At 45.5% G+C, this 285,272-nt stretch overlaps 9 protein-coding genes and 2 long non-coding RNA genes across 27 annotated transcripts in view; 5 read left to right on the forward strand and 6 right to left on the reverse strand.

Moving 5' to 3' along the window:
• Positions 1-5,456: 5,456 nt before the first annotated feature.
• Positions 5,457-21,338, forward strand: ARPC1A (actin related protein 2/3 complex subunit 1A). Its single transcript, XM_080981199.1, has 10 exons — positions 5,457-5,615; positions 9,211-9,315; positions 9,909-10,013; positions 14,030-14,252; positions 14,972-15,079; positions 15,967-16,179; positions 16,679-16,754; positions 17,761-17,954; positions 19,033-19,123; positions 20,946-21,338. Exons 2-10 carry the CDS (start codon positions 9,252-9,254, stop codon positions 20,982-20,984), a joined length of 1,113 nt encoding a protein of 370 aa, XP_080837325.1. The 5' UTR covers positions 5,457-5,615; positions 9,211-9,251; the 3' UTR covers positions 20,985-21,338.
• Positions 21,339-23,025: 1,687 nt separating this feature from the next.
• Positions 23,026-23,416, reverse strand: LOC308463159. Its single transcript, XR_013979498.1, has 2 exons — positions 23,327-23,416; positions 23,026-23,269 (listed from the first exon to the last, which is right to left on the reverse strand). It is a non-coding gene; the product is annotated as an uncharacterized lncRNA (long non-coding RNA).
• Positions 23,301-49,526, forward strand: ARPC1B (actin related protein 2/3 complex subunit 1B). 7 transcript variants are annotated; one of them, XM_080981202.1, is made up of 11 exons: positions 24,180-24,228; positions 25,116-25,193; positions 34,941-35,015; positions 36,857-36,961; positions 37,190-37,412; positions 37,776-37,883; positions 38,091-38,297; positions 39,758-39,833; positions 43,036-43,235; positions 45,322-45,412; positions 47,956-49,526. In XM_080981202.1, the coding sequence occupies exons 3-11, from the start codon at positions 34,952-34,954 to the stop codon at positions 47,992-47,994; spliced, it is 1,113 nt and encodes a 370-aa protein (XP_080837328.1). In that variant the 5' UTR covers positions 24,180-24,228; positions 25,116-25,193; positions 34,941-34,951; the 3' UTR covers positions 47,995-49,526. The 7 variants fall into 7 exon arrangements, with proteins under 7 accessions (XP_080837330.1, XP_080837327.1, XP_080837328.1 ...); XM_080981204.1 differs by lacking the exons at positions 24,180-24,228; positions 25,116-25,193 and adding an exon at positions 23,301-23,448; XM_080981201.1 differs by lacking the exon at positions 25,116-25,193 and having other exon boundaries at positions 24,104-24,228.
• PDAP1 (PDGFA associated protein 1) lies at positions 49,277-64,544 on the reverse strand. Its single transcript, XM_080981302.1, has 6 exons — positions 64,397-64,544; positions 57,965-58,056; positions 56,733-56,849; positions 54,693-54,814; positions 52,336-52,487; positions 49,277-50,181 (listed from the first exon to the last, which is right to left on the reverse strand). The coding sequence occupies exons 1-6, from the start codon at positions 64,407-64,409 to the stop codon at positions 50,123-50,125; spliced, it is 555 nt and encodes a 184-aa protein (XP_080837428.1). The 5' UTR covers positions 64,410-64,544; the 3' UTR covers positions 49,277-50,122.
• A 117-nt stretch (positions 64,545-64,661) lies between these two features.
• BUD31 (BUD31 homolog) lies at positions 64,662-69,220 on the forward strand. The gene is made up of 5 exons (XM_080981313.1): positions 64,662-64,916; positions 65,938-66,056; positions 67,266-67,388; positions 67,972-68,138; positions 68,957-69,220. Exons 2-5 carry the CDS (start codon positions 65,963-65,965, stop codon positions 69,005-69,007), a joined length of 435 nt encoding a protein of 144 aa, XP_080837439.1. The 5' UTR covers positions 64,662-64,916; positions 65,938-65,962; the 3' UTR covers positions 69,008-69,220.
• A 1,029-nt stretch (positions 69,221-70,249) lies between these two features.
• PTCD1 (pentatricopeptide repeat domain 1) lies at positions 70,250-81,607 on the reverse strand. Of its 4 annotated transcripts, none has more exons than XM_080981042.1 (9): positions 81,489-81,607; positions 78,753-79,271; positions 77,988-78,128; positions 76,670-76,888; positions 74,869-74,970; positions 73,189-73,962; positions 72,670-72,786; positions 72,207-72,389; positions 70,250-70,460 (listed from the first exon to the last, which is right to left on the reverse strand). In XM_080981042.1, the coding sequence occupies exons 2-9, from the start codon at positions 79,221-79,223 to the stop codon at positions 70,275-70,277; spliced, it is 2,193 nt and encodes a 730-aa protein (XP_080837168.1). In that variant the 5' UTR covers positions 79,224-79,271; positions 81,489-81,607; the 3' UTR covers positions 70,250-70,274. The 4 variants fall into 4 exon arrangements, with proteins under 4 accessions (XP_080837168.1, XP_080837167.1, XP_080837169.1 ...); XM_080981041.1 differs by lacking the exon at positions 81,489-81,607 and adding an exon at positions 81,033-81,228; XM_080981043.1 differs by lacking the exon at positions 81,489-81,607 and adding an exon at positions 80,801-80,996.
• On the forward strand, positions 81,552-90,595 carry CPSF4 (cleavage and polyadenylation specific factor 4). Of its 2 annotated transcripts, none has more exons than XM_080981266.1 (8): positions 81,552-81,694; positions 83,983-84,033; positions 85,009-85,161; positions 87,063-87,158; positions 87,527-87,620; positions 88,690-88,762; positions 89,146-89,316; positions 90,245-90,595. In XM_080981266.1, exons 1-8 carry the CDS (start codon positions 81,592-81,594, stop codon positions 90,311-90,313), a joined length of 810 nt encoding a protein of 269 aa, XP_080837392.1. In that variant the 5' UTR covers positions 81,552-81,591; the 3' UTR covers positions 90,314-90,595. The 2 variants fall into 2 exon arrangements, with proteins under 2 accessions (XP_080837392.1, XP_080837393.1); XM_080981267.1 differs by lacking the exon at positions 81,552-81,694 and adding an exon at positions 81,850-82,222.
• Positions 90,596-91,718: 1,123 nt separating this feature from the next.
• ATP5MF (ATP synthase membrane subunit f) lies at positions 91,719-95,384 on the reverse strand. Its single transcript, XM_080981296.1, has 4 exons — positions 95,232-95,384; positions 94,034-94,141; positions 92,785-92,901; positions 91,719-91,888 (listed from the first exon to the last, which is right to left on the reverse strand). Exons 1-4 carry the CDS (start codon positions 95,245-95,247, stop codon positions 91,860-91,862), a joined length of 270 nt encoding a protein of 89 aa, XP_080837422.1. The 5' UTR covers positions 95,248-95,384; the 3' UTR covers positions 91,719-91,859.
• Positions 95,385-96,103: 719 nt separating this feature from the next.
• LOC308463138 lies at positions 96,104-100,494 on the forward strand. Its single transcript, XR_013979474.1, has 3 exons — positions 96,104-96,626; positions 97,486-97,596; positions 98,294-100,494. It is a non-coding gene; the product is annotated as an uncharacterized lncRNA (long non-coding RNA).
• A 2,383-nt stretch (positions 100,495-102,877) lies between these two features.
• LOC308463017 (ATP-sensitive inward rectifier potassium channel 12) lies at positions 102,878-199,788 on the reverse strand. Of its 5 annotated transcripts, none has more exons than XR_013979435.1 (2): positions 199,055-199,788; positions 102,878-103,710 (listed from the first exon to the last, which is right to left on the reverse strand). XR_013979435.1 is itself a non-coding variant. In XM_080981158.1 (2 exons), the coding sequence occupies exon 2, from the start codon at positions 156,454-156,456 to the stop codon at positions 155,152-155,154; it is 1,305 nt and encodes a 434-aa protein (XP_080837284.1). In that variant the 5' UTR covers positions 156,457-156,538; positions 199,055-199,746; the 3' UTR covers positions 147,799-155,151. The 5 variants fall into 5 exon arrangements, 4 of the variants coding, with proteins under 4 accessions (XP_080837284.1, XP_080837282.1, XP_080837285.1 ...); XM_080981158.1 differs by lacking the exon at positions 102,878-103,710 and adding an exon at positions 147,799-156,538 and having other exon boundaries at positions 199,055-199,746; XM_080981156.1 differs by lacking the exon at positions 102,878-103,710 and adding an exon at positions 147,799-156,605 and having other exon boundaries at positions 199,055-199,746.
• A 69,362-nt stretch (positions 199,789-269,150) lies between these two features.
• MAP2K3 (mitogen-activated protein kinase kinase 3) overlaps positions 269,151-285,272 on the reverse strand; it is a 65,835-nt gene continuing 49,713 nt past the window's right edge. For all 3 annotated transcript variants that reach the window (XM_080981218.1, XM_080981219.1, XM_080981217.1), the window contains exons 5-13: positions 284,833-284,946; positions 284,089-284,208; positions 283,613-283,729; positions 281,913-281,964; positions 279,692-279,819; positions 277,192-277,269; positions 276,221-276,360; positions 274,374-274,419; positions 269,151-273,508 (exon numbers count right to left, since the gene is read on the reverse strand). In XM_080981218.1, coding sequence (XP_080837344.1) covers positions 273,425-273,508; positions 274,374-274,419; positions 276,221-276,360; positions 277,192-277,269; positions 279,692-279,819; positions 281,913-281,964; positions 283,613-283,729; positions 284,089-284,208; positions 284,833-284,946 — 879 coding nt within the window. In that variant the 3' untranslated portion in view covers positions 269,151-273,424. The remainder of the gene's footprint in view (positions 273,509-274,373; positions 274,420-276,220; positions 276,361-277,191; positions 277,270-279,691; positions 279,820-281,912; positions 281,965-283,612; positions 283,730-284,088; positions 284,209-284,832; positions 284,947-285,272) is intronic.

Raw genomic sequence — 285,272 nt, forward strand, 5'->3', positions numbered from 1 at the left:
CTTTTGTAGTGACAAATACTTAGTTCCTGAGCCAGGTCACAGGCTCACCCTATTCATACCCAGACATACCTTTAAGACAGGATTTGTGAAGGAAAAGACAATGGGAAGGCTTTTCCATTTTCCTTTGACCTTGCAGAGAAAACATTTGGTCAGTTTGGGAGCCAAAATAGCTCCAGGGCAGCCCTCCTGTGCTGCCTCAGACATGTGGCCAATACATTTATGTACGTGTTTGCCTGGCACAGCCATGAACATTTAATATATATATATGACCCCCAGCTCCGAGTGATATTGGTGCCAAATGGCCCCCAGTAGCAACTGAAGAGATCTATAGGCTCATCCAATCCCTTAAACCTGGAAAAGCACCCGGCGTAGACAACATTACACCAGAACTCCTTAAGGCTAATGTTGAATGGTGGGCCCCTGTGCTAGCTGCCCTATTTACCAGCATAGACCAATCGGCCACTATCCCTGAGGACTAGGGATTAGCAGTCATCATCCCTTTATTCAAGAAAGGGAGCCGATCAGATCCGGCTAATTACAGGCCAATCAGCCTCCTAAGTATCATTAGCAAATTGTACGCTGCCCACCTACGCGGCAAATTAGTGGACTGGTTGGAACAAGACCACATTCTTTCAGAAGCACAGGCTGGTTTTAGGGCAAATCGGTCAACCTTAGACCAGGGCCTTGTTCTCCAACATCTTGCGGAGAAATATACATCAAGAAAAGGAGGTTCCCTATACGTGGCCTTTATAGATTTCAAATCTGCTTTTGATTTAATACCGAGGGACAGGCTTTGGGGAAAGCTAAGCGCCGCAAATATAAACAAACGCCTACTGTCTCTCATCCACAGTCTATATGAAAATACATGGATCCGGGTAAGGTGTGACCGACAGGGCCACCTATCTAAGGAAATCCAAATCCATCAGGGGGTCAGGCAAGGGTGTGTCCTTGCGCCTACTTTATTTAACTTCTATATCAACTCGCTAGTAGGAAATATGGAGAAAGAAAATGCCCATCCCCCCAAATTGGCTGGTACGCCCCTCCCGGTCCTTTTATATGCGGATGATACAGTTTTAATTTTTCTTGTGTTGGATTAAGAAAACTTTTGAGATCTTTCACCAAATACTGCAGCATCGAACAATTAACAATTAACTACAACAAATCCAAAGTCATGGTGTTCTCTAAAAAAAGGAGGAGGCACAAATGGAGAATAGACAATCGCTTAATAGAACAGGTAGCAACCTTTAAATACCTGGGTGTAACCTTCCAGGAAAGGGGCTCCTGGCGCTTTCAGATTAATAATACTATTGCAAATGCAGAAAGATCTACCAAAGCGTTAATAAGATTCTTCTATGGGAAAGGGGGCCAATACATACCGGCAGCCTCCCAGGTCTTTGCTGCCAAAATACTACCACAATTGCTATATGGATCCCAGATCTGCAGCTTTAAAAACCTTACTCTCTTAGAGGCATTTCAAACTAAGTTTTTCCGCTGCCTGCTGGGGATCCCCTCTTGCGTATCCAACATAGCGGTCCGTTTGGAGGTTGGGCAAATTCCTATCAGTACTCGGATATGGATACTGAAGATCCATTACTGGCTAAAGCTTATTTTCTTCCCGGTTGGGCTGGCACCTTTAACCTTATTAGATACCTACCAATCCAAATGGAAAGCTACACTGCTGGAAAAGCTTAAAGGCTTGGGGATCCCACAGCAGACCCTGATAGCGACAGGCTTCGAGAAAGCTAGGACTACAATTCGCCAGCGTATCTGGGACGTAGAATTACAATGCCACATGAGCGAAATGATCAAACATCCAGCAATAAGGGACCATGGGAGAGGTTTCTCCCCAGCTAACTATCTGTCAGGTCTTCAGGTACCCAAATACAGACGGTCTTTTACCCTCGCCAGATTCAACGTTCTCCCTTCTGCCTTACTTCAGGGCAGATTTGAGGGTAAACCATACACAGCACGGGTCTGCCCCTGTGGCTCGTTGGAAGTTGAAACTGCTTCACATGTACTATTACGTTGTCGTCTTTATGAGGATATACGTTTGACTTTTATTACACCTGTTTTGCAAAAGTCCAGGAAAGAATCGGAACACCATAGTTTAAAACTACTGCTAGAGGACAAGAATCCCAAGACTACATCAAATGTAGCCAAATTCTGTGCGTCTGCAATTAATCGCAGGAAGCAAGTGGTATCCCATAATGACCAAACCCCCAAATGTTAATTACAGGGGGCACGCTAATAATTAATTTTAATTTTTTATATTTAAATCCTTGTTATACTCATATTGTCCTCTGTATTTCTGATTTTATTTTTTTATTTTTTTATGATCTGTGATATTGTGTGTGTTGACGCTGGTCTGTGACTGTAGTAATAAATTCATTCATTCATATATATATATGACCTTATTTTTTTTATTTCAATAGCATCACAGATTCTCCCTGCTCACTAGGCCCTGTTACCTCTTCAGCTTCCTACACCTCCTCCTCCCAGTCCTTCTCCCTCTAACCATGCATTGTCCCACTGCCATTCCCAGGGCTCTGATTTTTCTTCCTCTGGGGGTTCCCCAGCTGGTTCCTTCCACCATTTCTCTGCATCCAACCAATCCATGTCACCATTTATCTTTTCCACACTTCATTCCAGCAACCTCTCCCCTGTTCTTAGAGAAACAAAGTTAAGTGGGAAAGTTAAGAGATTGCCATAAACTATTTCTGGCCAGCTAAGATTTGCTGCATTATATATTCCTGCTTGGGGTGAGTAGAGGAGATACATCTTCGAAGTGTTTCACTTTCCCCGCAAACAAAGACCTCTTGGAAAATAATACTGTATTCACACGGCACTGTGTTCCGTTTATGCATTTTTTAGCTGCCCTAGTTGCAAAGCTTTTAATCTGTAAAAACCTTAAAAAAACAACCCTCCTGCCACAAATCAATGTAGAAACAGGGCAGTCATTCATGCTCTTACCAAATGTACTATTGATGCCCAATTTTGCAGATTTATCAGGAGAATTAAAGATGGCCATCCTTATGTGCACTTGCTTAGAAGCAGGGATGGGCACTAAAAACAAAGGCTTTTATTAAATTCAGTAGTTCTTGCACCCAATGAAATGTATGTAAGACACCACAATTCTATATGCAGGAGTAAGCTCTGAAATTCAGTTGGGCTTGCTCCCAAGCATGTATAAAATCTGAAAACTCCTCTACTTTACCGATCGCTCGTAGCCGAGTAAGGTCGTCTTCCATAAACATGGTTTTAACAATGTGACTGTGGAGGCTAATTCTGGATCCACACATCCGTCCACAGTGGGGACATTGATTTCCGGGTGGGAGTTGATGATGGTGTGGATTTGCCAAGCGTGCCTCCCTCTTAGCATGTTTCTGTCGGAATCGGGGGGGGGGGGTCGAAAGGCCAGCTGGCTCGACCCCAGCTGAAACATCATGCATCAGCGACTCAAGCTTGCAGACTTGAACACGCTTTACTCAGCAGTGTAAACTGCACAAGAGAAGAGGCTTGATGCTGCACATACTAAACTATGCATTTATTATACATAAATCAGAACAAAGAAACATGTCATCTCTCCTTGCCGTCTTCTCGGAGTGAGACTAAAAACAAAAGCAATACAGAGCGGAAGTTCCGCTCACGCCAGCAATCTGTGCTGGAATGTAAACAGACATGTGACACGCAACAATCCCATGTCTGCAGCAAAGGGTGGAATGGAATTCCCAACAGTTTCTCCCTTGCGTCTTGAGTTCGAGTGTCTTCAAAGCCCATGACACCTTTGGTAAAGGCTGTTCTTGCAGGCAAGTGTTTCCCAATTGTTGGTGTTTATACTATATTTTTTAAAATTTGCCTTGTCTTTAAACCTCTTTTGTTGACCACCAGCATCACACTTTCCATTTTTAAGTTTGGAATAGAGTAGTTGCTTTGGAAGACGATAATCAGGCATCCGCACATGACCAGTCCAATGAAGTTGATGTTGCAGAATCATTGCTTCAACATTGGTGATCTTTGCTTCTTCCAGTACACTGGTATTAGTTCGCCTGTCTTCCCAAGTGATGTGTACATTTTTTGGGAGACACCGTTGATGGAATTTTTTGAGGAGCTGGAGATAGCATTTATAAGTGGTCCATGTTTCACAAGCATAAGGTTGGTAGTACAATAGCTTTGTAAACAAGCATTTTGGTTTCCCTGCGAAATGTCCAGAGTTCTATGAGAAACACGACTAGAGCCAATGGATGGCAGGGAAGTAGGAGAAACTTCTGAACTGTCAGAGCAGTTCAACAGTAGAACAGTCTGCCTTGGCTCCTCCTGTGCTTAAGCAGGAGGTCAGGTGGCCATCTGGTCAAGGACACTGTTGAGATGTCCTTGAACTGATCAAGAGACTGGATCGATCAACAAGATCTCAGCCTTGCAACGCAGCCCCTTTGCAGGTTTATTCCAAAGTCCCACGGAACTGAATGCAAAGGTTCATCCTATGTCCTGCTGTGTTCAATGAGGCCCCCAGAAAAGTGGGCATGAGATTATCGGGAATTGACCCAAGGGTCATCTAGTCCAACCTCTGCAATGCAGGAATCTCAACTAGATTGTACATGACATGTATGAGAAATGAGGTGAGATACATTCCTCTCCTCCAGGCAGCCACACCACCCATTTTGCACCCAACTGGGACTGAGCCAACCAGGCTCTTTGTCAACCCCCCCATCCCTTTTCTGCACTTTAGCAAAATCTCTCCCCTCTGCCTTTTTCTTTTATTTATGTCACAATTTCTTGTGGGGGACTCAGTGTTTTACAGAAAAAGAAGTATAAAATTATTACTAAAAAGTTTACAACCATATTTCAAAATGTACAAAGTGTAAATAAATAATAATAATAATAATAATAATATTTTTACCCCGCCCATCTGGGTTTCCCCAGCCACTCTGGGAGGTTTACAGTATAAATAAAAAATAGTAAAAACAAATTAAAACACCTACAAACTTTCCGAACTTCTAGATAGGCTTATTTAAACAAGAATGTTTTCAAAAGGCGCCAAAAAAAATACAGTGTGTAGGAGTGCAAATAGCCTCAAAGTGAAGGCGCCTGATATCAAGAGGCAGGGAGTTCCACAGCGTCGATGCTGCCACGCAAGACAATCGAGCTCTTCCACGTGCGGAGCGGGTGTAATATGGCACCTGCCTCCGAACCACCTACTCTTATCTGCGCAGGCGCAGTGAAAGACCCGCCTCTTCAAGGTAGCCGGCTTGCTTGCTTGCTTGACTTGCTTGGTTGCCTCTTTCCCACGGCAGCGCCTCAGCGCAGGCGCAGTAAGCGAATGCAGCCCGGGCTTCCAACCTTGTCCGAACCCAATACTCGGCGCAGGCGCCGTGAGCGAGCGAGGCCGCTCCGTCGACCGTTGGTCACGCATGCGCCTTGCGAGAGAGGCGCTCCGGGAGTGCGTTGCGCAGGCGCGCGGGGGCCGGCCCTGTGACGGAGCCGGGCCCTTGCTTGGCGGCCGCGCCTTCCTCGCATTCCCTCAGAGAGCGCCGCTCGGAGCGGAGTCGCGTTGACTGGCCAGAGTCCGCGAGCCGCCCCCGGCCCCCGCACCCCGCCGCTTTCCTCAGGCCCGGACGGTGAGTGAAAGGGGAAGAAGGGGTTAATTTCCTTTGGTTTCCCTCTTCCCTCCATCCTAATTAAAGGGGGGGGCCCTCCTCTGGGCTGTGGGGAAATTGGGGTGGGGGGGAGAAGATAACCCCCAGGCCCTTCTCCCCACCCCATTATAGGAACAATAATTGGGGGTAAGGGGGTTGCCAGGCTATTATACGTCCATTAAAACAGTGCTGCAATAACAATAATAATAATAATAATTAATAATTAATTAATTAGTAAATGAACCTGTATCTATTTATCAGGTATTATTTTATTGCATTGAATTCTTATGCATTTCCTGCTGCTTTTTCCATTGACCTCACTGCAAGGTGTATATTCGTTCTATGCCCCCCCTTCGTTTCCCCCCTCCTTCACAGCAAACCCTTAATTCATTTCATTTACAGCCCCTGCCCTGAAGCGGCTGACAGCAGACAGAAGGCAACCCAGAATGCAAAATATCGGAATAATCTTAAGCAGCAAAACACAGCATATTTATCTCGAAATGCGCAAAGCAGGCCAGAGCCCCGTTCACATCAAAACAGTGCTGTGATAGCATAAAGCTTGCGATCCTGTGCAAATATGTTTGGGAATAAGCAGCACTGAATATGACAGGGTTTGCTTCGTAGCCACACTCGAAGCAGCTTATGAAATTGTCTCACAGAAAAAGTCACGTCCAAGTCTAGTATGACGAATGGAAATAACACTTTGCCCCTCTAGTGCCAGAATGATTCAGGTAGCATTTCCTGCTCTCATCCCTGGTGTTGTTTGGCCTCTGCCTACTAGGTAATAAGGCTGAGCTCTCATTCTGCCAGTCTGCCCTTACAGGCAACTGAGAGAGAGGTTTGCTATGTATTGATTTGCCATTGTTCTTTTTCCTAGTAAATGGCCATATCTGCAACAGGTAGGGCGTCCATGGAGGGAGGCGTCACCTGGGGAACTGCAGGGCATCTCTGAGCACAGGCACATTGCATCTCCCCTTTATGGCAGCCCTGTCGATGAGGGTGCCAAAGGTGGAGGGCAGCCTTTGTTTCACCATCATCACAATGTTCTTCTAATGCAGGGATTGTGTTCATTGTTGTGATTGGAAGAGCAGAATAGTCTTAGTAAGAAGACATAGGACTTCTCCCTTTATTTCCTGTTTGAGAAGAAATCTAGGTAGTCTTAAGAGGAATGGGTTTTGGCTTCCAAATTTTTGTAGAAGTAAAAGGCGCTAATGGAGTCAGCTTAATATTTGCCAAGCTTTAAATCAAAGTGTCGATGGAACTGACACTGTTACAGGTGTCACATAATACCTGTTCCACATTTGTAAGAATTTGATACTTTTAAGTGTAGAAGCGCCCACACTTTGGAACTCCCTGCCTATTGAGAACAGGCAAGTCACCTTCACTGTACTCTTTTCTGCACTTGCTAAAAGATACATAGAATGTTAATGTGTGTTTTAGTCTCTTTTTAGTTTATCACTGACTTTAATTTTTTTGAATGTTTTACATAGCTGTTTTTATCAGTAATTTTATTATTCTATTCTTTTTGTAATCTACTTTGAGAATCAAGTAGAGTATAAATTTATGAAACAAAGCGATCTAGAATAGATTCTTACTGTGACAGAATTTTGAGTGAGCTGATTTGTACCTTACACTTCAACTGTTGTCAATGTTATGCATGTTTACCATGTTCAGAAAAGCTTCCACATCAATTTCCACTCCAAATAAAAACCCCTAAGCTCCCACCTCCCCCAGTGGCATTTCTTCCCAGCTGAAGCCCATCTTCATTAGGAAGTAATATAAAAATCCTGATTTGGATAGCTGGTATTGTGAGATGAGCTGGGATTTTTAAACTCTCATAATGTTGGTGGAGGTGAGATTTGTGAGATGTGGAAAGCAACACATCTGTGTGGCAACAAGGAAGAGTACTTTTTTGGTTATCACCATCTTTTGCATTCTTTTGCCCTTTGAATTCTGCCCCAGGTGGTGACACTGACATCTTTTTGACACCAGATTAACACCTTCCTCTTCACCCAGACATTTGCTGGAGTTTCATCCACTTGGGTCAAGGCTTTATGTTACTGCCATTCTGGGTTGCAAATAAGCTTCTCTGCCTCCACCCCAGGAAGCTGGTGTTTTATGCTTTGTATATCCAGCCAATTGTTTAATTTTTCATTGTGGTGCTTTTCAATATTTTTTGCTTTCAATATTTTTTATGCCCCTAGCTTGATTGATTGTGAGTTGCCTAGAGATTGGCCTCAGTTAGGTGTTGTTGGTGGCATTTGTCTGCAGAGACAATGGAGGAGTGCACCTTCAGGGGTGAAGGCAAACCATTGGAGAGTTACAGCACCTGCTGTGGCTGTAGAGACTGATATGGGAGGTACATGTTTAATTGCAGGTGGGGCAGATGAAGGCATCCGGTTTTGCTGCTATTGCTGCACCATGACTAACAAACTAAACAGGGTGTATTTATCTGGTATTAGCAACAAAAAGGGGAATGCAGGTGAACTGAACTTTATGTTCACCTTTGTTACTTCACTGCAGTTAGTTTGCCCTAGTGACTCCCCCCCCAAAGGTAAGAAAAAGGAGGGATCAGCTGAATGTCCAAATCACCCAGCAATTTCCAACCAACACTAAGGTGATTTGGAAAAACCATATCTTTAACTGGAAATAATTACTGTAGCTTTAAAAGCAGTATATTTTGGCTTGGTATTTTGGTGCTTCTGTGATTCCATTGCAGGTGATGAACTGTTAGGGCCTTTCTTTTTTAAAGTTGATTTATAATTGAGTTTCTCTTTGCTTTCATTTGTTTTTGTCTTTGCCTGGATTTTTACTTTGCTCAGCACCTTTGTCTAGCAGCCAGTGGGCGTGGATGTGGATGATAGCATTAGTGTTTTCCTTCAACGCATATGATGGAAAAGTGGTTCCTCAAAGTGTGGGTAACCCTTGGGAGAATAGTGATGTAGTTGTGCAGAAGTGTAGGTTGGTTGGGGTGGGGAGCTGCAGATTTTGATAATTTTAGATGACTTAATTGTTGCACCCATTATGCTGTGGTTTCTGTGCACATTCCAAGCCATAGGAGTCATTGATTTGACATACACATTAAGATGATTCAGTTTTCTTACCTTTTAAGATGCAGTCGCTCAGTGGAATATGCTGGCTACGAAGCTACACTTAGTTTTCTGCGCTACTCATGACAGGTCTTTTGTCTCCTAACTTAAGCTTCTGCATACTGTAATGAGGTTGCTAAATGAATAATGCCAGTATATGTTTCCCATTTAAAAGTTGGCACGTCCTGTAAATGTGTGTGGTCTTGTGAGTTTCTTATACTGTCTTCTAAAGCTTGGATGGAATTAAGTTCACTTAGAAACTCAGTGACCACGTGCACAAGTGAGGGTGCAATAGTCAGAACTATCCAGATGTTGTTGACCTGTGTCTCCCATCATAAATGATGGTTGGCCATGCTGGCTGTGACTGATAGCAGTTGGAGTCCAGCAACATCTGAAGGGTTACATTCCTGTCTTAACAGCATTTAGTATTGGATGAATACAAAAGTGGGCAACATCAAATTTAAAGCATTTCTGCTTATTCCTTTCAGCTTCATCCCTCTTGACGCTTTAAGATCATTCCTTGTTCAGAATGTCTCTACACCAGTTCTTACTAGAGCCAATAACCTGTCACGCCTGGAACAGGGACCGAACTCGTGAGTATTGTCTTAATTCATGTGACTTCATATCTGACAATAAACTGGTGCAGAAAAGCCAGCTTGGCTGCAGAATACACATAGCTGGACGACTCTTTACTGAAAAAAACTCATGTTGCCAATATCTGAGGTTCAGTACAAAGATTTTGGATTGTCTTCATTTGGCCCACTAATATTGGGGCTAATCAAAACGAGTGCCCTGTAATTCCATCACAATGGCAGGCTTTCCCCCCCATAAAAGCAGTGAATAAGGTTGTTTAATCTTTTCACCACCTGCAACGTCCAGCCCCTGAGTCATTTCCCCCTCCATGTAGTTGAGCCCTTAAAGTACTCTTCCTTTTCTCACAGGCATTTGGTGGCATGTGTTTGCCTGTGACTGGGTTATATTTCTGCTTTTGCTATTTTATGGGTTCTGCTTCTGTGCCATTGCTTTAGATTTTTCCTATTTTCAGTTTACCATTTTTATGCCAAGTGCATTTTTTGTTGGAAAGACTCCTCGCAAGTTTCATGAATATGCTATGATTATGATTTTGAATCTTTCTTTCTTAAAAATAGAAATATTTCTTATACTAATCAATTCATCCTCTTGGCAGAGATTGCCATTAGCCCTAATAATCATGAAGTTCACATCTATAAGAAGAGTGGGAACCAGTGGGTGAAAGCTCATGAGCTCAAAGAGCACAATGGACACATCACAGGTAAGAGAATTTTCAGCTGCAGCTTTGACTATTGGGCCTTTGAATATTGCAAGAGTCAAGCGCATATAGTGAGGAAGTCAACCTGTTTAATTGCTTCTTCTCATTTTGAATAAAACAATACAGTTGCCATGCTGTGATTTTAGCTGTGTCCATCCAGGTGATTCTCTTAGAAACACCTATCAATTGCTGTCAAAAAGGGTTTTGCCTAGGGACCGGGAGTTGTTTTCATGGATTTGTGCCCCATTCCAAAGTAATATTTTGTTTTAGTTGTTTGTATGAACTATTTTAAATTTCTTGTGTGCACCACTTTGTGAATGGAAGTTGAAAAGCAGCATGTATATTTTGTAAATACTTAAGATGCTATGGAAGAATACCTTGCATACCTAGAATGCAGATGTGCACTTCCGCAGCTACTGTCATTTTTCACATTAGACTCTATCCCTGCCTGTTTATCTAGACACTCGCTTCTCCTTGAGAGGTATATGAATTGGAGGCTGGGCTTCCATGCTACCTCTGATGCTCTTTCAGGTGCATCAAACACTCTTGCTGGCCAGCAGATTCCTATAACAGCAAACCTGCCTGGAAGCAGTGGTATCAGACAGTAAATGATGAGCACTACTGTAGCATTGGGTTATAGTAACTCTTGTTCTCTAGGAAGCCATTTTAGCAGCAAGAGAATCCAACACTATGCTGCCTCCTTAACTCTCCTTAGCATTCAAGGAAAACTCATAAGTGAAAAGGTAATACAAAACAAGCAATTAAAAGATGTCTGTTTACTGTATATGAAACCTTAATAGTGATATCTGAGTTTAAATTTGTGTTTTAAAACAACCTGGCTTTCATTGGCATGCATTGTTAATGCATTTTGTGCAGTTTTTGTACATCTTTGTTGTGCCACGATTCTGCATATTGTAACATAGCCTATCCTCCCTCCAAGGATTATTGTGACACAAAAATGGTATGTGCCCACATAAGAAACCCTGAGCTTCTTGAAGGGAAGGATTTGGCACAGTAGGTATAAAGAGGCTGATAGAAATATAGCATTGTTGAAGGAGCTCTGCACTGTAATAATTTATCACAAGGAACCATTTTGGAGCTTTTATGTTGTGTGCAGAGGGAGAGTATTGGCTTAGTTTATACTGCAGGAAGATGTGGGAGAGCTGTACAGGACTCACATTTAAATGGCTATCTTTAGATCTGAAATAGCATCTTGCTGAGGCAGATGGATTTGTTCCATCACCCAGAGCACTATTGCACTAGCTATACCTGACTTTTATTTTGGGATTCTCTTTCTAATAAAAAATGAGGAAAACTTTTTGCTTACTGGAAAGCTCAGGTTCTAAAGCACAGTGACTGGGGGGCGGGGGGGATGCACACCACATTTGCAAACATAACTTCTTTGCCCACCGAGCGTACTAGGTCCACATTGGGCTCTTTGTGTGTGTTTGTATGTCTGCAAACCTTGGTGTTCCCGTGAACCTGTTGATTCCTCTGTCTTGTGCATGGATGCTGCCAGTTTGTCTACATAGTAAAGATCCCCACTTGGAGAATGAATTCACTATTAGTATCTTAAGGAAGATATAAATATAATTCTCTCATTTGATATATGGTAATCTGTTGTTAGAAGGCTCCAGCAACAATAGCAGGCATGCCCCTAGAAATGGATGCAGTTTGAGTCCTAAAGGCAGGTAGGATCCAGTAAGAAATGGTATATTGGGTGAACTGTGCAGACAGGGAAACAGGAACCCAGAAAGCGGCCTTTTACTGATTCAAACCGTCAGTCCATGTCTATCTGTGGTGATTAGCAACGGCTCAATGGTCTCAAGCAAGGGTTTTTCTGCTGTACCTGTGGATTAAGCTTGGGAACTTCAGCAAGAAAAAGATTTACTCCTCCCCTGAGCTTTGGCCCTTTCCCCAATGGGTTGCAAATAATTCATCTTCATTCCTGCTCAGAAACATTTTCATATGCCTTACTCTCTTACACTAGCAATATTTATTGTTGGTTCTTTAAAACTGTAGCATTGGAAACTAATTTGAGAATTAGTTACCATCATATCAAGAGTATGCATATTTACATTGTCATCTGACACCCTGTTTGCATTGGTCATATGTAGTTGAAAACCAAACATTGTAAAACATTTTTGAAAGCCCATGAATAAAGTTGCAACTGTTCAGGTACTGCAACCACAGTACTTTGCTGAGACCAAGCTCCTCCTAGAGCTCTGAATTTGCAGGGGGAGAACTGGATGCTACAATAACTTGTGTTTTTGAATCAAAGAAATGGTTCTTGGAACCCAGAGGCAGGAGTTGTCTAAATTCTGCTTTGATAAAGGCCCAGCTATTTCTTTATAGACAGTGGTTTGAGAGAGGCATCACTCTTCCCATACAGACTCCTTTTGCCCCTTCTTAAACAGTGTCCTTGTTAGCGTGTAATGCTAATCTAAACCATGGCTTAGCATGAACGAGTAAACATGCAGGCTGCCAAAGAGGAGAGGGTGTATCTTTTCATGTTGTCTCTATTCAGGCTCATGGTTTAGCTCTTTCCAGACAAGCCACAAGCTGTAACCAAGGTTTGTCCTTGGCATCCAGCTTGCCTGGGCCACTAATATGTGCTCGCAATCCCATCTCTGGGAGCACAGTAAACCCTCATTTGACTTCATGTTAGACGCAAAGTGGGCCAGTGTATTGAATACATAAAGCTGTTTTGTAGAGGTGAGTCTACTGTACACATTGCAACCAGGAATCCTTTTTTCAAACTACCTTCAACTCTGAGAAAGTCTCCAGTCTGAGATATTTCCCAATAAAACCTTTCATTGGGATTTGCTTACATGATTAGGAGGAACAGAGGAGTTTGTAAGATGGTTATTTCAGGCCCGTTAGTTGCCAGTTCATTTCAGGATTGTTTATACTGTCCAGGAATTTGAGGGTTCTATTCATATCCTGTCTTCTGGAGCAAGTTGTCATTGCCATAAATTTGAAGCTTTCCCACTTCTCGCTTAAATGTTCCGTCATGATAAAAATGGATCATGGGTGCTCTCTTAACAGTTCCAGCCATTCAACAGCAATACAGTATGTGCTTAGAGAAGTTACTGAGTGGCAACTTAATGGCTACAAAACACCTTTTCCTTATAGACTCACTAAAGTCATAGCCACTGTGACTTTTAGCAACATTGTGAAGCTGACCTATTTGAAGTTGAATTTCAGCTAGTGGAAGAATAAGGACTTTAGCTGTATGTTAACCGTGCATTTGCTTTACAGTGATACCTCAGGTTAAATATGCTTCAGGTTACATATGCTTCAGGTTACAGACTCCGCTAACCCAGAAATAGTGCTTCAGGTTAAGAACTTTGCTTCAGGATAAGAACAGAAACCAGGCTCTGGCGGCGCGGCGGCAGCAGGAGGCCCCATTAGCTAAAGTGGTGCTTCAGGTTAAGAACGGACCTCCGGAACGAATTAAGTACTTAACCCGAGGTACCACTGTAATTTTGTTCAGTTTGAGTGGGGTTTTTATGCTCCCATAATTGTTTCTGTCCATGACTCTTCCAAGGTAGGATGGACTTGAAATCTACAGTATATGAAAGGTGTTCTTCTGGTTAAATATTTGATATTGGCAAAGCAAGAAACATGGCGCTTTGTTCATTCTGTTTTTATGTGACTCAGCCTCCAATTTAGCCTTGGATCGCATAAACCCAGGCATGCGATCCTATAAACTTAAATATGTAAAACAACAACACCAACTTAACCATGGATGGATTTGAAGACAGAGGCTGTACTGATCTTAAAATGGTGACTTTAAGTAGTGGATTATTAGCTCCTGGTTTGAGGACACCCTAAAGGGACCTGATTCAGCAGCTTTGCTAAAACTAAGCATGACTCGGAAGTGTCTGGATGCCACCTGGAGTTCTATCATGGAAGAAATGCAGAATAAAAATGTAATGACTAGGAGGTGGTAGGACTGCAGTGTGTGATTAATAAGATGTGGCACCAAAGAAACAAAACTGTATTCAAACTTGCAGGCATTGACTGGGCCCCCAAGAGCGACCGCATTGTCACTTGTGGTGCTGACCGTAACGCTTACGTCTGGAGTCAGAAGGACGGAGTGTGGAAGCCAACACTGGTGATTCTGAGGATCAACCGAGCAGCCACCTTTGTGAAGTGGTCTCCTTTGGAGAACAAATTTGCTGTTGGAAGTGGAGCTCGACTCATATCTGTGTGCTACTTTGAGTCTGAAAATGACTGGTGAGTTGCCTAATGCAGATTGCTTCTCTTCTCATTCCTCAGCTTGCTTCAGCAGTGACAAGCTTAAAATATAGTTGGTTGGTTGGCAGTGAGGTCTTAAATTCTGAGGCTTCAGTGTCTAAATCTTTTTCTCCTCTACATTATTTTAAAGGGTGTGAAACCATTTTGAGTCTCTATCTCATTATGGCAACAAGCCAGAAAATTGCAGGGTAGCTCTGTGTCCTCAAAGCCTTTCATTACATGCTTGAGAATGGAAACAATTCTGTTGCTTTTACTTGAGAATGTAAATGAGTTCTGCTGCTTTCCGTATGACAAGAGTTTCAAATACCTTGCTAATGGTATTTGAAATACCTTGCTAATGGTATTTTGCAGCTGGTAGCTAACAAGTTACCTGTAAAACATCTGTCTTGAATAAGCTTAATTACTTCAACAGTTCAGTTGCTCTCCTTTAAAAGGCCCATTATTTGTGAAAAAACCCCGTATATTTCCATGTCTAAGACTATATTTTCCCCTATTTTTTTCAAGTTTAAAATTGGGGGTCATCTTATACACGGATAGTGCATATGGGGGATTTCTTTATTTGGAGTCCCAAAAAATAGGGGTCGTATTATACATGGGGGCATGTTATACACGGGAAAATATGGTAAATTTTTGCACAGCTGTTTTAGTGCTGAAGCAACGATTACAAGTTCCTTACTGATTTTTCTCCTCCCCTCCAGGTGGGTGAGCAAGCACATTAAGAAGCCCATTCGCTCCACTGTCCTTAGCCTAGATTGGCACCCCAACAATGTTTTGCTTGCAGCTGGATCCTGTGACTTCAAATGCAGGTGAGAGAATGCAAAGCACTTTTGGAAGTGGATTTGGGTGACTGTTCAAACTGATTAGCAGCAGCTCTTTAACACCCTGCATGTCCAATGGCTCTGTCAGCAGCAGATGGGAAGACTGCAGCAAGAGGCAGCAGTGAAAAGGTGATCAAATTTGGGGGAAGGGTTTGGATAATAAGTATTCCAGTATATGGCAAAGAGTACGCCGACATGGCAGGCATCAAGTCAGCCTACTTTGACAGGTACTGCTCTTGCGATGTCCAGAGTAATTCTGTGCTGCAGATGTAAACAATAGGAGTTCATGCTCAAAGTGGGAACTGTCGCACATCCCTTTTTTGAATTTTCTGAATTCACTTCCAGATGTGAAAGGGTTGGTGAGTGTCAGCCATGTTGAGTTTGTGTATTTGATGTCCATAATCCAGATTGGGATTGTATCAGTTTACATCTTGATTCCTCCCATACCAAAGTGGAACAATGGGACCTGTGGAGGTGGAACTGCAACCATAGCACCACACCCCATGCACAAGCTGGCACCTCTTCTGCGGTTTTTTCTTTGGCACTACAGCCCCTGGGGTTCGGAGGTCTGCCTGTTTTAGTGTCGCATGTCAGGCTTCCTGTGGCCCGCAGCTTGCACTCTGCCTCTCTACTTGGCCTCTAATTATCTTGGTAGACATACCTCATTTATAAGAAATATAAATTAAACTGAACACGGCAATATGTTAAATGTTCACAGAAACTGCTGTTGACTACATTGGGAGAGCTTTACGTGAGGCTAGTTTGCTGACTTTGATACTTGCCTTGCCTATGAAATTAGCAATTTCATTTCTGCACAAAGGTAGGCTTGAGTCCCACCCCCCTCCTAATTTTCCCTTCTGCCTCTTTGTTTGCAGAGTGTTTTCAGCTTACATTAAGGAAGTGGATGAGAAACCGGCCAGCACACCCTGGGGATCCAAAATGCCCTTTGGGCAGCTGATGGCTGAATTTGGTGGCGCAGGAAGTGGTGGTTGGGTCCACAGCGTCAGTTTTTCCGCCAGTGGCAACCGCCTGGCCTGGGTCAGCCATGATAGCACTGTGTCGGTTGCAGATGCCTCCAAAAACATGATGTAAGTAATGTAGCAGAATCTTAGGGTGAGTTTCCTTGACATGGTGATCATAATCTTCCTACTTAAATGTAGTAGTGTGTTGATGTATATTTGCTCAGCATATTTATAGGCCAGGGATAGGGAACTTTTGGCCCTCCACATTTGCTATGCTGTAGCTCCATCATCCATGATGTTTGGCCATGCTGGCTGGGGCTGATGGGAGTTGGAGTCCAGCAACAACTGTGGGCTACAGATTCCCCATCCCGGCCATGGGCAGCTGGTATCCTGGTTGTAATTCACGACAGGTAGGGACTGGGATGAATGTATAGCCTAATATCAGAACTAATTGTCTGGTTCATACTTTAACAAACGGTATCAAAATTACCTAGCCAAATGAGCCAAGGCAGTCATGAAACTGGGTAATAATGCCAGATTCTGTCCTAACCAGCTGGTAAGAGGGGTACTTTTTTATGAGATTTCTGTGTGATGCATCATTAACAAGTGATCTTCTTGGGTTTAGGATCTCGCAATTGAAAACAGAATTCCTCCCATTGCTGAGTGTGTCGTTTGTCTCGGAGAACAGTGTGGTTGCTGCTGTAAGTGCCTTCTGTCTTTGACTTGCATCAGTTTTTTTAGGGACAACTATCATTGCAAAGACTTAATGTTACCTTGTTGATCCTTCTTACTAGTTGCCCTGTTCAAAAGCCTTGATGTCTTGATTGCATACTGATTATTGTACAGATACAGTATTGCCTAATCTAAAGCAGCTTCAGATTATCTCAGGCACTATGTGTGTTGTAGATATGTTTGTGTGCAATGAACAAGCATTTCCATTTTTGTCACATTCACATGTTGAGCCCATTTGTTAAGCAACCTTGAACAATTACAGCTTCACAGCATCCTCAGTGAAGTGCATACATGTGTGTTGGTTTATTTATCATTCCACTAGCAGCCTTGTGTGTGGCATTTCTCATTCTAAAAGAATCAGTGGCTAAAATCAGTGTAGTTTTGAAACGTTCAGCCCACCATGTTGATTGAAAATGGTATCCAGTTTGTATTCAAACATAGACAAAAACCTGCTCCTAGGTCACCAGAACTTTCATGCAAAATTTGGTTATGGCATCTTAAGCGTTGTCCGAATACATAATGGGCAAACAGCTTTCAAGAACACATGGTAGATTTATTTATATTCTGCCTTTCCTTTAAAGAGCTCGAGGTGGTGTATGTTGCTGTTCCCCACCCATTTCATCCTCCCAGCAGCCCTGTGGAGTAAGTTGTGCTAAGAGACAATGACTCGCACAGAGACACTAAGTGAGCTTCATGGCTAAATGAGGATTTGAAACTGGGTCTCCCCTAGTCCTAGTCTGACCTCTACACCGCACTAGTGAACTGCAGGAAGGTTTGTTGTTGTTGTTGTTGTTGTTGTTGTTTGAGGTGGGGGTGTTCTTCATGGAAGTCATTTCTGTGTAGGAAAGTTGTAACCTTTGAAGCTGCCCTTAGCTTGAAGACTTAAGCTTTTTAAAAGAAGGTGGCCAAGCCCAAGCAAGTAATTGGTAGTAGGTTTGGAGCACCAGCTAGACACATTCTGCTGATTTGTTACAGGGCCATGATTGCTGCCCGATGCTCTTCAACTGTGACGACCGTGGTACCCTCACCTTTGTCTCCAAGCTGGACATTCCTAAGCAGAGCATACAACGCAATATTTCGGCCATGGAACGTTTCCGCAACATGGACAAGAGAGCCACTACGGAGGATCGCAACACTACTCTGGAGACGCTGCATCAGAACAGCATCACGTAGGTGGCACAGGGCTCAAGCTGCAGCCTACCTGGCCTTGAAACTTGTAGAGTCTGTTACTTGCATTATTCCAGCATCACAGGAAGAAGCATTGCAACTCCCCTCCTTCCTGCGCTGCCAGGTAGCATGAGGAGCCTTGGACTATGCTCTTCCTCACTTCAGATAACATGGCCATTCCTGATGTGGAAAGGAGCCCCCATGAGAATGTTAAGTTCCAGGTCAAGATGCACATGTCAGAAGGTGATGAACGCTGCTAGATCAGCTGAAATGCCCCTGGTAGTCCAGCATTCCTGTTTTCACAGTGGCCAACCAGATGCCTTAGGGGAAGCCTACAAGCAACAGCACTCTCCCCACATGTGTTAACCAGCTCCTGGTATTCAGAGGCATGCTGCCTCCAGCACTGTAGGTAGAACATAGCCTAGTAGCCATTGATAGCTTTATTCTCCATAGTCTTTGAAAGTCATCCCTTCCCCAGTAGCTTCTCTACCTCACCTGAATCTCAGAGGTATATTGCCTCTTTACATTTAGTGAACAACAGAAGATGCTACCTTGTGATACTTTATTTCTCCACAAGTGTGTCATTGCAAGTAGCAAAGTGTGAAACCCACAATAAAATCGGAGCTCCACAAGCCATGGGTAGCAAAGACCATTTTTATTCCAGCAAGTTTTTTTCCTAGATGCTGCTTTTAAAATATAATTGGCTTCTGTTTCTCCTTTGTATTGTTGCTTTTATTTATTAATGTGTTTTAGTGTTTTGGACATTTATAAATATAGCTTGGTTAGCTGCCGTTTTTTCATATAGAAAATGGGTATAAATATTTGAATCAATAGCTCTAGCATGAATGTGGCTGCAGGTAATTTTGCAGTTATTGCTGGAGGAAATCCTTTTATCAGGTTGCATGCATTCTGCCTACTCCATTCTGGCTCAGTAAGGTTATACTCAATCACCGTGACAGGATGGGGAAAAACGATTTGCGCTCTGTTTCTTAATACAGCGCAAAATGTCCAGGGCTAAGTGTATTGGAATAAGCCTGTTTCCTCCTTCAGAGATTAAAGCTGTCTCTTTTCTCCTTGCAGCCAAGTGTCTATTTATGAGGTGGACAAACGAGATTGCCGCAAGTTCTGCACCACTGGTATTGATGGAGCAATGACCATCTGGGACTTCAAGGTCTGTTTTGACAACACTGCCCACACCAAATTAGCACCCTGCTGTTAATATCTTGTAGGCCAGCACTAGGGTTAATTGTTTTAGCAATAGGGACTAGGGGATACTGTTGTCAAACTTTGAGGGCATTGTCCCCAAATGGCTTATTTGGCAGATGGTGCTACTCAAGACTAATTTTGTTAAACGGGGTCATTTCTGTCCCTTTTAGGAATTTTGGTAGTGCTTTGTTTGTCCTCCATCTCCTCTCTGCTTGGCTTTTTGCAATAATCCAGCTGTGGCTAGGACTGGGGGCGAAGCCTTGGATCCTAAGAAATCAATTTAAGGAAATGAATAGAAGAAAAGTTTCCCATCCACCCAGTTTTGGATGATTCTCCTGCACCCTGTTTCACATTGTTCAAGAAGGCCCCCAACCCCAAAGAGAGGTTTTTCAGGGGCACAACTGGCTGCAGGGGGAGGAGGCAAAAAAAGGATATGTAACTCCTACTATGAACTTCCTTAAGTTGTTCTTAATAGAAGAACCTGCTGCATAAGGCCAATGTCCTGTTCTAACTGGAAGAACTGTGCATGCCACAGTATTGTTTGCCTGCAGAAGGTCCCAGGTTCAGTCCCTGGCATCTCTTACAGCAAGTGATGTGGAACACCTTTGCCCAATACTCTGCAGAGTCTTTGCCGGTCAGAGTGGATGGACAAACAGTATTAAGACAGCTTCCCATGTAGGTCCTCTGGTTTCTCTATACAGGCTGCTGGAGGTTCACAAGGTCACTGAAAGCTGTGCTGCATGCACAGGGGGAAAGTGTACAAAACAGCGCATGGTTTTCTTCTCTCGTTTCCTGTTCTTGCAATAGAGTGCTGAATTCAAGCGGGGGGTGGGGGGGGAGCTTAAATGAATTTTGCTTAGCATGTGCAACCTTCCTGTCATTTCCTTTTACTGCCCAGTAGGTGTCTCTGTCTCTGTGTCTTCCTGAGATTCCAGGATCTAGACAGGAAGACTTGAAGTTGGGGGACTGCAGGCTAATATTTCCTGCCATGGCTTTGCACAGCCATAGTCCTCAAGCCATGACCATGTTAAACTGCATACTGACTCCTATGTTGAATGGCAGACATTTGCCACTTTTGGGTTGTCTCCAACTGCTCTGAGCAGACTCATTTAGATGATTAGACGTGACTGTTTGCATCAATTCATATGAATTTTTATTTTAAAATTTATTTTATTTATTTGGTTTTTGTACTGCCCTTTATGAAAAGATCCCAGGGCAGTGTACAACATTAAAAACATGTCTTAAAAAGACAGCATAATAAAATAATTATAATAGCAGTAGTAAGGTGCTATCCTAACCATGTCTACTCAGAAGTAAGTCCCTTTTGAATGCAGTGGGAGGTACACCCAAGAAAGTGGGGTTAGGACTGCAGCTGTAGTCGGGGCTGCACAAAAAAACTTCCCAGTAACTTGTGCACCACGAAAGGCTGAATTCTCACATTCTGGGTTTTTTGCATTTTGCCCCAAAATTGTAGAGGGGCAAAGAGCTAGCTAGGCGTTGAAGCCCCCTTGCTATTGATAACCACAGAAAAATCTTACTCATATTCTCTCCCTCTTGCCCCCCCTTTTATGGGTTCTGAAATTTCAGCAGGTTTTGCCTGTATGCCTTTGGGCACATTTTCTTACTCATAGGGACTAGGGAATTCTGACCTCCTTGCTTTTTAATAACAGCAGAGTGTCACAGCTGAATTTTGTGCTCAGGATTCTGTTCTGCACTCCCATGGAACTGCAGCTTCCCCCCAGCAGCCATGGCTAATGGTTTCTCTCTCGCTCGCTCTCTTTTTCTAGACATTAGAGTCCTCGATCCAGGGGCTGCGGATCATGTAAATCTGGCTCTCTGTTCTCTAGCAAGACAACTCGTTCTGGCACCTGCACAGACTTGAAAAGGGATGGTGAAGATAGGTCACTTTTTGAAGCACTGAGAAAATGACGACTTGGTGGATTTTTTTTCTTTTCCTTTTCATCCCCCAATTTTGGTGAAATGTGTTGGTTTGAAAATCAGCTGTGATTGTGGTATATATTTGGCTTTGTTTTTATTATTATTATTGGTTGTTTCATTCCATTCTTTGCCAAAGCTGCTCCTTAAAATAGTTTATTGCAGGAAGTATGAATCACTAACTTAAAAGGGGAATTTTGTGTAAACATGTCTGCTAGAAAATAAAATTTTAAACAAACTCCAAACGTTCTCTGTGAAATTCCTGTGTACATATAATCCAGTGGAAGAGATTCAGAATGGCATGAACTATGTGACATGAAACGCATAACGGTCCCTTGTTTTTCCCATCTTTCAAAATGTCAACAGGTGGGTGGAGTGCAGGAAGATAGCACAGAGAAAGGGGGTCTAAAAAATCCTCCACCAGTCTGCTGTCCCAATTCAGCTCCCATCACCCCAAGCTAACATGGCTGATGGCCAGGGATGTAAGGAGCTGGACCCAATGTTGGGAAAGAGCGATTAGTTTATGGTGCAATAATATGGCTTAGATAGTGCTGTGCCATGAAACCTCTACCTACTTATCTCCATATGTTAGTTACATCACTTTTGGTTTACATTTGCTCAGTGATACCTTCACTTTGCTCAGTGATAGAGCATCTTCTCTGCATTGCAAAAGGCCCCAGCTCAGTCCTTGGCATCTCCAGGTAAGGGTTGGGAGAAAACTCTTGAAATTCTGGAGAGCTCCTACTAGTCAGCGTTGACCTTACTGAGCTAGATTGATCGGACATTGTAGAAGGCAGCTTCCTATATTCTTAATGGCACAGCTAATCACCTCTACAGTGGAAGGGGCTGTGTGCAAACTGCCTTCTGGTGGGCCGCCTCTACTTGTGGGCCTTGGAGCAGTAGTGCTCCAAGTAGATTGTGTAGATTGTGGTTGCCCTTTTAATTTCCCAAAAAACCTAGTGTAGCACTGTTCTGGGGCATTGGGGGAAATTCTGAAATGGAAGCTGGGCCCTGCAGCTCAAAAGACAGGAGCAGGAAAAGGGGGGAGGCAGGGCCACTCTCACTGGTGGGCATTGTCATGCACCCAAGGATGGCAGGATCTGGTGCCTAGCCCTGACAAAAATGAGAGACGAAGCAGCTCTTTTGACTCTCTTCACTCCGCAGGGCTCATGAAAAGACTGGAGGAATGGAAACAGGTTGGAGACGCCATGAAGTTTCCCAATTCAGCTTACAGTAAAGCTGCAATCTCCACATGGTGAACTGCCAGTCATATAATAGTGATCTCAGGTGCTGAGTTATAATGGCTGCATGGCTACACAGCTACTGAGAAAGAAGAGGGGGAGGTATCAATATGCTTGGGGGAACCCCAAGGTTTGCAAAAAGTAAAATTAAAAAATATATAAAAAGGGGCACAAGAAACCCTAAACTGGTAGAAAACATCTCAAAGCTATTCCATGCTGCATCAACAGAAGTCAGGTGTCCAGAAGTAATGGTACTACGCTTCTGCCTGGAGCAGACCACACCTTGAGTACGGTGTCCAGTTCTGGTTGCCACAATTTAAGAAGGATATTGACAAGCTGGAATGTGTGCAGAGGAGGGCAACCCAGATGATCTAGTCTGGAAACCAAGTCTTAAGAGGAACGGATGAGGGAGTTGGGCTCGTTTAGCCTGGAAAAGGGAAGCAGAGAGGAGATACGATAGCCATCTTCAGATATCTCAAGGACTGGTCACATGGGAGATGGAGCAAGCTTGTTTTCTCCTGTTCTGGAGGGTGGGACTCGAACCAATAGCTTCAAGTTACAAAAAAGGAGATTTCAACTAAACATCAGTGTGGAGATCACACAGGGCCCCCGGACGTTTCACGGTCTATTGACCCTGTGCCACCACTGCGGTTGCTTTCTTCGCTGCCACCACCCTGCTTCTCACGGGGACACACGGAGTCCAGACAGTTGTTAACATAAATAATCAATTTTATTTTTAAATGCAGGAATAAGCGTATGGTTTCGGTTTATTTTTCTTTTGTCAGTTTCTTACACTTAGTTCCTAACAACTCCAAACTGATTAATCCATCTATCTATCTGCCTCAACCTAACAATTCCTCTCACTCTCTCACAATACAACTCGACCAACCCACTGCCTATTCCACCCTCTTCCTTCTCCAACACCCAAGCCTCAACTCCCAACTGACAAACCCCAACTCCCAACTCCCAAACCTCAACTGACTTTTCAAAACCTCCCACTCTATCTTTTACTCCCCCCTTGCATTCTCACTGGCCAATCACATCACACCCATTTTAACCCTTTCCTTGACCCATCCTAGGAGGCAAACGCCGCAATCAGGAATAACTTTTGATGGTAAGAGCTGTTCAACAATGGAATGGACTCCCTTAGGAGGTGATGGGCTGTCCTTCCTTGGAGGTTTTTAAGCAGAGGTTGGATAGCCATCTATCATGGATGCTAAAGCTGAGATTCCTGCATTGCAGGGGGTTGGACTAGAGCAGGCTTCCTCAACCTTAGCCCTCCAGATGCTTTTGGCCTACAACTCCCATGATCCCTAGCTAGCAGGACCAGTGGTCAGGGATGATGGGAATTGTAGTCTCAAAACATCTGGAGGGCCGAGGTTGAGGAAGCCTGGACTTAGAGGACCCTTGTGGTCTTCTCCAAACCTACAATTCTATGCACAATTTTATAAACTTCTACTCTGTCTTCTTTCTTTTGTTTTCTCATGATGAAAATGTCCTAAATCCTGTAATCATAGCAAAATTGCTCCATGCCCTTGATCGTTTTGAGTGCTCTTTTCTTAAGCTTTTTTCCAACTCTGGCAAAGGGGATTACTGCAACGCCACTTAATTGCCTAAGATGCAGTTTTTTGTGAGGCTCCGAATCAGAGTATATTGTGTGCTTGTCACATAGCCTAGAGCTGCATCAAAGTTTAGCAACTGCAGCAGTTTCCGCTTGTTCAATGGTTTTACTGTGGACTAGGGAGTGGTGGTTTGGGATGGGGGGAGGAGGTGGGCAGGTCCTGCCTATTGGCCAACTCAGAGGAGGAAGTGAACAGCAGCAGCTGGCAGGGTGGAGAGGGAAAGTGCCCTGCAGAGAAGACCTTTGGCATTTATTTTGCTAGTTTACGGGGAGGTGAGTTCGCATGAAACAATAACAGGGAATGTAACTTCTGCCGATAGCTGAGAGCTTTCTTTCAAATTAATGCTTTAAGTAGCTTGGCCTTCCTGTGTGATTTCTTTCAGTTGGAAGGAAGACCTCACTGTGTTGCATGAATTGGACTTCCTGCCTGGTAAACGGTAGTTATAGGGGCTGCAGTCTTGGGTAAAATTGCAGAGAGAAATGGAATTTGTGCAGAGAAAATGTTTGTGGTGATGGAGGAGGGGAGCATTGTCTTGGAGGGCCAGGGGGGTTGCCCCATTTGTCGTTTTGATCACAAAACATTCTGTGGTTCAGTTGTCTTTTTCAGTGGCTTGGGTGAAGGAATTGGAGGGGATCCTCACCAAATTTGCAGATGACACCAAGCTGGGAGGGGGTCACCCAGGCTGCAGAGGACAGAACCGTGCTTCAAGGTGACCTTAAACAGAGAATGGGGCCCAAACATTTGTCCATAGGGACAAATGTACTGCACTTAGGCAGGAAGAACCAGCTGCAGAAATATAAGATGGGGGGTGGGATCTGGCTTGCCAGTACAGTGGTACCTCGGGTTAAGAACCTAATTTGTTCTGGAGGTCTGTTCTTAACCTGAAAGTGTTCTTAACCTGAAGCACCACTTTAGCCAATGGGGCCTGCTGCGCCGCCGCTGCACTATTTCTATTCTCATCCTGAAGCAAAGTTCTTAACCCGAGGTACTATTTCTGGGTTAGCAGAGTCTGTAACCTGAAGCGTATGGAACCTGAGGTACCACTGTAGTACATTTGGACTAGATGAGTCCTGTGGTCTTCTCCAAATCTACAATCCTATGATTCTATCTAAAGAATAGAATGTGTGCATACAGCTCTCTTTTTGATGGTGTCTTCCAGAAGTGGGAATCTTTCTCAGCCTGAAACCCGCACTCCTTCTGGGCAACGTGCCAGTGGTGGGTGGGGCCTGAGGCAAAGGTGGGTGCACAGATGGCTAGTTTATTGTCATAATTAAAAGATACATTCCAGCTGGGCATATATACTCAAGGAGGGTGTGAGGCAGGGTCAATGAACAGGGTGTCTCGGGGTGTCTCCCAAAGGCTAGATAGATGGCCCCCAGATATAACATTCCCCACCTCTCTGTTTGAAGGGCTTATCTGGTCTTGCAATGGGCTGCAATTATTTTCCCCATTCAGAGTATACCAATTATTTCTAAATTTGCATCTACACACCTGTAAATTAGTACATGCCCATTTTGTACAAAATTGTGCCTCCTTTTCGGGGGGATGTGTAAGCGGTCAGCCTAGTCGTTGGCTCTGTTGGGTTGTTGTTGCGCAGTATATCGCCTGAGATAAAACTTGTATGGGGAATCTGGGCAGGACTGGCTGTGGCGTTCGTACGGAGCCCCCGGTCGTTTCACGGACTATTGACCCGTACACCACTAATCCGCTGCCACCAACCAGGTCCTCCCTGGTAAAATCACTTCAGTCTTAGTCAGCTTTTCAATTCATAAAGAAGACTGTATTTTATTTCAGACATAAAACAAAACTTTTACAGCATTCCAAACGGTGTTCCTCTTTACTTTCTTAGCCTTATGTTCCTCTCTCTATCTCTGCTACCTCCCCCCCCACACTCAAGGACCAACTGCCCTAACTGTCTCTCTATTACCAACTGCCTTTCCCAACCAGCCAACCCACGCAATCCAACCAACTACCCACCCACCCACAACTCCCAACGAACTCCTCCCAGAACTAGTTTTATAGACCCACTGACTCCACCCCCCTGGGTCCTGTCTGTGCAACCTACTTAACTATTTCCCCTCCAGCACTCTCTCATCTATGTTAACGTCACACTGGCCTTATCAAAAATACAAAGTAGTTGCTGTAGGGAGCAGATTCCAGAGCGACTGCGATTCACATCTGAGGCCAACTCAATTTGGAGATGCGCAACCCAGTTTCACTGAGCCCATGACTGAAGGAGCCCTTGACTGAAGGAGACCATGTTCCACGGACTCCCCATCTCTTTCCTCTCCCACCAAATAACCAATATCCTCCTGGCTGCCATAGCAATGTGTAAGCAGCCAGCCAATTCCTTTATGATGTTTAGGTTGTGTACATACCATACATTGAAAGGGGACTCTAGTTTCCAGGTGCTGGGATCTGCAGCGCCATGAGAGGTAAACTATAGTTCTCTGTAATCTTGGGGTGTGTGTGTGTGTGTGTGTGTGTGTGTGTGCGCTTTAACTCTAAGGTGTGTATGCAGCCTTAGGCTGTGTACAATGCAGCAGAGTAAAAAATAATTTAAAATTAACTGTAGCAAGGTTATCCTTCTTCTCAATTTGGATTGAACCTGGTTTTGCGGAGAAACCAGGCACAGTATTTCCCTAAGAAGAAACAGGCTAGATATCTGAGCCATGTGTACACCACATCCCAAACCAGTGGGTGGGAGGGCAGAGTAAATGTGCACATTTAAAGTACACAGAATGTACACAGTACATTGCACATTTGAAGCACATACTTTCAGTGCCTGCGGAAGATGTTCTTATTTAGACAAGCCTACCCAGACGGTTAGAAAGTCTGTATGCGTTTTAATTCATTTTGCTCTATTCTATTGCGGTTTTAACTTTCTGCGTTATGCAATTATTGATTGCAGTGATCATTTTACGGCTTCGTATTTATTTATTTATTTGTAATCTGCTTTGAGGTTTTCTATGGTCAAGCGGCACATCTGTTGTAAGAGATCAATAAAAAAAATGCAAACCTCTCTCCACCCCACCCCCTGGCCCAACAAATCCCGGGAACTCTAGTTTGCCTCCTGCGCTGAGCAACAATTCCCAGCACCCATTCAACTACAATTCCTGGTAATTCTTTGGCGGAAACCGTGTGCTTTCAGCTGTAGGCGTGTGGACTCTTCAAAGAGCTTAAGCCAGCCTTTCTCAACCTGTGGGTCCCCAGATGTTGTTGAACTACAACTCCCACACCCCTACCTAGCAAGGCCAGAGCTCAGGGATGATGGGAGTTGTAGTCCAACATCTGGGGGAACCACAGGTTGAGGACCGCTGCGTGAGTGTTTCTCAAACTTGGGTCCTCAGGTGTCGTTGGACTACAACTCCCACCATCCCTGACCACTAGTCCTACTACTTAGGGATGATGGGAATTGTAGTCCAACAACAGCTAGGAACCCAAGTTTGAGAAACACTGGCTTAAAGGAAGAGCCCAAGTCTTGCTCTCCTCCTCTCTCAGGCAAAACTTGGGATTTATTTTTCGCAAAGCGGGAGCTTCGGGCCTGCGGGCTTTTTCTCCTCTCGTCTCTGGAAAGGAAAAAGCACATTTTCCTCTCTCCCTCCCTCCTCTTTCTTCGCTCTCTGCAGGGCCCCCACACCCACGCAAGGAAGTGGCGGCCACATTTTCTCCCCCCCCCTTCCCTCTCGAGCTGAGGAGAAAAGGGGAAGTCGGAGAGAGCAGAGAAGGAGGAGAGAAAAAAGCGCGGCTGCCGGTTCGCGTCGACGCCTCAGAGTCCGTGAACCAGGCTGCCGGCCGGCCGGGGCCTCCTTTTCCCGGAGCCAGGAGAGGCCAGGCTGCTTTGCGCCCGGTTCGCCTTCGGGTGCCGTCGAGGTAAGTGGCTCCCTCAAGATGCCCGCACGACGTGGCGGCGGCGGCGGCGGCTCCTTCTCCTTCGACGGAGGGAGCTGCTGCTGCTACCGCTGCTTCTGGCGGGGCTCCAGGCCGCCCCGGCCCCGCTTCCCCGACTCCCTTCTCTCGGCGCCACCAGGATATTTTTGCGCCCCGGGCGAGGCAAACTCCTTCCGCCCTCTCCCCGCCTCGGTTTTTATCGTTATGTTTGGCCGACTTCGGTTTTCAAAAGCCTTGCAGAAACGGCAGAAGTCAAAATATAAAGCGAGGGCAAAATGTCCTGAGGACGAATCTGTAAGAAAGCTGCTCCCCTCAAAGGTGCGCCCCTCGGAGAGAGAGCTGCGCCCTAGCGGGAGAACTTTTTATTAAACTCGGTGTTTTTCCCTCCCTTTGCTTCTTCCTGAAATCAAAGCTGCTTTTCGCGCAAGCCAAGAGGAAGCAATTGCGCTCCCCCTACCAATCTCCCCATTTCCAGTTTTCGTTTTTTTTTAAAAAAAAGTTAGTTTCTAGCATATTTTCAGAAGTTGAGATATGCGGCAAAATGCTGCTCTCCTTTACGGGGAGAAATTAGCCTGCTCCTCACTTATTTTACTTTATAGTCTCCCCTCTGAAAAAGAAAAGTCTTGTGAATGCCCACGAGCAAGACCTGGGTTTTTTTTGTGTGTGTTGGATGCCTTTTGATGTTTTGCGTCTATTCCCTACAAAATTCTGGAGAAGAAAGAGCATCTGCTTTGCATGCAGGAGGTTTCTTCCCCTTCCCCATCATCTCCAGGTGGGGCTGAGAAATATTTCCTGTATTTAATCCTGGAGAGCTGTTGCCAGTCCGTGCAGACAACACTAGGAAACCTGGGGAACCCAGATACTGGGGAAACCCAGCCAGATAGGCAGGGTATAAATAATAAATTATTATTATGATGGGAGGAACCAATGGTCTGACTTAGGATAAGGCAGCTTCCCGTGTTTTAAAACAATCCTGTTTAAGGTTGCTTTGAATTAGGATGAGAAGTCAGGCTCAGTTTCTCGCTGAGAGGCATTATTACATTTCTAAGCAAGGACTGATGTGTTTCAGCTGCGGCTGGGCCACTTCCTCAACATGCAAGGTACTTAAAAAATAATAATGTGTGTGTTCAGCACTGTGGGTTTAAAAAATAAAAAAGGAAGGAGTAGCTCAGCAGAAAGCTATGTGGCACTTTAAAGAAAAAACATTAGCGGCAGCGGAGGCCCACGTCATCAAAGCCATCAAATGTAATGTAATTCATGTATTGTAGTTGATTTTAGTCTACAGAAGTACCCCCCACCACGGCAAAAAAAGAAAAGAAAAGAAAGTTAGGGTTGTACCCAGCTATGCCCTACTCAAAGTAGACCTGTTGAAATGAATGAGGCATGTCCATTAATTTTGGTAGGTCTACTGGCTATGGCAAGCCTTTAAGATGCCATGAGATTCTTTTGTTTTAATATTTGCTGTTGCTTGCCGGGTGCATGCTATAACTTTAAAAGCGTATTCAAAAGACATTCTTTCCTTCAGAGAATTCTGGGCTCTATAGTCTGCTAAGGAGTTGCTGGGAATGGTAACTCTGCGGGGCAAACTACAGTGCCCAGAATTCTTTGCAGGAAGGAATGCATTTTGAATGTGCTTTAAAAGTATCTAGTGTGTGCACAGCCTAGCGGAGATTAAGGATCTGGGATTTGCACATTAGAGCATTTAATATAATGTCACAAGCTCTACGAAAGGTTCGTTTTAAGGGAAGGCAACTCAACTGACTCTTTGGGGTGCCGGTCTTGAGGGGTGCAGGATATTGGGCTGTCATAGGGGTCAGGGTGTGGTGTCTTCTAGACCAGAACTTTCCATACTTTTCATGTTGGTGACACACTTTTTAGACATCATTTTACGACATAGTCATTCAGTTTTACTAGCAAACCGGAGGCTAAACGGAGCCCTTTCCAGCCCCGGGAGGAGCATGGGGAGCGTTTGTGCGACATACAGTGGTGCCCCGCAAGACGAATGCCTCGCAAGACGAAAAACTCGCTAGACGAAAGAGTTTTCCGTTTTTTGAGTCATTCCGCAAGACGAATTTCCCTATGGGCTTGCTTCGCAAGACGAAACGTCTTGTGAGTTCTTGCGAGTTTGTTTCCTTTTTCTTAAAGCCGCTAAGCCGTTAATAACCGCTAAGCCACTAATAGCCGTGCTTCGCAAGACGAAGAGACTCGCGGAACGGATTAATTTCGTCTTGCGAGGCACCACTGTATCTACAAACTGCAGCCGAACACACTTAACGTATCGTGACACACAGTTTGGAAAGCTCTGCTCTAGACGTTGAACTACAACTATCAGCCTTGGCTATTGACCATGCTGGCTAGGAGAGATGGAAGTCCAACATTATACAAGGCAGCACTTGGCTCCCCTAGGCCCAACTATTTGCTCCTATCTTGATGTACAACCAGCTCATCTTGACTTGGAATATGTGGCCAGCGTAGCCTTTTCATGCTTTCTTTTAAAAATGAGTTATGGGGAAATGCATGGCATTGGGTGCCCATGTGCAAGTTCTGTTCTCAGTGCCAACGCATTTGAGTGCTTTTGTAGTGAACAAGCTCTGTAGGGGAAAGCTAGACGCTGACTCGACTCTATCACAAGCAGAGATGTGGCAAAAAATAGCATGTGTGCTGGAATAAAAAAGGCAAAAAGTGATTAATTTTCATGCTTCGGGGCAAAAAAAAAGGGGGGGCTACAGGAGACATTTTTCCCTCTAGGGGGCACTCTGGCCCAATTGGGTTCTGCTTCCAGAGAGAACTAAGGTTGCACAAATTTCTGATATGTGAGGTATGCTGGTTTTTTCAGCATTAAAGTTGGCAGTCCTCTATTAAACCAAAAGGGAGAAAGTTCCTGCCTTCAGAGAAGCCTGTTTATAGATACACACACACACACACACACACACACACACACACAGTGGTACCTCGGGTTACATACGCTTCAGGTTAGACTCGCTAACCCAGAAATAGTACCTCTGGTTAAGAACTTTGCTTCAGGATGAGAACAGAAATCATGCTCCGGTGGCAGCAGGAGGCCCCGTTAGCTAAAGTGGTGCTTCAGGTTAAGAACAGTTTCAGGTTAAGAACGGACCTCTGGAATGAATTAAGTACTTAACCGATCCATGCGGGAGGCACGTTCGCAACCCGCAGCGCTGTGTCTGCGCACACGCGGGTTGCGATTTGGCGTGCATGTGCAAAGCGCGATTTAGTGCTTCTGCACATGCGCAAGCTGAAGCATGCAAGCGCCGAAGCAGCCCATTCCGGTACTTCCAGGTTCGGTGCGGTGTGCAACCTGAAAACGTGCAACCTGAAGCATCTGTAACCCGAGGTATGAGTGTGTGTGTGTGTGTGTGTGTGTGTGTGTGTGTATGTATTTCTGAGTCAGTTATTGATCTGGGTATTTCTCTCTCAACTGGAGGGAGATGGGTCCACCAGAACTGTGACTCATGAAGAGACGCTGTAGGAGTCTACTAGAGGGCAGTCAATTATGTTGTCAGTCTAATTAATCAGATGATCATAGAATTGTAGAGTTGGAAGGGACCCTTAGTTCAACGCCCTGCAATGCAGGAATCTCAACTAAAGCATCCATGACAGATGGCCACCCAACCTCTGCTTAGAAACCTCCAAGGAAGGTAAGAGAATTACTTGCCCCCAGTGGAGGCTGGCTGGAAGGAGATCAGCAACTCATGCTTTTTGCATATCCAAGCCAGCAGGGATTTGGCTGACACTGGGGGAACTCAGCCAGCTTGCAGCTCCCTACTCCCTACAGCTACTAACACTCAGCCAAGCCCATCAGAATCTCCAGCAACTCATGCAGAGATACAATGGAGAGACTCCTCTGAGGGTGGATCATTCTGCTAGAGACCTGCTTTACCGCTGAGTCACAGCCTTTTCCTGTTTATTGGATGTTCTAGCTGAGGCTGATGGGAGTTGGAATCCTTCCCTATAAATCTGCTCTCCACTTACACACAAACAAGCCTCCAGGATTGGGTAGCGTAGAGATTTCATCATATTTTGTACCCTATACGTTTTGTTGTCTGGCAGCTATGATTACTTCACTGCCTGGAAGATGTTGGTCATAATTCCCACTAGAGACAGACAAACCATGCCTTGTATATAAAGTTGTGTAAAGATTACTCCTTTTTCCAGAAGTTGTTGCTGCTTTTGTCACTGTTTTGTGTAGAGGAGAACTTCTGGGCACAGTTTTACAGGGCAGAGTCTCCTATAGATGAAGGAGAGCAATTGAGACTTTTTTTTTTTAAAAAAGCTATTTTTATGAAATACTGAGAAATAATCAAACAATATACAGAAGTCACCATCAAATACTAAGCATTTTTTAAACACAGAAACAAAAATAAAGAAAAGAAGAAGAAACTTTGAATTCTCTATCAGCTTTAAAAACTCATGCAAAACTCTCGTGCCACTGGCGATTTATTAAAGTGTATTTGCAATATTTGCTTAATTTACAAACCTGCAAGCTTGAGCCCAGGTGGAGGCAGAACAACCAAGCTCACACCTGAGTTCAGGTGTGAGGAGGCCTTTGGCCAGCTGCCCTCTAGTGGGCTCATGTGGGAAGGACAGGCAGGAAGGCACACCTGAAAGACACCAACCACACTTGGCTCTGCCAGCAGCAGTCTCTGGTGATTTTACCTGATTGGAATGTGTCATTTGAACTGTGGGAAAAATCCCTCTTGCTTGCCCAGAGGAAAGATGGGTAGGGGTGTCTGGCTGCATTGACTTTTGCCACACTCACAAGTGGCCTGCACTTCCTGAATCATCCACAAGCAGGTATTGGCAAATACGCCAATTTCAATTTCTTGCTTTCCCATTCTTCAGTTCTCCACATTTCCATATCAGTCTGTGGTTCTTCTTCTTCTTCTTCTTCTTCTTCTTCTTCTTCTTCTTCTTCTTCTTCTTCTTCCTTTTAAAAAAAGTGCTCATGAAAATTCACCAGCATTTTAGTCCATTTCCTCCCCCAAAAACCTGCATTTTTGCAAAGCAATTTCCCCTATTACAATGCATTTTTGTATGTTCACCATTATGTGCATTAACTGTATGCGTTTTTGTAAACGTTACTTGGATGTGCATTGCAAAATTTGGAAAGGTGTGAATTTCGAAGGAAGGGCGGTGTTTCAGTTCATCTGTTGTTTTGGAAAGTGTGAATTAGTGAAGGTTGTCTATAAATATGAACTGCAGGCAAATTCTGCCCCATCCCTTCCCATGAGGGCTGATGAAGGAGGTTTATGACTCCTTTCCCTTCCACAGCCTTTCCGTGAACCACCTGGTTGGAGCTTACGCCATTCCTCTGGCCACAGTCAGACAACCTCTTGCAAAGCAAGACTGAACAGAACCCAGCCGAAGAGCCCAGACCTGGTGTTACACCACCCACAGAATTGTCTCTTATGATTCCACTTCCTGCCGGGTCTGTTTCTAGCCTTATATGGCGTTTGTCAAATTGCTCTTCGTCAAGATGCAGCTGTTTCCTCTTTCCGCCTTCCTTCTCTAATTATAAGCACACGCTATGGATTCTCGTGGGCGGAAGTCGTTCTGAGCAGGACAACACGGGCTGTAGTCCTACATGTACTTTACTGGACCGTAAGTCCCTCTGAAGATGGCGAGGGTTTACTTCTGAGTAAACAAGCATACAAGTGCACTGGAGGGTAGGACTCGAACCCATGGCTTCAAGTTACAAGAAAGGAGATTCCGGCTAAACACCAGGAAGAACTTTCTGGTAGTAAGAGCTGTTCGGCAGTGGAACAGTCTCTCTCGGGAAGTGGTGGACTCTCCTTCCTTAGAGGTTTTTAAGCAGGCGTTGATGGCCATCAGTCAGGGATGCTTTTGCTGAGATCCCTGCATTGCAGGGGGTTGGACTGGATGACCCTCGGGGTCCCTTCCAGCTCTACAATTCTATGATTCTACAACCTTCCACCTCCCTTGAGAGCCAGTGTGGTGTAGTGGTTAAGAGCGGTGGACTCGTAATCTGGTGAACTGGGTTCGCTTCTCCGCCCCTCCACATGCAACTGCTGGGTGACCTTGGGCCAGTCACACTTCTCTGAAGTCTCTCAGCCCCACTCACCTCACAGAGTGTTTGTTGTGGGGGAGGAAGGGAAAGGAGATTGTTAGCCTCTTTGAGACTCCTTAAGGGGAGTGAAAGGTGGGATATCAAACTCTTCTTCACCCTCTTCTTCTCCCTTGCTCAAGCCCTTGGTGGACTGCGTCTGATGAATCTGTGGTCCAAAACATCTGGAGAGCAGCAGGTTAGGGAAGGCTGATGCTAGACCGTAGCTGCTCCTGCCAATATGGCTTATTTAATACAATCACCAAAGGAAATGAATTGCTGTCCTTGATTGCCCTGGTGGCCAGTCTGACTTGGTCAAGCAGTGGGAACTGGCTGAGTGAAAGTTAAGAGCTGATGTCGAGGGAGCCCCTTCAAATCTGTTCTTTTTTTCGAGCCAGCTTCCTGTTTTGAAAGGTTATCAGAACCGCCTTGTTCCCTTTCAATAGTCATTCTGAGCCAAAGGCCGCTGGGTGTAAGATGAAGAGTCTGCCAGGATTTAAGCAGGAAGGATTCAGGAACATACAGTAGTGGGAAATTTAGGTCTGTGCAATTAAAGTGGACTTAAGTCCTCTCGTCACTAGGAAGGAAAGGAAATTTTCATTTCTCATTTTTCCATTCTTAAATTCAGTTCTTGACATATATACAGCAAGATGCGATTTTATTTTTTTTAATCGTCATGAAAACTCACCAGCAGTTTGGTCCAGATTCCTCCTAGTAAACAGGCAGACCTACCTCACAGGGTTGTTAGGGGGTAAAGAATAGGGATGGTAGAGAGGAGACCATTTATGTTGCCTTAGGTTCTTGGAGGAAGGGCAGGATAAGAGATAAATACATTTACAGTGCAATCTTATACCTGTTATAAGCTTTGAGCTCAAAAGGACATGCAGAATTAAGCCCTTTTGAGCTCAAAGGGGTTTGGTCCCAGGTAAGGGACCACAAGACTTGCAGCCAACCTTAATTATTTTGAAACATGTTCCTTAGGAAAAATTAACTGTTTTTTCTGTACAGGTTGAGAAGCCATGGCTTATCAGAGTTTCCTGCTGGAGCCAATCAGCTGTCATGCCTGGAACAAGGACAGAACCCGTAAGCCCTTTTCTTTTGCATTATGATTGTTTAATTTTAGTAATCACTTTCCACACAAGCATCTCAAGGCAATGTGTTGTAAAAATAGCAAAAAACCAGAAGCACTGAAACCAGGAAAAATATTTTGAAAACAACACGAAACGGGTACCCATGGCAGAGACTCATTCATCCAGCTGGAAAAGTCAGCCAGAACAAAATTTCCCCAGTTGTTTCCAGAAACATCTTTTAACTGCTGACCATGCTGGTTGAGGCTGATGGTTGTTGCGAGTCCCAACAGCCGGTGGAGGACCACAGGGTCTACACCCTCCTGCTGCAGGGGGAGCGAGTGTTAATAATTATAACAACAACAGCAACAACAATTTATTATTTATACCCTGCCCATCTGACTGGGTTTCCCTAGCCACTCTGGGCATCTCCCAACAGAATATTAAAAACACGATAAAACACCAAACATTAAAAACTTCCCTAAACAGGGCTGCCTTCAGATGTCTTCTAAAAGTCAGATAGTTGTTTATTTCCTTGACATCTGATGGGAGGGCGTTCCACAGGGCAGGCGCCACTACCGAGAAGGCCCTCTGCCTGGTTCCCTGTAACCTCACTTCTTGCAGTGAGGGAACCCTCAGAAGGCCCTCGGAGCTGGACCTCAGTGTCCGGGCAGAATGATGGGGGTGGAGATGCTCCTTCAGGTATACTGGGCCGAGGCCGTTTTAAAGGTCAGCACCAACACTTTGAATTGTGCTCAGAAATGTACTGGGAGCCAATGTAGATCTTTCAGGACCAGTGTTATGTGTTCTCAGCTGCCGCTCCCAGTCACCAGTCTAGCTGCAGCATTCTGGATTAGTTGTAGTTTTCGGGTCACCTTCAAAGGTAGCCCCATGTAGAGCACATTGCAGTAATCCAAGCGGGAGATAATCAGAGCATGCACCACTCTGATGAGACAGTCTGCAGGCAGGTGGGGTCTCAGCCTGCGTATCAGATGGAGCTGGAAGACAGCTGCCCTGGACACAGAATTGACCTGCTAACTGGGGGCTACCTGGATTACTGGTTCTTGCAGCAAATCTGGTCCTCGGTTGGGAGCAACCGCAAGAGAAGAGAATGCGAACGATTGCCCATGGCATGAATAGATGTGGGAGGGTGGGGGAGAGAGAGAATACAGCCATTGTTTGTGGGTCAGCAGAATGCCCTGGCGGATTACGGCCAGCAGGACTTCCTGCTCCCCAGCTGTAGGGTTTTGAAAGAACTGCTGCGATTTGCATGATTGTCCCCAGGAATATAAACATAACAACACTTGAAGCATATTTAAACCATATGGCTTCTGCCTAGACATTCCTGGGAACCAAAGCTTAACCTTTCCTGAGACACGATTCCCAGCACCTTTAGCAAATGACAGTTCCCACAATTCCCACAATGGGGGGAAGCCATGTGCTTTAAACATGTGGTGTGTTACGCAGCCTCTCCTTTCCAGAGAAGGGGAGGTGGGAAGAGAAAAGAGGCTCTCGGGTACTTGGGAAGAGGCTGTAGAGTACTCAAGTGAAGATGTTGCTCTCTACCTTTTCCTACCTTTTCCTAGGGCTAGTTCACATGAGCAGATGCATCCCTTGAAATCATGGCCCATTTGCAAATCAAAACCACATGTTTTGTAGCAGCGTCAGGAGCTAAATAACTTTGGAAGAGCTGGAAGGGACCTAAGAGCTCAGGGCAAAAGTCCTTCCTGACCATTTGTGACTGGTGTCCTGGGCACACCCCCAAAACCCCCAAATGTGCCCTCAGCCTCCGAAAGCTTGGCAGAACTCGAAATACGCAATATGTGCACAAACTCTTCCCCGCCTTCTGTTCCACAGAACTTGCCATCTGTCCCAACAACCACGAAGTTCACATCTACAAGAAAGATGGGACAAAGTGGAGCAAAGTCCATGAGCTGAAGGAGCACAACGGGCAGGTGACAGGTGAGGACCTTTCGATTCCTCTTCTGGTGTGCGAAACGGCACACACACAACCTTCTAAAGAGCCATAACCCCTGTAAGGCCATTATGCCTAACATTACCTAACGGTTCCGTTGCCTTCTTTAAAAAAACAAAACACTGTTTATTTGTTGATGAATCCGCCCTTAAATTCAGCAGCCCTTGTAATCGAGGCCTGCCTTGTGGTCCTCTGATCTATGGTGTCCTTTGCAGGCATTGACTGGGCCCCCGACAGCAACCGCATAGTGACCTGCGGGACAGACCGTAACGCTTACGTGTGGACCCTGAAGGGCAACGTGTGGAAGCCGACATTGGTCATTCTGCGGATCAACCGCGCTGCTCGCTGCGTCAAGTGGTCTCCCAAAGAGAACAAGTTTGCGGTCGGCAGCGGCTCAAGGCTCATCTCCATCTGCTACTTTGAGCAAGAGAATGACTGGTGAGTCTCGCCAAGGAGCAGAGGAGGAGGAGGAATAATAATAATAATAATTAATTATTATTTATACCCCGCCCATCTGAAGAAGAATAGAATCATAGAATTGTAGAGTTAGGAGGGAGGGTAACCTAGTCCAAGCACCCCTGCAATGCAGGAATCTCAATCCATTATAAATGGATTTATATATGGAATTTGGTGGCCCTGACCCAATCGAACTTTGCCTGCGTTGGACCCCTTCCTGCATTGAGCGTGAACTGCTCAAAGCCTCAGCTGCTTCTTCACTTATTTTTGTTTTTCATAAGAAAGGCTTGCTTACTTGCTTGCTATGATTACTGTCTTGTCCCTCATATTTGCTGTCTCTCCTAGGTGGGTTTGTAAACATATCAAGAAGCCCATTCGATCGACAATCCTTAGCCTTGACTGGCACCCTAACAACGTTCTCTTGGCGGCTGGATCCTGTGATTTCAAATGCAGGTGAGGCAAATATCCTGGATCGCATCCAACGTGTGACTTCAGGATGTGTTTGGGGCGGGGGGAGGGGAGGCCTGTTGGACAGTCTCCCTTCCAGGCCTTGACCGGATCTGCTCCTTGCTTAGCTTTGATAGACCCTCCAGTAACATGCTTTCCCCCTCCCTCCCTCCCTCCCTCCATCCCACCTCTCCTCTCCCTCCTGCCCTGTAGGATTTTCTCTGCTTACATCAAAGAGGTTGAGGAGCGGCCCTCACCGACCCCCTGGGGATCCAAGATGCCGTTTGGAGAGCTCATGTTTGAGTCGGGCAGCAGCTGCGGCTGGGTCCACAGCATCTGCTTCTCTGGGAGTGGCAGCCGTGTGGCATGGGTGAGCCACGACAGCACCATCTGCCTTGCGGATGCCAACAAGAAGATGGCGTAAGTTGGGCTATTGGGTGGGGGTTCAGAGTTTCCCATGAACTGGCCTGGCCCAGCTGGCTGCAGGGACTTTGCTTCCTTGGGATGAGTTGATCCCGAGACTCTGAGCAGATCCGCTCCATGCTCGTTCAGCCCCTGTGTAAACCCACACGACTTCCCACAAAGAGTTCTGGGCTCTGTAGCTTACTAAGTGTGCTGGGAATGGTAATAATAATTTATTATTTGTACCCTGCCCATCTGGCTGGGTTTCCCCAGCCACTCTGGGCGGCTTCCAACAGAATATTAAAATAAAATAGTCTGTTAAACATTAAAAGCTTCCCTAAACAGGGCTGCCTTCAGATGTCTTCTAAAACTCTGGAGGTTATTTTTCTCTTTGACATCTGGTGGGAGGGGGTTCCACTACCGAGAAGGCCTGGTTCCCTGTAACTTGGCTTCTCACAGTGAGGGAACCACCAGAAGGCCCTCGGAGCTGGACCTCAGTGTCTGGGCAGAATGATGGAGGTGGAGACACTCCTTCAGGTATACTGTACCGAGGCCTTTTAGGGCTTTAAAGGTCAGCTCCACATCCAAATAACTTCATTGTACTAGCCATTGACCTTGACAAATCTGAACCAAAAACAAACACATACAAAGTCTCTATTTAGATCTCTGCGTCTCCCTTATAGCTCAGTGCTATATTGTCCAGTTTCTTCTTTCTGATCTTTTTGGCCGCCAAAAAAGAAAAAAATGGTGACTTCATTGAGTCACTGAAATGGTTACCTTCTCTGCTGGGGAGATGTATCTTTCCTGTATGGGCGGTAGAGTGAGAAATCACCTCCTGGGTCCAGTGTATTGTGGGCAAAATGGGAATGGTAGCTGTGGGAGGGGAAAAACTCCTAGGGTGAGGTCATGCACATTGAATGGGTCTTAAATTAGTGGTGTCGTCTGCCCCCAATGGAAATGTGATGCTTCAAACAAGGCAGAGGTTCAGGGTGGAGGCAGGACCCTGGACAGCGCCTCAGAGAGCTCAAACAGTGGTTGAGAAAAGCTCAAATGTTGCTTCAGCCACAGACTGTCCATCAGCGTGGTTCCCTCTTCCTCTAGGGAGAGAAGTCTCTTCAGTTAGAGGGTCCTTAGTCTGCTTCAGCAGTCGTTGACTCCAATGGACTGAGGGAAAGCATTGCTCCACTGGGATTTCTGGGTTGTTGTCCTCCGAGTAAGAGGAGGGCAGCTTGGCCTATTCAGGTTGGAGAGGTGTTGACAGAACAATTGCCTCTTACACCAGAACTTCTAGGCATGCCAGGGGCTGGCTCCAAGGTCAATTTCCTCTTCTGTCCCTCCTCCAAACCCACAGCCTCATCTCCCAACGATAGGGAGTGGGAACCCAGAACATGGGCTGAATTTTGTGGTAGGCCCAGCCACTAAGGGGCTGTAAAGCAGCTAATCTGTGCTAACCACCCTTGCCTCATCCTTCCCTTCAGTGTGGCCTGCCTGTCCACGGAAACTCTGCCTCTCCTGGCTGTAACGTTCATCACTGAGAACAGCCTGGTGGCCGCGGTAAGTCATGTACCATAACTCTTTCCAAGTGTTTATTTGCCCAGTGAAGATTCAGGCCCCATTCCTATGTGGAGCAATGGTATGTGGTATAGTCCTGCCTGGACCGTGTCATTACAGTCCGCAAGTGGGCAATTGCATTCTTCCAACCAGTGCTTTTTTTCTAATAAAATGTTTAGGGGTACTTTCATTTTCCAACTCCTATTGAAATACTGCCCCTCAATGAGGCCAAACTTAGATTCACAAAATGTTTAAGGGTATGCATACCTCTGTGTTCCCCCAGAAAAAAAGCACTGCTTACAGCCAACACACAAGCGCATCCACTAATCTTTGTAAGATATTTATTGAGATTTTCCAAATGTTACAATATAAAAATGACAGAAAAGGAAAAAAAAGAAAAAATACAAAATAAAAATGATTAAAAACCACTCAATTTTTCCATTACTTATTTTTCCTTAGCTTGTTTCCCGGACCTCCTCATACCTCCCTTTTTTGTATTCCAGTTCAATTTGTTGGTTTAGCAAATCCTTACCCTCTTAGTTTATCCTAATCTTTGGTTTTAAAATAGTAACATTAGATTTTTACCTATTAACAACCCATTTTTCATATTCCCTTAAAGCATTACAGCTGGAAACCACTTAATTTCTATCCAACATCATTCTAACATTCATTAATTTTACAATATTTCTGTAGATAGTCTTTGAATTTCTTCCAATCTTCTTCCACCGACTCTTCTCCCTGGTCTCGGATTCTGCCAGTCATTTCCGCCAGTTCCATATAGTCCATCAGCTTCATCTGCCATTCTTCCAGAGTGGGTAGATCTTGTGTCTTCCAATACTTTGCAATGAGTATTCTTGCTGCTGTTGTGGCATACATAAAAAAAGTTCTGTCCTTCTTTGGCACCAATTGGCCGACTATGCCTAGGAGAAAGGCCTCTGGTTTCTTCAAAAAGGTATATTTAAATACCTTTTTCAATTCATTATATGTCATCTCCCAGAAAGCCTTAATCCTTGGGCACGTCCACCAAAGGTGAAAGAATGTACCTTCAGTTTCTTTACATTTCCAGCATTTATTATCGGGCAAATGATAAATTTTTGCAAGCTTGACTGGGGTCATGTACCACCTGTATATCATTTTCATAATATTCTCTCTTAAGGCATTACATGCCGTAAACTTCATACCTGTGGTCCATAACTGTTCCCAGTCAGCCATCATTATGTTATGTCCAACATCTTGTGCCCATTTAATCATAGCAGGTTTCACCGTTTCATCCTGAGTATTCCATTTCAACAGCAAGTTATACATTTTGACAAAATCTTAGTTTTGGGTTCTAACAGTTCTGTTTCTAATTTTGATTTTTCCACCTGGAAGCCAATTTCCTTGTCCAAATTGTATGCCTCCATTATCTGATAATAATGAAGCCAGTCTCGCACTTTGTTTTTTAATTTCTCAAAACTCTGCAATTTCAGTCTATCTCCATCTTGTTCCAGAATTTCCCAATATTTCGGCCATTTGGCCTCCATATTGAGCTTTTTCAGAGCTTTTGCTTCCATCGGTGACAACCACCTTGGGGTTTTATTTTCCAATAAGTCCTTGTATCTTATCCAGACATTAAACAATGCTTTCCTGACAATATGGTTTTTAAATGCTTTATGTGCTTTGACCTTATCATACCACAGATATGCATGCCATCCAAATACATTGTTAAAACCTTCTAGATCCAAAATGTCAGTGTTTTCAAGAAGCAACCATTCTTTCAACCAGCAAAAAGCTGCTGATTCATAGTAAAGTTTAAAGTCTGGCAGGGCAAATCCACCTCTTTCCTTTGCATCTGTTAATATTTTAAATTTTATTCTAGGCTTCTTGCCCTGCCAGACAAATCTAGAAATATCTCTCTGCCACCTCTTGAAACAGTCCATTTTGTCCACAATTTGCAATGTTTGAAACAAAAACAACATTCTAGGCAATACATTCATTTTTACCGCAGCAATACGGCCCAGGAGTGAAAGCTTCAAATTTGACCAAATTTCTAAATCTTTTTTCACTTCAGCCCAGCATTTTTCATAGTTGTCTTTAAATAAATTCCCATTTTTTGCTGTCATGTTAATCCCCAAGTATTTAACTTTCTTAACCACTGTTAAACCTGTCTCATTCTGAAATCTCTCTCTCTCCATTGGTGTTAAATTTTTCTCTAGAACCTTGGTCTTTAACTTATTCAATTTAAATCCTGCAACTTGACCAAATTCTTGAATCAGTTCTAAAACTCTTTTAGTACTAGATTCTGGTTCCTGTAACGTCAATACTAAGTCATCTGCAAATGCTCTCAATTTGTACTGTTTGGCTCCGACCTGTATACCTTTAACCAACCGGTCACTTCTAATCATATTCAGCAGAACCTCCAGGACCGATATAAAAAGCAATGGGGAAATTGGGCAACCGTATTTTTATTGGAACGATACAGAGAAGATTAGCATGGCCCCTGCGCATCCACTAATCTTTGTAGTGACAGTATTATGACCTCTAGTGGTGCAGTTGGGCAATTTTAGACTCTTGACTTGAATTCTCTTAACGCTGCTGCCCTGGCCTCTTTAGATGGTAATAATGTTTGTCCCTTCACTTAACTTCAAAATATTGTCAGCCATGCCTGGTGCATTTGGAACCCTTCATACTCATTCTGCAGATTTCACCTCTGTTTATCCTCGGGCTCAATTTCCTTCCTTGTCTTCTGTTGTCTTCTGTTGCTCCCCCTTGCGGTGTTATCCAGATTGTAAGCCCCTTGGGGCCAGGGACTTGCTCTATTCTGTTCCTTGCAAAGTGGCATGTACATAGATACAGTGGTATCTCGGGTTAAGAACTTAATACGTTCTGGAGATCTGTTCTTAACCTGAAACTGTTCTTAACCTGAGGTACCACTTTAGTTAATGGGGCCTCCTGCTGCCACTGCGCCTCCACCACACGATTTCTGTTCTCATCCTGAAGCAAAGTTCTTAACCCGAGGTACTATTTCTGGGTTAGTGGAGTCTGTAACCTGAAGCATCTGTAACCCTAGGTACCGCTGTAATCTCATAATTATCATATATTTTTATTAGTGGCCTACCTTACAGGGCTGTTGTGGGAGGAATATTGAGAGCGCTTTGGACCCTTGGGAGTGGACGTTGCTGATGAAAAGCCTCAAAGGCCCTGACCTCTGCTTGCCTCCCCCCAGGGCCACGACTGCTGTCCGATGCTGTTCACCTATGACGAGCAGCAGGGCACGCTGAGTTTCGGGGGGAAGCTGGACATCCCCAAGCAGGGCGCCCAGCGTGGCCTCACGGCTCGCGAGCGCTTCCAGAACCTGGATAAGAAAGCCAGCTCTGATACCACCAGCAATGCCACTCTGGACACCCTCCACAAGAACAGCATCAGGTAAGTTCTTCCGTGGGCTCTGCCCCTCTGCAAATTAAACAAGATAACATTGCAGAACCGCAGCTGCAGGCGTGCAAGACCAGATCCAGCCTGATCTAAGAGACCCACCAGCAGCTGCAGGGAAAAGAGTGCCCCAGCTCCCCTGTGCTGAGACTTCGGAAAGCCGTGACCAGTCAAATGACACTGGGATACATGGACTGGCTCGGTATAAGGCAGCTCCGTACGTTCAATGGAAGGGTCATCCTTCCCCAGTTCTTGTTGAGATCCTCTCTGAATTCACCAGGCAATGGGGCAGATCTGCTATGAAAGAATGAAGCTCAAACTTCAGGGCCTCTCGTCCTGGAGCCACATGGCTGCAAAATTCTAGGGCAACTAAACCAAATTTGAGTCGCACATCTCCAATTGATTCATGTTTTGTTGTCTACGTTTCAACAACCCCAAAGTTTTGGAGTTGGTAGCTCAGGTGTTGTAAAGGTGTGGTGATCTGTCATGGAACAACCCCATTCAAGAAGGTAATGGTGGCTACCCAGACCTTGTTGCTGGTTGCCAAGGGGGCCCCATAACTCTTCAAGCTTCAGGGCCCCCAAAATGTTGGTCCGCCACTAGACATAAACTGCTTGAATCCTGGGAGGACAGAGGTTGGGTAGATTGCATGTTTGGGAGGCAGGCAATTTACCTGCTCTAGATGGAGTCTAGAAGGAGCAAGTGCATGTATTGGAGGTGCTCCAAGATACATCTTTGACACCAGAGGGCATTCCTCTATGGCTAGCAGTGCCTTTTACCAGCTTTGTCTGGTTCGCCAGCTACTGCTGTTCCTGGACAGGGATAGCCTGACCACCTTAGTTCATGCACTGGCAAACTTGAGGCTGGATTACTGTAATGTGGGGCTGACCTTGGACCTGGTGCATAAGCTCCAGCTGGTGCAAATGCGTCAGCCAGACTGCTGGAGGGGACATCTGGCCCAGCAGCATGTGACACCTGGCTACCCATTTACTACCAAGCCAGGTTCAAGGTCCTTGTATTAATTTACAAAGCCCTGAAGAACTGAGGTCCAGGGAACCCCAGGGACCACCTGAACCCTGACATCCCAGCTCCATCACTTAAAACGCCTTCAGGAGCATCGTTGGTTGGTTCCCCAAGTTGGCAAGGCTCATCTGACAACAACTGTTCGACTTCCGAAAATGTTTGACAACCAAGGTGCGGCTTCCGATTGGTGTAGAAGCTTCCTGCCCCCAATTGGAAGCCGTGTCAGCTGCATTGGACATTCGGCTTCCAAAAAATGTTTGCAAACCGGAACACTCACTTCTGGTTTGCGGTATTTGGGGGCCAAAATGTTCAAGTCACAAGGTGTTCAAGAACCAAGGTATGACTGTATTGTTAGCCAAATTTCTGAATTTCCTGATGTAAGCCAGGCCCGTACCTCGGGAAAAGACCCTACCTCATCCAGGTCACTATCTTGGCTGAGCTGGGCTGTGGTTCAGTGGTAAAAAATCCTCTTTGCATGCAGAAGGAAGGCCCCAATCCTTGGCATCTCCCAAGTAGGGCAGGGGGAAATCCCTGTCTTGAGTCCCTGGAGAGACAAAAGATGTGACTCGGTTCAAAGCAAGTTTTCATGTTCACCTCTTTGGGGGTAGAATTTCCTAATGGGGGCATGCTATGGTGGAAAAGGCCCCACCCTTAGAACTATCCCCTGCCTTTGGTCTGACAACCCTTCGTCCTCTGTAAAAAAAAGGTAAAGGACCCCTGACAGTTAAGTCCAGTTGCAGACGACTCTGGGGTTGCGATGCTCATCTCGCTTTACAGGCCAAGGGTGCTGGCGTTTGTCCGCAGACAGTTTTTCTGGGTCATGTGGCCAGCATGACTAAGCTGCTTCTGGTGCAACCGAACACCGAAACCAGAGCAGCACACGGAAACGCCGTTTACCTTCCCACCGGAGCGGTACCTATTTATCTACTTGCACTTTTGGGCGTGCTTTTGAACTGCTAGGTTGGCAATCATCCTCTGTAGTCCTGTACAATTTCCCCTCTGCTTTGAGCAGTCCTAGTTTGGCAATTAACACCCACAGTTGTCTTGTCTTCCCTTTCAGCCAAATATCTGTGATTGCTGGTGGGAAAGGCAGCTGCTCCAAGTTCTGCACCACAGGAATGGACGGAGGAATGAGCCTATGGGACATCAAAGTAAGCAAAAAAAGGCTGGGTGGGGAAGATGCAGTTTTTGCCCTAATAGACTAGTGGTCACACCATTTGCATTTAGTATGTGAAGATGCTCACTAAGGAGTTGCGCCAGAGGAAGATGGTCACTACAAAAAGCATCACCTCCTAATGGCAAGGATGGGAAATTGTTTCTTAAGCCTCAGGGGCCACATTCCCTTCTGGGCAACCTTCTCAGGGCCACATGCAGCTCAGACCTTGTGTCCCTCAGACCTTGTGGGGGGCCGGACTATATTTTGAAAAATAAAATAAAATGAACGATTTCCTATGCCCCAAAATAACCCAGAGATGCATTTTAAATAAAAGGACACATTCTACTCATGTAAAAACACCAGGCAGGCCAAACAAATAACCCAGAGATGCATTTTAAATAAAAGGACACATTCTGCTCATGTCAAAACACGCTGTTTCCCAGACCGTCTGCAGGCCGGATTTAGAAGGCTGGATCTGGCCCCCGGGCCTTAGTTTGCTTACCCGTGGTCAGGAATAACTTTCTGAGAGTAAGAGCTGCTTGACAGTGGGAACGGGCTCCCTCAAGTGGTGGTGGACTCTGGAGTTTTTAAGCAGAGGTTGGATAGCCACCTGTCACGGATGCTTGGGTTGAAATTCCTGCATTGCAGGGGGTTGGACTAGATGACCCCTGGGGCTTGGGGAGAAAGTCTCAAGGTCCACAAAGGGATGCATTCAGCTCCTGCACCTGAGGTTTCCCACCCCTGCTCTCTGGAAACAGCCCTTAAGAGGTTTAATTAAATGGACCCATGCCCAACTCTTTAACTTCCTTTGGGATTGTTTCTTTCTTAATTTGGCAAAGTCTTTAAGAAATACACTTCCTGCAATCTGAAGCCATGAACCATGCACAATGTGTGCTCCCATTGCAACGTGATATATCACGCCTGGGATCAAGCTATTATTTTCGGCACGTCCCCAGGGCTTGAATACACCCTGTAGGATTTGTCTCCACTGCAAGCTGCTGAGGTTGTCAGGTTTCAGGCTTTGGCCTGGCCTTGCATTAGTCAGAGGGAAGCAGCTGGTTTGGGGGGTCACGAAAAGGCACCAAATGGTTTCAGTTGTTACTGCTGGCATTTGTACTGCCAAGTGTGTGGGACTTTCTACATCTGGGGTCTCTGGGTTGCGCCCAATGTTTTGTTTTGTATTTTTTTTAAAAAAAAAAATATTAAGCAAATTTAGCAAATCAAATTATAAATCAAATATAACCAATTACATTTCCCACCCCCTCCCTCTCCCACCCTCCAAAGACTTCCCGCAGCTCCCCTCTCTGATTTGTTCATACCTATTATTCTCTGCATGTTATAAAGTTGTACATATCATTATCTTATCTATCCTATGTTCTACTAATAAATTTGTGGATGTTTATTCAAAACCTGCCAAGGAGTCAAAATCCTTCTGTTGTCTTTTTAAGTAGCTTGTAAATAGTTCCCATTCTTCCTTAAAGTCACGGTTGTCCTTCTCACTCAGTTTGTGTGTTAACTTTGCCATCTCCGCATAACTCATCAGTTTTTCTTGCCATTGTTCTTTTGTTGGGACTCCCTCACTCTTCCATCCTTGTGCTAACAAGACTCTTGCCGCGGGGGCTGCACCCAATGTTAGTCCTGCTTCAAGCAGACTCATTGAAACGGACATGGCTGTTGCTGCTCCATTAATTTCAGTGGGTCTACTCTTGAGGCCCTACCTGCACTATAAAGCAGTATCATACCACTTTTAACGCAGTCTTCCTGCTCTTGGAACGATTCCTCTCCTGTCCGATGACCCTTTGCCCATTGCATTGGGCATCCATGCCCCGGGAGCCCTGACCAAAACTCTGGACAGCTGCTATCCTTCAGCACAACAGTGAAAAACATGGCACACCTTAGGATAAGGCAGCTTCCAACGTCCCATGTTTAAAACTAAGAGAAAATAATATTTGGACCAAAATCAGCAGTTGCAGTTTTTGAATTCTGGATGTTGTTGTTGTTGTTATTCTTATTATACTGCCTTTCATCCGTAGATCTCAGGGCGGTTCACGACATAAACATACAAGATAAAAAATGCAAAGAACAAAACAAAACCAATCGCCCCCTCCCACAACACATTAAAAAGGGCATCAGATATCAGCAAGCCAAAGGCCCAATTGAAGAGGGTTGTTTTCACCTGACGCCTAAAGGTTTATAATGAAGGCGCCAGGCAAGCTTCCCTGGGGAGAGCATTCCACAGACAGGAGCCACTGCAGAGAAGGCCCATTTTCTTGTTGCCAAATCTCTCATGGAGGGGGCACACAAAGAAGGGCCTCAGAGGTTCGGTTCATATGGAGAGAGACGGTCCTTGAGGTATTGCAGTCCTGAGCAATACTTTGTGAATATTTTCCATTCACAAGGAAAATAGCCCTGGAGCAGGTGTTTCAGTGGCTCTGTTTGGCCCATTTCTGGGTGTTTTGACAATCCGTTAATGACTTTTTAGGTTTTCCTCACCCAGAATGCCATTTTTCTTCTGACAAACCTGCGTTTTCATTTCAGAGCTTGGAGTCTGCTATGAAGGGCCTGCGGATCAAGTAAAAAAGGACTGAAGAATTATTCATCTCAGCAGCGCTTCCGTCTCACTGGAGTCTGGGGGGTGTGTGGGGTGGGCAGGGCAGAAGACCCCCGACTACCAGCTTTTGCTTCCTTACCCGATGCAACCTGCTTCATTCCTGCAATCCCGCATACCTAAGATGACAATCCCACCAGCTACAAGTTGGGCAGATTTTCTGTGTCGCCAGTGGAAAACAGGTTGATAACTGTTAACAGTGTTCAATAAAGAGATGCTGGTCACAGTTAGCATAGCAAAACTTCCATCTCCTCCTCTCCTACCACCAGGAGAGACCATCAGCACAACTCTAACTATGTCCACTCAAAAGTAAATCCTATTGAATGGTTATTTTATCTTTAGCAATGATTTCCACCCATTTTCTGGGGACAGACATTAAACTAACCAGCCTGTAATTTCCAGGATTGTCCCTGGATCCCCTTTTTAAAATTGTGTGTTACATTTACTGCTTTCCAGTCCTCATGCATGGAGGTTGAGATGAAGGACAAACTGCCTATTTTTGTTAGCTCAGCAGTTTCGCATTTGAATTTTTTAAGAACTCTTGGGTGACTGCCATCCGAACCTGGTGACTGATCACTTATCCCCTGCCCCCCGTTGGGCCTAGATTATCTCTCCCTGCCACAATCTGCCCTTGTTCCCCAGGCCACTGGGATCTGCCTCATCTTTTCTGTTGTAAAGACAGATGCCAATAACTCATTCAGCTTCGCTGCAGCAGTCTCCCCTTCCCTTGTCACGCCTTTGACTCCCTTGTCACCCAAAGGTGCAGCTGCCTCCCTAGATGGCTTCCTGTTATGAATATACTTAAGAACTTGCTGTTGTTGGTCTTAAGTGTTTTCAGGAGGGCTAGTATGGCGCTGCTGACTTGATGTCCAATACTAGTCCTACTTAAGAGTGGATCCATTGAAATTGGCCTCAACAGGTCCAATAATTTCAGTGGGTTTACTCCCAAGTAAAACAACCCCATCTTTTTCCTGGGGTAGTTTTCTGTCTGCAGATATGTTTTTATGGAGAGGGTTTCTCAGAACCGGACCACTGCCAGTTTGAAGCAGCGCAGGCCCAATTTGAATAGACTAGGCAAAGAGTGGGGGACACAGTTGGCTCCTTTGTTCCCAGCAGTCCCAGCTTGCATGAGCCACAGTGGTTTCTGCAGGCCCATGTCCTGCCTCACTGAAGGCTTTGGAACTCATTCCTCAGCGCCAGCAGGGCAGGCCAGCCAAAGTTGCTTCTACAGAAGACAAGGCACGGAAAGCGTTGTACGATAATTTAAACTTTATTCAGCCAAATATACAAGTTTTGCTTCCAATTTGCACCTGTTCCAACATGTTGCACAATCAAGAAAAGAGTTCTCTGGTTTTGCAGGGATGTGTTTTGTTTTCGCAGTTAAAAAGTCACTATCAGAGGAGAAGGGAAGAAATTAAGGATGGCTTCTTTTTAAAAAAATAAAAATAAAAATGGGGAGAGAGAAGGGTAGAAAGTGGAAATAAAAAGACCAAAACAGCCACACGGTCCAGATCCAAATGTGTTTTTTATTTCTTTGCTGCTCCACATTCCAACCCCGCAGGCCGTTTTTCAGACGAGTGCCTATCGCAAACACGCACCCGCGCCAGCGTTTTGGATTTGCGCCTGCATGCCAAGACTACCAACCCCACTCCCCTCTCTCTTGCGGCCTCGCTGAAGCTGTCTCTTCCCCCGCCCCCTCCATTATCGCTCCAGCTTTTTCCTGCTCCCCTGGTTAGGTAATCTTGAATTTGAAAGACAGCAAAATCGTTCAGTTTATAGCACCCCCTCCTGAAGCGGCTGTACGGGAGAATTGCTGCCCTGGCGACTCCCGCGTTCAAAGGATTATAATAGCTTCCCCCCCCCCCCACTGATTCCCACCCTGCCCGCCCACCCCTCCCCACCATGGAATTCTGTGCCCAGATGAAGACGAACACGCTGCTGCCAAGTGTCTCTTAGGAGGGAAGAGGACGCCGGTTATGGCCGTGCTCTTCACGCTGCGGCGTCGCCTCCTCTGTGTGTGAAGCCTCAAAGAGTGCCCAGCAGGCGCCAGCCAGGCACAGTTCCTGGGAAGTTTCCCTCCTCTCTTGTGGCTGGCGCTTACTTGTTAAGGGACAGGGACTGCAGTCTTTTGCCTGCTGAGGATGCTTCGTCTTTAGCTGGTGGGTGAAAAAAACCGGATAGAGAGAGACAGGTTTATAAAAGCTACCCAGGAATTGCCTCGCAGGGGCTTGGACCATGTGACCCCTTTGGGTCCCCTTTCTACAGTTCTGCATAAACCCACCCCCCTGCTCCTTTGGCTTGGAATCCGGTGCTGTTGAAACTTGTCAAAACGGCTGCAACTCCTTCTCCTTGTCCCCCACCAAAAAACCTTCTCTCTCGCCTCCCCCCAAGCCTATACTCTTTAAGGTGGCATTCCTTGAAGCCCCGCTTCTTGGTTGCTTCCTTCACCCTATGGGAGCCATCAGTTTCCTCCCTTTGGGACTTCCCTCAAGCAGGATCCCGCTCCTGGCCAAGGCTTGGATTTGGGGTGGGAGGGAAGGCAAAAAAGGGGCACCTAAAGGCAGGGGTCTCCAGAGAACGCTCTTTCCAGAATTAGTCCCATCTTTCCCTCAGTCTGTATTTCTTTTCTTTTTTGGTCTCTCTGTATGTGTGTTTTTCGAAAACAAATGTGGAATGGCAGCTGCATCCCCCCCCCCCAGTGACCCACAGCCTCTTTACAACCATAGAGGCTTTGCGCTTGTCCGTAGTACTGTGTATAAGTGAGATATTGTGGAGAAAGTTGCGCCCATCTCAATGCTGGCGGTGGAATTAACAAAATATGGAAGCAGCACCAATGATCTTCAATAGAAAATAAATAAGATGGGGTGTGGGGGGTGGAAGAACAGAAATTGGGTCACTAAAGCAGCTGGGGGGGGGTAGTGGGGGAGGAAAACAGATCCATTAGTGAAGATATAAAACCCAGCAGTTACCCAGATGGACATTCCAGGGGAGTGTCAGGAGGCTGCTGAGTGATGCAAGGCCTTTTTAAAAAGTATAAAACTTGGGGGAGGGTTACGGATGCTCCCATGGCTGCAAAGAACAGGCCCACATTTCTGGAGGAGCAGGAAAAAATAGGAAGAAACCCTCACCACCTCATGAACTAGAGGTAAGGCAGCAGTCTTTACAGACCACCCCCCCTCTGCTGCCCCAGACTGAGAAAGCTGGGGCAAAAAAAATACCAAGCCAGCACTGGTGATTAAAATACTACTTTTTCCTGCAACTACCGATCAGGTCATATCCAAGGGTCAGTAGTAATGAAATAAGGAGATCCACTGAGACCAGTTTTCTTGGCTTTTGATCCCACACCCTGATCTGCAAGCTGAGAAACGCTGCTTTTCGTCAAGGAGCCAACTAGATTACAGGGGATCCTGTTCAGCAAAGCTGGTCCCCCCCCCAAAAAAATACACAGCTTATTTCTGCTCAATACACAAGCATATGGAAAAATGCCTCGTGCCGAGATGGCCCATCAGGCCCTAATATTGTCCACTCTGGCAGGCAGCAGTTATACAAGGCTCCAGGGCAGGGACTAACCTGAAAGTTGAGGCTTGGGTGCATGCAAGGAATTTATGGCCCCCTCTTGAAGGAGGTGAGATGAATAAAGTTATTTGGGCACAGAGTTGCTTCACACATGAGAGTGGCTCAAACACAGCAGTCCTCTGCTTCAAGTCTTAACATTTTACTCCCAACATAACAGCCTCAAAATTTCTCTCTCCCCTCCACAAAAGTAGTTACTGTGCAATGATTTTGTGTAAAATGCTAATAGTTCACGATGCTTGACATTTAAACAGCTCCTTCGGGACATGCAAAGAATGTCACTTCTCTGTAAACTTCACAGCCGCCTTGCACCTGGGCAGCAGGCTAGGAAAAGCCTGAAGCGAGGGAGCCACTACTGGTCAACGTAAAAGGCAGCTCCCTAAGTTCCTGCCAGGAAGGGGCTCTATATTAAAGAGGTGGTGGGTTACTTTTTGGGGTCTGTGGGCCTGATCCTAGATGAGCAGAGCCACTCACCTGTCAGTCACCTGATGGCACAATGGCACCAGAAGGCGGGACTTCAGAGCACAACACAGGGCTTGCAAAACTCTGTGCGCAGTGACCTCTTACAGACGCCAGAGGCTTGGGCTGAGGGGAGGGAGAGTTGAGCTTTCTCCCCCTTGCCAGTGCACAATTGGGGGTACATGTTAAGGTCCACATGGTGTACTGGCAGCTGCCTCTCTCGCAGGTGGGTGTGTTTGGGGGGAGGAACAGCCTTGAGGAGGCCAAGTCTTCCTTACCTTTCCTTTCTTCCTCTTTCTTTTTGGCCGCCTCTTCCCTCTGTTTCCGGATGATGGCTAGTCGGGCGAGGTCTGCCTTGGCCTGCTCTGTCTTCCCGGCGAGGTGCATCTTCATGTACCTCTCTTTTGCCTTCTGTTTCTCAATCTCTTCTCTGTTTTGAGCAAAAGAACAATCCAGCGAAGGAGGTTTTAATCAGAGTTCAGAAGGCACTCCTTCCCACACGGACACAAGCACAGCTTAAAGGAGGCAACGGAGGGCCAAAAGGAGACCTGGAAATCTGCCCGAGGAGGCTTTTGCCTGCACCTGGAATATCCCTAAGCAGAACCACAGTTGAACTTGAGGATGTGACAACGTCCCATCCGTTTGCATTATGCTGCTGCCATTATCAGAGGCCACCGGGTACCATTTGCTAGGGAGCCACCGCAAGGGGGAGGCACCTGCCTTTATGCCCTGCTGATGGTCTTCCCGGAAGCTTCTGGCTTGGCCCCTGGGAGATACAGGATGCTGCACTAAGTGGACCTTTGAAGCTCACCCAGCAGGGCTCTTACACTTTTGAATTGAATTTTATTATTTCGGTCCCAGACCAGTTCCAACCCACATAGAATATCAAGGAAGTCATAAAACACAAATAGGGCTACATCTGAATTTGCAATTAGGTGTAACAGGGACAATACAGATATAGCAACAGTTTAAAAATATATAAATTAAAACTTAGTCACTAACATATAACCTAAAATTATCATTTAAAACCTTAATCATGATGATAGCGCAGCTTGTTCCCTAAGTTTTATGGCAATCGCACAGAATTTGGCTATCCTTAACATGATCTCAGGATCCTTGTCTTCTTTCAGGGATTTTAGACACTGAAGTTCGGATTCATTTGGAGATTTTTGCATAGCAGGGGTAATAAATACTGAGCATATATCCCTGTAGAAACGGCAGCGTAACAAGGTATGAGAGACAGTTTCTACCTCCATCAAGCCACAGGAGCAGACTCATTCCACGTATGGTTTACCCTCAAATCTGCCCTGCAATAAGGCAGATGGCAGCAGATGGGTTACACTTTTATGTCCCTCTACCTGCCCTGCTTCCCCACCTGAACAGTATTCAGAGGAGAGGCTACTCTGTGGATATCAACACTAGATAGAGGGTACAGCTCCTCCTCTGCATGCAGAAATCACAGATTCCGTCTCTTTTGTGCAGGTTGCCAGACACCTCTTGTACACCCAGCCCCTCCGCAATTGGCCTTGCTGTTTTTCCAAACCAAAATGAGTTGGAGGTGGGCATGTGGAACTATCCACAGCTGGAGAAAGGTTAATTCTGCCTTTCCCGGCTGCCACCCTGCTTCCACGGCAATAAGGTTTGAAAGAAGCTTCAAGGTAAAGAATCTTTCAAGCCTAATTGTGGTGCACATTGTGGGGGAGATTTAATGGGGGACACCAGTAATCCCCCCACTGCCAAAAGTTTTCTCGTGCCACACAATCACACCTGAGAAAAATCTTCTATTGCCTCCCTTTTTGCAAGCCAAAGGTGGGGCTGGGGCAGGTGGGCTGGCCGCTTCTCTCCAGCTGCTGTTTCCAGGAAGATGTTTAAGCTTCAAAAACCCAGATTTTTTAAAAGCCTAATTGCTGGGGGAGGAGGGCCAAGTATGCTGTAGAGTTTGCATCTGGGGGTGCGGGGCACTTGGGGAGGTGGGTAATTGCTGCCCATGATGGTTTCTCAGGTTTCCAGATGTGTCCACAGGGTTGGTGGACCCCCCCCCCCACTCTGGAGCAGCAGTTCTAGTAAAAGACCATCTCACTGCCTGAGACCTTGAAAAGTAACTATCAGAGCAGCCATACAGCGACTCTGCTGACTTCTTTCCGCATGGGGAGGTGCTTGCCCTGGGAAGCCAGCGCCCCTGGGTTTTGCCCCCTGAAGAGCAAGTCAAATAATTGGGATAGCAACTAGTGCCTTCCTGTTGCTCCCCAATCTCTCCAGTGTCTTGTATTTTGCAGGCCACTGTATTCCCGACACAGTTCCTCTCTCGCAGCCTCCGATAAAGGCACACATGCAGAAAGGCGAGAATATGGACAGATCTACTAAGACGGTGAATGCACCATGTCCGTAGTGTATCAGTCAGCCAAGAGGTGACTACTCAGGGCTGCTTCACTCAGCACAGCTGCGTTGGCATGCAGAAGGGCGTTAAAACACAATTTATCCTCCTTTTGCTCTGGGACAGGCCAGTAATTGCTCCTTGACAGTCTGCAGGTTCCCAAAATAGGGAGCAGGGAACCACAGGCTCCCAGACTTCTACACACCCCGAGCAACACTTCCCGGAGAATCCCACATGCCAGAGGCGAGGAAAACACCTTACCGTTCTCTCCGCGACAATTCCCTGGGGCTCTCCATATCTATCTGAGTTACTTTTTTGGCTGTCTGTGCAACGCGGTTGGGATTCTCTATATCTATCATGCCTTCCACGCCTTTGTGCTTTGGCTGGAATGAAAGAAGGGGAACGTGAGCAGTGGCAACTTTAGGTGGGTGGAACAAACAACATGTAAAAGCTTATGGCGGTGTGTGATATAATAATAATAATAATAATAATAATAATAATAATAATAATAATTTATTTATACCCCGCCCATCTGACTGGGTTTCCCCAGCCACTCTGGGTGGCTTCCAACAAAATATTAAAATACAATAATGCATCAAACATTAAAAGCTTCACTAAAGAGGGCTGCCTTCAGATGTCTTCTAAAAGTCTGGTAGTTGTTGTTCTCTTTGACATCTGATGGGAGGGCATTCCACAGGGCGGGTGCCACTACCGAGAAGGCCCTCTGCCTGGTTCCCTGTAACTTCGTTTCTCATAGTGAGGGAACCACCAGAAGGCCCTCGGCACTGGACCTCGGTGTCTGGGCAGGATGATGGGGGTGGAGATGCTTTGCCTGAGGGGTTGGACAATTTCTAAAATCTCTAAAAGCTGTTACACACTTTTGTTTGGGGCCCTCACCTCCTTGCAAAGTTGGGGGGGGGCTGTTGCAACAGGAAAATGAAGATCTCCCTTGCTTTCCTTTTACTAGTTCCTGCCTCCATCCATTCTTCTCTGACTGATCATGGACTTAGGGCAGTGGTTTTCAACCAGTGTGCCATGGTACCCTGGGGCGCCTTGAATGATGGTCAGGGGTGCTGTGGGCAACATTGGCCTCTGTCTGTCCTTCCTTCCCTCCTTCCTCTGAAGCTCTCTCACACCTCTGCATCCTGAAGGCTTGTGCAGCTCTTGTTGCAAAAGCCCTAGCCACAAGCTCCGTAGGAGAATGGTGCCTCTGGCGCTGGTTAGGGGGTGCTGGTTGCCAGGAGCTGACGTGGCCGCAGAGTAAGCAAGCAAGCAGGCCAGCCAGCTAGTCTGCCAGCCCTTGCTGTTGGGAATGGATAGACAAGACCCAGGCCTCTGTGGGGCAGTGTGAGGAGGGGCCTCTCTTTGGGGGGCAGCTGAGACCAGGGGCAACAGCATCGGCTGCCTGGAGGACTCCCAAGTAGAAGGGAGAGGAGAGGAGGCTGAGGGAACACTCCACAAGGGAGGATGTTTGAAAAAGGGTGAGAGGCTGCCAACTCTGCAGGCAAGGGCTGACATAACTGGGCTCCTGAGCCCCACAGGGGAGCCGCAGAAAGAATGCAGTTGGTCAAGGGAGCCATGGACTCAAAAAGGTTGGAAACCTCTGACTTAAGGGATTCAGAGGCCCTTGGGGAGTTGGGGTGCAAAAGCCAACTCATGTTTCCCCTACAACAACCTTCTCAAGGATTGCCCTAGCCCACTGCAGCAGATGGTTATCTGAACTGGGTTGGTGGGCTCTTCTCCAGTTGGTTGCTGGGTTCTCTCTGGAAAAACTGCTCATCCCTTCCCTCTCCGCTGCCCCTGCTTCCTGCTATGTTATCAATGCATCCCAAGAGAGACAGGGGTGGGGGAACTTTTTCAGCCCAAATTCTCTCTTACGGGAATCTTCCAGGGGGCCACATCCCAGCAGTTGGTGAGGGCCAGAAAAAAAGCAGGTGGGGAAATGGATGCGGTTTCTCAGCTTTGTACAGTAGGTCCTATTTCAGCAAAACATAACTCACGAGTTTTCTATACACCTCCCCCTTTCTCTAGTGCAGCTTGAGGGCATCTCCCAGCTAGTCAGAAGTACACAAAGATGGGGTGGAGCAGGTTGGCAAAGGGGAGGGGGCATGGCTTTGGGGGAGTCCTCAGAGCCATACAAAAACATCTAGAGAACCACCTTCAGCCCTGTATGAGCTCCTCTGGAAGAAAAACAGCCCTCCAGGGTGAAGAACTTGGCAGCAATCAGCTGGATGAGAAATGACCTGAATTTCAAGGATTAACACGAACTGAGCATCCTTCCACGGAACATCTCGATAGTACCTGGTAGTCTTCATCGTCCTCCTCCTCCTCTTCGCTCTCGTCTGAATCTAGCGATTTCTCCTTCTTTTTGGGTTCTCCTGTTGCCCCATCGCCGCCTTCCTCTGCTTCCTCCTCCTCCTGTGGAAGTGAAAAGCATTATCCGTGCAGGGTGACCACAGAGTAGAAGTTACAGTGCGAGTAGGACTGCTCCTCGAACTGCTCTTCATCCACGAAGCTCACTGGATGATCTGGACCAACCGCCTCCTCTAAACCTAACCTACCATTTATGCTGCCCTGACCTCCTTACAAAGGATAGTGGACTATAGATCTAATACTGCTCTTTTATTTTTTTACATCTTGTTCTGTCCCAGAGGTATGGACATGTGCAAAGGAGGGCAGGCAAAGTGTCCTCTCAGAGGTAGCCCAAATTCATTGGATTCTGTAAGCAATAATTAAGCATTTGAGAGCAAGTGTGCTGTAGTGAGAAAGTTGGTCTGAGGAAACATCAGTTCAAATTCCCACTCAGCCACAAAGCTCACAGGGTGACCTGGAGACAGACACTCAATTCTAGTGTGCTGTACTGAAAGGGGTTATTATAAGGATGAACTAAGTACCTATCCTCAGCATCTCCTTGGAGTAAAGGTAAAAGGTCAATGCTAATAAATATGTTGCAAGCCTTTGCCCAACATTAAGGTTTTCTCTCTTTCAGGAGTGCGTGTGGGAGCCAGGCCCTGTGACCAGTAGGACTTTGCAGGCCTGGGGCCTTCCTAAGTTTGTTCTGAAGAGGCAAGGCACGGCTGCACAGGTGAGGCTGATTGGTAACTCACAGCACCTGGTGGCAAGATCCAGGACGGGATATAAGGTCAGCATTTCCCTTAGGCTCTTTGCCATAGCAACATGTTCCCTGCCTTGCTGCGTTTGGCTCCTTGACTCCTTGCTTCTTGATCCTCAGACCCTTGACTTCCTGACTCCTGGACTCCTGTTCCTGCTCCCACCCCGCCATCTTGCCCCCGGTCCCGATGTCCCCAGCCGGGACTTTGATCGCCTGTGAACCGGACCGTGACACTCTCAATATGAAAAATGTAGAAGTCCTTCTTCTAAATCCCCTTTTTTGCAGATGGGAGGCTGAGAGAAGAACTTGTGTGCCTGTGTCAAAGGAAAGGGTGAACCAGGCGACTTCCCATCTCACAGTTCAACTTGTGCCTGCTATTGTTACCCCGGTCCTGTGAAAACTGCAGCAGACACCCACTTACCTTGGCCTTTTGTTTCTCTGCTTGGAGCTGAGCGTCAATCTCCTCGGGGCTTGTGTACTGCCGTGCCCGGCCTTTGTGGCCTCCTTTCCTACCTGCAAGGAAAGAGCCAGTTTAGGGATTTGAGACCTACTGGTGTAGGGCAGTATGCAAATTTAACACACAGCAAACAATAAAATAATAAATAATAATACGACTTCAGACAGCCGCTGTTGTCCTCGTCTTCTCGCTCTTGGCTTGTTGCAGTCAACCAAGCAAGACCAGACCAAAATGCCTAGGCAGTCCAGTGTTCTGCCCCTTCTGCCCAGTTGCCAGCCATGTGCAATGAAACGGGTAGACTCCAACTCTTCATCAGCACCAGCCAGCATGACTAATGGATGTGGATGATGGGAGTTTTGAAGTCCAGCAATGTTTGGAACGCACTAGGCTGGAAAGGTTGCCCTAGAATGTCCCAGCAGCCAATCATCATCATCTTCATCGTACCCTGCCCATCTGACTGGGTGGCTTCCAACATATATAAAAACATGACTTCCTGCAGAGCATGAAGGATGAGGGAACCGGTGGTTCCTTCATTTAGCATCCAGGGGATAAAAACCACATGCAACCACAGGTGGCAGCCTTCCTCAATCTGGTGCCCTCCAGATGTTGGACTGCAACTCCCATCATCCCTGCTATTGGCCATGTTGGCTGGGGCTGATGAAGGGTTTGAGGCATCTACATATATATTCATAGTGATTGGTAACTTGGCAGAAGTCCTGCAATACGAGGAAGGCTGGCTTGAGGGGAGAGAAAGCTCTAATAATAAATAAATAATAATAATAATAATAATAATAATGATGATGATGTTATTTATATCCCGCCCTCCCCAGCTGAAGCCAGGCTCAGAGTGGCTAACAACAGTAAAATAATACAGCATTCTAAAATCAATTCATTATAAAATCAGTTCAAATCAAATCGATGGCAACCATTGGGCTAGAGTTCTGTGAGGATTATCAAAGGAGGGGGTCAGACTGTGCCCTGGCCAAAGGCCTGGTGGAACAGCTCTGTCTTGCAGGCCCTGCGGAAAGATGTCAAGTCCCGCAGGGCCCTAGTCTCTTGTGACAGAGCATTCTATCAGATCGGAGCCACGGCCGAAAAAGCCCTGGCTCTGGTTGAGGCCAGCCTAACCTCTCTGTGGCCCGGGACCTCCAGGATGTTTTTGTTTGAAGACCATAAGAAAGGCTGGAGAACTTGTCAATTGGCAAGTCCCAGCGTTCCTGATTCTTTAAAACCTTCTATCATCCCTCCAAACCTCGTCATTCTTCCCAGCAGGGAGTCAAAGGGGTCCTTTCCATCTCATCCTGGACATATCACCGCTCAACCCATTGCTCAGCATGGAATTCTAAGCCATGACGGCCCCCCACTTGGCTTGTCCACAGCCTTCCTGTAGGATCGGGAGTCACAGCATCCCTGTCTTCCCCTCACTGCCTGACTCATGCCCTGGGCTGCAGGCCAACTACAAATCCCACAGCTGTTCCATACAGTCAGGCTGCATGTGCAACGCCACATTTATAGCTGTGTCATACCACTTGGAAGAGTCACAGCTTCCCCCAAAGAATCCTGGGAACTGTAGTTTGTTAAAGCTGCTGAGAGATGTTAGAAGACCGCTATTCCCTTCAGACAAAATACAGCTTCTGGGATAGTTTAACTGTCAATCCCTCTTCCCAGGGAATGCTGGGAACTGTAGCTCTGGAAGGGAAATAAGGGGTCCCTTCCAGATGTTGTTAGACTACAATTCCTGTCAGCCCAGCCAGCTTGGCAGCGGCTGGATCCCAACAACATCTGGATGGACACAAGTTCCCTGTGCCTGCTCTGTATTATTTGTATATTATTTGATAAAAGTAAATGGATTATAAGCAAGCTCCCCAGCTCAGCTTCTACTGTGTGCATGTATGTAGCACACCAAAGTCAGAAAGGAACTATTTTCATTTGCTTTCCAGAAGAGTAGCCGCACTATTCTGTTAGTTGGAGAGGTGGGTGGGGGTGGAATCCTCTGAATACTTATTTGAGAATAATACCATTAAACCCAGTGGGGCTTACATCTGAGTAGACCCATATGAAACTGGGAATTCTAATGCGAGGTAGAATTCAAGATTGTGCTCATGTGAGCAAATCTGCCTACAACGGACAAACAGTGGGAACTGGATTTTAAAAAAAAATGGGGAAAAAACAAAGATTTCAGGCTGCTTATGTGCCACATACTGAATAAGGATGAGCAGTCACTGTTTCATTCCCTCGTAGCTCAAAGCTGCTGTGTCAGTTGTGTTGCTCTATAATTTACTCACCGCATTTACAGGCAATGCTCCCCTTCACTTGAAGGTCTCAGGACAGAAAGACACAAAGCCAAAACTAAAACAATTGCAAAGAGAGCTGAGAGGGGCGGGAGCAATACAAGGTTAATCTAAAAATGTGAGGTTAGGGGAAATAAACACCTCCTCTCTGCCACTATCTTTTTTGTTTGGAGGTGGAGGTGGAGCTGTCCAGCCAGCATGGCCAGGAATGGAGGGAGATGCAGTCCTATACAGCATCTGGAACCATGTTGACTATTCCTGACCCAGAGAAAGACATCTGTCGCGTTGGGTGAAGCTTCATTAATTTAATTCCAACTGGCCGCACAAAACCTCTTACTGCTAACTGGTTAACGCAAGCCAGTTTGTCTGTCACACAACCCTGACACTTAAGTTGCTTTTTAAAAAACCAACCAACCAACCAAACAAACCCACATTTGGGAGCTGCATCCTCCAACGCACATGGAAGTTGCTACCACAAGATGCTATGTGGCTTTGAAAATTATCAAATGCAAAGAACTTAGGTCAAGCAACGGTTCTTAGCTGAATAGATCCTCCATGTTCAGAAGCAATTTAACACAGAATACCAGGGAACCAGGAACAAACAAGAAGGGGGCGTGTTGCTTTCATGCCCTAGTGGTAAACTTCCATGGGGAGTCTGGAAAGTACCCTATGAAAAACAGAAGATTGGATAATTTGGACCTTTGTTCCGACCCAACAGAGCAATTCCTGAAACACTTCTGTTGTTTCAAATATGGATATCCAGCACCCCAGCCATAAATGCTCAGTGTTTGTAGCCTAGCCATCTCCTGCCTTGTCGTTTTTTGAACTATGCTTTGCTCTTGTACTATTGGCCAGATCTGCTGCACTGAGAGAGCACCGGGTACTGCAGCTTCCATTTCCTTCAGGATGTCATCATGCTTCAGTGGCAAACCTCATCGTGCTCCTTTTGGAGATCCAGAGAGGCAGAGAATCCAAGAGCCACCACTAGGAAACCCTGATTATGGAAAAGCTAGCATTCAGGAAAGACATCCTGGCAGAATCCCTTGGAAATAGTTCAAACTGGGTGTGGTGCAGCTTCGGGACTTGCTTGTTCTTCCTCTCCTGTTCATGCAAGCAACCAGTCATGTGCTGAATATGCAGCGGCAAGGCAGCCTCTCCACTGGGGGGGGGGGGGGAGAGGCAGCAACAAGCTCAGTCATGCCTCCATCTTCACTAAAAAAGGTCTGGCGAAAGCCAAGCTATCAGTTTCTTTTCTCTGTCTATTGCAGTCTCCTCCTCCTGGCTCTGTGCCACCGCTTCAGACGGGCAGAATTTTCAACTTCATATATACACCTTTCCCTTCTGAAGAATTAGGGACGCTGTCGTTTTTAACCAACCAATTTAGCTAAATGCACAATAGCCATGATAACCTTCATTCAGAAATGACGTACAATAAGCTCTGCATCAATTCACCGAAACTGACACACACACAGACAAATTAGCATCAGCACTCATCAAAGCAAGATGACTGCTTCTGTTTCCTTCCTCAGGTGCTGCTGCTGCTGGTGGTTAAGAATGAAAGGCACGAGCTGGTAGCCTCCAGTACAAAACAAGCCCCTAATCTAGCCAAGTGTCCACTGGCTTCCCTTGTTCAATCTGTTCTTCTCATGTTGAAAACAACACAGGCTTACTCAAAAGGTTGGGTTGGGGGACCTGTGGTTCTCCAGATGTCGCTGGAGAACTCTAATCAATCCAGCCAGCTTGGTCAATGGAAAGGGATGGTGGGAGTTGTAGTCTAAATAATGGAGGTTCCCCAGCTCTGTTGTAAGGACAAATCTATTATGTGCAGCCTGCTTTGAGCTCTTCTCAAAAGGACTATAATTACATACTGATTAGACTCAACCCCCTCAACCTCTCAGGGGCTCCTATCTTGACCTCCACTTCTCTCTCTAGGTGAGGACTATCCAGAGGGTTTCCTTTTTTAAAAGTCTTGCTGTTAGCTTTTGGCCTGCAATTTCATACAGAGGCTTTTGGAAAGTGTTTATGGAGTATATTACACAAGGTTGCAGGTAAATGATCAGAAAAACTCGGAAGAGCAGCACTACTGGATCAAACACGGGAAGCTACCTTATACAGTGGTACCTCGGGTTAAGAACTTAATTTGTTCTGGATGTCTGTTATTAACCTGAAACTGTTCTTAACCTGAGGTACCACTTTAGCTAATGGGGCCTCCCGCTGCCACCGCGCCGCCACCATGCGATTTCTGTTCTCATCCTGAAGCAAAGTTCTTAACCCGAGGTACTATTTCTGGGTTAGCGGAGTCTGTAACCTGAAGCGTATGTAACCTGAGGTACCACTGTACCAAGTCAGACCACTGACCTCACTATTATCTACACTGACTGGCAGCAGGTCTCTAGGGTTGCAGACAGGGGGCTCTTCTATCTGAGGCCCTTCCATGAGAGATCTGGAGGGCAGCAACACAATAACGGGCTTTTTCTGAGGTGGCTTCCCATTTGTAGAATGCTCTCCCCAGGAAAGCTCATCTGGCACCATCTTTATATATCTTTAGATGCCAGGCAGAAACTTTTTTTAAATAATTAAGCCTTTGGCCTTAAACTATCTGTGGCCTTTTAGAAGTGTGTGGAATGTTTTTTAATGTAACACAAACACACACTGTTTTAATGTATCTATATGGGGTTTTGTTTGTTTGTTTGTTTGGCTGCAAGTTGCTTTGGGTTACCTTGGGCAAGATAAAGAGACTAACAGATTTAATAAATACAACAACAACAAAACAACCACCACCGTGGGAGACGGCAGGGAGTAAGAACAACAACAACAACAACTTTGGGAAATGGAAGGGTTTGAACCTGGAACATTCTGTGGTAAGGCTCAGTGAAAGCTGGTTCAGTGAAGTTTGGTCCTTTCTATAAGACATGAACAAAGAAAGCAGCCATATACTGAGCCAGACTCAGACTGAGCTCAGTGTTGCCTACACCAATATTCCCAGCCCTAACCTGAGAAATGAATCAGAGACCTTCTGTTTTCAAAGCAGGTGCTCTACTGCCAAGCCACAGTCCTTGCCCTTCAAGCTCAAATTACCGTTTAATCTGGCACCCTACTGCTAACAGCACTGGTCAGGCAGGTGCCTTCCAGAAGGTCATATAGAAAAGAACCACCTGGATTCTCAACATTTGAGATTTAGGAGACTATGTGATTTAATGGGAAAAGTTCAGGGGCAGTTCCACGCCCCCTTTCCCTTCTACTTGTGCAAGCTAAGTACCTGAATCAGCCCTCAGCCTCCTTCCCACGTGGAAGGCATATCAGAGTCTTTTTCCCCCCTTTCTTTTTGTACGCATGCCCCCGCTTTGCCTGATGCAACTGCCTGATGCTCAAACCGCAGCGGGGAATCTAAGGCAGCCTGGTACCTTATAGCTACTGTTAGGGAAGGTTTCCAGATGTCGTGATTTGGTGAAAAGTTGCGGGGAAAGAGTATCATCAGGACAGAGCCCACTGAATGCATTCACCCCACCCCAACTTTCCACTCCCCATCGTTTTCTTCCCGGCATTTCTAAGCTGCCTTTCACCGCAGCTCACGTGGATCATCAAAAAAAGCACCACGAGTCGTTAGGTTGACGATTAGAAAACAGCAGCGCAGACCGTTCTATAACAAAACACGTATTTTTTATTTTTAGTTAAAAAAATACCCGGACCAGCGCCTTGTCCAAAGGCAGAACAAGAAGGGTTTCCAAGGCGCACGAAAAGGCAGGCAAAGGAGCAGCTTGGAGGGAGGGAGAAGAGAAGCCTCCCCCCACCCCTAAGAGGCGCCCCCTCCCTCCAGGTCTTAATAATAATAATAATAATAATAATAATAATAATAATTTTTATTTATATCCCGCCCTCCCCAGCCGAAGCCGGGCTCAGGGCGGCTAACAACAAGACGCTCAAACCCCTCAGAGGGTCCCCAGGGAGGGAGGACAAGAGACCCCAAGTTCCCCCCCCTCCAGCCGGCCCAGAAGGGAGCCCAAGATGGCAGGGGGCTCCCCGCTCCCGCCTCCTCCTTCACCCCCGAGGGCCAGGCCACAAGGCCGCGGCCGACCCCTGGGCCTCCCCTCCCGGCCGGGCTCACCTCCTTTGGGCATAGCGAGGACGATGGCGGCGGCTCCGGCTACAAGCGACTCTTTCCTCCCCCTCCTCACTTCGCCCCGAGCTTTTGTCGCGACCCGGAAGCGGAAGTGGAGCCGGCCCTGCGCTCCTCAAGTCTATGGTTCCCCCCCCCCCCGATACACGTTTCGTGAGCGAGAGAGCGGGCGGACACGCGCTGCCTTGGGGGCCTGGCCGGCGGGATGCCGGCGTCGGGAAGCGGCGGTTGTCCTCGGCGCCGCCTGGCGGAAAGCTCGAAATTACAAAGCGCACTCCGCGTCCGCCGAGAGGCTTCGTGCGGCCCGCCTGCCTCGCCCCGAGGCTCCGGCCGCCATCCGCGGGGTGACTTCTAGACAGGCGTCAGCGAGGACAACCGTAGAGGGAAGCACCTTATCGTGACGCAGACGCGAGGGAAGGGCCTTTCTCGTCGCGGGGACGTCATCGCGAGGCGACGGAGAGCTTCGAAGAGGCGGAAGAGAGCGGAAGAAACAAGAGTCTGCAGAAGCGTAGGAGCTTTTCCTTTGGGGGCTCTCTAGGGGAGGGTGGGGGTCGCAGGCCCTTCATTTGACGAGTTCTCTTTCTGGCCGGCGCACTTTTTTTGGCTAAGGGCCTCCAGTGGCGTGTGGCAGGCAGGAATTTATAATGAGGGCATCCTGCCGGGCAAAGGTTTCACCTGTTGGATTTCTGCCTGCTCTGCAGCCATTAAAGCAGGCTTGGGGAACCTCTTGCTCTCTGGGTGTTTCTGAATTCCCAACTCTAACTAGCCCCGGCCACCGTGGCCAGCAGGGATGAGGGGGGTTGGCAGGGCCGGATTTAGGTTTGATGAGGCTCTAAGCTCCTGAAGGTGATGGAGCCCTTTATATGTCCAGCTGGCTTTGTCAACAACAAATCGTCGCTGTTTTTTGTGTTGAATATAAGCTATATGGTAATTTATGGACCTAATAGGTATCTAAAGCCATTTTATTTGTTTTATATCTTATATTTTGGAAATGTACATCCAGTTTTCCCCCCTTTAAATTCCCCCCCCCCCCTAGAGAGTGGGGCCCTAAGCTTGTTTAGCTTATACGTAAATCCGGCCCTGGGAGTTGGCGTCCAGCAGCAGCATCCAGAGAGCCACAGGTTCCCCATGGCTGCATGAAACAATAGATTCGGGCACCGATACATTAAGCGGTGCCTCCTTCCAGGCTGACCTGCCCTGGTGCTAAAAGGCCAATCTATGGCCTTTTAAATGTTTCTGGGGGCATTGTTGTTGTTATGCATTTTGTTTTCTTATAAAGTGCCCTGTGATCTTCAGATGAAGGGCAATACGTATATAAATTTAATAACAATCAATAATAACAAATTAATAAAGAAACAGAGTATATGTTCAGATAACCCAAGGGAAATGGGGGGGTCTTTTGGTTAATGCTATGGGGGAGAACTTAGGGTATTCAGACACCTGGTTCAAAAATATGTAAAAGGAACATATTATCCAGAGTACTCTAATTTATAGTGGTACACATTTTTTTACTCCCTTATTTTTTCCAGATTTCCCTCCCTCTGTGCTGACAAGATGCCCAAGGTGAAGAGGAGTAGAAAACCACCTCCAGACGGCTGGGAATTGATTGAACCAACCTTAGATGAACTAGATCAAAAAATGAGAGAAGGTGAGTAGCAGAGTACTAATTTGGCTGCGAGCATGAATTGTGTAATAGAACAGTATATGAGCTGGCCTTTTTGGCACATTCAGTATAGGAAGCCCATGGTGGTTTGTACACAGATCCCAAGTTCAGTCCAGGACATCTCCAGTTAAAATAGAGATCTCAGAAAGATAGTGTTGAGATAAGGTGCATTTATTTGGCACTCTGCAGTTATTAATGGTGTTTTGACTGTGCAGTAAGAACTGTGCAGTTTAAGCAAGAGATATTTACTGCTTTCCTTTTTTTTCACATTCCCCTCTCTTTGTATGGCTTTGAAAAGAGGACAGGTAGTTCGTTTGGTTGTTGTTTTTTTTACTTTAAATTATGGTATACTTAACAGCTGATATTGGCTTAATGGTGGATATCGAAGCCTTTTCAGTGTCCTTCAGCCAATAATTAAGTAAACAGAAGAAAAAGGGGATAAGGCTTTTGATGGGAAAGACCAGAGTATTGAAGGTCAGAAGTGGAATTTACAAAGCCTCACAGGCCAGCAGTTTCGAGGTGTCAAATATAAACCTGCCAAGGCTGGAAATTTTTATGCTAATTATTAGTTAGCACCTAGTCTTCTCAGTTGTACATATAATTTGGCAAAGAAATTGTGCTTACCAGAAATGCTTGTAAAACCCTGGGAATTGTACCTACCTTTGGGAGTTCCCTTTTAAAAGGGGGGGAAAAAAAGACCAGTTGAAAGGAACAGATTTTTTCCCCCCCTACACTTACGACTGAAAATAAAAACCAAAAGACAGAAACAGAGACTTTACATTCCTTGAATTCTGTTCTAGATTGGACTGTGGACTTAAAAGGTAGCACTCACGTTCACAGAGATGATTCATCTTTGTTAATCTTGCATCAATTAAAATGGTATCGGGAATGGGAACAGTTCTGGCTAAGAACTTAGAAAATTACTGCATGGGTAGTGATCCAAGTACAAATCACCTTTAGATACTGCAGGTTAAATGTGATGACTGAAAACATTTGTTGGTTCAGCTTGCAAAACTACATGAGAATAGAAAACTATAGCATATATTCTCCAATGAATTCTCACATCCTATTTATCAGAATATTATAGGATTTCTTCCTTGTTTTTAGCAACATGAAATAATGGAGACGTAATGAACATTTGAATTAGCTGGCAACATTAACATGTTTTCTGCCCTTTTCCCCACTTTTCTTCAGCTGAGACTGAACCGCATGAAGGGAAGAGGAAAGTAGAATCTCTCTGGCCTATCTTCAGAATTCACCACCAGAAAACACGTTACATTTTTGATCTCTTCTATAAGAGAAAAGCCATCAGTAGAGGTAACACAGCTGTCTTTGATCTTTTAGGGGGAAATGTATGTTTTGTTCAGTATGGCTGGGAAATCTGCTTGAGCCGGTCTGTCAAATGGAAAAAGAAATACTAACCTTTTTAGAATGTAAGGTAAAGGTAAAGGGACCCCTGACCATTAGGTCCACTCGTGACCAACTCTGGGGTTGCGCGCTCATTTTGCTCTATAGGTCGAGGGAGCCGGCGTTTGTCCGCAGACAGCTTCCGGGTCATGTGGCCAGCATGACTAAGCCGCTTCTGGCGAACCAGAGCAGCACACAGAAACGCCGTTTACCTTCCCGCCAGAGCAGTACCTATTTATCTACTTGCACTTTGACGTGCTTTCCAACTGCTAGGTTGGCAGGAGCAGGGACCGAGCAACGGGAGCTCACCCCGTTGCGGGGATTTGAACCACCGACCTTCTGATCGGCATGTCCTAGGCTCTGTGATTTAACCCACAGCGCCACTCGCGTCCCTTTTAGCATGTAGGTGTGAGCAAATTCTGCCAAAGGGGTACAGTCATTTTTGTTTGCCGCTACTGAGCATTCTAATTATCCCATCCTCTCTCCTGCACAGAGCTGTATGAGTATTGCATTAAAGAAGGATATGCAGACAAAAACTTAATTGCAAAGTGGAAGAAACAAGGTTACGAAAACCTCTGCTGTTTGCGCTGCATCCAGACCCGAGATACCAACTTTGGAACCAACTGCATCTGCAGAGTGCCCAAAAGCAAGCTGGAAGTGGTAAGAATGTTGTTTTCAATAAGCCCCCTGGGTCATTACAACAATTCTTTCTGTGTCCCATTTCTTTTGCCTTTTTGTGCATCCCTCCCCCCCCCAAACCTGGTTCATGCAAATAAGTAGCAGTGTGACCCCTGGAAATCCAAACCACGTGAAAGGCAAGTGTTTGTTACTCCTCTTGCTAGAGACCTTGTCTGTCTCTGAACTTTCTCCTTGGGGACAGTTTGCCATTCAACTTAGTAGGACTGGATGAACAACCTCATCCTGTTAAGTTGTGAGCCGCTCGGAGATCTATGGGTATACAGATTGATTGAATTATTATTAATTTTTTACATTGATCATTTCTGTGAACCGTTCTGAGACCTCTGAGTATAGGGCGGTATATAAATTCAACTAATAATAATAATAATTAACCACCACCATCTCTTGCGGTTCCACCAAAAATGTTGCTTCAAAACTGACCACCCATCGTATCAGGGTGTGTCTCTTACTCTAAAACTTCTGTAAATCAAAGAAAGGCTGTAAAAAGATTTGCAGTCTCATTTCCTGGCTTTTCTAGCACTCTGACATCTTAAGGGTCTTTTAAAAACAAGCAAGTTATAAGACTGTACTTGCAGTTTTGAGAGACTCCTATCTTTTTAAAAATTTGGTTCTTGTAATAAATGCTCCACCCTGCAACAGTAGTATGAAAGGAAACAGTGTATCTATTCTCATTTGTTGCAATCCTGTAAGTTTTCCTAACCAGCAAAATTTCCTTTTTTTCTTGCTCTACTGTGTGCTCAGGGGTCTGCTGTGACTAACATGCTGATTTCATTCTACAGGGAAGAATAATTGAGTGCACTCACTGCGGGTGCAGAGGCTGCTCTGGATGAAATCCCCTTTCCCCTTTTTAAAAGTTACCCTTCCCTTTTGAGGAGTTCTTAAATGGCTGGTTCATCGTCAATGACTGTTAATAAGAACCATAATTTGTTTGTCGTAAGACCCGGCGGTGAGTGGATCCCCAACAACCTGAATTGTAAATGCAGTAGTATTAATGTCTTGTATAACTACTTTATTTTAAAATAAAGTCTTGCCTATTGCCTCAAGGTGGTTTGTTTAATTCTGTGCTGCTACTGTTACCTTTATGAATTTGCTTTCATAATAAAGAACATAAATGAAACTGGACCCTCCTTTTTCCAGGGATAATTTGGAAACATGGGGATAAAGTTGTTTAATAATTATGCTTAGTAATATTGGATTGGTAGACATGAGTTAATTCAGATTATGCATCAATCCATTAAAGAAATGAAACAATGGAGGGCTTATTTCTTATGCATGGAGACAAGGGCAATATATATATAAATAACTACTTACATCACCTTCCTTACATTGGGTGGGAGAGGAAGTAAGGGTGGCTTTAAATATACTTCCCCAGGAGGCCTGCCAATTAGCAATAAAGTGGGACAAAGGACCTGTGTAAGTTTGCTAAACTGCTGCTTGTTAGAGGAGGTACAATCCCCCTCATTCTCAAATACCCAATAAAACTCAAGCTTTCCGTTTACCTGTGCACCAAGACTTTTATAGGAATTGCCTATGCTTTCAGGCTTATATTTAAAATCTCACACCCTATAAACTTGTGTTTTAATAATGAAAACCAAGGTAACTTAAGGAAACAAAATTTTGCATCCAATATAAAATTCCATACTTGCATGAAAATGGGGGGTGGGCACCCTTCTGGAACTAAAGGAAAAAAGCCCTAAGTCTCATTAAGAGCAGAAAATACAAAAAAATAACTTTATCAAGAGGGACCCTTTGTTACAACAGTTCATACTGCAATGTGTGAGGTCTTCATTTTTGTCGCAACCCTATAAATCAGGAAGGGAAAACCTTTGGCATTCCAAATATTCCACTATTAGCCAGGGATGATGGCAGTTGAAGTTCGATATCTGAAGAGCTAAAGGTTCCCCATAACTGCTATAAAAACCTCATTGGCAGTAAATCCCACTGAACATAGCAGGGCTTGTGTCTGAGTAGCAATATTCACTCCCTTTTTTTGTAAAAAAAATTCTAAAGCCAATGTGGACAAGAATGCTGGCACAAAATGAAGGCAAAAGGAACTTTCCAACACCACTATGGAGTATTAGCATTGGTTTTATTTTTCTACCACCTCCTCTGGCTGCTGTAGTTTTCTGCATCTTCTGTATTATGTTTGTTTTCTGGCTGCTTAGGAGTTCTGTATTTTGCCCAAGGGTGTGGTGTTTCTTCTGCCTCCATCCACTTCAGCCAGCGGAAGTAGTAGGATCGAAAGCCATTAATTTTCTCCAGGTAATAGTCCCTTGTTTTGTACTGCAAGAGGAAAAGGAGGAGAGAATTAACACTCTGTAATAGCAAGAGAAGATTAGTTCTACTCTAAGAAGTGAGAAACTGCTTCTTAGACTTGCCAGGAGCTTACATAATCTTTTGCTGCTTTTATTTGGAAGTTGTGGAGGAGTGTGCTGGTATTAAAAAGTTTCTGTAGAGGGAAGTAAGTGCTTAAACTCTCTTCTGCTGGAATCAATGGGATCTAGAAGTGTTACCAGGTCTGGCTGCTACCAGTTGTGTTTGGTGGTCTCTTAAAGAGCACAGGTGAGATAAACTGGAAACTATTGGATTTCTCACGTTTCATCAAATAGCCCTAGGGCAGTAATTCATAGCATTAAACAAATTAGAGGGCTGTAGCTAATGTTGCCCATACCATTAAAATTAGTGAACAAGTCATGTCCATAGATTTCAATGCGTAGGAATATCACTGAATACAACCCAATGGTGTATAAACATTTCTGCAGAAAACACACAGTATCAGTGTTGAATTAAAACATGCAATGAAGAAGAAGAAGAAGAAGAAGAAGAAGAAGAAGAAGAAGAAGAAGAAGAGGAGGAGGAGTTTGGATTTGATATCCCGCCTTTCACTCCCTTTAAGGAGTCTCAAAGCGGCTAACATTCTCCTTTCCCTTCCTCCCCCACAACAAACACTCTGTGAGGTGAGTGGGGCTGAGAGACTTCAGAGAAGTGTGACTAGCCCAAGGTCACCCAGCAGCTGCATGTGGAGGAGCGGAGACGCGAACCCGGTTCCCCAGATTATGAGACTACCGCTCTTAACCACTACACCACACTGGCTCATCTAACCTCTCACCTTGTCCCATGGTCTGGGTAAATAGTACATTTTCAACTGTCAACTGAAATTAATACCATTGGTGCAAGACACACTTCAGAACTTGTATGGAGAAGACCTTTATCCAATTAAGTAGATGCTGGTATAATGGCCTTTCTTTAGATACAGTATACTTGCGGTCACTTAGCAATCCTATACATTTTTCTTCCTCAACCTGGTGCCCAACCATTATCCCTGACTACTAAATTACTGTATTTTTCGCACCCTAGGACGCACTTTTCCCCCTTCAAAAATGAAGGGGGAATGTGTGTGCGTCCTATGGAGCGAAGACAGCATAGCCCCGCGACCCTCTGCCGGCTGGAGAGGTGACGCGCGGCTATGGCAGGAGCCTCTATAGCTGCGCGCCTTTGTGCTGCTCCCCGACCTGCTCTTTGGGGCTGGTGGTGGGCTTCCCCCCACCAACCCCAAAGAGCAGGTCGAAAGGAACCTGAAGCCTGGAGAGTGAGAGGGGTCGGTGCGCACCGACCCCTCTCGCTCTCCAGGCTTCCAAGGTAGCCGCCTGAAGGCGTTTGAACGCACCTTAAACGGCACCTTGTTTTAGAGGGGGAAAATTCTCCCCCTCTCTGGGCGCTGGGCAGAGAGGGAGAGAATTTTTTTTTTCTTATTCTCCCCCCTCTAAAACAAGGTGTGTCCTATTGTCCGGTGCGTCCTATGGTGCGAAAAATACGGTATGCTGGCTGGGGCTGATGAGAGTTTGATTGCAAATATCTGGAAAGGAATATTTTGGAAGAAGGCTGATGCACACTTAACTGGGTGCAATCTGGGTAAATGTGCAGAGGACACAGAACTGCAAGGGTGTTCAAAGAACCGTGCATATAATATGTGGTCTTAATTCTCTCGAGTATAAATCAGCTTCTGCAGAAAACAAAAGGTTACCTCACCCTATCAAAGTTAGGAGGATACTGGGCTGCAAACTCCAGCTGGCGTAGGACAACTTCATTTGGAGGAACACGGTTTCTACTCATATCTGCAAGGATCTCTGTGAGGTAGGCGTAGTCCAGTCTCTTCACAGCTGCAGTTACAAGCGCACCATAGATCTGTACATTGGGGTTTATTCCAGAACGCTGAAAAACACAGTCCCAAACTGTCAGACAAAGGTAATTCTGAAGTCCTTACACACACATCTAGGAGTCTCACAGTATAACAAGATTACTGCTCCCAAAGCCGGGGAGATGGGGATTTTCACACTATACAACTGATTGCAATGGCCACTTACAGGAGCTAGTGGGACGGCTGAAAGACAAGATCCCCTTATGTTAACAGAACTCCTCACTAACATGTAGCCATCAAAACCACCAGGTCTGCTGCATGCAAAACAGCCTCAAAAGCTTGAGTTTTCTGTACCTTCATGTCTGAGAGTAACTGCAGTCCATCCTCTTTTTTGCGGCAGGCTATTGCCAAGTTGCAAAACGTCTGTAGATTGGGAGAAAGTCCCTCCTTCAGCACTAGGGGCAGCAGGCTCTGTAATATACAAAGGCATGTGAGAACAGCTGTCTAGATTACCTGTTCAGGTTCATGCTGAGAGGAGGTGCAATGTGTACGAATGAAGCTAATTGAACATTGGAAGCTGCCTTACATTCAGTCAGACCATTGGCCAATTAAGCTCAATACTGGCTACTACACCGACCGGATTTCAGACAAGGTTCTGTCCCAGTCCTACCTGGAAATGCTAGGGATTGATCCTGGGACTTTTTGCATGCAAAGTAGCTGTACTTCTTAGTCATCACTGTTCTCCAAAAGGTTATGGCCTACACCAGTGGGTGGGCAGAAAATGTATCAGGTTTTGGTAAAAAAAAGTAGTTCCTGCAAGCCTGAAGACTGTCCATCCCTGACCCACACACACTCATAAGCCCGTGATCTTACCTTTGCTCCTTCCAGATCTCCTCCTTTGCTCTTCTTCCTCACCAAGGTATTAAAAAAAGTTATATCTGGTTTCACGTTGTGCTCCTCCATCACCGTCAACAAGGAAGACTCTGACTGGCTGTTGGGCTGCACCAGCTCAGCTAGCAGTGTGAAAGTTTTGATACTGGACGCGGCACCATCTTCCTTCATTCTCTTTAAGAAACCCTCCATGTCCCCAATGAGTGCCAGTCTATCGGAGGGGGTTGCCACCGTCCCTAAGGAGATCACATTTTCATTGGGCGGCTGCGAGTCCAACAAGTTGGGGAAGTTGAAGGAGGCTTTGGAAAAACACAGAGTGTTTGTTTCTGCCGCATCTGGAGCCATCTGTTTTTTATCAGAGATCCCCAAATCCCTGAGTGCGGCAGAATCTGGCAAAGTAGAGATATCACCAGTCTCTGCCTTTGCACAATTGTCATTTTTGCTTTTGCTTTTTTGGCTATAGACTTCCTGCTCAGGTTTTCTGTCCTCCTCCGGGAACACACATTTTTCCAACATCTCCACATCAAACTGCATTGCAGCTCCAGCATCTATTTCCTTTCCTCGCCAACCCTTTGCCTTCCGGTGTTGCTTACCAGCTTCCAGTCTCAGGATAGCTGGGCTTTCCTTGAAAGTTCCTAGCAACAAATTGGAAGCTATACGGGGGTCACCAAGGCCGCAGTCTCTGGCAGCACCGAGCATCAAGTTGTAGCTGTAACTGTCGGGTTTTAAGTTCAGTTTAAGCATCTGCTGCCAAACCTGTTTTTGGAAAGGAAAGTCAGGGCAGAGAAAAGAGAAATGTACCCCAGGTGATCCATATAGTTACAGTTCTTACACTAATGGGTAACAGACAAGTTGATCCTAAATGTGTTCACTCGGCAGTAAGCCTCAGTATTCAGAGGAATTTGCTTCTTGGGATTGGAGCCTGGAAGACAGCAGTTGTCTCCAAAGCCACTTAGTAGCTCAGTTTGCACATCACCGTAAAACAGTGTATACTGTGAAAGCACCAATCTCATCCATGTTGCTCCTCCCTCACAGCATGCAGGAGAAATAGACCATGATTCCTGGCATTGGGTTATGTCTGAAATGGGGCCCGTGGTTTGTTTAGCTCCAAACAAACTGTGAGCAATAAACAAAGTAGCCTGCGGGGGTAGCTCAGAATCAGGTCTGCAGGCTGGATCCTATCTCCTGCCCACCTCCTCCACGGTACATGTTGTGTTCTGAAGGCAAATGTTTTAACAATCATGCTAAGTAACTGCAAATGACATAATGGTGATTAATGAAAGAGGAACACATTCTCTCTTGTATTTTTAAAAAGCAACTCAGAACTGACAGCACAACTTCACAATCATTAGCATGATGCTTTCAAAAAAAATGAGATGGTCTTTAATTGTTTTAAATATGGTTTTTATTTGATTTTAAATTATCTGGTTTTAACATTTTACTGTCTACTGCCGTGGGTTCCTTTGGGAGGAAGGGTGGGATACAAATTTAGCAATAAAATTAATCTAAGATGTATATAGCTCCCTAGTTCTATAAGATACATGGAAATTTAAGGATCACAACCAGAAGAATCAATCGCTTAAGAAAACCGGTCAGAGTGAATGCAAGCTTTAAGCTCTTTGTTGGTTTGTTCGGCTGTAAAGAGGAAAGGAACATACAGACCTGCAAGGCATAGCGAAACCCATTCTCTTTGTCTTTTATGCACCCCATAAGCAGGAAGTTGAAAGTCTCTGTGGTGACCGTATGGCCTTTGTGGACGATTTCCTTAATTAAAAAAAAAAGGGGGGATGAATACAGTAATTTCACACTTATTCCACAATAGAAATCTTTAATGAAACATTTGCTCTTTTGTAGCTCAAATGGAAAACATCTCTCTCTCTCTCTCTCTCTCAGATAATAATAATAATAATAATAATAAGATTCAGGAAAGTCTAAGAAGGCCAAAAGTGACACTTTCAAATTAAATTAACCAAGGTACAAATGTCCATCAATACTGGGTTCACAAATACTATTGCTGATGTCAGCTGAGAAAGCTAATTTCAACCTTGTACTGCAAGAAACTAAATGTCATGCACTGTCTAATTATCTTTAAGATTAGAAACAATACTTTCATTATTCCACATTCTAACTTGTTGGCAAACAGGAGTTTTTAGTTGGATTTAGATGCCTCTCTGTTCCAAACCAGACCAAAAATCAGCAGGAGATGGACCTGTTTACAAAAAAGGAACCCACTAAAAGCAACAGAATCTCTGCCGATTTACTAATTTGTGAGGAGTGGGGGTGGAATTTTATGGGAAATCAGAAATTTGTTACAAAAACTAATGTTCAGATAGCGTATCTTGGTTAAAATGATGGTTTGCAGATGACACCAAACCAGGAGGGTTAGCTAATACCTCAGACGATATAGTCACCTTGAATCCTGATTCTAATAGATTGGAGAACTGGCCCAAAACTAACAAAATGGATTTCAACAGAGATACATGTAAGATTCTGCACTCAGGCACAAATAACCAGATGTACAAATATAAGATGGGAGACACCTGGCTTGCCAGTTGTACATGTGAAAAGGATCTAGGAGTTTTAGCAGACCACAAGTTTAACAGGAGTCAACAGTGTGATGCACCAGCAAAAAAAAAAGCTAATACACAGGAAATAACAGTATCATGCTATTCTGCTTGGGTCAGACCCCTCCTGGAGTACTGTGTCCAGTTCTGGGCACCACAGTTTAAGAAGTATATTGACGCTGGAACATGTGCAGAGAAGGGTAACCAACATTGTCAAGGACCTGGAAAGCAAGCCCCATGAGGAATGGTTGAGGGACTTGGGTATGTTTAGTATGGTAATGAGGAGACTGAGAGGAGATAAAATAGCTATCTATTTCAAGGGCTGTCACATGGATGGTGGAGCTTTTTCTGCTCCTCCAGAGGGTAGGACCCGGACCAATGGATCCAAATCACCAAAAAATGAGATTCTGACTCTGATTCTGAGATTCTGGCTGTTTGATGGCAGAATGGACTGCACTCCTTTCACTGGAGGTTTTTAAGCAGAGGTTAGATGGCCACCTGCCAGGGATTATTCAGATGTGATTCCCGCATTGTAAGAAACTGAAATAGATGGCCCTTGGGTCCCTTCCAGCTCTACAATTCTATGATTCTATGCAAATCATTTTAAGTATTTGGAAAGCATTCTGAAAACCTGGAAACAGAAGTAACAACTTTGTCTGAAGCCAACACTTTCATTCCCACACCCTGCAACATTTCACAATCCTGTGCACTGTTTACATTTTGCAGTCTCCCCACCTCACGTTGTTTGTTTGAAAGTGTGGGATGGGCATTTACTACAAGCTCATGCAGTTTATTTCCTTGAGGATAATATATGCCACTTTCTGCTACACAGTTCCTTGCATAGAAAACCACACACACAGATTAAAACAACCCAAATTTTATACCAGGAGCTTCTTTACCTTCAATATGTCAAAGCACACCCGGAGATCTGCACAGTGGGCACACACTTTCAACAGAGAATGGTACGTGACTATGTTGAGCTCAATGTTTTTGTTCAGTAGTTGCTGCCGTAGCCTAAGCGCATGTTGCAGGCCCGAGTCCTTCCAGGGTGACTCTGCACATGCGTTAAACAGGGCTGTGTACGTGGCGTCAGTCGGAGTCAAGGCTCGCTTCTTCATCTGCCTCCCAAGAAAACAGCAATAGATACGCTTTATAAGAATACTCAAACAATTATGCGGTATCAGGAATAGAACAGATACTCGGTGAAAGTATCGTAATGCACAGGAGTCAATTATGCAAATCCCAATTAGACAGAGAGGACTTGTATATTGAATGGAAAACTTTTAAAGAAAATATTGCAGGTGTCACAGACTTCTAGCAGGAAGCGCAGAGAGCCATACTTCCAAGCACTCGATGCTGGAGTCGCTATTAAGATGGGAGGATGTAATGGGGATTCGATTATGGGGATTTAAATTAAGAAAATAAAATAATAAACCCTGCAAGGTATGTCAGTCCACCCATCATATTAGCTAATTGCAAGAGTCACTGCCAATACCTTCACAGCCCTTGTGTTTCCTCTGCCATATGCTGTTCATCGTGCTATAGAATTAAAATAAAATGAAAATTCCACATGGCTATGTGATTTCTACTGCAAAGAATCAGAGGGAAATCCCAGGCATACTTGCTGATTTTTTTTTTAATTTGACGCATCATAGGCCATGAATTTGCGTTTTCTTGTCAGTTTAGAAACTTGGCACAAAAACACACCAGGATGCTGGCTAATGGGATGCCTGTTGAATGAACAAATGGAAGGCGAGATCTGCTTTTGACTTAGCTCACTAGAACAAGGCTGGGGAACCTGTGGCTCTCCATCTGTTGCTGGACTCCAGCTCCCATCATTCCTTATCATACTTGTCATGCTGGCTGGGATTGATGGGAGTTGGAGTCCAACAACATCCACAAGGCCACAGGGGGTGTGGTGGAGGGATGACACGACACAGCTCAAAAGCAGCAGGAGAGATGGACGCACCTTTCTCCGCGTGAAAGATGCTCCAAAACCTTCTCAATAGCATTTTGCAGGAACATTTGTCTTTCAATTCTTCTCTGGCAACAAGAGTTCCCTAGTTCAGAGATGGGGAATCTGGGGAACTCCAGACGGCATTGGATGCCTACGCCCATCAGAACCAGCCACACTGGGTGGTTTCATACAAAAACTACCCCGGCTTGGTTTTCTAACAACAGCTCTCTTCCTTATGTGAACGAAACCTGAATACTTACATCATTATAGAGCTTGAATGCCTTCTTCACATAGCCAGCTCTGCCACAACCACCGATCAGGACAGTGTAGTTGCTTTCTTCTGGCCGAACACGTTCCTCCTTCAGCATTTGTACCTCAAACAGGTTCAAAGCCTCTGCCAGCTACAGTTAAGAGAGGACAACTGTGAGGACACAGCAGGAACTGTTGCTACTACAGGGCCTGAGGAACCTTTCTCAGCCCAAAGACCAAATTCCCTTATGGGCAACCCTTCCACGGGAACAGTCTCCATTGGCATTTTAATGTGTATCTTTGGATTAAACATGGGCAGGTTCTAGGTTGAAGACGGCTGCACAAGATCACACTGCTCATCTAGCTCAGGAATTGGGAGGTGCAGGCAGAAGCCTTGTCTACTGACCCCACCTCTACGGGCCATGTGTGACAGGTGGGCATCACAGTGGCATTGGAGGACCCATTTTTGTCAGCATGGTTTGACACCTTGCTTCACAAGCCCTGATGATCAGCTGGTCGTTGAGGCTTGCAAAGCACTGTGCACAGGGTTTTGCTGATGTCAATGATATGGTGTTGGGTATGGGCTTGGCCAATATTAGGACTGCGGACTGAAGGCTCCTTAACCCTGATCCAGCCCAATATTGTCTACTACACTGACTAGCAGTGGCATCCCAGAGTCCCTGGCAGGTGCTCTATTCTAGCACTGGGCAATGGCCTTTCACTAGCTATGCAAGTCTATTCAATACTCTTGCAATGAAGACAGCTGAGATAATGACCTTGCCTTCTTTCATCAATGCCTTGCACTTCAAGAAATACCAATACGGAGTGTTCCTGGGACCTTGTCTGGGTTTTGGTTCCAACTCTTCCTCTTCCTCCACTTGGCTTTTGAGTTGCAAATCGTGAAATTCTTCAGAAGCTTTGTGAAAAAATTGTCTAGAAGAAAATTTTTGAGACAACAACCCAAAGCCTTCGTCGTCATCAAATTTCTCTTCTTCATTGCTGGCTGCTTCAGGGGTGGTGGCAGAGTGTGTCTCTTTCGGATCTCTCCTGTGTAACTTGTAGACCACTGGGGATGAACTAAAAGGTCTCAAGGCCAGAAATCTGAGATGATGTGCATTTCTAGGCCCTGCCAAATGTTTCTTTGAAATGGACCTCAATCTGGAAGTAGAACACAGCCAAGGATAGAAAGAACCTCTCACAGTGAAAAGTCCTGCAGGGAAGCAATGGTGTATCAGCTGCAAAGCCATTGTGGTACCCGCTTTCGTCACCTTGTTCTCCGATTAGACGGCCATCTCCTAGAATCCAAATCCAAAACATTTATATATCTGAATCCTCACTTTTCTTCAAAAATAAAAAAATAAACAAACCTGCAGTGGCTTCTGTTAAACATTAAAATGATACATCAAAATTAAAACAAGATCATAGAAAGTAAACACAGAACTGATCAAATTGTTGTATCACATCAGGGATGGGGAGCCTGGGGCTCCTTAGATGTTGCTGGACTCCCAACTCCCATCAGCCAGCTAGGCCTACGGCTAGGAATTCTGGGAGTCCAGCAACATCTGGAGGGCCACTGGTTCCTGATGGACCTCTTGAGTTCAATGGGTAAGTTAGCCATAGGTACAGGACTGAAGCCTTAGTTAGGCACTTTAAATAATTGATAATTATGAGTTTATTGTACTTTGCATGTTAGCTTGTTCCTGCTTTTATGCTGTTTTTTCAATCAGTACTTTGCACTTTAAAAATAAATAAATAACTGAGGCCCATTAATTTAAATGGGTCTATTTTGAGTAAAACTTAACTGTATGCAACACATTACCTATACTATTATATGCTGCTCTGAAATCTGTTTTGATGAAAGGTTAAGTGTGGAAACATTTCAAACAAAGCTTCTTATTTTATATGCACCCACTAGACTGTTTTGACTGGTGGAATTGGCAATAGTGCCGGTTCCAACATAATAACCATTCCGTATCTTTACCAACTTTATATTTTAGTGGGGCAGCACCTGCACTTTGGAACTCCTTGCCTACGGAGATCAAGCAGGCATCTTCATCACGCTCTTTTTGTCGCCTGCTGAAAAGAACATTCCTGTTTAGAGAAGCCTACCCAGGTGCTTAGAAATAAGCTTGCCATACGTCAGGAAAATTCCTGGCATGTCCTTGTCTTTGGGTATAAAAAATGGCACCGGGGGCAAAATGTCAGGGAAAACTCGGGTGCATGGCAACACGATGGAAAAAGCTCAAAAATTTTGCAGGTGTCAGGAATTCTAGTTCTAGTATTTAAACTTTGAAAGTAGGGTTGCATTCCCCCCCTCCATTTTACTGTTTTCTCTTTTTGTAAACCGCTTTGAGGGTGTTGCTGTTGGTGGTTTGTTTTTTTTTTTACAATAAAGCGGTACGTAAATTTTACGAAACGAATGAAGCTTCTCAGGGCTGAGGGAAGAAGCCCCCCACTCGATACTTCTAGGCAGTGGTGTCTTCCCATCAGATGTCAAGGAGATAAAGAACTATACAGCCTTTAGAAGACCTCTGAAGGCAGACCTGTATCGGGGAGGTTTTAAACACAGTATTTGACGTTTTATTATGTTATATATGGGGGCAACCCAGTCAAATGTTCCGACTATAAATATTATCTTTAAGATAAAATTTTAGGTTTATATTATGTTTATTTGACTGTATATATTTGACTTTCTTCAGATTTTTTTATGTTTTACTGATTTAATATGCGGTAAACCGCTTTGAGATTTTTCTTAAAATTAGAAAGCGGTTCAGAAATAAAATATAAATCATAAACCTATTAGTATTATTATTACTACTACTACTCTTCTCAAGAGCAGTGTCAGGATCAGGCTCGGATGGGAAAGCTGAGGCCCTCCATGAGTTTTGCTGGACTCCAATTCCCGTCACCCGTGGCCACTGTGCTGCGCTGGCTGAGGCCGACTCTGGGACCCTCTTCCACGGCCGAGGCAGAAGGAGCCTCCATGAGGCGCCACGACCACCTCCTCCTCCTCCTCCCTCTATATTGCGCGCACGCGCACACGGGCTGCCACTCACCCGCCGACGTTCCCTCCACGCGCGAGGCCAGAACTCGCGCTCGCGACTCCCGACTTCCCCGCACGCCTCGGCCTCTGAAAGTGGTAGGCGGAGCTTCTCGTTCGGGCTGTGGCAATAGGCCGAGGAACCACCCGCACCTCGGCGCGAGAGCCGATTGGTTCGCTCTTCCTCCGCCTTCTTCTCCCCCCCCATAACAATGCTTCCGACTCTGTAAGCGAGGGGAGGCGGGGCCGGAAAGAGGAAAGCGACAGAGACACGCACCATGGCTGCGCGAGGGACTTTAAGCTCGCCCACCCAACTGAAGGGTCTTATTGGCTGAGCCGGAGAGCGGAGGCGGGGCTCCCAGCATCCCTCGCGAAGGCCCGTCGCGTTCGGATTGGAGGGAGCTGGTGTCCCTCTTACTCGCGCGCGCACACAAGCGTTAGGTTCCTCATTCGCCCCGCCCTTTGGTTTTACCTCAGTTTTCCCTCAGAGCCGAAGCGCCTCGAGGGGAGCGGAGATACTTCGCTTCCTTGTCCAGTTTGCCTTCCTCGAACGCACAGTCGCCGCCGCCGCCGCCATGCAGGAACTTATCGCCAGCGTGGATCACATCAAGTTCGACCTGGAGATCGCGGTGGAGCAGCAGCTCGGGGCGCAGCCGCTGCCCTTCCCGGGCATGGACAGTACGCGAGGGGGCGGCGGAGGGAGGGAGGTCAGGGAGGGCCGCGCAGGAAGAGGCAGACCCAGACCCCACCCCCCATCTGCTCTTCGCGGTGGAATTGAAGATGGGAGGGAGAGGGAAGCAGAGGCACATTATTATTATTATTATTATTATTATTCCCAATATACTGAATAGGGGCCTTCGAGGGAGGTGTTAACTTGCAGGACACGTCACGGAAGGGAGACAGAGCAATCCTCGTTCCATTCGGATGTCGTATAATTTTTGCTGCTGCATCTAGGTTTTGAGGGGTTTTGTTTTGTTTTTTAAGCTTCTTTCAGAGTCTCAGTGGGATTTAAGTGTTATCTCAATAAATTGTATCAGTTGTGTGGTTTAAAAGGTAAAGGTACCCCTGCCCATACGGGCCAGTCGTGACCGACTCTAGGGTTGCGCGCTCATCTCGCTCAAGAGGCCGGGAGCCGGTGGTTTACAATCCCACAAAAACACATTTTGGAATAACCCCCCTCCCCAGAAGAAACTTCTACTTTAAGGGGTAGGTCCTGTTGAATTTGGCAGGGCTTATTTTTGAGGAAGGCCGTGTAGGTTTGCCCTGTGAGTCACTCAAGTGAAGACGGATGGATTAAAATATGAATCAAATTTATTTAAAAGGGGGGAAATTGAACCTACTTATAACCCTAATGTAGCAATAGCCCTGTTGGAGCAGCGAAAGGTCCTGTGTAGTCTGGTTTCCTGCTTCCCATAGCAGCCACCCAGATTCCACTGGAAAACCCTCCAGTAGCGCATGAAGGCAACAGCTTTCTCTTCCTATTGTTCTGTAGAAAAGGACTCTGAGATACGCTAAATCTTGATTCCAGAGGTTCCATGTAGCCATCATAACTATGTGGTGGTACTCTCAAGACTGGCTTACTGCAGTGTATTTTTGATGGGTCTGTCCAGAAGCTCCAGCTGATGCAGAATAGAATGGCCAGACAGCTGACAGGACCACCTGGCCAACAACATGCAACATTATTATTAAAAAATCTGTGCTGGCTGCCCATCTACTACTGAGCCAGGTTCATTGTCCTTGTATACATTTACAAAGCCCTGAAGAACTGAGGTCCAGAGTGCCTTCAGGCCTGCCTGAGCACTTATATCCCAGCTCATTCCTTCTGATCATCTGCAGGAGTGTTGTTAGCTGCCTGCCCTACCCTTGAGTTGGTGAGGCTCATTTGACATTGACACAAATTATGGTCTTTAGTGTCATTGGTCTTGTGCAATACTCTGCCAGTAGAGCTTCAGCAGGTGCTTTCTGTTTCAACTTTTAAACAGCAGGTGAGAATGTTCCACCAGGCTTACGTAGGCAATTAAGAATACATATTTCCTTAATTAGTTGATGAGTCTCTGATTCTAATTTTTGTGTGTTATTATGTATATAAATTATATAAACCACTTTGCTATTTTTTAATGCTATAGCTGTATATAAATCTTTTAATCAATAAATAAATGACTAGTTGCTGTTGATAGTGCCCTCCATCAATCACACTTATGTCATACTTTGTGTTTTGCTCTGTACTTAATAAAAGGATGCATTGTATGGTTTTAATTTTGGCCTGTTGACTGATAAATTGATGATGGTGGTAGACTAGTGAGTAAAAGCAAAGATGCAGCTTTGTAGGATTAAAACGATATTTGAGAATATCACTAAAGTGCAAAGGAAATATTTTTTAAAAGGAAAAAAGTGGATCCATAAAATAGTATCGTCAACAGCTGTAAAATTTCCATAAAACTGCACCAAAAAATGCCTTCAAAAATAATAACTTATTTACTTGCCCCCAAAGCCGCAGTAGGAAGCCTAATAATAACGGCTAGCATTTATATAACACTTTAGAGAATTCAAAACAGGCAAGCTTTGGGTGAACAAAATAGGTAGCCAGCTTAGTACAAACTTCTCTTCATGGTGCATGTGGGCTTTCAAGTTATCTGAAACATTCTCAGGCTAAGGGAAGAAATGCTAGGAAAACCTTTTCTGGATTTCTACTTGTTACATAGCTATGAGAGGCTCAGGAACGCATTGTATGTTGCCCCAGCAGTTCCTCTCAGTGCTGTGACAGTCTGAATATGGATTTTAAAAAAAGAATATGAAATGTGTGCTCAGCCATAAATTTATTAGATGATACTGGGTAAATTTCCATCTGAAGACTTGAGTGATTAATTTGTATAGTGGTCTTCATTTTTATGATGTAATAACACAGCTGTTGAAACTGCAGAGGTGTGGGATATAGGGAGCTTCATTGTGAATCTCTTTTTCCACAGAATCGGGTGCAGCTGTCTGTGACTTTTTTTTAAAAGCGGCCTGTGGAAAAGGTAAGCCACACCTGCAAATTGCTGTGCTAGAAAAAGATGAAGCAAAGCCAATTAAAAAACCACAGTCCTTTATTGTGAATCAGTAAAAAGGGTAAAGGTAAAGGTACCCCTGCCCGTACGGGCCAGTCGTGTCCGACTCTAGGGTTGCATGCTCATCTCGCTCAAGAGGCCGTGAGCTGGCGCCGTCCGAAGACACTTCCGGGTCACGTGGCCAGCGTGACGAAGCTGCAGCTGGCGAGCCAGCACCAGCGCAGCACACGGAAACGCCGTTTACCTTCCCGCTATAAAGCGGTACCTATTTATCTACTTGCACTTAAGGGTGCTTTCGAACTGCTAGGTGGGCAGGAGCTGGGACCGAACGACGGGAGCTCACTCCGCCGCGGGGATTCGAACCACCGACCATACTATCAGCAAGTCCTAGGCACTGAGGTTTTACCCACAGCGCCACTCGCGCCCCACTTGTGAATCAGTAGTTAGTCTTTATTGTTTATATACTGCATCGGTGTACGTAGCACTTGACAGAGAAACAAGGAAGTCTTGTTAGGTATGTGGACATAAGATGTACAAAACTTTGTAGAACTAAAGGGCCTCCAAGCAGACTATCAGTCCCTGGTACAACAAAACCACTTTTTTGACCCCATTGACTTACAAACTGAGGTGTCCGAATAAAAGTAATACATTAGGATCTCGTGGTTTCCAAGCTCCTATGATTTTTTGAGAAGACATGATTTTCTAGTCATGGTCCCTCCTTTCATTTTGACATCTCTTGGTCATCCTATCTGCCTAGAAGACTCTATGAGGGGAGAAGTTGTTTCTACCATGTTAGTTCTGCATAAACAAATATGCTCTGTGAGCCAAACATGTTTCTTTGACCTAAAGGAAATTGTAAGACCTGCCTTGATGCTTTCTACCCATAATTCAGATGGGGTGTGTGTTAAAGAGAATTTCTTTTATCTCTTGTTTTCCGCACAATAGGAGGAATGTGTCCCTTCCGGCACATCAGTGGCGAAAAGACAGTGGTTTGCAAACACTGGCTACGAGGGCTGTGCAAGAAGGGTGACCAGTGTGAATTCTTGCATGAATATGACATGACTAAGATGCCAGAGTGTTATTTTTACTCAAAATATGGTAAGAGGAAATATGGTATCTGCGTGAGCTTTACTGGTACTGTGAAGGCTTGCCTTGTACAGAGGAAGTCACTCAATACAAATAGACATTTATGAAGCACTTTAAAATGTTGAGGGTACTTCACATATATTGTCTCAGCAATCCTTACAATAGCTTCATAAATTAAGGTCAGTACTGTATTACAATTCCACAAGGAGATGCTTGCCTAACACCACCCACTGATGACAGAAATTTGCAACTTTGTGATGTATAAATTTTGATATTAGATTCTTGATACAGATTTTGCTGTAGCAGTTTCATGTATTTATCCAATAGCACTTATTCTCTATATAGAATGTACCAATGAATAATTCGATTCTGGTGTTCCTGCATTGTATAACTCTTATGCGTATCTCCCACATTGTGTAAACCACTGAATCACTGCATTCCATGCTTATCTGACCCTGGAGTATTTTTTTGTAGCTAGTCAGAATGTTTTGCTAGGACAGTTTTAAGTTAGCACTGGAGTGTTAAAAAAGCATCTCCTTGAAGCTTTCCTAGGACATATGGGAATGGAATGTCATAGTTCCTTTCTGAAGGCCTGGTTGTCAAGGCAACTGTGCAATAAGTGCAAAAGCTGAATGAAGGGAAGTTGCTAACACAGTGGAGCCTGACATTTTACATCTTTTGATGTTTGCTTGATGTTTTATGATGTATGGCTATGTGTGTAGAACTCTATAAAAGCTTTGCTCTACTGTTCAATCAGAGCAATCTTTCTAACTGGCAGTTCATTGCTAACCAATGGTTAGTGGGCCTGTCAATAGCTTTTCTCTTGTTTTTTATTTAAAGGTTCCCTCACCTGGGCAAGAACCAGTGGTTTAGAAGTAAATTCTTACTACATTTGTAATTCCATATTTTGGTTGCTATACTGTACTGTCCTAGGTCTCCATAGACACATCAGCCTTGAGTTGTAGTTTGGGTCACCTGAAATGATACTGCTTCACACATTTTGGGGCCGTGTATTAGGATTGGCAGTAACACAAGGGAACGAGATAAGTTACCTTGCAGTTCTCGCCAATAGGAGCTGGTTTTTGAGCTAAACTTATTTGCAGTGAACATTAAATTCTGTATTTTGTTATGCTGCCTTCTCTTCCCAAGTGTTTATAGGACAAAATAATCAAATATGTGTATAACCCTTGAGCGCGGGCATATGGTCATACATTGAGTAGTTCTGTTTGAAAATTTGCACTTTTAGTTGTTATCATTGTTTTATGATGTTCTGTGCTGTCCATAACGTACTGTGAATTCCATAATTTTTATATGCCTTGTTAGTTTTGGGTTGCACTTGAAGTGAATAAATGATCTAAGTGACACCAACTTCGTGGAGATTTAGTAAAGGTAAAGGGACCCCTGACCATTAGGTCCAGTCGTGACCAACTCTGGGGTTGCAGCGCTCATCTTGCTTTATTGGCCGAGGGAGCCGGCATACAGCTTCTGGGTCATGTGGCCAGCATGACTAAGCCGCTTCTGGCGAACCAGAGCAGCGCACAGAAACGCCGTTTACCTTCGCACCGGAGCGGTACCTATTTATCTACTTGCACTTTGACGTGCTTTCGAACTGCTAGGTTGGCAGGAGGTGATTTAGTATAACATAAGTAAAAACCTTAAATTGTCTTCATTCTGAATATGACTCTTTATGCTTAACTTTTTAGAATCTTTATTTATCTGGCCAGAGGTTTACACTACCAGAAGAAAGCCAAGATTCTAGAAAGCCAAGATTCTTGTGAATAGCAAAATATATGCATTCAAGTTTTTCCTGATGCTGTATCATTGTTCTGGGAAAACTGTTTGATCCTGATGCTGATGCACAATGCTCTTTCTCTCTTGGTTGGTCCAGTAAAGTGAGTGTTTGTCTACTGCAGGGGAATGCAGCAACAAGGAATGCCCATTCTTGCACATTGACCCAGAATCTAAGATCAAAGATTGCCCTTGGTATGACAGAGGTTTTTGTAAACACGGTATGTATACCTCATATTTCTGCTGATGGCTGTGTAGCTTGCTAGCCTGCATCTGTGTTGACTTCCAACATATATTTGCTTTGCAACCATAATGTGAAGCTGCAACACTTTGCACCTTGGGAGAGTCCCATCCCTGATGTCTGGCATAAGAGTTTGCTGCTTACGAATTTGTCTTCGTTTCTGGGAAATTTCTATTTGTGGTAGTGAAAAAGTCTCTGAAAATGCACAATCCTTGCAGCTTGAACTGTCAGAAATCACAGGTAGCCTTGGTTGGCTCGGCTTTGTGTGCATACAGCAAGCCTTGTGTATCCTGAATGTTTCCTGTGTTTGCATATAACAGATATAACGATAAAAATCTTTCATTGCAGGCCCCCTCTGTAGGCACAGACATACCCGACGTGTTATATGTGTGAATTATCTGGTAGGCTTCTGTCCAGAGGGCCCCACTTGCAAATTCATGCAGTGAGTATGCTCCAGGATTATTTCCGCTGTTTTATGTTTCCCCTTCAACCTTACACATCATAACTTTGAAAGTTGCAAGTGACAAGTGTCACAGGCTCATCCACCATGCCCTCTGCCATTCAAATGTATCCTGGAAATCTTTTAGGCTGGTTCCATAGTCAGAATATTCCTCAAATGAGTGATGAGAAAGTGCTGGACTCTTCTTTTTTGGGCTGAAGAAAACATTTTAAACCCATTTCTGAATAAGCTCCATAGTAGTAAGAGAGAAAGACATGGGAGATTTAGAAGCCAGAAAGTTAGGAAAGGTTGAGGAAAGAAAGTTCTGCACAGCCCCATCAATGCCCTGCTTTCTGGAGCTAAGATACGATCCATATGGGAAGGGCCTCTTGTACACTTGAAGGTCTCAAAGCTTGGCCCTGCCTTCTGGAACAGCTGGGAGGAGAGCCAGTGAAGGATGAGGCCCTCCTTCACTGTCAGAAAACACATGGAAGTGAAATGGTACTGGAAAATGATTATTGCATTTCACAAATATATTTCTTAACCTACTGAGGCTTGTGGCTTCCCAATAAGGCAGGCTTGCACAGAGTTCAGGTTTTGCTCAGGGTGTTTTGCTATCATACTTGAAAATGGGAAGATATTGTCAGGTTGACAGTATCCCAGAGTTTTGACTTTCCCTAGCAGCATGGGGTATGGCTTGTTCCCAAAAGTTGTCTCAAGGTGTTAGCCCTGTAAGCATCTCTCAATTTGGCTGGAGGAGAAAGTACCTCATGCTTCTTTAGCCTTGAGGGTGGGCTCTTCCTCAAGCTGTTCTGGTTGTTGGTTACTAGCCTCTGAATGGTTTGGTTGGGGAGAATCTGTTTCTCCTTCCTGTACTAGTGCTGTATGTAGAAAATACTTTCTCATTGCTGTAGTCTCTGTATCCAAGCAGCAAAATGTAACATGGAGAGGAATTATTTTCTGTTGCTCAGGACAGGTATGAACTCTGAAGCTGTAAGGGGGAGGTGTCAGTGGTTTGAGGGTCAATTTGATCTTTGTATGTTTCCTTATGTACACTTTCTTTTAAAATTAGCCCTCGATTTGAACTTCCCATGGGAACCACAGAGCAACCACCGCTGCCTCCACCAACACAGCCACAACAAAAGGTATGCAGTACCCCAGTTACATCTACAGACTTCTGCAGCATCTTCTGAATGCCAGAGAGTTAAGGTTGTTGAAATAGTTGAACACCAAACATACAGTTTATATCCATCAGAGAATAGAAATCACAAAACACCAGTGTGAAATCACTGTGAGGAACTTTTTTTATTTGAAGGGTATATATTTTTATACACCATTGGTGTTCCATTCTCTAGTCAGGTACTGTGGGAATTTCTTGCTGTCTGAAGGTTGGATGTTACATACTGCATTTGTAGAAGCCTTGGCAAAAAGTAACATTCTTGGGGGTAGTTGCATTTCAGTCATGGTTCAGGGCTATGGTACTTTTTTCTGAATTGATCAATGTGTGGGCTGCTTTTCCCCCTCTCAGCAAAATAACAATCCACCACTACAGAGGTCATCATCCCTCATCCAATTAACGAGTCAGAACTCTTCTCCCAACCAACAGAGGACCCCACAGGTCATTGGAGTTATGCAGTCTCAAAACAACAGCATGGGGAATAGGGGTCCTCGGCCATTGGAACAGGTCACCTGTTATAAGGTAAGCTGAAGCCTACAGGTTGTAAGGGAAAGGATTGTCTAGGAAATCTTAAAACTCTGCACCCCAAATCCTGAGTTTTGAAAGTGAAATAAACATAGTTGCATTTTATTTTCATACATCCAAGCGGAGAGTGTTGTTTCAGCTAACTTTGAAAAATAGTGGGATTTAGGGACTTGCACTACTTTGCATTATTACATATAAGCACCTAAAACCTCCAAGCACTCTACTGTAATGTTAATTGCAGGGATAATCTAAAAAGGAATATGTAAGAGTATGAAGCAGCAAAGCAAGGGATAGGTATCGAATAAGGAAACTCATCTCTGTCTTGGGTACCTGCTTACACCTTTTGTGAAAACACCTTTGTTAATATCGCTACACCTCTGGAAGTTGTTGCAATGGAAGGCAACAAAGTTGAATTCCATAGTTCTTGAGTAAAAAACTTACCCAGATACAATTATCTGTCTCCCAAAGTGTGTGTGACAGGATGGGTAAAGAATTCCCCTCTATCTATATCAGCAATGACAAATCTCTGGCTGATGGTCCTGATTTGCCCTGCCAGGCTGATTGGACCAAGGCATGCCCACTTGTCACCTGATGTGGCTTTGAACAGTACCAAATTCAAGCTGAGGTTGCAAATGAACATTACTTACAGCCATAGATTAAATTTAGTGCTGTTTAACATTTGGCATCTTACTCTGTTGTCACTGCTTTCAACAGGGATACCAACCACTTCCAAAAGCAGCACCACAGGGAAAGGCACCAATTCAAAGTTTCAGTCATATATAAACTATTGACTTCCAACCTTGGGAGTACTTTAGGAAGAAAGATAGGTTTCGTGCTTATCATTTGCATTCATGCTAATGTTTTTATTCAAAGCTTTTAACTTCCTGCATTTTAATAGCTTCATTTTTTTTGGTCTTCTCTCCAGTGTGGTGAAAAGGGACATTATGCCAACAGATGCACCAAAGGACATTTGGCATTCCTTAGTGGACAGTGAGCCAGCAGCACCTTTTTAAATATGAGGGCCGAGTTTTGCCTGAAACAACATTGAACTTGTTGAGCCATCTTTTTCCCCAGTGACTAAATGAAAAGGACAGCCTACTGAGGACTACTTACCCACAACCTCCTTTTTTGTATTTCATTTGTTTTACGTCTTAGAACATAAGTGGTGCCTGCCTTTATTCAGACTGCCCAGCTGGGAAGCAGGCTGAAGAAAAGCTTAATACACAAGCCTTCTTCCGAAATAGAATATTTGGAATAGGCACTCCTTGTTCCAATATCCTTGGCTTGGAAGTCTTTCATTTTTTCAGCAGTCCTTGGCTATGGGTGGAAGGTGGGAATTAGCTCATGAGATGTCATGAGTTGCACAGCTTTGCTGTGTTCTGCACATGCTTAAAATCTACACTGATGCCTTCCTTGTAAAGTGTTTGGTCCAAGGGTTATTGGTATGTCACGGGGAGGGGGAAGGAGTTGGCATTATGCTGAAGTCCAGTAGAATGTCCTTGCCTCTCTAGCCAAGATGAAGTCACAAAGCTACACAGCTCATGTCCCTTTAACTGATTAGTCAGAGTTGAAAAGCAAAGTTTATTATGCATTCATAGTTGGAAGTAGAGGGACACGTGTGTGTTTAAACTCATGTTACATGAAGATTATATGTACCTTTTCAGAAGCACCTTTCCACAATCCTACAACAGAACTATACTTGATTTTTGATGGTAGAATCTGCACTTTCTGAAATTTGTCATACAATTCTGGCACATTATCAAGAGTTGCCCAAACTATCTTTAAGTATTTATTTCCTATTTTAAAGGGAGATACTTTGATATTAATTTATGAAGTGTGACTTTGGGGGACAGAAAAGGAGCACATGCTTGGGAAGAACTAACTGAGGTCCTGCATCACAACATAAATCAGGATATTTAATTGATTTTTAAAAACTACCAAGTGCATAAGGTTATCTTGTAGATTGAGCAGTTATATAGCAGGAACAGTGGTTTCAATTTTACTAAGGAGTTACAAAGGAATCTTCCTGCTGCAAAACAAGAGCATTAAATGTCCCTTATTAGAGAAACCAAAGGAAAGAAGCTATACTATTTCACTTTGGTTTTGTTGCTAGGGCCAGACTGAGCCTACCTCTAAAATGCACACAGCTTCAGTCACCTGAACTAAATTACTCTGCAGACTTGAGTAAGTTCCAAGGATTTCATATAGTCTCTAGATTTTGTTAATAGCACTGACTATGTCTAATGCTCTTTACTCCTTCTCCTTACAACTTCAGGCAATTATTCACTCATGGGCTGTGGTTACCAATCCCTTCAAGCAGCAACTTAATGTAAACCCCCCGTGCCCGCTGTGGGATCAGTTGGTTTGTTACCTTGCAGTGATCAAATTAGTTCCATCAGTCACAAGGAAAGTAGATATTTTATTATTGGTCACAGAATACACTGTTGAGTCTAGAAGGTAAGAGCCAATCTGCATTCAGTTGAAGCAAACTCACTACGAGTCGCAGTATGGCAGCTTGTATTCTTCTGGTCCATCAAGCTTCAGTGATACTTCCTCCAGCGATCATGCTCTGAATAGCCAAAACAAACAGTTGCAGTCTTTTGGATATTAGTATATGGAAGTGCATCCTTCATTTAAAAGGTTTATCCCATATTTCCATGTGTGTTCAAAACAGCTTCTAATTACCATGACAAAGCTAAACAATGACATACTGTATACGATCATTAACCAAATACCTGGGGAAAATGGGTTTTACCTAACGCCTGACAGCAACATGGCATCCAATTAAACATTCAGGTTCCCAACAGTAAGCAGCTATATGCATCTGGGAAATTTACAAATTTCCCATGAACACAACCTCCCCATTTCTCCAGGACAAGTACTCAGAGCTATACTTTGGCCATGTAAGTTCAATTTAGGTATCCCAAGAAACTAGTAGTTCCAAAAGGAAGAGAGAGAGTGCAACTGATGCAATCCACCACAGGTCGGGGCATGAAGCACGAGCAGAAAATCAACAGCACACATGCCTTTCCCTAAAAGCATTAGGAATTCTCCTCTCAGAGGACTTACAGTACAATCGCATCTGACGCAGGGAAGGTACATAAATGCAAAAACTGCTATACTTGAACCACCCATTAGTGTCCTTACATTTCCAGAGCCAGAGCACTGAGTGGGCCTTGTCCCCCAAGCAAGGCCATCACATCATGTTTGCTCTGGAAGCCTAAGGGTGGTCATGCAAGTTCTTGTGGGAACCTGGGACGGCCCCACAGTATCTTGCAAGAGCACCCCAGAGCCTGCCTGCTTAGCAGGGCTTGCCCAGTAAGCAAGGGAGGGAGGTTAAAAGATCTCTGCTTTGCATGCATTTATCATGTAAAGTTGAAATCGTGCAAGATAAATGTGCGAAAGATGCGACTGTACTGTATTTACTGCTGCTTTTTAGGTGTACAGAATGAAAGTTTTACTCACTTATATGGTCGAAGCTCCACATGTAGCTGAGAACCACATAGGCAGTTAGCATCATGGCGACGCCACCAATGCCTGGTTTCTTCACATCAATGTACTTTTTGACAAATCTGTCATAGCCTAGTGAAAAAGGAGCGTAGTCTTAGCCATACAGATAGCAGAGGAACACCTAGTAGTGATAAGTGACAGCTACACTAAAAAGCTAACAGAATAAGGAAATGAAGTCTTCAGCCCAAGATCACTACTTTTGCAGCCTGTTGTTTAGTTCCATTGAACTCAGTGGCCTCAATGAGACCTACCTTTCTAGCTAGTGTACTTCGGCTTATAGCCCAAGTAGGAAATTTATCAAAAATCAGAATTTTACAACAAGGCTGTACCATTTAGTTTATCTAAACACTTTAAAATGGCTACATTAAGACATATGCTTAAGAACAAAGGGAAAGGGACTGGGAACTCAGGTTAAAGCTGCAGCTCTGTAGAACAAATGTTTTGCAAAAGGCCTTGCGTTCAATTCCTCCCTGTCCAAGTAACTGGGCTCGGAAATAAAAACCTGCTTGAGATGTTGCAGAACTACTGCCAGCTCTACATGGGGTAACAGCCCTCTGGTTTTTTATTCATAAGCAGCCACTGCCTCTATGTTTTTATGCTACTCCTGTTGATTTTGCAGTTTTTAGTATATGCTTGTTTTAAACTGAAGGCTGGTGTACAAGTCCTTTAAATAAGTAGGAACGAAGGCCAGAAACTGCCTGTTCAGGGTTGTAGTTCTGTGTGCATTTATTTGAGTGTGCCAATGAGCACAGTGGAAGTTAGTCAAGAGTAGAAATGCAAAGGATCTGGCTGCAAGACTGAGGAGACTTGTGGCTCAATCCTATGTCTTTTTACTCTTATGCTACCAAATTCAATAGAAATATACTCCCAAGTATGTATTTGGATCACACTGTGAATGCATCAAGTGGGATTAAAAATCTGAAGGTGGATCACAACTAGATTTTCAAACCCCATGAAGCCTTTATTTCGTTGGCAAATTAAAGAGTATTTCAATGGACAGTGTGATCTGTTGTACACTGAATCCTGCCAGTGTTTCTCAGGTATAGCACTATTGGCATAAACCTAATAGGAGACTTCTGAAACCCTGGTTATCTGCACACAAAATGTTGGTGTTGAACAGATTAAATATTCAGCAAGACAATCACATGCATACAATTCCTGCCACAAACATATGCTCCACATCAGATGTTTCCCAGACACTCACCTCCTCGGATACTCGTAACAAACCCAGCTGGGGTGTAATCTCGAGTTGCTAACCAGTTTGGCAACTGCCCCACTTTTACATCCAGCAGCCTCATATCTTTTACTGGAACTAAGAGGAAAAAAAGAATGTGAGGGTGGGTATCTGATATGACTTACCCACCCCTATGCCAAGGAGGAGGAACAAGTGGTAACATAAGGTTCTCCCCCACACCTCCCCTCGGAGGCGACCACTGACTTCCGACATCTTCAAAAGATGAATAGGCAAATTCATGGAGAAGAAAGCTATTGGTGGCTTTTAGCCATCACAGCTATGGCACAGCCTCTTCGGTTGGAGGCTATAAATACTTCCCAATACCAGTTACTGGAAACTGCAGGAAGGGAGAGTTGTTCCTGTGCTCAGGTCCTGCTTGCAGGTTCCCCAATAGAGGCATCTGGTTGGCCACTGTGAGAACAGGATGCTGGCATAGGTGGGCCATGATCCGTTAGATCAGATATGTCCAACCGGTCGACCGTGATCTACAGGACCTATTTCCGTGGGCGTCGCGTTGACATTTATTTTCTCCCCGCCGGTGGGGTGGGGGAAGAAGGTGGGCGGCCGATAGGTGGCTTTATTGCTGTGTGTGATTGTCAGCGATTTCTTGTAACCCTCCTTTAAAAAAAAGCTCAACTCCACCCCCCCCCCAAAAATCGACATCTCTGGGCAACCCTCTCCCTAAAAAGCTCAGCAACTCTTTCCACCCACCCCACGCATGCTCCCCCTCCCTCCAATGGGTTGTATACTCCCAGTATTAAAAAACTGCCCTTTTTTAAATACTGGGAGTAGATCGCAGTCTCTTGGGAGCTGAACGTGCTTGCACTAGGTTATTCTTATGGGGTGGGGGGCAGGGGCGTTCGAAGCTTTGTCCGCCGAACTTCTGCCTGACACTGACACACAAGTGCAAAGGAGAGCTGTTGGGGGGCAACAAAGAGAAACGGTGGTCTCAAGGGCGAACCCCAGCAATGAAGAGCAGCGGCCTGGCGCTTGTACCCAGGGCTACATTGAGAAGGGCGTCTCTTCCTCAGAAGGCGCTTCTTTCTCCTTCCACAGAACAGCGGGGCGCTTCTTCTCCGGGAAATGGGAGTAAATTAATCCCAGCACCGCCCTAGCCCTGACAGGAGCCGGGTCACCTTGGCGTCTCCCTCCCTCCAAAAGCGCTTACCGGGTCGGTCCGCCATCTTGAAGCCGCTGCAGCACCTCCGGGCTCCTCCGCTCGCAAGGGCTGCCGGGAGAAGGTTGCTCGCGCGGGGGCTCGTGGGAAAAGAAGGTCGCCCTCTCCTTGGGCGGTGTAATGGGCGGGCCTGGCGAGTTGAGGGGCTGGGCTGGGCGGAGCTAGTTTGGGCGGGAAAGAGAAGCCAAGCGATTGGATAAGAGCGGGACGTTCTCCTCACAGGTGTTTTTGGCGACCATCCTTGGCGCGCGCATACTTGAGGGGCGAGATCCACTGAAGGCAGTGGAATCTGCTTCCTGAGTAAACAGGCATAGGGCTTCATATTCCGCTTTTTCCTTTCCTGAAGGGGAGCCAGAACGGCTTTTCAGCTGAAAAATACCCCGGTCAAAGAAAACACACACAAAAGCAAAACAACAACAAAACAAGCCCAGAAACAATAAGCTCTCGCATAGAAAATACTCTCTTAATAAATGACTTAGACGAAATGTTTGTCCAAGCCACAATGAATTAATGAGATTTGCTTTTGAAACTGACACCACACACAAATACTTTTTTAAAAAAAAAGGTTTTAACAACTATTTTTCGATACTGGTTGCTTAATTTCTGCTGACTTTTGTTGTGTTTTAACCTTTCAAAAGCCACCCTTAGTGCTGCAAATTACAGCAAAGGATGGAGGAATATATTAAAATAATATTGCTGTTCTATAGTTCTTTTAATATAAATCGCTCAAGTTGTGTAGCATAAAACTGCAAACATCGTATCACGATGCATTCTAAAACAATCACTAATCCAAAATATAAAAGCAGTAAAAAGGCACCTCACCTCCAAAAAAAGAGAAAGAGAATACAAAGGCATACCTTTTAAAGAGAAATGATTTTGAAACACAATCTTCTAATGATTAGACAATTCCGTTATTTTATTGCTGATTGATTTGTTCTGTATAAATGCTGGCTTCTGCTTTTATTTTTATTGCTTTTATTAGTCTTGGATGTTGGGGTTTGTTTGTTCAACCCTGATGAACAGATTGAAAGGCAGGATGTTAACATTTAAAAATCGATCTTACGAGGAAAGGTTACAATATTCAGGGCTTTTTGGTTTAGAGAAAAGGCGAGTAAGGGGATAATAGAATATGCAAAAATATGCATGGCATAGAGAAAGAGGCTACAGCATGTTTTTCTCCTCTCATAGCACTAGAACTCGTGGGCATCCTGAATGTTGGATTTGAGACTGATAAAGCACTTCTTCATACAGCACACAGTTAAACTATGGAACTCACTGCCACAGGAGGCAATGAGGAGGTGGCCACCAACTTGAATGGTTTTCAAAGAGGACTAGACAAATTCAAGGAGGTGATAAGAAAATAAATGCTCCTTCAATTACATAAAGGTATATTGAACTAATAGGGATGTGGGTGGTGCTGTGGGTTAAACCACAGAGCCTAGGACTTGCCGATCAGAAGGGTGGTGGTTTGAATCCCCGCGGCTTAGTCATGCTGGCCACATGACCCGGAAGCTGTACGCCGGCTCCCTTGGCCAATAAAGCGAGATGAGCGCCACAATCCCAGAGTCGGCCACGACTGGACCTAATGGTCAGGCGTCTCTTTACCTTTACCTATATTGAACTAATAAAGGGAACAGCCATGTTTCTTTCCTCTCGACTGTGAGGCCTTGAAATAAAATGCATCTTGATATAAAACGTATCCCCATGAGTCAGACCCCTTGCAACTATAAAGACATGTAACAATTTGTTTTGCAACATTTTTAAATTAAGTGCTTTGTAACAACTGATCGTCTTAAAGCTTGCAAAACAGTTTGCAGTTTACACTTGAAATCTATGCAACCATCTTTTGTTTGTTATTATTTTTATATAATTTTTATATATAATTTTTATTTATGATTTCCAATTGTATACCTTTCAGTAATTTTACAATCATTTTAACATTTTGAAACTCGACTTCCTTCCCCCTCTTTCTGCGGTTCCTTAAATTTGTTTTTTTTAATATCTGCATATTCCAAATTAACTTCATCATTTATTCATCTACTTTAAATGTGTACTCTTATAAAACTGCAGGTTATTACAACAATCCTGCCAATGTTCTTATCCATTTTCAGTTTGTTTGTAAATATTCAACAAACCGTTTCCATCTTTTGTTTGTTAAATCCTTTCGCTCTTGCTAATGTCTTTATGAATCCTGTAAAAATTAGTCTGTGAGTTTGTGATTGTATTTTGTAAATCACCCCGTCAGGCATTGTCTCCAGCTATCAATTTCCAGTCTCATCCTCTCACGACACCTAGGGGGACGTAAAAGCCAAAGATGAGCAAAAGATCTTGTTGCCTCATGTCATCACTGAATCAGGTATGACTCACCTGTCTCACATGTACCTAATCTATGTTTGGCATGAGGGAGTGGGGAGCGTGAAAGGTAGGGCAGTTCATAAAAAACTTTTTTTAAAAAATGCCTGCTCCAAAGGTCTTATCTTACTACACTAGGGATTATATAGCTATACGTATCTGAAATTTCATGCGTATCAGTTAATATCTTGACCCTGCTGAATTGAAATTTCAGCCTTCACGACACAGGACAACGGCCAAGTAAACATTTATTTTCGTGGAGGAGGGTCAAGATATTAACTGATATGCATGAAATTTCAGATACAGTAGTACCTCGGGTTACATACGCTTCAGGTTACAGACGCTTCAGGTTACAGACTCCGCTAACCCAGAAATAGTACCTCGGGTTAAGAATTTTGCTACAGGTTGAGAACAGAAATCGTGCTCCAGCGGCACGGCAGCAGCAGGAGGCCTCATTAGCTAAAGCGATGCTTCAGGTTAAGAATAGTTTCAGGTTAAGAACGGACCTCCAGAACGAATTAAGTACTTAACCCAAGGTACCAATGTATAGCTATATAATCCCTAGTGTAGTAAGATAAGACCTTTGGAGCAGGCATTTTTTTAAAAAAAGTTTTTAATGAACTGCCCTGGTGAAAGGGGATTTGAGCTCGGGACTTATCTCAGTTCGGGGTTTTCTCTCTTTTGCCTGCCTGTGGATACAGAGAGGACCCTGTTGCAACAGTGTCCGTACAGTGGGTTCCCCGGCTGCTGACGCCTTTCCAGAAGCAGGAATGAGTCACATGCTCACTGGCTCTTTTGGCCAAGTGTCACAAAAACCTTGATGACTTCTTTGCCAGACTAGTTACTCAGGAAGAAACATGGGTCCATCCAAACAATGGACGCATTCTGCCTTACCACCTCCAAAGTAGGCACATGTCCAACCATCAGTGGGCAAGGTCCTGCTCACGGTCTTCTGGGACCAGCACGGAGTAGTGATGATGGATTTCCTGGCAATGGGTACCACAGTTTCCGGGACATACTACGCTTCACTGCTGTGGAAGGCCATCAGAATTGAGAGGTGTGGTGTGCTGAACAAAGGTGTCTGCCTCCTGCAGGATAATGCCCCGGTTCACAACTCACATGTTGCACAGACGGAAGTATGGTCCTGTGGCTCTGAAATCCTTCCTCACCCCCCTTATTCTCCCAACCTTGCACCATCGAACTCCCACCTCTTTCCAACCATAAAGTTCTTTCTGAAGGGCAAGCTTTTTCCAGACGATGAAATGCTGATTTCTGGGGTCAAGCCGTGCCTTCTGACGCAACCTGCTGACTTCTACAGACGAGGTCTCCACATCTGCATAAAGCAATGGGAAAAGTCTCAGTCTACAGGAAGTACGTCAGGGGAAATCTTTAATGAGCGCCCCTCGTAACTTGGCCTCGCTGGAGGTCTATGCGGGATTGTGGGGAGGGTTCTATTGACTGCACCTTTCCTGAGTTTCCTTTCCTCCAGGGCTATTGATGACTACTTGTTGTGGTTGTTGTTTAGTCGTTTAGTCGTGTCCGACTCTTTGTGACCCCCATGGACCAGAGCACGCCAGGCACTCCTTTCTTCCACTGCCTCTCGTAGTTTGGTCCATCTCATGCTGGTAGCTTCGAGAACACTGTCCAACCATCTCGTCCTCTGTCGTCCCCTTCTCCTTGTGCCCTCCATCTTTCCCAACATCAGCTTCAGGATCTGTCCTTCCAGTGAGCACTCAGGGCTGATTTCCTTCAGAATGGATAGGTTTGATCTCCTTGCAGTCCATGGGACTCTCAAGAGTCTCCTCCAACACCATAATTCAAAGCATCAATTCTTCGGTAATCAGCCTTCTTTATGGCTACTAGCCATGGTGATTATGGTCTGCCTCCACAGTTGGTGGCAGCAATGCTCTTAAACACCAGTTGCTGGAAACCACAGGTGAGGAGAGCGCTCATATGCTCAGATCCCATTGTGGCTTCTCAGTGAGGCATCTAGTTGGCCCTTGTGAGAAATGGATGCTGGACTAAATGGGCCATTGGCTTAATCCAGAAGGCTCCCTTTACGTTCTGATGCAACCATCCTGAATGCATGATCTTGTTCTCTTGGCACACGTATATCCTCCTCAGGGCCAAGATCTGGCCATTCTGAGCGCAGAGCCATGCTTGATAATTCACACATAGAGAAATTTAGGGTGATACAGGGACCTAATAGTGAGTGAATCTGCACTATTTGACAAATAGCCATTTCAGAGCAGCCCAGCAGGTGTCAGCCTTGCTTAGAAAAAACAGCCTGTTCAGAAAAAGCTGTTCAGTTTCTCCAGCTGCTAAGAGGCTCTGGAAAGGCTTGCAAAATATGGATCTTTTTACTATTTACTTATTTCTTAAAATGAGCTAGAGGTTGCTGCAAAGGGATAGGCCACTAAATAAATTTACATCCGAAGGAGGCTGTGCTACGCGGCGGAGGAAGGCAAGTATTGCAATATTTCCTACAATTAGAAACAATAAACCAACCAGTTAAAGATTCTGGGTCTTGCTGATAGTTTAGGTGTTATAACTAACTGGTTTTTTAATTATAATGGCTATATCACAGTTTTCATGTTGTGTACTACCCTGTAATCTGTTTAAGAAAGGGTGGTGTGTTAATAAGACAATAATAGGAGTAGTAGGAACAACAACATAAACAACAAGAACTAGCACTGTTACAGGTGCCATATAATGCTTGTTCCACATTTGTAAGAAATCAATCATTTAGTGTGGTCGCCCTTTGGAACTCCCTGCCTATTGACACCAGGCAGGTACCTTTACTGCACTGTTTTGAGTGCCTGCTAAAAACATTTTTGTTTAGAGAAGCCTATCTAAATATGTAGAGTGCTGATGTGTGTTCTCATCTGTGTTTAGTTTATCACTAATTTTATTTTATTTTTGAAATGTTTTCAATAGTTGTCTTTAACTGTTTTACATGTAATGTTATTTTTTATTCTTTTGAGGGGTTCCCCCCCAATAAATAAATAAATAAATAAATAAATAAATAAATAGACAACAACACCTCTCAGTTGGCTTAATGTACATTCACATCACACAATTGTTTCCAAACAAGCAATAGTGGTCAAAATTCCATGAAGGAAAAATTCCCTGCTATTTTAAAATTCCCCCCCTGCAGTATGAAACTTCCAGAAAACACTGGGGGCACTCAAAGCCAAAGCTTCCATTCAAGCAGGCCAATGGTGAGATCCAAAGGGCTGGACCCCATGGGAGATCTTGTGCTCCCTAGAATAGGGATTTCTTCATTAAGAAGGCCTGTGGCATGTCTGTGAAAAGACAATTAAAAATCATACAGTGCCTAACACAGTGAATTACAGTTGTTGCAAGAGGCAGGAAAAAATTGTGGTTTGCCAAGAACCTCAGCAATTTTCTTTTTTTTTTTTTTCCAATGATATTTATTAAAATTTTCAAAAATACAGAAAGTAAGAATTAAAATACATTTCAAAGCCTTATTTTCATACATCCACTTTCCGGGACTCCCCCCTTCCCCCACCCCTACCATATTCCTCTTTCACATTGTTGGCTCCACAAGCTCTCAGTTCTAATTGAAACTTAATTTATTTAGACCATTATCCGAATTTAAAATTTATACACTCCTCATCAATACTCTTAATAAAAAACAAAAATTCTTTCCCAGGGCCCACCCCATTTTCATTCCACAATTTCCCTTTTTTTAATAATAAGGACACCCCACACAGTAGAAATATCAAAAATAAGAAATAAAAAGTATAGTAGATGAAAAAGAGCCAGTTCAAAAAAAAAAAAGAAGTTAACAAGCCTTTGGATTTTAGTTCTCCCCCCCCCTGTCCCCGGTTTAATTTCCCCCTGACCACCAAACCATGTTATCCGCCTGGAATTCTTAAAGTCCATAAATCACCTATTTCCCCCAACTCCTTGCTGGCTTTTTCTTTTTATAGTTATTTTTTTTTTTTAAAAAAAACACTTAACTTCAACCTCAGCAATTTTCTAGTAGCCCATGGCAGGTCAGATTTTGGGAACCACTGCCTTAGAACATCATATCCCCCAGTAAAGACCTGCAGATGGAGGTTTCTTAGTAGACAAGTTGATACTCAGTGGAACAGGGTTTCTCTGAAGGCAGAAAAGCTTGAAAGCTACTGGCTTAGCCATCACCAATTTGTTGTGGGCTGTCAGACGTCACAGGGTATGCGTGAGAATTCTGGTCCTCTGTTGCTTAAGATGCAGGAAATGCTTCCTGATGAAACTAGGATTTTTTTAATGGCTACCATGAACAAGTCATCTCTAGAGAGGTTACTGGACAGCTTGACAACTGAGAGGTGTCCATATTTGAACATGGCTTTTCGTGGAATTTAGTGTACACAGCAAGTTTACCCCCCACCTCTATTTTTTTCTTCAGAAGATGGCCTGAGGGACAGTTCTACATTAATAGCAACTCCTTTCAGAAGAAGCAATCTCTGCTCCCTGAGAAAACAGCTATTTTCAGGCAGGCCTGTTCTCAAGGAGCTGCTATTTTTAGCAAATTCTGTTTGGTGAAAGGGGGGGGCGTCTTTGTTTCTAAAAACCCACAGCCTTCCCCTCTCTCCAGCACTGGTAGCTGCTCCTTGTCTGACAATGAGCTATCCCTTGTGGCGCATATTAGTAGCCTGAGGGAAGTGTACAAAAAGCAGCAAGCCAAGCAAAGGCTAATGATGGAGGCGGAAGCCTTACGGAGTGCTCCTTTCTCAGCAGGTTCCATTAGTAAATGAAGTTTTCCTGAAGGGACCCATATTTGCTTTCAGTGTATTCCAAAACACGGCACTTAATCCTGCCATTCAACTTTCTTTAAAATATTCCCCTCCTAGCCATACGACTCAGATGTCACGAGCCACAGTGGCATACCCTCCAACATTCCTCCAATGAAAATAAGGATGTCCTGTTCCATAATACAGTTTTACCTTGGATCCCGAACGCCTTGCGAGTCAAAGGTTTTGGCTCCCGAATGCCGCAAACCCGGAAGTGAGTGTTCTGGTTTGCAAACGTTCTTTGGAACCCGAATGTCTGATGGGGCTTCCACGGCTTCCGATTGGCTGCAGGAGCTTTCTACAGCCAATGGGAAGCCGCGCCTTGGTTTCCAAATGTTTTGAAAGTAGAACGAACTTCCGGAACGGATTCCGTTCGACTTCCACGGTACGATTGTAATAATAATTTTGTTATTTATATCCCATCCATCTGACTGGGTTGCCCTAGCAGCTTCCAACATATTAAAAAACCTTATAAAACATTAAACATTAAAAAACTTCCCTATGCAGGACTCCCTTCAGATGTCTTCTAAAGGCTGTATGGTTACTTATCTCCTTGGCTCAGGGGTCAAATAACTCCATACCCTCCAACATTTCTCTGATAAAAATAGGGGCGTCCTAAGGAAAAGCGGGACATTCCAGGATCAAATTAGAGACTAGGATGGCTTCTGTAAATATGGGACTGTCCCTGGAAAATAGGGGCACTTAGATGGTTTGTTAACACACCAGAAAACTTCCTGAATTATCTCAGCAGGCATGTGGGTTGTGAGTAAGGGGTGTGGCTCAGTAATGAAACATCTATTACTACTATTACTACTGCAAAGATGGGAGAGAGGTACCTGAATGGTTTTTCTGGCTCAGGTTCCAGAATAGCTTGACTGGCCTTGAGTTCTATTCTCCTTGACCTGGAAGGAGGAAGATACATTTGCTGCTGTGCCTTAGGGAAGAAAATGTTGTGGGCTGGCTGTTCATACATAAGAACCACTACATGCGTTGATTAGAAACTGCTAGGATTGCAGTGAAATTTGTACGGCAGCGAGGGTGGTCAGCCTTTGGAAGCCAGGACAGAGCTAGCCTTGTCTCTGCCAAATCTGCTTCTTGCTCCTGGGTTGCCCTTTCCCATCTAGCATCTCAGACACGCCCCATCAATGCTAGCCTTTCCCCAGCGGATGGCCTCTCTGGGGATGCAATCCGAAACCCTGTTTCATACCAGGCCTCTTGGATGGAGCATTGCATCCAGATGTTTTGCTGGGAAGCTACCTTTGAGAAAGCCCAAGCTCAGCGCCACTGCCAAGGAAACGTCTCCATCAGTCAAGAGGTTGCTAAAGAAAAAAAGAGAGAAATCTTTTCTAAACTAGGCTGTGCTACATCTGACCACATCTGTGACACTTTGGTATCTTGCAAAAACAGGGTTGTATCCAATGCTAGTCCTTTTCATTGAAATGAGTGGATCATAACTCAAGTACATTAATTTTAGTGGGTCTACTATGAGTAAGATTTAGTTGGATACAATCCACAATTTCCACTGGTCTTGCGGGGCAGGGTATAACTAGTTCTTGTGATCTTTATTTCAGTTATCCGCTCAGGGCCACAGCAGACATGGGAATTCCAGAATGAGATCTCCCAGTTTTCAGTTTTTAAACTTGGTCATTCTAGCTGTTAGTCCTATAAAATATGGCCCTCTTCCCCTATCATAGGAAAAACCACACATTTGGTAAGTTTAAAATGGTTTACTTACAAACTCTCCAAAGGTCAGGTTCATGTGCTTTTCCATACATCAGTCAGAAATCACAAGCAGTAAAACTTGATTTAGTTACAGTGGTGAAAGTTCCTAAATAATTTGGTATAGGAATGCAAAAATGGCTTGTAAGAACCATAAGGTCTGAGCTGCAGCAACCAGCTCAGAACCTCTTCACACGCAGAGCTTGAGCTGCTCTTCTCCGGTAGTCTGAGAGGGGAACAAAGGCCTGACTACCTTCCTCCCAAGGTAAGGGGGAGTGACCTAGCTATGCCTGGCATGGTGTTAACCCCTTCATGCATTAATTAGACTTAAACATGTTGGTTATATGAGGCAGATTATAACACAGGGAAGAGGAATGGACTATCCTGAAAGAAAGAATGGGACCCTGAATGTGAGAATTCTGCTCTGCAAAACCTTCCTGCAAGACCCACTTGCCACATTTTGAAACAAGTCCAAACGATGCTGCAAAAAATGCACTTTTCAGTTCAGTTTATTATGAAGTTAAGCAGGTGCTGAAATCTCATCTCCTGCTGCAATCAGCAGGGCTTAAAATTGCTTCACTTTGGCTGGGTCGTGCACCCGTCATGAGTAATATATACATATTCTTAACGTTTTTCATGGATGCCTCATTCTTGAGCATCTGAAAGGGCTTCACAGCATGAGCTGTTCCCAGTCATCTGCCCCTTGAAGTTAATTCTCATCCTCCGATAAACACTTTCTTCCCGTTTTCTTATGAGAAATCATTGCTGGGGATCAGCAGCATGCTCTTGCCCACTTCACCTGTTACGAATGACCCACACAAAAAGAGAGCAGCATGAACAAGATAATCCCTGTGCATTATCACACCTGAAGCCTTACCAACAGGCTTTTCAGATTCTGTTTTCAGTTTCATGTACATGCCTCCAGTTTCCACAATGGCTGATGTTTCTACACACAGGGGTTTCTTTTTAATAAAAAAAGTTTATAAATGTAATAGTGACAATCTACATCTGGGACGGGGAAGCTCAGGTCTGGGGGGCCAGATGTAGCCGTCCCCATGTGTCCTTGACTCGGGAATATGTGCTTGCTACTGAGGCTGTACTGCTTTTGGCCTGAATAAAGATATTTTCCTTACTCTGAAATAAGTGTTGCCATTGTTGCTTTCTGGAAGGGGAGCCTGACAGTAAGAAGGCAGTGATTTCCTTTCCAATATCATCCAATTCATCAATATCAGCGCTGCTTGCATTCCCTTGCGGTTTGGTTTCTGCCAAATACTATGCTATTTGTTTCTCTGGCCGTTGTGCAAGTTATGTAACTATTTACACACTTTGACTTCCAGTCAATGTAAAGGAAATCCCATAGTAACGATTAAAAAGTCATCAACTGCATATTATTTCCAGGCTTGAAACACACACGCACCAATGGGAATGAATATGGATTGTGCTGGGTGGCTGATCTCCATTCCTGACCACAGAGAAGCACGCAGATTGCAGCAATTTCCAATTCCTTCCCTGTTTTCATCACCGTTCTCCAACATGCTGACCCTGCGAGCTTTGCTCTCCTCAACTTGGGACGTTCGCAAGTGCCATCCTCATCACACCGTGAGTCGGGCAAATGGAACAGTCTGGTTAGAGAGGAGGGAAGACTTTGATAACACTGTGTTCCACCCTCCATGCAGACTGTGACATTTCAATCTGTTTTAAACATCTGCTGTATCATTCCAGGAGCTTCATATTCAATGGCAGCCAAGGCGAGAGCTACGGTATTTTAATCCCTAATCATTCATCATTGGGCCCTTTCCCATCCTTCCCTTGCACTCACTTTCTCTCTTCCCTCCCCTCTGTTTTGCCCCCTTCCCATCTGCTGCCCTGCAGGCACATGTCGGCAAGAAATTCCCAACTTCAGAAGCCACTGGGAAGCAAAACGGAGAGACTTCACCAACAGCAGGTCCCCAGTTAACATTATTTCAACAGTGATGAACATCAGCGAGGAAGGAAACGCTCGGCCAGCCCCAAAATATTTTGCTGCCTGAGATGAAAAGGACAAGATGGTGACCCTCACTTTCCTTGTACAGAAGATGACAGGGCAATGGTGGAGCGCAACCAGTGGGCTTTGAATTATCTGTTGGTGCAATGAGGAAAGCATTTGCCGCTCTGAGATTCCAAAATGCCCAGAGTATATTTAGAGGAGAGCTACAGCAGAATTCCTGTAAATTGTCACTTGGGGGGCCCAGAGAGAAGCGAAAGGTATTGTCCACGATGTGTTGTTTCCTATATAATTCCCCTGGGAGACAGGTTTTTGGAGGAGGGGCTTCAGACAGTTTCCTTTTCGTACAGGAGGGAGAGAATCTGTTACACGCTGGGATAGGGATAAATTCGCTACATATACAGTTTCTATGTTTGCTCTACCAGCCGGATGGATCAGGTTTTTAAAAATCATTGAGCATAATGAGGTCCAATATGCTCATGTCAGGGAACTGCCATCAGTGCCGGAGGGAGAGAGCAAAATCCAGAGGGATTCTGGAGAGCGTCCCGGGATTGGGAGAGGCAGCCCATCTTCTGGGGAAGAGAATCAGCGTAGCACCAGTGGAGAAGGGGGGCAGATGGGGGAAGCAGCGAGGCGGTCCCATGACTCCTTGCCGGGGACCAGCGGGGAGAGTAGAGGTCCTCCGCTGCCTACGCCCTCCTTGCGCAGAAGGCTTTCGCGCAGAGAGAGTAGGAGGAGACTAGGCGTCAAAGAGCTTCTTTGCTGGAAGAAGTTTAAGAAACGCCCACTGATGGATTCTGCCAGCGATTGAGACAGCCACGGGTGAGTGGCTGTCCGGACAGAAAAGGTTCACTCAGGCAATCCAGCCAGGTGTTTGCACCGGCTTACGCACGAGCAACCCCTAGAACCATTACAGGTCAGGACCAGCAATGTATCTCTAAACTTGATGGTTTGTGGTTGACCAACAGCCTTTAGCAAATCCATCTGACTGACCAACAATGGTATTCATAAACAAAGGATGAGAGTGGTGGTTCTCAAAGGGTGTGGCATACCACAATGAGCCCCAAAGGGTGTGGCATACCTTCCAAGAGCTCCAGAAAAAATGGGACATCCTGTTTTTTCTCACGAGAACTTGGCGGCCATTTTGGGTGCTGCGATCTTATGTGCTCTTGGGCTGCGCTCTAGCGCCGAAAAAGTGCTTTTCTCAGGACTGCATGAGATCTCTCCCTGCCCAAGTGCTTTTTTTCGGGATGAGAGCGAGGCGTGTGTCATGTGACAAACCAAGGAGTGTGTCGTGGGAAGATGTGCACCTCAATTTTGCATTGGAAATGTTGGAAGGTATGCTGGCAGATGAGGATGGCAAGCGTGGCAGGAAGGTTCAAGGACAATCAAAGAAACATTTAAACATTTCAGTGTAGTATAATACAGTATCATAATTTTTTTTATTGCAGAATATGGATAGATATCTTTTCAAAATGCTAGCAAGAGCATCAAGTGGTGCTGAGGACAATCCTATTCAAACAGAGTGCGGTGCAGAATTTGTTTGATTCAACACCAGTGGCAAGTTTCTTTGTGTTGATGAGGAGTTGAGAGCTTGTTTGTCTCAAAATAGGTCTAATATAAATGAGATTACCTGGCAAAAGCAAGCTCACGCCTTCCATTGAGTTTGTATAGCCACTTAAGGTACATGTGTCAGAGTCTCATTTGGAATTATGGTATATTTTGGGGATGATTCATGTTCTTATGTAGCTGCACTGCATTGTTTTAGACTTTCGCCGTCCCACAATCATATTAGAAAGTAGTTGTGTTCTGTGTTATAAATCAAGCACTGTTAGGAGTTGTTCCTTTTTGTTTTCCAATGTATTTTTTAAAAAAATTGGCATGAGCAAATTTTCACTCTGAATGTGGTCCAGAGAAAGATGTTTGAGGACCACTGGATCAGAACTAACATAATACAGACTACAGGTAAAATGTGTATAGTATTGTAACAGAGCAATCCTTCCCTAGTGCACACTCCTCTCTGCCCACCTAACAAGTGGACAGAGGTACCCCAAAATGGGACATTCCACGGGAAAGGAGGGGCTGGCCTGGCCCTGGAATCACTAGATCCTAAGTCAACACTACTGCTGTCATGTGACAGCCTTGGGCACAATCCATCCATGTCATGGAATCTAAATAAGCATTCTAACTTCTCTGGGTTGAGTGCTATGAGCCCACTGTCTGTGAGGATTTCAGATATGTGTGTGTGTGTGTGTGTGTGTGTGTGTGTTGTGTGTCCTTGTTTCTCAATTTTATCCTTATACATGTTTTTTGTATGTTCTGCAGTATTTTACGCATTGTGGCTTGACATTACTTTTTTTGATTGTAGTTTAGTAATTCTTTATAAGTGTAACCTGATTAATTACTATTTCTTGATATTTAATTTTACTGTTTACTATTAGATTCTCATGCATGATTGAATATTGCTTTATTTGATGTAAGTTGTTTATTTTAAAGTTATTGTGACTTTTCTTTGCATTGGTTCAGACTGTTATTATTAATGTTTGACGTTTTATTGTGGGTGTTTTTTTTTACATTCTGTTGGAAACTACCCAGAGTGGCTGGGGCAACCAAGCTGGATGGGCAGAGTATAATCATCATCATCATCATCATCATCACCACCATTACCATCCAGAGGTTGACAGGTTCCCCATTCTGCCCTAGAGAGTTTGCTGTCTGTTTCCATAAAGGAAGGAGACATTGGCGATAACGTTCCCTCTCACTACTCTCACCCTGCATTGAATACAGTGGTACCTCAGGTTACATACGCTTCAGGTTACATACACTTCAGGTTACAGACTCCGCTAACCCAGAAATAGTGCTTCAGGTTAAGAACTTTGCTTCAGGATGAGAACAGAAATCGTGCTCCAGCGGCACGGCGGCAGCAGGAGACCCCATTAGCTAAATTGGTGCTTCAGGTTAAGAACAGTTTCAGGTTAAGAACAGACCTCCGGAACGAATTAAGTGCTTACCCCGAGGTACCACTGTATTTGTTTTCTACTCTGTGCATTTATTAAATTTGCATACTGCCCTTCATCACAAGATCTCAGGGAGGTTCGCAGACTATAGTGCAAGGTAAAAGAACAAGTAAATAGTTAACACAAAAACAACAAAACAATAACACCCCCAAGCAGGATGCCTGCCGCGTTTTTCACCCGAATGTCACACACCACAATCCAGGCATTGTGGCATTATCTGAAAGCGATACCACACAGGCATGGCATCCACAAAGCTGACAACTAGAGCTGTAGCTTGTATTTTTATCTCGTAACAGTGGAAACAATCCTAAGGTTTCTCCCTTCAGGATATAGGAGGGATGGATGAGAGTTTTAACTCACTGCTGTAACTCACCTATGAGAAGTGGGCTAAGAGAGTGTTCTGTTCTTGCAAGAGGGAAGGTAGAGTTGTGTGCCCTAAAGGAATTGGGCTGAGTATAGAATCACAGAATCGTACAGTTGGAAGGTACCCCAAGAGTCATCTAGTCTAACCCCCTCCAGTGCAGGAATCTCAGCTGAAGCATCCCTGACAGATGGCCATCCAACCTCCGAACAAAAACCTACGAGGAAGGGGAGTACGCCATGTATATTTTGCCCAGACACAGAGCTTTAAACCATGGACCATGCTTTGAAAGAGTGGAAGAAAGGTAAGTGAGGATAAGCCCATAGAGCACGATGTTATGGCGGCTGGATGATTGTCCTCAGGTGACATTGAATCAATAGGAGTTTCTATGGAGGCTACTAGCCAAAATGGCTACTAGCCAAAATGTCTACATTCTCCCTTCACTGTCAGAGGCAGTAGGATGCTGAAGCCTCCGGCCTGACGCAGCCAGTTGTTCTTATTATGTTGCTTTTAAATGGCTTCTGTGTGGTTATTCTGACTGTTCTAAATTATTTTCGCAGCTAGCTACTCTGGGTTCTGTTGCAGAAAAAGCAGGGCAGACCTTTAAATAAGCTAATAAGGATGCCAGGAAACCAGGAATTATGTTCACATGTGGTGGGGGTGTAAATATGTACATTTTTTTTCTGGCAAAGGGTGTTTAAAGAGATAACAGAAATCACTGAGTTAAAGCTGACCCAAAGTCCAGAGGTTGCATTATTATCAATTTACAATGGGGTAGAAGGTTCGCAGGCTATGAAGGACTGGCTCATATATTTATTGACGGCTGCATGAATAATGATAGCTAGGAAGTGGAAAGGGTAAGAAGAATATAAAATGGAAGAATGGTATAAAGAGGTGTGGGATATCAGTGGTACCTCGGGCTACAGATGCTTCAGGTTACAGATGCTTCAGGTTACAGACTCCACTAACCCAGAAATAGTACCTCGGGTTAAGAACTTTGCTTCAGGATGAGAACAGAAATCGCATGGCGGCGGCGCAGCAGCAGCAGCAGTGGGAGGTCCCATTAGCTAAAGTGGTACCTCAGGTTAAGAGCAGTTTCAGGTTAAGAATGGACTTCCAGAACGAATTAAGTTCTTAACCTGAGGTACCACTGTAGTTATTAATGATAAATTAACATGAGCCATTAAGGTAAGACGGAATATGCAGGAGGAATGATTTTGAGGAGATATGGAGGGCATTTGTAGAATTTGTACTGTTAAAATGGAAAGGGGTCAAACCATCGCAAGAGGTGTTGAAAATTTGGGAGGTTGGAAAGTTACAATGGAATGGTCTCGATGATGGGGTGCACGTTTTATTCTTATTTATGTATGATTATTACTTTGTCAAAATAAAATAAATTTTAAAAAGAAAAATAAATAAGCTAATAAATAGCCCGGAAATAAAACAAATTCATTGCAATGATTTGAGGGCCCAGCGTGGGGAATTCATGGCTCTCCAGATCGTGTGAGAGTATATCACCATGGCAGCTCGGGCTGTTGGGATTTGGAGTCCAAACCACATCTGGAGGGCTACAGATTCCCCCCACCCTTACTGCACTCATTCCGGCACGCTTCTCTCATTCTGCTTCCAGCTCCTATCGTTCTCATTATGCAACTCCTCAGGTTGTAGGAGGTGAAGCTCTGAGATTGACTTAATTATCATTAGCTGTTGCTGGTAACGATAGCAATGCGAGAAGCACTCCGAAGCCTTGCGGGCTCCTGTTCTTTGTTCTACGATCCTGAGCGATTTGTCTGTAGGCAGCTCCGAGTCATTTGCAACAATGGAGATCAGTAACGTCGGGTGACTCAGAGTCACACATGTGGGACCTGCCAATCCTTCTCTGCCCTGCCAGGAGAGCTGAGAGAAGCTTGGCACATTTGCCAGGAGGCAAAGCAAAGGGAACAACAGAAGTCAGCAGCACTGGCATGCAAACGTCTCCAACGAGCCTAAAGGGCTTCGAAAATGGCAGGAACTCCATCTGGGACATCTATGTCAGAGGTGGGGAACCTGCGGCCCTCCAGATGTTGTTAGACACATCCAGTCACCGTGGCCAGCAGTGAGGGATGATGGGAGTTGTAGTTAGGCAACATCTGGCTTGAACCTTGGCCCAGAGCTGAGCCTTTGAGGAAAGGCTCCAGCTCAATGGCAGATCATAGACCTTGCATGTAGAATATCCCAAGTCCAGTTCCTGGTATCCCTTGAGAGTTACTGCAGGTCAGCACAGAGCAGTTTTTCCCAAAGTGGGTGATACTGGCTTCGCCCAGGTCCAAGAAGTGCATCACAGCTTGCCTACCTATTTGGCCAATGGCAGGCGGACTGTGGCACCGGCCTTGCCCTTTCACTTAAAGAAGGGAGATTTCCAGAAGGCACTGAGTCATTTTTTTTTCCTGAAAAGGGGGCAGTAGGCCCAATAAGTTTGGGAACCTATGGCATAGACAATACAGAACTAGGGTGGACCTATGACCCACATGTACCGGTAATTCCATTTGTGTATACAGTGGTACCTCGGGTTACAGATGCTTCAGGTTACAGATGCTTCAGGTTACAGATGCTTCAGGTTACAGACTCCGCTAACCCAGAAATAGTACCTTGGGTTAAGAACTTTGCTTCAGGGTGAGAACAGAAATTGCACAGCGGCAGCAGTGGGAGGCCGCATTAGCTAAAGTGGTGCTTCAGGTTAAGAACAGTTTCAGGTTAAGAACGGACCTCCAGAACGAATTAAGTTCTTAACCCGAGGTTCCACTGTATAACCTTGTTTCTTCTCTCCCCCATTTCTGCTCCCCACTGTCGATTTAATTGTAAGTTCCTCATTTTTCCAAGCTCATGTTCCGATCTTTCTATTTTTGCTTCAGTTGTTTGCGATTTTTTTCCAAGTCCTCCTGAAAATTCACCATCATTTTAGTGCAAATTTCTCTTCTACACATTTTTGTGTGCCATTTTGCCTCATATGCATGTTGCCCCCAAAAGGATGTCAACGAAGGGCCGTGTCTCTCTATGCATTGATGGAGGCACCTGATGAGTGACACTGCATTCACTGAGTTGATGCCACAATGAAGGATGTTGTTATGTACTGAGTTGAATAGGATCCAAAATGCAGCAGTCTGATTGGTCCTAGAACAATAGGATCCTAAATGCAGCAGTCTGATTGGTCCTAGAACAATAAGATTCAGAATGCAGCAGTCTGCTTGGTCCTAGAACAATGCAGCAGTATGACTGGTCCGCAGGAGCCACCCAATCCAGCTCCAGGTGGAAGTGAATCCACAACCTGATTGGCCTACAGGAGAATCTCGGAATTAGCCAATCACGTACAGCCCATTGTGTAAATAAGGTATATAAAGCAGATATTGTGGGGAAATTTCCATTCCTCCTCACCACTATGAGCTGAATAAAGAGCATGAAATCCACTCTCGATTCCGAGTATATTTCAGCTGTAGACACCCTTGTCAATTCCTTTACACCGACAAGACGCTCAGCGATCATTGTTTTTGCGGCATTTCCGTGCTCTTCTGGAGTGGCTGTCGTGCGCTGAGGTGCCTCGGTTCTTTGGAACCCACTTTCTGCCAGCTTCATGATTGATGCTTTTGTCTCGGAGTGTCAATAAAAACAGCAGCTGAGCTTGTCAGGGCCTCATCTGCATGTGTGTACCTCTGGGGAAAGGGCGGTGGGTTCTGAGTGACTCATCCTGACTTGACTCCTCTGGAGAAAGGCACTAGGCAGAACAGTTTGCCTTCCACTGCTCAGGAGCTCTGAAAGAAAAAAAACCAAGATTGTTCTGAAGAAGTGCTCCAAGCTACAGCTGTGCAGAACCCTGAGGCGGAATGAGGCAGCCAGTTGCCTTGGGAGGAAGATGCTTGAGGGGTAAGGAGCAGAGGTATTATGTTGGAGGCATGTGTCATGAAGCTGTACTGCAGCCCATTGGGCTCCCATGAGCAGTAGCACATCAAAACGCCCCACAGCCTCTGGCTCTTCTCTTTCTTTGCACCAGTAGCAGCAACCACTGGATCATTCAATTCACAGTTGCTTTTCAGGGACAAAGCTGTTACATCTTAGGATGTCAGAGAAATCAGACGAAAGCAGAAATGGATATTGCTGATGTTCACTTATCTGTCCCAAGTCTGTGTTGGGTTTGGAACTTAACAGGTTAAGTTGTTCCCATGATGCCTCAACATTCTGACGTCAGCTTTCGAAGCTGGGAGGAGCTGGGAGGAGTTTCGTTTCTGTTCCCCTCTGGTTCTCTGAGGGAAGAGGTCGCAGTTTAGTCATGGCTGCGGTGAGCCCAGGAGATTCCTGGGGAATGTCGGAATAAAGAACTGTAAATGGACAAACCTGGTCTCTGTGTGTTTGTCTGAAGCTAAGTGAAGCTACGTGACAGTTTTCACCGCTGTGTTCAACTCTGCTGAGGCGTGACTGGAGAGCTACTGGAGACGGAGCTGAGTGGCGCAGCTCGGAGGAAGCGCGCCGGGCATAAAGAGCTAATTGTGGATCGTAAATCAATTAGCGGGGGTCACGCCAAACCAATAAATCAATTCCACAGGTTATGGGTGCTTAATCACCGATCGTAAAAACTGTCACAGGAACGCTTTGAAGTGCCGGAATGCGTTTGAAGTCGCTGGCAGGAGTTTTTGCCTGGTGTTAAGAGGCAAAGGAGAGCTGCGGAGCTGAGAGCAGCTGGAAAATCGTTTCCCCACGGATGGGTGCCGGAGGAGCTTGTAATCTGTGAGTACAGCTTGGGGCCCCTTGGGAGAACGGAAGACAATGGCAGGCAGCCAGGTCTTGGAGGACATTGCGTTTGAACAGCTCACTCTAAGATGTTGAGCAAGGGCTGCTGGGAATGTGCTGCTGCGTGTGCTGTGAAGCTTCAGCAGGAGGCCAGAGCCCTGGAGAAAGTATTGAGAAAAGCCTAGAGATGGCTGCAGCCCCTGTTCCTGATGCTTTAGCCTCAAGGAGTGCTAGTGAGCAGATCGGGGGGGCGAAGGATTCCAAAGGCAAGTGTAAAGGCTTGTCCACTGTGCGTGCTGGAGTGGAATGTCAACAGAGCAGGTTCCCAGAAAGCCGCAGTGGGAGCCAGGCCAGAGGGGGCGGAGCTGGCAAGGAGTGCTTTTCCGGAAGAAGGAGAAGGAGGCCAGCTGGGAGGAGCCCCGGGCAGTGTTTTTCCACTGGAGTTCGTCGTTGCTATGTGTGCAATTTGATGCGACGCTTGCTACGTGTGCCCATGGAGAGCGGAGACAGCTGGGCAGGAAGGTCCCAAGGTCAACCAGCTGAGTTCCCATGGGAATCAGTCTCGGAGAGGAGGCCAGCGTGGGAACGCAAGGGAAGGACGTGGCTCAGACACTGGGGAGGGTTGTTTTCTTATCACTGCTTCTATGGCAACTGTGAAGAACAACTCCAGCCAGGACACGGTGACGCGCTGGGTTTTGAATACTGCTGTTGGTCAGCACCTGCTAAGCGAGCCTGCTGGCAAAATGCGGAACTGCAGGGCTGTTTCAACAGGACACAACTGTGATGTTAGCAGACGGAATGAGAAAGTCGGTTTCTGCTGTGGCTAACATGTCTTTTTCTCCTTTACAGGAGGAGCTAGAGGTCTACGTTGTGCCGGGACTGAATTGTTGTTTGTTATCTGTATCAGCTCTAATGAAGCAGGGATACAAAAATTTGCTTTGAAAATGACACCTGTTCCATTTTCAGAGGGGGGAAACAAGTGGCCAACGTGAAAAGGGGGCAGAACAATCTCTTTGTTCTGGAGTCACCTCTGGAGGGTGGTGGGAATGCTGGAAAAGCACAGGCGCAGTGTGCTAAGGTTCCCAGTCATGTGCAAAAGCTGCACAGGTGCACAAAAGGGTACAAACTCCGGAAATGTGGGAGGTCCCTAGGGTGCAGGGCATGCAAGGGTGCACAGGTACATGGTTTTCCCGGGTTTGGGAGGGTAGCCAAAGAGCCCTTTGAGCTCTTTGAGGCAGGTGGTCCAAAGGTTCAGGAAATGATCTTCTGTGGATATGATCCTGCAACCAATGGGTGGAAGTTTGCATACCCAGAGGGTGATCAAACCAAGCTGCTGGTCAGTAAGCAGGCTGAGTTCTGTGAACAGGATGGGTGTTCAAGACTCAGGGATAGTCCTGATTTTCTCTCAGAATGTCTGTCTGATTCTGAGGAGGAAAGGGAGGCAGAGGCTGATCCCGGTGATAGGGACCAGGTCCAGGATCAGGGTTCAGAACCCGGTGATGGGGACCAGGTCCAAGATCAGGGTTCAGGGCAGGTCTGGGCATCTCCAAAGGTTGTGAAAGGAGTGTCCAGGTGTGAGGCTTCATCTCCGGTTAGCGTAATGGAGAAAGCTCACAAACAGGGTGTCAAGTCAGAGGGGGAAGAGTCTGACGGAGAAGACACAACTGCTGGCCCAAATGGGTCAGTAGGGTATCAGGTCACAAGTGCGTGGAAAAGTGTCGCACAGTGTGATTCTGGGAATGTTGAAGGGGTTCAACAGGTGCCTGGGAAAGATGCCGGGAAGTGGCATAAGGCAAAGGGGAAGGTGTTGAACTCAAAAAGGTCTTGTCAGAATGGTTCGGCAAGAGGGGGTGTTGGGTTTGGAACTTAACAGGTTAAGTTGTTCCCATGATGCCTCAACATTCTGACGTCAGCTTTCGAAGCTGGGAGGAGCTGGGAGGAGTTTCGTTTCTGTTCCCCTCTGGTTCTCTGAGGGAAGAGGTCGCAGTTTAGTCATGGCTGCGGTGAGCCCAGGAGATTCCTGGGGAATGTCGGAATAAAGAACTGTAAATGGACAAACCTGGTCTCTGTGTGTTTGTCTGAAGCTAAGTGAAGCTACGTGACAGTTTTCACCGCTGTGTTCAACTCTGCTGAGGCGTGACTGGAGAGCTACTGGAGACGGAGCTGAGTGGCGCAGCTCGGAGGAAGCGCGCCGGGCATAAAGAGCTAATTGTGGATCGTAAATCAATTAGCGGGGGTCACGCCAAACCAATAAATCAATTCCACAGTCTGGAAGGGATGCAAGACATGGGATTCAACCCAAGTCTTGATGCAAAGGAAACACAGTGCAGATTGGGGTGGAGTGGGGGAGATGACATACAAAATTAGGGTAGTTTGTCGCCTACCTCGCTCTGCCCCAATTTGCACTGTTTCCTTTGCATCAAAATGAATAGGGTGGAGTAAAGTCATAGCCTTGCCAACAAAGGTCCATATAGTTAAAGCTATGGTTTTCCCAGTAGTGATGTATGGAAGTGAGAGCTGGACAATAAAGAAGGCTGATCGCCGAAGAATTGATGCTTTTGAATTACCGGTATGGTGGAGGAGACTCTTGAGAGTCCCATGGACTGCAAGAAGATCAAACCTATCCATTCTGAAGGAAATCAGCCTTGAATGCTCACTGGAAGGACAGATCGTGAAGCTGAGGCTCCAATACTTTGGCCACCTCATGAGAAGAGAAGACTCCCTGGAAAAGACCCTGATGCTGGGAAGGATTGAGGGCACAAGGAGAAGGGGACGACAGAGGACGAGATGGTTGGACAGTGTTCTCGAAGCTACCAGCATGAGTTTGACCAAACTGCGGGAGGCAGTGGAAGACAGGAGTGCCTGGCGTGCTCTGGTCCATGGGGTCACGAAGAGTCGGACACGACTAAACAACTAAACAACAACAACAAATGTAATAGCAACGCAACTTATGTAATTTACACAGTCAATTAAGTAGCTTACGTAATTTTGCCATAGTAGATGGTGCAACAAATAATGTAGGTTTTGCTAGGAGATGAACTGCCGCAGAACAGAAGCAGGGCTGCACATGATACGTACAGCTTGATTAGTTATAAGCAGGGTACCAGTTAGGATAATTTGTTTTCATTCTAAAAAAAATCCTTCCAGTAGCACCTTTAAGACCAACTAAGTTAGTTCTTGGTATGAGCTTTCGTGTGCAAGCACACTTCTTCTGTGCTTCTGAAGAAGTGTGCTTGCACACGAAAGCTCATACCAAGAACTAACTTAGTTGGTCTTAAAGGTGCTACTGGAAGGATTTTTTTTATTTTGACTATGGCAGACCAACACGGCTACCTATCTGTAATTGTTTTCATTCTGTTTCCTGTTTGCTGAAGCTTCTTGTTCAATCAGATACAAGCTGTATTACGGTTGGAGATGCAATATGCATGATGATAAATATAAAATAATACAATTTGAAAGAAGAAGATGTAAGCACTGGAAAACTGGTCTAGGATTAACATTGCCCAGGTAGTACACAAACCTCTGGCAAATTGTTTCAGCTGAAAAGTTAACAGAAAGGACGAAGGCTATGAAAGGTTAAAAAGATGGCTATGGCATAGTTGGTTTGGTTTTATTTCATATGTTAACAAATCCAGTTGCATTTTAAGTTCTCCATCAACCCATGGAGATCTGTGAAGAGTCTCTTTACGTTAATCTACTAAACATCACAGTGAACATTATTACAACAGATATACTGTGATTCTCTTTGAGGCTGATGCTCAGAAAACCATTCAATAAATATATTGTGTGTGTGTGTGGTGTGTGTGTGTGTGTGTGTGTTTTGTTTTAATACTTTGAACTTTCTTTACTCTGTGTGTGTGTGTATTTAAAAATAATATAAAATAATGGACTGTGCTGAAATGGTGAGCTTGAAAGGGAAAATCAGAACCAGGAAGAAAAGAACTTTAAGAAGGAATGGGGAAAAAATACAATGTATTGAAGAGAACACCGTAAACAACTAAAAACTTTGGCAGGATTTGAGTCATGCTTGTGGTAAAAATGGATTATTTAAGAAAAATAGAGAAAATAAGAGAAAAAAGATTGACAGTGGTAACCATGGAAGGGCAGAGGGGAGTTGAAGGATTCAGGGAATTCTAAATGATGATGTTGATGTTTAATGTTTGAATGTAAATTGGCAGTGTAAAACTTAATAAAAAAAGATTTGTCAAAAAAGGAAAAAAGAAAAATGATTAAAAAATAATAATACAAAAGTATGTGTGGGGAGGTGTCTTTCTCCTTCCAGGAACCCAACGGCACTTGCTGTTGTTCCATCAGGAAACCCAGAACGCATCACCGGAATGTTGCAGCTGTTTGCTACCTCACACATGTTGTTTATGCTTTTTCATTAAGGGAGCCCTGCCAGCTGATACCAGCTGGGACTGACCTGGCCCTCGTAATGGAAAAAAAAGGTTGTATTTGCCCTCCATATTCACCTGCCCACCCCCACTTGCACAAGAATGACCCTTTCTGACAAAGAGACTCCGTTCGCTACCAGCCTGGCTTTTCAGTTTGAGGAACGAGGGCATGCATGGTCTGCCAGCTGCCAGGTACATGACGGAGTCAAGTTCCCCTACTCTGAAATGTAATCAGGTTTGCAAATATCACCGTCTCAGCTGCCTCCGCTAAGTGGGATGAGTGAGGAAGGATAATCTGGCACGTGTCAAAAGAATTTTTGACATCTGCTAAAAACATGTTTGTTTAGGCCAGCCTCCCCAGATATGTAGAATGATGACATATGTTTTAGCCTGTTTTAGCTTGTTTTTGATTTTAATTATTCTTTGAGTGTTTTAAATAGCTCTGTTTAACTCCTTTTACTGACAGTCTTATTGTGTTGTTCTGTTTCTAAACCGCATTGAAGTTTTTTTTTTTTTTTTTTTACAATCAAACAGCATGCAAATGTAATGAAATTATAACACAATAAATAAATTGTGCCTTTTTGCACGGGATACATGTTTTCTGTCTTGCCAATGCCACACACACAACAACTTAACTTTTGCATTGTGCTGTGTGTAGCGGTGCATTGCTAAATTCTGCACATCTCCTGACCATTAGATCCTAATGTGGACACAACAGTTCCCCATCTAAAGCCGTTGGCCTGCAATTTCCCCAACAAAGGATATGGCTGGCACAGCTTGGCAGGCGCTCTGGACAATACCTTACCCACAGAGAAGGTTACACAAGCACTTTATATTGTGTGGATCTCCATTAGCAACCAGATGCAAATGCATCTTTCCTTGTAGAATGCAGCTGTGGGTGCCTCCAGACTATTTTGCAGGAGGGATTCAAGCGCAAACATTACGTGTCTGCATTTAAAGTGGACAAAAGGGGTCTGTCGCCCCATTGCAACAATTCCATTTTTTAAAATGGACTTCTTGTGGTTTTGAAAGTGTTGCAGAAATACATTGCAATGGGTGGGACAGAGATACAAGAAGGCATAGTTTCTCCCTGTACGTGTCACACTCAGCAGCGTTTCTCTTCTGCTGCAGTTCACCTTCCACTGAAAATGACATAATTTCCCCTGCTGTCCATGGTGCTGAACTTACACAATTCATTACATAAATGACATTGTCATTACGTTATTCCACCCTGCTCATTGCAGAGCAAAGGAAACACAATGCAAAGGCAGAGGGAGTAATAACTATGTATTGTTTGCCAACTGAAAGTAACAGCAACTCCTGGATCCTCTTCCTCTGACAGATCTGCCTGCCAGCCCCAGTTGGTGCCACGGAACCTATGGCAGCCACAGTAGGAAGGACTGTGACCAGGTGAGCTGTTTGCCTGCTCTGTCTACTGTCCAGGTGTTGATGGGAGACTTCAAGGCCTCTGCTGCACACCCAGGTTAAGGTCTTTCATTTTTACCCTGTACTCAGCTTCACGATCTGTCCTTCCAGTGAGCACTTAAGGAAATCAGTCCTGAGTGCTCACTGGAAGGACGGATTGTGAAGCTGAGGCTCCAGTACTTTAGCCACCTCATGAGAAGAGAAGACTCTCTGGAAAAGACCCTGATGTTGGGAAAGTTGGAGGGCACAAGGAGAAGGGGACGACAGAGGATGAGATGGTTGGACACTGTTCTCGAAGCTACCAGCATGAGTTTGACCAAACTGCGGGAGGCAGTGGAAGACAGGAGGGCCTGGCGTGCTCTGGTCCGTGGGGTCACGAAGAGTCGGACACGACTAAACAGCTAAACAACAACAACCTGTACCAGGGAGCTCTTTGAATAGAGTACACCTTCAAATACAAGTCTGTCCTCTGTAAAGTAGGACACACAGCCACCGTGCAAAGACGGGATATGTTCATTGTCTGCCACTGCCAAGGAAAAGAGATGTTTTGTCAGAGTTCCTATTGGCTATGACAGGCTGAAACCATCCAGAGGATGTGACATGCCTTCGGAAATCGAAGCAGACTCTTGACTCGAAAGGCACCCTTTCTTCCGCTTCTGCCTCCAGGCGTTGCTGGTCTCAGCAAAGCCTTCGGAAACCCGCCAGAGGCCAGGAGGGATCTAAAGTGAGCATTTGATGGCAAAGTGGCCAGGGGGCTCGTCTCAACATGGGGGATAACTGTCAGAAGCACAAAGGCAGGAAACATTCACGGAAGGTTTCACAGGCAAGAGAGGATGGAGCGCATATTATGACGTTGCCAATCTCCCCTCCGCCCTTTCCATGCCTCTTCTGGTACAGTGGTACCTCTGGTTAAGAACTTAATTCATTCTGGAGGTCCGTTCTTAACCTGAAACTGTTCTTAACCTGAGGTATCACTTTAGCTAATGGGGCCTCCCGCTGCTGCCATGCGATTTCTGTTCTAATTCTGAAGCAAAGTTCTTAACCTGAGGTACTATTTCTGGGTTAGCGGTGTCTGTAACCTGAAGCGTCTGTAACCCGAGGTACCACTGTACTGGGAAACCAGAGGGAAGGGAAACTTTTTGCAGCAGGAGGGGTGAGACACCGATGCCTCTTCCCACGCCAGACTCATCTCAGCCTCTCGGCCTCCCTCATCTCACTCTCCTGCTTCAGTTTCTGCCCCTGATTCTGGACTGCTCTCTGCCACAGACTCCTCCATCTCACTAAGCCCTGCTACCTCTTCAGCTTCTGACACACACACCCCAGTCTTCTCCCTCTGACCACTCATCGTTGTCCCACCACCACTCCCCGGCTCTGAGCCTTCTTCCGATGGCGGTTCCCCAGCTGCTTCCTCTCCCTGTTCCTTTGCGTCCAACTAGTCCAACCAGCGTTTTAGGAAGTGTGAATTAGTGTTAACATAAGAATGTAAGAGGAGCCTGCTGGATCAGGACCATGGCCCATCTAGCCCAGCATCCTGCTCTCACAGTTGCCTACCATATGCCTGAGAGAAGCCTGCAAGCTGGACGTGAGCTCAACAGCTCCTCTGCCCACCTGGGTATCCCAGCCACTGGTATTCAGAGGCATGACGCCTCTGTCAGTGCAGTTCCGAGGATTCTTTAGGAGGTGTCATGTGCTTTAAACGTACAGTCGTACCTTGGAACCCAAACGCCTTGAGAGTTGAGTGTATTAACTTATGGTCTGTGTGTGTGGTTTGGGAGCTGCACGGTCAGGGGAAAAACAATGTTGTCCAGGGTTGTAAAGACTGCAGAGGGAATAATTGGGTGCACTCTTCCCACCTTGGATCAAATCTATGCTTCCAGGTGCTATAAGAAAGCTGTAGAGATAGTGCAGGATAGTGCACACCCCAGAAATGATCTCTTTCAGCTTCTGCCTTCTGGAGGAAGGTACAGGGTTATAAAGACTAGGACTAGCCACCTGAGAAACAGTTTCTATTCAAATGTGATTTTGGTTTTAAACGCAGTGTAAGGTAGTCTCTATGGGAGTATATTGTATTTAATTATGGGGTATCAGAGTTTTTAGGGGGCTAACCAGGCTGGGATAGCTGGCTTGTTGGTTTCTGAATGTCTGATGTAGATTTTCAATTTCATTGTTCTGTATGGGACAATGACAAAGATTATTGTATTGTATCGTATCGTATCGTATCGTATTGTTTTGGCTCCCGAATGCCGCAAACCCGGAAGTGAGTGTTCCAGTTTGCAAGCTTCCTGCAGCCAATCAGAAGCCGTGCCTTGGTTTCTGAACATTTTGGAAGTCGAATGGGCTGCTGAGGTACAACTATATAGGGTATATGCAGTCTATACCTTGGAGTCCTGACAACAGCCCTGAACTGAACCTTCCTGAATCGAAAGCCAAGCGCACAGCAGTTGATTGTCCGTGCCCCCACTTTATTAATTGACATGCCTGAATAACGGACATCTTTCTGCTCATTAACTTGTGATCTGTAATTGAATTTCCCCCACCTCTCCTCTCAGAGCCTTCATCAATTACAGGCAGATATTTTTAAAGGCATTGGAGTTTCCATTTGATCTTATTATTTCTTAATAGATCCTGCCAAGAGAATGAATAATTAAAAGTCCATTTCCTTCATGTAATTTGGACTTCAAGTGATGGGGGAAGAAAAGTATTTTTGAGGCCTGAGAAACTTGTATATTTCTTTCCACCCCCTGAATCCTCAAGATGTGCTATCAAAACATTTGAATAAAAAACTTGTGGAATATCTAAGTCAGCTACCTTTAACCAGGTGCTCTCCAGATATTCTGGACAGCAGATCCAATAAGCCTTCATTTTTAACTATTTCTGACCATTTCTGGATTTTGTGGTACTATTATTATTTTTTTAAGTCACAATTTGTGTGCCTAAATACTGTGGCTTTCCCCTTCCCTGCTGTGTTTGTCTTGATAACCCTAAACAGTAGACCAAAGAAACTTAACTGATGAACCCCATTGTGTGTCTGTCTCCCACAAAGTGGGAAGCAGAGAGTAGAGGGAAAATAATGCGTGTGTTCCGCCCTTTCAGTTGGAGCCTGACTTCTAGGACAGCAGGGCTGTTTATGCTCTTTGTACTGTCCTTCATAGCTATGGCTACATTTGGGTTTGGTCCATCAGCAGGGCCGCTCTCCAAGAGAAAACTGGATTCCAGCTACTTGGCCTCTGTGACTCCACATTCAGGCCCACACATGCTACAAAACGATGATCGCTTCCTAACTTTTCTTGCAACCGGTTTGGCAGGGAATGAAGCCCACCCAGAATGACCGCTCTCTCACACACCGAGGCTGTGTCCCAGATGCCACTGTTACCGGTGGAAAAGGTTGAGGGGGCTGTTATAATAATAATAATAATAATAATAATAATAATAATAATAATTTATTTATTTATACCCCGCCCATCTGTCTGGGCTTCCCCAGCCACTCTGGGCAGCTTCCAACAAAATATTAAAATACTGCACAGTAATGCATCAAACATTAAAAACTTCCCTAAATAGGGTTGCCTACAGATGTCTTCTAAAAGTCAGATAGTTGTTTATTTCCTTGACATCTGATGGGAGGGTGTTCCACAGGGCGGGTGCCACTACCGAGAAGGCCCTCTGCCTGGTTCCCTGTAACCTCACTTTTTGCAGTGGGGAACCACCAGAAGGCCCTCGGAGCTGGACTTCAGTGTTCAGGATGAACGATGGGGGTGGAGACACTCCTTCAGATACAAGTTCCCTCCCGTAAAGTAAGAACAGCAGCGGGTGGAGTGCTTCATTATGAACTGGCTTGAGAGAAAGAGGGAATTTTGTACAGGAGAGTAATGGATAAGCGCTGGTTGCAGTGGAGATTGTTCTCTAGTTCACTCCAGAATTTGTAGCTGCATTGGAAGCAGGTATGATGAGATCCAGTATCTGTCTTCTTTCCATGCCAGTCTCTCAGTACCGTTGCTGCCCTGTTTATAACTAGCTTGTGTTTATTTTGTGGTTTATTATGATGTCTTTTAAAAAGTTGTTTCCTGCCTTGAATCCCAGTTTAGAAGCAAATTTTAGAGTTGGAAGGGACCATGAGGGTCATCTAGTCCAACCCCCAGCAATGCAGGAATCCTTTGCCCAACGTGGGGCTTGAACCCATGACCCTACGATTAAGAGTCTTGTGCTCTACTGACTGAGCTATCCTTTGGGAGAAAGGTGGGACGTACGGTAAATTCTTTAAATAACTTTAAATAAACAATTATTCGATGAAAATCAAAATAACAACAAACACCTTCATACAATTGAACAGCTTAAAGCAAGGTTGACTTCCTGTGCAACAAGGAAGAAAGGAAGGCTGGGGGAAAAATGAATAAATGAATGATTGAATGATTTGGGGAGCCCTAAACCCTAGAAATTAATAAATGGTAGGATTTTGATTATTTGGAGTATTGAAGGGAAGATTGGAGGCTAGTGGAAAAGTACAGGTTAATCTTCCTTTCCAAGCCAGTGCCTCACCTGGGATAGAGGTGTTAACATGACAAAAGGGGCTGATAGCCCATCTAAGAGAACTCTTTGGCCTGGGCAGACAGAGGTTGCCATAGTGATGGGGGTGGGTTAAAAGTGACAGGAAAAGAGAGTCCTTACAGCAGGGTGTGCTGGGAAGAAGAAGAAGGGGGAGGGAAAAAAGGCTGGGATCCATCTTGGGCAGGTTGGCTGCAGGCTGGCTGGCTGAGAGAGATGGCTTGGACTCCAGGATGGGGGACGAGCCCCTCTTGAAATAACCATGCTGTAAGATATGCAGTCAGGTGTAGATCTGTGACTAAATCCTATTTCTTAAAGCTATGGCTGTCTCCATGGTGTCTCAATTCTCCAAAGGAACACAGACCCGGAGGAAGTGCCTGGAACCCCCAGGAATCTTGCTACCCCTTGGCAGGGGGGGGGGGGAAGCACCCAGAATTTTGTAACAGAATCATGTATTTTCCAGTGCTTGATTGGCCTTTATACGACAACTTGAGATTTCCCTGCAGACTTGGGAGTTAATGGTCGCAGGCATTCTGTAAGAAAGGCAAGGTTTCCTCACCACGTCGAAATGTTCATCAGATGCCTACTTATTTGGCAAGATGAGCAGGCAGCAGTTAAATTGAGGGCTCTTTCCCTGTTCAGACAGGTGACGCCCCTGCCCTCTCCATTTGGGCTCTGGAAGTCAGGCTGTTGTCCATGTGATGCAAAGCCCCTCCCTCGTCACACCTCCTTCCGGACCTTATTGGAACCAGCTTCAAGGCCGGGTAATGTAGCATGAAAGGCGCTTTGGAAAGAGGCTCTGAGAGTGAGGCCTTCCGTAGACTCAGCATTTTTCGATAGTCCCTAAAGCAAAGACATGGCTAGAAACAGATGCTCTGAGAACGCGCCAGTTTCCTGTGGGTGTGGAAGGGAATAGGAAAGAGGCCAAGGAGCGATGGAGCCTTCTGAGTTCACTGAAAGCTGCCTTGCATTACATCAGGCTTTTCTGCCCATCTCGTCCTGCTTTGCCTATTCTCCCGACTGCCCTCTGTGCCTTTAAGGTAAAGGTAAAGGGACCCCTGACCATTAGGTCAAGTCGTGGGCGACTCTGGGGTTGCGGCGCTCATCTCGCTCTATAGGCCGAGGGAGCCGGCGTACAGCTTCCGGGTCATGTGACCAGCATGACTAAGCCACTTCTGGCGAACCAGAGCAGCACGGAAACACCGTTTACCTTCCCACCGGAGCGGTACCTATTTATCTACTTGCACTTAGATATGCTTTCGAGCTGCTAGGTTGGCAGGAGCAGGGACCGAGCAACGGGAGCTCACCCCGTCGCGGGGATTCGAACCGCCGACCTTCTGATTGGCAAGTCCTAGGCTCTGTGGTTTAACCCACAGCGCCACCCGCGTCTGTGCCTTTAGCAGCCCCCAATTCCAAAATCTCCATGCCAGGAAATGTTCACCTGCTCCAGTTTTGCATATCCAAGGGTCGTTGGATATTTCAACAGGTGCCTGGCAAAGCTGACATTTCCTCCTGACCCTGCTCCCCCCCTCCCCGCTAGGGACAGAGGGTGCATTGGATTGGTTCAGCTTTCAATGAGAATCAACCTCGCCTGCACTTTCTCAAACGATATGAGCACCAAAATGCAGCCACCTTTCAAAATTTGCAATTGTCCAAATTTTGTGATGGGGACATACGAAGCTTGCTTTATGCTGAATCGGACCATTAGTGCATGGATAGCTCAGCGGGTTACGGCATGGTGCTGATAATGCCAAGGTTGCAGGTTCGATCCTTGCATGGGATAGCTGCATATTCCAGCATTGCAGGGGGTTGGACTAGATGATCCTCAGGGTCCCTTCCAACTCTATGATCCTATGATTAGCTCACTGTTTCTACAGGGTTTTGCACAGGAATCTCTCCCACTCCTACCTGGACATGCAAGGGAATGAACCTGGGAGACAGATGTTCTACCACTGAGCTATGGACCATTTGAAAAATATTTATCCCACACAGATGCAGAAATGTGGAGGCCTGAGGTTAAGCCTGGAAAAATGAGAAACGGGGAGAGAATGAAATAGTAATAGTAATAATAATAATAATAATAATAATAATAATAATAATATAATTTATTATTTATACCCTGCCCATCAGGCTGGGTTTCCCCAGCCACTCTGGGCGGCTTCCAACCAAATATTAAAAACAATACAGCATCAGACATTAAAAACTTCCCTAAACAGAGCCGCCTTCAGTTGTATTTTAAAGAAAAATAGTTGTTTATTGTCTTGACATCTGCTGGGAGGGCGTTTCACAGGGCAGGCGCCACTACCGAGAAGGCCCTCTGCCTGGTTCCCTGTAACCTCACTTCTCGCAGCGAGGGAACCGCCAGAAGGCCCTCAGCGCTGGACCTCAGTGTCTGGGCTGGATGAATTGCACATTCTGGTATGAAACCCCTGGAAAGCAACCAGTGAAGAAAATCCTGAAGTAAACAGAGCAATAGTTTCATTTAGATAAGGCATCTTCCTTTGCAAAGCTGCACACCAGCCATTGCTAACCTGCTGTCCTCTAGAAGTTTTGGACAACAACTCCCTTCAGCTGGGGGCTGATGGGAATTGTAGTCCAAAATATCTGAAAGGCAGTAGGTTGGTGAAAGCTGCTTATGCACACACTTATGGAATCTGATGCCCTTACATTGCTGCTGGTGTTGTGATCGAAGTGCAAAGGTAAATGTAAAGGTACCTCTGACCATTAGGTCCAGTCGTGGCCAACTCTGGGGTTGCGGTTCTCATCTCGCTTTATTGGCCGAGGGAGTCGGTGTACACCTTCCGGGTCATGTGGCCAGCATGACTAAGCCGCTTCTGGCGAACCAGAGCAGTGCACGGAAACGCCGTTTACCTTCCCGCTGGAGCGGTACCTATTTATCTACTTGCACTTGACGTGCTTTCGAACTGCTTGGTTGGCAGGAGCAGGGACCGAGCAATGGGAGCTCACCCCGTCGCGGGGATTCGAACCGCCGACCTTCTGATCGGCAAGTCCTAGGCTCTGTGGTTTAACCCACAGCGCCACCCGCGTCCCTTTTGATTGAAGTGCAAACCTGCATCTAAAGAAGCGCCGTTTAAATGCCTAAATAACTGCCCACTGTTTGTTAGAAGGCCTGGGCTTGCTGTCTGGAGTCTGGCGCCCTGCCAAGAGCACAGGAAGGGCTTGGGATTCCTGGCAGGGACAAGCCTTGTTGAAACGCCTGTAGATTCTTAGGACTTTATCGGCTCCAAAATTATCTCTCATCACCGCAATCCTACTGGGAAATTAAAACCGGATTGCTTCCTGCTGATAGACAAGAGGAATCTCTGATGGGTGGAGGGAAAACGAGAGGTCGCCATCCAGCACAGAAGTCAACGGGCTTCATCAAAACTACCCCTGCACTGCGCTCAATAAATCCAGTGTGGCATAGTTATTCTAACACTGGGCTAGGAGTGGAGAGGTTTGGGTATCCCTGCTTGGCCATTGAGCTCACTGGTTGACCTTGAACACATTGCCATCTCTTCCCTCAGGGTTCCCAACATGGTGCCCACAGGTGCCAAAGGACCACCAGCGCTTCCTTTGGCAGCCATGAAAAGTCTCAGTACGTAACTGCTCAGAAAATAATTTTATTATTTATACCCTGCCCATCTGGCTGGGATGCCTCTCCTACACAGAACATGCCCCTTGAACATGTTAGCAAACCCAGTTTAAATAATGCAGGCAGAGTCCACTGAGAAAAATCCTGATAAGACATTACTGAGTGAAACTGGGGAAAAAACATATAATTTGAAGAGAAAGGCTTTGTCTTTCTTCCTTTGGGCCTTGTACATAGCGGAGAGACATTCAGCGCATCATAGAGCTACAAAACTCCCTCAGAACTACACAGCCAATCAGAGCCCATGCTACCTCAGCCAATATCATGCCACTTTGGCAGGTTGCTAAGCAACACCACGACACACAAGGCTTGGGTAATAGACTAACACTGAGAACAGATTTAACCCCTTAGGTTACAAACTGAATGATCTCTGCTGTTGCACTTCCAACAAGAGGCAGGCGAAGACAACACTAGGCACCTGCTGGTACTCTTCCAGGCCTGTCTCCTGCACAGAGTCCTCTAATACCCACTGCCCTGAGGGTTGGCTGGATTTTATGTTAAGCATGTGCTTCTGGGAGCATCTTCACGTGTTTATATGCTACACCCACCCATCATTTGAAACTGCATAGCTTCCCCCAAAGAATTCTGGGAACTGTAATTTACCTGTCACGGAGCTACGATTCCCAGCACCCTTAACAAACTACAGTTCCCAGGATTCTTGTGGGGGGGTGTGCTTTCAATGTGGTTTAAAAGTATAGGATGGGCTGTGCCGTTGTCTAAAAGGTCCTTTGAGCAGCAGGTCAATTCAATGATTATTCTGTATCGTTTTGGAGGGGTTTTTTTTGTATGTTGCTGCACAGTGCCCTAATATTTTGCGGGAGGTGACTCATAAATGTTATTATAATAAAATAAATAATGATGGCATTGAACTGACCTAATTCGCTCGAGTCATTCTTTGCTGTCTGGTATTGTAAAAGCTGATCTGTTCTCATCCGAAAACCACAACACTTCGTGTCCACCCACTGCCCCTGAAAACGTACATACACAAAATATAAAATGGCTTATTTCATAATTCAGCAGTCTCGGCTCTGTATAATGCGTAAATCAACATCTAGCCAGCCGGAACAGGATATGCAAGCCTCCTACATCAAAATTTCCCAGCCTAAAGGTTTCGTCTTGTTAAAAAAAGCTGCTTACCAGCTTATGGGAACAATGAAAGTGGCATTATCTGTCTGGACCAAGCAGATGGTCTGCATGATTGGTTTGTCTCTGAGCTGGATTTCCGGTGCAGATATTCTGATTTTTAAAAATAAATAAAAAAATTGGAGGCTGGTCAGTCTGGAGTACTATAATCCCCAGAGTCAAATTGACTATCGTTCCCTCTGTGTCTGATGCTCGGAAGTGAGCGTGGTCAGGGCCAGCCCAAGACATTTTGCTGCCTGAGGCTAAGGACAAGATGTTGTTCTCACCATAACTGAATCTTACTTTAGTCCCCATCTGCACTGTACATTTGAAGCGGTATCATAGCACTTTAAAACAGTTACGCCTTTCTCCTGGGATCTGTTGTTTGTAAAAGGTGTTGAGAGCCGTGTGTGTGTGTGTGTGATTTCTTTTCTTTTTTAATATTTATAATTTCCCAACAATACAATTGTTCACATATTAATAATAAACAGTATGTTAACCATTGACTTCCCTTCCATGGTTTCCTCTAAATATCAATTGCTGCTGCGTATTATACTCAATCCAAGAGTGTTGAGAGTCGTTATTCCCCTCACAGAACTGCAATTCCCAGAGTCCCCTGGGAAGAGGGATTTATTGTTAAACGACTCTGAGAATTGTAGCCCGGGGAAGGGAAGAGGGGCCTCCTAACAAGTCTCAGTTCCCTTCACAAACTACCATTCCCAGGATTCTTTGGGGAAAGCCAGGACTGTTTAAAGTGGTATGATAGTGCTTTAAATGTACCGTGCAGACGGGGTCTCTACAAACCTCAGACACAGGCCAACGGAGACAGAGCATGCTCACTGATCGTGGAAAGCTGAATGACTCTTGGACTCGGGAAAACAAGAAGGAGGAGGAAATATACCCAGAGTCCAGAGTGGATTTCATGCTCTTTATTCAGCTCATAGTGGTGAGGAGGAATGAAAGTTTCCCCAGAATGTCTGCTTTATATACATTACTTACACAATGGGCCCCACATGATTGGCTAATTCCTGGATTCACCTGTAGGCCAATCAGGTTGCGGATTCTCTTCCACCTGGAGCTGGATTGGGTGGCTCCTGTGGACCAATCAGACTGCTGCATTCTGGACCCTATTGTTCTAAGACTAATCAGACTGCTGCATTCTGAATCCTATTGTTCTAGGACCAATCAGACTGCTGCCTTTTGGATCCTATTCAACTCAGTACATAACACCAAATGAAATGGAGTGTCCTAAGAGAGGGCATGTGCAGATCCCACTTGCAAATATTGTGTCCCATCCCACCCCCGTGTGACTTTCAATATTTATTAGGGGTTCCCTTTTCAGCTATTTCGCTGGCTGATCCCGCACCGCACAACTTCCAAGGAGTTAGCAAACAAGTGATGCCAGTTAGGATATCAGGAAAAGATATAATTTAAATATATTTATAATTACAAAACTGAATGTTATATGTCAAAAATGCAATAGACTTAGAAACAAGAGCTGTTCAGAAAATAAAGATTTGAAATATATCTATCAAGGAAAAATATGAGACCCAGGGAACTACTGACCGGTCAGTTTGACGTCGATACCAGGAAAGATCCTAGAAAAGATGATTAGACAGTCACTCTGTGAGCACTTAGAAAAGGATGTTGTGATTACTAAGAGGCTTGGGTTTCTCAAAAACAAGTCATGCCAGACAAATCTCTCTCTCTTTCTCTCTTTGATAGAGTTACAAGCTTGCTGTATCAGGGGAATGCTATGGACATAGTGTATATTGATTTCAGTAAGGCTTTTGACAAAGTCCCCCATGATATTCTTGCAGAGAAGTTGATAAACTATGGGCTGGATGAGGAAACCATTAGGTGGATTTGTAGCTGGCTCACTGACCGAAACCAAAGAATGCTCACTAATGGTTCCTCATTATCTTGGGGGAAAAGTGACAAGCCACAGGATTCTGTCCTGGGCCCTTTGTTATTCAACGTCTTTATGAGCGACTTGGACAAAGAAATTGAGGGGATGCTCATCAAATTTACTCACTAAACCGGGAAGGGTAGCTAATTCCACTGAAGACAGAATCGGGACTCAATATTACCTTATCAGGTTGAAGAACAGGGGCCAAACTAACAGAATGAATTTCAATAGGGACAAATGTAAGATTCTACACTCAGGCAGGAAGAACCAGCTGCACAAATATAAGATGGGAGACACCTGGCTTGCCAGTGGTACATGTGAAAAGGATGTAGAGCAGAGCAACCAGGCTGCTGAATTCTGCACCAGCTGAAATTTCTGAACCTTCTTCAGAGGCAGCCCCACATATAACATGTTGCAGTAAGGTAAAGGTAAAGGGACCCCTGACCATTAGGTCCAGTCGTGTCCGACTCTGGGGTTGCGGTGCTCATCTCGCTTTATTGGCCGAGGGAGCTGGTGTACAGCTTCCGGGTCATGTGGCCAGCATGACTATGCCGCTTCTGGTGAACCAGAGCAGCGCACGGAAACACCGTTTACCTTCCCGCCAGAGTGGTACCTATTTATCTACTTGCACTTTGACATGCTTTTGAACTGCTAGGTTGTCAGGAGCAGGGACCGAGCAATGGAAGCTCACCCCGTAGCGGAGATTTGAACCGCCGACCTTCTGATCGGCAAGTCCTAGGCTCTGTGGTTTACCCCACAGTGCCACCCGCGTCTGTGGCCAGCATGACTAAGCCACTTCTGGCGAACCAGAGCATCGCACGGAAACGCCGTTTACCTTCCCGCCGGAGCGGTACCTATTTATCTACTTGCACTTTGAGGTGCTTTCGAACTGCTAGGTTGGCAGGAGCAGGGACCGAGCAACGGGAGCTCACCCCATCACGGGGATTCAAACCGCTGACCTTCTGATCGGCAAGTCCTAGGCTCTGTGGTTTAACCCACAGCACCAACCGCGATCTAACCTAAATGCTACCAGAGCATAGACAACAGAAGTTGGGCTATCCTTGTCCAGATAGGGGTGTAGCTGGGCCACCAGCCAAAGCTGACGGAAGGCACTCTGTGCCACCGAAGTCACCTGAGCCTCAAGTGACAGCAAAGGGTCCAGAAGGACCCCCAAGTGATTAAAGTGCTCTATCATCATGGTGCAACACATCCATTTTTTTTAATTAAAAAAGCAAGTTATTTGCAATTATGAAAGCAACAGGGATATACGCTGAAAAGCATGGGGTGAACGAATGATTAATTGGAAAACATATAAACAAATCAGGGCGAGTGATTATTGCCATGTAACATCCCTGCAAACAAATCAGAACAAATGCCCAGTGAAGACCAGATGATGTTCATCCTCCACATAACCTTTGTGACCGGAAATCAGGATGACTCCTCACTAAGCAGGTCATCTGGAGAAGCCCCCTGTGCTTCTCCCGTGGCATATTTGCTTGGGTGATATTTCCATCATCAGCTGGCTCTGAAGCCAGGACCATGGACAGAGAACTCTGCTTCTTGGAATAACCAGATGCCCTCCATAGCCAGCTGCTGAAATCAGTCCACTTCCTTTCTGCTTCCTGGCTTGGTACATGCTGGGCCGAGAGTTGTCCGCAGAGAACTTTCAGCCTGATTGGGGGGAAAGTTTGGCGGCGGGCAGGCAGGGGAGTGGGTCTGGCTGGACACTGAAGAGCTGTGACTGGAGACTGATGATGATATAATTTATTACTTGTACCATCTGACTAGGTTGCCCCAGCCACTCTGGGCAGCATCCAACAGAATATAAAAAGAGACATAAGACATTAAAAACTTCCCTAAACAGGGCTGCCTTCAAATGTCCTCTGAAAGTCATATAGTTGTTTATTTCTTTGACATCCAATGGGAGGGTGTTCCACAGGGTGGGCGCCACCACCGAGAAGGCCCTCTGCCTGGTTCCCTGTAACCTCACTTCTCACAGTGAGGGAACTGCCAGAAGGCCCTCTGAGCTGGACTTCAGTGTCCAGGCTGAACGATGGGGATGGAGACGCTGTATTCTGTTTCTAATATTCGGTTGGGAGCCGCCCAGAGTGGCTGGGGAAACTATTATTATTATTATTATTATTATTATTATTATGAACTCTTAACCACGTCTACTCAAAAGGAAGCCCTACTCAATCCCATGTAGCTCATTACCAGGGAAGTTGGTTTAGGATGGCAGCCTAAATTGCGAATTTGTCGTCGCTGTGGTGGAACAGGTACATAAATGGAAAAATAAAGAAGGACCTCAAGTATCGGGAGATTAGAGCTTGGTTATCAGTTAGGGATGGGAAGAGATTTTGATTCAGTTCACCTTTAAAGGTGAGCCTGCTTAATTCACACATCCGGAAACAATATAAAGACCAACATACAACTATCCTTCAGAATTTGCGTTGCTATGAATTTTGCAATGCATTTCTCCAGATAATATGGACCACATAATGCATATATTGGAATAAAAGGTGCCTTAAAATGCACGCATTATTGGGAAAAATGGGGAAAATGTATAAAAAACACAGTCTATGAAGGAGAAATTGCTTTGCAAAAATGTACAGTATATGTTAGGCAAAATTAGATACGAACATGTGTATATTAGAAGAAATACAGTGGTACCTCAGGTTACGAACCGTCCTACTTACGAACACTTCGGGTTGAGAACTCTGAAGTAGGTGCCCCAGGATGCGAACCTTGCCTTGGGATACGAACACAATCCACTTCCGGGGCCGTGGGAGGCCTATGTAGGGAATGTAGGGAATGTGCGCCTTGGGTTAAGAATGCTTCAGGTTAAGAATGGACTTCTGGAATGAATTAAGTTCATAACCTGAGGTACCACTGTATGTTGATAAACTTTCATGCCGCCTTTTTTAAAAAAAATGCAAACTGATATAGAAATGTGGCGAACTGACTATAAGAATGGAAAAACGAGAAACTGTGATTGACAGATCCACCCATCCCTAGTCTTTGTAAGTGGCCAACTGGATCAGTCCCCGAGCTATTTAAAAACAACAGTGACAAAGTGGATTCCTGGTCACCCAGACCAGCCCAGAAGTCGTTTCCACTTGCTCACAAGCCATGTAAAAGAAGTTAATGGAGCTTTCGGTATAATTTCTGAAAACGACCCTATCTGCCTCAGCTTGCTCCGTGCAGCCTTCTTATCGATTACTTAGTTAACCGCTGAGAAATGTATTGGCAAAGGATGTGGTTCCATACAGAAGTGCTCAACAGGCATTTGCAAATACAAATGCACCCATTAATAAAAGATTTGGGCCAAAGAGCCAGGCAGTTCGTGTGCCGACATGCATTTGCCAACATAAATAACTCCTCCATTGACATTCTGGTCTTTCCCCGATAGGAAATGGAATAACTTAAAGGGTCTGCTACATGACCTAAGAGATGGAGACATGTTCTCTCCAGAGTCGCTGCAGCAAAGTCCCGGCACGTCACGTACGGAAAGTAAGAGAACGAAACAGTTCCATTTATCTTCTTGCAGGGAAACTGTCTCAAGCTGGATTCTTTTAGTACTAACATTTATAATGGGGAGATGCTATACATTTATTGCTAGAGGGTTCAAGTCCCCAAATTGCCATGACCCTGAGATTGGATCTCCCTTCTTCAGGGGATGAGATTGACGACACTGAACTGGAAGGCCATGCACTTCCACGAATTGATACTGTAATGCTGACAGCCCTACCAACTCAAGGTTGCCACATTCCCACTCTCTGACTCAGAGGACTCCATCACAGAAGCCCAAATACAGTCGTACCATGGAAGCTGAACGCTTTGGCACTTGTATGTTTTGTCTCCCAAATGCCACAAACCCGGAAGTGAGTGTTCCGGTTTGCGAATGTCCTTTGGAAGCTGAACGCTGGTGCAGCTTCTGATAATAATAATAATAATAATAATAATAATAATAATAATAATAATTTATTTATACCCCGCCTGTCTGGCTGGGTGGCTTCCAACACAATGTTAAAATACAGTAATGCATCAAACATTAAAAGCTTCCCTAAACAGGGCTGTCTTCAGATGTCATCTAAAAGTCTGGTAGTTGTTGTTCTCTTTGACATCTGCTGGGTGGGTGTTCCACAGGGTGGGTGCCACTACTGAGAAGGCCCTCTGCCTGGTTCCCTGTAGCTTCACTTCTTACAGTGAGGGAACCACCAGAAGGCCCTCGGCGCTGGACCTCAGTGTCCAGGTAGAACGATGGGGGTGGAAACGCTCTTTCAGGTATACTGGACCGAGGCTGTTTAGGGCTTTAAAGGTCAGTACCAACACTTTGAATTGTGCTTGAAAACGTACTGGGAAGCTCCTGCAGCCAATCGGAAGCCACGCCTCGGTTGTCGAATGTTTTGGAAGTCAAATGGACTTCCGGAACAGCTTCCAAGGTACGACTGTACAACCAGAGTCTCTACTAGGCTGCAGGTAGCTATAGGTAAGCAGGTAGCCCCTCGTTTTTCCAGCGTGAGGATAGTAATGTTTGGCCTACCTAACAGATTGCTGAGAGAAATGTACGAAAAGCTCTGAGCACTCTGTTGTTGATTGGCATCTGTCTGGCTCAGGAGACAGCAGTGGAGAAGTGTGCCTTTGGGGGTGAAGTCAAACCATTGCAGAGTTACAGTGCCGGCTGTGGCTGTAGAGACCGAAACAGGAGAGAGATGTTTTGTTGCAGCTGGGGCAGATGAAGGCGTTCGGTTGTGCTGCTGCAGATGCAAAATGGCATTTTTCCTTTGTGGTCATTCCTCCTCTGGCCCCTGCTAGGGATACACAACCTGACTATCTGTCTCCAGGCACTGCGGTTGCCTGCAAGGGATTCCCACACAGCGGGGTTGATGATGTCAGCCTTCATGTCATGTTGCAGACATCTTTGTGATGTAGTCTTGGTCTGCTAATGGGTCTGGTGCCAGAAGCCTGTTCCCCATAGAGGACGTCCTTGGGGATTCTGCGTTCTTCCATTCTGCGAGCATGACCAAGCCAGCGTTGACGTCGCTGAGACAGGAGTGCAAGCATGCTAGGAATGTGCGCTTGGGAGAACACATCTCTGTTTGAGACTCTGTCCTGCCATGTGATGCCCCAAATCTTCCTGACACCGCACAGGTGGAAGGTGTTGAGGCATCGCTCCTGATGGTTGTAAGTTGCCCATGACTCACTTCCATAAACCAGCGTGCTCCACATGGAAGCCTCAGTAAGACATACAAATGTCAAGAATGGTTAATACAAAGAAAGATGATCCATTCTGCAAGAGTAGAGGATCTCCCTTGCATGCAGAAGATCCCAGGTTCATTTTTGGCATCTCCAGGTATGGCTGGAAGAGACCCTTTCCTAAAATTTGGAAGAGCCACTGCCAGTCAGTGTCGGCAGTATTGAGCCAATGTCAATAATCCTGAGCTCGATGGACTAATGACCTGATCTGATGCAGTATAAGGCAACTTCCTGTAGGGACGCGGGTGGCGCTGTGGTTGAAACCACTGAGCCTCTTGGGCTTGCTGATCGGAAGGTCAGTGGTTCAAATCCCCCATGACTCTTTGCTCTGTCCCAGTTCCTGCCAACCTATCAGTTCGAAAGCATGCCAGTGCAAGTAGATAAATAGGTACCGCTGCAGCGGGAAGGTAAATGGCGTTTCCGTGCGCTCTGGTTTCCGTCACGGTGTTCTGTTGCAGCAGAAGTGGTTTAGTCCTGCTGGCCACATGACCCAGAAAGCTGTCTGCGAACAAACAGGCCTGAAAGCAAGATGAGCACCGCAACCCCATAGCCACCTTTGACTGGACTTAACCGTCCAGGGGTCCTTTACCTTTCCCTTTCCCCAGTGCTTTCTTCTAAAAAAAAAAAAAAACATGTTTAGGGGTACTCTCATTTTGACTCAGGAAAACCACCATTTTATAGTTCAAATCGGGGAAAATAAAAACAGTAAATGGACAAAAGTGCAAAGATTCACAAAACGTTTAGGGGTATGCGTACCCCTTCGTGTCCCCCCCCCTTCTGAAAAAAGCACTGCCTTTACCTAAGGCAACTTCCTGTGTCTCTGTGCTTTTAAGAGGTTTTAAACAGAAAATGTCATTTGGGGTTTTTAACCTCACAGAATCTCTTTACTACCAAACCTAAAGGAAATTCTGAGTTTCATTCCTCTGCCACAAATTAAGGCGGAACAAGAGAATTAAAACTGACATTCCCTCAGTTTAAGATGCCAGCAGTTGGTCTCCTGTTGAGTAGCCCAGCGTATTAGCAAAAGAATTTTTACCTCGGAGGAGATTAAGAGGAAGAAAGTAAGACTACTTCGCAGACCCATAAAAATATGCCTGTATTCAATGCTGTTGAAGGGGGGCGGGGGGGGGAGTGTAGAAAAGGAAAGAAAGATGTTCTCCCTTAATGCTGGCAGAAAAACAAAATTGGCATTAGAAAACTGTGGAGAAGCTGATGATGTGTTACTATGGTTACCTCGCGTGAGCAACCCATTCACTTCCCAGTGGTATCATACCCTAGGGTAGAAGCAGACAACCTCAAAGAACAAGGCCTTCCCAGAAGGCATTGCAAACAGAGCAGCAAAAAGCAGGTCTAGGAAAGGAAGGGAGGGAGGAGCGTAAGAAGTAGAGAATGGCTGCAAGAAAGAAGGAAGGTGGGAGACAGGGATGTACCTGCCAGTTTCTCCCAGTTTCTTGTTTCTTCCAGCCATGCATTCAGTTCTTCATGTTTCCACATCAGCATGCAAGTCCTCATGAAAACTCATCAGCATCCGAGTGCTGTTTTCTTCTAATTTTGTGGGTAATTTCGCCTAATATACACACCTCTACAAGCAATGTTCCCTTATATATTACACCCTTTTGTATTGTTAAAAGAATTCTAAGGTCCCAAATATACAATAAACGTTCATAAATGTACAAGGCAAACACACACATAAGTGTATAAACCACGTGTCCAAAATAGTACAGGAGAGCAATCCTGAAACTGTTATGAGCCCCCAAATTGACCTCTGTGAGGAGGGAGGAAATGGGGAAAGCCTTCCCTTTGTCTTTTTGCTTACAAATCCTGTCTTAAGGACATTTTTTTGTGTATGAATAGGGTGAGCCTGTGACCTGGATTCAGGAATTAAAAGTTTTAACCATCACAAAAGAATGGCCAGGCTGCCCAGGTAAAGCAATCAGTGACTATTAAAAGATATTCTAGCAATCAGAATTTCTGCTGGAGTCCGCCTCCTTCTGTGATGTATGTATGATGTTTTGGGGGGTTGGTCTTGGGCTACAGGGTGGGCAATTTCAAAAGTCTATATAAGGGCGGGCACACCATTGTTCTGGGTTCATCCTCTTTCCTGCTTGTGGTGAGTGAGGACCCTGTTGCAACAGTTTAATAAAGATCAGGCTTACTAGCTGCTTTGCTTCTCAATATTCTCTGGTTGGCCTCTGTTATTTTCTCCTACCAGTAGGGAACCCAATTAAGGACTCTATACAGGCTCTTGGATACTCTATAAGGGAAAGGGAGCGATTTGTTATTTACCACACACACACACACACAAATATAAAAACATTTTTATGTGTACTTTGTCCTGCTACAGTGGTACCTCAGATTACATATGCTTCAGGTTATATACGCTTCAGGTTACATACTTCGCTAACCCAGAAATAGTGCTTCAGGTTAAGAACTTTGCTTCAGGTGGAGAACAGAAATTGTGCTCCGGCTGCGTGGCACCAGCAGGAGGCCCCATTAGCTAAAGTACTGCTTCAGGTTAAGAACAGTTTCAGGTTAAGTACAGACCTCCAGAACGAATTAAGTACTTAACCTGAGGTACCACTGTACTTTGTCCTGCTACATGCATTTCTGTGCACATGACTGACAAACTGCACTGCAAAATTGGGAAAAGTGTGAATTTCAAAGGGCAGCTGTGTTTCATACTGTTTGGGAACTACAAATTAGGTAGGTTTGCCTTTAAACGCAAACTGCACTGAATTTCTCCTTCAGCCTGTCCCTTGCCCTGTCTGAACTGACGCTTCATCCTACTATGGGTCAAATCCCAGGAGGGCCATTTTACACTGGTTATTAAATGTGATGATTGCACAACTGGTTCTGAAAAAATGCACAAGCCTTTCCAACAACCGCTTCCCAACCTGGCTCAGATTGCCTCTTCCTGAAGTCCTAGCAAAATAAGGGGGGAAATAAATCTTGTTTGGTCTTTCAGCTTGGGGAGAGAACTAGGGTGGGGGGTTAATCTTGTTATAGATTTGGAGCCTCCCCCCCCCAAAAAAGACCCTAGAAATTAATAAATGATAGAATTTTGATTATTTGGGATATGAAGGAGGAAAACAAGCTCCCGAGGAATTCCTGGGCTAGCCTATGCAAAACATAGCTAGGGCCAATAAGAAACAATTGAGGGCCACTGAGGGCCATTGGCAATGCAAGGGAACTGTTCTTCCTCCTGCCTTGAGGTGTGAATAGAGACAGGGGATTGGAAGGCTGCCAGGGTAACTGGGCATGAGGTGACTGGAAAAGAGAGTCTTGAGCAAGGGTTGCTGGGAAGAAGGGAGAGAAAAGAGTGGGATCCATCTTGGGCAGGCTGGCCGAAGGCTGGCTGCACTGCTGTGAGGGACAAGCTCCTCTTGAAATGACCATGCTGTAAGATCTGGACTCCTTCCGTGCAGATTGAAGGTGTAAATAGGTGAATAAACCATATTTCTTAAAGCCACGACAGTCTCCGCCGTGTCTTAATTCTCCAAAGGAACACAGACCCTGGAGTGAGTGCCTGGAACCCTCTGGGCTCCTGCCACCGCTCGGCAGAGAGAGGGGGAGGCACCCGACTTTTGTAACAATATGTACAAAGGAGTTTTTTCTGCCTTATTAAAGAGCAAGAAGGCGGCTTTGAATTAAATGCCTACAAAAGGCTTGAAGGTCAAGGCAGGCAGGGACTCTGGAAAGGTTAAGGGGGCATGAAGAGGTTCTGAAAGCAAACATTCTGTAATAAGGGGGGGAGGAGGCAGTTTGTCTCTACAGCAGAGCCGTCTTTAGCAGATGCGGCGCCGGGGTGCAAATATTCCCTTGATCTGGACACTATTCTTCTGAAACACCGGTCCTGAAAGATCTACATTGGTTCTCAGTACGTTTCTGAGCACAATTCAATTTAAAGGTGCAGACCTTTAAAGCCCTAAATGGCCTCAGCCCAGTATACCTGAAGGAGCGTCTCCACCTTCATTGTTCTGCCTGGACACTGAGGTCCAGCTCCGAGGGCCTTCTGGCAGTTCCCTCCCTGCAAGAAGTGAGGCTACAGGGAACCAGGCAGAGGGCCTTTTCGGTAGTGGCGCTGGACCTGTGGAAACAACTCTCTGACTTTTAGAAGACATCTGAAGGCAGCCCTGTTCAGGGAAGTTTTTAATGTTTACTGTTTTATCGTGTTTTTAATATTCTGTTGGGAACCGCCCAAAGTGGCTTGTTATTAACCCAGTCAGATGGGTGGGGTATAAATAATAAATTATTATTATCAGTGCTTTTTTTCTTTAAACAAATGTTTAGGGGTACTCTCATTTTGACTCAAGAAAATCACCATTTTATAGTTCAAATCGAGAAAAATAAATACAGTAAATGGACAAAAGTACAAAGATTCAAAAAATTTTTTAGGGGTGTGCGGAGTCCTGCGTCCCCACAGAAAAACAGCACTCAGTATTATTATGATATTATTATTATTATTAGAGTTGCAAGAGATCAACAGGTCATCTGGTCTAACCCCTTGCAATGCAGGAATCTCAGCTATAGCATCCATGACAGATGGCAATAGCAATAATAATAATAATAATAATAATAATAATAATAATAATCCTATGCTTAAAAACCTCATCTATGAAGCTTCCTAGGAGACCTTGAGCTATTCACTGTCAGCCTATGTCTTAGGGTTGTGAGAATAAAATGTGAATGAGAAATCACAGAATCATATAATTGCAGAGAACCACAAAAGAAAACCAAACTTGCATTTTAAAAAAATGGTTCTACACAGAATACCTGATCAAGGGAAGGTAGCAACATGAACAGGGCTTTTCTCTCGGGTCTGGTGGCTGTTTCTGCTCTGAGCAAATCTGAATGTATTCAGTGGAGCTAACTTCCAGGTAGGTGGGGTTAATTTATTAACTGCATTTATATCACCTCCCAAAATGGTTCTCTCTTTGTTTCCCAAAGCAAAGCAAAGCAAAACAGTTAAAACTGTAAATTAAAACTGAGATGCAATATGCAGCATTATCAAAAATACGTTGGGTGAATACTTTCCGAAGACTATACACTTTAGCATATAGGCACTGCAAATAAAACACACACATGCTTAAACCCAAGGGAATGTGGAAAGGGTTTGGAGTGTGCTTTTTAGCATTCAGATTTGATAAATGGGAGGGGAGGGGAGATGCTGGGCGGGGGTGGGGATCCAAAGAAAGGAAGAGAGAGTCTTGGGGGAGAAAGGCAGGAAGAAATCGAGGATTCTAGCAAGCAAGCAAAGGAATACACATCACACTCCAGTCCCACTCAAGACACACATATAAGTAAACAAAACTCTCCACACCTCCTTATAAACCTTCCCCCTCCCTCTGCAGATTCTTTGTCAGGGGCGAGCCAGCAGTAAATCACACGGAGTGAGTGCAGTTAACTCTTTATTGGGGGGGCAACAAGATCTGTTCAGGAGTGGCTGGCCTAATGAGTCCAGCAACTCTTCTTGCATCTATGGAGCAGTTGGGGAGACTGAAGGTCCCCACCTTCTCGTAGCTGCTGAAGTCTTTCCAGGGTTTACCCCAAGCAATCTGAGACTGTGCCTGTGTGCCTGCCTTTGCTCCTCCCTCTTCATGCCTCTCCTGGTCCTGGGAGACCAGAGGGGAAGGGAGCTTTTCGCAGCAGGAAGGGGAGACACCCATGCTTCTTCACCAGCCGGACTCATCTCTGCCTCTTGGTCTCCCTTCTTTCCCTATTTCCCCCCCACAGAACTACAGTTCCCAGAGTGGTTTAATAATCAATTCCTCTTCCTAGGGAACTCTGGGAATTGTAGCTCTGTGAGGGGAAATAGGGATCTCCTAACAATTCTCGGCCCTCTTAACAAACTATAGTTTCCAGGATTTGGGGCGTATGTGTGTGCCATAACCGCTTTAAACATTTAGTGTGAATAAGACCTTAACAAACTACAGTTCCCAGAAGAAGAAGAAGAAGAAGAAGAAGAAGAAGAAGAAGAAGAAGAAGAAGAGTTTGGATTTGATATCACTACCTGAAGGAGTCTCAAAGCGGCTAACATTCTCCTTTCCCTTCCTCCCCCACAACAAACCCTCTGTGAGGTGAGTGGGGCTGAGAGACTTCAGAGAAGTGTGACTAGCCCAAGGTCACCCAGCAGCTGCATGTGGAGGAGCGAAGATGCGAACCCGGTTCACCAGATTACGAGTCCACCGCTCTTAACCACTACACCACATTGGTCCAGGATTCTCCTCCTTAGTTTTAACATTTCCCTTGTAGATGTCAGCTGGGAGGAGGGTGGAGGCAAAGTACAAAAGACAATGGCTATCATTGGCTCTGACTTAGGGATGCTGGAAAATTTCGAAGAAAAAGGAAACGGGAACAGAAATCGCCAATGTTGGCTTATTTGTCCCATGTCTGGAAAAGAACACAATCCAGTGAGCACTATTTGCATTTGCTGTTGTTGTTGCTTTCTGTCCACAAGCCATATGCAATTTATTACATTTCTCCTCCCGGCCATTTGCCTTGTGTTTCCTTTGTGTTGAAATGAATGGGGTGGAATGATGTAATGACAATAAGCACAAAACGTCAGTTACCTGGTTTCGCCGCAGCAGATGGCAATAGGAATTATGTTGTTTTTGGCACAAGACAGACCGCAGTAGAACGGAAACGCAGTGCAACGTGGCAAATACAAGGCGGAATAGAAGACGTTGCCTTCTCACAACCTTGTTGTGACTACCTGTTCTTGGCTGTGACTCCACCTCCCATTGGCTTCTCGTCTTTTTGCCCACCAGTCCCAATGGGCACAAGCCACCACTGACCCTGACCATTGGGCTAATGGAAACTGTTATGGGCCCCTCAGGTGTCAGGATTTGGCATAGTTTGGGTGTTCCCAGGTTGAGAAGGGAGGAGGAGGAGCTGGTATCCAGCTAGATGGAGGGCCTGAACAGGAGGAGTTGGCATTGGAACTGGAGGCAGAGGGGAAAGATGGTTTTGTCACCAAGTACCAGGTAGGACCTTCATTGGTGGGACACACCTGCTCAAATGGAGTACCTGCATGGCAGACCCATAGGGCAAGAGAATCCCATGAGTGAGTTTGCCCCCTTTAAAAGTGTGGCAGTTGTCAGGATTTTAGTGCGCCTTTCTCCTAAAATGCACATTTTATGATGTAATTTTGGCTTACCTGTTTTGATAAGCAATTTCTCCATAAGCAATGTATATTATTACAGTGGTACCTTGGGTTCTCAAACTTAATCCGTTCCGGAAGTCCGTTCCAAAATCAAAGTGTTCCAGAACCGAGGCGCGCTTTCCAATAGAAAGTAATGCAAAACGGATTAATCCGTTCCAGACTTTTAAAGACAACTCCTAAAGCAGCAATTTAACATGAATTTTACTATCAAATGAGACCACTGATCCATAAAATGAAAGCGATAAACAATGTACTGCAGCCACTCAATCAATCAATCAATCAATCAGCAGCTGAAATGGGTTCCACACAGTCACAAAAACAAAACAAAAAGCCGCAAAAACAAAAAACGCAAAATAAACAGCAAAAACAGACAGACCTCAGCGTAACACTCAAAACAGAAGTGTGGCGACTTCCGGGTTGGCGCGATCTGGAAATGGCGGATTCCCTCCGAGTTGCGGAGGGAATCGGCTCAACTGAGGACGGGTCTTGCCGCGCCGGCGACGCGGGGACCCCCAAAAACCGCAGGCGCTGAAGCCTACGGACTGAAGACTCAGCGGGCACCTTAAGCGCCCCCCGATTCTCGAAGAGCCTTTTTAAAGGCTGCGGAGAGGATACGGAGGTTGGCGTGGTGCTGAGAGTCGATCGCTACCTTGGTTGAGCGCAGCCGCGAGCCATGACTGGAGAGCGCTGATTCCCTTCCTTGAAATTCGGACTGAAAAGAATAACCCGTGAGTAAAAGGAAATTGGACTTTATGAATATTATCCTGTGAATTTGAGACGACCGGGGGGTGTATTAAAAGGGAGTTCGCACCCCCCCTTCTTGCAGACGATCTAAAGCAACGAAATAAGATCTAAGCTGGAGTGTCTACCCTTTGTGGGGTGAGTTGAAAAAGACATTAACTTCCAAGATGTGGTAAAAAGTAACTTTGAGCTGGAGAGTGGAGTGTCGAAAGATCTCTTTCTGTGGTAAACAAACCCCCCCCCCCTCCCGGGCCCGGGAGCGTCCTGCCTTTGAGCTTGGGGAAGAGGTGCGGAGTTTGACAGCTGTCAAAGCTGTCAAACGGACAGTTTAAGTGGAAAAATTGCTATTTAAGATCCCTCTGGTTAAAAATGAGTTACAATTGAGTTAAAATTGTTGGAAACAAAGTAATAACAATAAGTTGGAGGATTGTTGGAGAGATTACCAAGTAACCAGATTCCCTCTAGGGGGAAGTCTGTGAAATTACAATGGCTGTGGATGGAAAGTTACTGGTGGAAATCGAAAGAATGTTTCATTTGGTGGGAATCTTACAAGAGCAGAGATTAGCTATGAATAAACAACTCATGACCTTGACTTCTGGAATAAGCAGCTCTGCTGAATGTATTGAGGACCTGGATGAGAAAGAATCCACAGCCGCATTGGAAATGATAACTAAAGAAGTGGAGGAGACTAAACAAGAAGAAGAGAAAGTAAAGTTGGAAAGCACCAACCAGGAGTTGGCATCTGTGGAATATAAACAAGGAGACCTTTGGATTTCATCTACCACAAATCTGCGAAAGATGCAAAAGATGAAGGAAGAGGCCCCGGGAGCTTATGGAATACAGGAACTTAAAATAAAGAAATATGAGGGGGGCCTCCACTTTCACTTTGACTTTGATTTTGATTTTGAAGATGCAGACTTTGTGGAAATTTTCCAGCAGTTGCTTTCAAATGTTCTGGTGAGAAGAGAAAATGGTTGGATGGTGACAGAATTCTTTCGAGATTCGAGGGCCGACATAAAGGATTACCAACAAGACCGGCGGAGAGGGACGGAAAGAGACTTGAAAGCCTCGGACGTGAGGAACCCAGGCTGAGAACTGATATTTTGGACATGTATTGGGAAGGGACGAAAACCGGGGATGGGAGGGAGGGAAGAATAGAATTCTAAAAACACTCAAGATTTTTGGGTTTGGTTAACATGATTTTTATTTAAGATAAATTGGGAAATCTATGGAAGAGAATTTGAGTCCAACTTAGGAAAATTTATTTTATTTGTACTTACAAATTTTAAGATGATTAAGAAGAGAAATATCAATTTGCTGACACAATTTTGGGAAGTGGGATGTATGAAGGGGGGTGGGGGGGAAGTCTGGGAACAAGGTTAAGAAAGTGGGACTTTCTGAAATTATACATGTTTCTGTCTTTGTCTTTTTTGTGTGTATTTGTCTTTATAAAAGGTGAAAAGCCAATAAAAATTTCTATTAAAAAAAAACAAAAAAAACAGAAGTGTGGCACTCAAATTGGAAGCGTAACACTGAAAACGGAGCACGTTCGGCTTCCGAAAAAAGTTCGCAAACGGGAACACTTACTTCCGGATTTGAGGTGTTTGGGTTCCAAGCTGTTTGAGTACCAAGGCGTTTGAGAACCAGGGTACCACTGTAGTTATATTTTCACAAATAGATAAGTTCTTATGCACATGTTCTCCAAGGACATGCATTTTTTGTGCCTATCAGGTTCTATCCAACGAGGGTCCACTCAAGAGGAGAAGTATTAATCAACCTAAGTTGTTCATAAAATCATAGAATTGTAGAGTTGGAAGGGACCTTGAAGGTCAACGAGTCTAACCCTCTCAATGCAGGAATCCTGGCCTAAACTTTCCCTGGGTGAACTCAAACCACCAGCCTTCTGGTTAACAGCCAGATGCACTGACCCGTTGCACCACCTGGAGAGTAAGCAGATCCATTAACTTCAGCAGGTCTACTCCAAGTAGACCACGCCGTGATAAACTCCCACCTGGAAACCAATGTCCCCACTGTAGAAGTACGTATGGATCCAGAACTGGCCTCCACAGTCACTTACGGACTCATTGTTAAAATGAGTTCATGGAAGACAATCTTACTTGGCTAAGAGGTATCGCCAAAGAAGACTCCGAGTAGGATCAGCACTGGATACATTTGTTAGAGAAGTGCGGGTTTCAAGGATAGCTGTGCTTCAGTTCACATATTCTTTCAGAAAGTGCAAATTAGGTAAAAGCTGAACCACACCAATTTTTTCTCACCCCTCCCTGATGGTGAAGTTTGGCAGCTGCCTGGCAGTGCCAGTCTCCGCTCCTGGTCTTGCTCTTCTCCTGCCTTCAACAACACTTCAGTAATGCAGAAATTGAACAGGTAAACATTTCCTGGTGTGGAGAATTTAAAACATGGGTAGGCAAACTAAGGCCCGGGGGCCAGATCTGGCCCAATCGCCTTCTAAATCTGGCCTGCGGACAGTCCAGGATTCAGTGTGTTTTTACATGAGTAGAATGTGTGCTTTTATTTAAAGTGAATCTCTGGGTTATTTGTGGGGCATAGGAATTCGTTCTTTCCCCCCCTTCAAAATATAGTCTGCCCCCCCCCAAGATGTGAGGGACAGTGGACTGGCTCCCTGCTGAAAAAGTTTGCTGAACCCCAATTTAAAATGTTGTGCTCATAAAGGCACAGGGGCAAAGTGGGCAGCGGAAAGGTGGCAACTGTAACTTACTCAAAAGCTTTTTCTCAACTTCTTAAACAGAAACTGTTGGGTTAATTCTTAGCTTGCATCCTGGCGGCATCAAGAAAATGATCCACTGTCACACTCGGAAGTAGGCAAAAAATATATATTATTATTATTATTGTTATTATTGTACATTATATAACAGCACATTCAGTTTCTAGAGCTATACATTTTATATAACATTATTCTCCAGAGCTAGGTATTTACCAAGGGAGGAGAATATGGAGCAGGACTGAGAGAGAACGGAAAAATAATCTTGCTATTTGCTAGCTCTGCATGGCTTTACCTACAAATCATTTCAGGTTGATCTATGCAGCAGTGTCATTTTTTAAAAAATACATATGTATATATTATTCTAGTCTCTGAGACCGGACTGTACAATTATATAACATATAGTTTAAAAAGCAATAATTTACTTAAAGATTCTTTTCTTCTTCTTTACAAATATTTACTGTGATATACATTTAGAAATTAATTCCCAGAGGAACAACCCCTTCCGTTCCGCCTGGCACCCACCCAAGCAGCAGCTAACATTTCACCCTTTCTTATTTTCTTTTTTTAAAAAGAACAACAACAACCCAAAACACAACCAATCATACAAGCTGTTTTTAAAAAAAATAAAGAATACACTCAATAAATAGGTTTTGATTCTATCTCCTTTCCACCCTGTCCTCACCTGCCTTTTTTGTTGTTGTTGTTTTTGTTCAACAAGCAGTGTTTCAGAGTGGTCTGCTGGGTCAAGGGGAGGGCAGCGAAATAAATCTCAATTTCGAAAGGAATCAGAGGAGACACAAAATGGCGCCTTATCCTGAGCCAGGCCATTGGTCCATATAGCTCAGTGTTGTCTAGACCGACTGATAGCGGCTTTCTGGGATTTCAGGTCTCTCCCAGACCTACCTGGAGATGCCAGGGATTAAATCTGAGACCTTCTTGCACATAAGACACATTCTCTGTCACTGAGCTATGGCCCTTTCTAGCACATACAAACGGAGACTGTTTAGACATGGGACTCAGCTACACAGCTGCGAATAAAACGTTTTAAGTGTGTTGTAAAGTGCATTATACAAATGGGACACTAGATGGCGATGGTGAGCTATGCTAAATTCAATATATTTTTTCAAAACGTTTTTCAAAAAAAAGCATTTTTCATAAATGTTTTTTATATGTGTCTAGGTTCCTCCATGGACTCACCACTTCCTACTGCGTGAACACTTAACAGCACTAAGACCTGCACTAATTGGGAATACAGCCATTTATATTGATTTCAAAGTAAGTTCCAGTTCTTCAGCTAGTTAGTGCGGTTGTCACTAGTGAACATACATATGCTCCTTAAATAGCTTTAATGGTCGTGCCCTCAAGGAATTCTGGGAACTGTAGTCCTATGTGTGCAGACATGGCTGTAATCTTACCCCTTTCAGACTCAGGGCCAGCCTGTAGCCTAGGTGTGGGGAACCCTTGGCCCTGAACTATTACTCCCATCATCCCAGGACACTGGCCATGCTTGCTCGGGCTGATGGGAGTTGTAGTTCAGCAGCATATAGAGGCTCACAAGTTTTTCACACCTGCTTCAGCTGAAAAATGCATTTCCCAATCATGATTATTATTATTTTTACTGCATGGCAGTCAGGCTGTTCTTGTGACCTGCCTTTGATTCAAGGATGGCCAAAGTGGTGCCCTCCTGGTGTTATGGGGCTACAATTCCCACCATCCCTCTCCATTGACTATGCTGGCTGGGGCAGAGGGGAGCTGGAGATCAACAGCCTAAGCAGGGCATCCCATCAGTTTCTCCTCCAGTAGCCCATCGGCGCTGACTAGTTCAGGACCAACGTGTCAAATATTTTTAAAATAGAGAATGCATTATATCCCCACAAAACAATGATTCCAGGAAGTGGGAGACCAGGGAGCTTTGACTAGGGATGGGCCAATCTATTGATTTTGGTTTCTCTCGGTTTCTCATTTTTTCCAAATCTTAAATTAAGTTGTTCACATTTCCAAACTAGTTTGCGATTTGTTGGGAGGAGGGAAAGTTTTCTAATACACACGTTTTTGGGTACACATTTTTGCTTAATTTACACATTTTTGCAACGCAGTCCCCCCCCCCCCAAAAATTGTGTGTTATTTTCACCAATATATGCATTTTTAGGTATTGTTTACTCCCAGGTTTGTTTGTTTTTTGGGGATGTACACATTACTTAGCTGAAAAACTGAATTGCAAAATTCCTAGAAGTGCAAATTTCAAGGGACAACCGTGTTTTGGTTTGTCTATTGTTTTGGAAAGTGCAAATTTGGTTGGTTTGCCTTTAAATGCAAACTGAATTGAGTTTCTCCCCCCGCAACAGCTATTGCAATCAAACTGGTGCAAAACTGGTGAAAGTTTACATTGTATGTACCCCTGGTGCATAAATTTAAGCCTCAGTGGAGACACCGCACCGTTTCTCTGTCAATTCGTTTGAACTTTTAATATGTTTTGCTGTTCAATTGTTCTTTTTGAATGTTGTATGTTAAGCCTCCTTGAGCCTATAAAATTTATTTATCTATTTATTTAGTTTCAGTTTCGGAAGACCGCTTTCCACCGTAAACGGAGAAGTCAGGGTATCCCAGGATGGCTGCGTTTCCATTTGTGTATTGTTTCAGATAGTGCAAATTACGTTGATTCGCTTTTAGACGTGAACAGAACCGAATTTTGCACCCCACACCATCCATAGCTATGACAAGCAAACTGGTGCAAAACTGGTATAAGTTAGGTATAAGAAGAGGTGTGCTGATAATGTATATCTAAGCATTGGTCAGTTCACATTCTGTGTGGTTGGTGCCTTTCCCTGGCCTCAATTAGGCATGCCACCTTGAACTCAAACTTTTGAGGTGTCTTCATTCATTCCTCCTCCACACGTAACATGAATCTGCCAATGTTCAGGGAGTCTATGTGCTCTAGGCTCCCCACGGTTCCTAATCACAAGGAAAACTTATGCCTGTGTGAATGCAACCTGCCTTTTCAGATGCTCTTCTGAACACAAGGGATGGTGACTGTGAGCAGCCGCCGAGACCACATAACACCAGTCTTGAAAGACCTACATTGGCTCCCAGTACAATTCAAAGTGTTGGTGCTGACCTTGAAAGCCCTAAATAGCTTCGGCCCAGTATACCTGAAGGAGCGTCTCCACCCCCATCGTTCAGCCCGGACACTGAGGTCCAGCTACGAGGGCCTTCTGGCAGTTCCCTCCCTGCGAGAAGTGTGGTTACAGGGAACCAGGCAGAGAGCCTTCTCGGTAGTGGCACCCTCCTATGAGATGTCAAGGAAATAAACAACTATCTGACTTTTAGAAGACATCTGAAGGCAGCCCTGTTTTGGGAAGTTTTTAATGACTGATGTTTTAATGTATTTTTAATCCTTTGTTGAAAGCTGCCCAGAGTGGCTGGGGAAACCCAGCCAGATGGGCGGGGTATAAGTAATAAATTATTATTATTATTATTATTATTATTATTATTATTATTATGCCAGTGATGATGGGTGAAGGTGGTCCTTCTTACCTTTGTGTGTTTGCTACACATGTGTAGGGGGAAGAAGTGAGGAAATCTTTTATTATATGAACAGGCTACAATCCGACAACATAACTACTTAGAAGATCCCTTGAACTCACTGGCATTTACTTCTGAGTAGGCACGCATAACGTCACACTCTTAAATGAGTCGTAATTATGCGTATTCTTATGTTAAGAACAAACCTTAAAGAGTGTCAGCCGAGCCAGGCATGGGGCATCTGTGAGTCTCTTCTTGGACCCTAACTCCCATCAGCTGCAGCCAGCATGGCTGATGGTTATGGATAATGGGAGTTGGAGTCCAGCAACATCTGGAAGGTCCCAACATCCCTGACCCCAAGTCCCATCAATGAATGTGCCAGCTGTTGAACCAAGTGAAAGGAAATTCTGGATTAGTGACTCTTGAATGCTAATGCTTACTGATGGCTTTTAGGGAACACCAAGGAGTGGGTAGCATTATACCAGCACTCTGAAGGAACCCACAGGTTTCTGGGACAGCCAAGCACAGGCAACGGCGGACTTGGGGGTCTCAAATTTCAGCGGCACCCTGTGCGACGCCAGAATTTGGTCCACCTCTCTCGCTCCTAGCTAAATCATAGTTGCAGCGCCCCTGAGGTTCTTGGGCAAGAGCCTAAGGCTTTCGGGAGCCATTGCAACAACATGATACAGTGCATGCAACATTTAGGCTTGCCAATTTTTATTTTTACTTTCACCAGTCCTTCTGCTCTTCCAAATGTTGTTTGGTGTGCAGGCTTTCGCAGGCTATGAAGCTTCTCTCCTCTCTGAGAGAAACCTTTGCACCTGCTGATCTCTGCAGATCAAACTGTTGTAGCCCAGGGTCCAAGGAGCATGCCCAGGCTAGCTTTTCCTGTCTGATCAGTTGGCAGCCTAAACTCACCCAGGGCCTTAGTGACCAAATTCTAATTTTAGACAGGTTTCCCTGCCCTACCCCCAACTCTGCCAACCTCCTCCTCTCTGCAAGCTGTCAGGGAACATATTATGTCCTTCAACTCCTGCCAGCCTTTGCTCCCAGGCAAATTCAGCCAGGGTGAGACTCTCTCTCTGTTTCTGTCTCTCTCTCTCTCTCTCTCTCTCTCTCTCTCTCTCTCTCTCTCTCTCATGCTTTGCAATAACAGATAACGTTGGGGACTTGGGAGATCGATATTTGCTTGGAATGTGTGCCGTGCGAACTGCATTTATTGCTTATGATCCGCTCTGTGGGTCGGTCACACGCCTTCCTCCAGATGGCTGGTCAAGGGACACCTACTGCGACTGGGCGAGAAGAACAGAGTGTTACTCGGAAGTAGCAAGAAGATACGGCAGAGGGGGAGAAGAAAGGAAGAGATTTACGCAGTATGGCTTTTGGTGCAAGGCCCAAGAAGCATGCTTTGGGAACAGAAAACAATTGCATCTCTTCCTCTCTTTTAAGGCACAGCCCCTTTGGAGCCTAGGAAGTTGGAGGAGTCAGGAGAAGTAATCTGGTTCTATTTTGTCATCCTCTGCTGTGGTTAACAAACAAATAAATCAGAGCATCTTTCTGTGGCAGAGGATGTTCTAAGGGAGGGCATTGCAGAGGGGGTCCAACAGGACATTGTGTGGTACCTGAAAGCAGAAAACCGAAATTGCACCATAGACACTCACACTCCCACATCCCAAGATAAATGTAAGGAGAAACAAAAAATTACTGAATTTGCTAAATGAGTGTTAATTTCCTTCACTTTTATGCACAGGGAGGGAATCTATGGGATTCCAGGTTTTGTTGGACCACAGCTCCTATCAGCCTCAAGAAAATGAACAATGGTCAAGGACAAAGGATGGGCAAGTCATTAGTTTTGGTTCTTCTCAGTTTCTCATTTTTCCATTCTTAAGTTCAGTTCTCCACATTTCCACATTATTTTCCTTTAAAAAAAAAAAAAAAATTAAGGTCCTCATGAAGGTTCACCAGCATTTTATGGTGACTTTCTCCTAATATATCAGTATATATATATTATATTCTCCTAATACATATTCTCCTAATATATATGTATAGACACTTATACAAAGCAATTTCCCCAAATGTAATGTATTTTTTCATAATGGCTTAATATTTTAAAAAACTGTTTGCCCTTCCCTTCATGTTCACTGTGAGTTTGAGAAGAAGAGTTTGGATTTGATATCCCGCTTTATCACTACCCGAAAGAGTCTCAAAGCGGCTAACATTCTCCTTTCCCTTCCTCCCCCACAACAAACACTCTGTGAGGTGAGTGAGGCTGAGAGACTTCAGAGAAGTGTGACTGGCCCAAGGTCACCCAGCAGCTGCATGTGGAGGAGCGGAGACGCGAACCCGGTTCACCAGATTACGAGTCCACTGCTCTTACCTCCTTGATCTGTAAGGCGGCATAACACCCCCAAATAAATACAGACATAAACTACATCTGCACACAATTCAAGCACTCTCTTGCCGCCTTAACCCAGCCATGGTTCCCCCCAAAGAATCCAGAGTACAGTGGGTTGCTAAGGGTGCTTAGAGTTGTCCAGAGGCCCCTCGCCAAGCTACAATTCCCAGCAGCCATAACAAACTACAGTTCCCAGGTTTCTTTGGGGGAAGCCGGAATTGTTCAAAGTGGCCTAAGAGTGCTTGAGATGTATGTTGTGGATGTGACCTTAGTCTGCGTGGCACCTCGTTTTAACTCTGCACATCCACATTTCCTATGATAATGTGAATGGGGGATTTGGACTGCAGTCCCCATCAGCCCCAGCCAGTATGGCCAATGGTCAAGGGATGTTGTGAGTGCTATTGATGTTTTATTGTGTTTTCAATATTCTATTGGGAGCTGTCCAGAGTGGCTGGGGAGGCCCAGCCTGATGGGCGAGGTATAAATAATACATTATTATTATTATTATTATTATTATTATTATTATTATTACGGCAACTTCTCTGGAGGGCCACAGTTTCCCGATGCCTTCCATAGGAGGAAATTGGTAGGTGAGGGGACAGTGTCTAATCCTTCCTGTGCCCCTGTGATCTTTCCAAAGGACCCTCTGAGAGTGGTTGTCCTACGCCTGGCCCTACTTTCAGTCTCAGGGCCTGTCTGAGGAGGGGGGGACGGGAGGGAGAGGGTTGGGTCATTTGAGATGAGCGGCTGGAGGAAGGGTTAAGTGCTTCTCCCTGATTCCTCTTGATTCCTCCCTGCACTATCTCCCCTTGCCCTGCATTACCAACACAGGATAAATAAACCACAGGGTTGGGGCTCCCATGTTGAATCTGTAACGTCTAGTCCTTCTCTACAATTTTTTGTGTGTGGATTTTCTCCCTCCACTTTTGAGGACACCAGGCAAGAAAACTGAAAGCTTTTCCTAAATGAAAATGTGTTTTGTTTTGTTTTTAAGAAAGAGAGAGAGAGAGACAAAAGAGCTTTGTTGCTTTTGTCGACTTTGAACTTCATTCCCTTCTAAAAAGCAATCGCTTTTATTGTTTGAAAAATAATGTTTCTTGGTAAATAGTTTTGCATGTGGGAAGTCAAACAAAAAGATTAAAAATAACCTCCCTTGCTTTCCCCTCAACAATAAAAGTGTACTATGAGCTGTAGGACTTCAAGTGCTGATCTAGTGCAACAGAATTACATCTCCAGGCAGTACATGTATATATTACATATATTAAATATAATATAATTTGTTCATTCATATTTTGAAAAACAACAACATGATTTTGCTACCTGATATTTTCTCCTTTTGAAATTGTATAGTGCTTAGCTTTTAAAAATAAAAATACCCTCATTTTCAACAGGGAACATAGAGACAAGGAGCTTGCCCACATTTCCACTTGTCCTGTGCTTAGAAAGCACGGGTCCAAGCAGTTTTCTGCTTGACCCACGCTTCCCAGGCATGGGTCTGTGCAGTTTCCCCCTTGCCCCACACCTTTCCCAGGGAAAGCTCACTCTTTAACTTTAAACCACAGCAAGCAGCAATCAGGAGAAAACCTGAATTGCCGTCTGCTCCAACTGATTGCTAAAGAACTTTTGTCCCTGGGATAATGTTGTAGGACAAGAGGGATGAGCCTTCGATCATATCACTCTGGATCCGATGACACTCCTGCTTGCACAGAGCCTCAAACTCACAATGGTTGGGTTTCTAAGCTTGTGGTGCCGCCATATTGAATCTGCCCTTCCATATGTTCTCTTAACAGCTTTGTTAACACTGGATTTTTCACAACACTTTGAGGCTGGCTAGGGTTTCTCAGACCATGCCATTCAGTGGTTATTGCGATTAAACCTTGGGGTTTTTTTGTTTTTAAAAAAACACACAACAAAAACAACACCCTAAAAACCATTCTAGCTCTCAGGCATTCCTATGGCACTTGCATTGTTCTGCATAATTTGAATTGGGTTTCGTTGAAGAGGGAAAGAGACCGGGGCAGGAGGAGAGAGACCCTCAAAAGCAGTTACAGGGGCCCTGGGTCATATTTCCGACTCCCTTCTGTAGGATCTTTGATCCAGAGCTACGGTGGCCTGCAGCGTCTCAAATTCAGGCTGGTTGTCTGAGCCTGGGTCGTCCAAACCTCTGCTGTCGTCATCCTCCTCCTCCTCCTCCTCTTCCTCCTCATCGCGGCTCATGAAGGCAAGCTCGTTCTCGTAACAGAAAGAGTTGGTGCTGGGGAGGAGGAATTTGTTTTCCATCAGGTCCTTGGCACTGCAGCAAGGGGTCGACGGGACCTCATACGTCTTGTGGAAGTGCGAGTAGTCAACTTTGTACTGGCATTTCTCCTCAAACAAGACGGGCTCAAAGCGGTGGCCCCACAAGATCTCGCTGGACAAGTAGGAGCTCCGGGCTTGTGTCGTCATGGCGGTAGCTTCCACCATGCCCTCAAGGATAACCACGATTTCAAAGTCGTCCGTTTCCAGATCCTGCCGGCTAATCCCAAACAGAGGGCTCTCTTCGTTGATCTCGTGGAGGATGGTGAGCGGAGACACTAAGAAAATACGGTCCAAGCCTTTGTCGAACCCGACGTCGATATCTATTTGGTCAAGTGGGATGTATTCCCCCTCTTCGGTGATCCTGGACTTTATTAGCTGAGCTCTGACATGAGCCTCAACAATGTGACTTTTCCGCAGGTTCCCCACTCTCCACATCAGGCAAAGCTTGCCGTCCCTCATGGCTATGACCGCATGATGGCTGAAGAGTAAGGTTTCGGCCCTCTTCTTGGGCCTAGCCATTTTTGCCATGATGGCGCCAATCATGAAAGAGTCTATGATACACCCCACGATGGACTGGAGGACCACCATGAAAACAGCAAGCGGGCACTCCTCCGTGACGCACCGGAACCCGTAGCCTATCGTGGTCTGTGTCTCAATGGAGAACAGGAAAGCAGCCACAAAGCCATTCACTTGGAGGAGGCAAGGGGTGAAGGTTTCGTCCTTGACTGGCTTCTCGATATCTCCGTGGACAAGCGCTATGAGCCAAAAAATAAGACCAAACAACAACCAGGACACCAGAAAGGCAAGGGAGAAGAGCAGCAGCATATATCTCCAGCGGATGTCCACACACGTAGTGAACATGTCCGCAATGTACCTCTGTGGTTTGTCATCCATGTTGGTAAACTCAACGTTGCATTGTCCGTTCTTCTTAACAAACCGGTTCCGACATTTCCTCCTTGTGTGGATCTTACCGTTGCCAAAGCCATTCACTCCCGGCATGGTGGTTAAAGTCAACCCGTCTTCCTCAGAAGATACGATGCTGTAAGGGTTAACTCTACCTGCACTCATCCCTGAGTCGAGCAGCAGTGGGGCGGAAGGGTCTCTGGACTCTTTGGGGGGCGTTGCCCTCAGCTCCCTCCCAGTCTTGACCCTATGGAAGAGAGGAAGGAGCCCTTAGATTTTGAAGTGCTGCAGACAGATAGATCTAAGTGGAGGTTCTGCAATGAGAAAACAAAGACACATGGGTTATCTCTCAGAAACGAGAAGTTGTGATAGCCGCTCCAGGAATTTGCTTGAAAGGTAAGGTAGATAAAAGAAAATCATATTTCAAACTTAACAAGGTTCAAGTTTCTCTCTGCTTTTGTCCATGTGCAGGAAAAGCAGGTAGGGTTGTCTCCAGCTTAGGTCTACACTATGGGTAGGCAAACTAAGGCCCGGGGGCCGGATCTGGCCCAATCGCCTTCTAAATCCTGCCTGCGGATGCCCCAGGAATCAGCGTGTTTTTACATGAGTAGAATGTGTCCTTTTATTTAAAATGCATCTCTGGGTTATTTGCGGGGCATAGGAATTCATTCATTTTTTTTTTCAAAATATAGTCCGGCCCCCCACAAGGTCTGAGGGACAGTGGACCAGCCCCCTGCTGAAAACGTTTGCTGACCCCTGGTCTACACAGACATGAATTAACCTAAGGTAGCCACGCCTGTTATCTTCAGGAGGCCTACTCTGAGTAGGACTAGCACTGTCAACAGCTCAACATTTTGAAACCGAGTGCAGAATTATGCATCCCCAGAATCTCAGCTTTCATCAATTAGAAAAGAAATAATTATTATTGTTTATAATAATTTTATTATATATACTCTGCCCATCTGGCTGGGTTTCCTCAGCCACTCTGGGCTGGGGAATCAAGATACTAGCCCTCATGGGCATTCCTTCAAATAACAGTCGTTGGTACTTAGCTTCAACAGTGCTACCGCGTCAGACACTCCCAAAGCATTCAGATAGATGAAATGGATGGTGAAACATTAGAAGTAGTATAAACTGTGCAAATTGACTACTATTTCAGGACGACTGACCGCTTTTTAAAAACTTTAGAAGCACTGAGTGTGCATTTGTTCCATTGAAGGTGTGTTTCATCCCCTATAATAATAATAATAAAAATAAGGATGGTTTCTGAAGTGTTGAAGAATCTGTGGCCTTTTAAATGTGTTTGTGGGAGGCGGGGTTATTGGTTTCTTTGCTTTTTTTCATTATGAAATTTGTGTTCTCATTTTGCATCTAGCTGGGAGTGTCAAGGAAGCATAATGGAGAGTGGAGGGGAGGATATACATGGAATTTGCAAGAGCACAACAGAGCAGGGAACAGAATAAGTGGTCGTTTTCGTGACAAGGCGAGGCCCATCGAACAACCGCATTTGCAAAATGCACCTTGGAGCCACAATGTTGACGACATGCCTCCAAGCTTCCTGATCTGGGTGTGTTGTTGCTTTGAATCTCACAGCTAGACTGGTCAATAGAGTCGATTGCTGTAATCACTGCCATGGCCAGGGGGAAGAGATGTAACGAAAACACTCTTGTGGTCACGTTGAGGGGCTCTATGTCAGCTGGCGAGACCAGCCTCATACCACTCGCTGAGCACTGCAGAAACCGGAAGGCCAAATCAGTTCACGGAGCAAACAAAGGATCTCAGGGACAGAAGGATCCCTGAGTCTGAGCATGAGTCCATCTAGCCGAGTATTGTCTGCTTACGGGGGTAGCCAATGTGATTTCCTCCAGACGTTGTTAGACTACAGCTCCCATCAGCCCCAGCCAGCATGGCTGATGGTCAGGGATGATGGGAAGTGCAGCCTCCAGGGTCATCTGGAGGTTGCCATGTTGGTTAATCCTAGTCTTCACTGACTGGCAGTCAGGGGCGTCTTGCCCATAGAGGCAAGTGGCGCTGGGCGCCAGGGTGCCAAGTTCTGGAGGGTGCCAGGGAAGAGGCGGAGGCTGGATGCAGCGCCTCCTGGCACCAGCTCACTGCCCTCGCCCGCCTCAGCCATGCCACACTGAAGCAGCACTGCACCCAGAGCCTCAGCCTGCCATGGCCATCATGGCACAGGTGCCAGGGAAGAGGCAGACACTGGGCACAGCACCTCCCGGCATCAGCTCACTGCCCTCGCCCACCTCGCTGAAGCAGCACCGTGCCCTGAGCCTCTGCCTCTTCCCCACCGGAGGAGCTGCCCTCCAGCCGCTGCCCCCCTCCTCCAGCCCTGCAAAGCTGCCGGCAGTGCCATAAAAAGGTCAGCAACTCTGCAAAACGGGGACGGGAGGCGCCGGAGGGATCTTTGCACCACGGTGCTGGATATACTTAAGACGGCCCTTCTGGCAGTGACTCTTCTGGGTTTTGAACAGCCCTCCCTGGGAATGTCAGGGGCTGAACTTGGAGTCTTGGGCATGCAAAACACATGCTTTACCAATGACCTGCATGATTTCCTTGGCCGATCCCATGCTCTCCACCCCCAGCTCATCCGGTGAAGCACCAAATGTCTTCCCAGCTAAACTGCCAACTCTTCAATCCCCGACATTTCCAGAATGGGATAGCAAAGTCCGCTGTCTGACAACAAGCCGAGGCCCTTCTGGCGGTTCCCTCATTGCAAGAAGCAAAACTACAGGGAACCAGGCAGAGGGCCTTCTTGGTAGTGGCGCCCGCCCTGTGGAATGCCCTCCCAGCAGATGTCAAAGAGATAAACAACTACCTGACTTTCAGAAGACATCTGAAGGCAGTCCTGCTCAGGGAAGTTTTTAATGTGTGACATTTTAGTGTATTTTTTGTCTTTGTTGGCAGCTGCCCAGAGTGGCTGGGGAAGCCCAGCCAGATGGGCGGGGTACAAATAATAAATTATTATCATTATTATTATTACCTGAAGCACTGCTGTCAATCAGTGTAGACAGTAATGACCTAGATGGACTGAGGTGCTAACAGCTCCCTTTGCTCCCATATTTGTATGTAGTTGCGATCACTTGTTCTCCAAACAGCTCAGAGCAGCTTCCGTCTGGTTCCTGTTCAGCCTCCAATCAAGGCAGCTAACTAAGCTAGAACTTGCTTAACTTCAGCTGAAGACTGCCCTCTGAACCACTAACACACCTGGAAACTTTCTGAATTATCTCAGCAGGCATGTGGGTCCTGAGGAAGGGGTGTGGCTCAGTGATTAAACATCTGCTTTGCATGCAGAAGGTGGCATCTTCAATCCTCAGCAGGCAGGGCTGGAAATGTCCCCCAAATGAAACCTTGGAGGGCCTCTGGCAGTCAGTGCCAACATGACTGTGCTGGATGGAGGAATTTGGTTTCAGTCAGCTTCCTGTGTTCCTCCCAACCCAGAACGAAACACATAATCTCGCACTCCTGTCAGATTTGCTACGAACTACATAGGCATTAGAAGACAGGCTCCTGTTGTGTTAGAACAATCCTGTGCGGCTTACATGAATTCCCTACAGAATTCGCTGATTGGCCCTTTAAGAATGGGACCAGAACGCACCTGGAAGATGCTTAAAGGTCTCCTTGATTCTTGGATTTGGTTCCCTGCAGCTGGTTTGGCCAGGAAAAAGAGAAAGCGCAAGAGGAGCTTTAATTGAATTTCTAGCTTATCCCTAGAAGACCCCGTAATCTCTTTAAATACAGCCTCTTGTCAATTTCCTTTCATCTGCTGTTGGTGGTTCTGTCGGTGTTATGAAATTCATAACAAGGGAAGGGTCTGGATAGAGACATAGTAGGCTGTGTTAAGACCATTGGCCTATTTTGCTCTGTATTGTCCCACACTGATGAACAGCAGTCCCCCCTCCCTGGGGTTTCAGACAGGTAACATTACTAGCTGTACCTGGAGGTGCCAAGAATAGAACCTGAGGTCGTCGGCATGCAAAGAAGATGATCTCCCACTGAGCCGACAGTCCTTTCCCATAACGCCTCTCATTGGGTGGACAACTCAAAACTGGGCAGGGAATTTATCCTCCCTTCTCTCACCTGTTACCAGAACAAGCATAAATAACCAATTACCTGCCCAGTGTTGATTTCAATTAGTTCCCAGCATGGGTCCAAGGGCTTTAGAATACCTGTTTTCAATGTTTTGTGGTTTTGGCTGACACAGTTAATTTTTTTAAATTGTTTCTGCAAATCAAAGCACATATATCTGGAGTCACCAAACTTTTTGAGCCAGCGGGTTCCTTTGGGATTTTGAGGGACATGCAGTGGGAGCTAATCAGGAGTACCTTTTAGCAGCCTTGCCTGAGAAACCAGCAACAGCTGGTTAGGAGTATAGCATCTAGATCAAGGGAAGTAATAGTGCCACTGTATTCTGCTCTGGTCAGACCTCACCTGGAGTACTGTGTCCAGTTATGGGCACCACAGTTCAAGAAGGACACTGACAAACTGGAACGTGTCCAGAGGAGGGCAACCAAAATGGTCAAAGGCCTGGAAACGATGCCTTATGAGGAACGGCTAAGGGAGCTGGGCATGTTTAGCCTGGAGAAGAGGAGGTTAAGGGGTGATATGATAGCCATGTTCAAATATATAAAAGGATGTCACATAGAGGAGGGAGAAAGGTTGTTTTCTGCTGCTCCAGAGAAGCGGACACGGAGCAATGGATCCAAACTACAAGAAAGAAGATTCCACCTAAACATTAGGAAGAACTTCCTGACAGTAAGAGCTGTTCGACAGTGGAATTTGCTGCCAAGGAGTGTGCTGGAGTCTCCTTCTTTGGAGGTCTTTAAGCAGAGGCTTGACAACCATATGTCAGGAGTGCTCTGATGGTGTTTCCTGCTTGGCAGGGGGTTGGACTCGATGGCCCTTGTGGTCTCTTCCAACTCTATGATTCTATGAGCTGTATTTGGATCAGATTAAACCAGCCACTGTAGCCCCATGCATTGATAACCTTGAGAATGGACTACCGCAATGGGCTCTATGTGGGGCTGGCCTAGAAGCTCCTTCTAGAGCAGAATGCGGCAAAAAAGAACTGCAGGTGTGGACCTGCCAAGTGTCCCTATTATCCAGGGAAGTCCCTGATTTAGAGAAGCAGTCCCGGTTTCTGATTTGATCCCAGAACATCCCACTTTTCCTTAGGACGTCCCTATTTTCACTGGAGAAATGTTGGAGGGTATGGAGTTATCAGACCCATGAGCCGTCTGAAGACAATCCTGTATAGGGAAGTTTTTTATTGTTTATTCTTTTATTATGTTTTTCTATACGTTGGAAGCTGCCGAGTGGTTGGGGCAACCTAGTAAGATGTGTGGGGTATCAATAGTAAAATTATCATTATGGAATGGGACATACCTATTTTCACTGGAGAAATGTTGTGAGGCATGTTATGTGATATCTCTGGCAAAACAGCTGCACTGCTGCCCATATGCTACAGGGCCTAGTTGGAGGTTCTTGTACTAATATACAAAGCCCTAAAGAACTTGGGTCCAGGATATCTTAAAGACCACACAAGCTCTTATATTCCAGCGAGATCACTGCAGTCATAGAATCCCCTGCAATGAAGAAATCTCAGCTAAAGCATCCCTGACAGATGGCCATCTAACCTCTGCTTAAAAACCTACAAGGAAGGAGAGTCCACCACCTCCTGATGGAATCTGTTCCACTGTCAAACAGCTCTTCCTGTCAGAAAGCTTTTCCTGATAACTTAGTCAGAATTTCCTTTCTTGCAACTTGAATCCACTGGGTCGAGTCCTACCCTCCAGAGCCAGAGAAAACAAGCTGGCTCCATCTTCTGTGTGACAGCCCTTCAGATATTTGAAGATGGCTATCATCTCCTCTCAGCCTCCTCTTTTCCAGGCTAAACACACCCAATCATCTAGAGGAGGGCTGTGAATTGTCCCTGTGTTTCAGAAGCCTGACTGGCTTCAGCTAGTAGTCAAGTGTTTGGTGTCATTGGTCCCATGGTGTGCAACACACACCCAACTGAGATTTGGCAATTGCTAATTTTCAGGTATTTCTCGAAGTCCTTTTTATGCCGACAATTCTATCCAGTTGTTTAAATTTTCCTAAGATGAGCCAGACATATTCACGATTATTTTGCATTGTTTTAACGGTATTTTATGTCCCATCGTATTTGCATATATTGCTGTACGCCACCTTGATGTGTTTTATACCAGCGGGCAGTTTTATGAATATAATTTATAAAGAATAAATAAAAGGAAAAACAAAATGGCGGCCAATGGGTGTGTGTGGCATAGCACAAAATGGCTGACTTATCTAAATGAGCATATAAGGGTACAGAATCACAAAATGGTGTGGGCTTGCTCCCCACCCCACCATTTCGCACCCCATCAGTGGAGGAAAACAACATCTACAACAGGCGCCCCTGAGCTGTTATTAAAAATAATAAGAGAATATATATTTGTACTTTTCCTCTGTTCAGAATGGAAGAGTGAATGTGGGGTCCAATGCTAGAATCAATTCAATGTGGGCATGTCTGAATGTGTTTGAGGTAGGAGAGGCCAAGGCAGTACAAGGTACTGAGCAGGGACAGCAAACAGCCTCTTGTTCGGTGACGATTTTTGAGGTGGTGTTTATCTTTATTTATTTCACATCATTTGCATACCACTTGACTGTAATAAAACCTCTTAGGTGGTTAAAATGTCGCTGGATGAGCTTTTGATGTATTTTGTAATGTTCATTGTTCCATTCCGCCCCCCCCTCCAGTTTTTAATTACATTTGTGTTTTGTGTTTTACCCCGTCAAGTCATTTTGAGGCTTTTTATTGCATAAAGCGACTGATTAACGATGGATAATGATAATGATTAGGGCTTTTTCCCCTCAGCCGGAACCTCCAGGTGGGTGCCATTATAAGAGAATAAGAGAGACCTTCATGGTCTGTTCCGACACCTCTTTTTCTAGAAAAATAACACTGATGATGATGATGCAGATTTACCTATTTGTAGAGAATCCAGCTTGAGGCTGGATTTGATACTTTGAATTCTGATGTGAACCAGCCTAATCACATTTCCCTCCCTGCGCTATTGTGCTGATTGGAAAATATCCACCGGCTTTCCCACCTCCCAAATATCCTGAGGTGGTTTTTGGTTCAAATAAAAAAAGTGCCAAGATCCCTTTATAAAAACCCACCTATCTCGAGGAAGAAATACATTTAGGAAGGGGCAACGGTCTGCTTCCCTTTGATGTGCATCAAGGCAACACTCTTCCCAAAGAGTTTGGGCAAAGCAACAGTTACAAAGGGAAAGGGAGGGAGGAATTAGTGACCTCCAACAAACTAGAGCTGCTTTATCTGATGAGTTTATTACTTAAAGCAGGGAGGTGGGGAGGGGGAGAGATTATGTAACTATGTGGCTGTTCTTCCCTCCTGGAGGGATCATCAGGCTACCCGTTCAATTAATCCTTCCTAATTCACTGCCCTTGGGGACCTTCTGCAGCAAACAACAGAAATCGCTCTCTGCTTTAGGCCAGTGCTTGCTTGGGAGCTGGGCAAGCTGCAGGTTCAGTGGCCTCCTGGCAAAGCCCCCCCAGCTCTTTTTGGCAAACAGTGTCCAGCGGCTCTGGGAGCTTTCTGAGGGGCCGGGGTAGCAGGAGGCTGAAATCACATGTGCAAAGGGTGTAATGATCGCAGCGGAAACTTGCAATTGCAGATCCCACAAAGGGACACAGAAGGGGAAATTACTGATCACTCAACACAGGGACGGCAAACCCTTTTCGGCCTGAAGTCCGTGATCCTTTCTGGATTACCCTCTAAGGGCCATGTCCCAGTTCTGGGCGTGGTCAGGTGTGAAGGTGGGCGGAGCGACGAGTGCGAATTTTACCATTGTGCAGAAGGCTGGTTTCTGCACATGCTCACTAACCCCTCTCTTAGACCCCCTCCCAACATTTCAAAGGGAAAAACTGGGAGACCATCTTCTGGGACACCATCGTCCCTTTTTCTCTCATAAGAGGAAAGCGGCCATTTTGGGTGATGCAATCTTGCACGATTTTGCGACAGAAACTTGCTTTTTTTCAGGCCCAGAGCCCAAAAAGTGAGATTGAGGCCCCGGAAAAAAAGCTCTTTCTCTGGGGGGAAATTGCATCGCAAAATCAACCTGCAAACACATTTTAGAAACCACAAATCATCAGTTTTGACAAAAAAGAAAAGAAAAGCAGAGCATCCTGTTGCTAAACATTTTAATTCTGAGAACCACAGCCTGTTATCGATAATTGCTATAGAGATGCAGACAGATACAACAATGTTAGGAGAAAGGAAGAACTTCTGGATGTAAAATCTGAGCATATCAAGACTGCAGGGTTTCAAGCTAGAGTAGAGTATCAGCATCTCTTAGCTTCAGTGGCTTCAAAGGCCTTTTGAACAGTCCATTCTCAAAGCTCTATAACAGCCTCCTTGGAAACGGCATAATTTTTATCAGAGCAACTGATGAAAGCAGAAGCCAAAATATTTTGCTTTAAGAATTTAACATTTCTGTTTTGTTAGTCACTGCAATATGCATAACTACACACGTACACTGCCATCAAAGAGCAGGTACATATTTCAACACACAGTATACTAGGATTTTAATAAGCCGATGCATAGTTTCCTAGACGTAAGCTCCTTTGAACTCTGTGGGGCTTACTCCTGGTCACACAGAGGCAACTTAGAGAACACACTTTAACAAAAGCTCTTCAGCCAGCTGGAATATAACCTTTAGCTTCCACTTAGACATGCAAACCATCTTGCACTGAAGTGTCACCATTTAAATCACTAGTGTGAAGAAAGGACCCCATCAAAGAAAAGGGAAGAAGTACCCATCTTCTGCTTATTTTCGTTTCCTTTCCCAACTCGCTCTATGCTAATCCATCACTAACAAAGCCTTCTTGTTGCCTTATTCATATTTGTGACCCCGCCCACTTTTGCCTCTTGCCCCACCCACCGCCAGCATGCGGCCCCTGTAAGGTTGCTAAGATGGAAATGCAGCCCACGATCCAATAACGTTTTCCCCGGTTTAAGAGAGTAACTTTACACCAGGGATAATGAACATCGTGCCCTCCAGATATTATGGACTAAAACTTCTAGCCAGCATGGGTAATCATCAGGGGTGATGGTACTTGTAATCCAAAACAAAAGGAGATAAAATTACATACTATTTTGCACATAGCTCGGGGTAGAAGACCTGTGGATATCCAAATAATAATAATAATAATAATAATAATAATAATAATTCATTATTTATACCCCGCCCATCTGGCTGCCACTCTGAGCGGCTTCCAACTAAATATTAAAATACAGTAATGCATCAAACATTAAATGCTAGCAGAACTACAGCTCCATATATTCCTGACCCTTGGCCATGCTGGCTGGGGCTGTTGAGAGTTGGGAGTCCATCAACATCTGGAAGGCCATTGACATGGTAGTGAACAACCCTATCATAGTAAACCTGCCCCCAGTTGAAGAACAAAACCCATTTTGGGTGCACATTGCTCAGCAAAACAGCTCATATAAGGTTCTTATTTTGATTCAACTCTTTTCCCCAGTACCTTACATTATGAGTAGTAATAATTATGGCAGCATATTCAGTGTTGGAAACACTTCGTTGTTTGAGTTACCCTTAAAAACAGCTCAAGGCAAGGCTTGCAGCTGAGAGAATACGACTCTGCCTAGGGCCCCCTTTTTGATGTTATTGTTCCTCTTGCAATAACCAGGAGTATTTCTTCCCTACTCCTCCACAGTGGTATCACATGACATCGAAAACCTGCGTCGGATCCCTAAAGATCTCTCTGGCTGCGCACATAGCCAGGAGCTAAATCCAGCCTTATTAGGAACAGAGCGGAAGCTGTCTTTTACTGAGTCAGACCTCGGGTCCAGCTAGTTCAGTATTTTCTACACAGATTGACAGCAACTCTCTAGAACAGCCTTTCTCAACCTTGGGCCCCCAAATGTTGTTGAACTACAACTCCCATCATCCCTGGTCCCTAATTCTGCCAGCTAGGGGTGATGGGAGTTGTAGTCCAGCATCTGGCAACCCAAGGTTGAGAAAGGCTGCTCTAGGATTTTGCACAGGGGTCTCCTCTGGTTCTACCTGGAGGTGTCAGGTATTGAATCTGGGGCCACCTGCATGAAAAGAAGAGGTCACTGCACTATGTCTTTCCCCCTTGGTGAGTGGATGTGGCTTTTGTAAAACAGGATCCATCCAAATCCTCTTTAAGATTGGGCAGGATGGGCAAAGCACTATGGGGTGGGCAACTTGTGGTCCCTGGGAAGCTGTGGCCAATAATCAGGGATTATGGGACTTGTAGTCCAACAACTTCTGGAGGGCCACAGGCTTCCCATCCCTATGTATACACGAAGGAGCGCCTCCACCCCCATCGTTCTGCCCAGACACTGAGGTCCAGTTCCAAGGGCCTTCTGGTGGTTCCCTCACTGAGCGAAGTGAAGCTACAGGGAACCAGGCAGAGGGCCTCCTCGGTAGCGGCACCTTCCCTGTGGAATGCCCTCCCATCAGATGTCAAGGAGATAAACAACTACAGTGGTACCTTGGGTTACATATACTTCAGGTTACATACGCTTCAGGTTACAGACTCCGCTAACTCAGAAATAGTACCTTGGGTTAAGAACCTTGCTTCAGGATGAGAACAGAAATTGTGCTCTGGCGGTGTGGCGGCAGCAGGAGGCCCCATTAGCTAAAGTGGTGCTTCAGGTTAAGAACAGTTTCAGGTTAAGAACGGACCTTCGGAACAAATTAAGTACTTAACCCGAGGATACCACTGTACAGAACTTTCCAAAGACATCTGAAGGCAGGCAAGTTTTTAATGTTTAGCGTTTGCTGTGATTTCATTCTAAGCTGCCCAGAGTGGCTAGGGTAACACAGTCAGGTGGACAGGGTATAAATAATAAAACTGTTGTTGCTGTTAAGGAACCTCAACTCCCTCTCATTGGGAAGCCTCCTTTGATTTTGTAGGGCAAAGCTACCTCTCTATCTGCCTTATCCCTTGTACACCCTGTAGATCGCTGCGGTCTGTGCAAGAGTTTCCCCTGCCAGTTCCAAAGATCTTGGAAGTCTCTTTCTGCAGTAACTCAGAGCAGGGCTTGTAGTGTGGCTGCCCCTGTTCTGTGGAACAGCATTCCTGTTGAAATGCGAGAGAAAAACCTTTGCACCCAGCCGGAATACCCAGAACACAAGAACACAGGTGCCTTCCTTCTATCTGCAGGATTTAACTTCCTTCCACAGGGCCTGTAAGATAGAGCTATTCCGCCTGGCTTTCAACTTGAACTTAGCCTGATCTTTTATTCCCCTTCCTTCCCTCCCCCTCCCCTTTTTATGAAGATTACCCACTCTGGGATCCTACAGCTAATTCTCCCCTGGTCCCCACACTGGCCCAAATAGGACTAATTTAGCCAGCTAGCCCTGGTGATCATCTAATGTTTATTGGATGGGTTTCCCCCCCGAATTGATTTTTGAATTCTGAATTTATTGTTATTCACATTTTATATTGTATTTTATGCTGTTTTTTGTTGCATTAATTAAGTGTTTTAAATTTGTTGTTAGCCGCCCTGAACCGGGAAGCCGTTTTTGAACCGGGAAGGGCGGGGTATAAATAAATTTTTTTTATTATTATTATCAGATCAGACCATCAGTCCATCTAAGTCTGTCTCGTCTGGCTGCAGCTTTCCAGGGGCTCAGGCAGGGGGGTGCTGGGGAATGAAAACGAGACCTTCTAGACACAAAGCAGATGTTCGGACACTGAGCTACGGTGCTTTCCCTGTGGAGCAGGGTAGGGAGATGGAAACGAGAGTCCCATCATATCCATCTCTCTGCTCTCTGGCTGCTTTCGATTCCTTGCTATAATGCCAAATGTTCCCAACCGCTGCCGTTGCATAATTCTTTTGCAAACATCATGTGTAGCTCTGCATGGAGGCATGTGACCCCACTCCTATCAATGCAGCCCTCCCCAGCCCATGTCCCCAGAGGCTAATAACTTTGAAAGAGGGGCAAGTGTGAGGGTATTCGGTGAGGTTCCTTATTTATTTACAGAGGCCGCTGACTGCTTCACCTGAAACACATTTAAAAGGGGGAAATGGTGAAGAAATTCTGATTGTTCCAAATTGCTTGAGAAACAAGCAATCAAATGTACTAGTCTCCTCCTCGCTCAATTCCTTTTCAACGCTCCCCATTCTAGATGAACTTGGTGTTTGGGAGGGAGAGAAAGGTAATGAGCAAAAGCAATTAGTCATCAAGTATGAGCCTTTAAAAGGAAAATTTCACCAGCAAACTTGGAATATTTGGAAATAAACAAGTTAGAATGTGAATGGTGCAATTTGTTTATATCAGTCCCATCATATCAACTCCCTCTTCCTAACCTCTATCAGACTCAGCTGAAGGTAAGATTATAGATTCATTCTGAACTATACGTTTAAAGTCACATCATTCAACAATAAGCAGCCATGGCTTCCTGCAAAATAATTCTGGGACCTGTAGTTTGTTAAGGGAGTTGAGAGTTCTTAGGAAACCCCTATTCCCCTCCCTGGGAGAAGGAATTGATTGCTGAATCACTCTGGGATGAACCTCAGACCAAAAAAGGTCCCTCACCCCGGGCTTAAAGAGTCAAGCACAAAGATTGCCTCTTCAAAGGATCCAGCTGTTCAAAGTGCAATGACAGGGATATTTCCATTTGTAACTTAGGGGTTGTTTCTCTTCATGTTCAGGTCAACTAGCCAAAAGGGAGATGGGAACCAGGCAGCGTTGCAGGATCCTCACTGAACCAGCACCTTCTCTGATTGAGCGCGTAGCTTTGAATGAGTTTTCCTCTGTATGTTTGGTTGAATGTCTCCCTGCTACGTACAAGGCCCGACCAGAGAGTGACAAAAACGTCTCTGTTCCTTTCTCCTCAAGTTTCTTCAGTTAAGTGGTATCAGGAGTTTTCTTTCTGGACACCATTTGTGTTATTTAAGTGACTTTGCTAGCACCCACTTAGACTGCGGGGGGGGGGAGAGGGACATTGAGTTGGAAATGCAACCAGCTTAGGGTCCACTTCTCTTAAAATACAGTGGTACCTCGGGTTAAGTACTTAATTCATTCCAGAGGTCCGTTCTTAACCTGAAACTGTACTTAACCTGAAGCACCGCTTTAGCTAATGGGGCCTCCTGCTGCCGCTGCACCGCCAGAGCACGATTTCTGTTCTCATCCTGAAGCAAAGTTCTTAACCTGAAGCACTATTTCTGGGTTAGCGGAGTCTGTAACCTGAAGCGTATGTAACCTGAGGTGCCACTGTAACAAAAAAGCTATATGGGGACGTTAATCCCTACCTCCCACTACTTCACATACATATGCCATTCTCTCTGCAACAGCACCATCAAGCAATAGCTTCTCCATGTGAAACAGCTATCGGAGACTAAAAATGAACTGATTGGTTGAGTTTGCCCATGAGGAATAATTCAGTTGGTAGAGCATGAGACTCTTAATCTCAGGGTTGTGGGTTCGAGCCCCATATTGGGCAAAAAAACAACAACCCTGCATTGCAGAGGGTTGGGGCATGGCCAAACTTGGTCCTCCAGCTGTTTTGGGACTACAGTTCCCATCATCCCTGACCACTGGTCCTGTTAGCTAGGGATGATGGGAGTTGTAGTCCCAAAACAGCTGGAGGGCCAAGTTTGGCCATGCCTGGACTAGATGATCCTCGTGGTCCCCTCTAACTCTACAATTGAATGATTCATTCTTCCCTTCTTAATTCCAGCTTGCACCATTTCTGCATCAGTTTGTGAATGGCTTTTTAAGAGCTTGCATGAAAATTTGTACTCGCTCTTGTGCCCATTTCTCTTAACATCCACATTGCTGGACACAATTTTGCTCGAGAGACATTTTTGCAAGCAGCGTTCCCTAATACAATGCATTTCTGTGTACTTTTCACTAATTAATTCCACTCATTTTGTAAACCACTGTGAGGTTTTCTTTTTTCTTTTTTCTTTTTACATTCGAGTGGTTATACAAACTGTATGTAATAATAAATAAATAAATAAATAAATAAATAAATAAATACACATTGTGTGCATTTTCCTTGTATATTTGCACTTTCGTGCACATTTTATGGTTGGAGAACCATGCCTTCATATGCAGTATACATGTAAAGCACATTTAAAGCATCCTGGGAGCTGTAGTTTACCCTTCACAGAACTATAGTTCCCAGGACCCTTAACAAACTGCAGTTCATGGGGTTTTATGGGGAAAGTGATGTGCTTTAAATATATGATGTGTAGAGAGCCTGCATTGCAAAATTCAGAAACGTGTGAAGAATAGTTGCATTTCGGTTCATATATTGTTGTTGTTGTTGTTGTTGTTGTTGTTGTTGTAGTTATCGTCAACAACATTTCCATACCACCCTTTATCTGAGGAACACAGGGCAGTTTACAATATAAAAATGCAAAAATACATAAATTTAAAAGGTCATAGATTGCCAAAGGCCTGGGAGATGAGGAATGTTTTCACCTGGTGCATATAAATGGTTCGGGAAGTGCAGATGACATGAGATTGTATTGAAATGGGAATCAAAGGGATACAAAATCTCTTTCCCTATCGTAGAGGAAAAGCAATAAGCAGAACTTCCATAGCAACCCCAAATCAGCTCCAACATCTATTTTCAACTGAAAGAAGTGTTTCATGGACTATCCCAGATGCATCTCATTTGCTTGCAGCATCAAGTGATGACCGCAACATTAAATGGTGTCTCACATCATTGAGTTGACTGTAGGATAGACTCAGATGCTTCCACCTCCAAAGGTGAGACGGGTGTCTTCAGAGGTCAGGGCCTTCTCGGCACTGGCCCCCAGACTATCAACAGAACAGGCTCCCCAGTCCCAACCATCATGCTTCTACATTGCAATCTTTTCCATGATGGTTAAAAACATCTCATTGGATATGCCCAAGCTTTCGACAATATCTGTTTAGCAGTTCTTCTGTGAAATCCATCATTTATTTGCTCTTTAATTGGCTCCGGTTTCTATTTTGTTGTTGTTTTTATTGCAACGCAATGTGTTCTTAAACTACTTACTGCCATCTGCCCCCGGGGTGCCGGGTGGAAAACTCACAGAAAAGCGGGAGATAACTGCTTTAAAACTAAGTAAATAAATGTGTGGATCAGCTCTCGCATACATCACAAAAGCCTCTGGAAAAAAAGGGTGTTGGTGCACTGCAAATTGCAGGCACACACACACACACACACACACACACACACACACACACACCACACACAGAGAGAGTTAAATGTAATCCATGCTCTGGAAATGGCTTACTGCTTCCACAAACTGACAGAGCCCCTCCATATGCATAAGCAAAGGAGGCACAGGAACCTGCCAGAGCCTCAGATCAGCTGCTTTTTGTCAAGATGGTTGTTGTCAGCAGGTAGCAGCGAACCTGCCGATTCCAATTTGAAATCACTCGCTGCTCAATTGCAAATGTAATTTGCAGTTTCCACATTGGCCAGAGGCCCGTCCTCACCGCAGGAGCTTGGAGGAAACAGTTTGCAAAAGCTCATGGAACGGAATGCATTGCCAGGATGCAGCACAGCAGGACGGACCCTGAACATCAGAGGCGTAGCACGGAGGGCCGTGGTCCCAGGTGTAAATTTATGAGGGGGCGTAACCAGGCGCCCCACTACAGGCTCCCTCATCGAGGCTGGAGCCGCAGGAAGGCAAGCCAGGCCTTCAGGGCTGGGCTGGCTGTTAAGTTGTGGGTGAACATATCAGACGACACAGCGATTCTTCAAACAGCTCTTGTTTATTCACAGGTCAGAACAGAACTGAACTCAAGGGTTCAGCCAGCCTGCTTATATAGAGCTCCAGTACAACGTAACTGTAACAACTTTCTGTAACTATCCAATCACTGAACGTCACTTTCGATCCCTTATTTGCATATTTGGACCTGAACTATCTACAGTATCCCCCTGCTGGCCCAGGGTGAGAACTTCAGTACATAACACTGGCAATGGCGCCTCCTTCTCCTTGTGGCTGGAGAAGGGACGCCCACCACGTGTGCCCCATCCCTCGGCTGGCCTAGAGAGAGGGAGAAGAAGGGGAGGGCATCACCACCCTGCCTGCCAAACCCACCATAGGGGGTGCAACACTTGCCTCACCCCGGCCTGCCAAGGAAATTGAAAAACATCTTTATGTATGCGACAACGGCGGCAAGAGTCTTAATAGCACAAGGATGGAAGAACAAAGAAATCCCAACCAAAGAACTGTGGCAAGAGAAACTTATGGACTATGAGGAATTGGCGAAGTTGACACATAAACTACGTGATAAGGACAACTGTGACTTTAAAGAAGAATGGGAACCTTTTACAAAGAAACAACAAAATGAATTGGACTCCTTGGCAGGTTTTGAATAAACACTCACAAACTTTTTTTTTGGTAACATATAGATAGAGAAATTAAGGATCTTTACAATTTTATAATATGCAGGGAATAACATGTGCTGAAAAACCAGAGAGAGGACTTGAGGGAAGTCCAGGGGGTGGTGAGAGGGTGGGTTTTTATTTCTTGGGGAGGGGGGGAGGGAAAAATGGGGAGAGAAAATGAGGATGGTGTGTTTTTGATGACTTGTTATGTTGAAATACCTAATAAAAAATATTCAAACACACACACACAAAAACACCACTTGCCCCTTCCTGGGGTCCGGCAACCCACCCAGGTGAAGGGGACCTCTTCACCCGCCAGAGTCGTCTCTGCCTCTGGGCCTCCGTCCTCTCCTGCTTCTGCTTCTGGACTGCTCTCTGCCACAGACTCTCCCAGCTCACTAAACCCTGTGACCTCTTCAGCTTCTGACACCTTCCCCCTCCGCCCCAGTCTTCTTATTCTTCTCCCTCTAACGACTTATCATTGCCCCACCACCAACCCCCCAGGCTCTTTCTTCCCTTGGGGGTTCCCCAGCTGGTGCCTCCCACCACTCCTCTGTGTCCAACCAGCCCATGACACCCAGCTTGAAACCACGGAGAGTCGCTGCCAGTCAGTGTCGACAATATTGAGTTAGATCAGTGGTGTCCAAACTTTTTTCAAAGAGGGCCAGATTTGATGAAGTGAAGGGCCGTGGGGGCTGACCGAAGAGCCAACCAAAGTTGTTGACTTTTTTTTAGGATTGAAGATTGAAGTTGTTGAACTTTTTTAAGGGTTGGAGTTTTTCTAGGATTTTACCCCAGTTTAGGCCCCCAAAACGGACCTTGGACATGCCTGAGTTAGATGGTCCGGTGCTCTAATTCAGCATTAGACAGTTTCCTATGTCCCTAAGTATGAGTGGGAGGTCTACCCCTTGCACCAGAGCTGGGGAGTCTCAGGCTTAAGGGGCTAAGCTAAGTTGAACTGGGCTTGGACTGGGTAGCCTTCTGAGCAGAGGACTCTTTCAAACAGAGGCCTGTTCTCTATAAAGCAGGACATGGGGCTGCAGAACTTTCTCCCTCTGGATAGCTCAGTTGGTTAGAGCGTGGTGCTGATAACGCCAAGGTCACAGGTTCAATCCCCATACGGGACAGATGCAAATTCCTGCATTGCAGGGGGTTGGACGAGATGATCCTCAGTGTCCCTTCTGACTCTACAATTCTATGATTCTGACTAACTTTCAGGACCACGCCACATCTCCAAAAAAACATATGGAGAGATGCAAATGAGCCCAGCTTGGCAGTGGCTAATAGACACAAAGGAAGTCCTTGAGAAGAGCTATCCATCTTCCCTCATTAAAAGGCATCCCGAGAGGAGAGTTAGATTAGCAGACGTGCTCAGGTATGCTGAGGAGAGCCGATTTCATTGCTCACAATGAGGAGACTCTAATGAGTTGCATCGCAACCACCAAGCAGCTTTTATTGTGAGTTATGTCTGGAGTGCCCACTGAATGAGCACAGTTGCAATGGGGATGCCTTTGCAACAGCCCAGTGAATGACAGATGGGGTCATCCTCTCCGTAGTTCCCATAACCATGTTATGGAGGTAGGAAAGGAGAACCACACTAACAGCTGTTGTGTCTACTGGCGTGTTGTGTTCAGAGTAAGGATGGATGAGTCTGTCAATTTGAGGCCATGTCCACACTACATTTCATTATATATATATTTTTGAGGTGGACAAGGATCCCCTAAACTCCTGGGTGCCAGAACCTCCCCCTAATTCCTGGATTTAGTAAACGTTAGAATTAATCGAGGCTTGAATAAAATGGGCCAAACGTGGAATTCAGTTTATGCAAACGAACCAGCTTGGCAGTGCTAGCAGAGTGGGGGTCACTGGAGGGACGAAGGCTGATGGTGACCAATCGTTAACCCATCAAGGAAGCCATTAAGAGGGTCAAGAGGTACTGGGCAAGGAGGGATGGGGTTTCCTCCTCCAGCTGTGTGTTAGTGGGCAAAGGCCAGGAGGGTTTATGATTTCAGGTTTGGATGAGGGAAATCATTTCACTACGTTAACAGCGAGAAGGAAGAGGAGGAGGAAGAACACATTGTCTGAAACAGGCTGCACAAGATATCACACATTGGCAAGGTATGGCGGTGATCGATGTAAAATGTTTGCCTCTAATTTGATCAATGATTTTTTTAAAAAACAAACAAACCACGCTCTGTGTGTGTGACCTTTGTAGACCTGACCTCAGCTTTTGATCATGTGGGGACAGGAAGTTAACTCTTGATATAACCTATAAATGCAGACCCTTGAGTGCTCTGCTGGCTGAGATCTTTCTATTATTTGAAATAAATACCTTTCAGGGAAGAAATATTGATCAGTTCGTGGCAGCGAGTGTGGAGGGAGGGAGTGTGCTCCTCGTCTCCTAACATCTTGTAGCATTAGCTTCCTGTTCTAATAAGTCCTGCCCAATTAGGCTACATAACACCAGTACGATCAGTTCCAATCTGCTATTTAATGTTTTGCTAGGTCCTCCGCCCCCCAAATCAGCGAAACGGAGAACTGGATTTCTTTGAATCTTTAAAAGGAGGATTACATGCCCTCCAAGTGCACTGATCCTCCAGGGACAGTCCCGGAATTATGAAAGCCATCCTGGCTTCTGAATTGATCCTGGAATGTCCCTGTTTCCCCTTCCAGTGCTACTGCCACTCATCTCGGGGACCAAAATGAGCCGGTGTTTGCCCCAAGAAGCAGCTGCGGCTGCGAGGGTGAATCCCATTGTCTCTCCATTGCCTCTCCCTGGCCAACGCTGACAAGGTCCTTTCTCGGGCAGCTCATAGCAGCTGCTGGAGAATAGGAGAGGAGAAGGAGAGGCTGCCATTGCCAAGGCCTAGCCTTACATGATGCGCTGGCTCTGAGGGGTAGGCAGAGGGCAGGGCAGCCCTCGGCGGGAAGAAAGGGGGAGCAGAAAGAAGCACATGGGGTCTTGATTTTCTTTTCTTTTTTTAAAAAAAGTCTTGTGCGTCTGTGTCTAATCTTGCCCCTTTCTAAAATGTATTTGTTGGTGTTTGTTTTTCTCTTTGTAAATTTATCAAAGAATAAAATTAAATAAAACTGGGCTTAAGGGGCTTTCTCAGAACGGTAGAGGGTGCATGTGTTGTGTCCTGTTGGTTAAGTGGCGGTGGCATTTGCACTTCTTATAAGAAATGCTTTATTATTATTATTATTATTATTATTATTAGTTATGCTTTGTGGCTGGGTTGGGTGAGGGACACAAAAAATGAGGGGGGGTCAAGGACGGTCAGCTGAGAGGCATGAGAAATGCCCCTATTTTCATCTGAGGAATGTTGGAGGGTATGCCCTCAGCCTAATCTACCTCACAAAAATGGAAAGGGGGAGAAAATATGCCACCTTCAGCTCTTTTGGAGAAAAGCTGGGATATAAATGCAGCAACTAATAAACAAATCAGCCCCAAAATCCAAAACTGTATTTGAGGTGACACAATGTCAGAACAGACAATTAAAGTTCCGGTTTTCTGCTTCTCGTTTAAACAGGAGAATTAGTAAAATGCATGTTTTATAAAATGTTATATATCGCGCGCACACACACGACTGGTTTCACCCTCATCCACATATCATATCATCACAATTACTTTCGGCAAAAGATTTGTGCATTGCAGGGCGTTGGGCTAGGTGACCACTGTGGCCTCTTCCAACTCTGCCCTTCAAAAATTCTATGGTTCTCTTGTTTCCCTTCCTTTGCACTCCTTCCCCCATTGCAGGCCTTTCCCTTTCGTCGGGGAACAAAGCCACATAGGCCGGCCTGAGCATCTGCCACTGACAGGTTGCGGTTGGTTTCCTTGGCGACTGGTGGTCCCTTCAGCTGTGCAAGGCCTCCTCTGCTGGACCCACACTGACCTTCCAACTCCAGCTTCTCGAGGGTCGCTACAAATATCCCAGGCATTTGTTTCCTCGTTAGCTAAAAGGTTGAGGGGAGGAGAAGAAAACGAGCAACTCCCCAGGGTGCTCAGAGGGTTGTGAGCCCTGGAGTCGCGCAAGCTTGGATGGCGCTGTGAGGACAGCTTGCACGCACAGCCGTATCAAAGCCGGCAAAGTGGTTTTGCCTCACAGGAGAGGATAGCACAAAAGGTTGGCCTCCGAAGGGACAACTGGACTTTTCTCCTTGTGGAAAAGTCACTTCGAACCATACAGGCAACCCTACATTTATGCGAGTTCAATATGTATTTTCTCTGAATTGTAATGCGTTCCTGCAATATTGCTTAGACGGATGCATGCATTTTTATGTACTCTTTATGGCACACATCTACAGTATGTGTTACTTGGCTAGAGAAGGTAAAGGTAAAGGACCCCTGACAGTTAAGTCCAGTCGCGAACGACTCTGGGGTTGTGGTGCTCATCTCTCTTTACTGGCTGAGGGAGCCGGCATTTGTCCACAGACAGTTTTTCTGGGTCATGTGGCCAGCATGACCAAGACGCTTCTGGCGAAACCAGAGCAGCGCACAGAAACGCTGTTTACCTTCCCGCCACAGCGGTACCTATTTATCTACTTGCACTGGTGTGCTTTCAAACTGCTAGGTTGGCAGGAGCTGGAACCGAACAACGGGAGCTCACCCCATCACAGGGATTCAAACCGCCGACCTTCCGATCGGCAAACACTAGGCTCAGTGGTTTAGACCATAAAATTTGGAGAACTGCAAATTTTGAAGGCTGGCTTTGCATCAGTTTGCGTAATGTTACAGAAAGTGTAAACTAGGGAGTTTCACCTTTAACTGCAAACTGAATTGAATTCCTTTCTCTATTTCCCCCCAACTCCATTAGTAAGACTGGTCTCATCCAGACTTCCCTTTGTGCTGTGTTTCTAGGCACAGGTCAGCACTTCAAAGCCTTGTTTCTGAGCATTTTGTTTTTCACCCCAGCACTTTCTCTGTGAAAACCCACTCTTTACCGCTGAATTGGCATAAACAGCAATCTGCAGAAAACCCGTTTATTCCAAATCAGCGTTAAAGAACAAGTTTTCATGGGGAAAACAGGGGGGAGCATTTGAACACAGCACTTTAAAGTGCAGACCTGTATCCCAATAATATTTGGGATAGAGCTAGTTCAGAATGACTAACTGGTCTTAGAAGAGTTGCAAATGGGGAACTGAGCTATACAGCTGCAAATATAACATTTTAAGTGTGTTTTAAGTGCATTATATGAATGCGACACTAGATGGCGATGGCGGGCTTACGGCAAATTCGGTATATTTTTAAAAACTTTTTTTTAAAGCATTTTCACAGCGTTTTTTTATATGTGTGTAGATTCCACTGGGGTCATAAAGGAAAATACCTTTGATGAAACCTGGCCTACCTTTTTTTCATACCTAAGGGGAAAAGAAAGTAAAGCTCTCCCACCAGCTTCACAAACCTGTCTGTGGAGAACCCCTGTGGATGAGCCCACTGTGACCCAATGCAGACTTTCTGGCTATAAAAGCAAGCCTGTTTCACTGTTTATCTCCCCTACTCTAGCACCCAGCCTGATGAGGAGCTCTGGAGGACTTGAAAGCTTGCTATTTTGCGACGTTTCGAGCTGTCCTAAATAAAAGTTGTGGCTTGCGGGTTTTTCTCCTCTGTCATGGGAAGCTGCCTGCAATTTCTCTTACGAAAAAGATGCTTTCTGATGGGTTTTCTCTTTCCTAGGTAGGGCTGTTCCTTGGGACCTGAGGCTAAGACGCCCACCCCCACTACAAGAGAAAGGTTTTCAGCCTAGTCTGTTTGTTTTTTAAATGGAGCAAGCCGGTTCATCGGCCACATGCCCTAAAGACGGAACAAAAGGCGATACTTAGAACCCCGCAGAGAAGAGACAGGGAGGGTCCATTCTGAAGGATGGTTCTTCCAAGTGACTGAGCTCTGAGTTCCATTAGTCGCTGCTGGAAGCCTCAGTGAGCATCTCATACTTAGTGGGGGTGCAGCTACACCTCCAGCTACACAATGACACTCCTTTTTAGCAGACGCAGCCTGTGGCAAGACATTGCTTCCACAAGGCCTTTCTTTGCAGCTCACCCCACTCAGACCTGGTTCAGCAAATCACTTGCAGAAGAAGAGAAGGGAAGGAGGAAAAACCAACCACCCGCTCCTGTAAGGATTTAATTTTAGGAGGATTTTTAACAAGGTGGCAGAAGGTTGATTTGGCCCCATCAGTTACTCCATTAGCAAGCAGAGCCATAAATTATCCTTCACTCCGCAGCCCACAAGCTCCCACAAATATACACACGAGAGAAAGATAATATGCACACACAAAGCCACAGAACGTTCTCAGGTGCCTCTCCAAAATGCATTAAAATGCTCCCCAGTTAGAGGTGGGTGTTTGACAAGGTGCTTTTTTTTTTTTTTGTATGGGGGGAAGGTGGGGGATGACACCATAATTACAGGATTTTTGAGGCATTCAGTTGCACAGATATTCTTTCCCACAATCCAGATTGGGGCGGTGAGGAAATCTTGTAGCTGAAACAGCTGCGCTAACTTAGGGGCAGGGACTCAGCAAACCTGTCAATATCGGTTTTTCTCTTTCAGCTTCTGCCTTCTGGAAGAAGGTACAGGGTTATAAAGACTAGGACTAGCCGCCTGAGAAACAGTTTCTACCCAAATGTGATTTTGGTTTTAAACGCATTGCAAGGAGTCTGTGTGGCAGTATATTGTATTTTAAAATGGGGTATCAGAGTTTTTAGGGGGCTAACCAGGTTGGGATAGCTGGGATAGCAAGCTTGTTGGTTTTTGAATATAGATTTTTCAATTTAGTTGTTCTGTATGGGACAATGACAATAAAGATTATCGTATCGTTTCTGATATTCCCAATCTGTCACTGGTGTCAAAGGAGCGTGCTGGTCAGTAATCACACAGGTCAAAGTTGGAGTTTGAACAGTTTCTTAGCAAAACCATGAAAACCAGTTGCTGAGACTGAAAAAGACCCCAGCTCCTCACAGCCAAGTAATCGGAGACTCTGCCTGCATGCAGCCAACCTCTCATCCACCTGTTTTATGTCTCTTCTGGTTCTGGGAGATAAGGGAGGAGGGGAGCTTGTTGCAGCAGGATGGGGAGACACCGATGCCTCTTCCCCCGCCAGACTCATCTCTGCCTCTCGGCCTCCCCCCTCTCCTGCCTCTGATTCTGGCCTCCTTTCTGCCACAGACCCTCCCTGCTCACTAAGCCCTGTTACCTCTTCAAACACCTCCAACTCCCAGTCTTCTCCTAGAGGCCCCAAGGCTCATCTACTCCAACGCCCTGCAATGCAAGTAACTTATTACTTAGTTCCAAGCATTACACACAAAGGTTAAACTCTTAGAATATTTTCAATAGCTTCTTGTCTGTTTGGAGACAAATATTTTGAAAGAAGCATTGACAAAAATACATTGCACAAAGTCCTATCTCATTTCTTTTAAAAAAAATAGTGTTATGGGAAATATCTCCCACCCCATCAACTTCCTCCATTTGGATTGATACAGGATAATTCTGATTTATATATTTAACCCAAGGTTTATGAAACAGCTGTACAGGTTTTAACAAACTCTTCTCCATTGTATGATTCTGGGGTTTTAATTGGAGATCCCAGGGCTGGAACCTGGACCCTTCTAGCATGCAAGGCAGCAACTCTGACACTGAGTTATGACCACCTTACCCCTCTTTTCCAGCATGCTATATGGGCACTATATAATGTATATACTGTATATGCCTCTCCTTCTAAAAACAGTGTTGAGTCGAAACCGATGTTGCTTGCAACACTCAAGCAGCCCTTTCGGTTTTGCAGAACGCCTACAAGCCACAAGTGCTGGCAGAGGGGAGGAGAAGGCAGGATCTCAGCGCAATCCACCGGCAACCGTTTGGCCTCTAGTTCAGGGAGCCAGGAATAGCTCAGAGGCCAATCTGTGCATGTGTGCATACATGGAGCCAGTGTGGTGTAGTGGTTGAGAGCGGTAGATTCGTAATCTGGGGAACTGGGTTCGTTTCCCCGCTCCTCCACATGCAGCTGCTGGGTGACCTTCGGCTAGTCACACTTCTGTGAAGTCTCTCAGCCCCACTCACCTCACAGAGTGTTTGTTGTGGGGGAGGAAGGGAAAGGAGACTGTTAGCCGCTTTGAGACTCCTTTGGGTAGTGATAAAGCGGGATATCAAATCCAAACTCCTCCTCCTCCTCCTCCTCCTCCTCTTCTTCTTCTTCTTCTTCTTCCTTCCTGCCACATTGGAAATGGACACATCGTTCACTGGACGAAAGCAGCACAGGACACAGTCCTGGCCCATGACTATCCCACTTCGGACTACACGTGGGGAGATTCTGACAGGGAATGACCATGGGTCAGTGGTCGACCATCTGCTTTGAGTACAGAAGGTCCTGGGTTCAATCCTAGCCTCTCTGGATGGAGCTGGGGGAGAACATTTTATGAAACCCTGAGAACTGCTGCCAGTCAATGTAGACCCAGCATTTCCAACAGATAGATCGTGATTTATGTGTAGATCGCGGGGTGTTCCCAAAAAAACCCATCCCAACTCAACAACTTTGGCTTCCTAAAAAAAAGCTCCACAACTTTGGGTAGAGCACTGCCAGTCTTTGTACAATGGGTTGATCACAGCCAGTAGACCACAGTCTATTGGGAATTGGACGTCCCTGATGTAGACAATACTGAGCTAGATGGACCAATGGCCTGACTCTGCATAAGGCAGTTTCCTATGTTTCTATGTGTGGGACACGGGTGGCGCTGTGGGTTAAACCACAGAGCCTAGGACTTGCCAATCAGAAGGTTGGCGGTTCGAATCCCCACAACGGGGTGAGCTCCCGTTGCTCGGTCCCTGCTCCTGCCAACCTAACACTTCGAAAGCACGTCCAAGTGCAAGCAGATAAATAGGTACTGCTCTGGCGGGAAGGTAATTGGCGTTTCCGTGCGCTACTCTGGTTCGCCTGAAGCGGCTTAGTCATGCTGGCCACATGACCCAGAAGCTGTACGCCGGCTCCCTTGGCCAATAAAGCGAGATGAGCGCCACAACCCCAGAGTCGGCCACGACTGGACCTAATGGTCAGGGGTCCCTTTACCTTTACCTTTATGTTTCTATGACATATGCTCCCCCCAAAAAAAACCCTTCAGACACAGAAAGCTAGCATGCCAGGGGAAAGTACTGTAGCTTAAACTTCTCTTTGAGGTGATAGTTTTCTGTATAAAAGGAGCAAGCTGTACAGAAATGTCATCCATTCAGCCCCTGAAACAAACAGCAGAATCATAGAATTGTTGGAAGGGACCCTGAGAATCATCTAGTCCAACCCCCTGCAATGCAGGAATATTCAGCTCTCCCATATGGGGATCGAACCTGCAACCTTAGCGTCATCGGAGACATGCTCTAACCAACTGAACTAAAAGCAGACTAGTCTAATTTGTACTTTCTGAAGCAATACACAAGTCAAAACACAGCCATCCTTCGACATGCTGACTTCTCCATTTATGGTGAAAAGCAGCCTACCTAGATTGAAAACAATAGATGAATACATTCTAAAGGCTCAAGACGTCTCACGTTATCAAACACGAAAAGAACAACTGAACAGCAAAACAGATTAAAAGTTCATCCAATTCAAGCAAATTTAAAGAGAAAAGGTGCAGCACCTAGAACTTCCTGTAAATACCAGGGAGCATAGAAACCACAACACAACAGCAGCTCACCAGGTCAAACCTCTGTCGGGGGGGGGGGCTCTTCATCCGATTGCACTTACTATTCTTTTCGAGGAATCTGATTTCTGCAAATTGCAGTTTAAACTGACGTGATCTGCAGCTCCCAGAATAATATCCACATCTGTGCATAACTATCCTTTGGATTCCAAACTTTGTTGCAGCAGTTCTTCACTCAAAAGACGTACCAAAAACACACACTACAAATGTGTGTTTTCTCTCTGTGCTGTTTTTTGCTAGTCTGTTGTCACACTGGTGATGGGCTGTGCAGGCTCCAGGGTGAGGGGAGCAAAGGAGGCAGGCAAGGGATGTGGTGAACAAGTAAGGCAGCAGGCAAGGAAGCGAGGCTGGCAGTGGGGCAGGGGAGCAGAGTGGGCAAGCAAGAGGGGCAGCAGGCAAGCGAGCTGAATTTGTGGTGCACGAGTGAACTGTGATGTCTTTCAACATCGTGATTTATCATCAGCTAAACGTCTTGATATACCGATATGTCACAAGGTCTGGAATAAGGATGGAACTATATAGAGACAAAGGGACGCGGGTGGCACTGTGGGTTAAACCACAGAGCCTAGGACTTGCCGATCAGAAGGTCGGCGGTTCGAATCCCTGCGCCTGGGTGAGCTCCCATTGCTCGGTCCCTGCTCCTGCCAACCTAGCAGTTCAAAAGCGGGAAGGTAAACGGCGTTTCTGTGCGCTGCTCTGGTTCGCCAAAAGAGGCTTAGTCATTCTGGCCACATGACCCGGAAGCTGTACGCTGGCTCCCTCGGCCAATAAAGCAAGATGAGCGCCGCAACCCCAGAGTTGGCCACGACTGGACCTAATGGTCAGGGGTCCCTTTACCTTTACCTTATGTAGAGACAAATAGTAGGGCTGGGCGATATCTGGTTTTCAACTTTGTGATATATCACCAGCTAAACATCACAATATACTGATATACTGTATCACCATGTCTGAAATGTGGATGTAACTACTGTATATACAGTGGTGCCTTGGTTCTCAAACGCCTTGGTTCCCAAACATCGAAAACCCGGAAGTAAGTGTTCCGGTTTTCAAACATTTTTCGGAAGCCGAACGTCCGATGCAGCTATCAGCTGTTGTTTCCAGGGCGCCCGCACCAATCAGAAGCTGCGCTTTGGTTTTCGAACATTTCGGAAGTCAAATGGACTTCTGGAATGGATTAAGTTCGAGAACCAAGGTACCACTGTATTTGGCGCTTATGTTTTTGCTTTTTATTTTGCGTTTTTGAGGCTTTTTTGGTTAATTTGTTTTTGTGGCTATGTGGAACCCAGTTCAGCTACTGATTAATTGATTGATTGTGTGACTGTGGAAATGGATAAAAGCCCTCGCCATCCAAACAATGACTATCATCAGTGCAGATAAGAAAAAACATTAATTTTAATTTTTATCATCTACAATATGGTCTTATTTATTTTATAGTACAGTACATTGATTATTGCTTTCATTTTATGGATCAATGGTCTCGTTAGATAGTAAAATTCATGTTAAATTGCTGTTTTAGGGGTTGTTTTTAAAAGTCTGGAACGGATTAATCTGTTTTGCATTACTTTCTATGGGAGAGCACGCCTTGGTTTTGGAACACTTTGGTTTTGGAACGGACTTCCGGAACGGATTAAGTTTGAGAACCAAGGTACCACTGTCGAGGCAAACAGCATAATGTCGTGGCTACTACTACTACTACTTCAGAGTCTAAAACTGGGATGTTTTTACTTACTTTTAACATAGGGTTACAACTGTTATTTTATAGTACAGAGCAACAGCGGCAGCAGAAATCACAAGGGAAGCAATAACCGGCTTCACGGTTTCCCCCCCATCACAGTTTTTTATATAGCACACACACACACATTGTGATTTGCGATGTATTGCCATGTCAGATATTATGAAACCATTATCACGATGTGGATTTCAAACCGATTTTGGCTATAACAGCAACTGGTTCGAGTTCCTACCCTCCGGACCAGGAGAAAACAAGCTTGCTCCCTCTTCCATGTGACAGCCTTTGAGATATTGGAAGATGGCTGTCATATCCCCTCTCAGTCTCATCTTTCCAAGGCTAAACATACCCAGCAACCTTGTCTGCTTGGGGGCTTTCCATAGACATCTGGTCAGCCACAGTGAGAACCGGATGGTGGACAGGATTGTCTAATCCAGCAGAGCCCTTCCTATGTTCTTACGAATGAGCAGATGTGAAATTGACTCAGACCAGAAATAGACTGGTCCCAAATGTCAACACATGAAAAGCATTCTTCCCAACCTCACCCTGATCCTGAACCCACTGCAGTAAGAACATTAGTTTTATGAGCTGGGTACACCAGTCAGTGTGGTGGCATCTCCCATACATCACATTTTGCCTGGTGTAGACAAGCTGTGTGGTTCTGAGGTGGCCGGGGACCGCATCCTGCCTCTTCCAAGTGGCTGACTCCCAACATTCTCCTTTTAGCAAGTCGGAAGCAGTGAATAATAATAATAATAATAATAATAATAATAATAATAATACAGTGGTACCTCGGGTTACATACGCTTCAGGTTAAATACACTTCAGGTTACAGACTCCGCTAACCCAGAAATAATGCTTCAGGATAAGAACAGAAATTGTGCTCCGGTGGCGCGGCAGCAGTGGGAGGCCCCATTAGCTAAAGTGGTGCTTCAGGTTAAGAACAGTTTCAGGAGAAGTACGTACCTCTGGAACGAATTAAGTACTTAACCCGAGGTACCACTGTAATAATTTATTATTTATACCCCGCCCATCTGGCTGGGCTTTCCCAGCCACTCTGGGCGGCTTTCAACAAAATATTAAAATACAGTAATGCATCAAACATTAAAAGCTTCCCTAAACAGGGCTGCCTTCAGATGTCTTCTAAAAGTCTGACCTTTGGCAACTTTCTTCTCCCTGTAAGGCTGGCATCTCGACCAAATGCCCCTTCAGTCCAATGACCCCACACCCTTTCCATAAAGCCACTTGCTCCCCCTGCCTTTCTAAAACCAAGCACAGGTAAATAAAACAGTCTTCCTTTGCCCCTTCCTGCCTTCTTTTCCTGCCCCCTTCCTCTGCTCTCTCCTTATGAAAAAGCTTACATTGTAAGCTCATTGGGGCAGGGACCTCTCCTCTTATTTATGTCATTTCACAACATTTATATACCGCTAGATTGTAATAAAACCTACAAGCTGTTTACAAAAAAAACCAACCCCAAAACATTTAAATTATCAACAGGACGGTTGAAAACAGATATTTAAAAACACTCCTTATTATTTTTTGAATGAACAGTAAGCAAAAAGAGAGAGAGGTTAAATGTATGTCTGCATGTTACATATCTGCATGAGGCTTGCCTAAACAAAAATGTTTTAAGCAGGTGCTGAAAAGTTCACAGCGAAGCCACCTGCCTGGTGTCAATTGGCAGGGAGTTCCGAAGTGTATTTGGTCAGCATGCTTAAAGATCAGTTTCTTACCAGTTCAGGAGAACTATTATGGGGCACTTGTATTCCGTTATGAAAATATTTCTAAATTACCTCAAGACTCTTAAGCTCAGGGCTGTGAGTTCAAGTTCCACGTTGGGCAAAATATTCCTGCGTTGGACTTAGATGACCCTTGTGGTCCCTTCCAACTCTACAATTCTATAAATCTAAGGATGTTAATAAGAAGCAAATTGAAATAAAAATGACTGAAGAGATATTATAAAGAACCATCAAAGACATGTGCACATACAACTTTTGTTTTTGTGTGCAACAGGGTCGGTGTTCCCCTTTGCTCACTTAAAAGACTTGCAGGAGTGGGGTTCTAATTGAATAAGGACCCCACATAGGAGGCAACCAACATATTGCCTCAAATTGTGGTTCCTTGAGGGTCATCATTCAGTGTCGAGCAACCAGGCCAAGAGGTAAATCAGAAAATATATGACCAAACAATATCTGAGGCGTTCTGCGATAGTCTTTTTAATGGAAGGAAAGGAGGTGTGTCTATGGTCATATAAGATAGATAGAAATGGATATAATTTATATTTTAATCAAAAGATTATTTCTATTACAATCTATGATAAAGATTATGGATCAAAATATTTTTTTAAAAACCCAATTTCCTAAATATCTCTATTGCTTTCTGTGAACGTAGCGTGGGTGAGCATTTAAAAAATAGGAACATAACACAGGTTGAAGCATGGGTAGGCAAACTAAAGCCCGGGGGCCGGATCCAGCCCAATCGCCTTCTCAATCCGGCCCGTGGACGGTCCGGGAATCAGCGTGTTTTTACATGAGTAGAATGTGTCCTTTATTTAAAATGCATCTCTTGGTTATTTGTGGGGCCTGCCTGGTGCTTTTACATGAGTAGAATGTGTGCTTTTATTTAAAATGCATCTCTGGGTTATTTGCGGGGCATAGGAATTGGTTCATTTTTCTTCTTCAAAATATAGTCCGCCCTCCCACAAGGTCTGAGGGGTTAAAGGTTAGGTACTGAGACCCTGAGATAATAATAGCCTGGTTGGCAGACATACACAAACACAGCATCACCTGAATTCCACCTGCGGTTGTCGTTTGCCCACCAAAACCCAAAAAACCGAGGCCTCTCTCACGGACACAGAGGCATATATTTTTCCAGCTGGACTTGAAATACACACTTCCATGTCCTTGTCTCCCTCCTTAAATTCACACATATGCTCTTCACTTATGCCAACTGTTGGGGCAGGATCAGACAGCAGAGGGGGGCAGTCACAGGGTGACCGGAAAGGGGAGGGTAGGGGGAGCCCGGGTTTTGGCCCCACAAACTCTGTGCCACTACGCAGTGAATGCCGTGGCTGAATTTGACCTCCCTTCCCCACCTCCCATCCCAAGGAAGGAAGGGGGGAATATGATAAAGACTTGGGGGGGGGGGGGAGAGGCAGGGAAGAAAACACAAAACTTCCCCTCAGGAAGGCTGCATTTAGCAGCCTTTGAGGATCTCCCAGTCTTGCCGTGGCAGACTTTCAAAGGTTACAGTGTACCACACGGAGATATTGAGTTACTCCAGTTTCTCAAGGCGGGTGGCACCTGACAGGACAGACTCTAGCTAGGAGAACTGAGAGCCAGCTAGCTGGCTCTCAGCCCATCCTCAGGCAACGGCTACACAATTTTCTGCCTTGTCATTTTGTGAAGCTGCTGGAGACCTTCTTATTTAGGCCAGCCTGACCAGTTGCTTAGAAAGCTTTGTTATCAGAATTCTAAGGTCCCAAATATAGATGAAATGTCTGTAAATGTACAAGGCAAACACATACATAAGAATATAAACCACGTGTCCGAAATAGTACGGGAGAGCAATCCTGAAGCCATTTTGACTTCCCCAAATTGACCTCAGATATTTCTCTGCAATTAGGAAGGAAATGGGAAAGCCTTCCCTTTGTTTTTTGGTTACAGATCCTGTCTTAAGGGCGTATTTGTGTATGACTAGGGTGAGCCTGTGACCTGGATTCAGGAATTAAAAGTATTAACCATCACAAAAGAATGGCCAGGCTGCCCAGGTAATGCAGTCAGTGACCATTAACAGATATTCTAGCAATCAGGATTTCTGCTGGAGTCCGCCTCCTTCTGTGATGTATGTATGATGTTTTGGGGGGTGGTCTTGGGCTACAGGGTGGGCAGTTTCAAAAGTCTATATAAGGGCTTGCGTACCATTGTTCAGGGTTCTCCTCCCTCCTGCGTGTGGTGAGTGAGGACCTTTAATAAAGATCAGGCTTACTAGCCTCTTTGCTTCTCAATATTCTCTGGTTAGCCTCTGCTTTTTTCTCCCACTGATAGGGAATCCACTTAAGGACTCTATACGGGCTCTTGGATAAGGGAAAGGGAGCAGTTTTTTCTTATAACAGCTTGCATGAGTTTTAATTTGTTTTTACTTTTTGTATGTCCTGGATTTTGACTGTAGGTTTTTTTAGTGATTATATTACCATTTTGTCTTTTTTTGCAAACAACTCCCCTCCCCCCATATCAATGAGAGGAGCGAGCCAGAAGTAAATCGCACTGTGCAAGTTTGTGTTAACTCATTATTAACTCATTATTAGGCCTAATGAGCACAGCAACTCATTTCCAGCAGGTCTGGCCCTCATGAAGTGGTTGCAGAAACAGAAGGTCTCCACTTTCCCACAGCTGCCTAAGTGCCTTCCTCTCCAGGGTTTTCCCCAAGACTGTGCCTGCATGGAGCTAACTTATTTTCATGCCTCTTCTCTTTTTGGCAGACCTGGGAGAAGGGAGCTTGTCACAGCAGGAGAGGGAGACACCTGTGACTCTTCACAAGCCTAGCCCATCTCTGCCTCCTGGCCTCCCTCCTCTCCTGCTTCAGCTTCTGCCTCTGAGTCTGGACTTCTCTCTGCCACAGACACTCCCAGCTCACTGAGGTGGAATCTACACACATATTAAAAAATGCTGTGAAAATGCTTTTTTTAAAAAACGTTTTGAAAAAGACATTGAATTTGCCATAGCTCACTGTCGCCATCTTGTGTCCCCTTTGTATATTTCACTTAAAACGTTTTCTTTTCAGCTGTATAGCTGAGTCCTAAGCCTTGTTATCTCCTCAGCTTCCCACACCTCCTTGTCCCTGTCTGTTCCCTCTTCTCCCTCTGACCACTCATGGTCATCCCACCACACTCCCCTGGACTCTGGGCTTCTTCATCCCACTGTTCCTCTGCAACCAACCAGTCAGTGGCATTAAATTTCATGAAGTAAATAAGTACGTGTAGAGGCAGAGGGGCAGCTGTGAGTCTATAAATGGTGGCTGAAGAGAACTCTGTGGGGAAACTGACACACAGAGAGACCCTGCTTTCCCCTGCCAGGCTTTCCCTTAACCCTCCTGCCTCCAAGTTATTTACTATAGACATGTTCCCTCCTTTACCTTCCTGTTCCCTCCCTCACCCCTACCTTTAGACCATGGGTAGGCAAACTAAGGCCCGGGGGGGCGGATCCGGCCCAATCGTCTTCTAAATCCGGCCTACGGACGGTCCGGGAATCAGCATGTTTTTACATGAGGAGAATGTGTCCTTTTATTTAAAATGCATCTCTGGGTTATTTGTGGGGCATAAGAATTTGTTCATTATTTTTTTCAAAATATAGTCCTGCCCCCCAAAAGGTCTGAGGGACAGTGGACCGGCCCCCTGCTGAAAAAGTTTGCTGACCCCTGGTTTAGACTTTGGGAAGTAGGCAATGAAGACCGCGTGATGATGACTGACTAGTTCAAATATAGTATAGAGAGATAAGGAATGAGGCTCACACCTGAACTTCAGTAATACAAATAGGACACCAGAACGAATGAGGATAATAAAAACAGACCTCAATAAAAAAGCTCAGGCCGCAATTCACTTCAGATTGCATCAGCTCCAAACTGCTAGCAAAATTAAACTTTATTATATCCTTATTCACATACAGTGATTCCAGAACCATGCGAAGCAGACATATACATAAACAGATGTCTGCCAGCCTGCAAAACGCTTACCCAGGAATAAACTGCATTGACCTCAGTAGGGTCTACTATTGAGTAGAGATGGAAGAGGAATCAATTGTAAATGAATTTATACACATATTCCATCTCAGACAAGCTTTGCCCACATCAAACCATCTTTTGCATCATCTGCCTGCTTATATCCAAGCAGCTCATGAATAGGACACACATAATACACACAAAAGAGTCACACCCATGCTGCCGTATAGTTCTACATCATGATTTTATAAGTAATAAAATACTGAACTGTATTTTTATACAGTTATGTGCATTGTTGAAAGTACCTGTTCATCTACTGGTTACTTTAGGAAACCTGGAATCTATATTCATATGTGTATAATATCACAGATAATAATGCATATCATATGCAAGAATAGTTCATATTTTTTATCAGAACTGGAGGTTGGGGGAATAACTTGCTTGTCAGCGAGATCAAGGAGCGAAATGAGAATTTTAAGAAAATCTGTGCAGTGAAGCTCAGCATCGAGATGTTCAAACAAAATGCAACCCTACCTTTGAGCAGGCATGTATGGGAAGGAACTGCAAAGCAGCTTCCGTTCTCCCCAAAGTCCTTTCAACTTTCCTCTCTGTCCCTCTCTCCAGTCGAGCATGCTTCTCCTAAGTGTTCTCCAATTCACTATTTCAGCAGCCTTAACAACAACCCTGTAAGGTAGACTGGCTCTATTAGCCCACATATTCCAGACTACAAGTGGAATTTACAGCAAGAGGCAGTGGCTTGCTTTAGCTGAGATTAGAACCTGTGGCTACAGGTGCAAAACTCTTAAACAGGGTGATAAACCCAGGCTTAGCCAGGAGGTCATTCCAAGGGAAGCCAAATTTGGGCCCCTTCCCAATTGCCCTGGGGGTCCTTGTGCCCCAAATGTTCAAGGAAACATGGTGATCATTTGATCCTCCTAGACTGGGGTGCTGTCAGGGCAGGACTTGGGGCACACAACCAGAGTCCAACTCGGCTGAATGAACAGGAGGCTCCACAAATACAACAGGACTGGTTTTCTCACCACGTCTTGAAGCCTCGTGCCCCAGAGAGAAGCAGAGAACGGTCACCACCCACCAGGCCAAGTTTAAGAGAAGACCATTGCCTTCCTTCCAAAGTTAGAGAAGCGCCCTCATCGCATCCAGCACAGCCCACCTGCCAGCCAAACAAGAATAACTCATTCAAGTTCCCACCCCTGTTTGTCGGGTGAGCTTCCTGTGCCTCCAACAGCTGCAGGGCACTATTTCAAACAAAAACAAAAAGCAAAACAGCAGAGGAACCGTCCCCAAGCATGACATCTTCTGAGCGAAAAAAGCAACCCCTCTGCATGATCTCCCTGCTTGTTGTTATGCAACCATTCATAGCCCAAGTTGGGGGGGGGGGGAGAAGTTGGCAACCCTGAACTCCCTGCAAAAGCTGGAAAGAGAGGTAAACAAATGAGAGCTGCAACAAAATGTTGTAGTATAGGATGCCCTGCACAGGTTTCCAGCCAGCCATGCCATTTTCCAGGTTACTCCATTCCTCCTCTCCCCCCCCCCGGTTTCTCTCCAACAGTCCATGCCTACTGAGCATGCTCAGTCCCAGTGCCCCCTCCCCAATTAGGACTTCTTCCCCCTTATAAAACAAGATTTTTGTACAACAATTCCGCAAAACCTGAGCCTGCTGCCCTAATTCTGAGTGGGTAGTGCTGTTTTTACATTTAAAAAAGGATCCATACTCCTGAGAATAAGTCCATTGCCTGTATACAGATGATTAGAAATCACCCCATGGGGGCAGTGTGATGACAACATTACGTTTTTATGTATATAGGGAGATACATGGAAATGTAGGGCAAAGGTGTTGTGCAGAGTAAGGCTTCAGAGCCCCAGATCTGCTTTATTTCATCTCTTTTACCACAGAGTCTTTTAAGTAGATGGGGCAGCGGACCTGGGGTTCAGTTGGTGTCTTCCTAAAGCTATAGAGTGAAGCTCTTGGCAGAGGTGACATTCGAACTCAAGTCCTAATTCAGTTTGCAAACCAGGGGGCTCACAAAACTCAGCTATCAAATACAGGCAACAATATATATATATTTAAGAATGTGCAGGATCCCACCTTTCCCTTGTTGACAGACTTCCCAACTTTTTTTTTTAACCAACCTCTGCGCTTGTGCAGCTTGATCTGCAAACATTGGCAGTTGATTGATATTTGCCTCTGTGCTGTGAACAGCTTTGCCTGCTGGTTTCTGGAGAAGGAGAGGCTGCTAAAAGCACAACAATGATTTGCCGCTGAGTAATCGCAACTATCTCCCAAACCGAGCAGCTGCTATCCTACTGGATTTCATTTTAGGGAATCTCAAGTTTAAATCTCTGCCAGTCCCAACATGTGATGGGTGAATTCAGGCTGCCTACTCTGAGCTTAACCTGTCTGACAAGGGTACTGTAAAATTAAAGTTCCAGGGCCTTAGCAAGACAGTTATTTTCAGGTGAGATCCAATCACATACCAGCTTATTTACACTGCACAATTCTAGTCTTGTGTGACCAGCCTCCTTCCCCAAAAGTTCAGACCTTTTGCAGTAAGACGAGTGATGAGAAAAGGCAGCGGAACATGTGGGGGGGAGTAATTTAATTTTCCCCCTCCCCAATATAATTTTTTTTATTGAATTTCCATTTTTTTACTAATTAACCTCAGATTAAATAGTTACATTGTTTCATGTCTTGACTTCCCACCCACACTTCCACAGTCTTTTCATTCAAACTCTTTTCTACTGCGTTATAGATCAAATTCTCGTGTGTTACCAAAATCCCTCTAATACTTTATCGTTTTTGTTTCGCTGCTCCTATCTCGAATCCTGCCCGCGATTTTGTTTCATGCTTTTCCAAATAGTCCAAAAAAGGCCTCCATTGTTCTATAAAAAGTTCATTGTTCTGATCTCTTAATATTGCCGTCAGCTTTGCCATTCCTGCATAGTCCATAGCTTTCAAAAAACATCCCTTCTTTGGGGTGGAGTAATTTAACACCTACTTGGTTCAACACTGCATACCGTTCCCGCAAACAAATCATAATGAAGGTTCAATAAATTAACCAGTGCCATTTAATCTCCCTGCAAACAAATCAGAATGAATATTGAGCAAACAGGCCATGTAGACAAGCCCTTGGAATGATATTTTAACCCCTGCATCTTAATAACATTGCTAGAAAAGCAAACGTTCAGTTTTAAAAGGCAATGGGCTTTAGGACTGGTCTAAGGCATTTTGCTGGCATCTTTCCTGTTAGAAGAAGCTGTCCATCTGTCTCAGAGTTATCTACAGCAGTGTTCTTTGATCTAGGGTCCTGAGATGCTGTTGGACTACAGCTCCCAGCATCCATCACCATCGGCTAAGATGACTGGGGGTGATGGGAGTTGTAGTCCAAGAACACGTGGAGACCCAAGGCTGAAGAGCACTGGTCTACACCAAGGGTAGACAACACAGTAGCTTCCAGATATTGTGGACTCCCACCAGCCAGCCACAGTCAGCATGGCCAGTGGTCAAGGATGATGGGAGCTGTAGTCCAATAGCATCTGGAGGGCCACAGCTTCCCCATCCCTGGTGTAGACGATACTGAGCCGGAAAGACCAATGGTTTGATGTGCTAACTTCTTCTGCTCGCTCCTCCAGAGGACAGCGGTGCCTTGTATAAGGGAGAACATCTTTCAGAGTTCACAGTAAAGTAGCCATGGGCTTTGAAAGGTAGTGTGGCTTGTTTTGCAGCTGGAGTGGTGAGCCTTGGGTTCAAATCCCCATGCAGCTCTGAAGAAGACTGGGTGATCTTGGACCAATCCCTTGGGCAGCCTCTTCCCTCCATCGCTCAGGTGTGGTATAGTAACAGTTCAGGCTGGAACCTGGGTGAACATGAGGATAACTTTACCTGTAGCGATGCCCTGAGTTTCTTAGTGGATGGGCAAGACATGCGAGCACAATTATTAATAATTAGATAGAGGGGTTCCAACTTCCTGGGAGAGGCAAATATTAGTTTAGAGTCCAGGCTGCAGATTTGCTGAAGTACCAGTGGGGATGGGGGAGCTATTTTTATAGGATTTGACAATACCATTTTCCATGGACAATTCAAAGATGTGGGCTTTGGATCTATGAAGGTATGAGTGATGTTTCTGTGCCCAGATTTCCAGTCTGAGGAGGCTATTAGCTGCCCAACCCCCTGTGCACTCAGACTTTGGTTGTAAGAACTCCAACCCCCAACCTCTCGGTATGGACCATTTCCCTAAAAATTGTCATGTCTCAATATACACAGCATCTTAAAAAAAAAAATAGACAGCATCTTAAAAAGTAGCGACATCACCTTGCCAACAAAGGTCCATATAGTAAAAGCTATGGTTTTCCCAGTAGTGATGTATGGAAGTGAGAGCTGGACCATAAAGAAGGCTGATCGCCGAAGAATTGATGCTTTTGAATTATGGTGCTGGAGGAGACTCTTGAGAGTCCCATGGACTGCAAGAAGATCAAACGTATCCATTCTTAAGGAAATCGGCCCTGAGTGCTCACTGGAAGGACAGATCCTGAAGCTGAGGCTCCAATACTTTGGCCACCTCATGAGAAGAGAAGACTCCCTGGAAAAGACCCTGATGTTGGGAAAGATGGAGCGCACAAGGAGAAGGGGACAACAGAGGACGAGATGATTGGACAGTGTTCTCGAAGCTACCAGCATGAATTTGACCAAACTGCGGGAGACAGTGGAAGACAGAAGTGCCTGGTGTGCTCTGGTCCAGGGGGGCATGAAGAGTCAGACACGACTAAATGACTAAACAACAACAACAATATGTGCTGGTAAATAAGCTGCCACAGATCTTTCTAAGAACAGGCGGCAAAAATAGATTCTTCGCTTGCGCTGTTCTTACAGAGCAGGCGGCTGCCATCGGAACAAAGGTTTCTAAAACACACACAGCCTTGCAGCTTTGCTGTGATCACACTCCTGCTGCTTTAACAGGTCTGAAATCGACACGCTTAGGTGCTACTCTGCCAGTACATTTCCCTCTAGGATTCTTGCTCCTCAAAGATGCCTGCTATTCTAGTCCGCCACACCAAGCCAGCCAGCGAGACATTAAGGTGGTAATTGAAGGCACTTTCCAAATATAATACTCGGAGGGGAAATTATCATTGCCAGCTCTTGTAGAGAGATGTTGCTATTCCTGTAGCACAATGTCTTTTTAGATGTGTGATTTTGCTTTTCCTGATTAGCACTATAGTTTTCAGCTTGCCCAGTGGGGACAGGAATACATTGTCAGCTCATTGCTATCTGAGATTGACAGGAAGGTGGATAAGCAAGGAGGTAACCGATGGAGTGTGGGTTGCAAGACACACAGAGGAAGATTTTGGGTTGTATTGCGCGCTAGTCGTATCCATTGAAATTCATAGGCATAGCTAACTTAGGATCTGCTCTGTATAGAACCAGTCTATCTATCTATCTACCGTATTTTTCGCTCTATAAGACGCACCAGACCACAAGACGCACCTAGTTTTTGGAGGAGGAAAACAAGAAAAAAATATTCTGAATCTCAGAAGCCAGAACAGCAAGAGGGATCACTGCACAGTGAAAGCAGCAATCCCTCTTGCTGTTCTGGCTTCTAGGATAGCTGCGCAGCCTGCATTCGCTCCATAAGACGCACTCACATTTCCCCTTACATTTTAGGAGGGGAAAAGTGAGTCTTATAGAGCAAAAAATACGGTATCTATCTATCTATCTATCTATCTATCTATCTATCATCTATCTATCTATCTATCTATCTATCATCTATCTATCTATCTATCTATCTATCTATCTATCATCTATCTACAGTATCTATCTATCTATCTATCTATCTATCATCTATCTATCATCTATATCTATCTATCTATCATCTATCTATCTATCTATCTATCTATCATCTATCTATTTGGGTTTAGAGTACCAGTTGCAAAAGTTATTTCTCTTATTCTGGATGAATGATTCATGTATATTATGTAGGAAACTTCCTAGTTGTGTCATTGGAATTAGTAGCTCTTTTTTTTCTTTTTTGAGTTATAGGGAATTTTATTTTAATTTTTTTATAAATTTCTTATTAGCTTTTTCACATTTTTATACACTTTAACTCTAACCAATTCAAACATTAAATTACAAGGTCCTCTGAACCTTCAGAATCCCTCCCCTCCCAACCATAGGTTCTTATATTTAAAGTTTAAGTTTTCTTCATCTTATGCTTTATCCAACTATTGTATATCCCTAATCATCACAATCCATTTCACATTACAAATGCCATTACAATTAGTACTATTAGTAACGCGGGGTCAGCCGCTGGTGGCTGCTGAATTAAATCTGGCCCAGTTGGTAGACCGAGAGACATTTAATCTGAGGGTCGTGGGTTCGAGTCATATGTCGGTGGGTTGGACTAGATGACCCTTGTGGTCCCTTTCAACTCTACATTTCTAAGACTCTTTCCTTGCTTTTAAAGACATAAGACAAGGCAATTCATTACTCCAGAAGAAACGGGGTAGGGGGGGAGAAACATCTCTAGAAATGGAGTCTTAAAACAGGTAATTTGGTGAGAGGAAATCTAGCCTGATAGCCTCCTTCTCTTCTCAAAGAGTACTGCCCCCCCCCCAAAAAAACCCTAGCTGAATTCTAACATGTTCTCACTGGGCTGTAACCAACTAAGTTCTATGTTGAGCAGAATCATTGAAATTAATGGACCTGAAGGAGTCACGCCCATTAATTTCAATAGGGCTCCTCTGGGTAGGGATAGCATCGAATAAAACCCATAATCATTTAACGTAGATGTGTTTGTTGCCTCTTCAACACCATTAATAAATGCATGTATGTATTTGCAGACTTAAAATGCATTCAGTATAATAATGAAAAATCAAATTACTTTCAAGGGATGCTTATAAAAACAGGGTGTTTTTTTTTAAAACAAACCTCTCATTTAGGAGGAGGACTGATCCCCTTCCTCCCGAATACAGCATGGTTTTATTCAGTATATTATTGAGTTTGTTCTGAAACTCAATAAAAATTATTTTTTAAAAGAAAACCCTCACATTTAGCACAATCTTATACATGTTTTAGCAAATGGAAGTCCCAGTGTATTCAATGTTCATTCCTCAGAAGTAAGGTGCAACCCAGTCAGAGGGGTGGGGTACAAATAAATATTATTATTATTATTATTATTATTATTATTATTACAGTTCTAATGGGGGATGGGGGGTTGGTGCCAGCTGGTACAACCATAATCTTTGCCCTTTAAACACTTTTTTTTTTTTTGGTCATTCTCCAAATCAGTAAAAGTGGTTCAAGTGAGTTCAGAGAGAGGTGAACATTCAGGATGGTGAACAGAGGCTAACAGCACAATCCTGTGTACATATTATTATGTACACTATGTTCTATGGAGCTTACTCCCTAATAAGTGTGTCTATTTAGCACTGTCACTTTTGCGATCTTGTGTGCGCAAAACACACACACAAAAGCACACGAGCTTTGGGAACGTTTCAAAGCAGATCCAGAAACGCAGAGGTCACGATCACAGACATCGCAAAGGAGTTTGGAACAAAAAAAAACCCCTGGTTTTGTTTTGTTTTTAAAGCAGTGCAGAGACTATAAAGGATTTACAGTGCAATCTTGTACACGCCTACTCATTCAGCTTGCTGGGACTTACTCAAAGATAAATGTCTATAGGGTTGCAATGTTTAACATGGTGTAAACTTTAGACAGTTAGAAACAGCAAGTGTTTTAAAAGGCTATTTCAGTCCCCCAATTATTTTAGAGCAGAGCATATATCACCACTGTAAATGATCTCTCAGGCCAGAGGACCAGAGGAGGATGGCTATGGGAAAACCTCTGCTGCTTTTTTATTTTTATTTTTCTACTTTCCCTTATTTTCCTGCACTCTTTTCATCTAGATCCTGCCTTACTCCAGATCTTCCCTCTTTCGGAATATTGAACTCTGCACTGTTTGGAGCACCCTCCAAAATATTTACCTGTCTGTAAATTTAGAGCACCACGCCCTCTTAAAGCAGTTGCCTAGAGGTCTGTCTTTATTGTCACCTTTACCCTTGCATTTCACAGGTAAGGTATTTTGTTTTGTGGGAAACACTTCTTTCATTGGATCCATACTGTCCGGTTTTGCTTCGACTGGATCAGCTCATTTTGGCTATGTTTGCAACATCCATTGAAAGCAATTTCCCTCCCACCCAAGAAGCCTAGAAACAAGGGTGCTGGTAATTGTACCTCTTAGGGGTAAACTACAGTTCCCAAGATTATTATTTTTTTTTGGGGGGGGGTTTCCATGTATGTAACACTGCCTTTATCACTATTTACTTGTTTTTATAATTGCATGATGATATTATCAGAACGGACCCTGGAATATGATGGGGAAGGGCATTCAATAAATCATACAAATAAAAATAATAATTGCTCTTCTTATTACTATTAGTTTAGTAGCTCAGTTCTTTGCAGTTTACTCAGAAGCCCCCCTGTGCCTAAGGTGGGCTTTACCCCCTAGATAAGTGCCTGTTTCATGTGGCAATGGATCTGGCCTCAGCACAGGGGGCAAAAAGGTCAACCGCAGTTCATCAACGGACCACTGGCTGGTGGCCTCTACTGGATCACATGCCTAATATCTACAGGTTACTGGGATCCTGGCAAAGGACAGCGAACTGGTTAGGTCTCGGCCGGTTCCAGCAAGCCATTGACTTTTGCTACTTGAGCAAAGAGTATACACTCTGAGGATCATTCAACAGATATTAGTTCTGCTTTCTCTCGCAAGCGAGGCTGAGTCTGCCCTCTATTTAAAACGCATCTGTAGCCTGTGTGTGTGTGTGTGTGTGTGTGTGTGTGTGTGTGTGTGTGTAGTTAAAAACTAGAAGGCTGAACTGTGCTAGATTATCTCCAAAGGTCTCTTCTATCTCTCATGATTCTGTGACTCAAAGCCAGCCCACGCTGGTGCTATTTCACCTTTGAGGATTCCTCCGGTTCCCGGAAGCTGCTCCTTCCATCCCATTCCTCGATTCTCTGCCTTCATTTCATAGCTACAGATTGTGGCATGACTGAGTAATTCACTATGAGATGGCTCTTTTCAGTTCCTTCCGAAAAACTTGCTAGACCGATACAGCCCCCTGCAGCTGTGTACATATATTATACATTGGTATGCATCGATTTGCAACTGCCTCATCACCCCATTCATCACTTACCTCTCACTGCATGGATCCCACCAAATCCCAAAACCTTCCTGTAAGTCCCGAGAAAGTAGGGATCCTCCTTAGATCTTCCTTCTTTTCCCACAAGACTTGGGCTGTGCTGGCCCTGGGGTCGTGAATCCACCGCTCCATTTTAACCACAAGGGCAGAAATCTTTGGAAACAAGCAGGGGGAAGAAAAAAAAAGAAGAATATCCAACTTTCCCCCTACTCCTCTGGAGGAAAATGTATATATAAATATAGTTCCTCTTTTTCTAAAACAAAACAAAACAAAACAAAAAAACTAATGCCCAGGAATATCCAATACAAGTGAATTTAATGTCAAACCCTTCTATCCCATGGGAGCTGGCGACAGGCTCAAGTGGGGTTGGGGAAGGGACAGAGGATCCATCTTCCCCTCCCCACGGAAAAAAATAACAAGAATAATAAGTCTTCTTTGAGTTGTTCAGTTTAATCCCGGCTCAAATCTTGGCAGGCTTGCGCTTGGCGTGATAGGAAGGTGCTGTCCTGATTCGCACTGTGAAGTTGTGGTCACTTTCTCCTCTTTTGCTGTGTGCTGTTGGTGGCTTGGGCTATTTGATCTGGAGGGGGGGTGATGCTGCTGCAGTTCAGTGCAGTTGGCTTCCCAGCGAAGGCTCCCTCTCTCTCTCTCTCTCTCTCTCTCTCTCTCTCTCTCGGCAGAGCATGTCACACAGGCAACCAGCAGAAGAGAAAGAGAGGGAGAGGAGCTTTCCTTCCCACACTGCTCCACTCCCTCCTACTGCTTCGCTCAAGAACAGCAGCTACTGAATCTCTCTCTCTTATTAGCCACAAGTTCGGCTTCTGCATTTCCTCTTTGGCTACTTGGGCTGGAGCCTGTTCCCTCCCCCCACCCCCAGATTATTTCACCCACAGCCACCATCGCCTTTGTTTTCCCCTCCCCACCTTCATCGCTGCATTCTCTCAGCAAGAAACCGCTATCGGCCGCGGTCCTTTTGTGGGGGGGGGGGGGATGTTTCGAAATGTCCAATTATTCCTGCCCCTCATGGCGAGAGAGAAGCTATGTACTCCTTAAGCAGCTTCAAACACAATGAGATCGTTTTCCCATGCTGTGTTTGGAGTGGCTTTTTTCTTACGTCGCTGTACGCACCGGAGAGGCGGCGAGGATGCCTTCACGCGATGTGCATTACCTGATTAGTTTTCCCACGCCAAACTCCTGTTCAGTGAAGTTGTCCTCTGTGCATGTGCAAAGGCTGTCTCAGATGTACACACCTCAGCTTAACCACGGCTTACCTTTGCAAATCAGATGGAAGCGATATTTCCCAAGAAATGACGGGATGCATACGGATCGTGGCTGGAACTGAGTGTATGCAACTGCAAAAACCAGCCATGGGAGCACATTGGGACTTGTTCAAGAGATGCCAGGAAGAGTTGCTGCGCTCACTAGGCCTGGCTTCCTGAGTTCTCATTTTCTTTGAATAAATTCACTGGCACCGTGTGAGTTATTACTGACCTGGTCCTGACACCCGCTCCTGATAAAAGAGATGACATGGATCTACATACATTCTGTACATGCTGACTTATTTACATGTAGATACAAATGTAGAAGGAATTGCTCTACTTCCATTGAAATAAAAGCCATCCTGTCTTAGTGGGGAAGAAGGTGAGCCCTTGCTCCTGCTCAGCCTAACTTTTCATGTCCTAACTGCTGGTAGGCAACTTCAGTTGCCCTTTCCTGAGTGTTCTCCTTCCTTCTCAGGAATCCCTTTTATTGCAGATACACGACGATTTGTGTCCATGATGGCATTGGAGCAGTTAAACACCATCTCATGGCAAATATGCTTTGCGTCTGCAAAAGCTTCATGGCAGGCATACTGCTTCATTTCCGTTCAGCGCCAGTTCCATATCTTCCTGCTGAAATCCCAAAACCTTTATACCACAAATATTCTGAGGGTCCAGTTTTTGTTCCACTTGCTGAAAGAGCGCCTCTCCAGGCAGCAAGGGTGCACTGGGGAAGCAGAAAGTGATATTTTATCCACAAGGCAGTCCAGTATAAATCTGCCAAGGATTCACTGTACAGTGGATGCTCGGGTTGCGAACGTGATCCGTGCGGGATGCACGTTTGCAACCCGCAGCATTCACAACCCGCGTCTGCGCACAGGCGGGTTGCGATTCAGTGCTTCTGTGCATGCGCAAAGCACGATTTAGCACTTCTGCGCATGCGTGACTGCCGAAACCCAGAAGTAACCCGTTCTGGTACTTCTGGGTTTCAGCAGTCCGCAACCCAAAAAAACGAAACCTGAAGCAGACGCAACATGAGGTACGACTGTAATTAAATAAAACACACACACACAACCCCTCCAATTTGGAGGGGACTTTATCTTTAAGCCAGAGTTGGACCAAAGAGCCCTGCAAATAGAGGGCTGCCCTCTGTGAAATAAGAATCTTGGTCATTCTACAAGAGAGCTAAGAAAGTCCAACTCCCTTGAGGGAGTATAGAAAAGAAGCCCTTTATATATCATCTGGGTGTGCTCTCTTATGCTGTTTACCCAGACTTTTAGAAGACATCTGAAGGCAGCCCTGTTTAGGGAAGCTTTTAATGTTTGATGTATATTTTTTTGGAAGCTGCCCAGAGTGTCTGGAGAAGCCCAGCCAGATGGGTGGGGTATAAGTAATAAATTATTATTATTATTATTATTATTACCCATTTTAGGAATGCTTTTTAAGTTTCAACTTAAGTTTTTCAAAATCCTCACCGGGGTAGACTGTATAGTGTAAATGAAAAAATATACACTGATCAGTTTTATCCTTTGAGGAAAATCTGTACTTTTTCTTGAAGGCACTTAAAAAAGATATAGACAAGTTTCCCACCCACCCCTTCCACAAGATCTCTATTGATCCTTGTTTAATTTTTAGCCTTTCCCCAGATATAAAATAGAAGTTATGCCTGGCTGTTCCACACCCTCCTTTTTAAAAAAAAAACAACCATTGCTGTTATATGGCAAGGAATGGGAAACTCTGTTAGTCTCTGCTTCCCTCACTTTCTCATTTTTCCTAAACTTTAGTTCAGTAGATCTCCGTGTTTCCACATTTTTTTCAAGTCCTCGTGAAAATTCATCAGCGTTTTAGTACAAATTCCTCCTAATACACAAGTTCGTATGTCATTTCCCCCAATAAACGCATTTCCGCCAAGCAATTTCCCCTAATATAATGTCATTTGCACCAATACATGTTTTTTTAAGGGACATGTCACTCCTGCTATATGGATTTTTGTAAACGGTTCTTGGCTTGAGAACTGCATTGCAAATTTCAGAGCAGTGCAAATTTCAAAGAACGGCTCTTTTATCGTTTCCCAAAGTGAGACTTAGGTAGATCTGGGACCTCCCCCCCCCCCCCAGCCATAACTCACCAGAGCTCACCTCTCAGGTGGGCGCCATTGCCATACTAAGAGAACAAGGGAGGTATTCACGATGAGTTCCGGCACCTCTTTTTCTAGGAAAATAACACTTTAAATGCAAACTGAGTTGAAATTCCCCCTCATAACATGGCTTAACAGCAGAGGGAATGATTGGGGGGGGGAGATCTGGCTGTGTCCCAAAACCTAGCCGGAAAGGATGGGAGGGAGAATTGAGACAGCAAATAAGTCGGTGTATGGAGGGAAATGTATCTTTATTACCAAAACCTTTTAATGACTTGTTTTCCCTCCCCTCTCCCATCATTCTGTCCTCTCCATCATGTACCCTATCACTGCCTTCCCACCCCACTCACCACCCAAGAGCACTTTAGCATTAATGTAATGTCACAAGCCAGGGCATTTATCCGGCCAAACGACGATCGATAGATTCCCTCAGTCTTTTTTTCTCTTACATAATGACGAGAGACGCTCGTTCGGTGTACGATAAGGGACCAGGCAAATTCGTGGCGAAGGAGAGGGCTGTGTCACTGGCAGTGATAGCAGAAAGGGCACATCAGATGCTGGCAGAGATACACAGGGTACACCTGAGGGTGGCTTCGCATGCATTCCTAACCCCACTTACCGGGGAGTAAGCGCCACTGAATTGAATAGGGCTGCCGTCTAGGTAGGCTTAGTCTCCATCTCAACCTGAGCCACCTGCGTTCATTACTGTGGGTTGCATTGTTGTTGTATATTATTACTATTATTATTATTATTATTATTATTATTATCATCATCATCATCATCATTTTATTATTATTATTATAACATTATTATTATTATTATATTAGTAGTAGTAGTAGTAGTAGTAGTATACCACCCTTCACCTGAAGATCTCAGGAAGGTATTATTATTATTATTATTATTATTATTATTATTTATTGAGAGCCACTGCCAGTCAGAGCAGACAGTGCTGAGCTACATGAACCAGTGGTCTGACTCAGTATAAGGTAACTTCCTAGCTCAGTTGGTTAGAGCGTGGTGCTGATAATGCCAAGGTTGCAGGTTCGATCCCCAGATGGAACAGTTGCATATTCCTGCATTGCAGGGCGTTGGACTAGATGATCCTCAGGATCCCTTCTATGATTCTATGTTCCCCATAGGTTACAATAAACATAAGAAACTGCCTTATGCCAAATCAGACCATTGATCCATCCAGCTCATTGTTGTCTACTCTGACTGACAGTGACTCTTCAGGGTTTCAGCAGGAGTCTCTCTTGTGCAATTCCTGTATCTCCCTTCATTTCCCGATTTCTGATGCAGAAGCAGAGCTGCCTGTTCCACCAATGGTTTAAGTAAATGCCATGAAAGTAATGAGGGCAGCTTCCTTTGTTGCTGTATCCACCTTCCCTGTCCATTGCCACCATCGCCATGTTAGCTACACCTTGCATGAGCAATGCGGGAAATCATGGAACTAACTGCAGAGAGGGACCATGAGAGTCATCTAGTCCAACCCCCTGCAATGCAGAAATCTCTTGCCCAATGTGGGGCTCAAACTCCCGACACTGAGATTAAGAGTCTCGTGCGCTACCAACTGAGCTGCTAGGATTCCTTGCCTTTCCAGCTGGGCAGCTGTCCAATCCTGAGCTGCAATTAGCAGGCGCAGCCTTGAGGAGGAGAGCATGAGATGCTGCGTCAGCATCCATGAAAGAAGTGAAGGGTGGTGGAAGGAGGGTCATCAAGAGAGGATTCTTTGTGTGGAAGGGCTGTGAGGCTGGGTGTTGGTCCTCCAAGGATACCTGCCAGTTGGGCAAAAACGCTAGAGCCGATCTGGTGAGGGGTGTGGCCTGAGGAAAGAGGTGTGGCCTGAGGAGAGTCCAAAGGGCCAGGCAGCAAGGGCCAGAGGGCCACATCCAGCCCCTGAGCCTGAGGTTCCCCACTCTTCCTATGGGGAATTGGCTTGAAGCCTTCAAGTTCTCCCAAGCAGATCTCAGCAGCTGTGCCTTGCCATGCTAAGAGTCTACTATGTAATGGCACAAATATATCTGAAGGAGCACCTTGCTCTGGCAAAGGCTGGAAGTGCCCTGTGGCCTTTGTGCCTAAGTGCCACCCACTTGCCCCAAGGATGGAGATGGATACTCCTGCTGTGCTCTGTGGTCTCCTGCCCAGAAAGTCACTTCCGCCTGCGCGACTGGGTGATTCCCGGCTACGTCACACCCCTAGCCAGCCAATTGGGTTGGCCCGGGGGTGTGGCCTGCCCCATAAAGGCAGGATGCAGCCAGGGATCTCCCTCTTTGCCACCTTTCAGCTGCCCTGGTTTTCCCACCCTCCCGCCCTGTAAGGTTTTTCGTTCCTTGACCTTGCTATGGACCTCGGTTGGTCGCCGTTGAGGGGCCTGGTAGGAATTTTCCCACTTGGCAAATTGGCTCTAGCCACTTGATTTTCACCAACCTCGTAGCAAATCGTCACAACGTTCTGGGTATTGGCGGTTAGGCATTGGAATAGCTCTGTAGATTGAAGAGGGGAGGAAGTGCCATCACCTGCCCCGCATTTTGAAGGGTAGTCTGATAAAGGATTCCAGGGGGCGTGACCCTGTCTGAAGCCTGAGGAGGTGAGGGCCTAAGGCACGCCCCCTATCAGTGACCCCGGGGGAGCTCCTAGTTGATGAGCATCAGCAGGACTTCCCCTACTGGTGGTTAACTCTTCCCGGACTTCCAACAGACGGGCTGGAGTCAGATATAGTCGGTTAGGTCCAATGCCTAAGCCAATACCGCTCATTACCTGTAACCAATAAAGTTGTGGCCTGCTTTAGCCCATTAACCTTAATAATTGTGTAATGTGTCATTATTTCTACCTGGGGGGGGGCGGGGCGGGAACTCACCATGCAACACACCCTGGACCAAAGAGCAGGTGTGCTGGTGCAGGAGGCATTTGGCTCTTCAGGCTCAAGCAAAGGTTGGCCAACTCTGCTTCTGCAAACTCTGGTTTAGCGGGCTCAGAGTGAAGATCTCTTTGGCCAACGGCAGACTTGACCAGCTCATGTTCCTCCTCAGACTCCAAGCTCAAGGCCCGGACTGTGACAGAAGGGAAGGTTGTCCCTCCGAACTGAACGCAGGAAGGTTGAAAGTTGGCCGAGGTCATGTTTCTCACATCCACGCACAAACCAACTCCACCGCGTAAAACTCCTGCCAGGAGCTTACATAAAATACCTCGGGCCACCGGAGCGGGCAGCAGATGTTCTCAAGTGAAATCCTTCCCCAGCCGAGCAAACGTCACCTAATCATCCCATTGGCTTCATGTCAAGATGGTCGCAGGCAATACAGTAAATACTTTATGTAACTCGCTCTGGTTCATAGTAACGGGCAATTTTACAACCTACTGGGACCGCCATGTGAGGGAGAAGGCCATCTTACTGCAACTCAGGAACGGGGAACCTGTGGTTACATGTTCCAACTACAGTGCAACTTGCACTTTTAAAAAGCCTCATGCACAATGGCAGGTCCAGTCAAATGTTATTAAGTGCAGTATACAAGGTAAAGTCAAATAGTAAATCTCAGTCTGAGTCCAAGTTTCCGCTTTCAGTTCAGTTCAGTAAAAAATAACAACCACCACCCAGTTAAATGCTAGTTTTGGTTTCAAGAAAAATCTTGCAGAGTGTTAATCCTCAAATAATCACCACCCATTGTCTACTCCCCACTCCCAGGGGCTTAAACTGAGCCAAAACTACCCCCTCTTTCAAATTCCTACTCGCTGGAATTTGGTTTAGCCCAGATATTGACCCATACTTCCCTGTGTTTTTTCAAACGAGGACCTTCTAGTTGCATTAGGAGCTGGAGGAAGCTAGCCAAATTTGGAACAACCTAGCAAGGGAAGCCGCTCCACAGGCAAGAGGGGAGTCTCGGATGAAGCCGTGGCTCAACCCCAGCGACAAAGTGTCATGGTAACAAGTGAGTTCTGCAACTGAGCAAGTTCAGCAGCAGGGCAATCAGGCAAGAGCAAACTGCTCTGCCTCTCTCCACTTAGTGACCAAATAAATACCAAGCTCAGAGGTAAATTAATGCAATGTAGGGACTGTCCATTGTATTGTATAGAATATCACATGTGCGGCTATCTGTCTGCTAGGCAAAAGGTGTGGGTGGGAACAATTTCATTCTCTTGAGACCGAGGTGGCTGATCTTGAGAAGCCAAGAAACATAGAGGGGTATAATAGTGACATCTCACTTGCAGTGTGGCAGCTCCCCTGCTGTCATGGAGAAAAGACTGTTCTTACCTGTAAAAGGGATTTCTGGGCACATGAACAGGTGACCCACAGGGCCTCACCCTACTCTTTTGTGGGAATGGTAAGGATTGTAGGAAAGGATATACTGAATAAGTATTATCCTTCCTTCACTCACGCTAGTAAGTGTTGTAGCAGAGCAGATTTCCCTCAATATAGCTGGAAGTTAGTTTGCAGATTCGTTTGAATCTCTTAGCTAAGATTATTTCCTGGTGTCCCCTTTAATCCCGCTTAAAAGAAGAAAGACACAAGAGTCTTTCTCAGTAAAGTAACAAAAAGTTTTGTCAGGGGTTCAGGGACAGAGGCACAGGGTAGGCAGGAGATGGAGAGCGATGGGGATGAATCCCAGGACAGCGAGGAAGAGGATGACAATGACTCAAGAGATTCCATGAGTCTTTCCAGCGAATCAGAGGATTCCCAGAAGGGGGCGCCGGTGGTCAGGGCCAGGGGAGCCCCAGGGGGGACGTGTCAGGAACAGGGGGCCAGCAGGGGATCCCAAAGTGGCAGCTGGGCGTCAGGACCAGCCTCCCCGCCAGAGTGCAGCGAAGGGGGTGGAGGTTCCAGTGTATCAGGGGAGGCGGCTCTGGCAGTAGAGAAAGGAGGGAGGTCGGAGCAAGCCACCCTCCCGGAAGGGGAGGGGAGTAGTGAAGGGAGTAGTGTAGCTGTCAAAAGGAAGGTTAGAGGTTGGGCGCGCGCACCAAGTTCAAATGTGGAGGCGCGCGGAAGTACAGGGAGCCCGGAGGAGGGGCCAGGTCCCAAAGCCCGCAGGAGGGGGCAAGAGCAATCTGGGGATTCCGCGTCAGAGGAATCCAGGAGGGGCGAAACCCCAGCGGGCAGGAAGACCCTGCGGAAAAGGAAAGAGAGGAAGAGGTGGAGCAGCGCAAGCTTCTTAAACTGGTGCAGGGGAGGGACTGACTCAGAGGGGACTTCAACGGTCTAAGCGTAACAGACGTGGGGCTGCGCGCCTCGGATGTGAAGCAAACAATGAACTGCAATAAACACTTTTGTATATAAGAAGAGATTGGCGTTGGTCTTTTGTGAGCTGAGACTTGAGGCAGCCCCGACAAGTTTACTCACATTTCAGTTCACGATATGATTCCTGAAAGGCAGACTTTGCTTAGTGGTTACAACAAACTGTGAGTTCATCTCATAGGGAGACTGAACTCATGTGCTGCTGACGGAGACCCAGCAGACAGCAAAATTACATTAAGAAAACAAAATGGCTGCAGGAGAGCAGCATGGCAGCAAAAGAGAAAACTAGACAAAAACTAGACTGAGAAAATGGCTGCATGACTCAGCTTTTTTATGGAGTCAGCCAGGGCCATGCCCATCTCCCAGGTCACATGCAGCAGGAGGAAGCTCCAGACCAGTGGAACAGGAAGTTACACTGACTGGATGTCCCCTTGCCTGTGCTCACTCTAGGGAAATAAGGAATGTTGCATTTGACTGCTCCAATGGATTACATTCCACATCTTTTTCAAGTACTGTGGTACCTCGGGTTACAGACACTTCAGGTTACACACGCTTCAGGTTACAGACTCCGCTAACCCAGAAATAGTACCTCGGGTTAAGAACTTTGCTTCAGGATAAGAACAGAAATTGCGCAGCGGCGGTGCAACAGCAGTGGGAGGCCCCATTAGCTAAAGTGGTACCTCAGGTTAGGAACAGTTTCAGGTTAAGAACGGACCTCCAGAACGAATTGAGTTCTTAACCCGAGGTACCACCATATTCATCAGGAAATAGTGTGTTCTGATGTGCTTTCCCCTCTCACTCCCCAAACAAGGTTCCATTGGAACAGAAGGAAAAGAATCACCTAGCTGCATTTTGAGGCAGCAACGCTTTCAGAGCCCAAAAGTGATCACAGCAATTCCTTGGAATTCTCCACTCTGCCCTCTCTGAGCCCACGAGTGATCCCAAGCCTATCCCTGTGTCTGAGGGGAAGACCAGCCCATCACCCAACTGCCTTCCCTGAGGCTGTGTGTCTGTGTACCGTCTGGCTGTCTCAGGTGAATGTCACACAGCTCATTATAAGAGTCATCCTGCTGGTCAGAAGGAAAATGTCACCTGGAGACGGAGGATTCTTTTTGCCATTTTAAACAAATAAGGGGTACTTTTCTGGAAAGGAACCCCCGCAGGGCTCGCTTCTGCAGCTGGGTCATTGTCTCTAGAGGAACAGAGGATATGCAAAGGTGGGCTCCGAGAGACTGTTGCATTGGGATCTGGTGGGTGGCAGCAAAAGAGGTTACAATCGAACCATCTCCAGCCATAGTTGGCTGCAATCCTTGATGCACTTACCCTACAGTGGTGCCTCGAGCACCACTCGATCACAGCAATTCCTTGGAATTCTCCACTCCACTCGAGCAGCGCCTGAGCATAAGAACATCAAAACTGTTATTCAGAAGTGTGCTGCCTCTGACAGTGGAGGGGGAACATTGCTATCGAGGCTGAGAGATTACCTAAGCATGCACAATATAAATCAGGAGTCTAGGTTTGGTCAGAATCAAGAATATACTTCCAGAGTTAATGCTGAATGCACTATTTCTGGTAAATGAGCCACCATAGCCGCCAGAGGGCCATGAAAATTTGTGTCTCGGCCTCAGCCCAGTATACCTGAAGGAGCGTCTCCACCCCCATCATTCAGCCCAGACACTGAGGTCCAGCGCTGAGGGCCTTCTGGCGGTTCCCTCACTGCGAGAAGCCAAGTTACAGGGAACCAGGCAGAGGGCCTTCTCGGTAGTGGCGCCCACCCTGTGGAACGCCCTCCCAGCAGATGTCAAGGAAATAAACAACTATCTGACTTTTAGAAGACATCTGAAGTCAGCCCTGTTTTAAGGAAGTTTTTGATGTTTAATGCTGTATTGTGTTTTAAACATTCGGTTGGGAGCCGCCCAGAGTGGCTGGGGAAACGCAGCCAGATGGGTGGGGTATAAATAATACATTATTATTATTATTATTATTATTATTATTATTATTATTACCCATGTACTATCCGAAACCAAAGGGGCACACTGGTTGCCAGAGGTGATCCCCCCCCTCCCCTCAGCTCTCCTACTCCGCTATGAACAATCCTCTGCGTGAGAAGAAAGGAGAGCATTGCCTGTGCCTTTAAAGCAAATCCAGAGCATATTTCCCCCCTCAAAGAATGCTGGGCACTGTAGTTTACCCCTCAGAGTGTTACATTTACCAGCAAACTACAGGCCCCAGAATTCTTTGAGAGGGGAGATGCTCCTTGAATGTGCTTCAGATGCTTAGTGGTGTGTGTACAGCCGACTTCCAACCTCCATGCAAACTTTGGGGCATCAAATCAGGATTAATATGCTGTTGGAGAGAGAAGGTTTGGGAAGAGGTTCTTGCACTCTCCTAGCAGAGCAGCACCACTGATGGCACCAGGCTGGTTAGACCTGGTTAGATTTTACATCTGCCCCCCAAACAAACGTCAAGTGAGAGTCAATAACCATATATTGCCACCATTTAAGCGGATCGTCTGCAAGCAGCCACATTCCCTAAAAACTAACACGTTCAAATTAAGAAACTGACACGATCCAACTGGTGCTATCCAAAAAATAATATAAGACAGACAGCATGAACGGAGCCCCATATCTTAGGACTGTTTTTATGCAGGCTGACAGGAGACCAGAGGTTCTTGTCCCAGGATAACTGATTATGTAAACAGGTGCTAAGGATTGAGTGGGACAGGAGCCAAACTCCTCGTCCAGTCCTGTCGGAGGCTCCGCTGTCAGGGAGCGGTAGACGCAGAGGAGCATATGTGCCCCTGTTTCCTGGGTGTGAACTTCTTTTCTCCTCAGATTCCCCCCTCCAGGCGAAATGCGATGCCTTAAAAGCCACTTGCGTGGGTGATCTCACGGCTGTGGCAGGAGAGGGACGGAGGGGCTTGTTAGTAGGAACATCACGGTCTCCATGGCTTCTGCTTCTGTGCAGGAAGGCTGAGCAGCTGGCAAGCGGCCTGGCTCTTCAGGCTTCTTGCCACCTTAGAATCATCACAAATGGGGTTGTGATTCCTAATCCTGGGAACAGGACCGTGATGACCAGCCTTGCAAATCAACTGGGGTGACTCAGAAGCGAAGGCCGTGTCTGCACTATGCATTTAAAACAGTTTCATGCCACTTTCAAGAGCCATGGCTTCCTCTGAAGAATCCTGGTAACTGTAGTTTGTAAAGTGTGCTGAGAAATGCTTTTTTTTTTTCTTTTAAAAAAATGTTTATGGGTTGAAATATACTCGGAGTCCTGTAGTTATTTCATGCTCTTTATTGCAGCTTGTAAAACAGTGATTGAATTGCCCCCCAAACCTCAGGCTTTTATATACATTGTTTACACAATGAGTCCCATCTGATTGGCTGATTCTGCTTCCTTCCTGGAGCCTGATTAGTCTTTTCCTGCAGGCCAATCAGTTGTTGCATTCTACAATCCTACCAGCCTAATAGGCTGATTAACTTCTTCCTGGAGCCTAATTGGTCTTCTCCTGCAAGCCAATCAGTTGTTGCATTCTACTTGCCTATTGCTCTAGGATCCAAGGTTAGTACATAACAGGGGTACTCTCATTTTGATTAAAGAAAATCACCATTTTATAGTTCAAATTGGGGGAAATAAATACAGTAAATGGACAAAAGTAAAAAGAACATGCATTACATCATAATACACAGCTGACAGCTCACAGTAACTTCCACATTGGCATGAGGTTGTATATACTAACATTTTCCTGACTTTCATCAGTAAAAAACCACACATCCACATTCCACACTGCTTCACACATTAAACGCCCGCTTCCATCTGAGACTCAGGAAACACTGGGAAAGGAAATGAGGCCGCCATCGGGGTAGCAACGGAACTGATGATTCACCATGCTCCCTACTAGATGGAATTTTAAAATTTTGTTTAGACCATGCTCCCATTAGATTCACAAATTGTTTAGGGGTATGTGTACCCCTGCGTCCCCCCCCCCCCAGAAAAGAAGCACTGGTGCTGAGAGGTGTTAGGAGACCCCCATTTCCTCTCACACAGCCACAATTCCTAGAGTGGTTTCAACAATGAATCCCTCTTCCCAAGAAACACTGGGAACTGTAGCTCTGAAAGGAGAATTGTGCTTTCCTAACAACTCTCAGGGACGCAGGTGGTGCTGTGGGCTAAACCACAGAGCCCAGGGCTTGCCGATCAGAAGGTCGGCAGTTTGAATCCCCGTGATGGGGTGAGCTCCCGTTGCTCGGTCTCTGCTGCTGCCGACCTAGCAGTTCAAATGTGCAAGTAGATAAATAGGTACCACTCCAGCGGGAAGGTAAACGGCGTTTTCGTGCACTGCTCTGGTTTGCCAGAAGTGGCTTTGTCATGCTGGCCACATGACCCAGAAGCTATACGCCGGCTCCCTCGGCCAGTAAAGTGAGATGAGCACCACACCCCAGAGTTGTCCACGACTGGACCTAATGGTCAGGGGTCCCTTTACCTTTAACAACTCTCATCTCCCTTATAATAGACCAGCAACATTTAGAAATCACAGGATCCCCATTCCTCCGCTAGGGACAAAGAGCAAGGCGGAACCATCTCTTACATTAGAGATGGGGCAACTGTGGCCCTCCAGATGTTCTTGGATTCTTGATGCCCATCAACGCCAGCCAGCATGGTGAATAGTCAGGGAAGATGGGAGATGGAGTCCATCAACTTATGAAGGATCACAGGTTAGCCTCCTCTGCTTTGCAACTTAGAAACGTGGTAGGAATAAAGTCGTGTGTGTTGTTGTCTTTCAAAGGACAGAACTATCCTCTCGCATCTCTTCAGATCTACCGATCCAGCAATCCCACAGTCTGGACCCCAAGGAACCAGCATGTCCACCAGCCAATGGAATGAAAGGCAACAGAGGTTATCCTGCTGAGAAGATGATCTCGGCTGAAGGGGAAAGCAATACCCAGGGGCGGAGGACGGCTGCTTTCTTGTGGTTGTTTGAGGTTCAGTGAAAAACACGTGCTTCCCTTTTGTATCCTGGCTGTAAAGTGGGTGAGGTTATCAAACACAAGGAGAGGTCCTAGTTGAATTGTAAATGAAGCTGGCAGTACCCAACCAAAGCCCTTTGTAAGAAGAACAGAGGATGTCAGAAAGAGCCGGCTCTCACCAGTGCTGTGTGCGTATGAATATGGGTCTTAAGAGAATGCATGAAAGTTTACCTCAGACCCACGGAGAATCTGACTGTCACAAGGATAGCTTTGATGTGGTAATTGTGAATGAGTTGGTGCATGGATTATTTTTTTTTTTTTTAATACTTTTTATTGAGTTTTCAGTTTTATACATTTCAAAATAAACATTTTGCAAACTTTCAAATATCCAGTGACTTCCCTTGCTCTTTTTCCATTGTTCACACGACATATCATACATTCCTGTATATTTTACTATAACCATTCAAATCAATTTTCAACTTTTACATCAATCAAATATTGTTTACTCTGTTGAATTTATCTTAATGCCGCCAGTGTTTTCAGCTGTGTACAATTCTTTTCCATATATTCAATAAATATTTTCCACTCTTCTTTAAATGCACGTTCTTCTTGCTCTCTTATTCTATGTGTTAAGCCTGCAAATTCTGCATATTCTAACATCTTAAGTTGCCAGTCCTCTTTACATGGGACCTCCCTCACTTTCCATTTTGGGGCTAAGAGAACGCGGGCTGCTCTTGTTGCATACATAAATAAACTTTTTCTGGCACCTGAGGATTTCTGTCTGGGTTATTCCCAACAAAAATGTCTCTGGTTTTTTGGGGAAGGTAAATTTAAACATTTTTTTTCCAACTCATTATAAGTCATTCCCCAATATTCTTTTACCTTTCTGCATGTCCACCACATATGAAAAAAGTTCCTCCCATTTCTTTACATTTCCAACACGTATCTGATTCTGCTTTATACACCTTAGCCAACCTACTCGGAGTTAAATACCGTCCATGAATCATTTTCAGATAGTTCTCTTTCAGAGAATAACACACAGTAAATTTCAAATCACTTTTCCAAAGTTTCTCCCAGAGGTGTATGTCTATACAGTGGTACCTCGGGTTACATACGCTTCAGGTTACATACGCTTCAGGTTACAGACTCCGCTTACCCAGAAATAGTGCTTCAGGTTAAGAACTTTGCTTCAGGATGAGAACAGAAATTGTGCTCTGGTGGCGCGGCGGCAGCAGGAGGCTCCATTAGCTAAAGTGGTGCTTCAGGTTAAGAACAGTTTCAGGTTAAGAACAGACCTCCAGAACGAATTAAGTTCTTAACCCGAGGTACCACTGTATTGTGTCCTATATCTATTGCCCAGTGTGTCATTGATGCTTTAACTAGCTCGTCTTTTGTTTCCCATTCTAATAAAAAATTATACATTTTGGATAGGAGTTCATCCTTATTTTGTAACAGTTCCTGTTTAAAATTGTGAACTTTGGTCCAAATCCGCCCTTCTTTTTGTCTACCTTACACATATTGTATATCTGATGGTGCATACATTCTAGATACAGCTTCATTTATTGTATTTTTTACATTTTGCTAGAAGTGTTCACAGTCCTGTTTACTGTGCCTTTACAGTGCTGTGGGTTTTTAAATTTCTGTGTCCACACTGTGTTATCCAAATTGTGAACATGGCCTAAGGCTGTTTCCTGATGACAACACATTGCAGGAGATAGTGATAGCCCCCAGCTTTCAAGGAGGATTCAGACAAATTCACGGAGGAGAAGACAATTGATAGCTACAATTACTAGCCACGATGACTATGCTCTGTCCCTTTGGAATGCGGGTGGCGCTGTGGTCTAAACCACTGAGTCTCTTGGACTTGCTGATCGGAAGGTCAGCGATTCAAATCCCCGCAATGGGCTGAGCTCCCGTTGCTCTGTCCCAGCTCCTGCCAACCTAGCAGTTCAAAAGCACACCAGTGCAAGCAGATAAATAGGTACCACTGCGGCGGGAAGGTAAACGGCGTTTCCTTGCACTCTGACTTTTGTCACAGTGTTCCATTGTGCCAGAAGTGGTTTAGTCCTGCTGCCCACATGACCCGGAAAGCTGTCTGTGGACAAATGCCAGCTCCCTCGACCTGAAAGCAAGATGAGCGTTGCAACCCCATAGTCGCCTGTGACTGTATTTAACCATCCAGGGGTCCTTTACCTTTGCCTTTTTTTTACCTGCTCTGTCCCTTTAGCCCTGCACCCCATCTGCTTTGGATAGGCCCCCAAGCCTCCAGCACAGATTAGGTGGGGCATGGTGGGAGCACTGTTGTGGGGAGGGAAAGAAGGGGAAGTTCAAATTTTGAATTTTTATGCTGTGAACCACCCTGGGAGCTTCAGGTGAAGGGTGGTATAGAAATTTATATAAATAAATTGTGTGTTTATTTATAATAGGGACGTGGGTGGCGCTGTGGGTTAAACCACAGAGCCTAGGGCTTGCCGATCAGAAGGTCAGCGGTTTGAATCCCCGTGACGGGATGAGCTCCCGTTGCTCAGTCCCGGCTCCTGCCAACCTAGCAGTTCGAAAGGACGTCAAAGTGCAAGTAGATAAATAGGTACCGCTCCGGCGGAAGGTAAACGGTGTTTCTGTGTGCTGCTCTGGTTCGCCAGAAGCGGCTTAGTCATGCTGGCCACATGACTTGGAAGCTGTACGGCGGCTCCCTCGGCCAGTAAAGCAAGATGAGTGCCGCAACCCCAGAGTCATCCGCGACTGGACCTAACGGTCCGGGGTCCCTTTACCTTTACCTTTTATTTATAATGAATGTATTGTTGGGTCTCACCCATTAACAGCAGTAGTGTGTACACACACACACACACACACACACATCCAAAAATTATCATGATCATGACAAAATACAAAGAATCACTCAACATCCATGCCACATAGCCTTCATAACAGTAGCCTTTGATAGGCATCCTCTGTGGGTTGGTCTAATCCAGAGGAGGGGAATCTCATGCTCTGGTGGGCTGGGAATCAAATGTGGCCCCAGGCCTCTCTATCAGTCTCACAGAACCTTCCCCAGTCCACATCTTGCTTCACCCTCAAAATGTTTTGGCTCAGCTGGAATGAACCCTTAAATTCTGATAATACCACTCTCCGTGGAGGATGAGGTGGGGTGACTGCATGTAGAAACTAGCTTGCTGCACCAAGATGGATTTTACATTAATTGCTCTATCCATTCCCCCCCTTTTTATTTTTTTGCCTCCCACCACTGGTTTGTGGCTTTTGGAAGGTTGCCCAGCAGGGAATGCAGACTCCAGTCCGAAAAAGTTTTCCCACCCAATGCCCTTTCAGAGCTATCTGTTGCTCCATCATGTGGCACTGAGTTCCACAGTTTTAGCTGTGCACCATTGCAAAGAAGCACCCCGGATGTCATGGACTGGTTAGAGGCAGAGAAATGGTGGCAGGAACCAACTGGGGAACCCCCAATGGGAGAAGGCTGGGGATTGGTGGTGGGATGTTAATGAGTGGTCAGAGGGAGAAGACTGGGAAGAGGAGGTGTCGGAAGCTGAAGTGGTAACAGGGCTTAGTGAGTGGGGAGAGTTTGTGGCAGAAAGAAGTCCAGAGTCAGAGGCAGAAGCAGGGGAGGAGGGAGGCCAAGAGGCTGGTGCAGAGTCAAAGGTGTTTCCCCCTCCTGCTGCTACAAGCTCCTTTCTCCTCTGGCCTCCCAGAACCAGTAGAGGCATGAAGTGGGAGGAGCAAAGACAGATATGCAGCCTTAGTCTTCACTTGCTTGGGGGGGGACCCTGGAGAGGAAATAACATAGCCACCTGTGGAGAGGCAGGGACCTTTAGTCTCAGCAACTGATCCATGTGGCAAGACCTATCAGGGATGAGTTCCTGTGCTCACTGGGCCTGACACTCTTCCAAGTCTGTGCATATCCTGTCCTTGCTAATAAAGTGTTAACTTCAATGTGCACAGTGTGATTTACTGCGGGCTTGTTCCTGTCACTGAATCTTCCCACAAAATCTGCTTCATTGGTTGACATACACACACACACCCTTGTCTTCTACTGTTATGAGAGAGAGAGAAGCCGCTGCCTTGTTCTGGGTCATGGATTAACGCCACGCCCCTCCTCGTCCTTCCCCAAAGATGCCAAGCGACAAACAATGGGCAAAATTGTCTTTCCGATTTGCCAGGGGTTGACAAAGAGCCACTCGACCTGCCGCTGAGCCATTAGTTGCAAAACAGTCAGAGAGGACTCTTTTGCTCTTTTGCTCAGACATATTATCTAAGCCCTTTAGGGGACGCCTGGGGAGCTGGAGCAAGTATCTATTCTCTGAGAGTCGCTTTTTTGTTCTGATTTTGCTTTAGGTTTCTTTTCTTTTCTTCTCTTCCCTCTCCCCACCCTCCCCTTCCCAAACCTCCAAGTCGAGTTCATCTTTATTCATAAAGCATGCCATGTCGCTTTAAGAAACAGCTACCTTAAGCGGCAGATCCTAAAGAACCAGAGACCAAGGAGCAATCAAGTAAGGACTTGCACAGATAATATTTGCTTTTTTTGCATCCTGTCTCCTTCCCTATCCCTAAAAGATCAGGGTGCCACCCCTGCCACCTCATCATCACAAGAACCCTGTGAAGTAGATTAGGCTGAGAAATAGGGACCCAGTGAGCTTGGCTTATTACAATTATACCCCACTTTTACTACAATGAGCCCAAGAGTTAGGGCAAATAATAATAATAATAATAATAATAATAATAATAATAATAATACTCTGGGCAGCTTCCACAAAATATTAAAATACAACAATTCATCAAATATTATAAGCTTTCCTAAACAGGGCTGTCTTCAGATGTCTTCTAAAAGTCAGATAGTTGTTTATCTCTTTGACATCCGATGGGAGGGCCTTCCACAGGAAGGGTGCCACTACCGAGAAGGCCCTCTGCCTGGTTCCCTGTAACTTCGCTTCTGGCAGTGAGGGAACCGCCAGAAGTCCCTCGGCACTGGACCTCAGTGTCTGGGCAGAACGGTGGGGGTGGAGACGCTCCTTCAGGTATACTGGGCCGAGGCCGTTTTAAAGGTCAGCACCAACACTTTGAATTGTGCTTGGAAACGTACTGGGAACCAATGTAGGCCTTTCAGGACCGTCAGTTATGTGGTCTTGGTGGCCACTCCCAGTCACCAGTCTAGCTGCCACATTCTGGATTAGTTGTAGTTTCCGGGTCACCTTCAAAGTAACCCCATGTAGAGAGCATTGCAGTAGTCCAAGCGGGAGATAACTAGAGAATGCAGCACTCTGGCAAGACAGTCCGCAGGCAGGTAGGGTCTCAGCCTGCGTACCAGATGGAGCTGGTAGACAGCTGCCCTGGATACAGAATTGACCAGCACCTCCATGGACAGCTGTGAGTCCAAAATGACTCCCAGGCTGCGCACCTGGTCCTTCACATGCATTCCTTCTCAGAATTTCATTTTCACAACAACCTTATGAGATAAGTTAGGCTGAGAAATAGTGATCGCCCAGAAAGCTTCACAGCTGGGAAAGGCTTGAACTCTGCTCTTTCCTCTCCTAGTCCAATTCTCTCACCTTCACACTATATTGGCTCTGTGTGATGATGAACTGGCCAGGTGAATCGTCTCCAGGTCCCACAATCTCCCCAGATCTTTCACTGTCCCAGGTGTTGGACTTTAATGAAGAGGGGCAGGTGTGGGGGACGCCCACATTTTCTAAATCAGCCAAATATAAGGACTCAAATATTTGTTGTTTAGTCGTTTAGTCGTGTCCGACTCTTCGTGACCCCATGGACCAGAGCACGCCAGGCACTCCTGTCTTCCATTGCCGCCCGCAGTTTGGTCAAACTCCTGCTGGTAGCTTCTATGACACTGCCCAACCATCTCGTCCTCTGTCGTCCCCTTCTCCTTGTGCCCTCAGTCTTTCCCAACATCAGGGTCTTTTCCAGGGAGTCTTCTCTTCTCATGAGGTGGCCAAAGTATTGGAGCCTCAGCTTCAGGATCTGTCCTTCCAGTGAACACTCAGGGCTGATTTCCTTAAGAATGGATAGGTTTGATCTTCTTGCAGTCCATGGGACTCTCAAGAGTCTCCTCCAGCACCACAATTCAAAAGCATCAATTCTTCGGCGATCAGCCTTCTTTATGGTCCAGCTTTCACTTCCATACATCACTACTGGGAAAACCATAGCTTTAACTATACGGACCTTTGTTGGCAAGGTGATGTCTCTGCTTTTGAAGATGCTGTCTAGGTTTGTCATTGCTTTTCTCCCAAGAAGCAGGCGCCTTTTAATTTCGTGGCTGCTGTCACCATTACACAGCTCAAATAGTTGCAGTGGCAAGGGATCAGTACCAAGGACAGCTCACAGAGAGGTTCATAGCATGGCTAAAACAGCCTGAGATGTTGCTTCAGCACTTGTCAGTTGCCAATTGAGGACTGAAATTTTACTGTGGGGAAGAGAGTGGTTTTAACTGGACGTTCCTGGATAAGACATGTTCACAGGTAAAATGATACTGTTCTGAGTAATGTCAGGAAGCCTCGTGCGCAGAGTAGACCCACTGAAATTGCAATAGACCTAAATAACTTGAGTCTAATGATTTTGATGGGTCTGCTCTGCACATGACTAACATCATAGCTGTCATAATGCATAGGGGGTTTTTTAAATAGAAAAAGAAAATTACTTGGCTTGTTTGTTTTAGATTGAGTGCATCTTGGTTGCTGCTTGATGCAATATTAATTGCCTTCCTTGTTTTCTCTTTGCTGGAGACAACCGCCGCATTCCACAGAACAAGCCATTAGAGTATCCGAGGAACAGAAGTCATTCAGTTTATTGTAATGGTATATTTCTCACTTCCTTTTCCAACAACGATCCAAAAACAGCAACGAGTTCATAATTCCCTTAATGAGCTTGAGTATTGCTCTGGTACCATGGTGAGTTTGCAAGCACTTGTGGCTGGCAAATGCCTAACATTTTGCAGCTCTTTGTAGGGTGATTAGAGCCCTTAAGAAGGAGATATGGAAATGGTAGGCCAAAGCTGGGAAGGACTCTCTTACTTAAAAGAGAGAAAGAGAGACAAGACAACAGGACTTGGTCTCAGCATATAATTAAACTGCAGAACCTACTGTATTCTTGTGAAACATGGACCACTTATAAACGCCATCTCCAACTCCTCGAAAGAGTCCATCAATGGTGTCTCCCAAAAAAATTACACATCACTTGGGAAGACAGGTGAACTAATACCAGTGTACTGGAAGAAGCAAAGATCACAGTGTCAAAGCAATGATTCTTCAACATCAACTTTGTTGAACTGGTCATGTTGTGCAGATGCCTGATGATCGTCTTCCAAAGCAACTACTCTATTCCGAACTTAAAAGTCAAGACCCGAACCGGTGGATTCAAGTTAGAAGAAAGGAGATTCTGACTCAACATCAGGGAGAACTTTCTGACAGTAAGAGCTGTTTGGCAGTGGAACGGGCTCCCTCGGAAGGTGGTGGACTCTCCTTCCTTGGAGGTTTTTAAGCAGAGTTTGATTGGCCATCTGCCATAGATGCTTTAGCTGAGACTTTTGCATTGCAGGGGGTTGGACTAGAGAACCCCTGAGGTCCCTTCCAGCTCTACAATTCTACAATTCTATTGTGGACGATCAGCCACAGATGCATTTGAGCAGACATGGTGGGGCAGAGGCGCTTACCTGACCTCCCAGCAGGTGAGTCCTTGCTGCTTCCTAGAAGGGAGAAGGATGAAGCAGCATCAAGGTCGGTGCACTGCAGATGTGCTGCTCCTGCTGATGTGTTTGCGCCACCCTCCCTGCCACCTCACCCCTCCGGATAACTAGCAGCGACTCACCTGACTAGAGGTCAGACCAGAGCCTTCCACTCCATCTCTTGCAGCTTTTAAGTAACTCATCTCAGGCCTCAGAACTTATCAAAAGCTTTAAATGAAGCCATTTAAAGATATGATGATTGATTGGTTGGTTTTATTTTTTTGCAAACAGCAGTCTGAAGAGTTTGAAATGGCGTCTTGCATCAAAACTGATTCTACGGCTAATGCAAGATGGATTGATGTATAATTACTGTCAATAAGCATTTGCATTGCAATTTACAAGAGGGACCTGCAGTACAATAGTTCAATGTGGGGCTCCCCTGTTGAGGTTTCCAGAAAGGCAGCTATGCTCCAAACCATCCCAAAAACAAATGCTCAGCATTCCGCTAAGTCCTCGTTGGGTTTTCTGGGGGCCACCAGGTGGCGCATTGGAAGATGGCCGACAATAACATCTCTCCGACCCACACGAGGTGATTAAGAGGCTGCTATGGGAAGTATGCAGTCTTCCCGACCCCTCAAGGAGATGGGGGGGACTGCCTTGCCAGCGGTGTCCATAATGCACCCCCGGATTTGAAAGAAGGGGGTGCCGGTCACTTGGCACTAGCCCTCGGTGAAGTCGGCTCTTCCTGACGCTGTCTCCAATCAGCGTGTGCTGGTTCGCTTTAGCTCGAAAATATAATTGGAAATATATAATTGGAAAGAAGCTAAAGCACATACACCAAGCAAGGTCCGGGAGATATGACTGCTGATTAATGGATCTCTGTGACCGGAGCGATGGACGGGACAAATAAATCAAGTGATGAATCACCATTAAGAGACTGGTACGTTTGAAGTGAAACGAAGGGGGGTGGAGGAAAAAACTTTTCTTTCTTTGCCTTATGTGAGTATAAATAACCCTCCACCCCAAAGAAAGAAGAATCGTTGCATTTTATTAATCACAAGCAGGAATTTAAGAGCTGTGTGGAGTGAATTATTGATCAAAGAGAGGATTGATAAACACCGGAGAACGGAGGAGAGATTTATGACGCAGTTTTAAAATGGCGTCTCGCTAAGACAGGCTTGTCTAAGAAAGACGGGGGGAGGAGGACCAGGATCATCGGAATGTGAATGATGAATGGAATGTGATCTAAACCTGGCAGAGCCCTCGGATATACTTGGCAAGCCTGGGAAAATTAATGGACAGACCAAGGATAATTTTTTTACGGAGGTGTAGAATGGTGTCTGTCCCTATGTGATATGATTCTTGGAGAGTGTAAAACCCACACAAAGGATGTTTGTTTCCAACCCGCTTGTGAAGATTATCAGAGATCGCAAAGAAAGGAATATATGATAACAACAAGAAGATGAAGAAAGTAATAAAGAGACTATCTGGACAGAACTGGATAGAACTGTCTAATAAAAGCAGCAATATAAGTGATGTTTGGACCCCCGTTCGGAGCTTGGAGTATGGGCACCCCCAACAAAATTTTAAAATCTGGCTGTATAATTTGGAACCAATGTGATTTGGAAATAATGAGATTTGATTGGCCTGTTAATAAAAATTATATATATATTTTTTAAAAGTCCTCGTTGGGTTTTCTAAAAGTTTGTGTACTTCTGCAAATCCTGGACTTTCCCAAGCATGCTGGTACCTGCTCCTTGTTTTTCAGTGGGACCGTTTGGGCTATGCAGTGGTTGTTACTCTGCGTATGAGTTCATCATTAGAAGAGTAAAGGTAAGGGGACCCCTGACCATTAGGTCCAGTCGTGACCGACTCTGGGGTTGCAGCGCTCATCTCACTTTATTGGCCAAGGGAGCCGGCGTACAGCTTCCGGGTCATGTGGCCAGCATGACTAAGCCGCTTCTGGCGAACCAGAGCAGCGCACAGAAATGCCGTTTACCTTCCCATCGGAGCGGTACCTATTTATCTACTTGCACTTTGATGTGCTTTCGAACTGCTAGGTTGGCAGCAGCAGGGACCGAACAACAGGAGCTCACCCCCTCATGGGGATTCGAACCGCCGACCTTCTAATCGGCAAGTCCTAGGCTCTGTGGTTTAACCCACAGCGTCACCCGCGTCCCATTAGAAGGGTGCTTTATCTTAATATTGCTGCACACCAGCCGAATCTCTGAGCGGTGTAACATTCCCAAGGTTTCAGGCACTTTTCCAGGGTCTGGGTTAGTTTGTTCCAGCAAGGCAGTTCCTATGAATGACATGCACGAGACGTGTCCTTCTCGAAGCCTATCAGTGACCTCAATAACTGCTTTTATTTTAATTTGAATAGCATTTCTAGGGTCTGTTGGGTCCCAATATCATCATATTGCAAAATTACCCAGCTCCTCTTGAGGGTCACTTTGATCCACACAAGAGTCTGCAGATACTTTCTCGTGTTACTAAGGTCTTCCCATGGGAAGCAAGATGAATGCTTTGTGAGTTTGACTGACCCAAATTGGTCTCTTTATGCTACTTATGGATATAGCAAAGCTATGTACGGGGTAGCAAAGCCTTGAATTGACTGAATCTCCTTCAAGGAGACATAAGAAATGGAGCAGGCTGAGTCAGCAGAATGGTGAGGTCTTTGGAACTCGGGTCTCAGTGGCTTCTATATCATTGGAACGATAGTGGATGGAAATAAACAACAACAACAAAATCCTTTTTCCAAAATGGGCAAAGGACACAACTGAACGTCTTGACTTCATTTTTGAGAAGAAGGAAGCCCAAGGCTATGTGCTTGTCAGGAATGAGCCAGCTCCAAGTGAAGGTTTGCAGCCAACTGCAGAAAGCAGCCAGGAACAGAGAGGCTTAGATGTTAGTCAGGCAGGGGAGAGCCGGCTGCAGCAGATTTCGGCTCTTCCTGACCTTGACGGGCAGGCTGATAAAACAGTAGCTGAGAGCAGGCTAGAACACAGCCAAAGCTGGGCGGAAGCACAAATAGGCATGAATAGATTCAGAGGTAGCATCTCAGATCAGGAAGGGGTTGGAGCTGATCCACTAAGTTCGAAGAGTAAGCGAATGGTAGGGCTGCAAGATAGGAAGCAAAACAAGAGACGTAAAGGTCGTAAATTCAGTATCTTCTGTCAATGCCGGAAGAAGTCTTCAGAAGGGTTATCTTAAGTAATGATGCCAGAGGCTTTGTCAGAGCCATCCGGAACTATCTGTTTTTGCAATAAATCCTCCTTTTTCATTACCTATGCTTACAGTGTTATCAAGCTGAGAATCTGAACTCCTGACAGTGCTAAAGCATCTTTCCACAGCTTAGTGCCCTCAAGATGTTTTGGGCTATAACTCACATCAATATCAGCCAGTATAGCCAATGGTCAAGGATGATGGAAGTTGCACTGGGTTGAGGAAGTCTGGGCAAAAGACCTCGCTGAATCTAAGCAGGGCTGGGTGTGGCCAATGCTTGGAAAGGAGTCTGTCTGAAACCCTGCCTATGCTACCTTGAGTTCCATGGGAGAAAGTGTGGATATAAATGTAATAATCAGGAGGCAGCAGGAAATATCTGACGCACAATCCTAAAATGAACCAGTGGGGAATTGGGAGAGGCTTGTTGTTTTTTTAAGGGATGTATTCTTCCCTTATCTCTTTCTTCAAGCTGGCTTGCAAAATATCAAAAAAGACAGTGTGCAGTGTGCTTTTTTTTTTTTTAAATCATTTTTGCACCGTAACAATTATATGTGTCTATTAAAAGCGTATAATTTTCCCAAACACCACTATCTGGGCTTCAGAGCAGGATCAGTGGCTTCTAAGCAGACATACTGCTTAAAAATAGGAAACGCCCAACATATAGTGGGTTGCACCGAATGTTAGTTATATTCAGGGTAAGCCCAGATATGGGAGAGACATGTTTTGTTGCAGCTGGGGAAGATGAAGGCGCCCAGTTGTCCGTTTCTTCTCTCTGAGCTCTTCCCAGCCATCATTCCTCCTCTGGTCACTGCTGTGGATACATGGCCTGGCTGTCTGTCTCCAGGCACTGCATTCGTCTACAAGGGATTCCCACGCAGGTACTATTACTTCCCTTGACTGGGGCTCTATACTTCTGTTGATGCAGTCTAGAATATCAGCTTTTTTTGCTTCTGCACCACACTGTGAATTCATATCAAGCTTGTGGTCTGCTAAGATCCCCCCAGATCCTTTTCTCATGTACCGCTGGGAAACCTGGTGTCCCCCCATCATATATGTATTCAGCTGATTATTCCTCCCTAATTGTAGAACCTTACATTTGCCCTTATGAAATTCATTTTGTTAGTTTGGGCCCAGTTCTCCAGTCTGTTGAGATCATCTTGAATCTTGTCTTCTGCAGTATTAGCTACCCCTCCCAGTTTGGTGTTACCTGCAAATTTGATGAGCAATCCCTTTATTCCTTCGCCCACAAACAACAACGGGCCCAAGACAAAACACTGTGGCACCCCACTTGTCACTTTTCCCCAGGATAACAAGGAACCATTAGTGAGCACTCTTTGATTTCAGTCAGTCAGCCAGCTACAAATCCACCAATAATAATAATAATAATAATAATAATAATAATAATAATAATTTATTATTTATACCCCGCCCATCTCTGGGCAACTTCCAACAGAATATTAAAATACAATAACCTATTAAACATTAAAAGCTTCCCTGAACAGGGCTGCCTTCAGATGTCTTCTAAAAGTCTGGTAGTTGTTTTTCTCTTTGACATCTGGTGGGGGGGCGTTCCACAGGGCGGGTGCCACTACCGAGAAGGCCCTCTGCCTGGTTCCCTGTAACTTGGCTTCTCGCAGTGAGGAAACTGACAGAAGGCCCTCAGCGCTGGACCTCAGTGTCTGGGCAGACACCTCACCCAGCCTACATTTTACCAGCTCCTCCACAATAATATCATGGGGGACATTCTCAAAAGCCTTACTGAAATCAAGATACACTACATCCGTAGCATTCTCCTGATCCACCAGCTGGTGACTTTATCAAAGAAAAAGAAACTTTATTAAAAAAAAAAAGTTCACCACACAGTATCTGATTCTGCTAGCTTTCTGTTTTGGTGTGTGTGTGTGTGTGTGTGTGTGTGTGTGTGTGTCCCCATTGTCCAGGTGTGTGCTCCACTTTCTGGGTCTATTTTTCTGCCTTTCATTTTAAGAATAGAAGCGTCTCCAGATGGACGGGGTATAAATAATAAATTATTATTACTATTATACTCAGGGCCTGAGTCTCCCCCTCCCTGCATTAAAGTCTCCCCATTCCTCTCCCCACCTGAATGCTTTATTCGCTGCTCCAGCATGCAGAAGACTCAGAGATACCAGTGTTCTTTGAAAGCAATATTTTACACATGATTTGAAATTGTAAGGGTCTGTGTCAGGGATGGGGGCCCTATGACGCCCAAGACATGGGCGTAACCAGGATTTATGTTGGAGGGGCAAGACACTCACCTGTCATCGTCCTCTGACTCTATCACTCAGCCAGGTTGCCAGTTGTGTTGCTAGAATGCACTGCAACATCATGCAAGTAACCTAAGCGAGCATTTCTATTTAAAATATTCTGATTATTTCTACTCTTAGTTAAGTATTTTTATTTGCTTATTTGATTTAGGGGGGAGCAGCTGCCCCCCTGGCTATGTCCCAGATAATAATTATAATAATAATAATTTTTTTATGCCCCGCCCATCTGGCTGGGTTTCCCCAGCCACTCTGGGTGGCTTCCAACAGAATATTAAAACCATGATAAAACATCAAACAGTAAAAACTTTCCTAAACAGGGCTGCCTTCAGATGTCTTCTAAAAGTCAGATAGTTATTTATTTCCTCATCTGATGGGAGGGTGTTCCACAGGGCAGGCGTCACTACTGAGAAGGCCCTCTGCCTAGTTCCCTGTAACCTCACTTCTTCCAATGAGGGAACCCTCAGAAGGCCCTCGGAGCTGGACCTCAGTGTCTGGGCTGAAAGATGAGGATGGAAACGCTCCTTCAGGTATACTGGGCTGAGGCTGTTTAGGGCTTTAAAGGTCAGCAACAAGACTTTGAATTGGTATTGTTGGACTACAGATTCCAACATAGAATCATAGAATCATAGAGTTGGAAGAGACCACAAGGGCCATCGAGTCCAACCCCTGCCAAGCAGGAAACACCATCAGAGCACTCCTGACATATGGTTGTCAAGCCTCTGCTTAAAGACCTCCAAAGAAGGAGACTCCACCACACTCCTTGGCAGCAAATTCCACTGTCGAACAGCTCTTACTGTCAGGAAGTTCTTCCTAATGTTTAGGTGGAATCTTCTTTCTTGTAGTTTGGATCCATTGCTCCGTGTCCGCTTCTCTGGAGCAACAGAAAACAACCTTTCTCCCTCCTCTATGTGACATCCTTTTATATATTTGAACATGGCTATCATATCACCCCTTAACCTCCTCTTCTCCAGGCTAAACATGCCCAGCTCCCTTAGCCGTTCCTCATAAGGCATCGTTTCCAGGCCTTTGACCATTTTGGTTGCCCTCCTCTGGACACGTTCCAGTTTGTCAGTGTCCTTCTTGAACTGTGGTGCCCAGAACTGGACACAGTACTCCAGGTGAGGTCTGACCAGAGCAGAATACAGTGGCACTATTACTTCCCTTGATCTAGATGCTATACTGCTATTGATGAGGCCCAGAATTGCATTGGCTTTTTTAGCTGCCGCGTCACACTGTTGGCTCATGTCAAGTTTGTGGTCAACCAAGACTCCTAGATCCTTTTCACATGTTCTGCTCTCAAGCCAGGTGTCCCCCATCTTGTATTTGTGCCTCTCATTTTTTTTGCCCAAGTGCAATACTTTACATTTCTCCCTGTTAAAATTCATCTTGTTTGTTTTGGCCCAGTTCTCTAATCTGTCAAGGTCGTTTTGAAGTGTGATCCTGTCCTCTGGGGTGTTAGCCACCCCTCCCAGTTTGGTGTCATCTGCAAATTTGATCAGGATGCCTTGAGTCCATCATCCAAGTCGTTGATAAAGATGTTGAAGAAGACCGGGCCCAAGACAGAACCCTGTGGCACCCCACTAGTCACTCTTCTCCAGGATGAAGAGGAACCATTGATGAGCACCCTTTGGGTTCGGTCAGTCAGCCAGTTACAAATCCACTGAGTGGTAGCATAGTCAAGACCGCATTTTACCAGCTGCCCCTGGCTGATAATATAATAATAATAATAATTTATTATTTATACCCCGCCCATCTGGCTGGGCTTCCCCGGCCACTCTGGGCGGCTTCCAAAAGAATATTAAAATACTATAATACATCAAACATTAAAAGCTTCCCGAAACAGGGCTGCCTTCAGATGTCTTCTAAAAGCCTGGTAGTTGTTGTTCTCTTTGACATCTGGTGGGAGGGTGTTCCACAGGGAAGGCGCCACTACCGAGAAGGCCCTCTGCCTGGTTCCCTGTAACTTGGCTTCTCGCAGTGAGGGAACCGCCAGAAGGCCCTCAGTGCTGGACCTCAGTGTCCGGGTAAAACGATGGGGGTGGAGACGCTCCTTCAGATATACTGGACCAAGGCCGTTTAGGGCTTTAAAGGTCAGCACCAACACTTTGAATTGTGCTCGGAATTGTGATGACCACACTGGCTTGCAGTTGGAGTCAGAAGCAGGGATAGCCAACGTGGTGACGTCCAGATGTTGGTCCCATCAGCCCTGACTAGCATGGCCGAAGGCTAGTGGTGATGGGAGATGGAGGCCAGAAACATCTGGATGACATCAGGTTCCCCTTCCCCATCCAGTGCTGAAGAAAAGAGGAGTTGGGGAAATAAATAGGTTTCTGTGTAATAAGCACACATATGCGCTCCAGGAAAATCTAATTCCATCCTTAGTCACGGAGGAAGTAAGTGTTATGAGTCTCCTATCAAATTGCCAAAGGCCTTGGTGGATGAAGTGACTCATTCTGAACAAAGCATGGCACTAACAAGTTGTACTTGCCCTCCGAGAAAATAAATATACATGCCAGAATGTAGAAAAAGGCACAGGGACCAAAATAGCCGTCAACCAGCCTTTATTTCCAGTCAAGTGGTTAGAGTGCTGGACTAGGAAACAGGATGACCAGGGTTCAAAACACTACTCAGTCATGGAGCTCACTGGGTAACTTTGGGCCAGTCACTGTTTCTTAGACTGAGCTACCTCACAGGGTTGTTTGACGATAACATGGGGAGGGGAACCCATGTAGGCTGCTGTCAGGGAACTGACATCGGAGCCTGAGGCGGAGGGAAGGCTCTCAAATGATGCTGGAGAAGGGCCAAGCAGGGAGAGAGGCAGTTCAGCAGAGGGGGAAGCAAATCAATGTTACACCAGGGATAAAGGGGGGCAGATGGGGGAATCGGCGAGAGGGCTCCAGGACTCTTCACTGGACACCAGCAGGGAGAGCACGGGTCCTCCGCTACCCACGCCCTCCCTGCGCAGAAGACTTCCACGCAGGGAGAGTAGGAGGAGACTGGGCGTCAAACAACTTTTATGTTGGAAGAGGTTTAAGAAACGCCCACTGACGGATTCTGCTAGCGACTGAGGCAGCCACGAATTGAAGGGCTGTCCAGACAGAAAGGTTTAACAAGGCAACATAGCCAGGAGAGGCGGCAACTTACGCACGAGCAACCCCATACTCATTATAGCTGCCACCTTGAGTTCCTTAGAGGAAAGGTGGAAACCTAATAAATAAACAGATCATTCCAAAATGATTTTATTAGTTGAGTTTGCACCATATATATATATACATACATACACAGTGGTACCTCGGGTTACATACACTTCAGGTTACATACGCTTCAGGTTACAGACTCCGCTAACCTAGAAATATTACCTCAGGTTAAGAACTTTGCTTCAGGATGAGAACAGAAATCGTGCTCCGGCAGTGCGGCAGCAGCGGGAGGCCCCATTAGCTAAAGTGGTGCTTCAGGTTAAGAACAGTTTCAGGTTAAGAACGGACCTCCAGAATGAATTAAGTTCTTAACCCGAGGTACCACTGTGTGTGTGTGTGTGTGTGTGTGTGTGTGTGTGTGTAATTAAGCCACCATTCCTTCAGTCTTGAAAAGCCCCATGGGGGAAAAAAAAGAGGGCAAATAGTCTGCAAATGGCCAGACTCTGCGTTGCGATCCGCCGCCTGCCCGAAATAAACTCTGGGTGTCAGGATGATAAAACCATTGTGGGCTCTCAGAAGGGAGGTTGTCACAGCAAGAAGGCGCCCGTAATTAATAGAGCTGCCACACAGCTCCCAGGAAGGCTAAGAATAAAACACTCCCTCCGAGGGACCCAAAAAGTTTTGAAAAATCTCCTCTTTGGCTTAATTATATTACAAGGGACGACACACATTGGGAGGGGGGCAAGGATGGAAACGGGTAATGTGTGTGCAAGGGAGAGTTGCAAAAGGCAAGGCAGAAAAGTGGGAGGGAGGAAAAAATGAGACGAAGGTGAAAATGGGGGTACAAAGGGGGTTGCATAAAGTATAATTAAAGCTATGGTTTTCCCAGTAGTGATGTATGGAAGTGAGAGCTGGACCATAAAGAAGGCTGATCGCCGAAGAATTGATGCTTTTGAATTATGGTGCTGGAGGAGACTCTTGAGAGTCCCATGGACTGCAAGAAGATCAAACCTATCCATTCTGAAGGAAATCAGCCCTGAGTGTTCACTGGAAGGACAGATCCTGAAGCTGAGGCTCCAATACTTTGGCCACCTCATGAGAAGAGAAGACTCTCTGGAAAAGACCCTGATGTTGGGAAAGATGGAGGGCACAAGGAGAAGGGGACGACAGAGGATGAGATGGTTGGACAGTGTTCTCAAAGCTACTAACATGAGTTTGACCAAACTGCGGGAGGCAGTGGGAGACAGGAGTGCCTGGCGTGCTCTGGTCCATGGGGTCACGAAGAGTCGGACACGACTAAACAACAACATGGGTCATTAAAGGAACAAAGGAAGTGGCTCAATGGCAGAGGTGAAATGGGTGGGGGTGCCCTCCCTCAACTCACTGGTAGTTAAAAAGATAAAGGCCAGAGTTGGAGAGTTGAGTTAGGTGAGGTAGAAGCTAGAAGTTGCAAGGCTGGGCAGCTGGGAAGTTTCATTAATGTGTGACCCTGGAATTCTTGGTCCCCCTCCAAACTGATGCCAAAGTTTAGTGATAGTTTAGTGCTGTTTTGTGCCGTGAACCCCACATTTCGCGCCACCACCCCCAAACCAAGAAACTGACACAGCAGATCAAGGTCACAATGCCCCCCCAAAAAACCCAACCTTGTTTGATTGTCCCCGAACAGGAGTCAAAGTTTTGAGCTAGCTTTGTGCTATGGACCCCACGTTTTGTGCCACCAACCCCCAAACTGAGTAACTGTCACTCAAACTGGGGTCACAAGTAAATGACCAAATACCCAACCTTGTCAATCAGTTTGTCAACCCCTCCCTATAACCCTGGCCAGAGTGAGGACCACCCCCCTTTATGCAAATGTGGCCTTTGATTATTTGGCTTTGCACCCCCCAAAGTGCCTCCCCCAAAGGGACTTTCGAGAGCTGCCACAGCACACCTAGCTAGGGCAGCAGGCTTTTTCAATGCTGCCTGCCTGCCCAGGGTCTTGGTCCCTGCTCTGCTTTCACCACTCCTGGTGTTCAGTCCCTTCAGAGCCCAGCAAATGGGATGAGCAGGATAAGCAGGATAGCTAGACATCTGGACCAGCTAGATTAGCAACCTGAGATGTGGGCTCAGGAGGAGATGATGGGGAACAAGCTATCCTAACAGGGTCTCAAGAATAGATCCACATAGTGTATTCACCAATATTTTTAACTCGCTTCCTGAGGGGACTTCCTGAAAGCAAAACATTATAAATAGGACTGAGGCAAAACAACTTACTAGCTTTCATTTCCATTTGAGTGAGGGTCTAAAACAGGGAGGTCCAACTTTTCATACCAGGTGGGCTTCAAGAGTTCTTCAACATGGAACCGGTGGGTCACACACTGCCTTGTCTCACTTGGGGGTTGAGGGAAGCGGGGCCAAAATTTGGTGCCCCTCTCAGGCGTTTTTATCTGTTTACAATTTATCTGTAAATATTCAATAAACAATTTCCATTCTTTTATAAAAAGTTTGTTATCTTGATTTCTTATTCTTCCGGTAAGTTTCGCCATTTCTGCATATTCCATAAGTTTTTGTATCCATTCTTTCTTTACTGGGATTTCTGCTTCTTTCCATTTTGGGGCAAGTAATATTCTTGCTGCTGTAGTCACATACATGAATAAATTTCTATACAATTTAGGTAGTAATATCCCTATAATTCCCAAGAGAAAGGCTTCTGGTGTTTTTTGTTTTGTTTTGTGTTTTGTTTTGTTTTTACGAATGTTATTTTAAACATCCTTTAAAACTCCAGTGAAAACTTTTGGCCAAATTCGGAGGCAAAACAGAATGAGCCAGAGGGGTATGATGGATGTGGCCAGGGCTGAACGGGGCCGTTTGTCCTACCCACCTGCTAAAATTGGCCTGGGAGTGAAGGGACAGATAACTATCTGCCCTCCTGGGCTAAAAAAATTGTCCCACCCCTGGGCTACAGAACCAATGTTTGTGACCTAAAAAATTACTTTCGAAACTGGGAGCTGCTTGGACCTGAGTGTGTCTGGAAGTTTCACTCTTGGATTTATGATGCCTTTTTCTCCTCAACCCAGATCCGTGTGGGGTTGTTGCAGCTATTCTGCCGGAAAGCTCTCTGCACATGCTTGAAGGTGCTTTAGTCATTACTTGTCTTGTATCAGAGGTCCACCACTGCAGACAGGTGATGCCGTTGCTAAACCCACGGCTTGCTTCCAGCCATTAATTTCTGCTACTGAAAGAGGTCTGTGGGGAGAGATGAGAGAGAGAAAGAAAACTCATTTGCTTCACCAAATGAATATCAGATTTGAATGTTGCTGATTGTCTGCTGTGTGGCAGCTGGGAGACCTGAGTGAATATTGGACTTCATACCTCAGTGCTCTTTCTGAAAGACATCCACTTCCTTGCACTCAAAGGGAGTTGAAATGTCTCCACTTCCTTGCATACTTCTTGGCACAAATGCCTATTAGGCTGCTGTTGCAAGTCCAGTTTAAAGGTACAGAACCATCAGAAGGGAGAGTCTTGAAGTTGCAGACTGAGCAGACAGAAAAACAGGCCAGCTTGTCACTGTTTTCCCCACTAGGGTGTGATGTGTGCACTTCTCTTAAATTATCATAATTATTCCCATGTTTGCATCTATGCACACAAGTTCCTATATGCAAATTTTATGTCCTTTTTTTTTTTTTTGCAGAAGGAGGTGATGTATTTCCTCCTTTAAAAAAAAGTGACCCCTTATTTGCAGAAAAAGCAGCATTAAATGCTGCAGTCACACTTTCCTAGGAATAAGGTCCTACTGGATATTGTGGGACCAGATCCTGAGTCAATATACATACACAGGGTGGGACTGCCAAGGCCTAAGACAGATGGTTTGAGGACCCAATGACCTGTGGAAAAAGCCAAACCCAACATAACCCACCCAGCTGCTTACGGAAGTCTCCTGGGTGCTTCCTTACGAATCTCCCTGGAAATGAATACCCAATACCCCGAGTTTAATTGCTCCTAACAATATCTCAGCTGACACGGTTGTGCCAGTTCCGGCTGTAAAAGTCCCAAGCCGGAACGTTATGAGTCAAGGGTTCTCGACCCCTCAAGAGGCCTGCAGGCAGAGTATCTCCTTTCACTGCTACTATATGAAGCATCTTGGCTTTTAAGCACTTCCCTTGTTGTCATATATCAAAAAGAGGGCCCCAGGGAAACTGAGGAAGGATGAAATCTCAGCAGGATGCCACTCTGTCAGAATAAGCAGAAAATCAGGGTTACTTCGTCACCTTTGCTGAGAGATCGCCTGTCTTTGGCCTTCCCTCAACTATCACCTAGCCCTACCATCAGACTGCCTGGACTGCTTATACCTCAGCCGGTCATTATTGTGGGAATGTTCAGGGATGCAGAAGAGGATATATTGTTTGATTATAGCCTTTCCAACTTGTGTTAACAAGTTCACAATTTAGCAGAGTAACATTCCCCTTTTTAAACTCACAGCGGATGCGTTTGTTCAGGCTCGCTAAAGCCTCTATAATAACTGTTCTGGTATTTCCCCCTTATTCCCTCATAAAAGATAAGACACAACACAGTCTTCTATAAAAGTATAAAAAGAGTTTACTCACATTCTGTTCATAGTCAGATCCCAGAAGGCAGACTTAGCTTAGAAAAGTAACATACACCTGGAAACTATCTCATAAGGAGACAGTCCCTTTGTCCTCTCTTGGCTGGAGGCCAAGAAAACATCCTTGGCAAAGCAGATGTTGCTTCTTTGATGCATGTAGTCAAAGAGAGAGAGATGGCTGCCCTGCCCTGTGCTTTTGTAGTTACCTGCACAGGTGAGGCCACACCCACCTCTAGTTACATGCAGAGGAAGTCTGTCCCAGCCCAGAAGGAAACAGGAAGTTTACCTGCTGGCTGGACAAACATTCTTCCCCATGTGTAAACATGTTCACTCTAGGAATGTTGTACTTGACTGCTCTTGTGTTTCACATCCCACAATTATTTCCACTGCAATGTCAAGAGCCGATGCCTGTGTTTGCCATTATTATTATTATTATTATTATTATTATTAGTGGTGGGCAGGGCCAGAGACAAAATGGGTTGAGCAACAGATGTAAATGGTGTCTTTGGAAAGTAGGATATAGTTTCTCCACACACAGCTCACTATCCTGCACCCTAGAAGCAGTACTGGGGGCCACGGGGTGATTTCCCCAGGCGCAAAATTGTTAGGGGGCTCAAAATGTCAACCCCTGTTGCTGTCTCAATATGGCTGCCCGCTTCCGTCGCTGGGCTCCATTGAAAACGGCTTCTCCACATGAATCAGGACGTGACCTCTCCAGACAATGAAACAACTCTTCTTTTCTTATCTCTGTGGCTGTGATCTCCTGGCAGTTTGGCTGGGATGTGAGCTGAGAGATGTGAGAAAACACAACAAGCTGGAGCAGAGGGTCAGAGAGCCATGGCTGATTTCTGCTGGCATCCAAGATGGTGGCCATGGAAGAAGCAAGAACCTCCTGGAGTTGAAATAAAAAAAATTAAGGTCTTATACATATATAAGAAATGTTCATAAATGTACCAAGCAAACACGTACATAAACATATAAACCACATGTCTGAAGCAGCACAGGAAAACAGCCATCAAGTCATTTTGGCTCCCAAACTGACCAAATGTTTTCTCTGCAAAGTCAAAGGAAAATGGAAAAGCCTCCCCATTGTCTTTTCCTTCACAAATCCTGTCTTAAAGGTATGTCTGGGTATGAATAGGGTGAGCCTGTGACCTGGCTCAGGAACTAAGTATTTGTCACTACAAAACACTGGCCAGGCTCCCCAGGGTATCCAATCAAGTAAGCATTAATAGGTAATCTGCCAGACAGGAGATGAACAACGCACTCAGATTTCTGCTGTAGACCGCCCTTTCTGTGATGTAGGTATGATGTGTCTGGGGGTGGTCTTAAACTCCAGGGCAGGCAGTTTAAAATGTCTATATAAGGGCGGGCACACCTTGGTTCTGGGTCCTCCTTCTCCTGCGTGTGAAGGGGGCACCCTGTTGCAACAGTTCAATAAAGATCAGGCTTACTAGCTGCTTTGCTTCTCTCAATATTCTCTGGTTGGCCTCTGTTCTTTTCTCCGACCGATGGAGAACCTACAAAGGACTCTATAAGGGCTCTTGTGTCCCCCATAAGGGAATAAGGGCAGATTTTCGTTTATTACAGAGTGTAATGCTGGGAGCCTCTCCGTCATAGGCTCAGGTTGTATATAAGTATAAACCATATATCCTAAAGACACCACCGTCTCCGCTGTGCCTCATTTCCAAAAGGAAACAGGAACCCTGTATCAGCTCCCAGAATCCCTGGAATCTCACACTGCTCAGAGATTGGGATGACAGGCAATTTTGATTTGACACTGAATGGCTAGAGCCAGTATGGCATAATGGTTAGAGTGTCGGACTAGGACCTGTGAGATCAGGGTTCAAATCCCCACTCAGCCATGAAGCTCATTGGGCAACCTTAGGCCAACCACTGTCTCTGAGCCTAGCCTACCTCTCAGGGTTCTTGTGAGGATAAAATGGGGGGGGCAGGGAACCATGGACGCCACCTCGAGGTCCTTGGAAGAAAAGATGGGATGAAAATGCAATAAATAAGGTAACGAATTAGTTCTCTTTGCTTTGAATCTTCCTTCTTTTTTCTCCTTTTGTGCCCAGGACAAGATTTCCTCAAGGGCCGCTCACTTGTTTTCAGTAACGCGAATATTGCCAAACAAATTTAACATGTCTGCAAACTGTGGTTTCGGCTTTCTCTGACACGGACGGAATTGACGTGCCAAATTACGCCACTTGAACGCAGCCCCCAATGTGCAAATCCTCTGCCGCGCTTGCAAATGAAGCATTGTCTACTGAAGACAACAGCTCATTAATTTCCGAGATAGGTTCAAATGCAAAGTGGAGAATTTCACAGCAGGGCTGTCAGTTATAAGAAAGCAACACACACACACACTCTTTCCACCTCGCCCTGAGAAAATGTGCCATTCCTGGACCGCATTGGAAAGGTTGTACAGTGGTACCTCGGGTTAAGTACTTAATTCGTTCCAGAGGTCTGTACTTAACCTGAAACTGTTCTTAACCTGAAGCACCACTTTAGCTAATGGGGCCTCCTGCTGCTGCTGCTGCTGCGCCGCCGGAGCATGATTTCTGTTCTCATCCTGAAGCAAAGTTCTTAACCTGAAGCACTATTTCTGGGTTAGCGGAGTCTGTAACCTGAAGCATATGTAACCTGAAGCATATGTAACCTGAAGCATATGTAACCCGAGGTACCACTGTAGCTGTACCCTTTATAGTCATAAGCTGGAAGTTCAAAAGACATTGGGGAAACCTATGATTTAAATAGAGATCCCTTTAAAATCAAAAGGGACAGAATGGGGACATTGGCAAGAATAATGTTAACCGGAACACCTTCCTCGTTCTCTTGGAACGGCAAGGACCTGAGAGTTGCCGCAACGTTCTGGCAAGCCCCCCAAAACAAACCCCGGTGTTATCAAAGTACTGGGGGTGAAGAAGAAAAACGAACCATCTACCCACCCCTCAGCCTGAAGCATGGACAGTTCTAAACATGTGTTTGTGTAATTAACAAGAATAAGCTGTTTAAAGGGGATTACGCCTCCTTAAAGCCACAGCCATATGCCGACTGAGGGGAAAAGGTGCATTTCAGTTAATATCAGATCGCTCTGGAGCTGGGAGCAAGAGGGGGCAAGCAGGCCACAAGACCCTGCTCTTTCTGCTGTGGAACTTGGTCGCCGGCCCAATGAAAATGGATTGGATATAATGGCCTGTAACCCCGGAATCTGAAAGTGCACACTTAATAATTTTATTAATTACCATGGGGCAGGGCTTAGTGTGGTTTACAGTAATTATGTGAAACTCCAGGCTCTGCTCCCCGAGGGCAGGGAGGGGATAAACTGGGGCCCTGTGTAACAAGGGAAAAGTTGAAGGCAGCTCTAGGAAGTGTAGCCAACTCCTGTTTTTTGACACCCGTGCTCCCGTTCTTGAGCTGTGGACACTAGCGGGTGCCAAAGGTGGCCCCCACTTCAAAAAGCTTCCACTGCTGATTTATGCACAAATCAAATGGCATCATAAAAATCGCCTCTTTTTTACCTGTTGTTGTTGTCATTATTTTTATATCCCACCAAGGAACTCAAGGTGAGTGAGTTGTGCCCTGCATGTTTAGATCCCTGAAAGAAAGGGGATTTAAATAATAATAATTTTATAAGTTGTGTGCCTTTGTTTCTCAATTTTAGGGTTGCCTTGTTTCAAAAGGAAAACCCCCATGTTGTTGAGCTTTTTTTACAAAAATGCAAAAAATACGCAATTTTTTGCATTGTGACTTGCAGTTATTTTTATTGATCATAGATTAGTAATTATTTATTGTAATTGTTTAGAGTGAATTTCTGTTTATTGTTTGCTGATGTTTTGAGAGTTAATTTTATTGTGTACTATTATGTTCCAATAGATAATTGAATATTACTTTATCTGATATATATAAGTCATTCCATTTTAAAGTTATGGTTTATTTTGACTTTTTGCATTGGATCAGATTATTAAGAGGTGTGTGTTCTTTGTTGTATATTCTGTTGTTGTAAACCGACTAGTGTATAGTGATATAGAAAGGTGGTATAAAAATTAAAAGTGAAATGAAAGAAATGGCATACATTATTCCCTCTGTCTCCATCTTATTCTTACAACAACCCTGTGAGGTAGGTAAGATTGAAATACAGTAACTGGCCCAAAGGTCACTAGCTTCAGGGCTGAGTGGCTATTTGAACCCTTGTCTCCCAGGCCGTAGTCCAGGCTAGCAGGCTAACCACTATTGCCGCACTTCATCCCTGAGACAAATCTCATTTCCCGGTAGCTGTCACTCACTTTGTGCAACAGGGAAAGGAGCACACTTTTGTCCTAATGAAGAAACTAATTAACTTTGGTTGGTTTTGTTTAACTTTTTTTTCCCCTTACCCGGAAGATCTCTGTTCCCCTGCGACTTCCTTCCTACCAGATGGCAACAAGCATTTTTCTCTTTATAATTAAGGGCAACATCCTCAAACCGCTTTGGAAGACGATTGTCACCTCTTCTGCTAGATCTCAATGTTTCTTATGTGTCCATCATCGCAAGGCACGGCACTCCCTTTGGTAAAAGAAATCACACCCCTTCTGGGCATTAGGGAACTGATAACACTTAGAAAGTTGGCATGATATGAGTCGGTCATCTGTGTGGGGAAATGGAGGGACTGTTTTCAAACTGAGGGCCATAATCCCTTCTGGGCAACATTCTGAGGGCCACATGGTGGTGATGGGCGGAGCCAGGGGCAAAAATGGGCAGAGCAATGAATATTCATTTCACTTTGGCCCCTAGGTTTGCCCATCTTCCACCCCTGATCTATGTGATTATTTGTTTATTTGCAGACCACTTTTCGTTTCAAAGTAGTTCCGAGGCAATATTGTGGGCTCTGACCAGCTCTCTTCGATATTTGGGCAGGTTTTGGTTTTTGGCAGAATTTGGACCACAACTTTATTGATTACAGAAAGTGACTTGTTGCATAGGCTCTGGTTCGACTAGCTCCCTGTCATGCAGGTAGCGCTGACCCAGGGTTCCAGCATATGTCAGCCAAGGGTGAACACCTGGATAAGCAGAAAGCTGGGAACGGGCTAACTCCGCCACCCAAATGTCCCCGGGACTCAGGCACGGGCACAACCCCCTCTCACGGGTTGACCAAACCATCAAGTCCCTGGATTCCTTTAATGGAATACCCTTCACATAGGGATGGCGAGAGCATTCTCCCATCCCTATCACCTGAACCAGTGCATATCCGCAACCTTACAAGTTGTGAGGATTTGCTATGCGGCAGGCAAAACCCAAATGGCAACAGCCAATCAGCCAAGTGGGGGAAATTCCTTCTGTGCCCCTGTCCCAACGACAGACGGCACATGATGGCACAGCAAGGTCAAGTGCAAAGCCCTAAAAGTAGGGAGAGGTGGGCGGGTGTTCCAAATGCACGCGCCAAAAGAAAAAGCTCTGGGTCACGTGCATGGGCATAAATAGGTCCCTCGAACCATTTAGACTGCGTCCCATTGGCCAGATTGCACCCAGCTTCGAGGGACCTACCAATCGGGTGTTGTGGTTGTCCAAACGTACCCACCCACAACACAGGGTGTCGGTTGTCCTTAAATACGTGCCCTCTTTAAGGGAGGACCCGATTTGTCAGATTGTTCTGTTTTGCAACGCAGGGGATTTTTTTTGTTGCATGGTGTCTTTGTTTGACGATCCAAGTAAGCCCGAGGATTTTCCTATGACACTGTGGTTCACATGAGCTCTTGACTCCCTTGAACATAGGAACACAGGACGCTGCCTTACAAGGAGTCGAGACTATTGGTCCATCTGTCTCAGTACTGTCCACACTGACTGGCAGCAGCTTTCCAGAATTCCAGGCAGGAGCATCTCCCAGAGTTACCTGGAGATGCCAAGGAGCAAATCTGTGATCTTCTGCTTGCTCTACCATGGAGCTATGGGCCTTCCGTGAAATAGTGAATGGCATGGGATCGTTCTCTTCCAAGCAGAACTCCTTCTCTTTCACAGAATACCGAACAATAAACTCAGGGCGCACAATGACGAATAGCAATTACGTGCCCTTAGCAGGCTATTAGTCTCTCCCCCCCCCCCACACACACACATCATGTACGTGTTTGAGGAGATTATCCACGATTTAGGATTACCGCTGTTGTTCTCGACATTTAATTCTGCCTTCCATGCACCTATGCGAGGGAGGCCTTTCCGCTTCCCTGCCCCACACGCAATCTGGATTTTCTTGATGCTACTGTTGACATTACGATTATTTTATTTTTTTTAAAAAGCATAACCCTAACCCTCCATTGGCACAGATACAGGACCCCAAATGAGCGCAACCATGCTGTAAAATAACGGCGCAACCTCGAAAAATATATGCCACCACACAAATAACAGCCGCTAAAAAAAAAAAGGACAATGGGCTAGACAATAATCAGCTTACCAAAAAAAATTGAAATGGGAGGTCAAAGAAACAAGCTGTAACTGGAGACTGAGATGATGACAACTTGGGCAAAAGCAGTATCTGTGGGGAAGGATGTGTACATTTGGTTCCCTCAGAACTGTGGGGGTGTCTAAGGCTCCAATTGGTTTCACTCATTCAAATCATTCCAGGGAGTTTCCTGGCTTACAATAGCTAATGTTACTCTAGACTGCATCAGCAGAAGCATCGCATCCAGATCAAGGGAAGTACAGTGGTACCTTGGGTTAAGAACTTAATTCGTTCCGGAGGTCCATTCTTAACCTCAAAATGTTCTTAACCTGAAGCACCGCTTTAGCTAATGGGGCCTCCAGCTGCCGCCGCCCTTCCACCACCCGATTTCTGTTCTCATCCTGAAGCAAAGTTATTAACCTGAGGTAATATTTCTGGGTTAGCGGAGTCTGTAACCTGAAGTGTCTGTAACCTGAAGCGTCTGTAACCCGAGGTACCACTGTACATTCCTGAAAGCCTGGGCCACTCTCACTCCCAACGTGATTGGCAGTCTAAACTTCCAAGCTGCGAATCACGACTCCGAGTTCAAGGGCCAATGGCAGAGGCCCAAATCCTGAAATGTTCTGTGATTGGACATCATGTATGAAATCAGAACGCCACCGCCACGCGATTTCTGTGCTCATCCTGAGGTAAAGTTCTTAACCCGAGGTACTACCAGGTTAGTGGAGTCTGTAACCCGAAGCGTTTGTAACCTGAGGTGTTTGTAACCTGAGGCACCACTGTAATATTGCCACTTTATTCTGCCTTGGTCAGACTACACCTGGAATTTTTTGTCCAGTTCTTGCAGCCACAATTTAAGGCGAATGTTGACAAGCTGGAAGGTGTGCAGAGAAGTGAGACCAGGATGATCCAGGGTCTGGAAACCAAAACTTGAGGGAGCTGGTTATGTTTAGCCTGGGTAAGAGGAGACTTGAGAGGAGATATGATTGCCATCTTTGAATATCTAAAGGGCTGTCACATGGAAGATGGAGAATGCTGAACCATTGGCTTCAAGTTGCAAGGAAGCAGATTCCACCAGGACGAACGTTCTGACAGTAAGAGCTGTTTGACCTTGGAACAGACTCAGGAGGCCAGGCCTAGCTGTCAGGGCAGAGGAGGAGTGGTGGAGACCCCAGCCTGACCCTTCCAGAAAAGAAGGAGACAGTTCAGAATTACAACAGGGGTTTGAGGGAGGTCGCAGCTCAGAGGCAAATGAGAAGGAAAGCTGGGAAATAATGGGAGAGGAAGAGGAGGAGAAGGAAGAGGAGGAGAAGGAAGAGGAAGAGGAAGAGGAAGAGGAAGAAGAAGAAGAAGAAGAAGAAGAAGAAGAAGAAGAAGAAGAGCAACAGCTGATGGACTCTGTGTCTTTAGAAAGCATTCCAGACACACACCCTCTCCCAGAACCCAGCAGTCATTGAAAGTAGGAGAGCAAAGACCTCAAAGGCAGAGGGCACGTAGCAGCTCCCGTAGCTATGACTCATGAGGAAGTGGGAGAGAAGGAGGGGGTGGAGATTCACTCGGAGCAACGCCATTATTCTGAGAGGCTGCATTCCCAAGCCTCTCTCTGTGAATATTGAATAAAAGCAGATGGTAAGGACTTTTCCTTGTCTTGTCCGTTCTTGGCAGCCTGCTGTGGGGGTTGGTACGTCTGCCGCCTGACTGAAGCTTTCCCACAGTCGCTGAAGCCATTTCTCTGCATCTAGCCATTCCATTACACTAATAAAGAGATTGGAGGAGCCCTTGAACACATACAACTCATGTTCAGCTTTTGCCTCCAGCACAGCTGGCTGCATCTATCGTTCTGGATATCGATGTTGGTCCAGCACGCACGATGCTTGGACAGTGTTGTATGGACACGGGAGAGGTTGGGAGAGGGAAATGACTCAAGCACCAGCAAGCCGAGTCGCCAGCTTTCCGAGCTAAATACACAAAGATGCAACAGGCAGCTACAGAGACATCTCCAGAACAATGGGGAGATTTGGCAGATAACATGACTGCATCGCAGATACCACGAGACAGCTGGGAGCGCATTAAAAAAAACCCCCACACATGCACCAGAAGGACTCATCTCCAGTACAGCCCACCTGCCGCCCTATGTCTCCAATGTCTTAATTTACGTATTCAATAAAGGCGTATTAAAGCTGGTCTCACTCTCCTGAGGTCTCTGTGGGCTCTCAGCGGAGCAGTCTCCCCTCCTCTGTCATGCCGTTCTATCAAAATTACACAAGCAATTAAGTCGTAATTAGCCTCTTTTGGCAAAAAGGCATCTGAGACTTAAGCTTACACGGTTGCTCTTAATGACTGCTCGACACCGGCACTGTGGAAAATTAATCATGCATTTGGCTTAATTAATTAGCTGATCCCTTTGCCAGCAACAGGGTGGGTGTGGAAGCGATACCAGATACCACGTGATCCCGGATAGAGCTGCCTGGAAGGCACATGGAGGTTTCATGTGGTCTAGCGTCATCATTATTACTTATTAAACTTGTACATCTCCCTATACCCATAGATCTTATGGCGGTTCACAACACACTTTTGGTATGTGGAGTGTTTTGTTGCTAGGTGCCCATTCTGAGATTTTTCACTATGCAATTTCTTTTCAGAGCAAGGATCTGTTTATGGAAAGCTGGGATCTACTGATGGACCTCTGGCCGATTTGGGGCGTAGAAACAAGGGTCAGTTCATTTCTGAAGTAGGAGGATTAGCAAAGAATGTAAGACATTGCTGCATAAACCCAACATTATATTCTAGAATCAATGGAGACTGCCTGCTAGCTTTTTCTATGTAGTCCGCACACAATCCAGATCTATGGTCATTGTTGTTGTTGTTACTGCCCCTGGAAAGCATTTCTTGAGAAATTGGTTTCATTCCTAACTTAGGTCCCATTTATCTGTGAGATCACCTTACCCCCATATATGCCCACTCAGCCACTTTGATCTGTGGAACTGGCACTGTTCCAGCTGCCTGTTCCACATTTGTAAGAAATCAATCTTTTAGGGTGACAGCACTCAGGATTCTATGGAATTCCCTGCTTACTGACATCAGTCAGGCACATTCGCTGTACCCCTTTCAGTGTCTGCTAAAAACATTTTTGTTTAGATAAGCCTAGATGTAGTGCGCTTTAGTCTGTTTTTAGTTTATCGCTAGTTTTAATTTTTAAAAATGTTTTAGTCGTTTTCAGCAGGCTTTGCCAATGACTTATAATCACAGAAGTCCGCTCATGTTCCCCGGTGAGCAGTGACCCAGCTGGAGAGCAGAGGGATGCCGCCCGTGTCATCGGGACTCCCAGCTGCGTCATGCCCCCAGCTGACCAATCGGCACAGCCGAGGGTGTGGCTGCTTGCCATTTAAACTGTGGCGTCCTCCTTTCACCACTTTGCCGGATCTCCCAGCCCACCCGCCCTCTTTTTATGTGTTGCTATGACAGCAGCCTTGCCATGGACTAATGTCGGCCGCCATATTGGTGGGGCCAGGTAGGAATTTTTCCACTTGGCAAATTGGCACCAGCCATTTGGTTTTCACCTACCTTGTAGCAATCGTCACAACTTTGCAAGGTTAGGCATTGGGTAAGCCTTTGTTATGGGAGGGGTGGTTGTAGCTTCCTCCTGCCCCTCCTCAGTAAGAGTATTCTGTTAAAGGGATCTAGGGGTGTGGATCCTGTCTGTCTATTTTATCCCATTAACCTAAATATTTGTGTCCATGTGTTTATTATCTAAGGGAACTGTGGGCCCTGGGGCCTCGCCACGCAATAGTAGAGTTGCTTTATACTTTTTGTAAATCACTGGGGGGGTGGGGGTATTTTGCAATCAAACGGTGTATATATTTTATGAAACGAAGAAACTAGGTTTTCACCTGTGAGTTCAGGAGCTTGGATCCTGGATCCTGGGTTAAGTGGGACCATGGGTTTGATCCAATAAGATTGTTTTTATGTTCATAGAACACATTGCCAAAGCACCTGAATGAAGTCTCTTTAATCAAATAACATTTTCAAAGGAATGGCTTTGTCAGTTGAGCCATAGATGAAAACATATGCCAAGATGAAAGAAGATGTTGGGCTGATATTTCATCTTCCCCTTTCTTTAGCTGTTATCTAAAAAGAAAAAGAAGAAAAAAAACACTTATCCACCAGTGCTACCACCCCCGTAATCCAGACATTTTCTTTAATGAGGTTCACATTTAGAAGTGACAACAATGGATCTCTTTGAGCAGCCCTGTTTGTTTGTTGAGGCCAAGGACCTTGGGACGAGAGCAAACCGCAGAATATAAATTACATTTCTCTGAGATTCGCTAAATAAAACATGCAGTTGGGGGGATAAGAGGGGAGTTTGTTAAATATTTCAGAGCATCTCCTCCTTCGAAGGTCCTCTTGCTCCCTCACTCCTTGTGTACCAATGTGCAAAATGTTTTCATACTCAAACGCCTGTTAGATTTATTTTAAAACAGCATTTTCTCCCCCACCCAACCCCCAAAAAAACCTCATGGAAAGCATGCCACTTAACTCTGTATCAAGAGCCTTACAAGGAATCAATTGTGCCCAAATTAAACAATGTTTGATACACCATGAGCTACGACAGAACCCATTTACTAATCAATATTGGGACTGAGAGCTAAGCTGTCTTTCCTGGAGATATTTTTACAACTCTATGAGGCAAATTTTGCTTTTATTGTTGGAATCGAATCATGGGGAGAAACAGGAGATTCTTTCCCTTATTTGTCAGGCAAGATGCTCCATTATTTACACCGCATTTGTAGAGAACAAAGCCAAAGAGAGCTTATCTTCCTTCTTAATGAAAGGTTCTCCTTCCTTTTAAGAGCAAACATGCACTCTTCAAATATTTCCTTTGATTGCGTTTCATCTGTAAGCGCTAAATATAACAAAAGCGCAGGGCGGTTTTCGTTCACAGGTTTCTCTGCAAATGGCTCTCAGGCATTTTTGAGCAGCGGGTGTCCTTGCTAGGCAGGCTGGGTCAACAGGTGAGCCCCTCTGAGGTTCCTGATTTGAGTGAGAAGTTCTAGAATGTGGAACCTGGAAGGCAACCATTAAAGACTTCTGATCTGTTGACAAGGCAAAGACAGAAAGCCACTCCTAGTCTTTAAAGCATGAATGGGGAGAGGACAAGCGCAGGATCTAAATGTGACTCTCGGAACGCTCCTTAGGCCACGCCTTCTCTAGGGCTGGATTACATATTGATATATCATTCAAAGCCGGATTGAAGTCCATGTTGTGATATTGGTTTCCTAATTCCTGACCTAGCAATATATCACAAATCATTATGTGTGTGCAGTGCCGGATTTACGTATAAGCAAAACAAGCTATAGCTTAGGGCCCCATTCTCTTGGGGGCCCCCAAAAAAATTAAAGGAAAAGAAAACCTGGATGTACATTTCCAAAATAAAAGATATAAAACAAATAAAATAAAACCTACATACAGAGACTGCGTGTTGTGTTGTGTTGTGTTGTGTTGTGTTGTGTTGTGTTGTGTTGTTGTGTTGTGTTGTGTTGTGTTGGCTCCTATGGAGTAAGTAGTGGGCCCCGCAAATTGTTATTTGCACATTTGTTATGCACTTTAGATACCTATTAGGTCCATAAATTACCATATAGCATATATTCAAAACAAAAAAGAGCGACAATTTGTTGTTCAAAAAGGACAGCTGGACATATACACGGCCCCATTACTTTTAGTAGCTTAGGGCCTCATCAAACCTAAATCTGGCCGTGTGTATGTGTTTGTGCGCACTATGTCTCCCAGCTTCATCTGGTACGCAGGCTGAGACCCCACCTGCCCGTGGACTGTCTTGCCAGAGTGGTGGGTGTTCTGGTTATCCCCCGCTTGGACTACTGCAATGCACTCTATGTGGGGCTACCTTTGAAGGTGACCCAGAAACTGCAATTAATCCAGAATGTGGTAGCTAGACTGGTGACTGGGAGTAGCCGCCGGGACCATATACAGTAACACTGGTCCTGAGAGACCTGCATTGGCTCCCAGTATGTTTCCGGGCACAATTCAAAGTGTTGGTGCTGACCTTTAAAGTCCTAAACAGCCTCAGTCCTGTATACCTGAAGGAGCGTTTCCACCCCCATCATTCAGCCTGGACACTGAGATCCAGCGCCGAGGGCCTTCTGGCGGTTCCCTCATTGCGAGAAATGAGGTTACACGGAACCAGGCAAAGGGCCTTCTCGGTAGTGGCACCCGCCCTGTGGAAGGCCCTCTCATCAGATGTAAAGGAAATAAGCAGCTATCCTAATTTTAAAAGACATCTGAAGGCAGCCCTGTTGAGGGAAGTTTTTAATATTTAATGCTGTACTGTTTTTAACACTCAATTGGGAGCTGCCCAGAGTGACAGGGGAAACTCAGCCAGATGCGCGGGATATAAATAATTAATAATAATAATAATAATAATATTACTATTACCATTTTATTATTATGCAAAAATTACAATGTGGGGGAAAACAGGAAGCCAGCCAATGCCTCTGCATAGCTCCATCCTTATTTCAGACACTGATATAATGCAAATCATGCTTTGAATTGTTCAACTATGGATAGCTCAGTTGGGGCAGCATGGGACTCTTGATCTTACGGCCGTGGGTTTGAGCCCCACAATGAACGAAAGATTCCTTCATTGCAGGGGGTTGGATGAGAATAATCCTCACAGTCCATTCCAGTACTATGATTTGTGCTTATATAAAGCTTTACATTGCATTTCTCCAACCAAACAAGGTTTACAGTAATGCATATAAATTAGCATGCATAAAAAGTGATGACTATTGGTGAAATAATGTAAAAAGTTGCATTATGCAAAAATCTGTACATTAGTCAAAACTGCTTATAAAAATGCACTAACATGCTGATGAATTTCCATGAGGGTTTTCATAAAATAAAAAAAAGCACCAAATTGCAGATTGCTGCAAAATGTGGAGAACTGAATTTAAGGCTGGAAAAGTTAGAAAGGGAGAGACCCTAAATTGGCAGGTCCTGTTCATTTCCCTGAATGAAAACTGCAGACTGCAAATGACTGGGAGGTGAAATAATACTTTTACCGTCAGCACTTTCCACTCCCCCACCCCTCCCCCCCAGCATTTCATTAAAGAAGACATATTGACTCTGATAAAGTTAAAGCCGCCGGTCTCTCTTAATTGTTCTTGACATTTCCTTTGGTGTGCCAAATGATGGATCACCCCAGGAACTCAAGTCTCAGATAGCTGGCAAGGGAAGTCAAGAAAGTCATCTGTTTGTTTTATTTCTGGTGGGGGTGGGATCCTTCCCACTCAAGGGCCCAGTTCCCAGAAGGGCCTCAGCTCTGATGGGTGAAAAATAAGGTTTGCATAGAGGGGAACAGATTTGTGGGCTGAGAGCCGGACTTACTGAATTCACATTTATTTGTAAGATTTCTTACCAGCCCATCACCGTAAGGTCACAGGTTGTCCTGGACTGGTTGGACGCAGAAGAATGGTGGGAGGTACCAGCTGGGGAACCCCCAAGGGAAGAAGGCTCAGAGCACGGGGATTGGTGGTGGGACAACCATGAGTGGTCAGAGAGAGAAGACTGGGAGGAGGAGGTGTCGGAAGCTGGAGGGGTAACAGGACTCAGTGAGCGGGGAGAGTCTGTGGCAGAGAGAAGGCCAGAATCGGAGGCAGAAGCTGGAGCAGGAGGGTGAGATGAGGGAGGCCGATAGGCAGAGCTGAATCTGGCTGGTGAAGTTTCTCAGGTGTCTCCCCTCCTGCTGCAACCAGCTTTCCTCTCCCAGAACCAGAAAAGGCATGAAAAGGGCCACAGAGAAGTTAGCAGGGGCAAGGGGGAAACTGCTCAGACCCGTGCTTTCTAGACACAGCACATGGAAGCATGGACAAGCCCTTAGTTTTCTTTATCTCTTCAACCAGCAGTCTTACCAGACTGAGTAACGGATGGCACTGTAGTCTAAACCACTGAGCCTCTTGGACAGGGGTCAGCAACCTAAGGCCCATGGGTCGGAAGCGACCTGAGGAGATCCTTTGACCAGCTCACGAGCAGCCCACGAACCAAGCTGCCCACTCGTGCACTGCGCTAAACCAGCACGGCATGGGGATTCGCTTCCGCAGCGCCAGAAATCACATCTACACAAATGCCAAAAATCACGGGGGTGCAATCCGGCCCATGGAGGGATCTCTGCGGAACCGATCCAGCCCAGGCAAGATAAACCTTGCTGACCCCTGCTCTTGGGCTTGTCGACCAGAAGGTCGGTGGTTCAAATCCCCACAATGGGATGAGCTCCCATTGCTCTGTCCCAGCTCCTGCCAACCTACCAGTTCAAAAGCACGCCAGTGCAAGTAGATAAATAGGTACCACTGTGGCAGGAAGGTAAATGGCGTTTCCATGTGCTCTGGTTTCCATCAGTGTTCTGTTGTGCTAGAAGTGGTTTAGTCATGCTGGCCACATGACCTGGAAAGCTGTCTGTGGACAAACGCCGGCTCCCTCGGCCTGAAAGCGAGATGAGCACCACAAGCCCATAGTCACCTTTGACTGGACTTAAGCGTCCAGGGGTCCTTTACCTCCCCCCCCATACCAAACTATTCATTTCTGCATACTGCTGCAATATATTTACTAAACTCCAACAACAGAACTACCAGAAGAATCCCCTTTGCAGATCTTAACAGGTTGTTAGGGATGGAAATTGCCTTTCAGGTACTCGGGGCCTAAGTCATTTAGGAATTTAAACACTCATGTGAGCGTCTTGAATCGACCTGGAAACACACTGGTGATTCTTATACGCACTTACCAAACAGAAGTTAAAGTCCTAGAATTACGGAATCATAGAGTTGTAGGGTTGGAAGGGACTTTGAGGGTCATCTAATCCAACCCCCTGCAATACAGGAATCTTCTTGCCCCAATGTGGAGCTCAGACTCATGGCCCTGAGATTAAGAGCCTCATGCTCAACGTTCCAGGGAGCACATGGCAGTGGTGGGCGGGGCCAGAGGCAAAAGTTGGAGGAACAGCACTTGTCAATTTTGCCTTGTAGACTAGATTCCACACTCACACGCCCCTCTCTATCCTCTATGCAAGGAAGGAAGAAGCATTATCAGAGTTGAAGGACACATTCCGGCCAGGCAAAAACTTAAGGAGGGTACAAAGAAGGTGTGGCCTAGAGAGAGGGGTGTGGCTATGGAGGGTGTTTGGCATGGGGAGAGAGTCCCAAGGGCCAAACAGAGAGGTTTGGAGGGCCGAATAGAGAAGAAGAAGAAGAGTTTGGATTTGATATCCCGCTTTATCACTACCCTAAGGAGTCTCAAAGCGGCTAACAATCTCCTTTCCCTTCCTCCCCCACAACAAACATTCTGTGAGGTGAGTGGGGCTGAGAGACTTCAGAGAAGTGTGACTGGCCCATGGTCACCCAGCAGCTGCAGGTGGAGGAACGGGGAAGCGAACCCGGTTCACCAGATTATGAGCCTACCTCTCTTAACCACTACACCACGCTGGCTCTCTAGACATCTAGAGACATCTAGAGATGTTTATCCCCTGGGTCTGAGATTCTTCATTCCTCCTTTAACATCTAAAACCAGCTTTTTGAGTTGCCTTGCCCTAGATATTATTGCAGCTGGCACAAAAGCCAAACATTGACAGCCAAAAGATTCCTCCCCCCACCTCACAGAGTTGGCTGTCAATTCTACTGCGCTGTCAGATTTGGGGGGGGGGGGGGGACCTGAAACAAAGTAAAAGAGCTTTTAATTTGGCGAGTGGAGATGGCAACGAAGCGAGGCACCTTGCCCAGTGATTGGCTTCCCTACGCGGAGAGCTGTCTGGTCTCCCCTTCCTCCTCTCTGTCTCTTCTTGTGTGGCCTTCAATCAGATTGGCTCTTTCTGACATGTGGTGACACCAGTCTAGAAGTCACCATCTGTTTTCCCCAGCGTAGGGCTCCCTCCCTTCCCCGGGCCCAGATCGACGTTTTAATTAACAAGGCCGTTTCACAGAGGCAAAACCTTTGCCGAACATGTAATTTAAAAATTGCAGAGGGCAGGAATGGAGAGAGAGGAGGAGGCAAATGGACACAGCTGCCCTTCTTCGAGCTCTCAAAGTGTTGCTATTGAAAATGAGACTTTGGCCCCATCTACATCATATATTTGAAGCACTCATAATACCACTTTAACATCGTCATGGCTTCCCGCAAAGAATCATGGGGGTTGTAGTTTGTTAAGGGTGCTGAGAGTTGTTAGGCAAACCCCTCACACAGATACAATTCCCAGCACCCTTAACAAACTACAGTTTACAGGGATCTTTGGGTTCAGATCCTCTGTCATTTTAATAAGACCCCACACATGCAAAGAGCCTGCACCCTCAGCAGTGTGGAGTGGTTAGAGCACAGGTGAGGAATGCAAGGCCTGGGGGCCAAATGCTGCCTTCTAGGCTGTCGATCTGGCCCGTGGGAATGTCCCAAGGACACACTCTCTCTCCACAAGCCCTTCACCGCCTCCTGGAATGATCTTGCCTGGCTGGATCGTGTCCTTGTCCTCTGATAATGCATCTTGCTTGCTTGGAAGGATGGAGGATAGAGAGAGGTGCTTACCTGTTCAGAGGAGGTCAGCTGAGATGATCAAGGGTCCAGAAACCAAGTCTTATGAGAAATGGTTGTTTGAGTGAGCTGGGTATGTTTAGCCTGGAAAAGAGGAGACTGAGAGGAGATAGGATAGCCATCTTCAACTATCTCAAGGGCTGTCACCTGGAAAATGGAACAAGCTTGTTTTCTCCTGCCCTGGAGGATAGGACCCAAACCGGTGGCTTCAAGTTACAAGAAAGGAAATTCTAACTAAACATCAGAAAGAACTTTCTGACAATAAGAGCTGTTCAACAGTGGAACGGTCTCCCTTGGGACTCTCCTTCCTTGGAGGTTTTTAAGCAGAGGTTGAATCAGGGACATCTTGCCCATAGAGGCAAGTGGCGCAGGGCGCCAGGGTGCCAAGTTCTGGAGGGCACCAGGGAAGAGGCAGAGGCTGGACACGGCACCTCCCGGCATCAGCTCACTGCCCTCATCTGCCTCTGCCATGCCACACTGAAGCAGCACCATGCCTGGAGCCTCCGCCTGCCGTGGCCACTGTGGCACAGGCGCCAGGGAAGAGGCAGAGGCTGGGTGCAGTGGCTCCCAGCATCAGCTCACCCGCCTCGCTGAAGCCTCCGCCTCTTCCCCACCAGAGGAGCCACCCTCCAGCCACTGCCCGCCTCCTCCAGCCCCGCAAAGCTGCAGACAGCACCGTAAAAAGGTCGCTAACTCTGGGAAACAGGTTGGAGGGGCGCCGGAGGGATCTTTTCACCACGGCGCCAGATATACTTAAGACGGCCCTGGGTTGAATGGCCATCTGTCATGGACGGTTTAGCTGAGATTCCTGCATTGCAGAGGGTTGGACTGGATGAACCTTGGGGTTCCTTCCAACTCTACAATTCTATGAGAGAGAGAGAGAGAGAGAGAGAGAGAGAGAGAGAGAGAGAGAGAGAGAGTAGCCTACTGTGCAAAGCCCAACTTTATACAGTGGTACCTCAGGTTACAGACGCTTCAAGTTACAGACGCTTCAGGTTACAGACTCTGCTAACCCTGAAATATTACCTTGGGTTAAGAACTTTGCTTCAGGATGAGAAAAGAAATCGCGCAGCGGCGGCAGCGGGAGGCCCCATTAGCTAAAGTGGTACCTCAGGTTAAGAACAGTTCCAGGTTAAGAACGGACCTCCGGAATGAATTAAGTTCTTAACCCGAGGTACCACCGTATTCTTTCCAGACCTACTTTTCCCACTGTTCCTGCCCAGCATAGGCATGTGACCCATAGAATATTAGCTGGAAGGCAGTGCAAACCCCCTTTTTTCTGAAAAAGGATTCCCACAAGTGCTGTAGAAATATTTGTGGACTAAAGAGCCCACTTCATCAGATCAGATGCATTTAGTGAAATGTTAATAGGTTGTGCTGTAGTAAGGTTGTTCCTCCTTAAGGTGCCGCGAGACTTTCCCAGCGTCCACGCTAATGTGTGGTTTTTTGCTTCTGGGTTGTGTGCCCTCCCTGGCTTGCATCTCTGGTGCACTTATTAAACCTTCTTCCAAGAGATGTAGGGAACTGATAATACTGGCTGGGGGGGGGGGGTCAGAGAGGAACCCATTTCATGCCCTTGAGAGCTCCCTCTCCATCTCCATCCCGCTGCCACTGAGCTCCAGCCAAATTGACTTAGCGCAAGGCAACTGCATGTTAAAGCCTGGTTAAAAATACAACGTAACTGGATTGCTATCGATGTTTTGTTTGGCAGGATGAATTCGGGAGACTTTACACAGCCGTCAGCAGAAAGACTCTTTTTTTTCTCTGCCAGAGATTTCAAAGCGTTTAAACAGAACCGGCCCAAGCATGAGGCGGATTGCAGAAGGTGGATCCAGAGGCAAAAACGGGCAGAGAAATGGACCTGTTACCTGTGCACAATAGGCAGCAATCTAGCCATGCTAAAAACAGAGATTTACTCACACACACACACACACACACCCCTCCATCTCACATCCAGGCAAATAAGAGGCAGCATCACTAGTCGAGGGCAAATTCCAGACAGGCAGAAACGCTCGAAGAGGTTGCAGAAGAGAATCAGCAAGGCGTGTAGCATGGGGAAGAGGGAGAACCAAGTAGAATCCCTAGGGCCAGATCTGAACCCCTGGAGGGCCGCATTTGAACCTCAAGCCTGAGTTTCCCTCCCTGTTCCCTACAGGATTACAGTGGTACCTTGGGTTACATATGCTTCAGGTTACAGACTCCGCCAACCCAGAAATGCTTCAGGTTAAGAACTTTGCTTCAGGGTGAGAACAGAAATCGGGCTCCGGTGGCGCGGCGGCAGCAGGAGGCCCCATTAGCTAAAGTGGTGCTTCAGGTTAAGAACAGTTTCAGGTTAAGAATGGACCTCTGGAACGAATTAAGTACTTAACCCGAGGTACCACTGTATTTATTTATTTATTTATTTATACATACATACATACATACATACATACATACCCCACCCATCTGGTTGCGTTGCCCCAGCTAATCTGGGCGGCTTCCAACACATATAAAAACATAATTAAACATTAGTAGTAACAATATGATCCGATATAAAAAAGTCACAATAACTTTAAAACAAACAGCTTATATCAAACAAAGCAACATTCAACAGTCCACCAGAATCTAAACGTAAACAGTACAATTTAACATCAGCAAATAATAATTAAACACTTACCAACCACAATAAGGAATTACCAATCTGTAATCAATAAAAATACGTAATAGCAAATCGCAATGCATAAAATACGGCAAGACATACAAAACCATGTAAAAGGATCCAGTTGAGAAACAAGGGCACAGAACTTATAAAACATGGCCCTGGATGCTCTGCGGTATTGAGGGAAGTGAAAAAACATCCGTTCCTAGCTGCCCGTCACATACAAGGGCAAGTATCAGTGCTACTTAGGATGTAAACATGCTTGGGATCATAGGAGCCAACTCTGAGGGGCTGAGGTTCCTTCACCTCACCCAATAAAACATTTGAGGGGACCAGCCCCCCGGCCCCAAGCTGATGGGTTTGCCATTCAAAGAGTGTGTGCATGCTGTACCACATGATCGATTATGTGGGGCAGGACATGCACACCCCCAATATTTTATTCAAGTTGGCTCCCAGGCTTGGGATAATTGTGTCAAAAAACAAACAAACCCACACGTCCTGAGAAACCCAACGCTGGGATCAGCAATAAATTGTGCTCACTTACATAGGCTCCTACTCCTAGAGACCAAGGAACCTTCCCCCCCCCATGTTTTTTTTAAGGACGGGCCCCCTCCTTAATATTCAGAGGGTATTCCGCTCCATCCCCTGGCTCCTCATGATGTTGCACGCATGATATCAGAAAGTTGCGTCAAGCCCCCTCAATCATCTTGAGAAGATGACACCTCTACTCACTTATTTATAATAATGATGAGAACCTACATATATACTGGATCATTTAGGGACATCTATATTTTCAAAAGCAAGAACTGCTTCAACGTATCCAAGTCAATTCAAAATAGCCGTTACAAAATCATTATCATTTTTTATAGCTGTTATCATTTCCACTCTATAATTGGACTTGAGTTATTATGCACAAGCTATTGGGGAAGACTAACAGTGGAAATACATTCATCTGTTGCGGAGCCTACAGATTTTTTGATTTTTTTAAAAAAGAGATGATCTAATAATTTTGCAGTCCCTATTTTTAGAAGTCTTCAGCTGGTGAGAATGGGTGTGCTGCATTTTTTATGGCGCCTGAAAAACTGTACATGTAAATAAATTATTAGCATAGACTGATTTATTGTTGATCCCGGGAACTGATTTCCTTCTGAGTATTCAAACGATATTTATTGCAAGGCCTTGTTGTTCAACAATATATCCCAGTGATGCCCCACACTGGACCAGACCCCAAAAAATCTGGGGGGTCATATTAGGAGCTGCCATGACCCATAAGAATATTTGAAGAGCCCTGCTGGATCAAATCAAAGACACACCTGGCCAACTAGGTGCAAGACAATAGGCCTCTTCCAGTTGTGATCTTCAGCAATTGGTATTACTCAGCCTCTAATACTAGAGATAGGGACGCGGGTGGCCCTGTGGTCTGAACCACAGAGCCTAGGGCTTGCAGATCAGAAGGTCAGCGGTTTGAAGCCCTGCGACGGAGTGAGGAGTGAACTCCCGTTGCTCGGTCCCTGCTCCTGTCAACCTAGCAGTTCGAAAGTCCATCAAAGTGCAAGTAGATAAATAGGTATCGCTCCGGCGGGAAGGTAAACGGTGTTTCCGTGTGCTGCTCTGGTTCGCCAGAAGCAGCTTAGTCATGCTGGCCACATGACCCAGAAGCTGTACACCGGCTCCCTTGGCCAATAAAGCGAGACGAGCGCCGCAACCCCAGAGTCGTTCACAACTGGACTATACGATCCGGGGTCCCTTTACCTTTAATACTAGAGATAATGTATATAGCAAGGATGGAGAAACTCGGGCTTGAGGGCCAGATTAAGTCCTCAAGGCCTCTCTACCTGACCCTTGGGATTCTCCACAAAATTTATATTGTTGGCATCCGATTGTCTCAAGAGACAATGGAGCGTGCCTCTGTGGGTGAAGCCAAACTGCTGCATTATCAGCACTGGGGTGCAAGCCAGGGCAGTGTGTGCGGAGGTCTTGGGCTGCCCAGTCAACAAGACCCCACGCTTGGCCTCGCTGATGTAGTCCGAAGGGAAGCAGAGCAAGGCGTTTGGCACCAGCTTAGCTGCACAAGTTGCCGAAAGTAGGCATATAAGGTGCCATCCAACCGCCTTAGGGACCCTACTCTGGATTTGTGTAGAGTTTACTCCTGAGCCTTTACTCCTGAGGCAGCAAAGGTTTAGGTTCAGAGTTTTCCTTCTCCTAGATGGGCTCCCTTCCCAGGTTGATTGTCAGTGAAGGATGTCAGAGAAGTTCCTTCACTGACATTGATGTGCCCCTCGCTTCCCACTATGGCACATGCAGAAACCACCTTCTTGACCATTGGACCCACTCTTGGCCTCATCCGCTCAATCCACCAGAGCCTGGCTTCACATGCAGGGGAAGCCCTTAACGCACTAAGAGTTTGAGACCCATTGGCTACCTTCACCAGATTTAGCCAACCAGTAGAAAAGCCATTTCCCAGGGTGCGGCCACTGTCACATGCTGACAGCTTCTAGGAGCCACAGGTGAGAGCTGAGTGCAGAGTGGGGACCAAAGGTGGGCAGACTATCCCAGAAGGAGCACAATGTGCCTCCTACCAGAGGTACCACCCCTCCCCATACACCCCACAAAATTTATATACCCCTTGATTATGTTGTTGTTGTTGTTTAGTCATTTAGTCGTGTCCGACTCTTCGTGACCCCATGGACCAGAGCACGCCAGGCACTCCTGTCTCCCACTGCCTCCCGCAGTTTGGTCAGACTCATGCTGGTAGCTTCAAGAACACTGTCCAACCATCTTGTCCTCTGTTGCCCCCTTCTCCTTGTGCCCTCCATCTTTCCCAACATCAGTGTCTTTTCCAGGGTCCTTGATTATACATAGCCCTTTAAGCAGCTTACAAGAAATATTAAAATTACAAATGCAAGACAGCCTTGGCCAGGCGCTAACAAAACTGGGCCTATCTCTGCTCAACAGGGACAATGGAGGGTGTTGCTGAGGGTGGGGTGAATCATTTTGCTGCTCCTTTGCTCTTCCACCAGCCAGATCCCCGGAGATCCGTCTCGCCTGGATGGATCGATAAGACACAGTTCGGCTCCATTATCCTCAATCTGCTCTCTCGCGCTTCCGGTGTCTTTTGCAGCTGCTGGCAAGCTTGTCAAGATGCTATTGATCTGTCGCTGAGTGACAGGAGCTCCTTCAGATTTACACGGTGGCAGCCGCTCGGCGGGCATGTGACAAGGAGGCCACCAATGAGGCAGGTGAGCGGAGGTATCACCCAGAGGGAGAGCATTCGAAGAAAAACACCCAGCACAACCCCAGAATCAGGTTTTTGTCTTCCGCCACAACCCAAGAATGAAATGACTCTCTTACGGAGAAAAGTGAGATGGTTGTTGTTTTTTTATCAGAAGAAAAATGAGTCCAGTGGAGGTTTAAGGTATTGGGCATATTTAGCTGGGAGGAAAAAAAGCAGAGACATCACCTTGCCGACAAAGGTCCATATAGTCAAAGCTATGGTTTTCCCAGTAGTGATGTATGGAAGTGAGAGCTGGACCATAAAGAAGGCTGATCACCAAAGAATTGATGCTTTTGAATTACGGTGCTGGAGGAGACTCTTGAGAGTCACATGGACTGCAAGAAGATCAAACCAATCCATTCTGAAGGAAATCAGCCCTGAGTGCTCACTGGAAGGACAGATCGTGAAGCTGAGGCTCCAAGACTTTGGCCACCTCATGAGAAGAGAAGGCTCCCTGGAAAAGACCCTGATGTTGGGAAAGATGGAGAGCACAAGGAGAAGGGGACGACAGAGGATGAGATGGTTGGACAGTGTTCTTGAAGCTACAAACACGAGTCTGACCAAACTGCGGGAGGCAGTGGAAGACAGGAGTGCTCTGGTCCATGGGGTCACGAAGAGTCGGTTTATTCCTTATAAGGAAGAGCTGCCTTGCTTTGCCCGCCCCCCCCCCTTACATAAAGCATGGTGGCACTTTGTTTTTGCCTTATATTTTCCGCTACCCGCTTGAAAGTTCTAATGAGAGAGATGGTCTTTTATCATCCTAATTAGACGTGACCTTGCAAGGCCTTGGAGATGCATATATGGAGAAGATGAATGGATGCCTATGACAGCAAGACTGGGTGCTCAACCTTTAGATGACAAAGCAATACGGATGATCTTCCAGGAAAACAAAACTTGCGAGCCTGCCTGGTGGCGTCCTTCTTCTAAAAGCCCTCTGCCAGCTTTGGGGCAGATAGGAAAATGTTCCGTGTCATGAAATGGCAGGACAACGGGGAGGAGAAAGAGGATCTCGGAAAAGGGGGCAGATGCCACTGGGACCTGCCGGGGTAAGCCAGGGACCGGAAAGGTGAGGTTGGGGTTGCAGAAAGTACACACAGGATGACAGAGGATGGCAAGGGGAAGCTGCCTGACCAAGAGTTTCTCTTGGTCCACCCTGTAGTCTTCACACCATTTAAACATTTTGTTTCCCTGGCAGCGTGTGTGTTGCCCATGGGTGACAGTGTGCAGGCATCTCAACGCAAGCATCCACGATACATGGTGAAGTATCATGAAGTACCATTCACTTCTCCCTGCGAGAAGTGAGGTTACAGGGAACCAGGCAGAAGGCCATCTCGGTAGTAGTAGTAGTAGTAGTAATAATAATAATAATAATAATAATAATAATAATAATAATTTACCCCGCCCATCTGTCTGATTCTCCCCAGCCACTCTGCGTGGCTCCCAATCAAGTGTTAAAAACACAATACAGCATTAAATATTAAAAACTTCCCTAAACAGGGCTGTCTTCAGATGTCTTTTAAAGATAGGATAGCTGCTTATTTCCTTCACATCTGAAGGGAGGGCGTTCCACAGGGCGGGCGCCACTACCGAGAAGGCCCTCTGTCTGGTTCCCTATAACCTCACTTCTCGCAATGAGGGAACCGCCAGAAGGCCCTTGGCGCTGGATCTCAGTTTCCAGGCTGAACGATGGGGGTGGAGACGCTCCTTCAGGTGTACAGGACTGAGGCCTTTTAGGGCTTTAAAGGTCAGCACCAACATTTTAACATGTTTCACCCTTCAATTTCACCTGCCCTGTGAAATGCCCTCCCAGCAGATGTCAAGGCAATAAGGAACTATTTTACTTTTAAAAGACATCTGAAGGCAGCCCTGTTTAGGGAAGTTTTTAATGTTTAATGCTGTATTGTGTTTTTAATATTCGGTTGGGAGCCGCCCAGAGTGGCTGGGGAAACCCAGCCAGATGGGCGGGGTATAAATAATAAATTATTATTACTATTATTATTGGTGGGTTCCCGTGAGGCAAGACACAGTGATAACAGCAAGAACCTTTATTGAACTACATAACTGGGAAACTGGCAAAGCAACTGCTTATATACATTCCTGAAAGCCTGGGCCACTCCCACTCCCAACGTGATTGGCTGCCTAAACTTCCAAGCTGCAAATCATGACTCAGAGTTCAAGGGCCAATGGCAGAGGCCCAAATCCTGAAATGTTCTGTGATTGGACATCATGTATCAAATCAGAACACAGGAGCTCAGAATCCTTAGTCCGGACTCAAGCTCAGGCAAACACAGACCACTGAATACATAACACATGGCCACCCAAACTCTGTTTGAAAACCTCATAGGAAGGAGAGTCTACCACCTTCCAATAAGTCTGTTCCGCTGTCAAATGTTCTCTGATAAATGAATAAAACATAAACAAATAACAAACACATTGTTGCTGCTGCTTATTTTGTGGACGTTTGTAAAAACGTAAAAGCAATAAAATTACATTTTTTAAAAAAAGATTGGGTGGTAGGTAAGGTGTCCAGGTGGACAGGGCTCTTGCACATTTAATGGTTATACATAAGAGGGAATTTAAACCACCGTCTTAAAAAACAATAATAGTGACTTTATTCCATTACGTTTGGCAATAAAATATATCACATTATAACTGTTAAAAAATCTGGAAGGACTGTTTTTCCTTGGAGCAGCTGCAGAACAGGCAGAAACTTCACAGATGAGGCTTATTTGAGCAATCAGAAAGCTTCCTGTGCGGAGTTTGCCTGCCAACCACATGCAGCTGTTAAAGGCAGAGGAGTCCTGCCAAGGAGGGCAGGCCAGGAGAGGTTGGCACCCTTTCTGCTCTCAATTCCAGAAGTGCAGTTTTAGAGGGACAAAGTGGAGGGGAAGGAGGGAGTCCTATCCAAACATGAAACACTTTGTCAAGGGAAGGAACAAATAGTTCAGCAGAGGCTCGTGAGTGCGAACTCTGGTTATACGGGTATTATTTTTAGAAAGTTTCCAGAGGGGTAGCGGCATCAGTCTCTTGCTGCAAAAACAAAGAATCCCGTGGCACCTTAAAGACTTGGGTCCCCTGCAGATGATCTTTATTACACATTCATGATTGTGCTCGTGATGTTGTCGGGGAGGTCACACGAGATCCCGATTTCATTACCATTTCCGTTTCAAGATGTCCAGGGGCAGTCATACACTGTTTCCTTTTAAATAATTTTTATTAAGTTTTACAATTTTATATTCAACACAATCATTATCATCACAAAAAGAATATATAAATCCCATTCTCCTCCACCTTTCCTCCCGTGACTTCCCTCAACTTCCGCTTCTGGTTCTTTAAATATTTACTTCTCTTGCTTGTTTTATTCTACCCTAATTTTTTAATCATTTACAGTGGTACCTCGGGTTACAGACGCTTCAGGTTACAGACTCCGCTAACCCAGAAATAGTACCTCGGGTTAAGAACTTTGCTTCAGGATGAGAACAGAAATCGTGCAGCGGCAGCAGGAGGCCCCATTAGCTAAAGTGGTACCTCAGGTTAAGAACGGTTTCAGATTAAGAATGGACCTCTGGAATGAATTGCCATATTTTTCCATCTATAAGACGCCCCCATGTATAAGAGGCCCCCTATTTTTGGGGACCCAGATTTAAGAAAATGGGTGGAGATGGATCCGTGTATAAGACACCCCCTAATTTTTGACATTAGTTTTAAGGGGGAAAACCTAGTCTTATACACGGAAAAATACGGTAAGTTCTTAACCCGAGGTACCACTGTAGTTTGATATTGGTGTGATCTTAGCATGGTTGTACCATACCTTTTCGTATTACATCTTACCCTTCGTTATTTTCTCATTATTACATCTTAACTTTTATGCTTGTTTTCTTAATTGTAAGTGTTCACTCAAACCCTGCTAGTGAGTCCACTTCTTTACAATATTTCTGTAAATACAACATATACTTTTTAAAGTCTCTATTGTCCTTGTCTCTTAGTTTCCCAGTTAGTTTTGCCATTTCGGCGTACACCAGTTTTTCTTGCCAGTCTTGTTTCTTTGGTATCGTGTCGTATACTTTGCTTCCAATCAGAACTCTTGCAGCTGAAGCCCTGCAACTTTCTGTACTACAAATGCTTTTTTCGATTGTGCCACATCTTCTCTGGATGGCAACGATGTTCGTTGCACTGTAGAAGCATTGCAGAAGAAACTAAAGCAGGATAAACCCACCATTAATGCAATATTATTGGGCCTTAAGAACATGCTGGAAAAGTCACCTGCAGCGCGGAACAACAGTCCCGAGGGACCCTAACCGATTTATTATGGGCTCTACGGAAGCTTATGCCCTAATATATTTGTTACTCTTTAAGATGCCGCGGGGACTCTCGCCTTATTTTTAGAAAGGTTATTTCAGGTTATTCTGCCTTGAGATGGTCTAATTGCTTCAACATGCCTTCCTGGTGCTTTTCCAGATCCACAAATAGGCCTCCCACATTGCACTAACCTTTCTTTAAATACCCCACAGTCGATTCCAAAGGAGGTTGCCAACTTCTTCCTTTAATACCAGCCCTGCTGCTGTGCTTTTCAACAGTGCGTGTGTACTGTAACAAAATGAAGCACCTGGAACTTTTCCTACTATATAGCAGGAAAGGGGAACCTGTGGCTTTTTGGGTGTGGCAGGACCAACTCCTGCCAGACCAAGCCAACGATCAGGGATGGCAGGAACTGTACTCCAGCAACATCTGAAGAGCTGTATGTTCCCCCATCCTTGTCTATAGAAACAAAGTTAAGAGGCAGAGCCGTCTTCCCCATACGGCTTAGTGGTTCGTTGCACCAGGGTGCCAGCCTCTCAGGGGCGCTCCAGCGAGTGAGGGAGCTGCGAGGCTTTCCCAGCGGCCTCTACTTTCCCTGCACGCACGCCAGCTAATCCCCATCAAACATATGGCTGGCGGACATGCAGCTTGCCTCCCAAGCCTCCACGGGGATTGCTCTCCCGCAGCGGCTGGGGAGAGTTGCACACCCACCCACCCCATGGCTGGCAGTACACAGCTCATCCCCCCCCCCCCACTATCTGTGGTAATTTGGGGGCGCTGAGCGGATATCTGCACCCTGGTGTCACATCTGCTAAAGACAGCCCTGTTAAGAGGGGTGAGCAACTCACAACTTCCAAGCAGAGTTTGAATAACTGTGGAATTTTGAGGCGTATAATGATGGAATTTTGTTTTTGCTACTTAATTATTAGTAGGGATAATGATGATGATGATGATGATGATGATGATAATTTATTTATACCCCGCCCATCTGGCTGAGTTTCCCCAGCCACTCTGGGCGGCTTCCAATCGAGTGTTAAAAACAATACAGCATTAAATATTAAAAACTTCCCTAAACAGGGCTGCCTTCAGATGTCTTTTAAAGATAAGATAGCTGCTTATTTCCTTCACATCTGAAGGGAGGGTGTTCCACAGGGTGAGCGCCACTACCTAGAAGGCCCTCTGTCTGGTTCCCTGTAACCTCACTTCTCGCAATGAGAGACGCTCCTTTAGGTATAGGGATGAGAGGGGAATTCAACTCAGGACGCATTTAAAGGCAAACCACCACTATTTTCACTTTTTGTGGGATAGCCAGCCTCGTATAAGCAACATGCCTAAGTCTACTGAAGCCCTTTCGCCTCAGCATTCCTTCTTTGCTCTTATTCATGGCAAAACTAGCCCAGACCAATCCTCCGAGTGACGCTTGCAGATGCTCTCCTAATCATGGAAGATCTCCCTTTCTCGTTCCCATGGAAAACTATGTATCCTTGGGGCAGACCTACAGTCATGGTTTTTAGCATTAAGGAAGGGTTAAGGAATGGTTTACATAGCGTATTTGGACACACAAAGTCCCACTTTTAACCTTCGTAACGCGTTATTAAAATGAGACCCCAGAGAGCTCTGCAGAGCAACCAGCTACCAGCAGCAGGGAGACAACGATTTGACCACACACACAAAACAAAGGTAAAAAAAAAAGCCGCTCTAATTTACGAGTACGCCCTGTGATGTTTTAGAACGACATTATCTAATATCGTCCTAATAACATTACACAGGTCAGTGTAGATACACCGCTTACTGCTCTCTAGGAAACACCTATGTTTTGTGAGAGCATCCTTAGAATTCTGGTCCATTGAGGAAGAGAAAGTTCAATTAAATCAAGCTCCTGTTTTTTGGCACAGCAAGTCTGAAATAATATAGTTTAGCCGGGAACAGCAAATGCATCTGGGGACTTTGGGAAACAGCCGAAACCTTATTTCTTTTCGTTTTTTTTTTTTTTTTGTTTGTTTGTTTTTGGTCAGTGTCTAAAAAAAGAAAGGGGGTGAAATAAAACCCTTTTGAGCTAATAAAGTAATTTTAAAATGATGGATTTCTCTCTCTCTCTTCTGTTCCTTTCCTTACTGGGGCCTAATGCATTTTTAATGCTTCTTGATGTAGCTATTAAGTTTGTAATTGAAGGAGAGGGGAAGGAAGACCTGTGTAAGTTGGACTGTTCCAGCATGGAGACTTCAGCCGAGGAATGGACAGATCTCCCAATTTCTGGATTTTTCGATTTTAAACTCAGTTCTTCCCTGTTCAACATCATTTTGCTCTTTATTTGTTGTTGTTGTTTAAAAACCTGCAATAAAAATTCACACACAGTTCAAATCAAATCAATAAGCAGCATTTTTATGCCCAGTTTTGTATGCCCATTGCACCTCGATTGTCAAACGTTTCGGAAGTCAAACAGTCTTCCGGAACAGATTACGTTTGACAACTGAGGTACCCCTGTATTTTTATTATTGTTGTTATCCATTTCTATTGAGTTATTGGTTGGTTTGTTCCTTGTAGAGGATATTTTGTGTTTAATGTTTGATGTTTCATTGTGTTTTTATATATGTTGTAAGCTGCCCAGAGTGGCAGGGGAAACCCAGCCAGATGGGTGGGATATAAAAAAGATATATTAAGTGACCTCCCCAGGGTGCAAGCCTGGGTAGTGGGTACGGGGGTCCTGGGCTGCCCAGGCTTGCAGCAAGAGGGAGAGACACTTGTGACTCTTCATTCTTGAAAGACCTACATTGTCTCGCAGTACGTTTCTGAGCACAATTCAAAGCGTTGGTGCTGACCTTTAAAGCCCTAAATGGCCTCGGACCAGTATATCTGAAGGAGCATCTCCACCCCATCATTCAGCCCGGACGCTGAGGTCCAGCGCCAAGGGCCTTCTGGTGGTTCCCTCACTGCGAGAAGCCAAATTACAGGGAACCAGGCAGAGGGCCTTCTCGGTAGTGGCACCTGCCCTGTGGAACGCCCTCCCACCAGATGTCAAAGAGAAAAACAACTACCAGACTTTTAGAAGACATCTGAAGGCAGCCCTGTTTAGGGAAGCTTTTAATGTTTGATGCATTATTGTATTTTAATATTTTGTTAGAAGCTGCCCAGAGTGGCTGGGGAAGCCCAGCCAGACGAGTGGGGTATAAATATTATTATTATTATTATTATTATTATTATTATTATTATTAGCTAGACTCATCTCTGACTCTTGGCCCTCCTCCTCTCCTACTTCAACTTCTCCCTCTGCTTCCGGACTCTCCCTGCTCACTAAGTCCTGTTACCTCTTCAGCTTCCAACACCTCTTTCCAATGTTCTCCCTCTTCTGCCTCTGACCACCCAGGGTCGTCCCACCACCACTCCCCAGGATCTGAGCCTTCTTCCCTGGATGGTTCTCCAGCTGGTTCCTCCCAGAACGCCTCTGCATCCAACCGGTCCAGGGCAGCACCCTGTTCCCTGCTAGCGTTGTCTCTCAAGAGCCCTCCCTCCTGGAGAACAAGAAAGAGTTGCTCTTCAGTCGCACCATCTGGTGGCTTCTGCTTCGCCCACTGTGGGTGGAGGCCCCCCCCCCTGCCAAGACTTCCATGGCCTCCGGTGACCAATGGCCCCATTGTAAAGGGGGAACAATAGCAATGGTCTCCACCCCTGTTCCCACCCAATCGCGTCCCGTCCCCGCTGCAACAATGACAACAAACGACTTGTGTTAGAGCAACAATGCATATTGTTGTATCCCACACTTCCTTTACGACAGCAAAGGGGGAGAGAACAAAGCTGGAATCCTGGCAGTACAGAAGCCTTTGTCCACATCCACTGATAGGCCAGGGCTGAAAGCGGAGGAGTTGGGAGATGGGTCAGGAGCACCAATCACAGGCCTCATTGTAAACTGGGTGGGTGGTGGCATCCAGTCACAGGTCTTGACACAAATCAGGTGGGTGGTGGCATGTGGCTATTTGCTATAGTTAAAACCTTTGTGGAGCAGTGGTAAAATTCAAATTACAGGGCACTTCCAAGGAGAGTCCTGCGAAAGCCAGTGTGGTGTAGCGGTTAAGAGCAGTTGACTTGTAATCCGGTGAACCAGGTTCGATTCCCCACTCCTCCACATGCAGCTGCTGGGTGACCTTGAGCTAGTCACACTTCTCTGAAGTCTCTCAGCCCCACTCACCTCTCAGAGTCTTTGTTGTGGGGGAGGGAGGGAAAAGGAGATTGTTAGCCGCTTTGAGACTCCATAAAAGTAAAGGTAAAGGGACCCCTGACCATTAGGTCCAGTCATGACCGCCTCTGGGGTTGCAGCGCTCATCTCGCTTTATTGGCCGAGGGAGCCGGCGTACAGCTTCCGGGTCATGTGGCCAGCATGACTAAGCCGCTTCTGGCAAACCAGAGCAGCGCACGGAAATGCCGTTTACCTTCCCGCCGGAGCAGTACCTATTTAGGCTTTGACTGGCTGGCTAAGCCAGGTGACGGGAACCAATGGGTCTCAAACCCTCAGTGAGTTAGGGACTACCCCTGCATGCAAAGACAGGCTGTGGTCGATTGAGTAGACAAGACCAATAGCAGGTCCAGTGGTCCAGAAGGTGGCTTGTGCACGTGCTGTAGAGGGAAGTGAGGGGCAGATGGGGCTTGTCCACCTGGGAAGGAAACCCATCTAGAAGGAAAACTCTGGTGTTAAACGTCCATGGCCTTGAGGCTAAACTCATTTGTGAGAAAGGCTTTGGGAGTAAACCCAAGGAAAAATCTGTACCCTCTGCCTTGTGGGACATCTTCGGGAGAAGAAAAGGCTGAGTAAATGCTACACAAATCCAGAGTGGGGTTCCTAAGACAGTTGGATGGTGCCTTGTACGCCTCCTTCCGGCAACTCCTTCAGCCAAGCTGGGGCCAAACGTCTTGCTCTGCTTTCCTTTGGTCCGTATCAGGGATGCTAAGGGGGGGGGGTGACTTCTGGGCAGCCCAGGACCCCCATTCACACTGCCCAGGCTTGCACTCCGGGGAGGTCACTTTGTTGCTGCTAACACAGTGCTTTGACTTCACCCCCGAAAGCAAACTCCATTGTCTCTCGAGACAGAAAAATGCCTAAAATTCTATTTTTACCGCCAGGGAAGTGGAGGTGGGTTTTCTTATAAAAATATTTATTAAAAATTGCATTTTAATATTATCCTTTCTCAGTAAGCATGTTTTGCATGTAGTTTTGATTAATAAACACGTTTTTTGCTGTCTGGCATACCTCTCAGGGTTACTGTGAGAATAAAAACGGGATGGTGGCAGGTACAGTGCCATCAGCATCTTGGTGGAAAAGTGGGATCTACGGTTGTGATAGCTAGTTAGCAAATGAAGCCTACAATCCCAGCTCCACTCACCTGGAAGCCCCGTCAAATTCAATAGGACTTATTTCTGAGCAGACATGGTTAATACTGTTTCACAGTGCAATCTTCTATGGTACAATGTAGAGGGGCAAACATATGTCAACAGCACCCTCTAGTGGTGAATGATGGGAAAGTTTGGATATCACTTTCTTATAATGATCAGAAAATTTCCCAGACAATGGCCAACAAGTAAGGGAAGCTGTGTCGCAGTGCCTGATGGGATGAATAGCACCTGTGAGTGGAGACACAATGTGCATTTTTTGTCTACTCAGGTGCAAGCAGCAGTGTATAGTGGCGAATTCAGAAGTACAGGGTCCCTTCATGATAGTCCCCTCTGTGGGATAGCCAGTCTTGTATAGCCAACATGCTTAAATCTAATTAATGCATGAAGGGGTTAAAACCATAAAGTAAGCTGTCCTGCCAGGCCTAGCTATGTTACTTCCCCTTATCTTGGGAGGAAATAGGTAATCAGATCTGCCTACCTGAGAAGCTCAGGAGCTTGGGGCTGGTTGCTCCAGCTCTTCTGTACGGCTCTCACCAGCCACTTTTGAGTTCATATACCAATAATCTAGGAACCTTTACCACTTTGTAACTAAACTAAGTTCTACCGCCTCTGCAATTTTTCTGAAGCACATGAACATGACCTTTGAAGGCTTTGCAAGTAAACCAATTTTTAACTTAACATATATGCCGCATTTTTCCTGTGATGAGTGAGGAGGGAAACTTTGGAAAGACACTGTTTAAGGAGACATTTTGGAACTCACTTGGAGGGTCATATTTTAAAGGACCAACAGCCTATATTTTCACAATTTACTTTGCTGCATACTTTGTGACTTTAAATATCTGCTGAGGTTCTCTCACCAAAGACTACTTGCCCCAAACTTGGATCTTGGCATCCAGGAATTTATTTATTTTGCACCAATACTCTCACAGCCACATCCCCTCACAGCCACTCCTCCTTCTACAATTATACAATAATCTTATAACTATGCAATAATAATTATAATTGCAATGTATCCCTAATTATAATTATGCAATAGTTATAATTAGGGATACATTGCAATGATCAGTGGAGATCTCCATGTGTTGCCTTTCAGCTAGATGTATTATTTTCCATGTACATACATAGGCAAATAATTTGGACTGCTCCAATATCTTATTTTGGGGTGGCTTAAGCTGTGTTTTTGCCAAAGAATTGATGCTTTTGAATTCTGGTGCTGGAGGAGACTCTTGAGAGTCCCATGGACTGCAAGAAGATCAAACCTATCCATTCTGAAGGAAATCAGCCCTGAGTGCTCACTGGAAGGACAGATCCTGAAGCTGAGGCTCCAATACTTTGGCCACCTCATGAGAAGACTCCCTGGAAAAGACCCTGATGTTGGGAAAGATGGAGGGCACAAGGAGAAGGGGATGACAGAGGACGGGATGGTTGGACAGTGTTCTTGAAGCTACCAGCATGAGTTTGACCAAACTGTGGGAGGCAGTGGAAGACAGGAGTGCCTGGCGTGCTCTGGTCCATGGGGTCATGAAGAGTCGGACACGACTAAACGACAACAAAGCTGTGTTTTCCTTGAAGAATTTAAAATTCCAGCCTGAACATAGGTATTGCGGTTACCGGGGGGGTGGGGTGGCTGCAGTTAAAAATGGATCATTTCACAAAAGCATCAAATGGAATTTCTTGCACTTGCCCCGGTATGCATTTATTACATTCACCGGGAAGACAACTTTGGCATCGTTAAGCCACTTTGAGTAGACAAAAATGCTTAAAAATAAGCACAAAGCCCCTTCTCTTTTGAAGCTGTGCTGCTATGAATAAAAGATTAATAGGGATACGGTACCCAATTCTGAAGGCATTTGTCAAAATGATGTGATAACACTCTTGAAGTACCTCCTACAACTCCTCTTCCAACTGTGAAAAAGGCAAATGGCACTTAATTCCTTGCTTTAAGGGATAAATTCAACATGGGTAAGAATAAGGAACTAGGGGAGAAGGAACTAGGCCCCATCTGCACTCTGCATTTAATCTGCTGGTTAGCCTGCACTTTCTACTGCATGAAATGATAAAACGATGGCAATAGTAGATGACATTTTAAGTTCCACCAGGAATTTGGGAATAAGTCAGGAGACAGCGGGCCACTCCTGCTTAGGCATTCATGGTGGTTTTCTGCTCCTGCTGATACTGGGGTGCTTATACATGATTATTCCAATACCTTTTGCACCTGCAAATGTTTTGTGGCAGACGTACTTGCTTTGTTCCCCATCCTGTGTCTTCCTGCTGAAATCCTGTAGCATTTTATACAAGTGATGCTTCGGTTTAATTTGTTTATTGCCCTTATTTTGTCATGCAGCGGGACCCCTCCAAATAGCAGTAATGCAATTAACATGGGAGAAGTATTGCAGAACTAATAGAGCAGAATGATTTGTCAACAGCCCAGTGTAAATCCACCGCTATTGCACTATTATTGCATCCATGTCATGTTGCAAAAATGAACAGCAGCGTGAAAAGCCTTTGTACACGTGCCTTGGTGAATATACATTTTAAAAACATTTGGATTTAACAGTTTTCTGTAAGTTGTTCTGTAAACATGTAAGGCAGTCTGGAGATATAGCAAATCAGGATCAGCTCTGATCTAGGTGTGCAACTCATCACAGAATAATGACAACACATTATAGCAATGGACAGAACGATTTGGTTCAAACCAAGGATACCTTAAGCAAGCAGTTCTCTTCCCCCAGCTAGGAATTAATGCAAGATTTAAGAGTTGTGATGGCGAGCAGCTTTAGAACATTGTTTCTCCAGCTGTTTTTGGACTACAACTCCCATCATCCCTAGCTAGCAGGAACAGTGGTCGGGAATGATGGAAGTTGTAGTCCAAAAACAGCTGGAGAGGGACCCAAGTTTGAGAAACACTGATTTGGAGTAAGAACACATCATCAAGGAAAGCTTGGCTGTTACTTTTATTTAAAGTGTTTGTAAGGGAAAAAAAATCACAGAAGAAACTGGGTTGGGTGGCTTATTTTATTGAAAACCAATGACCAAGTTCGTTGCTATATACCAATTCTTCCAATTCATAAAAGCATCCAGTCCTTTCCTAGATACAAAACCATTTTCCATCCCCACCGGTGAGCCTTTTTTTGGAAAGGACCCAGGCGGGGTAGGGGAAGCGGAGGAGAAAAAGCAAGCAAGCTGCAGTGTAGTTTAGAGAGGTATGTGGTTCTCTCTAAACTAAGATCAACCCAGAAGGTTCTCTCTGGCTCCACGTAGTTCCAGCTCATGTAACAAGGGCAGGAAAGCATTTTCAGGCTGAGGGCCACATTCCGTAGTGGGCAACCTTTGGTGGGCCACGTTCTGGGAGCGGGCAGGGCCAGAGGCAAACGCTGAATGTGAATTTTACCTACATAAAATAGGCTAACTTCTACACACACACACACACACACACACACACACACCATTCACCATCCAGGCAAGCGAGAGGCATTATTTGGACACATTCCAGTCAGGCAAAAACCACTCAACAAGTGTGTGAGGTAAGGTCAGTTATGGGTGTGGCCAGGACAGAGGGGGCACATGGGCTGCGTTTAGCCCCTTGGCCTGGATGCTCACTAGTGGGGAAGCAGCCATTTTGTTTATTGGGTGTTCAAAATGGAGTCACTCTCGCTTTCTCAAACCAGGTTTTTATTGGAAAAAGTGGGGTGGGGGTGGATATAAAAGTGGAGAAAACAAGGCTGAAAATCTAAAACCATGCAGTTAAAAAAAATAAATCACGGAAGCTTTGAAGGAAGAGGAGGATGGGGGATATTTTCCAGAAAAGTACAACAGCAACGTTAAAAATAAAGACGAGTGATAAAAATTATACAACACCTGCAATTCAAAAAACCTGCCACACGACACTTGCAGGGCTAACCCATGACAAAAGTGCAGCAGTTTGCCTTAGGAAGAGATGAAAGGAGGGGGAATTCAGGAGAAAAATGGAAAGTGATTCATCATCTTTTTTAAAAAATAAAACATTAAAAATGCTGAAGGCATGGGTTTTTCGGGACAGACAAAAGAACAACTTGATCAAACGACACCTATTTAATTTAAGGAGGTTGCTAAAGCAATAGCCTCTGGGCTTTGGTGGCTACAAGAAGGGAGGTTGGGCAAAGTAATAGGAGCCATGATGGCAATATACCACCTCCACTTTCAGTGGCGGCACGGCTACTGAAGCCCAGGTGTGGAAAGACAACACAGCCAGTGACGGCATTGTGTTGCCAGCGTGAAAGCAGGTGGCACCACCTCTCCTCACCCATTCCATATACCAGGCGTGGGGAACCTTTGCTGAAATACAACTTCCATCAGCCCCGGCGAGGCCACTGATCCCAGGAGTTGTGGGTCAGCAACAACTGGAAGGCCAAAAGTAACTCCACGCCCATCACATGCAGAAGCTACAGTTCTCAGGAGCTGTTTAGCAGCCAATCCATCTTCCCCAAGGGACTCTGCGAGTTGAATGGGGTTCTCCCAACAGCTCTCAGCAGTTTCTGGCATTGTTTAAAGTAGGAGGAGGCTACTTCAAATGTACAGAGCAAATGGGGTCAAACTTCAGCACCGGTGATGGAACTGCTTCCTCAACTGCCCCCAAAATCAGCTTGCTAGCTTAGGAGGCATGCAGGTACCACTCTGTAGCTGCTCCCAGCCCCTCGGCAGATGTAATCTGAGGCAGACACTTCACTCTGCCAAATGGCAGGACCGGCCCTAACAGGAGTCAAGAGCCCTTAGCTCCCCACTTGCAGGTTTCCCAGAGGGATGTGGTTGGTCAATGATGGAGCTTTGGCCTGATCCTGCTTGCATTCCTACGGTTCCAGAACCCTGGACCTTATTCCACAGAATTACAAAAGTAGTTAAGGCAGAGAACTTTGAGGAACATTATTGGGGTTGGGGGTAGGAGGGAGAGCAAAGGATGGAAACCTAATTTCTCCAGAGGAGGTGGCCACTTTTGAAGACCCAAGGCATGCTTTTAAGAATCCAGGGATGCTTCTTAAAAAGGACCCGTTAAAAATTAGGTGGCTTGTTTTTTCCCCTTTGAACCACAACGCTTCGCCAACACTCCCTAAGGCTGGTTGGTCTAAGTAAAATTGCTGGTTGTTTTGCCAAACCTATTCCCACCTGGGCATAATGCTGAGTTTTCAAAATATAATTTATATGTACAAATATATAAGAAAGAAGGAAGATAATAATGGATATGACTTGCACGTGTGTTTAGGAGAGGGGAGAGAGACGTAATCCACAGAAACCAAGTGGGGCTACATAATATCACAGGTAAACGCTTCCCTTTTGTCGGTTGTGGGCAGGGCATTAGAGTACAACTTAGCAACAAGTGTCAACTGTGTTGGTAAGCACCTTTTCCGAGAGGATGAGACAGATGAACAAAAGGAGGCGGTCCCTAGCTCAGCGGTAGAGAACCTGGCTTTCGCATGCAGAAGGTCCCAGGTTCAAATCCCAGCATTTCCAGGTAGAAATGGAAATGGGCACTGCCTGAGAAATCCCAGACAGGGACTGCCATTTAGCACACCCAACACTGGACAACCTGACTCACAACTTCCCCATGTGCAGGCATTAGCTGGCATGACAGAAAAAGCAAGTCTGCTTGTCCCCGTGGTGGGGAAACCGACATGGATGCTTCTACCCGGCAATGTGTCGCAGATGAAAAAGTGTCTGTGGATTTTTTAAAAAGACTACAACTCCCATCGTCACCGACTGGCTGGGTGGTACTGAAGCTGGTTTGTGTATGTGAACTTTGGGGAGGGGGGAGACAGCAGAGGAACTGTCAATATGCCCCACCCCAATACATATAGACACCCCACATTCAACTGCTCTTTTCATTAAAAAGGAAGAAAGAAAGATCTGGGGATTTGTTAGATAAATCTGGACGTTAGATTCTTCCCTCCACTACGTTAAATATGGCTATGAACTGCCTGCCTGTCCCTGGGACTCTTTCTATAGCAGGGGTGGGAAACACGTGGTGTTCAAAGCGTTGCTCGACTAGCAATCCCATCAACCCCAGCAGAGAGCATGGTCAACAGGTGAGGGATGATGGGTATGGCAGTCCGACAGCAGGATGCACCTGTGGTCTTAGGTCAGCAGAGAGATGGCTGCTCAACTCAATCACTGCTTCCAGAGCAATTTTGGAGAGGGGGACTCTCTGCTTGTGCTTAAAGAGGGGTTTGTGTATGTGTGTGTCTACTGATTTTGCCACACAACTGTGACTGGACAGAGCATTTAAAAGAAACTGATAATATATTACAGTTAGCTGTGGAAAACTGAAGGAGACGTCTGTCTAGATCTAAGAAAAACGGCTGTTAGCATTAAATGAGTAAATGTTTGGGGGCGATAACAAAACTAAGAGTCGTGTTAAAAACAGAATTATAGGTGAGAGTCCTTCCCAGACTTCCACAGTGGAGAACATTTAAATAACTCTTCCATTCTGCTCTAAGAGCTAGTTTTCGACATACAGGGAGTAACTGGGGTGTGGGTTCAGTTCATAGATATCAGATCATAGAGTTGGAAGGGACCACGAGAGGCATCTAGTCCAACCTCTTGCAATGCAGGAATCTTTTGCCCAACGTGAGGCTCAAATCCACGACCCTGAGATTAAGAGCCTCGTGATCTACTGAGGTTTTTTTTTATTCTTATTTTAATGCGATCTGCCGCTTGCAAGATGACGGGACACCACCCAAAAAGCAACCAGCCCCGCAGCTCTGCTGGTTAACCTGCGACAGGTGACACTTCTGTGGCTGCTGTGGTTTTGTATGCAGTTTTAGATGGGCTCAGATCTCTCCAAGTACACATGCTCATAGACACACACACACACACACACACACACGTACACACACACAGCTGCATTTCAAAAAGGCGCCTGGTTTTAAAAGTAACACAACGTGCTTTTCTCAAAACCCACCCGAGGGGGAGTTGTCTTGAGCACCCTTCAACCCTTAAGCAGATTGTGCGTGGCTACAGTTGGGATCGAAGACTTCTACATGTCACAAACATGTCATTCATAGAGGCCTCTTGTTAAATAATAATAATAAAATCGCTCTCTAAGTCCAGCATGATGCTGAGAAATAGGGTGGGAGGGAAGAGAAAAATTATTTGGGGTGGGATGGGGAGGAAGCAGCGAAGACATTCATTCTCTTTTGTGCAAACCACAGTTGGTGCTATAAAAATCCTTATTCCGTTCTCTCTCCCCGCCAGGAGAAGGCAGGGCTGGTTCTTTTGTTCCGATGGCGAGGTTCCGTGGGACTTTTAGGAGTCGTCTCCGAGGATTTCTGTGACGAAGGAGACCATATCAGTCTCGCGGGTGTCGTGCATAGTGAAGAACGGGTGGGCCTGTTGGGAAAGGAGAATGGTATCAGTTTGGAACAGGGAGAGAAAAGAGGTCTCATCTTGCACAAGGAGCAAAGGAAGAGGTAGTCATAGAATCGTGGACTTGGAAGGCAGCCCCCAAAGGGGATCTGGTCCAGCCCCCTGCAATGCAGGAAACACAACTAAAGAGTCCCTGATAAGATGGCCGTCCAAACTCTGTGTAAAATCCTCCAATGAAGGGCAGTCATTTCTTGGATAGCTCAGTAGGTAGAGCATGAGACTCTTAATCTCAGGGTCACGGATTTGAGGTCCACGTTGGGCAAAAGATTCCTGCATTGCAGTGGGTTGGACCTACGGGATCGCCTCTCCTGGTATGCCCCGCGGAGGACCTTAAGGTCCACAAATGACAACATTTTGGAGGTCCCAGGTCGCAAGGTGGTTAGATTGGTCTCAAATAGGGCCCAGGGCCTTTTCAGTACTGGCCCCGACTTGGGGGAACGCTCTGTCACAAGAGACTAGGGCCTGTGGGACTTGACATCTTTCCGCAGGGCCTGCAAGACAGAGCTGTTCTGCCTGGCCTTTGGTTTGGACTCAGTCTGACCCTTATGTTTTTCTCCCCTTATGGTTTTTGATCTATGGGCTACTTTTAAAATGAGGCTGCTTTTAAATTGCATTTTGAACCTGTATTTTAAATTGGTCACCCCCCCCCCCCCATTATGTTTTTACTCTTAGCCGCTTTGAGCCCGGCTCTGGCCAGGAGGGCAGGGTATAAATAAAATGCATTATTATTAATGACTCGTGGTCCCTTCCAATTCTACAATTCTATTAATTCCTTGCTGGCACCACATAAGCCTTAACCAAATTTGGAGAAGGAAGGAGAGACACTCACCATGAGTTCCACATAACTCAATCGTTCGGCAGGATTCTTCCTCAAACTGAGAGAACGAAAAACAAGGAAAGAAAATTTTTGAGAGTTAAGAGGTCGGCTGTACAAAACATTAAGAACTTTAAAGGAACGCTGGATAGGTATTATGTTGCTATGAAGGAAGTAAACATAAAATATAACTTTTTCATAGTACAGTGGTGCCTCGCAAGACGAAATTAATCCGTTCCGCGAGAGTCTTCGTCTAGCGGTTTTTTCGTCTTGCGAAGCAACCCTATTAGCGGCTTAACGGATTAGCGCTATTAGCGGTTTAACGGCTATTAAAGGCTTAAAGGCTTAGCGGATTAGCTGCTAAAAGGCTATTAAAGGCTATTAAAGGCTTAGCAATTAGATAAAGGGGGCGAAAAGCGAAAAAAAAATCTCAAGACTTGCAAGATATTTTCATCTTGCGAAGCAAGCCCATAGGGAAATTCGTCCTGCGAAGCAACTCAAAAACGGAAAACCCTTTCGTCTAGCGGGTTTTCCGTCTTGCGAGGCATTCGTCTTGCGGGGCACCACTGTAATGAAGCCATTTGTGTGGCATTTTAATATAGCCCTGAATACTCATCAGGTTGTTTTATGCAAACAGAGTTTTAGTTTTGTGATATATGGTTATGTGTAATATATGTTTTGGTGATTAAATGCATCCTACCGAGACCCAGAAGAAACTCAAGTGCTGTGTGAAGCTTTCATTTCTCCCAATCTATATTATTACTGCATAACATTAACAAAGGTTATGTTTGAAAAAGGAAAAACAACAATAGTTTGCATCATATTTTACTAATCCATGCATTGTTGTTTTTTTAAAAAAAGGGGGTGGGGGCAGGTCCCAGTATTCTGCTCTTGTTGTAGGCAGCTTTTATGTTGCCTTTTAATTACACATTATAACTTCAACTTGCATACATTTCAGCTGCCCAAATTCATCAAGGACAGTCCCTATTTCCTCTCACCTGTTCCTACAAAATTGCTTTCGCTGCTTTTGCCTTCTGCAGAGCTGCAAGAGGGCAAATTTCTGGGTTTGCCATACTGAAGGGTATCAGCTCGCTATCAAAATTATCAAACTGAAGTCTCTAAAAGTCCTTGAATAAGTCACGGTGCCAGATTTTACCCGGCAGAGATCAAGCTTGTAAAGCTTTGTATGATCAGCAAATGTCCAAATCTGAACTCTGCTGAACAGTGTTTCCAGATAGCAACTACTGTTTCGTTCAGTTCTTCATCAGTTTGATAATTTTGATGTTTTGCATTATTCCATAAAGTTTTCTATACTGTAAATGTTTCTGGCCATTGTGTTGTTTTTGATTTTGCTGAGTCACATTTTGCAACACAGGGGTTGTTTGTTTACTTATTGCTACCAAGTGACTACAGGGGTAAATCTGGGCTGGGAGTGGGGAGAGTTGGCAGGTGCACCTTGTTCCCAAGGCACAGGTTTGCCCATGAATCATCCACATGAACCCAGAGATGCTTCTCCCAGGAATTTCACATGCTGGTGAAGTTCACTGCAAGCTGCTAATAACAGACGGTGGGAAAATGAGGTTCCTCTTCCTACAAATCACTCCAACAGCAAAGCTCAGGTGGTGAAGAAGCTGTATTGCACACGTCCCTAAAACCACCAACAGCCAAGGGGGTCCTAGACCAGATTAAAATGCCCAAGAGTAAAACCTACTTCAATAAAACCAACTTGGAGATGATGCCAGGGACGTTCTGCATGCAAAGTTGGGGGTGTTTTGAAGCACTGTGCTTCAGGGAAATGGATCACCTCCGGTGCAGTGCATTCTGGGAGACAAGATGGCGGCCTGGATGGAAAGGGCACCTACCACTGGGCTGTGAAGTCCACAAAGTTCTGTGAGAAATGCTCCGCAGGCAGCTGAGGCGAGGGCTCTTCCACCACTTGCTTCAGCTGCTGGAAAGGGGTGCCCCAGGATTCGTACGGGAATCGGAGAATGGCCATTTCAATCTGAGAGGGAGAGACCAGAACAGAACATAAACAGAGAGCCCTTCCTGGTCAAATGGAACTTCTACCTGGTCCAGTGTTTCTGCTTGCTGCAGTAGCCAACCAGAAAGCCTGAAGGAAACAGTTTCATCGTCCTATGTCCCTGACATTTCTTGTTTGGAGGTATCCTGCCTTGGAACAAGGAGGCTCCATTAGCCCAGTAGCCACTGATGAAACTCTCCCTGTGATTATTTTTTTTTAATCCTCTTTTAAAGCTAAGTACACCAATACACAGGGACGCGGGTGGTGCTGTGGGTTAAACTACAGACGCTAGGACTTGCCAATCAGAAGGTCAGCGGTTTGAATCCTCGCGACGGGGTGAGCTCCCGTTGCTCGGTCCCTGCTCCTGCCAACCTAGCGGTTCGAAAGCACCTCAAAGTGCAAGTAGATAAATAGGTACCACTCCAGTGGGAAGGTAAACGGCGTTTCCGCGCGCTGCTCTGGTTTGCCAGAAGTGGCTTAGTCATGCTGGCCACATGACCCAGAAGCTGTACGCCGGCTCCCTCAGCCAATAAAGCGAGATGAGCGCCGCAACCCCAGAGTTGGCCACGACGGGACCTAATGGTCAGGGGTCCCTTTACCTTTACACCAATACACACCCCTGCATCTGGTAGCAGGGAGTCCCATATGTCTATTCTAGATTGGGGCAAGCCCCACAACAAGATAACAATATCTCATGCAATATATTTCATAGATCCCCAACATTGTTCACGTGTTTCCTGACTGCAGAATTCTTAAACCCACAAGATTACTGATCCCTTTACACACAGACACACTTCTGCGTAGATTTCTTACCAAGGTGATGCCCAGGCTCCAGACGTCCGATTTCACATTGTACCCCTGCTGGTTCAGCTCAGGGTTTATTCTCTCTGGCTGCAAAGGAAAGGTATTGAAAAGGTTTGGCACAGTCTGGTGGTTGAGCTACGGAAAGCTGGATTCAAGTCCCTGCCTAGCCACGAAAGCTCACCTTGAGCCAGGCCACCCCTTCTCTCAGCCGCAAACTACCCTGCACGGCTGTTTTAAGGATAGAAAGGGGAGGCGAAGAACCATTTCCCCAAGTTCCTTGCAGGTAGGGTAAGATATAAATATACTGTTTGCACCTGCAGAAATCTTCAGGGCAGACAGACTGCACATTATGTACAGTACTACCTCAGGTTACGAACAGTCCTGCTTACAACTGCTTCGGGTTACAAACTCCACAAACCCGGAAGCAGGTGTCCCGGGTTGCGAACTTTGCCCCGGGATACAAACGCAATCCGCTTCCGGGGTCGCAGGAGGCCTATCAAGGGGAATGCGCGCCTCAGGTTAAGAACGGACTTCCGGAACGAATGAAGTTAGTAACCCGAGGTACCACTGTAACTTCCTGCTGAAATCCTGTGGGGGGTTTTTAATACTGCAGATATCCAGATACGTTTTGCTTTGCCCTACAAGAGCACAAGAGTTATCCTCCAGACGGCAATCGTGCCCATTCACATCGGGGGAAGCATCACAGAAGAAGAAGAAGAAGAAGAAGAAGAAGAAGAAGAAGAAGAAGAAGAAGAAGAAGAAGAGTTTGGATTTGATATCCCGCCTTTCACTCCCTTTAAGGAGTCTCAAAGCGGCTAACATTCTCCTTTCCCTTCCTCCCCCACAACAAACACTCTGTGAGGTGAGTGGGGCTGAGAAACTTCAAAGAACAACTAACAACTAACAAAGTGGAATGACGTGTGGACAAACACTACAGTGGGACCTCGGGTTAAGAACTTCATTCGTTCTGGAGGTCCATTCTTAACCTGAAACTGTTCTTAACCTGAGTTACCATTTTAGCTAATGGGGCCTCCCGCCACCACCGCGCGATTTCTGTTCTCATCCTGAAGTAAAGTTCTTAACCTGAGGTACTATTTCTGGGTTAGTGGAGTCTGTAACCTGAAGCGTCTGTAACCTGAGGTACCACTGTATACCCTCCCACCCATTTACCCCAAAGACAGCCTGGAAAGGGTCCTCAGCCAAGTGACACTCATTCTGTTGAAGTGACCAAGGAAGAATTGGGTTCTTTGTGTGCTCTTTGAACATCATGGGGCATTTATTCTGGCACTGTTAAATGTACTTTTGGATGGGAAGTTCAAAGAAGTCCCCTATTATCAAGGTAAATGTTTCTGTGAATCCTGAAAGGCAGACTAATAATAATTATTACTACAATTATAATTATAATAATTTTTATGCCACCCATCAGACTGGGTTGCCCCAGCTACTCTGGGCAGCTCCCAACGAATTATAAATCACAGTAGAACTTGACAACTCATGCACTTAAGCACCACTTCTCTTCCTGGGATATACATAAGATTTGTACTTGAACTCACTTTATGGAAAATCCCAGGGTGATCAAATGCATTTTATGATTTTTGGGGGGTCCTTTCAGATACGAACGCATCCATCTCTTCCTTCCAGAGCAGCTAAATATTGTGCACGTGAAACTCGCCAGAATTCATTTGAGCTAACTTATAATTTTGTTTTCCATGCCTGCCATTCTATAGCATGAAACTGCTGTTAGTAATTTTATCGGACTGGTTTCCCATTATTGATACAATTTATATTACCACCCTTTATCCAAAGATCCCAGGGCCTGGTATTATTGTATAATAATGATAACAATATAATATTGCTTCAATATTTTAATGTTGTATTTTAATTTTGTTTTTAAGTTGTATTCATTCAACTTATTTTTATTATTGCTTGTTAGCTACCCTGAGCCCGGCCTTGGCTGGGGAGGGCGGGGTATAAATAAAATATTATTATTATTATTATTATTATTATTATTATTAACAGCTCAGGATCGCAATACCTCAAGGACCTCATATGAACCCACCTGGACCCTGCAGTCATCACCTGCGGCCCTTCTTTGTGTGTCTACCCTGCAAGAGGTCCGTAGAGCAGCAACATGAGAGCGGGGCCTTTTCTGTGGTGGCTCCCAACTTGTGGGATGTTCTTCCTAAGGAGGCTTGTCTGGTGCCTTCATTTAAATGCCAGACAAAAGCATTCCTCTTCTCCCAGGCCTTTGGGCTAATCAAACAATCTATAGCCTCTTATACTGGGGAGTGGTTATTGTTTATGTTTGTTACCAGGTCATGTATTTTTGTGTTTTTATATTGTACACCACCCTGTGATCCTCGGATATAGGAAACAAATGAACCAACAAATAAATAATTGTTCATGTTTCTTCCTGAAGGCTGATCACAAAAACCTGATTGATTGAACAGAGGAGGGCGAGGAGACAAGAGAAGGGTGGTGTGCCCCAAACAATTGATCAAAAACTCACCGCCATATAAGGTTTACAACCAGCATCCAGGGTCTTTGCCACAGAATCTACCAAGTATCCACTGATCCCGAAGTCACACATTTTGACATGTCCCTGTTTATTGATAAGGACGTTGGACGGCTTCACGTCTGTTAAGAGCAAGAGATCGGTTAACACTCCTTTCTCTGGATCAGCTAAGGAGACTTCCCTCCGTAAAATTTTTTAATGAAAATTATTTAAAGGCACATTTGTGCACTGTTTTAGTCATATGTTTGAAGAGCACGCAGCTGGAACTGTGAAGGCTTTCCGCTGCCATGCCCATAACTCTGTTTGTGCAACCCGTACAGCACATAGGCGACAATTATTCACACCAATTAATATTCTTGTTCAAAAACAATTTTTCACCATTTATCAAATTTGTGAGAATAAGACAACTACTTGCAAAGTGCCATGAAAAATTATAAGCTATCTAGAATAAAGTGAACTTGCAGTATCAGATTTTAATAAGTTCTTACAACTTCTTGACTCCCCCCCCCCCCTAATTTTTTAGGTATGTTCAAGAAGGTAGGTAAGTTCAACGATGTTCCCGGTAGCTGTGAAGTGCAGGTGGAAGACAGGGTACCAGCGTTCTATCCCCGTTTCGCCCTAGCAGTCCATAAAGTTGAAGAGCTGCTATTTTGCCCCCGACAGGGCCAATTTATTGGGGTTGGCCGATAGCCCACTCCCTGAGCACAGTTTTCTGGGCTTCCTCAGTAGTCTCGAGCCATTAATGTGACTATTAGTGCTAAATGTAGTTATAGAAACAATTTCTTGGCTTAAGCATAAAGAACTGAATGGCTTAGCTTATGCTGTACAGGTTGCACAATCATTATTAACGGCACAGGTTGTATTTCTTCAGCATGTCCACAACTCTAGCTGTGTGCAGAACGTAAGAGTCTTAGTCAATGCCAAACCAAACCACAACACTTTTCAGGTTCCTAGACCTCATGATTGTGTCTGTGGAAGGAACACAAAAACCTGGGCTGGGCTCCCACGCTGTGCGCAGCTTCCTCCCCAAGGGCCTTTAAATTAGGGGGGCTACAAACACAGCTGAAATGTTCTGTACTGAGCTCCCATCCTGTTGCATTGCATCAAGTTCCCAAGACTTTCCACATGTTAACATGCAAATCAAAATTATGTATGTGGAGTAACCGTCCCCTTGAAGGACCAGGTACGCAGCCTGGGAGTCATTTTGGACTCACAGCTGTCCATGGAGGCGAAGGTCGCTTCTGTGTCCAGGGCAGCTGTCTATCAGCTCCATCTGGTATGCAGGCTGAGACCCTACCTGCCCGCGGACTGTCTTGCCAGAGTGGTGCATGCTCTGGTTATCTCCCGCTTAGACTACTGCAATATGCTCCACGTGGGGCCACCTTTGAAGGTGACCCGGAAACTACAACTAATCCAGAATGCGGCAGCTAGACTGGTGACTGAGAGTGACTGCCGAGACCATATAACACCTGTCCTGAAAGACCTACACTGGCTCCCAGTACGTTTCTGAGCTCAATTCACAGCGTTGGTGCTGGCCTTTAAAGCCCTGAACCTGAAGTCCAGTCCCATCGTTCAGCCTGGACACTGAGGTCCAACTCCAAGGGCCTTCTGGTGGTTCCCTCACCGCGAGACGTGAAGCTACAGGAAAGGCAGAGGGCCTTCTCGGTAGTGGCGCCCACCTTGTGGAACGCATCAGATGTCAAGGAAATAAGCAACTATCTGACTTTTAGAAGACATCTGAAGGCAGCCCTGTTTAGATAAGTTTTTAATGTCTGGTGTTTTATCTTTTTTTATTGCTATTATCATTAATTCTGTTGGGAGCCACCCAGAGTAGCTGGGGAAACCCAGCCAGATGGGTGGGGTATAAATAATAAATTATTATTATATGCAAGATACAGATGCAAACATGACAAGGTGTGTCCAGTCAGGCAGAATGGAAACAAACTTTAGCGGCTCTGGAATGATTAATGGTGAAGCCACCTTCTATCAGCTCAGACTGTTCTCTGCCTCTATCTAGCTCAGTACTCCATACTGACTGGCAACAGCTTGGTAGGGTTCTGGGCAGGCCATTTTTCTATATTGTCTGCAACCAGAATCGTTCCAACAGGAGATGCTGGAGGCTGACCTTAGGATCTTCCACATCCCAAGAGGTGCTTTGCCTATGAGCTCTAAACCCCCCGCTCAGCCCTCGTAATGCACAAACTCCAATGCCTACCTCTGTGAATCACAGACAGCTTGCTATGCAAATGCTCCAAGGCTCGGACAATCTGGAGAAAGACAAAGAGAGAGAGGGAGGTGTAATTCTAGCTGCAGACCAGCTTTGGCCAACCAGGTGACCAGCCTTGCCTGCAGCAACCCAGCAGTAAAGCCTCTCCTCCTAACAGAGGGGAGGAGTTGCGAGCGGGAGTCGGTTCCCGCGTCAGCAGGGGGGCGTATTCAGCCCCCTGCATCAGCTTATCTGACTGCCGTGCCACGCCTATGGGCCAGCCAATAGGGCTGGCTTGTGGGCAGGGTTTAGCCGCATTCAAGCAGCCGCGGCAGCTCCATCTTCTCATTCTGTGCCCCTTTGTCATCGGATCACCCGCCCACCCTCCCTTTAGATCATATGGGCATATTTGCTATGGACTCAAGTTGGTTGTCCTGGTTGCCCAGGCGGCCTGGTAGGAATGTTTATCCATCTGGCAAATTGGAACCAGCCTCTTGATTTTTCACTTACCTCGTAGCTAACCGTCACAACTTTTTGGGTATTGGCTGTTAGGCATTGGATTATGTGTTGTGTGTTGGAGGGCAGCTGTGGCCATCACCTACCCCTCCCCTTGTTGGGTATTCCATTAAAGGAATCCGGCGGTCGTGGATCCTGTCCAATGCCCTGCTGGTGGCTACGGCCATGGCACGACCCCCGGTGACATCAGGGGGAGCTTCAGTTGTACAGTGGTACCTCGGGTTAAGTACTTAATTCGTTCCGGAGGTCCGTTCTTAACCTGAAACTGTTCTTAACCTGAAGCACCACTTTAGCTAATGGGGCCTCCCACTGCCACTGCACCACCGCTGCACGATTTCTGTTCTCATCCTGAAGCGAAGTTCTTAACCCGAGGTATTATTTCTGGGTTAGCGGAGTCTGTAACCTGAAGCACATGTAACCTGAAGCGTATGTAACCCAAGGTACCACTGTATTTGCATCAGCAAGCTCCTCCCACTGGTTGTTAACCTTCGGGTGACTCCCCGCTGAGCGGGGTGGAGTCATGTATAGACTGTTTGATCCAATGCCTAAAGCCAATAGCACTCACATGCTGTAACCAATAATGCTGTGGCCTTCTTTAGCCCATTAACCTTAAATTCATGTGTCCCTGTGTCTTATTTATCTCTAAGCGGGTGGCGGATCCTCAATTCTCAAATCACGCTAAGCAAGCTAGAGTTAACTCTATTAGCAAAAAACACAATCTGCAAAGGAGTATCAGGCCTAATGAACACAGCAACTCATCTCCAATAAGTCTTGCCCCCATGAGACTGAAGGTCCCCCATCTCCCCACAGCTGCCTAAGTCCCCTCTTCTCCACATAATCAGAGACTGCGCCTGCGGGCCGCCTATGTCTCCTCTGCCCATTTCATGCCTCTTCTGGTTCTGGGAGGCAAGCAGGGAAGGGAGTTTGTTGCAGCAGGAGGGGGAGATACACATGCCTCTTCACCAGCCTGAAATAAGCAGCTTAGGGAGACAGTCCTCGATATAGAAGTTTAATTAATAAAAAGGGTTTTGCATGACCCCACCCTGATTTTAAAAAGAAGCTGGGGTCTCTCCATCTGTGTTGGCTGCTGCATTCTGCGCTTAGCAATCAAGCAGACTGCCCTCCCTGGCTCACTTGCTATGGGTGGATGGGTCCCACAGCAACCTTCCCCAAAGAAAGAAGGTGTCACTCACAGACACGGTTATTTTCCCAAGTATGTCTTCGGGGATCGTCTTCTTCTTTTCCAGGACCCTCTTATAAAATTTATCCAGAGACGTATCCATTAGCTCCATGCAGATCCACACATCACCCTGAAAAGAAGGGAGTGAGAGAAGGAGGAGAAGGGGGAGAGAGATGAATTGGTTGGCCATCAGAGGACTGAACCTTTAGCAGGTCCTGCCCTGTGGAACTCCCTGCCAATGGACATGCCTTTGGAACTTGATTTTTCAAAAATGCACTTTATTGAGAACGCTATTTGTTTAACCAATGTTATTATACTTAAGTGTTACATTTTTGTGCTGTTTACCTCCTTTAAATAAATGCGTAAGACATCTGGGGGGCACCAGGTTGGCTTCCCCCTGCTTTTCAGCAAATGCTTCAGAAGTTGTGCTCACTGTCTGAGGTGGCCGGCAAAAACAAAGAGGCTCTGGCCTTCCCACTGCTCACCTACCTCTCTGAAAAGGGCTCCGTAGAACGTGACAGTGTAAAAGCAGTCCACGGTCCTCATGGAAATGTCCAAGTCCATCACTAGCCTCTTCTGTTCCTGAGAGTTCACAGTGGCTCGGATTCTCTGCAGAGAGTGGGAAAAGAAAAAGAAAATAACCATACTGTCAAGGCTTCGGGAAAACTATTCCTCGCCCGGTTGTTTTAGGGGTTGTTTTTAAAAGTCTGGACAGATTAATCCATTTTGCATTACTTTCTATGGGAAAGTGCACCTTGCTTTTGGAACAATTTGGTTTTGGAACGGACTTCCGGAACGGATTAAGTTTGAGAACCAAGTTACCACTGTACAGTGGTACCTCGGGTTAAGTACTTAATTCGTTCCGGAGGTCCGTTCTTAACATGAAACTGTTCTTAACCTGAAGCACCACTTTAGCTAATGGGGCCTCCTGCTGCCGCCGCACCACCGGAGCATGATTTCTGTTCTTATCCTGAAGCAAAGTTCTTAACCTGAAGCACTATTTCTGGGTTAGCAGAGTCTGTAACCTGAAGCTTATGTAACCTGAAGCGTATGTAACCCGAGGTACCACTGTATTATAAAAGATGCAGGAGGAAATGACCCACAAAGGGGAGGAGGGACGTCCAGGAGATTCTTTGGAATCTTGTTTTTATGATGTATGTTGGATATGTGATTGTAAAACTTTAATTTGAAAAACCAAATAAATAAATTTTTATATAATACTGCGGCTCTTACCTTCACAGCCATGGTGGTGTCGCTCTGTGCGTGATACACTTTCTCCACTACGCCGTAAGCTCCTCTTCCCAACTCCGAAATGCTCACTAAGTCGTCGGCCTCTACTTCGAAATTCTGTTGACCGGGAGAGAGAGAGAGAAAGACGCACAAAAAAATTGACAAAATAATACGTTTAGCGTAGGATTGAGCCAATATTCATATTGCTAACATCAGCCGGCGACCTTCTTTATCTCTTTCACAAACAAAATTTGTTGTTAGAGAAGTTAAACCTTGATGTGATTTGCCTCAGAGAAACACACATAGCGAGGAAACGTAAAAGAATATTGAAGAACAAAAGGGCTTTGGGAAAGGACTTTGTAACCTCAGGTGTAACAAAAAAGGAAGGAGCTGTAATCCATATAAAACCGGACCTAAAACAATTTTAAAAAGATGAACAAGGA

The sequence above is a fragment of the Podarcis pityusensis genome, assembly GCF_964106645.2.
Source record: "Podarcis pityusensis genome assembly, chromosome: 14".
Taxonomy (NCBI): Eukaryota; Metazoa; Chordata; class Lepidosauria; order Squamata; family Lacertidae; genus Podarcis; species Podarcis pityusensis.

Bases quoted from the DNA above. Each gene is read 5' to 3' on its own strand.
- ARPC1B (XM_080981204.1), top strand. From the start codon at position 34,952: ATGGCTTATCAGAGTTTCCTGCTGGAGCCAATCAGCTGTCATGCCTGG. The intron at 35,016-36,856 runs GTAAGCCCTTTT...TCTGTTCCACAG, and splicing joins CTGGAACAAGGACAGAACCC to AACTTGCCATCTGTCCCAAC. The intron at 39,834-43,035 runs GTAAGTCATGTA...GCCTCCCCCCAG, and splicing joins AGAACAGCCTGGTGGCCGCG to GGCCACGACTGCTGTCCGAT.
- BUD31 (XM_080981313.1), top strand. From the start codon at position 65,963: ATGCCCAAGGTGAAGAGGAGTAGAAAACCACCTCCAGACGGCTGGGAA. The intron at 66,057-67,265 runs GTGAGTAGCAGA...ACTTTTCTTCAG, and splicing joins AGATCAAAAAATGAGAGAAG to CTGAGACTGAACCGCATGAA. The intron at 68,139-68,956 runs GTAAGAATGTTG...TTCATTCTACAG, and splicing joins CCAAAAGCAAGCTGGAAGTG to GGAAGAATAATTGAGTGCAC.
- ARPC1A (XM_080981199.1), top strand. From the start codon at position 9,252: ATGTCTCTACACCAGTTCTTACTAGAGCCAATAACCTGTCACGCCTGG. The intron at 15,080-15,966 runs GTGAGAGAATGC...CTTTGTTTGCAG, and splicing joins TCCTGTGACTTCAAATGCAG to AGTGTTTTCAGCTTACATTA. The intron at 19,124-20,945 runs GTCTGTTTTGAC...CTCTTTTTCTAG, and splicing joins TGACCATCTGGGACTTCAAG to ACATTAGAGTCCTCGATCCA.
- CPSF4 (XM_080981266.1), top strand. From the start codon at position 81,592: ATGCAGGAACTTATCGCCAGCGTGGATCACATCAAGTTCGACCTGGAG. The intron at 88,763-89,145 runs GTATGCAGTACC...TCCCCCTCTCAG, and splicing joins CAACACAGCCACAACAAAAG to CAAAATAACAATCCACCACT. The intron at 89,317-90,244 runs GTAAGCTGAAGC...TCTTCTCTCCAG, and splicing joins AACAGGTCACCTGTTATAAG to TGTGGTGAAAAGGGACATTA.
- ATP5MF (XM_080981296.1), bottom strand. The intron at 92,902-94,033 runs GTGAGTGTCTGG...CTTTTTCACTAG, and splicing joins TGTTACGAGTATCCGAGGAG to GCTATGACAGATTTGTCAAA. The intron at 91,889-92,784 runs GTGAGTAAAACT...TTGGCTATTCAG, and splicing joins GTGGAGCTTCGACCATATAA to AGCATGATCGCTGGAGGAAG.
- LOC308463017 (XM_080981158.1), bottom strand. From the start codon at position 156,456: ATGAGTGCAGGTAGAGTTAACCCTTACAGCATCGTATCTTCTGAGGAA.
- PTCD1 (XM_080981042.1), bottom strand. From the start codon at position 79,223: ATGGCTTTGCAGCTGATACACCATTGCTTCCCTGCAGGACTTTTCACT. The intron at 76,889-77,987 runs GTAAGTATTCAG...CTTGGGAGGCAG, and splicing joins CATTCAAGCTCTATAATGAT to ATGAAGAAGCGAGCCTTGAC. The intron at 72,787-73,188 runs GTAAGATCACGG...TGTATATTACAG, and splicing joins GAGATCTGGAAGGAGCAAAG to AGCCTGCTGCCCCTAGTGCT.
- PDAP1 (XM_080981302.1), bottom strand. The intron at 56,850-57,964 runs GTAAGTGGGTGT...TCACTTCCACAG, and splicing joins CAGAGAAACAAAAGGCCAAG to GAGGAGGAGGAAGCAGAGGA. The intron at 50,182-52,335 runs GTAAGGAAGACT...TTCACCCACCAG, and splicing joins GAAAGAGGAAGAAAGGAAAG to CTAAAGACGAAGCATCCTCA.